At 47.8% G+C, this 232,142-nt stretch overlaps 14 protein-coding genes and 3 long non-coding RNA genes across 26 annotated transcripts; 10 read left to right on the plus strand and 7 right to left on the minus strand.

The window, feature by feature from the left end:
* The first annotated feature begins 39,893 nt into the window (after positions 1 to 39,893).
* Positions 39,894 to 56,289, plus strand: LOC108152134 (zinc finger MIZ domain-containing protein 2). 2 transcript variants are annotated; one of them, XM_017281230.2, is made up of 10 exons: positions 39,894 to 39,958; positions 52,046 to 52,718; positions 52,794 to 52,961; positions 53,046 to 53,919; positions 53,988 to 54,120; positions 54,188 to 54,401; positions 54,478 to 55,232; positions 55,302 to 55,431; positions 55,498 to 55,860; positions 55,937 to 56,289. In XM_017281230.2, the coding sequence occupies exons 1-10, from the start codon at positions 39,894 to 39,896 to the stop codon at positions 56,066 to 56,068; spliced, it is 3,507 nt and encodes a 1,168-aa protein (XP_017136719.1). In that variant the 3' UTR covers positions 56,069 to 56,289. The 2 variants fall into 2 exon arrangements, with proteins under 2 accessions (XP_017136719.1, XP_033243542.1); XM_033387651.1 differs by lacking the exon at positions 39,894 to 39,958 and adding an exon at positions 40,005 to 40,361 and having other exon boundaries at positions 55,937 to 56,068.
* On the minus strand, positions 45,085 to 46,015 carry LOC117186640. The gene is made up of 2 exons (XR_004471619.1): positions 45,843 to 46,015; positions 45,085 to 45,783 (listed from the first exon to the last, which is right to left on the minus strand). It is a non-coding gene; the product is annotated as an uncharacterized LOC117186640 (long non-coding RNA).
* Positions 56,290 to 57,966: 1,677 nt separating the features above from the next.
* On the minus strand, positions 57,967 to 61,105 carry LOC108152831 (ATP-dependent RNA helicase DDX42). The gene has a single exon (XM_017282436.2). It carries the CDS (start codon positions 61,007 to 61,009, stop codon positions 58,571 to 58,573), a length of 2,439 nt encoding a protein of 812 aa, XP_017137925.1. The 5' UTR covers positions 61,010 to 61,105; the 3' UTR covers positions 57,967 to 58,570.
* Positions 61,106 to 61,665: 560 nt separating this feature from the next.
* LOC108153449 (biogenesis of lysosome-related organelles complex 1 subunit 4) lies at positions 61,666 to 62,394 on the plus strand. The gene is made up of 2 exons (XM_017283469.2): positions 61,666 to 61,886; positions 61,947 to 62,394. The coding sequence occupies exons 1-2, from the start codon at positions 61,743 to 61,745 to the stop codon at positions 62,313 to 62,315; spliced, it is 513 nt and encodes a 170-aa protein (XP_017138958.1). The 5' UTR covers positions 61,666 to 61,742; the 3' UTR covers positions 62,316 to 62,394.
* Positions 62,362 to 64,161, minus strand: LOC108153448 (sarcoplasmic reticulum histidine-rich calcium-binding protein). 2 transcript variants are annotated; one of them, XM_033387652.1, is made up of 3 exons: positions 64,053 to 64,161; positions 63,397 to 63,982; positions 62,362 to 63,003 (listed from the first exon to the last, which is right to left on the minus strand). In XM_033387652.1, exons 1-3 carry the CDS (start codon positions 64,062 to 64,064, stop codon positions 62,486 to 62,488), a joined length of 1,116 nt encoding a protein of 371 aa, XP_033243543.1. In that variant the 5' UTR covers positions 64,065 to 64,161; the 3' UTR covers positions 62,362 to 62,485. The 2 variants fall into 2 exon arrangements, with proteins under 2 accessions (XP_033243543.1, XP_017138956.2); XM_017283467.2 differs by having other exon boundaries at positions 62,362 to 63,982.
* A 1,949-nt stretch (positions 64,162 to 66,110) lies between these two features.
* Positions 66,111 to 66,843, plus strand: LOC108153121 (MIP18 family protein galla-2). The gene is made up of 2 exons (XM_017282909.2): positions 66,111 to 66,301; positions 66,359 to 66,843. Exons 1-2 carry the CDS (start codon positions 66,181 to 66,183, stop codon positions 66,706 to 66,708), a joined length of 471 nt encoding a protein of 156 aa, XP_017138398.1. The 5' UTR covers positions 66,111 to 66,180; the 3' UTR covers positions 66,709 to 66,843.
* On the minus strand, positions 66,774 to 68,721 carry LOC108153119 (mitochondrial inner membrane protein OXA1L). Its single transcript, XM_017282908.2, has 4 exons — positions 68,629 to 68,721; positions 68,339 to 68,482; positions 67,156 to 68,224; positions 66,774 to 67,095 (listed from the first exon to the last, which is right to left on the minus strand). The coding sequence occupies exons 2-4, from the start codon at positions 68,420 to 68,422 to the stop codon at positions 66,917 to 66,919; spliced, it is 1,332 nt and encodes a 443-aa protein (XP_017138397.1). The 5' UTR covers positions 68,423 to 68,482; positions 68,629 to 68,721; the 3' UTR covers positions 66,774 to 66,916.
* A 2,697-nt stretch (positions 68,722 to 71,418) lies between these two features.
* On the plus strand, positions 71,419 to 72,119 carry LOC108165537 (larval cuticle protein LCP-17-like). The gene is made up of 2 exons (XM_017301611.2): positions 71,419 to 71,516; positions 71,607 to 72,119. Exons 1-2 carry the CDS (start codon positions 71,505 to 71,507, stop codon positions 72,036 to 72,038), a joined length of 444 nt encoding a protein of 147 aa, XP_017157100.1. The 5' UTR covers positions 71,419 to 71,504; the 3' UTR covers positions 72,039 to 72,119.
* A 2,295-nt stretch (positions 72,120 to 74,414) lies between these two features.
* Positions 74,415 to 74,921, minus strand: LOC117186131. Its single transcript, XR_004471269.1, has 2 exons — positions 74,774 to 74,921; positions 74,415 to 74,717 (listed from the first exon to the last, which is right to left on the minus strand). It is a non-coding gene; the product is annotated as an uncharacterized LOC117186131 (long non-coding RNA).
* Positions 74,922 to 77,338: 2,417 nt separating this feature from the next.
* Positions 77,339 to 78,103, plus strand: LOC108152824 (pupal cuticle protein Edg-78E). Its single transcript, XM_017282417.2, has 2 exons — positions 77,339 to 77,597; positions 77,674 to 78,103. Exons 1-2 carry the CDS (start codon positions 77,586 to 77,588, stop codon positions 78,028 to 78,030), a joined length of 369 nt encoding a protein of 122 aa, XP_017137906.1. The 5' UTR covers positions 77,339 to 77,585; the 3' UTR covers positions 78,031 to 78,103.
* A 408-nt stretch (positions 78,104 to 78,511) lies between these two features.
* Positions 78,512 to 81,892, minus strand: LOC108152823 (diphosphoinositol polyphosphate phosphohydrolase 1). Its single transcript, XM_017282416.2, has 4 exons — positions 80,911 to 81,892; positions 80,100 to 80,198; positions 79,881 to 80,036; positions 78,512 to 79,812 (listed from the first exon to the last, which is right to left on the minus strand). The coding sequence occupies exons 2-4, from the start codon at positions 80,196 to 80,198 to the stop codon at positions 79,531 to 79,533; spliced, it is 537 nt and encodes a 178-aa protein (XP_017137905.1). The 5' UTR covers positions 80,911 to 81,892; the 3' UTR covers positions 78,512 to 79,530.
* A 25,118-nt stretch (positions 81,893 to 107,010) lies between these two features.
* Positions 107,011 to 193,731, plus strand: LOC108152746 (histidine-rich glycoprotein). Of its 5 annotated transcripts, none has more exons than XM_017282295.2 (3): positions 107,054 to 107,724; positions 161,292 to 161,342; positions 163,867 to 164,506. In XM_017282295.2, exons 1-3 carry the CDS (start codon positions 107,542 to 107,544, stop codon positions 164,320 to 164,322), a joined length of 690 nt encoding a protein of 229 aa, XP_017137784.1. In that variant the 5' UTR covers positions 107,054 to 107,541; the 3' UTR covers positions 164,323 to 164,506. The 5 variants fall into 5 exon arrangements, 2 of the variants coding, with proteins under 2 accessions (XP_017137784.1, XP_017137786.1); XM_017282297.2 differs by having other exon boundaries at positions 107,060 to 108,001; XR_004471402.1 differs by lacking the exon at positions 163,867 to 164,506 and adding an exon at positions 193,584 to 193,731 and having other exon boundaries at positions 107,072 to 108,001.
* On the minus strand, positions 171,963 to 176,890 carry LOC108152745. The gene is made up of 2 exons (XM_017282294.2): positions 176,719 to 176,890; positions 171,963 to 176,207 (listed from the first exon to the last, which is right to left on the minus strand). Exons 1-2 carry the CDS (start codon positions 176,722 to 176,724, stop codon positions 173,376 to 173,378), a joined length of 2,838 nt encoding a protein of 945 aa, XP_017137783.1. The 5' UTR covers positions 176,725 to 176,890; the 3' UTR covers positions 171,963 to 173,375.
* Positions 193,732 to 218,180: 24,449 nt separating the features above from the next.
* On the plus strand, positions 218,181 to 219,367 carry LOC108152124 (acyl-CoA Delta(11) desaturase). The gene has a single exon (XM_017281207.2). The coding sequence runs from the start codon at positions 218,207 to 218,209 to the stop codon at positions 219,266 to 219,268; it is 1,062 nt and encodes a 353-aa protein (XP_017136696.1). The 5' UTR covers positions 218,181 to 218,206; the 3' UTR covers positions 219,269 to 219,367.
* A 1,081-nt stretch (positions 219,368 to 220,448) lies between these two features.
* On the plus strand, positions 220,449 to 222,405 carry LOC108152120 (proton-coupled amino acid transporter-like protein CG1139). The gene is made up of 8 exons (XM_017281204.2): positions 220,449 to 220,650; positions 220,715 to 220,771; positions 220,832 to 220,982; positions 221,050 to 221,171; positions 221,227 to 221,453; positions 221,523 to 221,653; positions 221,721 to 221,899; positions 221,952 to 222,405. Exons 1-8 carry the CDS (start codon positions 220,505 to 220,507, stop codon positions 222,379 to 222,381), a joined length of 1,443 nt encoding a protein of 480 aa, XP_017136693.1. The 5' UTR covers positions 220,449 to 220,504; the 3' UTR covers positions 222,382 to 222,405.
* LOC108152121 (glutamate transporter polyphemus) lies at positions 222,406 to 224,210 on the plus strand. 2 transcript variants are annotated; one of them, XM_033386516.1, is made up of 6 exons: positions 222,406 to 222,486; positions 222,552 to 222,596; positions 222,677 to 222,827; positions 222,899 to 223,378; positions 223,446 to 223,624; positions 223,696 to 223,831. In XM_033386516.1, the coding sequence occupies exons 1-6, from the start codon at positions 222,476 to 222,478 to the stop codon at positions 223,730 to 223,732; spliced, it is 903 nt and encodes a 300-aa protein (XP_033242407.1). In that variant the 5' UTR covers positions 222,406 to 222,475; the 3' UTR covers positions 223,733 to 223,831. The 2 variants fall into 2 exon arrangements, with proteins under 2 accessions (XP_033242407.1, XP_017136694.1); XM_017281205.2 differs by having other exon boundaries at positions 222,410 to 222,486; positions 223,686 to 224,210.
* A 1,980-nt stretch (positions 224,211 to 226,190) lies between these two features.
* LOC108152127 lies at positions 226,191 to 231,019 on the plus strand. Of its 3 annotated transcripts, none has more exons than XR_004471323.1 (6): positions 226,191 to 226,335; positions 226,393 to 227,644; positions 227,705 to 228,401; positions 228,486 to 228,555; positions 230,667 to 230,712; positions 230,771 to 231,019. It is a non-coding gene; the product is annotated as an uncharacterized LOC108152127 (long non-coding RNA). The 3 variants fall into 3 exon arrangements; XR_001774789.2 differs by having other exon boundaries at positions 226,191 to 226,331; positions 226,393 to 227,639; XR_004471324.1 differs by lacking the exons at positions 230,667 to 230,712; positions 230,771 to 231,019 and having other exon boundaries at positions 226,191 to 226,331; positions 228,486 to 229,634.
* Positions 231,020 to 232,142: the final 1,123 nt, after the last annotated feature.

The following is a 232,142-nucleotide window of genomic DNA, read 5'->3' on the forward strand; positions in this document are numbered from 1 at the left end:
CTATAAACATGCCACATTTAGAGGAGGCGACTACGTGCCAAGAGTTGCATGTTCCGAGCAACAAGCCAACGATGTCCCGTGTGCCCCCGTAGCCCCCGTGGCCCCCGGACCCAGCCCCGTGCCAGCTCGAAACTATCCCCTACATTGGAGAAGTTTTCCTGTCGCCCGCTGTGTGCCCCTCCGTGTCTCCTCCTTGCAGTCGCTGTACCGCAATTTGCGCGTGATATCCTTTACACCCACACCCACACCCATACACACACACACAGGCATACATGGATACTCCTACACACCCTCTTCAGAACTGTTGCCCCTTCGGGCAACAACATTTTCGTTATCCTTTAGGAAGCTACCACTCACAGCGCCACAGCGCCACAGCACCACAGCTACAGCTACCGTTCCGTTCCGAATTGAATTAAACTCAAACTTTTACCAATTTACAAAAGCAACAAACAGCAGCAGCAGCAACAGGGGGCATGGAGCCGAGGCAGAGGCCGAAACGGAGAAGGATAATGGGCAGCGGGCGGCGGCGGAGGAGGAGGAGGAGGAGAGGCAACAACTAACTAAAGTCGAAGACGAAGCTAAGAAAGTTTTGTGCGCCAAAGTAGAATCAAGTTTTTTGCCAGCTTATTTTCCGCCAGGCGTCGTCCTTTTCCTTTTTCTTGTCAAATTAGAGATGACAGAAGAGGTCGTGAGGCGGTGAGGCGATGCCACGAAGCGTGACACGACTGGGAGGGGATCTACAGGCACGAATCGGAGGGGAGCGGAGGTGGCTTGAAACCATTTGTGGCAGGGCAAGAATCCTATTTCTAGAGATCTCCTTTCCCCACAACCTACTTTAAATCTTTCGTTAAGGCCAGGAAGGAGTTCTTTTGCCATCACTATCTTCAGTTGGCTCTCGGTTTCGCTCTCGCTCTAACCTCTTCACCTATTCTCCCATCAAATGCAACCTTTTTCCAGTTTTCTTTGCTGCTGATTTTCCTACCACCACCCATCACCACTTTCCGCTAGCTGTTGCTGTTGCAGAAACACAATCTGCCCCGTAAAAGAGCTTAAACCCTGTCAAGCCACCCATTAAGAGACGAGGCAGCAGAACCCAGAGAACCAGCAGCAGGAGGCAGAAGGCAGAAGGCAGGAGGCAGGACAATGGGGGGGAATGAGAGCATTTTGCGTGATGGCATACCAGAGGAGCAGCGTAGAGCGGAGGGGAGCGGAGCGGAGTGGAGCGTACATACCAACACACAAGGATAACTGCAGGATTGGCAGCATGGTGGGGCATGGGGGGGCACAGGCACTGACTGCCTGGCGGCAAAGGACAACTATGGGCGAGCTTTTCTGGTCGCACGGGGGAGCCGAACCCATGTCCTCCCATGTCCTTCCATGTCCTGTCCATGGCCTAAGTTGTTTGTAGTTGTTGTTTTTCGTTGCTTTCGGGATTGTTGCTTTTTTTTTTGGTTCTGCTGCTGCTGCTGCTTTTTGGTTACTTTTGTTGGTTGCTTTTTTTTTGTGTTTTGTTCTGTTCTGCTGCTTTTGTTGTTGTTGGAAATTATAGCATGTCCTTTTTCGGACTAAGGATAATGGATAGAGAGGGGAAGCGGGGAGCAGGGAGCGGGGAGCGGGGAGCAGGGAGCGTACGGGTGTGGACTGCAAAGAGCGTGGACTATGGCATTGCTATGGTTTTCCCTCTCCCTTCCTCTCCAAAGGAGCACCAGGAGACAGGCAGCAGGCAGCAGGCATCAGGTGGCGGTGGCGGTGTGCGGAGGCCATGGATGGTTACTGCCAGGATGGCTGTATTTTGGCTCCAAGTGACGACGCCCTGGATAAGGCCTGGCCTCAATCCGTCGACCGTCGGACTCTGGTGCCATGTTTTGTCATCTGCCCAAAACGAATCTGGAATGTAATCGTATATTGGAAGGGGGTGGGGGGTGGGGAGGGCCCTCATAAGATGATGATAATAATATGATGTCCTTTTTTTTTCGGGGGGTGGAATATACATATATATCGTACATGATAGATTATGATTGTCAGAGACGAGATGGAAGACGAATATGGGAATTTGGAGAAGAATTCTCAAAGGAATTCGGATGGTGATTGCCATAAGAATTGGTGTAACAGTTGGCATCGAATAATTGCGGCAGAAGTGACGGGAGAGCGGATTAAAGACCTGTTTTATAGAGCTAACACGAAGAAATCGGACAGAAAAGGGGTTTGGGATGATACAGAAATGATATAGCAATGGAATATGCGGATGGTGGAAAGATTTGTGGAAAGAAAGGACATTTGTTCAGGAATCACTCTCAGAAAAGTAGAACACGACATATGTACGTCTAATCGGAATACCTGTGAGAGTTGCCGAGACGAAAATTAGCAAAAATAATTGCAATAAGAGCTGCCCTGACATCTCTTGAGTGAATCCCCCAAAGCCATTGTTTCGCTTCCTGGCCGGCGTTAGCCCTTGGGGAATCATTGATCCCCGGAGCTCCTTAAAGCGACAACATTTCAACCCCTAAATAGTTTTCAACCTCTTGTTAACCATCCACAAATCATTTTTCGCCCCTTCAGCTGTGGCGACACTCCAACGAAGAGACAGTGCCCCCCCCCCACAAGCCGCACACTAGCGCACAACCACACCGATTGCTCCTTCCCCAAAGAGCGCTTTTTGGTCATCAGTCTCTCTCTCTGCAGGTCACAGTCGGACGGACGGACAGGCAGACAGACGAACGGGACAGACACTGGAGGGAAGGACAGACAGGACAGAAGGACAGGACAGACGGACAGGACAGACGGACAGGACAGACGGACAGATAGATAGACGGACACGAAAGGACAAAGGAAAAGTAGCTAAAACGAAAAGTTAATAGAGAAAGGCAACAGAAGCAGCGACAGCGACAGCAGCAGCAGCAGAATGTGGGGCCAAGGCAACATCGTTGTTTTTGAGGGGCGGTGGGCGGTGGGGGGTGGGGTAGGAGACAACAGTCAAGGCAAAAATTTCACAAAAAGGTCGAAACGAAGCAAAGAGAGAGCGAGAGAGAGAGAGCGAGAGAGGGAGAGTGAAAGAGATGGAACAGGACAATGGTCAGTCGAAGAGTTTTTGCCGAGGGAGAAGGGAAATGTACAAACAAATCGAGCAGACATTGAGTGCCACAGCGGGGCGGGGGGGGGGGGAGTGTGGAGAAGGGATGCACAGAGGATACAGGATGATTGGTAAGAGAAACCCCAAACAACCGACAGACAGACAGACAGACGGACGACCAGAGATAGCAACAAACAAACAAATAGACAAACAGACGTTGACCCAAAAGTTGAAGTGCAGATCTAAAAGGACTTTGGGACGACACACGGTCCCCCTTGGCCGCCCCCCCACCCCGCCACTGTACAGCCCCTCTGTGTGTGTGTGTGTATCCCCCCTTTTTCTCTCTCCATCAGAGGCCAGAGGATGGTCGAAAAGTTTGATTTAAGCTGTGGAAGTTTTTCGGGTTGCCTTTTGGAGAGAAGAAGAAGGAGGGCAGAAGGCAGGAGGAGGAGGAGGAGGAGCAATGGAGGCAACAGCAGCAAGAGTCGAGAGTAGTATATCACGCATACGCACTGTATGCCATGGATAGGCCAACACAATATTGTGTCTGACGGTGTGTGTGTGTGTGTGTGTATCCCTGTATGCGTTTCTGTTGAATTTCAACATTTTCCCAACTTTTGGGCCAAGCAAAAACTTTTCGAAGCAACAAAAACTTGAACCCTCCCCCTTGGCCCGCCCACCAGGCTAAAAAATATCAAATAAAAAAAAAGAGTTTATGGCTGCTCCTCAGTGAGAGATGGGTGGGGGGTGGCTGGGGGGGTGGGGGTATTTTCTGTGGAGTCATTGCCGCTGGCAGCATAATATTTTCTGCTAACGCAGTCACTTTTCATAAACTTTCCTCGCAGCAGCAGGCAGGAGGCAGGCAGGCAGGCAGGCAGGCAACAACAATGAAAACTCAGGGAAAAACAAGAACAACTTGTGGAAATGTTTGCAAAAGGCAAAAAGGATTATAGAAAATTGCCAGCAATATGAAAATGGGAGTAGAAGGAGCAAAAGCGAAGCCAAAGAGTTTGGGGCAGCAATGAAAAGAGAGTGGGGGGGTGGCAGCAGAGTGGGTGATGTTGAAGGGACAGACTGACGCGACTGGGCTCTCCGTTCTGCTCATATTGTCAACGGGGGCGACTGGGAGATGCCGTCGTCGTCATTGTTATTACAGCCCTCTGGCACACCCAAGCAAAAGCAAAGCAGAAGCAGAAGCCAAGGCATAACCCAAGAATAAACCACCCCCCAACCACCCCCCAACCACCCACACCCACACACACAGACAGAGCACAGAACACCACGCACATGCCTAAAAGCCGTCAACACAATGTTTGGCTTAGAGTTGAGGCATCGCGACAGCAACGACAGAGACAGCGACAGACAAAAAAAGGACACAGCCACATGGCACAGTGGTCAACAAAAAGCTTACGGATCGATGGGCCACAAGTATCTACTTGTCCGATTTACGGGGCACAAAGTTGAAGGGTTTTATCGAGGTTATTTTGGGGAGATTTCCAGGCTAATGAAATGAACAAAATTTGCATTTAATGAAGGAGTTTTCTCCTTACCAAACAGATCCTCCCCCTCGTTATGCTATTCATAGATTTCAGATCGTTTCGAACAGAGTTTCATTCAATTATTGTAAGCATTTGAGGCAATTAATCGAATCACTGAAATCTCCGCCCACTGTGCGCTGGGTTTTTGGCAGCGAAGGTCGTTTGGCTTGGATGTGTGTGGGTGTGTGGGTGTGTGGGTGGGGGTGGGCGAACAGCAGTCGCTTTAAGGGAAATTTGAAGGTTTTGATTGTGTAGTCATGTCAAAATAATAGTCAACTTACATGCCACAAGAGCAGCAGCTGCCCTTGCCACCCCCCCCCCCCCCCAGAGAGAGGGAGAGGGAGAGAGAGAGTTTCCAATTACCCAGAAGATGACGAGGCTGCCGCTAAGTGGCAGGAATTTTTGGTTTGACTCTCGGGAGCAGCCGATGGAAAAGTTCCTGTGGTTACTTTTCTTTTCTTTTCTTCTTTCTTTTTTTTTTTTTGTTGTTGTTGTCCTTCGTTGAACATTTTTCATTTTCCATTTTCACCCACACCTTGCGCGTCCTTGTCGGGCTTTTTCTTGCCTTTGGTTTCTGCCTCATTTGCATAGGACAATGAATCAAGAGAGAAGAAAAATGAATTTACGCATATTTGGGATATTATTCCATAAGTCCTGGGCTGGGACCACCCCTTGAGATGCTTGACAAGCTGCCAGGATATGCCCCCCCCCCCCGCCTCCCCTTTGGTGGGGGTTGGGATATATTTCCTTTTTTTTTAAGCTGCAATATGCACAGGTTTTCAGGTTTGTTTCAAGGAACAACAGCAGCAAAATGTCATTGTCATCGGACGTTCGTCATTGCAACAACCCTCGTACGGGGACCACCACAACCCCTATAACCCCCACACCCCACCCCACCCCAGCACACCCCACCCCACACACATCTACACTCCCAACCCAATCGCTTGTATTATTTTTCTTTTGTCATTGTCCTTTTTTTTGCTTTTCGTTTGATTTTCTTTTTTTTTTCGCTTTCTTTTGTATTTGTATAATTTTTTTCTGTCGCCTTTCCAGCCATCCATCCCCTTGGAATCCCTTGAATATGCAGCAGCAGCAGTGGCAGTGGCAGTAGCGATTCCACCACCACCGCTGCCACCCATTTGTGCCTCCCTCCCTGCCCCCTGCCCCCTTGGTGTCTGCTTCTTGCTGTGGCACGTCTTTTTTTCCCCATTTGTTCTTCGTTCTTTCCTTCATTGCTTCCTTTTTGGGATTCTTGTGTGAGATTTTTTTTTCTTTTCTCGCTTTTATTATGCGATTTGCCCTTTTCCGGGAAAGTACTTTCACTTTTTGGAGGCATTCAGTCCATAGAATATGTGTATATATATTTCTTGGGAACATTTCGATCGTGGGAGACTTCGAAGAGGGAGAGCTTCAGTTTCGCGAGTCCTGGAACCAGGGACTACCCCTGCCACAACTCCCGATCTGTTAGGGCATTCCACACTTCGTTGAGTCTTGGATTGTCAGAAATATCTCTTGGATCTTTTTCTTTTTTTTTCTTCCTGCATTCTGTTTGAGGCTGTAACTTTTAGCCATCATCATCTTCATGTTGCTCCTTCCAAGCACCTCCCTTGCCCTCCCCCCGTCCCCTGTCCCCAGTCGCCCCTTCCTTCGTCCTTCTGGTGCCTTTACCATTTTTATTGTTCTTTGCACACACAACTTCATTTTAGCCCACTTTTTGGGTGGTTTATTTTTATGGCTCCATCCCTGGAGCCCCCGCCCACCGCTCTCGAAGGATGCTGGACTTCTCTGCTCGCACTCCCCTGCCATTTTTTTTGCCGGCTCTGTTCTGTTGTCTTCCTCTTGGCTTTGACTTTGATGAGATTTTTTGAGGTTAATCCCTTGTAGTGCCAGCACCAGGACCAAAAACGCGTCAAGTCCATGGCTTTTGTCCTTTCTCAGAGAGTCTACATGTGTATCTGTGTGTGCATGTGTGTGTGTGTGTGCGTTGGCGTTGGCGTTGGCGTTTGCGTGTGCCTGTGGGTGTGGGTGAGAGTGTATGTGTGTGTAAGTGATTGTTCCTTGGGTGTGGAGTGGAAAATTAGTACATGTTGAAAATGCTGCGATTGTTCCTGCTCCTGCTGCTGCTGCCAGTCAAGGAGCCGCTTTGCCATGGTCCAATGGACAAAAGGCAAGCAGAAGAGCAGGACAGAGGGCACGGGCACGGGCACGGGCACACTCCTTAGATAAAGCTGCTCTCTCTCTGCTTGGTTGCACCTTTTTTAACGTTTTGGCTATTGCTTCCCATTGTTGTGGGCCCCAGTCCCTGCCCCTGGCCCTGCCCCTGTCTCTGGCCCTCTCCCTGTCCGGTTTTTGTATCCCTGTTCTGTCCTGTTGATGTTGGATTGTACGAAAATTAATTTTGTTACTTACCAACTGCTCCTGACACTCCTGACCCTTAGAATGATGCTACAGGATGATGGTACGCCATTGGGAATGGCACTGGAGTATGGGAGTATGGAAGGATGGGATCGCGTCTCCTTCTGGGCAGCCGGAAATGACACCTTGAGCAATGCGTTGACGATGATTGCCAGAGGAATGGAAGGAAATGGAATATGGGTATGGGTATGGGTATGGGATGAAAGGACGAGTGGGTGAATGCAGGGCACAAAATGAAAGGAAGGAAAGAATAATGATGCGATAAAAAGAAGATTAAGATGTGTAGGGAGCAGGTTGAAGGCTTTCCCACCGAAATGCTTTCCAAATTAAACCAACTTGAAATGAGCAAACAACGTAGGTCCAAAGATTGTGCTTTTCCGGGGGAAGAAACGAAAGAACAAGTGAGTAAAATCTGGAGGAGAAACGAAAGAACAAGTGAGTAAAATCTGGAGGAGAAACGAAAGAAGAAGTGAGTAAAATCTGGAGGAGAAACGAAAGAACAAGTGAGTAAAATATGGAGGAGAAACGAAAGAACAAGTGAGTAAAATCTGGAGGAGAAACGAAAGAACAAGTGAGTAAAATATGGAGGAGAAACGAAAGAACAAGTGAGTAAAATCTGGAGGAGAAACGAATGAACAAGTGAGTAAAATCTTGAGGAGAAACGAAAGAAGAAGTGAGTAAAATCTGGAGAAGAAACGAAAGAACAAGTGAGTAAAATCTGAAGGAGAAACGAAAGAAGAAGTGAGTAAAATATGAAGGAGAAACGAAAGAACAAGTGAGTAAAATATGGAGGAGAAACGAAAGAACAACTGAGTAAAATCTGGAGGAGAAACGAAAGAAGAAGTGAGTAAAATATGAAGGAGAAACGAAAGAACAAGTGAGTAAAATCTGGAGGAGAAACGAAAGAACAAGTGAGTAAAATCTGGAGGAGAAACGAGAGAAGAAGTGAGTAAAATCTGGAGGAGAAACGAAAGAACAAGTGAGTAAAATCTGGAGGAGAAAGGAAAGAAGAAGTGAGTAAAATCTGGAGGAGAAACGAAAGAAGAAGTGAGTAAAATCTGAAGGAGAAACGAAAGAACAAGTGAGTTAAATCTGGAGGAGAAACGAAAGAACAAGTGAGTAAAATCTGAAGGAGAAACGAAAGAACAAGTAAGTTAAATCTGGAGGAGAAACGAAAGAACAAGTGAGTAAAATCTGGAGGAGAAACGAGAGAAGAAGTGAGTAAAATCTGGAGGAGAAACGAAAGAAGAAGTGAGTAAAATCTGGAGGAGAAACGAAAGAACAAGTGAGTAAAATCTGGAGGAGAAACGAGAGAAGAAGTGAGTAAAATCTGGAGGAGAAACGAAAGAACAAGTGAGTAAAATCTGGAGGAGAAAGGAAAGAAGAAGTGAGTAAAATCTGGAGGAGAAACGAAAGAAGAAGTGAGTAAAATATGAAGGAGAAACGAAAGAACAAGTGAGTAAAATCTGGAGGAGAAACGAAAGAACAAGTGAGTAAAATCTGAAGGAGAAACGAAAGAAGAAGTGAGTAAAATATGGACCAATATTTCGCTATGAAAACCATCTATGAAAAAATCATTTTTGTAGCACAATTCAAACAAATTAAAGGTTTTTTTCAACTAAAAATACAACAAAAGTTTTCTAAATTTAATTTTCCATAAAACTCCCATTTTAAACGCTTTTCCTGGCTGTTCCTTTTCCACAGTTCCACAGTTTATTGCTGCTGCGATGGGAAGCTCTTCAACTAACTTGAGAGCCTTTTTTTTTTTGCAAATGCACCTCGCGGCCCAGATTCAATTGAGGGGGGGAGGGGGGGGGGGGGGGGCAAAGCGGAGGGATAGACAAGGACGAGAGTGAAGGAAGGAGGCAGCCAGCAGCGAAGAGCGGAGGAGGTCAGAGTTTTATGACAAACATCCACTCGAGAAATAAAGTCAGATTATAAAATATAAAATGTACCAAAAAAGAAAAAAGAGTAGTAAATCTGAAGGATTTGGGGGTGGCAAGTAGGTGGGAGGTGGCAGCACTTCATGGATAGCCTTAGCTTTCACTAATGAAAAGCGCAAAAAAAACCATTGCCACACACTGCGTATACTTGATGTTCGAGGAGCATAGCCAATGCAGGGGGCATTGAAGCGAGGGTGAGTCCCAGTCCCGGCTCAAAGGCACCACCGCGAAGCCTGCCTTACCCCACCAGTGTATATACCTTGGGCTAGCACACACTTGAACAGAGATAGAGATAAAGAGGGGGAGAGAGGGAGAGCGAGTGAGCCATAAATATGATATTTATGGCGATAAGCAAGGCCCCCCCCCCTCCGCCTATCCCTTGATGGGGTGGAAAGGGGATGCTCACCGGATGTGCACACAGGAGGGGACACGGCGGACACAGCGGACACACACATTAAATGCCAGATATCCTTTTAACACTTAAAGCGGTGAAAATATTAAAAACAAAAAAACCACAAAGTCAACAACAACGAGAGAGTTTTTATTGATAAAATCCACCGACATACGGTGGAGAGAGAGAGGGGGGGACAGGGCAGAGAGTGGGCGGCTGGAGTGGAAGGCTGTTGGCGATTCAGCGAGGGGATAATCGAGTACATATGTACATGGAGAGAGAGAGAGAGAGGGATATAGGAGTACATACAACTGTGCTGCGGCTCCTCTGCACCTCTGCCTATCTATCCCTTCCTCGCCCACCCCCACTCCCCAGTCTGTGGCTGTGTGTGTGCGTGTGTGCGTGTGTGTTTGGGGTCGTGTCTATCCCGGACCGCAAAACGCAGCGCAGCACAACGAAAGTGTATAAAAAATTATGAAACAGCTCGCACCGTTAGTCCGTGGTCGCGGCCCCCGAGCCCCAAACACCAGCCCCTTGACCAGCCACAACAACAACAGCCGCCTGCACAGTGGGCATAAACTTTGGCCACAGTGGATCGAAAGGAGGAAAGGTGGAGCCAAAGGCCAGTAAAAGTGGTGTACAGAGAGAAGGGTTGCTATTTTTGGGGGAAAATAAGATAATTATTTTGATCCATAGATACATACTGGGATATCTATCGGGCAATCACTTGCCCCAACCCTCGATTGTGCCTGAAATTCTGTTAGTGTTTCTGAAACGCTGGCTCCACTGTGCTTATCCGCTGGTTCGTCCTTGATATATCCGCACTTGCACACAATCACCTACACACTCCACAGATACGCACACTAATACATTCATACATCAAGCGCACAGACACAGGCACACACCCACACCCTCACACCCATACACGTATCACACATGCTGCTGCCTTCTGACATGGTTCCGGCTTGTTTGTTTGGTTTATTTTATGACCATAACCAACAGCCCGACCGACACTCTCTGCCGGGCAGCAGCAGCACACACCCTCCCTGCACACAGAGCCAACCCCCCACGCCTGCACATCCCCGTTTTGGGGTACCTTCAGGCAAGTTCTGTGTGTTCCCCACTATTATACAGAGCCATGCCTATGCACAATGGAGGAGCCGCCTCGTTGGGGCTGGCTTGCAGGCACACGGCCATGTCGAAGCGTAAACTTGTGTGTGCGTCTCCCATCCTGCTTCTGTGTGTCTCTCTCTCTCTCTCTCTCTCTCTCTCCTCTAAGCGTAGGAGTGTATGTGTGTGTGTGTGTAAGTTAGTAGCTTTTGCCGGCTGTTTGACTCGGTTTAAGTTCGCTTTGTCCCCTTAACTTTGTGGGGTGCCTCTACCGCCTCTCCACCCTCCCCCCTGCCACCCACTGCCATGGATCTATCCAACCGTTTTCTCTCTCTATCAACGCATATAAATTGCGTTGCTCTTCTTGCTCCTCCCCATCTTGTGTGTGTGTGTGTGTGTGTGTGTTGGAGCTCCGCTTAGAGCTCGTTGCCTCGTGTCCGTGTTTTTTTTGGGGGGGGTGGGGGGTGTTTCGGGGAAGCTTAAATGCCATTTGTATGCATTGAATGTTGCATGCTGCTGCAGCCCATGCAGCCACCCAGGATGTCCAGACCCCGCTCTGCATCCCCGTTTCTTCCACTGAAAATAGAAAAAAACGTTCGCGTTGTTGCCACACTTCATGTGCATCTCTCTACCTCCCTCCCTCCCTCCCTTCCTCCCTGCTGTACACAGCAGCCTGGCAACCCTGGCTCTCTGTTCTCTGTTCTCTGCTCTGCATTTTGCATTCCATATTTTTCTCGCTTTTCTGCAAGTTTTTCCCTTTTTCCCCCTTTTCTTTTTTTGCTGCTGTTGTTTGCCCCAAAGCCGCAGCAGCTAAAATATGTTCGCCACACACTATTTCCCCAACCACCAGCCCCACCACCAGCCACCAGCCCCCACCCCCACCTCCATTGCCATTTCCATTTCCATTTCGGCCATTTTCTGATTCGTTTAAAATTTATTTTTCCCACTACTCCTTGCCCCTCCTTGGCCCCCCCGCAACCCTTTTCCGCTGTGTGTTTCTGTTTTGTCCCTTTTTTCTGTTTGCTTTCCAACTTTGTTTTACATTTCTCTTTCCTCCTTTCCTTTCCATTTGCCAGGAAAAACTGCACAAAAATGTTGACTCGCCTCTCAGTTCACGGGGTCCCTGCCACAACCTCTGCAACTGTGCAACCTCTGCCTCTGCCCCTACCACCACCCCATCGAAGTTCACCCGCACAGTTGTCGCTTCAACATGCCACCCACCTGTCCGCCCACGGCCAGGGTTCACTGTGGTGCGAGTGTGACAAAGTTGACATTTGAGTTGGAAAAACATTCACCGCAAACGAGGAGCAAATGGTGGCATTCAAATGGGAACTAACTAGAGAACTTCTACGACAGAACTTGTGGATTGAAAGACTGCTGAAGGTATGCCAAAGATACTTGGAAACGGGAAAGAGGAAACAGGAAAGCTCTCCCTGATTATCGGTCCTTTCGCTTCGAATAATTCACTTCGATTTTTCTTCTCAAACTTTGCATCTCTCCAATGGTACCAATAGATCCCATTAGGGTGATCTATAAGACGGAAATCTGTTGAATTTTTTTGAATTTTTTTCAAGCATTTTTCTGGTAAATATATTTTTTGTTTTATAAATTTTCTAGTATTTTAGTGATAATGGAAAAAAATATGCAAAAAGAAAGATATGTAGCTTAGAAATCTGTTTTCTTATATCTACCTTTTTTCTGGTATTTTTTTCAAGTATTTCTCTGGTAAATATATTTTCTGTTTTGGAAATTTTCTAGCATTTTCGTGTAGCTTAAAAATCTGCTTTCTTATCGCATATTTTGGTATTTTTTCAATCATTTTTCTGGTAAATATATTTTTTGTTTTCTAAGTTTTCTAGTATTTTCGTGCTAATGGAACAAAATACACAAAAAGAAAGATATGTAGCTTTGAAATCTGTTTTCTTATCAGATATCTTCATATCTTCCTTTTTTCTGGTATTCTCTACCAGTTTCGTGTAGCTTAAAAATCTGCTTTCTTATCGCATATCTTCAACTCTTTGAGAAGTGTCCACTGGTATTTTTTCTTGAGTTTTTCTGGTATATTTTCTGGTTTATTTTCTTGTAATTCTTCTATTATATATTTGTGGTGTTTTTTTTTATCCAAGTAAATTCTAGTATTTTTCTGGTATTTTTATGGATTTTATTTTAGTATTTTCTAGTTTTTTTCTGCTAATTTTGTAGCCAAAGGACCTATCCCCTTGCCGGTCATCTCTTCCGCTAATACGATTATGTACCTATTCGCTGAAACGAAGTGTACTCCGGTGGGAGCTCCCTTTTGGCTACAGTACACACCCGTAAATGCCCGCTCATCACGGGCTTAGGCTTAGCCGATGCCTGAGCTCAAAAAAGAGCATTCCATCAATTGTTGCCTTTCATTTATTCATTTCTTTCTCGAGATGAAAGCTGATTGTCCGCTAAGCGGGGGAGAAATCCGCGCGGCCCTTGAGAGTCTTTTTTTTCCTCTTAAGAGAGCTGTCCTGTCCGCTGGCGGGAGAACCAATTAGTTAATCCCTCCACGACAAAGAGAGACGATTACTTAGAGGTAGGAATATCGGGTATGAAATGGTAACTGAATCCACAGCGAAACAGAAGTATGGTTTATTCGCTTATGCTCGTAAATCTGTTGCTCGGGCTGTACCGAAAAATACTCGAACTACTTATTCAACTCTCCGGCAATCCCTTCTGCAGGACCCCTTCTTGCGAAAGGGTAAATTATTGTTCTGACCGGGGGAGGGAGCAGAAGAAGCGCAACCCTTAGAAGTAGCCCATCAAAGAGTGGGCGACCCGTAAGCGCCCGCCGTAACCCTTGCCATGGCCTCTTCCCACACCTTGGCGTCGCCAACCGTCGCATATCCCTTTGTACCCCTGTATGCCACATCCCGGGGCACTTATTCTATATTTTACTTAATGCATTCCCTGCTTATCCTCATTTTTATTAGTGTTTCAATATTCTTTTTCACTTTGCTTGGTTGCGTTTTTGCCAGGCATCCTTTTTGGGTTGGTCCCACACCCGCACCCGCACCGAGAACCACACCCACACTCAGAGCCACAGCCATAGCCATTCCTTTGCCCCGTCCCGTCAACCATTTGTGGGCTGCTTTGTTTGCTCTGGTGTGTCCAGCCACGTCCTTCTCCTGGATTCCTGCTCCTGCTCCTGCTCTGGGTTCCATTGAGCTTAGAGCTCGGGTTCCGTTCCGTTCCGTTTCGGTTCCGTTTCTGTTGCTGTTGCTGTTTCTGTGGCTCGTTTCTGCCATTAAATGGACAAATGAGGGATATAAAACAATTCGCTTTGGCTTCCTTTTTCTTTTCGGCGGCTGTCCTTTTCCCTGGCTGTCCTTTCCTTAACGTTTCCTTAACGCTTCGCCTTCACATTTTCTTCGAGGGATCTCTGCTGTTTCCTTTTCCAAAGGATCTCGTCTCTGCTCTTCTTGGGTTCTTTTTTTCTTTTTTTTGCACAAGTATTTTATTTATTGCTATATGTGTGTGTGTGTGTGTGTGTGTGTGTCCTGTGGCAGGGGTATATCCTTCGCTTCCTTTGGGGTTTGGTCACTTTATTTGTTTGTACCTTTTCGCCCCAATGCAAAGTGTTTTGTATCCTTTTTTCTTTTTTTGTGCTGTCCTGCGGGAGAGAATGAGAGTCCTCGAGGTCCTGCTTCTGCTGGAGGATTTATGGTATGTTCATGTTGGTTCTTTTTTTTTTTGTTCATAGGGTGTTGTTCCTCCTATTTGCCTTGTGGGTGTGCCGCTCGGACGGGGCTCGTCCCTTCATGTGTCCTGTGTTTATGTAATCGCCTCGCATTAGTTTTCTGACGCTCCCTGACGGCGCTTCCTGCCTTGGATTTTCGACCTGTGTCCTTGTCCTTTTCTTTCTCATTTATTTTGATTTCTTTTTTATATAGATTTTTTCTTCTTCTTCTTTATGTTTTTTTCGTGGCCCCAAAAGTTACCTTAATTTTCATTCCACTTTTGCTGCTCCTGGCTTTTCTTTTCTAGCTTTTTCCTTCTCTTTCTCTTTTTCCTTGAAGATTTCGTTCAGTTTTTTTTTTTTTTTCATTTGTGCTGGCGCATGGAAAATGAAATGAAAATAAAATGATACTCATTAATTTGATAAATCGTGGGCAGAACCGTAGGACTCTGATGGTCTCTGCCTCTGCCTCTGCCTCTTCAGGTTATTTTGTGTACTTTGTGCAGGACTTTTTCTTAGACTTTCCTTAGTCGCTGCCGCGGACTCCCCCCTGCTTTTGGCCTTCCTCTTAGTTGGTATTTCGCTTTGCTTAATAATGCCCAAAAGATTTTATAAATGACCGCCGCTGCAAATGGAAAAAGTTGACCTTTAGCGTAAATAAAAAATTTTCTCCTACCCCACCCACTGCCCCTCATTGCCAGCCCGTCTGACCCTCTTTCAATGGTTTTCTGCTTTTGTGAGCGTTGATTTTGTTTTCCTCATCATCATCTGTACCTTGCCCGCATTTCGTTTTGAATTTTTAAGTAATTTTCCCTTCGAAACACTTGAGAAATTTCGTTTTGGCAGGACTCTGGCCTCCTGCCTCTTGCCCCCATCAAGCATTGAAATTTTTCCATCCACAAACATTACGCACTTGGTCAGACATTCAACCGCCACCGTCCCTGGCCCCCCCGCCCCCGTCCCTGACCCCTCTAACCGCCCACGTCCTCTGTTTTTTATTCGGAGCCTTCGAAGCTTTTATTAGCACACATTTAATAGGGTCACGCGTGTACCGCCCCCACTCTGCGCCCGCTTTCTGCTTGTTGGGGGGGGGGGGAGGGGGGGTTGTGTAGGTGTTTTTTTTTATTATTATTAATTTTCCAGCAAGTTACATGAGCACAAAACGCAAAACACAGAGCGAGAGAGCGAGAGAGAGAGAGAGAGAGAGAGAGACAGAGGCAGAGGGAAAACAAAAGAAAGGCAAGCCACAATGTGGGCGAAGGAGCGAATCAGCCGCCCACCGCAGGACGAAATGGTAAAGGACACTTAAATGTGGTAGACAGAAAATGTGAGGTACAGTGGAGGTCGGAAGGGGAGGAGGAGGAGGGGATCTGTGTTGTGGCGTTAGCGCGGGGGGGGGGGGGGAGGACATTTTCCTTAGGTTCTCCACCAAATGAGGTCACTTTTTTATACACTTCTTCTGCTCTCCCACTGTCACGCTTCTCCCAAAGCCGATGGAGGCCCCCACGGGGGGAGGGGGGGATTGTGGGCAACGTCTATCTATAATCCAGAGGGGGACATATCTAGGAACAGTTTTTGAATGAGATAAACATATCACTGGTATAAATAAATCACTTTCTATGACATAAAAATTCATTAAAAGTCACTTTTCCGGGTCTTATGCTGTGGAAAAACATTCTCCCTACGACATAACCCTTGTAGCTTGATCAGCTACAACTAGAATACTCATGTGTACTTATCAGATGGAATGAAGAGAGACCTCCACATTTACTTGAATAAATACTGTATTTTCTTAAATTTACATCAAAAAGAAGATCAAATTATGGCAATTCGAAGTGGAATCGATCGAAGAAATATCTCTTTTGTAAGAAATCAACAAGAACTAGACGAAAAAAAAAAACAAATAACGCTTGTTTGTTGGTCTTCGATGGCCGCCTGAATAAACAAACAGCAGCAGTAGATGATCGCTCGCCAGAGGATCGTATGGCAGTACCAGGAATTTTCCATATATTACCTCGAAACGAAACCCGAGAGCTCCGTCCGGCCTGTGGGCACCATGACGTATACGCAATGTGTGGCTAAAAGAGTGCCACCGCTTGGCCTTGGCTTGGCTCATGGTGCCAGCACCGAGCGCAACAGCCCGTCCGTCTGTGCGTCGTCTGTCGTCTGTCGTCTGCGTCGTCTGCTGATGACGACGGTGATTAAGTCTGCCATTGGATTAGTGGATGTTGGATGTTGGACGGTCGATGGATGTGTTGGCCAACTGTAATAACTGCCGCCTGGCACTTGGAGGCGACGATAGCACCGACGAAAACAATCATAGACACAGTCGGACAAAGAACTTCTTTTCGACGCCAGTTGTTCTCCAGAGTTTGAGGCGTTTGGAAGCAGTCAAAGAGGAGCGTTCTTCCCCCAGCCCAAGAAAGCCAAGAAAACACGAAATAATGGAGATGGAAACGGCAACGGAAACGGCAACGTCAACGGCGACAAATGCCCAGGAAAGAGGGCCAGAAGAAGTATCTGCGAAGGAGAGTTTCTCCCGTCAGTCCTCCTGTCAGTTTGCCTTTGACATTAATCCGTACTTCCCCTTGATTTTCGATCCCTACGTGGCCTCCAAATACGGCTCCCAGGTGCGTGAACGCAAGATCGATCGCTGCTTGAAGCAACTCCAAGAGGCCCTCAAAGGCAACGACAAGTAAGTGAAATAGATCATAGATTTCCCTCGGATAACTCCGTCCTTAAGCCGCCATCAATTATGTTCAAATGTCAATTGGCAAATTGACCGACAATTGTAGCTTGGATTTTGTGTAAATAATTGATGGGCAATGCCCAATGTTTGCCCATGGCTGTGGCCGTTTCAGTGTCTGTCTCTGAGGGCCCTGCCCCAGAGTCATCTCCAAAAATGAGTTGTCTTGCGGTGGGCATTAGCATTTCAGGAGACTGTAACTAATCACAAATGATAACATTTGCATGTGCAAACAAGCAGAGAGACGGACAGACGGACAGACGGACAGACAGGGTGCTGCCGAGGGGCGGGATGGCTATTTGCATACTTAAGTGTGCAGTTATTACCTTGTTATATCGATATAAATAACAACTGAGATGCACATGGAGAGAGAGAGCCACAGCAAGAAGAGTTGCAAGCGCCACACAGACAGAGACAGAGACAGAGCTACAGGGACAGAGATGGAGACACAGACACAGACAGGGACTGCCTAATGAATCCTTGTTTGTTCTAATAAGTCTTGAATTCATTATTGATTCGCACAGCAGACAAACAGATTTGCATTTGGATTAAAATTGCCAGGAATTTCCACAGGAATTGTAATTCATTATGCCCTGTACCAGGCAGGAGCCAAAGGCATGCTAGCCCAAAGAAATATTCTACCAATGTGTTTGAATGAAGACCAGGCAACGTCTACGTTAGTGTCGATGGATTAATGGGTATCCAATGGTCTAAATTGCCACCGAAAAGTGTTTCACAACTGGTTTAAATATTCAAAAGGAGCCCATATTAAGTATACGTAAGGTTGAGGCCCTCAGATTGATTAAAGTTTTGTTCAGGCACTGGCTGTGCAAACTTTCGAGCTTAAAACATATGTATTCAGAATGTATCTCCCTGCGTAACACTTTCCTCCAGCCCGCAATCAATACATGTATTCCAGTGGCAACATTTAATCGCATTTGCATACATTTCATACCCCACCCTAGCGACACGGCGAATATTTATCACCAGACCAACAAAAATTCAAGCAAATTAAATAATGAAGATTGCATTTGAATGCACAAACACCCACAGGGAAAAAGAGGAGGGGGGTAGAGAGGGGGCCGGAGAGGTGGCCAGAGAGGTGGCCAGAGAGGTGGCCAGAGAGGGGGCCAGAGAGGGGGCCAGAGAGGGGGCTGGAGAGCGTGGGAACCTGTATCTGTATCTCTCAATTTATGATTGAATTGTCACATTTCGCATATTTTGCAGCATGCCACATGCCACATGCGGCAATAATTTGCTGCACATTTCGTTTTTGACCGCAAAACACTGCGAATCAATAGCACAAAAATGTTAGTTCCGATGCTTGTAAATATTTAATTCCACAAGCAACAAAAAAAAAAACATCACAAATATTAATCGAATTTAAAAAAAAAACAAAAAAAAATTTTGCGGCGGTGATAATTCCACAAAATTTATGCATGCAACACCAACAAAAAAAACAGTCAAATATGATAATTGAAAACCGTTCGCCCCAACAAGGTGGGAGGGGGAGGGGGAAGGTGTTGCCTGGTGCCTGGTTTCGGAAAATCGGAAAATATATGCCATATTTTAAGCGAATGAAAAGCTGATTATAATTGAACATTTTGTAATGGTAAATGATGCAAAAAAATTATCGACGAAAATGGAATTATGAAAATATTTTAATAGCAAAATGAATGGAATATACATAAATGAATGATCTGTAGGCTTTAGCATGTAATAAACTTTGATGTGGGATATGTACATGGGAGAGAGAGAGAGAGGGGGGGGGGGGCATCATAAATTACCAGAGGAGTAAAACTAATGCACATGTGGAAAATATCATAGTTCTTTGGAGAAATAGTCCAATATATCAATACATCTCTCCCCTTTCCGAAGAAAACTCTCTGAAAGTATACCCCCATATCTACATATCTATGTGTGTAAATATTATCTCCTAAGGATATCTGGTTGGCAAAAATCTTAACAATTCCAAACTCAAGTTTTCCAAACGAGTAAACAAAATACATACATATGTGTGTAAGTGTGTGTACGCGTGTAAGTGTGTATGCAAATATTTTTGAAATCCGAAACTTTATCCTTCTCCCCCTCTCCCCCATTCTGGCCTCCTCGTGGTGCTCTCTTTTATTTTTTTTGTTGCTGCTTTGTAAGCTTTATTTTCCATAAAGCGCTGAGCATAAAATTAATTTACTAATTGATGAGGCCCTGATCTCAATACGCAAAATACCCCGACGAATTATCATCATCGTCGTCGTCGTCGTCGTCGTCGTCGTCGTCGACAATGCAAACAAGTTGAAATTCAATTACGGCGGAACGACGACGATGAAGGCAAAGATGAGGAGCATAGGGGATGGCTATAGAGGGGGGGGGGGGGGGGGGGGGTAGTATAGAAGAGGTGGGAAATGGTAAGAGGAGGCGGCGGCAACGGCGGCATAAACTGAGAAAAATAATCATAAAGCTACGAGAAAACAAAGCAAAGCAAAGCAAAAAGCTAAAATGGAAAGGGAATTGTGAAATGAAGTGGAGACCCATCGGGCAGGAGGAGGCACAAACAGGGGATTAGAGGGGTGTCGGCGGGGGTGCCGGGCGGGGGCAATAGCAAATATACATAAGTAAATAAATAAACCGAATAAACTGAAAATTTATTGAAGAAATACGCGCCGCGTGAACCGCACACAAAAGGCATCCCATCCGATCCGATCCGATCCGATCCGAACCGAAAGACGACACGCATTCAAAAGATGTGATCGATAGAAGGGAGCGGTGGCGGGGGCGGGCTACAGATCCAAAGGGGTGGAGAGGCTCCAATGGCAGAGGAAAGGCTACAGTTTGCAAGAGGGGAGCAAGGGAAGGGGGGCGGCACAGATATAGGCGACAATAAGTAAAACCAAAATCGACTTAAAATCTCACACCCCAGCGACCGAGGACCGACGACCGACGACAGACGATAGCCAATGGATGATGACGCCAATGACGACGACTGTCGACAATTAGAATCGAAATGCGGCCCTGTTCATGTCCCCCCCCCTCCCGCCTCACCCACCCCCTCAATCGAACACAAACCCATAAGTAGATACAGATACAGATACATATACGAGACGCAGCGACACTTCAAGGTTCCATTTCTGTGCTTCAGCCGCGGCCAGCCTATGATGTGCATTGAACGATTTCACAATATTTAATAAATAATTTCATAATTGTTTGGCTTTCAAATGAAATTCAGGGAATGAAACCAAAGAGCAGCTGAGGCGAATCGAAGCATTGGATACCCTTGGGGAATCGTCTTTCGAAAGAAAAATATATATCAACAGATATTCAACAGATCACCTTAAGGAATCGAAAGATCCTATGCCTGCTCTTCGGGTTGTGCTCTTCCAAGCCAAAAGCCTAGGTCCTGTGCTTCCCATTTGAGAGTCATAGAACGGGGGGGGGCGGGGGATGATGTGATGCCCAGCGCTGTGCAGAATCATGCTACCCGCCCCCTCCGCCTGCTTGTAGAGGATATTCGAAGAGGCGCCCAAAAAGATTTCTGGCTGCTGCTTGGTGCTGCTTCTCTTTGCACATAATTTAATTTTAGTTGCTTTTTCTTTCTTCTTTTTGCTTCGGCAACCTCCCCCGAACCGCACCCCCCACCCACCCCCCCTCCACCGGTCTCTTCTTCTTCTGCTTGTTGTGTACTCAATTAAAAGGCAAAAGACCAAAAACCAAACCATGAACAAAAGCAACAAAATGGAAAATTATTCCGAGAATCATCGACCAGCAGCACAATTAAAACAGAGAGGAAGGAGCGAGAGAAGGCAGAACAAAAGAGAGAGAGAGCGAAAGAGAGAGAGAGCGTGTGGAACAGCAAGGAATTTTTGATATTCGATAGAGAGACAACTGGGAAAAGTTCAAAGATAAAGATAATGAGGTGGCAGATGAGTGGGCCGAGAGAGAGGCAGGAGTTGGGTCACCCAGCCCGCCCCCTGGAATGCCAAGGAAAACTTTTCGCTCTTTAATTTTTCAAGTGCCACTCAGTCCGTGTCCGTGTCCGTGTCCTGCCCCAAAAACCCGTAATTGCTTCAGGAATTAAATTAAATTCGGAGAAAAAAATATTTTTGAACTGAGATTTCTACCATCTTTTCCCAGGAGATAACAAATTTAGGAAGGTTTTATACAGGTTTTGGTTTCAGTGCAAAATCTGTGGAGAGGCTTAAAAGGGAGTGCTATGGAACTAAGGATGGAGATCCCGGAGAGCCTCCTTCTGATAAACAGAAAAAAATTAGAGCTAACTGCAGAAAAGAATAAAAGATCGAAATGTCTTGAGTTCCAGCTCGAATAAGAGGACTCTTTGGATCAGTTGGATCAAGACTCCTGCGGTTCTAATGCAAAGACTATTTGATTCACCCAACAAATATCATCATATTTAAGAACCCCACAAGTACTTCTGTGTGAACTATTTCCCTTTGGCCGTTCTAAAACCAAAAACTCCAAAAAATCTTCCCCCAAAAGGCTGCCTGAAATCTACCCCCAGACGCACACGCACACCAACGCACATATTTCTAGTACGCACTTTATACAAAAGTACAAGCCCCATTCCTTAGATTCCCTTCACTATATTTCAATGACTTTCCCCAACAATAAACCAATTGCCGATGGTATTTATAGTTCACCTCCCCAAAAGGAAATCTCATTATAGACTTTGGAAGAGCCAAAGGAAAAAACTATGCGAGTATTTATTGTTCTCGAGGCAACGAGTATTTCGCTCTTTCACTCATTTCGATTTCCATCAAGTTTTCGAGAATCTACACACGAAACAATCATCGGGGATTGTGTATATAAAGAATTCCCAAAGAGTGGAAAATATGTGTGTGTGGTGTGTGTGTTTTCATTGGATTTTAGAATATGGGAAATAATTTACAAAATAAATTAAAGCCATCTGGCATTAGGCAGATCGTTAGGCGTACAAGAAAGAAAATGAGAGTGGAAATGTACCAAAAACTACGACTAAAACTTTCCATGGAATGCGGAATGCGGAAGCCTCTTCTAAGTTATCTTCTTCCCTTCCCCGCACAAACCCCCGCAATTGAATTCCGGGCGCATCGTTTAGTTAATTAAGCAATTTCAATCAGAGAGGGAGACTATGAGACTGGGACTCGGTCTCCGACTTGGACTCAGTCTCGGACTCGGACTCAAAGTCGAATGAGTGGCGGCGGCAGGGCCTCTCAGAGTCCGAGACATTGAGTGACAGCGAAAGAACAATACGCGTAATGCCAAAGCGAAAAGAGGGCTTTTTTGCATGCCATAAATTATAGAACAAATTATGCAAATCGCCAAAGAAAAAGAGGGAGCCACAGCCAAGGCACTTGGCTTGCTGCAATTGCGGAATTAACTGCAGTCGCCCATCCCAGAAGGGGGTCCCACAAAAGAAAGGGGGTCACCAGGGAGGAGCCACAAAGTTGGTTGCAAAGCGAATTAAAAATCCAATGACGGGCACAAAAATCACAAACAAAACAGTTGTGGAGCCGCCGATGAGACGGAGCCGGCGGAGCAGGCCCCCAATGCTAGAAGCTACCAGAAGCCATTTCCAGCACTTGGCGAGTAAACAAATAGGAAATACCCTGTACAAGAAGAAGAAGGGAAGGGCTTTACAGGGTAATGATATTGGAAATTATGAAAAAATCATGAAAATTGAAAATCCATTGAAATCCGCAGGGATCTGTGATTCGAGAGAGTTTAGACGTCCAGACGCTTTGGAAATTCTTCCTAGGTTTTACAGGGTATGCAATTACGGTCAGTGTACCAGTGTGTGTTGGCAAAAACAATGATAAACAGAAAGAAGTGGGGCGACACTCCATGCGGCTCTTCGTTGGTGGCAAATGATGCGATTAAGATAATTAATTGCCTTAATTAAAGATCAATAATACCATGGAAAATGCATAATGGACAATGGGGAATGGCGAATGGTGAAATGGTGAGTAATGGCATAATTTTCAACTGAATCGAGAGATGGAGATTGAAGAGAAAAGGCTATGCAAGATCAAGGGCATACAGGAATATCCAAGAACTACAGGCTTCCTAGGTCTTGAGTAGACTTTCAAGCAATCAAATACACATTTAGATCCAGAGATTTCAGAGACACCCTTCTCTAGATATCCCCTTAAAGTTCAACAGCAATTATTCATCTGCCAATAACCCTAGATCTATTCTTTTTGTGTAGAAAATCTGTGCATCTCTCCCCTTGAGGCATATAATTTGCCATGGCAAATGAACAAATTTTCAATTCTCTGGCTATTTCTATAGAGAGTTTATTAAATGCATATATCCATAAATAACGAAACGGATGAGAGAAAGAGAGAGAGAGAACAATGCCGTATGGCGTAACCCCCAAAATGAACCTCATAAATGGCAATAAATGTCGCACCACTTAAGGGTTAAAAGACTTGAATCCGATAACCGAAAACCGAAAACCGAAACGGGAATAAAATTTCAAGTCTACAAAGCGACAGCAGCATCGCCTCTCAGCGGGTGATCCGATGACAAAAAAGGCATTAGAGGTACATATGTACGTAGTTCCCTCCCCTGATGATTCGCTCCAACGTTTTGGCACCCCCCTCCTCCCCTCCCTCCCCTCCTCCCCTTCGTTTTATTGTTTAGTTTTGCTGTTGCTGTTTTGATGTTTAACATGCAATTCCGATTTGGCATATAATTTTTTAATATTCGCCAAGAGATCAACATCATCAGGGTTTTCGGGTGGTGGTGGGGGGGGTGGGGGTGTTTGGCCGCCCGCTGCGGCATATTGGGTGACAAAAATGTCAAATGCGTAGAGCGGCAACAGCGGGGGGGGAGGGTGGGCGCACAAAGAGATATATAGCAGCAGGGGCATGGGGCATGGGGCACGAGGCATGAGGCTCTGAGCTAATGTCTGACGCAAGCTGAATCCGCATTAGAACCTCTGCATCTCTTTGCAGGGTATATCGGAGAGCAGGTGCTGGTATTGGTGCTGCAACCTCACTGCGGACCTACCTGCCACTGCCACATGCCTTTCGTCTCCGCAGATTACCAACCCCCTGCTCCCCCATCCAACCAGCTCCTGTCAAGGTGAGCGGAGACATCTACTTATTTCCCGTCAAGCATTTTCATATTCATGAGACGCTTGTCTCTCTCTCTCTCTCCTGGTCTCTCTCTCTGTCACTCCATCTCCAGCTCGAAGTTCCAGCTTCTCTCATTTGCTCCGCTTGATTTTCGAACATTTTTACGCTGTCTTATGGGGCCAAATGGCTGGAGGGGGGGGCGCGGGGGTGGCAGATGCTGGCGCAGGGGGTGGCTGGGGTAACGGGGGGCGTTTTGTGCACGTGTCAATTGAAATGAATGTCGCCAGGGTCCCCGGCATCCCGCAGTCGTTGTCCTCGTCATCTCTACTGTCCTCCCACTCCCTCCCCCTCCCTCCTCCCTCCCCCCTCCTTTGGGCACTCGCTGTGTGTATGACTAATCTTTGACGGTGGCTTTTGTTGTCGTCATCGCGTCTTGGCGAACCAAATTGTTGTGGAACAATGGCGCGGGCATACAGAGAGAGGGGTGGGGGGGGCAGCGATTCGGGGGTCCTTATAAAAGATAGTCGACTGGGCGATTACCCCTCTCCGGCTGGGAAGAGCCGTGAAATACCTAGGAATAGGATCTGAAGAGCGCTTAGGTCTAGCATTAGGCTTTCAATGCAATCAGAGCCACAAATGAGTCAAAAACAAGCATTTCTAACACCTTTTTAATTGTACTTGCCGCAGGCATTGTACACCCTTTCACCTTCCACCTACCACTACCCCCCTCCACCGTCGCATTCCAATCAGTGTTCTGATGCCAAAGAAAGTACCACAATGGACTCGTAGATTTCCACCCTCCACAGGGATCATCCTTCGTGCGGGCATCGATTGAATCCACATTTCGACTGGGAGTGCAGCAAACAGGACGCAGGACACAGCACACAGGACACAGCACACAGGACGCAGGACACAAAGCGTAAAAGGCAGTAACCGAAACCGAAACCAAAACCGAATAACCAAAAACTAGAAGCGGAGAAGCGGAGAAGGGCGAAAAATTGCGTAGCAGTCGAGCATTAAACCCCTAAAGACACCCTTAAGCACCCTCAAGTATTTACATTTGAAATTTCACACAAATAAACTCGTCGACTGTCGATTGCTCTGCCTCTCACACTCTCACTCTCCTCCCTCCTCTCACTCCCCTTTGATACCCTTTCTCCATCCTGCTTGATGCTCGCTCTCCTTTTTAGCAATATCCTTGCCGTACCTCCCACTTTAATGGATCTGGCATCCCTTTTTCGGGCATCAAAATTAATAATAACAATAAATTGAAAATGGCAGACCCCGACAGGGCGAACGAGGGCGGAGAGCAGAGACGGGTCTGTGTCTATAAACCAGAAGGTATTTTACAATTTTTAAGAGGTACGTGTACGGGTACGGGTACGGGTACGGATACGGCGTATATGTAGATGTATGTACATATATCCTCCCCTTCTCCTGTGTGTCTGTCAACATTTTGCAGTCACTGTGTGTGTGTGTGTGTGTGTGTGTGCCCGGTGGTTGACGGCTTTTTCGGTTTCCATTGCAATTGCATTTTCACTTTACAATAGAATCCGAGGATGGAAGGGTGCCAGTGCCCGTGTGCCCCTGTGCCCCTGCCCGTGTGCCCCTGTGCCCCTGCCCCTTTGCCCCTGCCCGTGTGCCCGTGTGCCCCTGTGCCCTGGCCTGACACTTGGCCACCAGGCGTGTTGCCATTTATGCTTTTTCATATTGATTTTCCCCCAACCAGCAACAGCAGCAGCAGCAGCAGTCTCTCTCTCTGTCTCTCTTTGTCTTTCTCTGTCTATCCCTTCCCTGCGACTCGGTTTTGTGTCTTTGTCTTACGTGTTTGTGTATTGAATTTCAAATGAATCGATTAGCTAGGTTTTGCCTTCACTTAGCCCATTGATTTGCTCGTTGTTCTCTCGTTTTTCCATTACCATTTCCCCCGCTTCCACTTTTCCTCACTATCTCTCTCTTTCCCTCTGCTGTTGTTTGCTTTGCCTTGCATTTAATTAACTTTTATGAGCATTTCCCCCCCCCACATGGTGCATGAAAACGGAAGGTTACCTGAGACAGACCTCAGATATGAGACACTTACGCGTGCGGTCTGTAAATACCACCCAATCACTGGATGAGTGAATGGTGTTGTGATTCAGGAATGCCCGAAATTGGAAATTCGAGTGTTCTGCCAATCTAAGGAACCCGAAAGCTTACAATCGATAAATACCTCTATTATGGCGGCACTCAGTAGCTCTTTAACCATCCCCAAACTAGAGATCTTTCATCTGCCACTAAACCACTCAGATATTTACCACCAAAAGTAAGCATCTTTTACCTGCGACTTGTATTCAAATTGAACCCAAATCAACGCTTTAGAACCCCTCTACCTCGAGACCTACAAACCATTTAAATATTCCCCCCCCGAAAATTTAAGTAATTTCGTATAATTTCCGTCTATTATGATTTTCAATTTTCACCAAAAGTGACTTTCAACACTTTTAATTTGCTCAGGCTGCTGCTGCTGCCACACAAATCGCATCGTTCAAGAGATCGCCTGGAGGCGCATAGCCAGAGATTTCATGGGGTTTGTTGCGGATTTGCCAGGCAAATTTTATTAGCCTGTCCTTAGGGCAAACACACACAGAGAAGGGTGGCGGAAGGAGGCACAAGGCAGGAGGCAGAACCCAAGTCAGGCAGGGCTCAAGGATGTTGGCAGACAGGCGCACAGCATTTGCTGAAGGAACTTGAACCACCACCAGAATCAGAATCAGAATCAGCATCAGCATCATCCTCCCATCTCCCATCTCGCATCTAGCATCTCCCTCTCCATCTCCATCTCCATCCCTTCTCAAAAGCCAGGAGCACCACCACAGAGCCTCACTGAGTGGTTTGACATTTGTGCTGACGCGCGAACGTATGCACACAAGGATGTGGACGATGATGTGAATGAGAATGAGAGGAAGGATGAGAGGATGATGGGATGAGAGGATGGTAGGATGGAAGGATGTGGATGTGGACGCTGAATGGAAGGATGTTGAATGTTGTAGTAGTAGGGATTGATGTGCCTTGTGCCCAGGGTTGAACTTGCGCCGATAATCTCGATAATGAAGTGACTTTGCCTCTGCATGGTCATGCATCCTGTTTTCGCTTCCTTGTTTACGAGAATATCCTCCTCTCACTGTCGTCTACGCTTTTGATATCCGGTTGCGATTCCGGCGTCTCTCTCCCTTAAGTGGTGGGTTTTTTTTTTTTTTTTTTTTGTATTTTTATATATTTACCTTTCTCTCTCCCTCTCTCTCTCTCTGTATTTCTCCCTCTGTTGCTTTTGTCGCCTTAGACTTTTGACCATTTTGCACGGAAATTGAATTTAAATTGAAAGTTTTTAACCCCAACAGTGCGATAATCTAGATTTCAAGTCAATACCTGAGAAATTTCCATGAGACTGTGACGGAGACGGAGACCCTGACAAAAGGTATACTTCCTCCCTAGAAAAATCCATTCCAGTACCATTCCGAATTCTATTAGCAAACAAATTTACTGAAAAACCCCAGACAGACAGAAGGGTTGTAGGGTTAGGAGGGTTAGGACCATGACACACACAGAACACGATATTTTGAGTGTAGATAAATGAGACAATTGTTCCATCTAATTATCTGATAATGCCAGCGATTTCAATGATAATGAAGCGATCTCTGCTACGCAGACCGCGTCCAACTTCAATGTGGGGTGAACAAAGCCAAGAACAACAAATAACCCTTGGGCAAAGAGGTAGAGGGGGGTGGGGGGGTTGCCAGACCTCTAGAGATTCATATCTTTCGTGTTTGTTTAGACACACAGATTGGTTAGGGATTGAAGTTTATGAATAAGTGAATGGAGCGAAGATTGTTCGAAGATCGCTGAGGAAGGGAAGTTCAAAGGCTCTGCAGGAAGAAACCTCTAGGGAGAAGAGAGTGAACTTTGAGGCAAAGATCTAATATGGTATTCTGTAATGTAGTGTTTAGGTAAACACAGTGATCTGCCATGGCAGATCCTAAGGAGAACTGATCTGTAGATCCCCCCCTCCACTCTCTACGAATAGGCAATAAGTATCTTCATGTCGAGCCCCCCCCCACATCCTTCATCTCAAGTCCAACTCTTCCCTTTGATTGCCTCTAATCTTTGCTCATGCTATACCCTGCGTCTACCATAATTTCTTCCCCATTTTACAGGGCACTTCCTTGAGCAACCCTCTGGGTCCAATCCATGCATATGTTCTATGTATTTGGGCTTGGGCTTGGGTCTGGTCTCGGGTTCGGGTTCGGGTTCGGGTTTCCCACCCGCTTGGGCGGCGGCTGGTTATTGCTTTTCATATTTTTCCTGTATTTATTTCTTTCCAATCTTTCGTTGTTGTTGTTGTTAGCTTTTGCGTTTTGCGTGTTTAACCCTTTGAGGTTACATTTTGGCGTGTGTACCAGAGAGAACCCCATCCTGAAAAAAGGTTCGCATTTACGCACCAACAAGAAAAAAAAAAGCGGACAGAAAAGGATTTCTTCGAACAAACCGATGAAAAGTAAAAGCTCAAATAAAAATACATAAATTTCTAGATATACATATACATATATGTATGTCTAAACATGTGCATATACTTTTGTGTGTGAGTGTGGTCTTTTTTTTTTTTGTATATTTAATCAGAAACGATGACGCAAAAAGAGTTCAAAGAATACGAATACGACGAGTATTACCCCCGAGATGGAAGCTACCCCCAGAAGCGAAAAAGGGCTGCTGTTGCTGCTGCTGCCCTGGGGAGTGTTCTACCCACACCTTATAGAGGAGGATATTTAACCCTTGCAACGAGCGCGTGTGTGTGTTTTAGGGAAGTTATTATTGTGATTATGATGATGATTGCTTCGCATAACTCTGTCTGAGCTTTGAACTTGAAAGAGATTCCGATTCCCGCACTCTCTAGAGAGAAAAAACTCTCTGTCATATGCTAAGGAGTTTTACCTGAACGGAGGAGCTCTCGTTTAAGCCGGAAGTGCTTCAGGTAGTCATTGAGAGACGTCACCCTGTCTTCAGAGCGCAACAGGATGCACATTAGGACACCGCCAAGACTCTGAAGAGAGAGACAGAAGGATCAGCCCGAGAGAGAGAGGGAGCGTAGCAACCACCAAAAGTGCCATCCACCGAAGGGAATTTAGCCCACAAATCGAGGCTCTGCTGTAGCTGAAAGTAGCCCTCAATGGGAGGCTCTGCTGTGGCTGGAAGTAGGAACATTATCAGCAAAACAGGAACCAGAACCAGGAACAGTAGTAGTAGACAACACAACAGACAACAAACATCCAGTCCACACACAAAACAGACAATTATCGGGCTGCCACGCAGCAGTCACGACGACGACACTTATCCATGTGTAAAGCGATATTCCAAGCGGAACAAAACAGGAGGCACACCATCGATGCGATGCGATGGGATGTGTGTGTGGATTGGAGAGAATAGTGGAGTGGTATCTCCTCTCTCTGTCTCTCTGAATGGAGTGGAGTGGAGTGGAGCGTGCTCTGGCTTTGTTGTAGGATATCCTTGACATTTGCAGTCGTCAAGCGGGTTTCCACCTCGGGATGGAACAGTGATGGTGATGGTGATGGAGATGGATGGTTTGTGGATTCTTTTGCTCTACTACGGTTCACGCACTTTAGCTCTTTGGTGCTCTGGTGCTCTGGTGCGGTTTATTGGTTTGTAATAAGCTCTTTGAAGTGTTTAATTGAAGCTTTTGTTAAGCAATTAGAGGAGGCTAAAGTGAAGAGCCAAAGAGCCACACAGCCAAAGAGGTGTTGCCCATAATAATGATGATGATGATGATGGTGCTGCGGTAGGGAAAATAGTGGAACGAGAGATACAAATATCTAGGCTAGGGGGTTGGGGGTTGAGGGAGGTTGAGGCAACTGGAAAATGAATCTTGGAAAATTGGTTTTTACCTACTTGTCAGCGTTTTGTCCTATTTTTGCCCGCCCTGCCTGCCTTTCTAAGATACAAATGTATCTTCTGGTCGGGTCGTCCCTCTCTCTCTCTCTCTCTCTAGCATCTCTTTCGTTTTATTATTTATTGTAGCCGCATTTTTATTTTTGTGTATCTATGGAATGTAAGCAGACAGCGGCATTGCATTCGAGCATCTTCTACTCAGGCAGCATCTTGTTTTTGACTCACATACACACACACACACACACAGATACAAAGCTACAGATACAGGCTGCATACACAGGCCAACGATACATAGCTCATAGAGCAAACAGTTGAAGAGTCAGTCAGAGATTCCGAGATTCAGATTCCGATTCCGATGCCAATGCCGATGCCGATGCCGATGCCGAGCGTCGCATGCAAAAGGCAACAAAAACAAATGGGGAAAAATGGAATTATCATTGACCGATGATAATGATCATGATTGAATGAGGAACATCATTATCACCATCATCATCATCATCATCATCGTCATTGAGTGGAACGATGGACCAGAGGCCAGAGGCATCTCTCGTCATCATCTGCCTTCTGTTTGTGTGTTTTGGAAGTGGATTCTCTCTATAGATCTGATCGTTTCAGCTCTTCTCTGAACTGGCGATGATTCCGTGAGGGAATAGATCCTTCTTTTGATTGATCTGATGTGATAGGTGACTGCTCTTGAGACTAAGTTGAATAGTGTTTTGATCTGTGGATCTTTGACTTGATGGATCATTAGACGATAGTCAAAATAATGACAGCAAGGCGGAATGAGAGTCGATAGAGGCTGAGGTACTATAGGTATAGTATGGGTGTCGCGCATCATGCAGAAGTGCCCCTCGGTCGGTTTAGCGGCAGTGCTCGATCTTAAATGAAGATTCTAAACCGTGATCAGACCTCTATACCCATATCTGAGGCCCCTAAGGCTATGATCAAAGTATAATTGAGTGAATCATCATTTATGATCCATCTCTTAGCCCATATTTATCCAATATACTCTCTCACGCTGCCATCTCTACTTTAAATTTCCAACTTTTGCTGCCACGCATTTTTCTCTGAGGAATTTTCCTCTCTATTTGTTGTTGCTGCCACTGCCACTGATGCTGCCTCCTGTTTGCTGTTGTGTTGTACTTGATTGTGGCATAATTTCTCTCTCTTCCAACCTCCCCGCTCTGCCCCTCCCCCCCTCTCCCCGCCCCACATCCAAGTGCAGCGCATAAATTTTTTATTTGTTTGGTATTCATCTTATTTCGTTTAATGTATTTTTATTTTCAGCTTTGTTTTTTCCCTCTCTCTCTCTCTCTTTCTCTGTCTCTCTCTCGTATTTTTTCTTCTTTGGTTTCTTTTTTTTCATCGCTTGTTTGGTGTTTTTAAGGTAATTTTGTTGTGTGTGTGTGTTTGTGTTGTTGTGTTTTTTTTGTGTGTGTTTTTTGGTATTGCGTATAAGTATTTTTTGTGTTAATTTTTCGTTGTTGCTGCTGCTGTGGTTTACGGGTTTGTTCAGTTTTTCAGTCATTCAACTATATAAAGTATTGTCGTCGTTCCTTCTCTGCCTCTTGTTCATTCTGCGCTCTGGTCGTACTCTTTTGATGGGTATTACGCCTTTGATCAGCACGTGTGCCTCGAAGACAACGTTTCGCTCTGTTTCTATGCAAAGAAGTCTCCCAGTTGGAAGGATGTATGAGCGAGAAAGTCGGTTAGATCCATCTATTTGGCTGAGAATTGGACAGATGGGACAGATCAGATATCTATAGATTTTATATAAAAAGTCGCTTCGTTGTGGGAGTAACTTTATTCGAAGGAAACTTGTAGAAATATACATCCCTGCCGATTGTATAAATTATCTTTTAAAGAACTTTTCTGTTTCTGCAAAGATTTACGAGGATCAAAATATTATTTCCCTATTAAACGATCAAATACCATAATGGTTAAAAAAAGATATATTTGTTCACACTTTTTTGCTTCCAAAGATGTTCTCTATATTTGTTTATAAAAATCCCATAAATATATCATATATTTGCATGAATATTCAAGAGTATCTACAGATCGTGCTTCCTGAAGCACATTTCCCTTCGTTGTTGGTGCGGTATTCATTTATTATTCGTTTCGTTTCGATTTCGTTTATGTACAACGCACTTTTTCGATGTTGTTGGTGTTTTTGTTTGCTGTGGATCGTTGTTCCAAAAGATGTGCTGTTGTTGTTGTTGTTGTTGTTGTTGTTGATGTTGTTGATGTTATTGGTATTGTTGTTGTTGTTGAAGCGTGGGCATGTGGCATCCACTCTTGTTGTAATTGTTGTAGTTTGGGGGGCAACTGCATGAATAATTATTAAGTTATGCGGAGGGTGGAAGAGTGAATGGAGTAGGTAGAGGGGAAGTGGCATATAAAAGAGGGAAATGGAAAAGGGAAGAGGCACAGGAAGAGGGCAGGAGGAGGAGGAGGAGGAGGAAGTGATTACTCTCTTTGCCTCTCTTGAATTTGTATTTTATTTTTAGGATAGTTTCCAATCATTTTTGTTGATACTGAAAAATACTTATAGAAGACCCCAGTCCTTGTGCCCTTTTGGGAAGATTGGGAAACTGGGGAAGTGAAGTGACAAAGGGAAGCACTTCCCCAGACAACACCAAGACTTTAAGTCTTTATAACTCTAAAAATTAGATTCCGTTTTCAACTATAGGAAACTTCAAGCCACTTCTAGGGGATATCCCTTTTGGATTACCCAAAAATCACAACAAATCGATGAAATCGGCAGATCTCATTTTACAGATTTACATTCCACATATCATCTTGTTATGACACTCTGAAAATCAGCTTAAAATCCCAATTTTAAACTCGAACTCCTGCAGATTAACGTTACTGTTACTTCATGGGCTTTAATTAGGCTTATTAATAGAGAGAAGTCGTTGCGTACCGCCCTGGCACTCGTGGTAATCCGCCATGGCCATATCAATTTACAGGAACACGAAACACGAAGGAAAACCCTATAAACACCACAACATGAGCATGGAAAACCGACCGAACAGAATTCCGCCCCAGAGAGAAGTTGTGGCAGTGGCAGTGGCAGTGGCAGCACCAGCACCAGTACCAGTACCAGCGGTGGCAGCATTTTCATTCATTCCGAAAGACAAGAACCGGGGAATCGAGTTGTGGAAAAGAGAGATGAGATGGCCTGCCTTGAGGGGGAAATTCCAATGAATGCTTCCTCCACTTCTGGGATCTCTAGAGGCTCTCCCTATCTCTCTCTCTCTCTCGCTGTCTCTCTCTCTCGCTGTCTTTCTCTTTGTTGGGATATTTATGTTTTCATCAAAAGAGCAGGCGAACAATCAAAATGCGTTGCACTCGACTCCAGTTGTGGCACACACAGATGCAGATGCAGATACAGCTGCAGATAGGCGCACACACACACACACACATACAGAGATACAGATACAGCTGCAGGTACTGGGCTAAAGATACAGATGCAGACACCCCCTCCTCGCACAAAAAAAGAAGAAAAAGAAAAAAGAAAACAAATTTCAATAAAATATTATTACGCTCGCATTTATCGAACGCCGCCACCAGATATTCAACGAGCGAGTGAGTATCTTACAGATACACGGCCGCCGCACTCGTCGTCGGCATTCCAATGCTGATGATGATGGCGATGATGATGATTACGACGATGATGATATTCGGCGACGCGTTTCCTTCGCTCAACTTCGGTCGGCTGTGCCTCGGTTTCGGTGTCGGTCGCCAAGCGTTATAAATAAACCATATCCATCAATTGCTTAACTCAAAACAGCGCTAAAAGATACAAAAGAGATACAGCAACAACATAGCCTGCCAGCCAGCCAGCCAGCCAGCCAGCCAGCCAGGCCAGGCCAGCCGCATATAGAGATACAGATACTATAGCCACAGATACAGATACATTTGCCCCGAACCGAGAGCCTGAACGCGAACCCGAACCCGAACCCAACCACACACAAAAATACAACAACAAAAAAGTACCAAACGAACCCAAATAAAAACAAAACAAAATACCAGAAAAAAAAAAAGAAAAAAAAACCAAAAAGAAACGAAGAAAGACCCAGAATGAGAGTGAGAGAGGAAGAGGGGGTTAGGGGAAGGGGGCGGAGGAGGGGGAAAGAGAGGCAGTGGAAAATAATAAAAATAAAAACGCCAAGAAAATCGTCAGCGTCGACTGATAAAATGCATGAAAACAACAACTCTGGAGAGTGATGGTGCAGAGGGTGGCTGCAGGGGGGGCGGCGGGAGGAGAGAAAAAATCTCAAAGTATCTGCCGGCAAGCGCCCCCTACAGCCCCGCGCCCCCTTCCAATAATACTCCTCTCTGCCACTGCCACTGCTGCTGCTGCTGTTCCAAGTCCCTCGTTGATTTTTCTTCGTTCTCTGCTCTTTTTTTGGTACCCTCGATGGAGGAGGCATGATCATTTCGCGACGAACCAAGCAACACTATGGAGGGCGAACAAAATCTTTATTTGAAGTATTTGATGCTTCTTTGTACGAGTAATATTTGATCAAAAACGGTCAGTGCTGCCGAATGCCAGGGTATCGTAAACTTCGCTTCCCATTCCTTCGTTCCTTTGCTGCTTATGCTGCTCGCACACTACAAGCAGCACCGAGCGCCACAGACAGAGTGAGCGAAAGAGAGCGACTGATTAAGGGGGGAGGCGGCGGCGGCGGAGTGGGGTAGGGTGCTGGTGGCCCAAGGGGGCGGCGGTGAAGACGTTGTCGTTGCCTTTCTTTCACTTTGTGTGGCAGCCAGCCAAGCACTCAGCATAATTTTGCACGCTCTTTTTCTCCTACGTATTTCGCTGATTATTTTGCCAGGCGTGCAGTGATGGGTGAGAGGGGGGGTGGGGTGAGCCGAGGAGACTCTGCCGTGCACGTGGAAAGGTGTCTCTGCCTTAAACTCAAACCAGCCGCAGCCGCAGCCGCGCCGCAGGCAGAGCCGAGCAACAACAAAAGCAAGACAAGCAAAGTTCATCGTTTACTGCTTCTGCTTTTGCCTTTGCACACTCTGTGTGTGTTTTCTTTTATTTTTTCTGCTTTTGGCTTTTGCCTTTGCCTTTGCACGCATTTTACTAGCATTCAGGCAGGGTATATTTAGTACGGAAGGTACGGAAGCAGCTTGGGCTGTCGAATAGTAACCGGAAAGGCCTTACCTTTTGATTGGTATTCCATGCCTTCGGCCGCAGCAGCCACCTCCCCCGACAACAACATCGGCAAAACAACAGTTACAACAGCCAGCAGTCGCGCTCTCTCGTTGGCTATCTCTGTCTCGTTTACTCGCTCGCTTACAAATGCGCAACATATTTGCCGACTGACCGACACGACGACAGAACGACACGACGAACAGACACTTGCTCTCCTTCTACCTACCTCTCTGCCGCCCACTCTTCCTCTTATCCATTGCCTACTGCTGCTGTGCTGTCGTCTGCTGCTTTGCTATTTCTCTTCTTTTTTTTCCACTACTATTTTCACGCTGCTGCTGCGCTGCGCTGCGCTGCCTCTGCTTTGCTCTGGCTACATAATTGATTTTAGTGCTGCTGCACTCTCTCAAATGCGCTGCACTTGGCTGATGTCGCTGTCGCAGTCGCTGCTTCTGCCGCTGTCGCTGCCCCTTCTGTTCGCTGCAGTTGTTGTTGTTGCTTTTGGTGCTGCTGGCAGTTACTTTTAGTGTAATCTCAACATTTGCTGCCGCTGTCGCGCTGCTGGTGCTGCGGCTGCTGCTGCTGCTGCTGTGAGTGTTCTTCTTTCAGCAGCAACTTCCTAACTCCCTCTGCCCACTCGCTCCGCACTTTCGACGCTTGTTGTTGTTGCTGCTTTTGTTGGTTTTGGTGGCTCTCGGGTTTTGGTTTTGTGAAAACCAGATTTTTGTCGTTTTATGCATTAAATTGTTTTTACAGCCGCTTTTAGCTGACGTACAGGGTGACATATCTGCAAAGGGTCAAATAATGGAGATGTAATGTAGAAGATATTAAGGGCAGATGTATGGGAACCACAAAGATAGATAAATATTTTGAGACGCTGTTTTGGCTGGAAGGTATCATATATTACGGGGTACATATCGTGTTCTCTATCAGGAGCCTAAATAAGTACAAATATTCCACTAACGGATAAATTATCTCCCCCTTTGGCACCCTGTGTAAAGATCTCTTGATCAATTCTTTTTCGACAACCTTTCGGACACCTTGTATGCCAAATCTTCTGCCAAACAGGATCTTCTTCCCCCTTTGACACCCTGTATGAAGGTGTTCCCGACTTAGGAATAAGCTTATGCCATAAGCTAATGTCAATGGACACCCTATATAAGCATACTACGACTTCCAGTCACAGTAACAGGAGAAGGCCCGGGGAACAGGAACATTCAGGAATGAACACGCACATAAACAGCCACGACACACACACACACGCACACACAACACCCCGCACAGGAGCGCAGGGCCAAGGGATAGGCTTCTGAGGCCTCCTCTCAGAGTGAGGGGGGGGGGGGGGGGGGAATTGTGGGGGCAGGAGTACGAAACAAGCCAACAACCAACGCATTTACACAGATACAGATACGGATACAGATACTCGTTGAGCGATGATGGAGGAGGAGGTGGAGGAGGAGGTGGAGGAGGAGGAGAGGAGAAAAGAGCAGAGGCAACCGACAAACAGACAGGGAGACGGACAAACGGACAACGAGACAGACAGAGCAACCAGCCAACCCATTGTACCTCCCCCGCCCCACCCACCCTCACACGTGCATAAACCGACACCGGCAGCGGCAGAAACAGCGACAGCGTCAGCGTGCGATGACGACTACGACGTCGACGGCCTACAACGCAGTACACTTCCTTTTTACACACAGCCATAGCATATGTGTGTTTGTGTGTGTGTGTGTGGCAGCACAAACCCAAACCCAAAACACACAAATACAAATGCAAAGCCATAAGCATAACCCAATGAAGCTGCCGCTGCCGCTGCCGCGCCACAGTCGCTCAGCCATCATCATCATCATCAACATCGCACAACTGTCGTTGTTGCTGTCGCACTCGAACCTGAAAAAAAAAAAGACTTCCTCTGCCAGGACGAAGCGCTGCCTGCTCTCTCGCCCTTACTCCCTCTTACACACTGCCTCTCCGTCCCACTCTCTCGCACGCAAAATTATGACAAGGACTGCCAAAAATCGAGGCAGAACATGTTTAAATAAAATAAAACATAATTTGATGGCAGAGCAACAAACACATTAACACTGCCCTGCCACCACCCTCTGCCCCGACCCGAGCATTCGGCAGCGCCGCCGTCGACTGCGACGTTGGCGTCAACATCATCAATAAATCGCGACGCTGCGACCCCAACCAACGAACCCAAACCAAACCAAACCAAACGCAACGCAACCGAACTCAACCACCACCACCCACCAAGCAAAAGCAACAAAAGCTTACAAGCCACGCATACAAACGAACTCTTGCGCTCTCCCTCTCTCTCTCCGAGTGTCTCTCTCTCTTTCGCTCAGACAACGTGCTGTGCTCGTTTGTGTTTTGAAAATTTAATCTCGATATGGCAACAAATATGCTACAATTTCATTGAGATGAACACCCGATACCAAAAAGCCGACGAGAGTTTCTCACGCTGTGCGCTGCAGCTGCACACACGAACGTCGAACCAAAGAGAGACAGACAGTGAGAGAGAGAGAGAGAGAGAGAGTGAGCAAGAGAGTGGCTGCAGAAGCGTAGTAAATACACTGCTACATTTTTCTGTGCTAATTGAGTGATAAATTGGGAGTGGATTTTGGCAGCAGCAGAGAAAGAGAGCAGCTAACCAAGAGAGCGTGCGAGCGTGAAATGTATGTCTTCGTGTGCGTGTGTGTGTGAGAGAGAGAGAGAGGGCAATTGATATGCTCAGATTAAATTGTTAAATGTTTTTTATTCGGCTAATTAAAGTATTTCCATTTTGCGGCCACTCAAACGTGAATGAGTGTGAAGAGGAGAGTAGATGCGTGTGTGCTTATGTGTGGGAGGGATAGAAAGAGATGGAGATAGCTTCATATGTACATGGCTGTTTGACTGTTTGGAGATAATATATTTATTTATAACCTATTTTATCCATAAATAAATATTTAATATTTTAAATATTCATTCAACGATTTATGCAAAGCCCCGAAAACATTTAAAAAACAATTAATTTCCGCCCGAAAGCGAAATTTGCATTTTGCATGCCCGCCCGTAAATCATTCGTAAATCAACCACAAATCACAACAATTAAGACAAATGTGCTGAAAAATCTACTTAACGCTCTCCAAACACACACACACGCACGCACTCGCCTCGCACACACGAGCGCTTTCAAAACAAACGCCGCTACAAAAAGGTAGTAGAAATCTACTACCTTCTACTACTACTCTTTGTGGCAGCAGAAATAGTAGCAGAGCTGCAGAGGCAAAGCAAAAGTCAAACAAATTGACATACGTATACATAATTATTATTTTACTTAAGTGCTCGCGCGTCGTCGCCCCTTAACACAGACCAAAATGAATACGAAATACCGAAAGCAAGCAAATGTCCGACCTGAAATAAATCAAGCGAGTGCAAGAGAGATGGCTAGGGAGCGGGAGAGGGAGCGGGAGCGGGAGCGGGAGAGACGAGAGCAGCCGACTGTACATCGAACATGTTACAGACTCGGGCTACAGGAGGAATTCCCACTCATACAAGTGTCTTAAACTGGCATTCATACGGGGTTTCTTTGGGCAATGCAATGCAAATAAGCAGCTCTGCTGAGAGCACTCTCTGCGAGCAGCTCGCATGCACTCTCTTGCTTCCCCACGCTCACTCACTCAATTGAGAGCCGACGGAAAACGAAACGACCCGAACCCACCCGAGGCAGCAAAATGCTCTGTTCAGTCGCTGCACTGACGAAACAACGGAAATTTTTGTATTAACTTGGCTGTCGCCACGGTCAGAGCGCTGCGTTGTTCAAGTTCCTTTCTGGCTGCCGTCGAGTGTTGTCGTCGTTCCGGCAGAAGCACGCGTCCGACCCAAAAGGCCATCATCACAGAAAAACACAAGTCCAAGACCGAGAATTTTTTTGAAAAAATGCGAAAAGAAAATCGAAAAATACAATTGTGTGTTTGAGTATTATTTAAAACAAGAAAATTTAGTGAAAACACTAAAGAAATATTTTTTTTTAATTTTTTTGACTTGAACAAACAAAAGTGAACATAAACTAACTACAAAAAATTTCAAATTTAATCAAACAATCAACGAGCACATCTTTTGGATTAAGTGCTAAAATCGAGTTCCTGTTGCAATCAACAACACCACACAAACAACAGCAGAAACAACCATTTGGATTACTACTAAAACAGCAGCAACAACTACAACAACAACAACAACAACAGTATTATCATCTTGACAAAATTTGAAACAAACACAATTAACAACAAATATTGAAACCTACAAAAAATTATTTGCTAGGCAACCAAAAAAACAACAACAACAACAACAAACAAATTGTGAAAGCGTAACAAACAAAAAAGCTACAGATATTTAACCCAAAATAAAACAAACAAGACCCGCTAAACAAAAAGTGAAAAGAAAAGAAAAGAGTGAACCGAACATAAAAAAAGAAAAGAAAAAGTAGTGTTTGAACCGCAGCTAAAAACGTACGAACAGTAGTAGTGCTTGAACCACAAAAAAAAAAAAAATACAAAAATAAAAGAAAAGAAAGGAAAGAGTCGAGTTTGAACCACCACAGCCAAAAACGTACACAAGTGTAGTGTTTAAGCCGCAGCTTGAAACATTCAAAAGACTAGTAGTGTCCACAAAATTGAACCACAAAATGTTGCTGTGAAAACTGTTGGCGAAAAAGCGAAACAGAAAAACAACAACTAACAAACAAACATCGCACACGAGTAATAGACAAGAGAGACAAGTGACGTTTGTCGTCTGTCCCATGTATTTGTTGATGCCATGCAATTGATTCTTGACAAAATTCCCATGTATTCCAAACAAACAACGAAGCGCAATTCCAAAAAGTAAGTTTTAACCTACTCCCAAAAAAAAAAAAAACAAAAAACGAGAGAGATAGCGAGAGAGAGAGAGAGAGAAGAAGATTAATAAGAGTGAGAGAGACAGGGAAGATACTTGCGAAGAGAGGGAGCAAAACAGAGAGTGTGAAAAAGTGCAAGCAAACAAACAACGAACGAAGCAAAAGGCAAAAGCGAAAACAGAGAGAGAGAGAGAGAGAGAGAGAACATCCACTGATAACAGAAGCAACAAGAGATAGCACCTGTCGTCTCCGGCAAGAATCGAACATCGAACAAGCAAACCAAACCAACAAACCAACCCATACAACAATCGAACCGCACGCACCATCCAGAACCCAGAAACAACCGAACGAACAACCATCATAAAACCCAAAAGAAAAAGAAAACTTAGGTAAAATATCTAAAAATAAATGCCACTTAAACAAAAACAGAAACAAATAAAAATCAAAATAAAAACAGAAATACCGAACAAAATACAGAAATCCCAGCAACAAATCCATTCATTCGCTGCTAAAAATAATCTCCAGCTAATTCTAAAAATAAACATTCAACAATTTAACAATACAAATTTACTTTTAAGTACCAACAAAAAAAAAAAAACAACAATTTCTTTGATTTTACATTTTTTTTATTGTGCGTTCAAAAATACCCAGAAAAATAGTAAAACGAAATACCAATATAATTAAATGGAATGTGCTTTTGTTTTTAGATATTTTTACGTACAAGTTTTCTCCCCCCCTTTTTTTTTTTTTTGTTGTTTGTGTACTGTTTGTACCTTATGCTTTGTTTGTTGTTTGAAAAATACTCCCCCGTACTATACCCATCAATATGTATTATGAACCATTTTTTTATTGTGAATAATATTTGTGTAGCATTCAATTAGTTCTAAGAATTGTGTGTGGCCATATTTGAATATAATATTTGGGGAAAACCATCAAAGGGATGGGCCCATTTGACATATCCTCTGAAAAATGTGATATTTGTAATTTTATATTTGTTTTTGTTAAAGTTTTGCTCAAGAACTCTTTGAAATATTCTCTATAATTCCATGAATATATAGGAAAAATTAGAAACAAATTGAAATTATCCCCAAATTGTAATAAAATCCATTGAATATTTAGCTAAAATTTCCCCCAAGTCTACCTTACATTTCCCTCAAAGTGTCCACAAAACTCGTATCTTTAAAAGGTTGTTGCTGTGCATCTTAAAGAGTAACTTTGACCGACTTTTGGCACTGAAATTCCCACATCAGCTGTTCATCTGGCCCTCCCTGTTTCCTCCCTGCCGCCAGGCCACTCTAGTCGCACACGCTGCTCTCTCTCTGCCTTTCTGCCTCGCTCTCACGCACAGCTGACCCATAATTGACGCAAGCACACACACACACGCACACACTGATAGACAGAGAGAGAGAGAGAGAGAGAGAGAGAGATGCAGAGGCAGAGGCAGACAGATACTCTTGGAGACAGGCAGACAGACAGACATCCATCCATCGCCATCCCAAGAGCCACAGAAAACCATTCAGAAAAGTCGTCTGGTGCTTGCGACCCACTGCCACTGCCACTGCTGTTGCTTTATTGCTTGCTTTTTGTGTGTGTGGAGTTTTCCATTGAACTATTTTCAGGGCAAAGCACAGCACAGAGGAAGAGGCAAAGAAGTGGGAGAAAACTTCGAGACGAATCGATACTAAAAGAAGGAAAATTTTCCCAACGATCCGCTTCGTTTGCGTGCCCCTGCCCCTGCCGCTGCTGCTGGCAGTACCCCCGAAATGCTCTTCCTGCCTGCCTCTGCCTCTGCCTCTTCAGCGGTGACACCAGCCACACAAAAACTACAACAAATTTAAGAAAACTACGACAACAACCACACACCTCCCCTCTACCCTCTCCGCTCTACCCCTACGTCTCGTATGTCACTCAATTTCCAGAGTTCGACAGCGTTTTCGCCCAATTTATTGTGTGTTCCTCTGCTCTTTCTACTCCTACTTCTTCTTAGTCTCCTCCTCGTTCCCGTACTCTTTCTGCGCCTCTGTCTTTTGTAAAAGAAAAGGTTCGAAGAGCAGCGAAAAAAATACCAAAAAAAAAAAAAGAAAACCCAAAGACGCAACAACAGAAAAAGGTCACTCCACACGAAACGAAGCATTACAACAACCTCAACGACCCCCGTTCCGTGCTCTCCCTCTCGGTGTCTCCCTGTTCTTGCCGTTTTTCTCACATGCCACGCATATTTTTTCCCCCTGCCCCAACAAACCCCTCCCTCCGCACTCCGGGCCTCTACGCTCTGTTTGTAACAATGAGAAAACTCTTTGCAGACATTTTTTCGGTTCGCTTGTAATTCATCATCGCATCGCAAGAAGAAAAAGGTAGCAAAAGAAAAGGCAGTAGGAGAGGGAGAGGAAGAGGGCAAAAGCTGAAAGAGGCTGAAAGATGAAAGACAGAAAAAAGGTTGGAAAATCGTACGGTTAACGGGTGTGTAAGAGAACAAGAACAAGAAGAAGACAAAGAAAAAGAAAGAAAAATGCCGACCATAGGTAAAACCTTAACCCATTTTGCAAAATGTGAGATATAGTACAGGCAAAAGATACACACCGCTAAAAGATGAATTCAGAGGCAGAGCCAGAGCCAGAGCCAGAAGATACTTCACAGACAGGTAGGCGAATACACAGCTGGCATTTCAGGCAATTCCCAGGAAAACTCTCGACGGAAAACCTTTAGAAATAGATCTTCCCAGAAGGAAAGCCATTCACGAAAATATTTTCCACTTCCGTTGAACGACCAAATTTGCCTGGACTGTTCGAGAAATACAACAAGCATCCATATACAAGAACAGCAAATGCATTTCAATAGATCTGGGAACTCATATTTTATTGGACCATGCAAAAAATACTACCCAAAATGATCGATAATGCCTGGAATCGTCGAGAAATGGATTAGAGATATTAACATAATCCAATAAATATCTACTGCAGAGCCTATGATCATCTAGGATCTATAGGAATCCCTTCTAGAAGCTATCCCAATAATTTCAAAACAATTTTAAACGTCAATGAACTCAAATTTCAAACTTAAAAAATCAATTTATAATCGACTGAATGCCTCGCGCTTATCGGGGGAAACCCTTAAAATCATCTAGGAAACTCTTTCGAAACATATTCCAAACAAATTTCATCATTGAATGATCATCGAATCAGGGAATATCCAGCCAGCCAGCAGATCAATCTAACGGTTAATTAACGCCCCGAGGCTTATCTTAAACACCCTCTAAATGTCATCAAACGAACCACCACCAGCACCACCGCCCCATCAACCCGCCAAGAACGCTTCTAAGCGATACGATCCGCAGATCCCTAGGATGGGAAACTACGAGTATTGAGAGCGCGATACAACAACAATCATTCATCAATCAACCACCGAAGCAACCAAATCACAACCCATCAAGCAACCACCGAAAAGGACTTGAAAAATGTGATTGCTACCTCTCCTGCTGGCCCGCCTGCCTGCCTGCCCGCCTGCCCCTTCTCCTGTGTGTGGCAGGCAGCTACTTCCTGTTTCTGTGTGTGGCGTGGTGTGGTGTGTGCCTCATCTGTTTGCCATTTTCACACGGGAAATAAAAATGTGATACAAACGAAGCAAATGACTGAAAAACAAAACCTAAACGCGGAAAACCATTTGCAAATCGTCAACCCTCTAGAGAGATAGAGAGGGAGGGAGCATGCGAGAGGATTGGAGGGAGAAATATCAGAAAAGAGAGAGACAAAGAGAGAGAGAGAGAGTGGAGAAGGAAACAGAAGAAACGAAACAGTGGCGAAGAGTAGAGGAGCGTCGCATTGGATGGAAGAAGTGAAGGATGGAAGGATGTATGGATGGATGGATGGAAGGAAGGAAGGAAGGAATGACTGAATGAATGAAATGAATATTACTCGCTTAATAAACCCATCATGATGAAACGGGGGCTGGAAATGCTACTATCGGATATGCAGCAGCAACCCCCGTAACGAAATCCACACTCGAGGGCACAACAATAGTTACATATGTAAGCCCGTAAACAGCCAAAGGCGAAGCCAATGCAACCCCTAAATCAAACAACATTTTAACCCCTCATTCAAGCAAAAACAAAGATTGAAGGTCACACGAAGAGAGGGACAAAGACAGAGCGAGAGCGAGAGAAAGCGAGTGAAAGCTTTCTGTCTCTCTCTCTCTCTCTCTCTCTCTTGATGCATATCTTATCATGAAATTGGAATTTAATTGGGCATTAATGGGTTAAGTAGCTGACTTTTGGACGCGTGAAGCGATCTGAAGAGATCTTCTTTGTAGAAAGATCTTTGAAAATGTTTTCCTTGCAAATGCCAGTCACATGATAGATAAAAGACCCCGAACCGCAAAGAACATACTGGAAACGAAACGGAACCCCAAAGAAGAATCAAAACAAAGCGAATCCCAAACGAAAAAAAAAAATCGACTCGAAAACATTTAACGACCCAATTAAAAGCCCCTGAAACGACCGTACCTCTCTGATATCAAAAAACTAGACCGAAACGCAACGCAACCACACATTCGCATAGATATACACAAGTACGAGTACGAGTGCGAGTATATTCCATAGTAAAATGTACATATGCTTTATCCGTCGCCACAACAACCTAATAGATAGCACCGAACCACAGAACCACAATCGATAGGGAGCGAAACCCAGAATCAGAGACCCAAAAACCCGAAAAATCAAAGGTAACCCACAGCTCTTATCAGACTTTGGGGAATGGGACTGGGGCTGGGAATGGGAATGGGCAGAGTTTTGGTGCTGACAAGCTAATTATAGCCACAGATCGTACGGCTATATCTATAGGAAAAACAAAAGCCAACACAATCGCATACATATCTGCTCCCTACGTTTTTCAGAGGTTCTCTGGAATACCTTTGTTCTTCTGCCACTCTCTCTGCCGCTGTTTCTTCTGGCTGGCTGTATTTGTTGGCCGACATAAATTTGCGCTTTGGTATGCAGAAAATAGTTCAGTTATCGATAATTGCTTATCGCTGTTTACCGTTCGTTGTGTGTAGAATACAGCGCTGAACAAAATGGTGGCTGGCATTGGTGGCTGGGGTTTTTTGTGAATGGAAGTCAAGTCAAGTGCAAAGAGGGGGGCGGCAGGAGGAAGGCAGGCCATGCTGATTAGCAAAGGAAGGGAGCCATAAACTAGCTATACCATCGAAATGTTTAACAATCAAGGCCCTCTCTGGACTCTTTTTCGATGAATGAACCATCAAAATGTGTTTAAAGTCCTCTGGGCTGGCATTTTCCAGTCTCCTTGCATCCATCTGCTAGCCACTGTGCGCCTCTCTATGCTTCAAGTCCGTTCGCCTGCTTATCAGAGACGCCTCTCCGCCACTTCCTGTCCCATTTGCGCCCCGCTATCTTTATTCCCATGTACATACATATCTATTATGGGAGGGAGACACGAGACCTTTTCGGCTTTGATGATACAATTTCTTAAACTATTTCCATTGGCAGTCACTCTTTTGGGTCTCTTTTTGTTGCAGCAGTTGATGTTGCCTCAAACTGTTGTTGCTGTTGTTGTCTCTTGTCTCTTGTCTGTTGTTTGCTGTTGCTTTTAGCGCTGTACCTTCAGTAGACATATTTTTATTCGAAAAAACTGGTTTTCAAGTACGACGTCTCAGTCTCTGTCGCTGTCGCTGCCTCTGCTGGCGATTTATGCGTTGGGTTTTGGGGCTTTGCTTCGTCGGATCGTCGGATCGTCGTTGTTTCTGTTGTTTGTTGTCGTCTCAGTCTCAGTCTCAGTCTCTTCTCTTCTTGTCCCTCTGTTGCTGCAATTTTCGTTTTGTTTTATTTTAAATTGTGATTTATGTATATTTCTCCATCTTACCTCCTCCCTCCTCCACTCTTACTGGTTGTTTGTGCAAAAATGATTGCAGCTTCTTTTTATTTTCTTCATATGTACATTTATTTCCAGTGTGTGTGTTTATATTTCTTTTTATTTGCAAGCGTTGACAGTCGCAGCCTTCGATTTATTTTTAATGTTTTATGTCTGTCGTCCGAATTGTTTATGAATTTCGTTGGGTTTTTTCTGTTGTTGCTTTGTTGCTTAATTGGCGATTAGATAAATGCCAAAAAGCGCAATGACGACGATGACAATGGGAATAGATCCGCACGTATGGTGGAGTACCATGCCTCATGCCCCCAACCACCAACCGCTGGCATAAATTTAGTTTCAAGCAAAAACGCACGCCACAGATAAGATAGCCCCCAAAGCAAACCGCAAAAACCTGAACCAAATCGAAGCCCGAACCAAACCGTCAGATAGATCGTCCGTCTGTCCACAAAAAAAAAACACACACCACACAAAAGTGTTGTTAGAGGGAAGTTTTTGCACACCTTACACCACACACACACTCCATCGCTGATTGATAGGAGAGTGCAGGCAGGCAGGGGGGAGGAGCGGCGCATTGGGGCCCTCCTCCGTCCATTAGCGCTCTGATTAGCGCGTGTGTTGTAACAAGGAGGAGACCTCCCTGCCCCTCCCTGCCCTCCCTCAGTGTGGGGGAGTTGTTGCTATTAGTTTTGCTTATCGCCGCGGACCCATAGACTCACCCAACGCCCATCAACCCAACGAATGCCCAACGAAAGCCCTCATCAGACAGCGGAAATGCTTTCGGTTACAAAACGCTTACATCGGTGCAAAATCAGGTAGACATAAACAATGGACTGGCCATCGGAGAAGTTCAGCGATAAAATGCAACTGAAGAATGGAACAGAAAGCAAGCCGACCACACAGATACTCGTAAAACGAGAATACGACTATCTCTTGAGAGGATAAACGAGATATGTTTACTGAAAGATCATCCAGGAGGTTTTTGTATACCTCAAAGAGTGCTCTATGGCCACAATATTCTCCTAAAGATCATTCAAAGGGCTCAGAGGTGTTCCTCTTCGACCAGTGACTACTGTAGTTCAGTGCCCGGTGCAGTGCATTAAAGCCCATTGCCAATTGGACATTTTAGTATGCAAATTATCAGCCAAACACACACACAATCGATAGATACGGCTACGATATATGGCTTAAAACTATGGCAAATGTTTTATGGCCAACACGAAAACACATTGCGTATACGCAATCTGGGGAAAGCGAGGCAGATAGGGGCTGGGACGCACAGTTTACGATTCAGGCCTGGCCAATAAATAAAATCCAGTTACAGGTGCCGAAAGCATTCATACACAAAACAAGAGACAGAGTGGAGGAAACACAACAATATTTCAAATATAACCCATGCCCCATGGTGGCACCACTCTCCTTTCCCCCCTTCCCCCATTCCCACTTTGCAACGGTGGCTGGATGGAGATGCACCACCGCAAGCGGCAAAACATTTACAAAAATCATTTTCCAAATCCGCAAAATGCAAAAGTTTGAGGGCAAACATTTTGTGTGGGGGGGGATCGAATCGTTGTTTAAGGGGGAATATGTTTTTGCACATATTTTCAGCAACAGCCCTGTGGTGCAGGCTCCGTGCCCCGTGCCCCAAACCCCTGAATGCGAAACGCTGACCATCAGTATTATTTGCATACGGATTTTTAATCAAAAATTGTGCCATTTCTTTGGATTTTTTTGTGTGTGTCTCGGTTCGATTTTTATATATTTTGTTGCATGCGCCTCATGCCACAGTGGCAAGAGTGGAATGGGGTTGCCAGAGGGTTGCTGCCGCTGCTGCTCCTGTTTCTGGTGGTTGCTGGCTTTATTTTCTGCCATCGAGAGTCTATTATGTTGATTTATTTTCATTTTTATTTTTCATTCGTAAAAGTCGAGTGGCACGGGGCAAATAAATTATGAAAAGCGATATTTAAGGGCAGAGCAAGAGTGGCAAATCGAGGGAAAATTCTGCGGGAAATTCTCCATTGGAAAATGTGAAACAAAAGGGGGGAAAATTTCTCCGGCAGAAAGTGTTGCATACCAGCAGGCGCCACCAAAATTCTATGACAGCAGAGAACCCATCATTTCGGGGACTATCCCTTACAAAAACCCCCCCCCCCCCCCTCCATGCTCCCCTTTCTAGCACTCCTAAACAGACCCCACCCCGCCCCGCCCCACCCCAGCCCAGACAACGCTTCGTGACAGTGGAAATATGGAAAAAAAAAAAAATGAATCCGCAGACAGACGACAACTGCCATAAGAAAAAAAGCATTGAACAAAAAAAAATGATTGTTTTTTTTTGTTGGGAATTTCGTATTTTTGGAAGTGCAATGCAACGTTAGTATTTGAGGGACAGCAGCGGGTGGGTTTTAAGCATCAGTTATTCGGTGGTTCAGGGGATCAGGCAGGCCATCAGGGCGTTCAAACACCCTTGAAAAACAACTGTCAAACGCATGTCATGCGGGGGGTAGGAGGGAGAGTGCAGCGAAACAATGAAAATACCAGAAAAAGGGAGGGAAAGGGAAAGAGTGAGACAGAGCGGTGGAGAGGTGGGGCTGTGGAGAGTGTGAGGGAATGATGAGTGCCGGGACATATGTATGGAAAGGGCAACACAGAAATACGGAAAAAATACAGAAACAAAAAGTGAGAGCAAATCAAACATTTTTGATGTGTTATTGCCTTTTCTCCCCAATGCAATGGAGGGAGGAATGGGGATGATACTATACCGCTCCACCTTTTACAGGAAAAAAATGATTTCACTCTTTGCACGAAATTGATTTTTGTCTAAAAACAATGTTCGTTCTGTCATTTGGTTCTCCACGCACGTGTCTCCACAATATTTCAGGGTCTCTCGGCTCGGCTCGGCTCGGGTCGGCACTTTTACATAATCTATATGATGTTCCTATGTATGTGTATCGCTTGTACATAGGTACTATTACTTGTGTGTATTTCGTTGTTGTTGCTTTTGTTACATGACGCCAACTGTCGTTTGTCGTTTGTCGTTGGGTCGTCTATCGTTTGTAAAAATAAAAGCGCAAAAGCGAGAGAGACCGACCAGCACTGCCGCAACAAGAACAAACACGCAAACAATTATAGCAATAAAAACAAAAACAAAACCAAAAACAGCAACAGAAACAGAGGAAACAAGGAGCCAAATCGGAAAACAGAAAAGATAGATTGTTTTTTTAGCCACAAAAATATATATAATAGACTTTGCCAGACATCAAATCCCATAAAGGACTTTGGCCTTTTCCTTGCTGTCGCATTGACGACAAAAACTCGTATAATTCATATCGAAATAAAGCCATAAATCGTGAAAATAAAGTCAATTAAAAATCGGTGGATTAGGCCGCCCCCCGCCCCCCCTGTGTGACTACCTTTGACTACGCCTCTGGCCACTGGGCGGCTGTGGGACATACGGAAATCATTTCGTGTGCCAAATGAGAAATAATTTTTATTACCACAGCAAATCAAAGTGCGCACAAATTTACAATTACACAAGCCCCACTAGAGAGAGAGAGAGCGCCATGCGATGGTGGGAACAGAGAGAGAGAGAAAGAGAGAGAGGGGTAGAGGTAGCCAGAGATCGTGCACTGATTCCGATATGAAGGCAGAGCAGTATCTCCCACAGCACGTGTCGCGTCTCTCCATCGAAATGGAACGGCACCCACCTCTGAACTGCTTTACTTTGCGCTCTCCCTTTCCCTCTCTCGCTCTCCCTCTCCACTGTTTTGCTTTATTTTTATCTAATCAATGAAGAAATTTATATCTAATCAAAGTACAAAAGGCAGAAACAGACTGAGAATTCGAACAAAGCAAACGCGCGCCTTGCCGTCACATCAGAGATGTGTCTATCGTCTGTCCCTACCTCCCTCCCTCCCTCCCGCCCTGCCTCGCTCTCCCGGTGGAACACTTCTCCAACTGTCGGTGCAAGTCACATAATGAGACGATGATTATATGATCGGAAAACAACTTTGCTACCCCCCCTCCCATCACCCTATCGTGCCACAATCTATGTGGGTTGCGTTGCTCTTTTTATCTAAGCAATGCCGAAGGTCATTTTTCACACTCGTCATATTTGATAAAGGGAAATGGAGATCGGAAATCAGAAATCTGTGCCGCATGCAGCCTTGAGGTATGCTACGGGCTAGCCTAGTCCCATGCTCCCAGGCGGCGGCTGTCCGACGACCTAATGACCTGCTTTGCACTGCTTTATTTACCGCTCCACTCCAGTGGTTGCCTCTCCTCGCGCTCCCCAAAAGCAGCGGCAGGCAGGCAGGCAGGCAGGCAGTCTCAATGCTAATTTATCGTCGCAGTCTCGCGGCAATCACAGGTTCAGGTTCTCCCCTCGCCACCGCCTAACTCATTCCATGCAAGGTATATCGAACCAGAGGTGGGGCCGCCACAGTTTTCTGTTCGAGTCGCTACTCCCTTGGACTGACTGCCTTACCCTAGTGTTGGTGATACCCTGCCCTCAACCTCTCGATCTTTGTAGACTTTGCCGGGCTCTGGCTCTGGCTTTGGCTCTGGCTTTTTCGTCATGCGATTATCAGCCAATCGCTTAGCAATGTGCTATTTATTTGCATTTCGCCTTTTTGTTGTTGTTTCTCTTGATCTTGTTCTTCTTGTTGTTGTTTTTGTTGGTATTGTGTTACGTTTTGTGAGTTTTTGTTCCCGCAACTTTATTTGCTTTTGTTTTGTTGTTGCTGCTGCTGCTGCTCTGAGCTGCTTTTGTGGCTGCGATGCGCAATTATTGGGAGCGTGTTACTCTCTTTTTTTTTTTTTTGTCGGTGTGCGAGTGGAATCATCCTACCCTTTACCCACGCCACGTAGGGTGCACATGTACCGATCTTGTGGAGTACATCACTCCCTGGTCTACAATGGGTAGGGTATGCTCTGTTCAACTTGGGCTTTGTCTTCGCACTGCCATTGTCGTGCAGGTACAGTTATGCCCTCCTCTACTTATACAGGGTCTCGAAAGGGTATTCCTCGTGCCAGACTTTCCTTCGTTTAGGCTTTATTTTCGATCAAACATGTCTTGGCATCACAGTCGCTGCCTGCCAGTGCAGGGTAGCCCCACAGCCTCGACCCCCCCTCCCCACCCCGTTTGCACTGCGCTTTCTGTTTCTCTATTGCTTCTCATTGTTTTTATTGTCGCCTCATATGCTTTTCATATGACTTTTGTTGTTTAATGGATGCCTGGCAAATATGCTTAATTATTTTTACCTTAAAAGTCGCGCCATCAAAACGAATGCGCGACAACAATTCCAATGAATGTGAGGTTAGGATTAGGGTTGACATTGCCTCTACCTCGCAGTCGGCCGTCGGCTGTGGAGAGATGGTTCGATTGAGTGGGCCATGGGGATGGCAGGGCAGGGCGCGGTGGAAAACAAATGTAAGCCCTGAGCCCATTTGACATTTGGGGCTTAAATGTCACAGCAAATCAAGAAAGAGAGATGGAGAATGGAGCAACAGAGACGGCATGAGCAAGTGCAATGCAAAAGTTTGAGCAAAGAGAAGATGGTGGAGAAGCAAAATGAAAATGCAATTGGAATTGCCACAGCAACAGCAACAACAGCAACAATCATGAATGACGTTGACAATGACGATGATGGAGATATGGCTATGGGTGCGCATGATGGGGATGGTGGTTGGGGGATGGGGGATTGGGTGGATACTTTGGGAGTGAAATCACATGAACATAAGCTCCATGGCCCCATGGCTGACATCATCGATGGAGGTCGCCGCATGAGTCAAGTTTTACCGATAAGAGTGGCCCCACACATAGATGTGGAAGAATTCCCTGAAATCTATCAGATACTCGCATGTGAGAGCGGGAAACCCCCCCCCAAAAAAACTTCTCTCGCACTTCTCTTTGGTGGCTTTTCACAGTTTGTCATACTCTCGTGTTCTCTTGAAAAACTCTCGCCAACACTTCGGTTATCAAAATTTTCGTAGTTTTAGGTTTTGGGAGACTTTCGCGCTTGCGCGGTTCTATTTTTCATTCTGGCTAATAATGTTTGGGGAAAGGGCTGCCACGTGCTGTACGGACGAGATGCGGCAGCCGCGGCGGCAGTCACGCCCACAAAGTTATCGAAAACGAACAAAAGTCGTGCCAGAATGCCAACTAATTCGTGGTACTACCTTTGCTTGGATTATTGCAGGAAAAATGATGAAATGAACCAGCAGGCGGGCTCCTCAAGGGCGCCAGCCACAGGGGGCCAAATCTCACCGCCGGGTGGCAGTAGCACAAATAACAACAACAGTCTTGATCAACAGCAGCAGCAGCAGCATCATCTGCAACACCAGCAACAGCATCCGCAACAGCAGCAGCAGCAACAGCAGCAGTACTACAGCCAACAGCAACAGCAGCAGCATCAGTATCAGCAGCAACAACGCGAAAGTTTTCTGGCCTACCAGCAGCAACAGCAACAGCAGCAGCAGCAACAACAGCAACAGCAACAGCATCACCAGCAGCAGCAGCAGCAGAGATCCGGAGGATTAGGCGTCGGCGGAGGTGTGGCTGGTGGCAATTTTATGCTCGGCAATGAGCTCATCGGAGGCGACAGCCTGCGCAGCCTGAACAACACTTTTGGCCCCAATTCGGAGTTCACTTCGCTCACGAGCGGAGGCACCAGTGGCGGCGGAGGCGCCACTGCCTCTCTGGGAGGCCTGAGCACCACGAGCGTCCAGAGCGGACAGCAGGGATATCCTGCTGCCATGGTGGCAGCGAATCAGCAGCAACAGCAGCAACATCAACAGCAACAGCAGCAACAGCAACAGCAGCAGCAGCAACAGCACATGTCCGGCATGGATGCCATGGGCGGTTACAGTCAGGTGAGGATCCCGGCAGCAGTCCAATATTTGCAAGACTTTTCTCTACGAGGTATTTCTTCTTTTCCCCCCTTTCAGATGAGTGGCGGCATGCATCCGGGCGCCAACGGTGGCATGATGTCCAATGCCCAGTACATGAATGGCGGAGGAGCCAGTGGACAGGCAGGCAGCTACAACGGCAGCCAGGGAATGGGCATGGGCTACGGCAATGGAGGAGGTGGCATCGGACCACAGAGGCATCATCAAGTAAGTACCGGAACCGCCAAAAGCAGCGAATGCTCCCTTTGACTGTCCCCCTCCTAACCCCACGCTTGCTCTCCCCTCTTGCAGATGACGCCCATGAATCAAATGCAAACCATGTCAATGGTTGGTCAATGCCCTGGAGGCAATGGAGGACTAGGGATGAGCCCCATGCAACAGCAGGCGGCCCAGCAGATGGGCGGCGGCATGAATCCCATGGCCAAGATGCAGGGCATGGCCAACGGCGGATATCCGCAGCAGGCGCCGCCCCCACAACAGCAGCGTCGCATGACACCGTATCCACATCCGCAGATGCACATGGCCCAGAAGCGGGCCGGCGCAGGAGCAGGCGTTGGCGGTGTGGGCGGAGTGTATCCCAATCTTGTGCAGCAGCAGCAGCCGCCGCAGATGTACGGCGGCCAGCAGATGCATCCCGGAGCTGGGGGCGTGCCACTGCCGATGCAGGCGGGCGGAGCTGGGAATGGCTACGGTCGGGGTGGCCCAATGGTGGGCGGCAGTGGTGGCTACGGCCGCATGTCGGCGGCCAATGGCATGGGCCCGAACGGGGGACCCGTCATGGGCCCCATGGGACCTGGTGGCATGGCAGGCGCTGGCATGGGACCCGGTCCCGGCTGCATGAGCCAGCAGCAGCGTTTCATGCCACAAGCGGGCGGTGGTGTGCCCGGCGTGGGATACGGAGGCGCTGGCGGCCCGGGAGGAGCATTCTATCCGGGTGCCGGTGGCGGCAATGGCGTAGGAATGCCACAGGCAGGCGGCGGCAGCATGTGCCCGGCGGGACCGGGTGGCGGCGTGGCCACAACAGGCAATCCATACCAGAATCAAGGTTTCCAGCAAAACTATCAGCACAGTCCAGTTCCTGGTAATCCAACGCCGCCGCTGACACCCGCATGCAGTGTCCCATACGTGAGCCCCAATCCGGACATAAAGCCACCAATGGATAACAGTAGGTTTTGCAGTGACCTACACCCCTGAGAACAGTCGCTAAGACCTCGCTTTCCCTCCACTTTCCAGGCGAAGAAATGAGACTGACATTCCCGGTACGCGATGGCATCATTTTGGCACCGTTCCGCCTGCTGCACAATCTGTCTGTGAGCAATCATGTGTTCCATCTGAAGCAGAATGTTTACAATACGCTGATGTGCCGGTAAGTCGTTGTAGAGGTCGCGTCTATCCGTTGAGATCGTATTAATCGTTGATCTTTGGACCTTTAGCACCGACTTGGAGCTGCAGTTGAAGTGCTTCCACCAGGATGATCGCCAGATGAACACCAATTGGCCGCACACCGTCACCGTCTCCGCCAATGCCACGCCTCTGAATATCGAACGATCCGAGAAGAACAGCACTGCTTTGCGTCCGCTTTACTTGAAGGCTGTGTGCCAGCCAGGACGCAACACCCTACAGCTGACGGCCAGTTCCTGTTGTTGTGTAAGTAGTGGAGCAGTGCAAGTCCGCGAAAGTAACGCTCGCTAATCATGGAATCCCCCTTAATGCCTCTCCACAGTCGCATTTGTTTGTGCTGCAACTAGTCCATCGACCATCGGTGCGTCAAGTGCTCCAGACGTTGCACAAACGCAATCTATTGCCGCTCGAGCATAGCGTGCAGAAGATCAAGCGGAATCTGGGCCTGCCTCCCGATGGCCAAGCGGTGGGCAATGGTGCGGAAGTATCGCCATCGCAGCAGTGCACCAAGATCTCATTGAAGTGCCCCATCACCAAGTCTCGAATACGTCTGCCCGCCAGGGGCCACGAGTGCAAGCACGTGCAATGCTTCGATCTGGAGGCCTATCTGATGATCAACAGCGAGCGGGGCTCCTGGCGCTGTCCGGAGTGCAGCAAGTCGGCCATCACCGACACCCTGGAGATCGATCAGTACATCTGGGCCATACTCAACACGCTTAGCAGCTCGGATGTGGATGAGGTGATCATTGACTCGTCTGCCAACTGGCGGGCCCTGCAGCACAACGGCGGGATGCCCAATGCCCCTGCAGTTGGTGGGTCCGCTGCCAGTGGAGGAGCATCCACCCCCTCGAATGTTCCTACTGGCAATCCCATCAGCAGCAATGGTTCCAGTGTGATGCCTGCCATCAAGCAGGAACTGATGCCCGTCGTGAAGCAGGAACTGTGCGACGACATGGCCAAGGTGATGTCGCCAGGCTCCACACAGCTCCCCACGTGGGACAATTCGCAGGCGATGAGTCCGTACAATATGCATGACATGAACTCTATTGCCAGTGGCAATATGATGGGCAATCAGCAGTAAGTAGACCCTTCAATCAGCATCTCTGGAACAGTTGCTTATGGCTATTGCCCCTCCTCTCTTTCCAGTGGCAATCGCGGCAGCTATGACAACTTTAGTGGCAACCACAGCGATGGCAGTGGCGGTCTGTCCAACGGCGATGGTGGTGTCAACTCTTTGGATCAACTAAACGCCATGGAAAAGTCTCTGAGCGATCAGGTAAGCTTTCAAACGCAAAGATTCTTGCAGACAGGTGCTTACTGCTGGTTTCTCCTCCTTAAATAGATGCCCCATACACCGCACACGCCAGGGGCAGTCAGCCATCCCATGACTCCCGGTGGCCCTCCAAGTGTTAGCTCCTCCCACAACGAGCCCATCAGTGGAGGGACACCAAATGCCAGCAGCAGCAACAACAACAATAGCAGCAGCACGGGGCACAACTCTCCACAGACACCAGGGACGCCCAGTCGCATGGGCGGAGGCATGGGAAGTGCAGAGAACCAGCAGCAGCAGCAGCAGGAGCAGCTGCTGAACAGCCTGATGAACAGCCAGACGCAGCTGAAGTTCACGGAGACAGATCTGAGTGCCGAGCTGCAGAGTTTCGATGCTGCAGCGGCAGGCATCAATGATACGGCGCATGATTTGAATGTAAGTCGAAGCGAAGGAAGGAGAATTCCTGGAACCAGAGAAACTGTGAACTAACTGTTTGATTACCTTTTTGCAGCTTCTGCAAGATGTGGATCCCATGGAAATCCTCTCGTACCTGGATCCCCAACCAGACCTCAATACGCCTCCTTCCAGTGGCAGCAGCAACAATAATGCCAGCGATGATCTGCTGGCCACATTGTTCGACTAAAAGGTGGAAGGATCCTATACCACGAACGAGAGAGAGAGAAAGAGAGAGAGAGAGAATGCAGGAGAATGAAGGAGAAATGGCAGAAATACCATAAATTGTATATAGTATTATTAATTTTAATGAAAAAAAAAGAAGAAAAACAAAACAAAATCTGCACTACAGAGCAAAAGTCGCGTACTTTCAACATTTTTCGTTTCCTCACACAAAAAACAACAGCAAAAGCAAAAGCAAAAACAAAAGCAAGAGCAAGAGCAACAATTGAGAAACAGCAAGCAGCGGCAGCAGAAAGCAACAATTTTGTGTATTTGCCCCCGTGTTTGAAAAACAATGAAATGTGATTTAAAAATTAATTAATTAAATTAATTGGCATTTAATTTAAAAAGCAAACAACAAACAACAACAAGAAAAAAAAACGAAAGAAAAACCGTAAAAAATGTACCACAAAAAGCATAAAAAAACTAACAAAACAGTCATTATACCATATAAAAAAAAAACGAGAAAGAGAAAAGCACAGAAAAACCATTTAGTTGAGAGCATGAAAATTCCTTCAATGAAATTTACGAATTTAATGTGTAATTTTTTCCGACAGAAGCAGCAGCAGTGCCAGCAGTGCCAGCAGTGCCGCAGCAGCAGCAGATATATGATTTAGATATCGAGATCGAACCCTTCAAAAATGTCACACTTTTTGCGTTTGCATTACTATTTTTAAACTATTTTAATTTTTTGTGGAATGTTTCTTGTTTCTTTTTCTGTTTTTTTTTTTTTTTTTTTAACATTTTGTACAAAGTATTACCAGGAGAATGGAAAATCAGATCAGCAACAGTTCACAGAAGATTAGAAGCATGAGCAAACAAAAGCAAAAAGCATTAAAAAATGAGAAATACAAAATACATACAACAAAAAAAAAATCCCAACAATTTTATTACATTTATAAAATGAAAAACAAAACAAAAAAAAATTTACATTTTAATTGTTGCATAATTTTAGTTTTTTTTTTAGAATGCCTAAATCTACACAATATAAAAGATTAATTGACTTAAAAGATAATCGAAATTTAACACAAAAACAGAAAAAATTATTAAGAATTATATTAATTATAGCGAAAACAGAAGATAAAACAAAAAAGTTTATGAATAAGGAACAGAGAAAACTAAAACAGAAAGCGCATAAATGGGGGAGAAAAGAGAAGGAGGTGGAGTGGCGTGGAGTGAAGTGGAGTGGAGTGGAGTGTAGAGGGAAAAAACAACTATTAAAAGTGTAAATCAAATTTAATGCTAGCTCTAAAATATATTGTAAATAAATGGAATATGATGTATGTTAGCATATATGTACATATATGCGACAAGAATACCCCCTGCCCAAACCCCCTCCCCTACACACACATACACACACACACACATACACACACAAAGCTAATTAAAACATATATATATATATATACATATATGATAATGATAATAATAAATGAAAAACAAAAGTATTTCGAAAAACTAAAAATGATAAGAGATTTATAGTTTTCTTTTGTTGGGTTTTATTTCGAGAACAGAACATAAATTTCGTTATAATTTTGGTATTATTTGAGTTTATTTGTTTCAGTTTTTCTATATGTTTCGTACGATGTGGTTACCAATGGACCAATTTTTATATATATACGACTATATGTATGTATGATACCCACACACCGACGAGAGCGATAAGCGATATACATACGTAGCGGAGAAACACAATATGATATGATATTCAAAAATATAGCGAAATTTTTAAGCTTTTTCCCTCCCCGTTCCAGCGCTTAAATTACAATACAAAAATCGAAAATTAAACGCAAAAAATCGCCTCAATGTGGTAGTTAAATGAATCTCAAATCTCTTCTCTCAATGTTATATCAAAGAAAAAAAAAATCATATTAAAATTATTATATTGTATACACGTATATCGTAAACAGAAAAGAAAAAACAAAAAAAAAAAACAAAATTCGTAGTGGTTTCATTGTAAAACAATATTTCGTAAAAAGAACAATTAGCTTCAAGATCTATAACTGGGGGAGTCCCCCTCCCGACTGGGGGACAATTCCAACTCTCGCACTTCAGGCAGAATATGAATTAAATAATAAAGAATTGTGGAAAGAGTACGACGAGAGATGCGCAAATGTGATTTTATTCAAAATAAAATACACATATAAAAAGATTACAATTAATGAAAGGTTTTTTTTTTTATTTTGTGGATCTCCTGAAGATCCGATCTTGGATGATGCGTCTGCGATGCGATGCTTGAATGAGTGGAGGAGTGAATTCGCGGGGAGCGTTGTACATACGAGTATTTAACTAACGTAAATTATAATGAACAAGATATATATCTGAATATATATATATATATATATATGTTTAAATGTAGTCCATAAGATGTAATTTTAAATGATGGAACAAAAGCAAATACACATTAACTAATATAAAGAAATAAACAGAGTTCCTCAAGACTTTCAATTCTCTTTCAACACTGGATCTCTCAGTCCCAGCGACTCTTCTTGGCGCGTTTTGAGTCGTCCTTGTTGTTACCGCTTCCGCCGCTGGTGCTGGAGGACGATGATGATCCTTGGGGTGGTGGCGGTGCCGGGGCAGCAAACACCCCCGACTGGGGCACCGTCTCTTCCCAAGTGCGATCGCTGGAGGCCCGAAACTGAGAGCTGTACTGATTGCGGAAGGCCTCTCGCATCGCGGCATAGCGATCTGTGGCGGGGCCGGCACTGGAGGCAGGCCTTGGCTCCTTGGAGAAGGGATTATCGGAGCTACTGCCAGGCCTCGAGCTACCGCGTGAAGGTGATCGATCTCCAGACCCGCTTCTGTCTCCGGATCCTCTCCTTTCTCTGCCTCCACTACCGCCACCATGTGAGGGCTCGCGATAGCCCAGTCCCGTGTACGTTTTGGTGACCTTTTTGCCCTTGCCCTGCTTAAAGCGGGAGCTGCGGAACCAGGAGCTCTTCAGGGCCAGCTCCATGAGATCTTCGGGGACCTCCTGATCGGCCCCCTCCAGATTGCGGACCAGATGGCCCGCAAACTCCTTGTCCTTGTCGGTGACCAGAGTGAAGGCATTGCCCTTCTCCCCGGCGCGACCCGTGCGACCAATCCGATGTGTGTGCGTGTCAATGTCCCTGGCAATGTCGTAGTTAACGACATTGCGGATGTGCGGGATGTCCAGACCGCGGGCAGCCACATCGGTGGCCACCAGTATGTCGCATTCTTTGCGCTTAAACTGCGTGATGACCTTGTTGCGGTCCGCCTGGTCCATGTCGCCGTGCAACAGCAGGCAGTTGTGCTCCTTGACGAGTAGATTGTTGGCCACTGTCTCGGCATCGGCCTTCTTGGTGACAAAGATCAGGACACTGCCCTCCGAGAGGAACTTGACCAGGTGGCACAAGAGCCAATTCCACTTTTGCAGTGGATTGGGGAAGACGTACACCGACTGTGTGATGTCCTGATTAGCCTCGTTCAGATCGCCCTGAACGATGCGCACTGGATCCGAGAGCACGTCTCTGGCCAGGCGCTCGATGCGTTTCTTGAAGGTGGCCGAAAAGAGCAGCGTCTGACGGTCGGGACGCACGTGGTTGCAAATGGAGCGCACCTGCGGCTCGAAGCCCATATGGAACATGCGATCGGCCTCGTCCAGCACCAGGAAGGTCACACGCCTCAGATTGGTGGCCTTCATCTTGACCATATCTATCATTCTGCCCGGCGTGGCCACCACAATCTCAGCACCCTGCTCCAGGGCCTTGCTCTGCTCCCACTTGGACCCGCCGCCATAGCAGCAGACCACATTGATGTTGTACACCTTGCCGAACTTCTTAGCCTCGTTGTATATCTGCAGCGAGAGCTCCCGGGTGGGGGCGAGGATCAGTCCGATGGGTCCGTCGCCTGGCTTCAACTCCCGCTGATCCATGAGGTGCATGAGCAGTGGCCAGATAAATGCAGCCGTCTTGCCCGAGCCCGTCTTGGCAATGCCGATGATGTCTCTGCCTGCCAGTGCGGTGGGCACCGCCTGAGCCTGGATGGGCGTGGGCTGTGTGTATTCCGCCTTTCGCACCGCCTTGATCAACTGCTCGTCGAAGCCAAAGTGACCGAAAGATGTCACCGGACTGGGCGGTGAAGGCCCGGTGACCTTCACCCCGAGAGTGTGGCGCAACTCGCGGACCCCCTCCTCGTCCAGGGAAGCTATCTCCTCGTGCGCCGTATAGAAGTTCTTCTCGAATGGCTCGTACTCGATCTCCGAGTGGTAGATGGTGGGCAAGGGATCTATGTCCTTCTTCTTGGGCGGTGCAATCGGATTGCCATCTTCGTCGTACTCGATCTCCTGGTCGGAGCCATCGTCGCGGAGCCCAGCGTTGGGATTCTCCTCCATATAGCGGTAGTAACTCTCCTCATCGTCCTCGTCATCGATGTCGCCACGAACACCCTTCTCCAGCTGCGGAGCGGTGGTGGCTTTTGGCTGCTGTGTAGCAGCACGCACCTTCTCCTTCTCCACTTGCTGATTGATGCCGGCCATGAACTGCTCCAGCGGATCCTCATCCGAGTCAGATTCCTCCTGCTTCTTTTCCGGGGCCGCCCCGGGCGATCCTGGTGCTGGTATGTACGCCTGCTCCAGATCCTTGTGCTGCTGCTCATCATCGTCATCGAAGTAATCGTCGTCTGTGTGCTGTTTGCGTTTTCCCACAAAGTTTGTGGAATTGGTGTACTGACTGATGGAGTCCAGCGTGGTGTAGCCCTGTTTGGAAGTCCCACTGACTGATGGGATCGGTGGAATACCGCGACCGGCTCCAACAGCACCACCCCTTGGCACATAGCCGCGACTATTCAGCACCGGTGGCGGTGGCACGGCGTTCATGTTGTTGCCCGAGCTGGCCGGCTTCCTGTATGGGAAGCCGCCACCTCCTATTCCTCGGTAGCCGCTCATGATGCTCCAGTACGCAAAATCTTCACAAATCAATAAATTAAAGTTTACAATGCAAGCGTCGTATAGAACTTAACCCACTGAACCACCCTCTATTTAAGCACGTGAACAACTTGATCTGAAGCGCAGAACTTTTATAAATTAAATTAAATAAATAACTTTTATAAATTATTCCTGTAGGTCAAACCTATACTTACTCTTTACTTGCAACAAAAATAATGAAAGAAAGAAAAACAAGGGAGAAGATACACCCGAACTGCGCCAAAATTCTTCGTTTCGTGTGTGTGTTTAAATACTGGTCGACAATGGGCTAATGCGAGTTTTAAGTTCTCCGTTTTATCGAATTGTTTACAAAATATCGTTTAAGCAAAAAGGGCCAACAAAATGAATGAAGAGGAATTAAATTTAAGTGTGTGCGGGATACTTCTTTTTACGTTATTGTTGCTGTTCCATAGGATAGGGATATCCTATCTACTCTATTTAATTATATGCCTATATATGCATATGTGTCGATCACCCATTCTACACAAAACAGCAAAATTTCTTTGAAAATACCTTTAAATTTGATACACGCTAGAGCTGCGCGCCAAAATGTTTTTTACAATTTTTTATTGTACATTTAACCTTTAGATTTAATTTCATGCTGCAAGGGGTTAAATAAAGGTGGTGGCTTTAGTTGTGGCCTATATGGGTTAAATGTGTTGTTAAAATAATAATAAATAAAAGAGCTATTAAAATGACTGCGGAAATAAATAACGTGTCTCAGGACTATGCCAAGATCGTGCAGAGTGCCGATCTAGACAGAGAGATCAACCCACTGTGCACGAACATCGATGATATGCTGGCCCGCCTCGACGAATTCGAGACACTTCTTTCATCCGTACGATATTGCAGCTAATTCCAGTTCCATTAAAGTGCAGTTAATTTTCTCGTTAAAAAGGTGCGTGCCGAGTCGAATGGGATCATGGCCAACCACGTGTGCAGTATTCTCAGCTTCAGCGACAACTTCGAGGAGTTGCGAACGCGCATCGACAATCTGGAGGTGTTTGTGGGCGCGGTAAGTGCGAATCTCAACGAAGTGGAACGCTCTGTGGATGTGGCAGAGCAGGAACTGAATGTGACGGACTACAGCCTGAAGGGACTGCTGTTCAAGCCCCTTAAAGCCAAGCTGACTGCCCCAGATCCCGCCGCCGCTCAGACCCTGCCCCGCACAAACCTCGTCGCCGGGGATTTCCAGCCGGTTTCCATCTACAGCTCCGACGAATACTTCGGTGCCGCTGCCACACCAGAGGAGCCCCAAGTGGCGTGAGCCCCCACTTAAATATTTAGTGTTTAATTAGCAAAAGTCGTTTATGTAAGCGTGTAAATATTTTTTGTTTATTTTTCAATCTCCGTTTTTTTTTTTCCTAATGAAAAACGTGATGGGACAGTTATCGCCACACCAGTTAAATAAGCAGGGGGCAAGGTTGTAGCCTTGGCTTAGGCCTGGGCTTCCTTGCTCTTCTCCTTGCTCTCCTCGGAGCTGGAACCGGCTGCGGCGGCGGGCTTCTCCTTGTGGAACAACTCGGCCACGGAAACGGGATGGTGGATGGGAATTGCCAACTCTGTGGTTGCCTTGTTGTTGGCTGAAACATGGCTGGACTTTATCTCAGTGGGTACTGGAATGTCACGCTGATGACGCTGCGCATCCTTGGAGTGGCCAGCGGCCAGTGCTTCTATGGCTTTGTGCAGCTCTTCGGCTTTCTTAGGATCGTGCTGCAGTCCTTCGTGGGCAGTTTCGGATGCAGGCTTTGAGGGAGCTTCGCGCCTCTGCTTGTGGTGGGCGTGGGAGTCTGGCTTCGCCGAATGCTGCTCCTCGCGATGATGGGATTCGTGATGCTCGGACTTTGAGGCCTCTGGCTTAGGGGGTGAGTTTCGCTTCTGCTTCGGAGCTTCGGCTGTGTGAGCGGATGCAGGCAATGCATGAGGGAGGGCATCCTTCTTGGGCTCCTCGTGATGTCCCTCCTCATGATGTCCTTCCTCGTGGTCAGCTTCGCGCTTGGACTTCTTAAGGGCTTCGACTGCAGGAGAAGCTGCATGCAAGGCATGAGTATGGGCATCCTTGGCGTCCTCCTTCTTCGGCTCCTCGTGGTGACCCTCCTCTTGATGTCCTTCCTCGTGGTCAGCCTCGCGCTTGGACTTCTTGTAGGCTTCGACTGCAGGAGAAGCTGCATGCAAGGCATGAGTATGGGCATCCTTGGAGTCCTCCTTCTTCGGCTCCTCGTGGTGACCCTCCTCATGATGTCCTTCCTCGTGGTCAGCTTCGCGCTTGGACTTCTTGTCCTCATGCTTCAGGGGCTCGTGGGTCTGGATTCCATGAGGGAGGGCATCCTTCTTGGGCTCCTCGTGATGTCCCTCTTCGTGGTGAGCCTCACGCTTCAACTGCTTGTGGGCGTCGGCATGAGCATGATCATCCTTCGCCTCGTCCTTCTTGGGCTCCTCGTGGTGACCCTCCTCTTGATGTCCTTCCTCGTGGTCAGCTTCGCGCTTGGACTTCTTGTGGGCTTCGACAGCAGGAGAAGCTGCATGCAAGGCATGAGTATGGGCATCCTTGGCGTCCTCCTTCTTTGGCTCCTCGTGGTGACCCTCCTCATGATGTCCTTCCTCGTGGTCAGCTTCGCGCTTGGACTTCTTGTCCTCATGCTTCAGGGGCTCGTGGGTCTGGATTCCAAGCGATTCCTGCTGGTGAAGGGGATTATGCTGCAGCAAATCGCGGGCCTTCACGCTGTCGGGTTTGGGGTGAGCAGTCTCATCCCGCTTCTGACGATGCAGGGTGGGCTCAGTCTTCAGGAGGACAACCTTGCCGACGGGTTTGGGATCGCTGATCACATCCGGAGCGATAGGACTAGGACGAGAAAGAGCCTCAGTGGCTTCCTTGACGTCAGCCGGAGCTGTAGGAGCCGCATGGCAAGCGGCAAACAGGGCCAAGAAAATTATCTATAGATTGAAATGGAATATAATCATAGAGAAAGTTGTCTTTGAGGGCAATCTGCTGATGTTTACTTACAATCGACTTCATGTTCGTCTTCTGGGTGCAGGTGTGATGTGTTGACCGATGGGAAATTTCTCCCAAACTGTTGCTGTTTGCCCCGTGGGCAGCCTATTTTATGAGCAAATCCCATCCCAGGCGCCGAGCATCCCATCCCCAGCGACTGCTGCTGTTAACCAGTTTGTAATTCGGTGCTAATTGCCGCTAGATACACGCCAAGTGCGCGAAACCCGTTCCCATATGTAAATATGTATCATATATATTATTTTTCCACATTGATATGGATTTGTCTGGCTAATTATAAGCCGTGGAAATCACCGTCAAGTCCAGCATCTCATCAAAAAGCAAAAACCTAGACAACAAAATGGGCTCAAGGCTTATTCAGAGTCTTACCCAGACCCAGATTCCGATACAGATACGGATACGAGATATAGATACGGATCGATCCGTTAGTCATCTGTTCATATGTTTAGCTGTTTAGCACAGAGTTGCAAAAAAAGCGAGCACTGCAGTCGTTCGTTGGAAGCACTTAAGTAGATGGGAGTTGGGGTAGCCAGCTAATTTCAAGTGCACATAAATAACTATGCAAACATTAATAGGATTGGATTTGCGAAGCGTCTATAATTACTGCCCTTTTACGTAAGTTGAACATTTTTGTTGACATTTAAGTGTAAATCTATCAATTTACATTTAATTTCCTGGAACGGTACGCAGTGGAACACATATGTGATTGATTAATAGATTAATAGATTAATAGGTTAGGTTAGGTTCACCCGGACGGCCCTCAGAGGGGCCCCACATAGGCCAGTATGGCCCTTAGTTGTCCGGATAGGGGGGGAGTATGAACCGTCGCGGCAGTGTTTAGGGGATTTTGAAGTCCTCGAGGATCGAGGTATTTTTCGCATAGGCCAGTAGCTGCTGTGGCGTCCTCTTGGAGGCATCTTTCAGTGATGCCAGCACTGGCGCGCCCAGGTACTTCCTCCTTGCCCTTAAGAGAGCAGGACAGTTGCAGATGAGATGTTCCAGGGTTTCGGTTGCCCCAGGTTCGTCACATTTCCTACAACTGTCTCTGTTTGTGATGCCTAGCTTTGTTGCATGCGCCGCAGCCAGGCAATGGCCCGTTAGTATTCCCACTAGTAATCTGCAGTCCTTCCGTGGTAGGTGCAGCAGGTAGTGGCTGAGTTTATCATTGCGGTAGATCCGCACTGACTTTGTCGTGCTTAGGGTATCTAGTGCCTCCCTGCTCGCCAAGACATTTCTGGAACTGACTGCGGACGACTGCATGGATCTTATCGCCGCTAGGCTTGGCTAATAGATTAATTGGTCAAATTCAAAAGTATATTTAACAACAAAGAGTATAGAAACTTTCATACGAAGGTTCGTACTTTCGTGCTTCATTTATTCCAATGGATTGCATTTTAATCCTTTTCGCTCATTCACTTTCAAACAATTTCTATTTGGCGCGCACCGCTGGTATCCAGTTGATAGTATCGATAGCCGTTTGGTGGGACTTGCTCTTCTTTTTTTTTTAAGTAGCTCTATATTTTGTGATGGGACATTCTCTCCTGGTGGAGGGTTTTTTCCTTGCCACAATGTCCCTTTTCCTTGTTGAACTTTTTTGTTTAAACCTTTTTTTAGACAATATCCAATACAAACCAGTATTTAAAATTTACCAGTCAAGTACAAAATTGATTCTTTTATCAGATAAAATTATGTGTGCAGGGCTGAGAGATCTATATAGCTATTAATATTCGACGGAACAAAAAAATTGAGCAATATGGTTTCCAATCCTTGACGGAGAACGATTAACCAATTGTAAGCCAAGGGGGTATTTCAATCTTCCACTGGAAATAATGAAAATTGAATTATTTTAACGCAGTTTAGGTGAAAGATATCGTGGTTTCTTTTTTAAATTCAGAGGAAAGATGGCATGGATCTACAAGAAGAATTTACAATCAGCAATATTTTCCGCCATTTACCTCAAGTCGATGAACTGTTTAAAAAGCGGGGGGTTAAGTGGGCTAAGTTCGATTTCTCATCGATATACGATTCGATGGTCCATACTCCACACTTCCTGTTTATTGTTTTGTTTTGCATCCCGATAACTGAATTATATAAAATATATACTACCCATAAACTAAGCAAAATGCCAACAGAAATTGAAAATATAAACCCCAATGTCTATGACAAGATTAAGGAGCGTGTGACGACAGCCAATGAAGAAGACGACAACGTTGCAGATCCCTTCGACAAGCGCGAGATTTTCGGTGAGGGCTTGGAAATCCGATAAAGATTGGAATTGCTAAATAATGCTGTTGTTGTAGACCTCATACGCAACATCACTGATCCGGAGCACCCGCTCACCCTGGAGGAGCTGCATGTGGTGCAGGAGGGACTCATCCGCATCAGCAACAAGCAGAACTCCGTTTTCATCAACTTCACACCCACCATCCCGCACTGTTCCATGGCCACGCTGATCGGCCTGTCCATACGCGTGAAGCTGCTGCGCTCCTTGCCGCCCCGCTTCAAGGTCACCGTAGAGATCACCCCCGGGACCCATGCCTCGGAGCAGGCGGTCAACAAGCAGCTGGCGGACAAGGAGCGTGTGGCCGCTGCTTTGGAGAACAAGCATCTGGCCGAGGTAATCAATCAGTGCATCTCGGCCAGGGGCTGAATAAGCAACTACCCCTACCGCCTAACCAGTACATCCTCCCTCTACCCTACACTGTAGCTGTCCCATGTTTTTTTAGGTAATACAAATTATATTTTAGCAGCAAAACTTTCTGGGGTCATGAACTATGGGCTAAAAGGTAAACGTTAACAAAACACAGCGTAGCGGGGCGACTGGCGGATGACGACGCTGTACTCCATGGACAATCGGGTTATTCTTTGGGCGGTTCCTTCAACCGCATGTGCGGCTCCACAGTGGGCAGGGGCTTTGGCTTGGTGGGATCGTACTTGAAGGTCTTCACCAGCGGCCCTTTTCCAGCCTTGGCGAAGCGGATTTCATCCAGACGCTGTCGCTCCTCGATCTCCTTGGTGATCTTCATGTTGTCCCAGGCTGAAAGAGGATTTAAAGGTTACAAAAGGTCGTCCTTTAGGATGTATTTTTGGAGCTTACACTCTTTCATGCCTCCAACGAATCCCTTCTTCTTCGTAGGCAGCGCACTGGGTGCATGCGTCAGCATCTTCTCGATCTTGAAGTATTCGCGCACTGAGGGAATACGCAGTACGGCCACCTGTCCCAGTGAGATGAAGTTACTGCATGCCCAATACGTTAAAATGGCCGCCGGGAAGTTCATTGTGAAGGGGAAGATGACAAGAGGCAGTGCTCGGAGCACATACTTCATCGTGTTCATGTTGGCGGCCGACAGGCGGGCGCTGTCCGTTCCGATCTCGATGGTCAGGTAGAGCGTGGCGCTGGTGATCAAAGGCAGTATATAGAAAGGATCGGCCAGGGTCAGATCTTGGAACCACCAGAGTCCGCCATCCCTCATGGAGTCGACAGGCGTATTGGCCATCTGACGCAGGCCCATGAAAAAGGATATGAAGAGCGGTGCCTGGGCTAGTGGCACAATCATGTTCTTCAGCGGATTCACACCCTTATCCCGCATGAACAGCATCATCTCCTGGGCGTAGCGGGCCGACTCAATGGCGTTACCCGACTGCCTGGCCTCCGTCATCTTGAGTTGCAGCAACTGCATCTGTGGCATGTTGTTGTTCATCTTAGCCGAGTTCCGTTGGGCAAGAATCACAAGCGGAAAGATGATTGTGCGCACCACAAGCGTTCCCACGGCGATGGCACCCCACCAGGGCAGCTCCCAGGTGCAGTGCAGGAACTCCATGCAGTTTTGTACGACACCCACGGGCGTCCAGCCTCCCAGTCCGATCGAGGCGAATGTGGCCTCTCCAGCAGCATTCAACACATCTGAAGACACGTCCTCCACGGAAAATGCGGGCGGGGTCGGCGCCGCAGGAATATCGGGCAGATCGACTAGCTCCTTGGTGGAAACCGATTCCGGCAGGCCCCCGGTGCCGGTGCTGGCAAAGCGCAGAGCACTTGATCCCATCAGCGCTGGAGGCACAAGCTTTTGTGGAGGAACCAGACACATTGAGTGCCTGGACAGCTGGGCGCTCCAAATCCTGTGGCTGGCCAAGTGCATGTCTCTCCTGTTGGCGGGTGAGTTGTGCTAAAAGGGATGTGTCAAGATTAGTTGGTGTCCCTTCAATTCATAACAAGTTACCGCGTTTGCAGGTTATGTCATAGAGAACTCCATTCCGGCGCACCGGCTGGCGGCATTTACCTGTGTGGCCAAGCGGGCGGTGGCCGCGTTAAGTGCTGCAGCCGCATTAGTTGCCCGCCATAGCTGCATCCTGTTTACCAGCATCGTACAACTTTAATTTAGCAAATTGTTAATTTCTGTTTTGCTTCGTTTTGCTCCGCAGGCCTGCGGAAAAGAGATGGAAGATGTAAATTCCAGTGTTAATGGCAAAACGGCGGCAGTCAGCTGTGTGTGTCACATCGCGCCACCTGGCGGCTGTGCTGCCGTTGGTTCTTTGGCGGTAAAAATTTGAATTTCAATCTTTGGCTTACTTTTCCTCTACGCTGTCAAAGATAGAATTTAATAGAATTTTGTTAAGCTGGAATTCAATGTTGACGTGAAAAATGAGTTTTAATTGACAACCAAAAAGGTCTGATCTAGTTTTGAAAATTGAATCAATTAGCACAGCAATTTACGATTTGCTTTCGCTAGGCCATACAAATATTTGCAAATTTTATGACTGACATCCCGGAAGGCCAACGGGTTCCTGCTAGCTATTGTCGTGAGCCAACGGAAAATGTTAAAAGTCAATGCGACATATTTGGCATACAAAATTATGTCACTAAAATGCTTCAGTTTCGCTCAAATTAATTGGTTAATATTCATTCAATTCGATACCCTTATCCATGGCTAAGGCCTCACTCGTTTGGCACAAGCATCCATACGCTTGGAAGTAGCCAGTAAATCTAGCGTATTGCCGATTCGAGCTGGTCTACTTCCACAGTCCATTTCTCATTATGAATACTGATACACATTATATTAAGATTGGGAAAAATAAATTATAAATCTCGACTCGTTGGAACGCCCTCATTTAAATAATGCTGAAACCCGAGAGATTATACATACATACATAGGTGTTCAAAGTGCGAATTGGTCTCGACCCCAGAATCGGAGTGAATCGCCAAACCATTGACGCGCTTTGACATGCACAACTAATTTGTTCATTAAAGCAAAGGGGAAACAACAAATGCAAAGTCAAACACGAGAGATATTATATCACTTAGAAACTAGTTTATTGGCTTTGAGTTAAATATGAGTTTTGCCTCTGCTGCGTGGTCGGCAGATGCATCTTTTTGTATACCAAATCAAATACAAAGAAGATGATCGCCACTAAGTAGCTACTATAGTCAAATGTCGAACGTATGATGAGAAGATTGACACCTTTTAAGGATTGAGAGATTTTACTACGATGATTTTATGGAGAAATGATTTTGATCTTCCACTAAAAAGCCTACCTATACATTTTCCTATAATTTATTTTTATTTTTCCCGAATTTCCTCAGTGTTGAAGGTTGATTTTAAGTGCCAATCAATACAGATGCAAAATACGTGGGGAGATACGTAGATACCATACCCGTCACTTTTATTTTTTTTTTTTATGAGGTAGCCAGAATAAAATGTAATCAATTAATGAAACCCAATTTTGACATATGGAACTGATAGGGAGCTTTTTCGTAAAAGCTTTCAATGCTCTTATGGAGTATAAATCTTAAAACTAAACTTAAACGAAATAAAATCAGTGGATAGTGGCACTATTATCATTTCTCATCGATCAGGTCGATGATTTCACTTTCCGTACAAGCCATAAAGTTAAATTTTATGACTTTCGTGTTCTCAGCGACGCGGCGGACAGACTTCTTCAAGGTCAGACTCAGACCGACCCCCTATGTTGATTTATGTCGTTCGCACATCACACCAACTATCATCAGCACAGTGGAATGAAAGTAGTTTGCAAAGGAATAGTTTTAGCCCGTACATAGGTGAGCTTATGATTTATGTAAGCTGTACAATACTTTTTGGTTTCGCTGTTCGAAAAAGGGACGAATTGATTTCTTGGTTAATGCTTGGAGGTCATCTCTCTCAAATGGAGGGGATCTCAAGAGAGAGTGAAGAAAGAGGAACCACCTCCTCTGTTATGTTAATTTTTGAATTTCGCTTATCATCTTTCCGCCCAATGAACTATTTAATCAGAATAATACAATATTTGGTGGTTCCATTTTTCTCTGCATTATCTCTCTCTCACCAGTCGATCTCGCACAACCTCGTGGAAGGAATAGCGTAGTCACTGCAGTTTCATTTGTTCCGTCTGGTTTATCTGACATGATCTAGATTCCGCGATTCGGCAACTAATATACCCCCATATACTCTTTGCATATCGAGTATAAAAAGGAGTTACTAAGAAAGAAACCTATCCTTCCAGAGACTTAATTCCTTAATTAGCCCCATCCCATTTCCTCATCTCAATATCTGCAGATCACTGTGCAGGGCAGGCGCTAGAATATGATATTTAAAATATAGCATTAAAGGTGCCGGTGCCGCAAGAGACACGAGACGTTTTGTGTCGATAGATGCATATGTAGATAGGGTTTTGCGGCTAAGGCGTTGGCTGGCAACGGGTAAATCCTGTTTGATATCTTATTTTGACTATTAATTAAGTATTAACTCAGTTTTATGGGCCAATTTGTTAAACGCGTACATTTCAGCGCCTCTCGCACACCTGTGTATGTACGTGCATTACTAGTAAAGCTTCGTTCGGTTTGGCACTTGACAACGGATGAACTGAGGGCTCGAGGGACGGCACGGGACGAAGAAGTATCGTTAAACGCGAACTGTAAAAGTTAAGCTTTTGGGCAGGCCAGGCCAAAAGTGGAACCATAAATTATGCTAAATACGTATTGGCACTACTCGTACGCTACATGCTATTTCAAATGCATTTAATTAAGTGTGTCTTTTTGGGTGTGCCGGGTAGGTTTTTCAGACTAGACCCAAACCCAGACCCGGACCAGACCTAGGCTAAGCGGCGACATTGACATTGCCGCATGTGGAGATACTTTTAACTTTTGCTCTTTGCAGCCCAGCCCACACACACACCACACTCTACTCTCGCAGCATGAGATGGAAATTGGAAGACATCGAGCCGCCGCCGATGCTCCAGTTTGGCCAATACTTTTGGTTGGCTTATTGTTATTTAGATGTGTTTCCTGCAGTCCGGCGTAAAAGTTGTTTGGGTGGATCGGGTTTCGTCGATTGAGAATTTGGATTCAAATCAGTCTGATGTTTAGTATAAAAACATTTGCAATTGGCCACAGAGTCATCATTCAGAGTCTCACAGTCCCAGACAAACGAACTCCTCCTTACTTCTACCAAGATGTTCCGCTACGTAAGTATCCAGGATATTGGAAGAACTCCAGCTCATGGAGAGCCAGAGATCAGCTAACCGACTGCTCCTATCCAATCACATCCAAAACAGATGCTCGTCGCCTCCGCCGTCCTGGCCTGCGCCTATGCCGCCGCATCCTACAACACCGATGCCTCCGCATACGTGGTGAAGAACAGCGCTGACATCCAGCCCGAGGGACAGTACACGTACCAGTACGAGACCAGCAACGGCATCGCCGCCCAGGAGTCCGGACTTGGAGGCTACCAGGCCACCGGAGGATACTCCTACTACTCGCCGGAGGGACAGCTTGTCCAGATCTCCTATGTGGCCGATGAGAACGGCTACCAGCCCCAGGGTGATCTCCTGCCTACTCCCCCACCAATCCCAGCTGCCATCCTGAAGTCCCTGGAGTACATCCGCACCCACCCTCAGTACCAGGAGCCACAGCAGCAGTACCAGCAGGTGCAGCAGCAGCAATACCGCAGCCCCGCTCGTCTCCAGAACAAGCGCGTCTACGGTTAAGCAGCGACTCCAGTCGTCATCTGCAAATGTTTATAAAAGCTTTATTATTTTTTTTTTTTTGAAATTAATAAATGTTATTGAGGAGAAAACAAATTTGAAAAGTTGTTCAAAAAACGGTTCATGCACCGAAAACGGTGTCGCAAACGCAATTTCTGGATTAGATCCCAAGGTCCCCAGGTTCATGTCTTCTACCGCCGAACACCCTACACCCCACACCCTCTCTGGCCATAAACTGCTATGCCGCGATCCCCTCCTTATACCCCGTCAGGTAAAGTTATTAACTTATTATTTATTCATTTACTTTATTTAACTCTTCCTTTCATTTTACCAGGTAGCCCCTTTGGTGCCCAGGAATACCTCAAGCATGCCCGCGCCCACTTTTATGTTTATCATCGTTTACCAGGGACTACCCCCTTCTGATCTTCCAGTTCATATGAGCGAGTGTGCGCTTTATTCCGCTGTAGTTCCTCGTCCTCTCGGGAGGTCCAAGGGATATGCTCCTGGCTCGAATGCTAGAGCCACTGTCTGCCCTGTTGCGGGCCATAGCCACTGCAGCAGGGACCAGTGATCGACGGCGGAATCGTTGGCTCCGAATCAAACACTGGGCCTCAGCTTCGAGACTCGTAAGTGAATCAGTATATAATTGTGGACATTTTTTTAAAATACATCTTCTTTCACATCACATCTTCGCTACGCTTTGCCACAAACCGAGTCGTATCCGATTTCCCCCCGCCAAAAGGAGTAATATCCAAGCATTACCGAGGCGCATTCGAGACAGACCGAGTCCAATCCCAGCCAGACAGAACCGTATCCCATCAGGACAGAAGCGCACCCCTTGCAAGATCAGAACCCAACAAGCCATCGTCATCCTTCGACCTGGCCATCGACAACAAGGAATTTCCCTATGGCAAACAAGGGAGGGGCCACGCGGGCTACTAGACTCTAAAAAGATATCGTTGTTGCTAGGTTCAAGATAGATACAAATGTTTTCCACTAGTTTATTCATTTATACTAAGCTAAGTTTTGATGAATAAAACTATTGAAAAATCATCCTTGCTGTTTTCTGTATTGGGGAAACTAACCCGATTACAAAAAGGCGTGGCACGCCCAGATCGGTTCACAAATAGCGGAGGAAACTCAATTTTTTTGATTGGGGAAAAGGTCCTTGATCCTTGATAAGGACTTCATTAAATCAAGGACATTTTATTGATCACAAGAAGCCATCGCACGACCAGATCGGGCCACAAATAGGCGTAGAAACTAATTATGTATGGTTGGTGTTGTTGAAGTCCTTACCGAAGGATCAAGGAAATTTTTCAGATCACGGCGGGCCATGGCACCTTTCGCTCAGGCCACAAAGAAAGGAGAAACCAAGATATATATGTCTGGAAAAAATATCCTTGATCATTGGTCCTTTATAAGGACTCCATCAGATCAGGAAAATCTTTCCGAACACAGGAAGCCTTCGCACGTCCCAATTGGGCGACAAATAGGGAAGAAAACAAAACTGGCTTGTAATTTTTAATTTTTTAAATGTAGTCATGTAACTCGCGTCAAATGGCTGGGACACCAGGCGAACAGAAATCAGCAGAAGGTCGCCAATTTTTTTAAATTTTGGAGCCCCCAAAAGTATGCACCACTTTTTTCCTTTTCTAAAGTTGCTTGCTGCTGATTTCTGTTCGCCTGGTATCCCAGCCATTTGACGCGAGTTTTGTTTTTAATACAAACTTTTTATGTACGGTGGTGCACCTATCGGTGATTTCTTGAACTACATTTAAAATAATAACAAATTACAAGCCAGTTTTTTTTCTCCGTTATTTGTGGCCGATCTGGGCGTGCGACGGCTTCCTGTGCTCGGAGAAATGTCCCTGATTTTATGAAGTCCTTTCCAAGGACCACGGATATCAATGATCAAAAATACTAATTTTCTCCGCTATTTATGGCCCGATCTGGGCATGCGACGGCTTCCTGTGTTCGGAAAGATTTTCCTGATCTGATGTAAGCCTTATCAAGGACCAATGATCAAGGATATTTTTTCCAGACATATATATCTTGGTTTGTCCTTTCTTTGTGGCCTGAGCGAAAGGTGCCATGGCCCGCCGTGATCTGAAAAATTTCCTTGATCCTTCGGTAAGGACTCCAACAACACCAACCATACATAACTAGTTACTACGGCTATTTGTGGCCCGATTTGGTCGTGCGATGGCTTCTTGTGATCGATAAAATGTCCTTGATTTAATGAAGTCCTTATCAAGGATCAAGGACCTTTTCCCCAATCAAAAAAATTGAGTTTCCTCTGCTATTTGTGAACCGATCTGGGCGTGCCACGCCTTTTTGTAATCGGGTTAGTTTCCCCAATACAGAAAACAGCAAGGATGATTTTTCAAAAGTTTTATTCATCAAAACTTAGCTTAGTATAAATGAATAAACTAGTGGAAAACATTTGTATCTATCTTGAACCTAACAACAACGATATCTTTTTAGAGTCTAGTAGCCCGCGTGGCCCCTCCCTTGTTTGCCATAGGGAAATTCCTTGTTGTCGATGGCCAGGTCGAAGGATGACGATGGCTTGTTGGGTTCTGATATTCCAAGGGGTGCTGTCTGGGTGGGATTGGACTTGGTCTGTCTCGACGACGCCTCGGTAATGCTTGGATACGACTCGATTTGTGGCAAAGCCCTCTGTGAAGGAAGATATATTTTAAAATATGTCCACAATTATATACTGATTCACTTACGCGTCTCGAAGCTGAAGCCCAGTGTTTGATTCGGCGGCGTATGAATGGCCGGCTAACGAAGACTTGGAAAATCCTGCTTTGACTACGAAGTGCCTAATAATAATCTATGAATGATTGGTACGACCATGTCTTACGAATTCGAATCTGAAGATTATCCCGCAGAGCTAGATGAGTAAATGGAAATACCGTAAGAAACATATTAAATATCACTTTAATACAAATTGGTTCAAAATATTAGCTACGCTTTCTTTTTAATATTTTCTGAAAACTTTCAACTCTTTTTTCGTTAACTTCAGTTTAAAATAGCTTTTTTCCTGTTAAAAAGGCCGATTTTTGGCAAATTCAATGATGTAACCATCATGATTTTTTGCGAAAATCGTGATAAGCTGGATGTCCTGTTTTCTGATGCCAATCGATTAACAGGACTCTCCCCATCACGAAAAGTCATGCCACGCCCAGATCGGCCGCTGTTCAGCCGAGATATAGCGTGCAGAAAAAACCAGTATTTGCATGATGCGTAAATCCAAATCTTCCGAAGGCTATATCTCAGACAAATAGGGCCAGATCGGCGAAGGACCAACTCTCCCAGGATCGGGGGATCCAGCCTGTCGAACGGCATCAAAATCTCGACTACGAAAATGAGGCCGATTTTTGGCAAATTCAATCATGATTTTTTGCGAAACTCGTGATAAGCTGGATGTCCTTTTTTCTGATGCCAATCGGTTGGCAGGACTCTGCCCATCACGAAAAGTCATGCCACGCACAGATCGGCCGCTGTTCAGCCGAGATATAGCGTATTTGAATGTATTTGAGTATTTGAATGGTACGCAAATCCAAATCTTCTGAAGGCTATATCTCAGGCATCTCGATTTCGGGATTCAGCAGCGCCAGACACCGCAAGACGGCGGAGAACGGCAGCCTGACTTCCGTCCAGAGCTCCGGCTCGGACTCGAGCGTTACCTTTCCGGAGCGGAATTTTATTAATATTCTTTTAATTTTATTTTTCCGTTTTTTTAATATTTTCTTTGGCCGCTTAAAATGGGTCACACTGTTGACGATCAGCTGGTAGTGTGCCCATCAGCGGCTGTGGTATGGTCTCACTGTGAAGGGCGAGCGCGCCGTATTGTTTGAATTTAAATTTCAATTTATTACGCTGAGCGTCAAAATGCTCCGAAGCCGAACCCAAGCTGCGTTTATTGTTTCGATATCATTACGAAGAATTTTGACTTTTCCCTATTGTTGATAGAACGAACAGAGATGGCTAATTAATTTAAGGTATTATAAATAAACATGCACCAGCTGCATGTGCAGCTGCAGCTAAACATGTGCAGTGCAAAGTACCGACCAGAGATAAAAGACTCAAGTTCTGGGTACCCGATAATTGGTAAAAGCAAACAATTAAACCTCTATACCGCTGTTAGTATAAACTGGCGCCCGGTCTATTGTTTCCCATATGTTAGACGATCACCGTAAGCACAAGAAATTTGAGCTATGGATAAATAAAATTTTCACATAAACTTTGAGTAAAAAGGTGATAAAACAGGAAAAAGAGGAGGAAAGAGGTATTTAGATCACCTAGATTCATGTTTAATTGTGCTTAAAATAGTTCTTAAGCTTGGGTTAAAGTGTTAAATCAATAGATACCCCTGATAGTCTTTAAATTACATAAAGTTTGTATACTCTTAAAGGTAGAAGGTCAACAAATCCATATCTTTTCGGTATCGGACAATTGCTCCACCAATTACTATATATATGAGCATAACAAATGTATTTACATACTAATCGACGCAAATGAATGATGTTTTTCTTTATAGCCAACAAAGCTTTTCCTCTAGCAACAAGTCATCCGTCACAAATCTCTTGCTATTTTCCGTTTTGTTATGGACATATCCAAGAGTACTAATTCTAGTTATCAAATGCAATGCACTGTCTACTTATTAATGCGATGATCTGAATTTCGGCAGCAGTTGGTTCGAATTTACGATGACACTCGAATGTGTTTCACGTCTACGTCGCAGCACTGGGGCTCTCCAAAGCAAACGTTTGGATTCCGATGCGGATTCGCATTTGCATATCATTAACAACAAAAGCTGCTAATCGAATGACAGCCCAAACGAACTTCTCTTGGCGCCTAGCGAATGATATTTTAACGCTATGGATACCCTAGCAAGAGAGAGAGACTTTCAAATATTAAAAGAAGTCAGGAAATTGTCTTGAATCGGCGGGCATAAAGATGATGTAAGGGTATTCAAACTTCGTTTAAGGGAATCCTTTTGAGTCTTTGATCTTCGGATAACAATTCATAAATTTATTATGAATTTAAGTCAAGATTAGATAAGAATGGAAGCATATTCATTGTGTGTGGAATCTCCAGCGGTAAATCTTCATCTCCATCTGTGATTTGTTAAGTAGAATGCGGTGCGGTATAGATCACGATCACCTGCTGCTGCTGCTGGCTTTGGCCCGGCCCGCTGATCTCTGTTCGAAAACAAAACAAAAAACACGGCCATTAGGCGAACAGCAGGGGAATGAACGTAACGCTCGTAAAACTCGGTCAAATTCATATTCGAAATGCGCGAATTTATTAATAATACGGAGCACTAAAGCCTCCAAGATCAAATGTGAACTGTGGAACATCTATGACTTATTGTTGTTGTTGGTGTAGGTGTAGGTGTAGGTGTAGGTCAGTGATCGTCCCCAGCTTTGGTATAAAACGGTCTCTCGGCTTTGCTTTCGACATCAGTATCAACTAAAGCAACGTTCCGCTTGGATTCCCCTACACAGGTTTCAGATTTCGTATTAAACTTCAGCCATGTTCAAGATCGTAAGTATCGTTTAGTGATAAGTGATCCCCGAATGCGATAATAGAGCTAACCAGCGAATTTCAACCGGATTTATAGGCGCTAATCACTGCCCTCTTCCTGGTGGCCGTCACTTGGGCCGCAGATGAGTCACAGGCCACCATCACCAAGTACGAGAATGAGATCAAGAACGATGGCAGCTACAATTGGGAGTACGGAACCTCGAACGGCATTCAGGCCAAGGAGAGTGGTGTGGGCAGTGCCTATGCGGCAGGATCGGTGGCGTATACGGCTCCCGATGGACAAAACATTCAGTTGGAGTACACTGCCGACGAGAATGGATATCAGCCAAAAGGTGCACATTTGCCAACGCCGCCACCTACTCCCGACTACATTCTGAAGGCTCTGGCGTACATTGAGGCTCACCCTTTCACCAGGATTCAGCTCAGGACTTAGATGATGATGATGCATCTTCTAATCTGTTAGCTTTAATTTAGCACAATTTTTTTTTGTATATGAAATAAACATTAGATTAACATTATTGGAGCTTGTTTTGTTTTTTTTTTTTTTTATTTGTTGTAAATCATTGAATAATTGCAACAATTCTGTGATATAATTTAGCTTTCCGATTGAAATATTTCCTGCTCAGATTAGTTTGCAACTAATTTATGAATATATTCAAGAATTGGATCGAAATCAAAGACTCAATTGCCATAATTCAAATTTCCCTTCCGTTTGGTTGCGCGCTTTTTAAGTGCCAAAATAAAATCATTATCGAAAAAATGTTACATAAAATTGTTCATTTAACGCGTTTTGTTATGTGTTGTGTTTGTGTGTCTCTTGTATCTCTTAAATCACATTGAAATCATGCCGCATATCCACTCCACTCCACTGCCACTCGCTGTGTGTGTGTGTGTGTTGTTGTTATTATATTATCATAATTCATAATTATTATTATTATTGTTGTTATCCATATTTGAGTATGGTTTTTATATGCTTTTGAAAAGTACAACGTGCACAGTATCTTAGTAGTTTGAATTAGTTCTTAATATGTTTGTTGTTGCTTTGCTTTACTTCTGCTGCTGCTGGCTTTCTTCTCAACTAATTTCTCACGCTTTGTTTTTTGTTTTTTTTACAATAAGTTAACGTTTATCATCATTTATGTATATATATATATTCTTGCATAGGCAACTGGTTGTTAATTATAATAAGGTTCTCTAATGATTCATTCTGGTGACAGAAAACATCTTGTGTGTGCTGGCCTTTGTGGCAGATCAGATTCAGAACGAAATACATTTCGTTAGTGGTCGCTTAAATATGTTTTATTGTTGGTTTTTCTTTAGGCCGCTTAGCATAATTGTTTAATCATCAGTTAATCAAGTTTTGTTAGCATTTCCAATTGGTATTTAAATCAATTAAGATGCCATAATTTTCGAGTAAATTATAGAAAAGAGTAGAAAAATCTAATACATATTTTGTTTTGTTTTGCTTTGTTGTTTTAGTTTTCTCTAGTTTTAGTTTTAGTTTTTGCAAAAAGTGCTATTCGCTCAAAAATTATTATATGTTCTTGTTTTGTTAGTTATAGATCTTGAATTACATTTAATTATTTAGATGCTTTACTCATCCTCAAACTCACTCTCTCTCGGTTTTGGAGAGTAAAATCAAGTTAATTTAGCTCCATTACAAATTACTAAAGACATAAATGAACTCTTGGACTTAAACATAGGTTCAAGTATAGGCGAATTGGAGGCTGTATGGGAGGGTGTGGGGCTGCGTGAGGTTGTGGATAACATATTGCTTAATCAACATAATATATTAACTGCCTGTCTATTTGTAAACTTCCAAAAATGTCAAAATGTGCGCGGGATTGAAGAATAGTTTGAAGAATCGATTTTTCGCGATACGATGTTGTGTGTGTTTTGGAGGATAGGTGTAGTAAATTGTGTTTATGGTTGTTTATGCCGTTGTTGGCGATGCAGCTGGAGATGTGGCCACATTGGTCAACTTGGGCGGATGCGTGGCATTCACCACACGATTCGTGTTGTCCCGAGTCTTCGAGTGCTGCAGCTGCATCAGATAATGCTGCTGCGTTGGCTTGTGCAACGCCAGACGGGACAAGGCATCGTCGATGGTGAACCACTGCCGCTTGCGTCCAATGCTGCGCGAGTCTTCCCATTCTTCCAGCTCCTTGGTCACATTCATGACAAACACTTCAGTCCGATGCATATGATCGTTATTCTACGAGGTGGAAGACATTATATGAATTATATTCGAATATCAGTTGAGTTATTATCGCAAATTCAAACCTCGAATACACCCAAACAACGACCCAGACTGCCAACAACACCGGCCTCCTCGAGCACCTCGCGTACAGCGGTTACAGAGGGCTCTTCCTCGGGCTCCACGCCACCACCTGGGACGATCCAAAGCTCAGGACGCCGCGAGGAGGTGACCAGAAGTACCTAAGGAGACAGTCAAAGATATTTTGATTTTATTATGATACATATCCAAAGCTTCACACTCACCTCTGCCTCGTTTTCGGCCCGCACACAAATGCAGGCAGCCCGTCGCCTGAAGCCATCCTTGTCGTAGATCCGCGTTGAGTTGGGTTTCTCCTTGACCATCTGAAAGCAGCAGCAGCAAGAGTTCATGAGTCCGAGGCACATAAGATTGGGAACTAATTTACGGTCCAACCCTGAATCCTCATATTTCTGCCTATTCCCAATGTCACTATGTGCGCTTAAAAATAATTATGGCTGATAAACGTTCGCACCAAAACCTCTTAATAAATCATTTTATGGCTGTTGCCTTTAATTTGAATGTGCGCGCACATGAGAATCGTGATTCGGATCTTATCAGATGGGGAGATTGTCCCTGGCTAGGCCAATCGGCAAATTGCAGCGCCAGACCCAAACACAGGCGCTGTAGAGCTTATCAGTCCCGTCCCGGTTCCAGAACCAGTCAGGGTATCGGTCACTTTTCGCCAAATCGGCCTGTCATGGAAAGGTACACACATTTCCAATGGATAATAGTTGGATGTGAGGGGTAGAGTGTGTTAACATAAAAGCGCGCTCTTACACTACGACACAATTTACCAATATTATGAAATAGTCAGAAAAACTAGTCCCCATCCAGTGTCGATACCAGTAGGGTATTTTGCGGAAGAGCACATGAGTGCAAGGGCACTGAGCGAAACAGTAACAGAATAACGGATCACGAATAGCGCATCTTTAATCGGATAATTGTAGGGTATTTACTAGTCGCGCACTCTCGCGCTACCACTTTCTGGTAGTGCGGCAACATCTGGGAGGGATTGGATTCTCGGGGGCTGCTTACTTTTCCAAGTTGTGTAAGTACGCTGGGGGCAAACGAACGTACGCTGATAGCAGCAGATGATGACTTCTTGGGCACTTTTAATTCTCCGCCTCCGTTATCTCACTCTCTCTCTCTATCTGTCTCCGTCTGTTTTGTGCTGCAACAAGTGTGTGTGTGTGCTTGTTGGAGGCGCGCAGTTGTTGTATTGGGGAGCCGGTCGCCGCTGCTGCTACTGCGGCTGGTTGCTGATCTCGTGCCGCTTCTGCAGGCACGCCTCGCGCACACAACGGAGGGAAAACGGGCAAAAATGCACAAACAAAATATAAACGACGACAATTCTGCGCTCGGACGTCACACAAAATCTGTCGCTGTAGTGGTGGGTGTCGCGTGTATGTGTTTCGTGGTGTCTGTTTGTGTGTGAAGTAATAACGCAAAAAAAAGAACGGTGGAAAGCGAAGAGAAGGGGAAAAGTGGGAGAACAGAAACTTGTTGAAATTAAACGAGAAAAAAGAACAAAATGAAGAAGGAAATAAAGCGCAGACAGGGCAGAATTATTTAACTACTGTGCAAAGATTGCATGTTGTTTTTGTTGGTTGGTTTTGTGTGTTTGTGTGTGTGTCTGGTATATGTGATTTTGGATTGGTATTACACGAGGGCTGATGTCGGTGTGTGCGGTTTGGTATGCGTGTGTGTGTTGCAGTTAGTCGCTTTCGTCGTCTCTTTGTCCTGGTTCTCCGCTTCTCCGCCGCGGAAGGGTGAAGTGACGAGAAGGAGGACGAGTCAGTAGTCGTTAACGATCTTCTCGCTTTTCACAAAACTTTTCGCTGCAATTTTTGCTTCTTCTTTTGGTTTTGGCTTTGCTTTTTTTGGTGTCGTTGCCGACGCACAGTGTTGCCTTATCGGCAACTTTCCATTGCTCCTCCACTTTCTGCGGCCGCTGCTGCGGATGGATGGGGATGTTCGATACGGAACGATACACGATGCACTATACAGTTAGAAGTTAATCACTTTTCACTTACTCGTTTAATTTAGCTTATCGTATATCGATAAGAAATCGAACTTAGCCCACTTAAGCCACCTTTATTTAAATAGTTCAACTACTTGAGGTGAACTGCGGAAAATATTATCGATTGTAAATTCTTCTTGTAGATCCATGCCATCTTTCCTCTGAATTTAAAAAAAACACGATATCTTTCACCTGAACTGCGCTAAAATGATTACATTTTCATTATTTTCGGTGGAAAATTGAAATACCCCCTTGGCTTACAATGGGTTAATCGTTCTCCGTCAAGGATTGGAAACCATATTGCTCAATTTTGATCTTCCGTGGAATATTCTCAGCTATATAGCACATTTGGCCATGCCCACATAGTTTTATACGATTCATGAATAATTTTTCTACTTAACTGGCTTATTCTTAATTCTTGCTTTCGTTGGATTTAGTCTAAAAAAGGTTTTAGCGAAGACGGTCAAATAAATAAAACGTAAGAGAAAAATCGTTACTATTGCTCAATTTCTTTATTCCGTTGAATAATGCTGCATAACTAAAACCATTAGCTCTGCCCACATAATTTTAGGCCATTGATGAATAACTTTTCTACAAGATTAGTTACTTTTAATTACTCATTTTTATTGTATTGTGCCTTAAAACAAGGTTTAAACAAAAAAGTTCAACAAAACAACAGTGGCAATGTAAGTGAGTATGGAATGTAGGGACATTGTTGAGATGAAAAGGGACATTGTGGCAAGGAAACAACCCTCCACCAGGAGAGAATGTCCCATCACAAAATATAGAGCTACTTAAAAAAAAAGAAGAGCAAGTCCCACCAAACGGCTATCGATACTATCAACTGGATACCAGCGGTGCGCGCCAAATAGAAATTGTTTGAAAGTGAATGAACGAAAAGGATTTCAATGCAATCCATTGGAATGATTTACGGAAGTTCGATTTCAAAAAGCCAGCGTATGGAAGTTGCTATACCCTTTGTTCTTAAATATACCTTTAAAAATTAAATTTAATAGATTGATGAAATCTTTTCAATCTTTCGGCTCAATCTCAGTCTTTTTACAGTCGGGAAAACGCACATACAAAACGACTTTAAAAACGGTCAAATTAACATGGTAGTGAGGAACTACAGACTGGCGCCATCGAATGAAGTGAAGAGGAACCACTTCTTTGGAATTGAAGTTCAGGGGTATGTCACAGGATGGCGCCACGCGTTGAGGTAGCTAAAATGTAGATTACATAGCAATTATACATCAAAAGAGCGTTAATTTTTAAAATTTTGCCTAATTTAATGGAAAACGAGTATTAATTGGAACATGGAACCTTAAAGTATCTTTAAGCTGTTCATTCACCGTACGAATCCACATGATTTACTGCCCCCGAACCCAGGACCCTCCTTCTGCACACGCGGAGTGGAGTCGCACATTTTTGATTCGTTGCCAAGGCAGAAGGAGCACAGCAACGCAGGCAGCCCCCATGAATAAGGGGCAGGGTGCAGAAAGAGCCGACTTTATGGCCAAGGAGCTGCTGCGCGTTACCAAAAATTTGTTTCTTGTTCTGTGTTGTCTGTTCCTGTTGCTGTCGCAGGTTTTGTTGTAAGCTTTTAATGCAACTACTTAGCAGGGTGAGCAGAGGGGTGTTCTGGGGAGACTCCGCCACTCGGCGGCGTGTCCTTGGCATCGCCTTAACCATTTGTGCTGGCGGCTCCTCCCCCAATCCAACAGGCGACACATTGGCTTCTCCTTTGCCCTGCTTTTGCTTGCTCCTTGATCTCGTGCCACGTTTTTGCTGTTGCAAGCAAAAGAAAATTGCTTATTTCTTAATGCATTTGCCATTTCCTTTTTTGTCTTTTCTTAGACAATTCGCCCCGTCCCCCCCTAAGTATGGGGCCCCGCAATGAGTTATGGCAACAGTTTCCATATCCATTTCCATTTCCAATTTCTTTTGGGTGACCATGCAGAAGTGTTAAGCAGTTTAACGCAACGCTTTTTTCTATCTCTCTGTCGGTCTGTCTGTCTCTCTGTCTGTCACTATTTGTGGCACATCTTTGGATGTTAATTTTTGCCGAATCGATCGGTTGTTTGGCTCCTCTGCCTCTTTCTCTCTCCACTCCCCTGGCTGGTGCTGGGGCGGCACGCTTTGCTGCACATAAATTCAATGTCATAAATTTGGCAAAGAGGCGTCGCTTTGGCTAGCAAAAACTTTGCCTATTTGATGCGTTCGGGTGACCTCAACCAGAGGGAGAGCGGAAGAGAAGGAGAGGGTAAGCCAGGGAGATGCAACAAGGAAAGGGTGGGGATGCCAAATGTAACTAAAGAGGAAAGTCACAACAATATCTCCATCAATAGGTACATATGTCCAAAAAAGATCCATCGAATCGGGGTTTCCTTTCGCTTATTGGATTCTTGTACAGATCCCCGCTAATGCCCGATAACAAGTTCCATCTCTAACACTACATTCCCCCACTTGTTCGTGTAACCAGTAGTTCCCTTAACTGCTTCTCGAATCCATAGACCAAATCAAATTCCACTTATTCTTAGCCCAATCCTTTTTTTGGTTTTGTGTTTTTTTGTTCTTTTGCGGCAATTTCAGTCGTTTTTTCATGCCTTCGTTCCATAAAATTGTTTCCCTTTTGTTCGTTACGCTTTGCTCTCGCCCATTCTGTTGCTTTCTCCGGCTCTCTCCGGTTATCCGTGCGGCTGTTGTGGTCAACGTTCGTCCTGTCATTCTCGTTTCTGCTTTGCTTGCCACATTCTCGGGGAAACTTCATGAATTTAAATGAACTCGGGGATTCCCCTAAGTTACTGTTAATTGAGCCGGCAAATGGGGGATTCAATTCGAACTTTCAATGCGGCGTGGCGAAAACCAATTCGAAAAGTTGCTGACTCCTGCTGGCTGTCGCAGGTGTTGGAATCTATCGTTAATTCACTAATCCTTGCCACAGCAGCAGCCACTTGCCACAGCCCGCAGGCCACAGGCCAGAGGCTAGAGTCGCAGCCACGCCACCACGCCACCACGCCCCTGTCATCAGCTGCAGGGCGCGCGTGTCCAAACTTCTAAGTGGAGGAAACGGAGGACCCGCTTCTGCCTTTGGCAACATATTGTTTCATTTGAACCCGAAAGGAGAGCGCCAGGAGTCACCTACAAACGCAATTTGGCAACAAAATTCAACGAAACAGACACAAAACAAAACAAAACAAAACCATGCAACAACAGCAGCAACAGCAGCAACAGCAACAAAGGGTTGCTGCTGCAACAATGGAGTGCCCAGAATTATACAATTTATGCGATTTACGAGACTGCTCCTAGTCGACTCCTTCTTCTGGTGTGTGTCTCCTGGTTTTTTGCCTGCCTGAAAACTATTTCTATTGCTGCGGCGCCGACATTCGCCTGGGCAAAGGATATGCCGTATTTCCGTTTACATAATAAATTTGCTAACCACGTTCTGTCCTCCGTTCTGGCACTCTCGCACTCCTTCTGCTCCTCCTTCGCTTGCAACTCCTTCTGCGGCGACTATCATTGTGGGTTGCAGCCAAGTCCAATGCGGCATCCATGCCACCAGCGCCGCCATCGCTTGGCATCAAGTGCCTTGTGGTTTGCCCTGGGTCCTCTTCTCTTCGTCTTCTCGCCTCTTCTCTTCTATTTTCCCCTGAGGTTGAGAGGTCGTGGCATGGACACAAAAAAAAAAAGGAAGAAAAATGTTGGACAGCAGCCGCAGCAGCAGGCGGACACGGAGACGAGACCTTTCTGCGCTTTATATAAACTTTAAACTCGGGACAAATTCTGTGACACTCTGGCAGTGCCGCACAGCAAGTGGAAGGTGCCGCAGATTGCAGATTGCAGATTGCAGATTGAAGCTTCTGCCTGCTGCTGCGGCAGTTTATGCCAGATTGAAGCTTTGGTGCCTCCAAAAGATTGACGGAAGTCGAGTGGCGCGGCTCAACCACTTTTGCTTGATCACTGGGCGGCCGGCGTGGCCAGTGGCATGGTCTCTAATTAATCAATTAAATGGCAGGCCACAAACGAGAGTGCAGCAGCGCCTCCATCATTGAGGAAGTTGTCGCCGCCGCCGCTGGGGAGTCGTCGGGCGTCGGGCGTCGTTCGCTTCCGTTTTCCGCTGGAAGTGAAATCTGTTGCAAGGCGGCGGCGGATGCCATAAAAATGCCAGCCACCAGCCACCAGCCACATCTTAGTGGGCAGCCAGTACAGGGCGTGGCAGCCTCTACCCACATAGATCCATGCAACCTGCAAGCTGCAAGCTGCCACCAGGTTCGGTTGCTGTCCCGGGGGTTCATTCACCCATGGATCCCCGATCCTGCTGCTGTCTGCGTGCCTGCCTGCTGCTGCAGCCTGCTTCTCCCGTTCTTTCTACTAATGGCTTGCCACACTTTACATTAGCGTCACAATTTATTGGCCAACTGCTGCGCCGGCGCGCAGACGCTCCACAGACGCAGCTCCTGGCGATGGGCGACGGGTCTCCGTCGGCCCACTTGGCCATTTGCTTTACGCATTGCTTGGTAGCTAAAATGGTCATAATAATAATAAAAATTTTCTGCCAGTCGCCAACGCGTCGCATCGCATCGATGCCGCAGCTCCAGTTACAGCGGCAGTCCATGCCACAGCCTTAGCCTCTCGCAGTCGCAGTCGCTATCGAGGCGTTTGAGCGCATGTTTGACGCATCAAATGATGACGACCACGACGACAACGATGAGGATGAGGATGTGGATGTGGATGTGGATGAGGATGCTGATGGGGCAACAGGTCTGCTCTGCTTTGCCCAGCAAAAGAATTCCCCGGACCAACTCCCAATGCGCCGCCGCCGCTGCCGCCGCCTGCCTCAGGGGTGGGAGCTTCCTTCTCCCCAGTGCGTAAGCTCAGGAGGCGACCGGTTTATGTCAAATGTATTGACAGGTGCATGGAGCATGCTGCATGCTGCATGCTGCACCATGGAGCGACGGCTGCTCCAGATCACTGAAAACGGGCTCTGGCCATGGCTCTCCGCTCTGGGCACTCTGATGTCTGCTCTTGGCCTGTGGCTACGGGGCCCAGCAGATACTCGGCAGCGCTGCAGTCAGTGAATCCATCATCTGTCTCGTGTGAGAAGAAGAAGGTTGTTTCACTGTTTCCATGTTTCACTGCTTCACGTTTGTTTTTGTTGATTATTTGGAGCTGCTATTGTTGTGCTTGAGACTCATAGATACTCGTATCAGATATAATCACTCTAAGTGCACTTATCTTGCATTTATTTACCTTAGAACAGCTTTCAGTTCGAGTTTTAAGTGCATTTTGCACACATCTTCAAGTATTTGGTAGCTTTCGGTACTACCAGAGGACTTTGCCGATTCAAATTGTTTCGTTCTTCCAAGAAAAATCACAGTTCTAGTTCTCTATTCTTAAATATTATGATCTCTCTATAGATGGGAGTACTTTCACTGAAGATTGGCTCCATTTTTCCCATCTCTTTCGATTAAAAATCACAGTTCCACTTCCAGTTTCATAAATATTATAATATTCCCTTACTTTGTACTACTTTTGCCTTAGAAAACCTTTAGCTAGAGCTTCATTTTCAAATCTCACTTTGAGAAATCACTGTTCCCGCTTTCTTGTTATCGAAATATTGTGATATTTGCGCGACATCACTGAAAGGAGGAGCACTACTAGCATTTGAATTGATTTCCGAGAGAGAGGGGAGCGCAAGAGGAGCAGAAACAATGTCAATATAGCCATGAATTTATGTTTAATAAATGCTCCAATGCTCCAATGCTCCACAGCTCCTCCAATCGTATCTGTATCTGTATCTCTGTGTGTGTGTGTGTATTCCGCATTCCATTTGTTCGGTAGCCAGCCTCCACTTGATGATGATCCTCCTGCTGCCTCCTCCACTTCAGATCTCTCCGTCTCCTCCTCCAGTTCGGATCTTGCAGTCTCCTCCTCCAATCGCAGGGGAGAGTGGAGACGAGACCAACACCCACTAAAGCCGAACGAATGCTCATTGTTGCTGCCACAAATAGCCCCACGTTCGGGGCACTGTTTGGATGGGTTTTCCGCCTTGAAGATGGGTTGGGTTTCGCTCTGGGTTTGGGTTCTATCCAGCGTCCAGCGTCCAGCGTCCAGCGTCCATCGTTTGGCGGCTTCTTTTGTTGGCTTTTGGTCAGTGCGGCGGTGCACAGTTTTTAGATTATTTGTTGCTGACAGCTTCATGAAATATTTATTATTATGGTCTCTGCAGCGGCAGGTGTTGCATGGTATGGTGTGTGTGGGGGTGAAGATGCGGACAAAGGCGGTAAGGCGGCAAGGCGGCAAGGCGGCACGGAGGTGGCTGTGGCATGTGAGGGTGCTGATGCTCGGCTCGATTCCCCATGGACTCATGCCCCACTCTCGGACATAGGCAAAGCAGCAAAGCGGTTTGGCTACCAAAATTGAGGTGTTTGCCTCCTTTTGAACTTGAAAGCCGCCGAATGCCGCATCCCCGAATGCCGAACGGATCAAAGACGCTGCCGTGGAAACAATGCTGCGTTAAAGGTAATTGTTTGTCAATTACTTGACTCCCGAGGAGTCAGTCGCACAACCAGAGCCCAAAACCAAAAACCGCGCACTCGAACCTGCAAATCCAAAGCGCGTGGCGTGGCGTGGCTCTGCCTCTGCCTCTGACTGTGCCTCTGCCTCTGCCTGTGCCTGTGCTGTTCCTCTGTGGCACTGTGGCACGCTGTTCTCCTTGTTGCTCGCTCGTTCGGCAGTTCAGTGGTTCGGTGCCTGTGTCTTCTGGTTTTTGGGCCAATTATAGGCAGCCGCCGCGCGGCTCGTTAGCATATACCAAATCGTATCCGTATTGCAATCGGCATCGGCATCGGCATCGCGCAATCGCACGCCGATAATCGCCATCGAGCGAGCGAGAGAGGAGTGTAAAATTATTTAATTCCCGCTTATCGCAGCTGCCGATGTGATCCCTGCTGCTGCATCTCCCCCCTCCCTCTCCCTCTCCCTCTTCCGCTCCTGGGCAGAAAGAGAGTGTGTGAAAATGTGTAGCAAGTGGTAAGACAATGATATCTGTAGTGGCATTTGGAATGGTGGCTGGAGATGGGGCATAGCTTTGATATTTGCTTACCGCTTCAGTTAGGGTATGGCTGGAGTATGGGAACTTTGGAACCGCGAATGGATCTGTAATTTTCAGGAAAGTACAGAAGTACAGGATAGTACGGATGTAATAGAGCTGGAAGCTGCATAGAAGTGCTGGGAATAAACCAGAGGTTACAATGGAAAGCAAACCCCAGTATATGCCTCTTCTTCCTAAGATATTCCGCCACATTTAGTGGAAAGATACGCACAATGTTGCACTTGCATACCCATTCTGTAGTCTATAGTTTGTTGGATCCATTGAGTACCCATCGATTCTGGCCCTAGGGCATTCCGCATTCACCTTTGCACCCCGAAAAAATCTCCCACAATTCGCGCTTCAGTGGCAGCATTGTTGCACCGTTTGGCTTTCGGTGGTGGCATCTGTGCACGAGTATGCGTGTGTTTGCTTTACACAGAAAAGTAATTTCGAGCATGTCGCTGCAATCAGAGAGAGAACGCCGCCGAGTGAGAGATGCTTTGATATGGACTCACAGGGCGAAGAGTTTCCCGCGATCCCCAGATCAGATCAGAAAGGAGAGGAGAAGAGAGGGAGGAGGGGTCTGCAGAGCTGAAGGTGTTGCACAGACAGCTGTTACTGTTGCAACGCGACTGCGACTGCGACTGCTGTTTGCAGAGCTCCTTAATTGCCTGCGATTTTCAAATGCTCGAAACGCATTCAATTTATCAACAAGCAGAGTCGGTCGAGCCGAGCAGGGAGTCTCATACGTGAATGAAGGAAGGCCTATATTGTACTTGGAGAAGGATGAAGCAAGCAGTCGAAACGAGTCTCAGGATGGCGGCTCATTCTGGCAGGAGGCTTGCCCATGAGGAGGCCCATGCCCGAAGGAACCGGCAACGAGAAGGAGAATGAAGAATGAAGTAGTGCTCGTACCCGGTGACACTTTATTGCCCGATAACTATAAATTTATTGAGATTTATGCAGTGGCGCGGGCATATTATTGCTCTGTCGCCTGAAATCAAACAAATTAAATGGGAAAATCTCAACAATTATTGATCACTTTCCGGGTCTTAATGCCTTAATGAGCCTGTGTGTTCCCCTAATGAGAGATGATAACCGATTCCACATCAATTTGTTGTCAATTGTTGGTGCAACAAGAGAAGGAAAAGGGTTGCCCCCCCCCCCCCCCATGTACAGACGAGACGTCTCTCCTTTGAATAACGTGGCATGCGGGTGTTTGTTGCTTTTGGGATAATCATAAACGAAAACCAAAAACTCAATTGACGAAAAAAGGGCGTTCTGTTTTGGAGGAGTCAAACCGGAGGCGGCGACAGCGGAGACAGCGGAGACGTGTGGGTGTGCCGCCGCCTCTCCAGACAAGCAAATTATGCAAATTTTCCAATGCTCCTTCTGCTGCTGCTGCCCCTTCGAATGGTCTGCTCCTCTCTCCAGTCTCCACAGATTCAAGTCTGGTCTGTCGTCTGCTCTTGTGGGTGGACAATGTGACACGCGTCGTCGTGAAAAACAACAGTTTACTCGGCTGCCAGACTCCCATGCCCAACACCAAAGCTCCAGCTCCATCTCCAGCTCCATCTCTGGGTCTCCGTCACTGAGCTGCTCTTTTGGTGGGGGAGGGAGGGGGGGCCATGCAGGGTCCCTGGGTCCAAGGCCCCAGACAGTTTTTACTGTCTTGACTGCAAAATTTATATTATTTCATGCAATTTGTCATCGTTTTGCCAGTGAGCGAGCGCGGAGCGAGGAAAGATGACTTCGTTTTGGTCAAATCATTCACTCGCCTTCGAGCCATGGAGGATGCTTCCCTTCCAGCTCTGAAGGACGTTAAAGGATCTTCCTCCCACGGATATGCTGAAACTTTGTTGCTTGCTCGTCTCTTCGTTTGGGTTATGGGTTTATTCTTTTGGGTGAATGATTGTATGGTTGCTGTCCTGCCCAAACTCCAATTTTGAACTATTTTCTTTACCAATTTTCCACTTAATATCTTTATACTCTCTTGAAAATGGGCTAAAGGAGTTCTTTATGGAGTTTGAAAGTGATTTTGGATTACACAACTTTACTGAGGCTCAATATGTTTTAGCTATAGCATGAATACACTCTCATTTGGGAGTTGATTGGGTAGAGAAGTATTCTGTCTTCAAAAGTTGTGGAATATTTTATGAATTCTGTTAATTTTAAGCTGTTTCGGGAGTTGGATCTGCCAAAAACTCAAAGTAGGAAAGGGAAATCTGTGTTTCTAACGAGTCTGAAAAGTATTACATACCAGAGTATTCCTTTTAAAGGATCTAAGGAACATATATGGAACATATAAGAACAAAGAACATTTATGAACAAAGTGGCAACTCCTTTCATGGAAAATTCTTCCCACAGATGATCTTAAGCTGAAGAGTAGTCCCATTTGAATATTCACAAAATTATACACGTGTCATGCAGCAGTGCCCCTCTATGGCTTCGAGGGGCACTTCCGTAAGTGTATTCCCATCTTCGTTGTCGTTTCTCTTGTTGTGTCCTCCCCCATACACTCGTATGAGTATGATTTTTGCGTCTGTGGCGTGTCTGTCTGTGTCTGTGTCTGTGTGTGTGTGTGTGTTGGGGTCTGTGGTGCTCTTTATGCGACATTCAAAATATGTGGCACATTATACTACGGTGATTGTTGCTGTTGTTGTTGTTGTTGCTGTTGCATTTACATGCATTTATGAGTTATTAAATCTTGTGGATTTATGAACTGTTTGTGGGCGACGGTTTTTGAGCGACGACACGCGAACTATGGCATGGGGCATGGGGCATAGATGGCATGTGGGTGTGGCAGAAAGAGTGACAGGCGTTTAAATCAAATTTAATGAGCATTTTGGGGCAGGCTTAGAGATCGAGGAAGTCCCAGTCCCAGTCCCAGTCTCCTCCTTCCGAGAGGGCGAAGTCTCTTTTCTGGGAGTTCTATCAAAAGTTGTGGCTGTGGCTGTGGCAGCGGCAAACATTGAAATTACACTAATTAAAATGCAATAAAATGTCTCTAGAATTGCGGTCAATAAATCATTATGGCCAGGAGAGCAGGAGGCAGTGCAGGAGCGAGAGGAAGCACCATGGACAATGGCCAAAAGACCAGGAGAATCAGAGAACAGAACCCCAGGAAGGAGAGGTGCTGCCAGTGCCATTGCCGACAAAGGAAATGTGGCTGCAATTTGCTTGAAAAAGCGATGCGCTCATCATCATTAGAGGTGTTCTCGCTCTCTCTCTCCGTCGCTCTCCGTCTCTCTTTGCATCTCTGTGGCATGCCACAAGCGTCTACTATATGGTCGTACTATTTGCTTTATGATTTTGTTAATTCAAGCCATAGATTGTGGCCATTGAGATTGGGAGGCTGTGGGAAAGAGGAACAACTCTTTCGCGGAAAGGCTGATTAAAATTTCACAGCGCCAACTTTTGGCCAAAAATATTCTGGAAATTATGCTGCAATTTGGCAAAACAATGGCGGCGTATCCATTGGATCGTTTGCGGTTAATCGGCAATCAATAGGAGTCCAGTCTCCAATCGCCAGTCTTCGATTGGGGGGCTGACGGGGGTATGGGGCGCAGGGGATCGGGGCAGGCAGCTGCCAGAAGGCGCGCCCATTAAACATAAACAAAATTAAGTGACCATTAAAATGCCATAAAACTGGCGGCGTTCATGGCCATGTTGCCTCTCAGCCTGGGGATTAACCAAAAAGCAATGAATGCAGCGCGGCATGCACCATGGTGCAGCGGTGCAGCGGTGCATCGGCGCATCGGTGCATCTATACTTTCACCCCACCCTCCCTTTGATAGTATCCTCCCCGTCCGATCATTCGGCCCACATAAATCGTGTACTCTGCCGCTTGTAGCTTTCAATTTGTGACAAGGCAAAAGCATTGCAGCGCGGAATGAGCCTCAGCCTGGGACAGGAGTCTCTTGCAACAAAATGGTGCGTGGGTGAGGTGCCATGTCACAGGAGAAGCAGCAGCAAGAGGAGCAGGAGGAGCAGCAGCAGGAGGAGGCCTGTCTGACCGCTTACGCAAAAATGTTTCAATTAAGTTTTGAAAGAGATCTTAAGAAGGAGAGCGGACTGGAGCGGCGCGGAGCAGAGTGGCGCAGGAGTGGGAGCATAAAAAGGGGGATCTGTGGAAGAGGAAGGAGTAGGAGATGACGAGGGAGCTGGAGCTGAAGCAGGAGTAGGAGTAGGCGATGGATAAAGAGTGGGATCTCTGGCGTACCCAGGCGGGAGTAGGGGCTCCGGCCAAAAGTTGCAGCAGAAGAGAGTTTTTGCCACCATCTATAAGCACCGGATGTTGGCTCTGAGAAATGGCCATGCAACACGCAAATCATCAGTGGAGTAGCAGCAGCAGCCCCCCGCAGCCCCCAGGTGCCAAAGCAGCGGGGTGGCTGCTGGCTGGGATCTCTCCCTCTCTGGAATCTCCCTCTCTGGGATCTGCTCTCGATTATTGCTCAGTGTTTTAGCGTTTGATTGATTTATCGGTTTCGAAACTCCCCGCTAATTGAGTTATATTTTATTTTAAGGCCCCAACAAAGCCAGTGGAAAAGTTCTCACACTGTCGCCAGCATCAATGGGCCGCCGTTTGACGTTTTGACATAGAAATGAGGCTCGAGCTGTGATTCGATTGAGGCCTTAACTAAGGCTAAAGCGGAGGCCTAAATGGAGGCAGGAGTGGAGGCTTGAATGGTGGAGTCGGGGCCCAAACAGTGGCGGGAACTGAGGCTTGAACTATGAGTCAATTGAGGCTCAGACGCTGGCTAGTACCCTTGCTTTATATGGCTAAAAGGCGCCATTAATTGCTGAGGCAGCAACAGCAGTCGAGGAGTCACAGCCACAGCCACAGCCTTAAATATTTATTGTCAATTATTGTTAGTTTAATTGTCAATTATTAAAAATTGTTTCCACATTTTGCTGGTGGGAAAACGCTGCACGCTGCACGCTGCACGTTGCACGTTGCACGCTGCGTATGCGCAATCAATGCGTAACCTCAGGTGCGAGCGAGGGCCTGCCTGTCAGTGTCAGTGGCCCTGATCTTCACTTGGCAATTTAATGGAGATCCAAGATCCAAGGCGAGGACTACCCTTCGCTCACTGCTGCTGCTGCTGCTGCTGCTGCTGCAGTGGTAATCAATTACCAGCAGCTGTGGCACAGAATACCCTCACTCACAGATGGGGCATGCCACATTCTGACATTGTGGGAAGGCCTTTTACCTGGAGCAACCTCAAAGTGTACTCCGATTTCGCTGTGGCTTGGCTTTTGTTCTCCTTTCACTCATTTTTACAACTTAATAAAGGCTTCGCGCCGCTGTTGGAGATTCCAGATGGAGAGAAGCTTGTGGCAGATGCAGGTGGCTGCTGATGTTTTTTGTGTGGCACAGTTTGATATTGATATATGCCACAATATAACTCTTATACCTCTACTGCTTCTGCTGCTGCTTCTGCTGCGATGATCAGGCGGCTGCAATCAGGTGGCTTCCACCCGATTGCAATCTCTCCATCACTCACCTTAGAGAGAGAGAGAGAGACGGAGAGAAAGAACCACAGAGAGGAAAACAGCTGAAAGAGAGCAGCCTCCTCATTATTTATGGGGAGGGGAAAGGCGTTGCCAATTGCTGATTTACACGATCTGCTGCACAGAAGACACAAGATACCGCAGACCATCGATCTGCAGAGGAGACAGACCGAAGACAGCAGTTTCTAATCCCAGATTAATCGCACAATTAACGTGGCCCAAAATATTTGGAAAATGTCCCAAACAATTTGTCTTTCCTGTGTCCCACCACTGTGGGTGCTTCTGGCTCGGCTTTCGGGCCAGGCCAGGAAAAGCAATAAGCCAGCGCGTAAATCAACAGAAAACAGGAGTCAGCAGGAGCCAGGAATAGGCGGCGGCACGGTAGGAGGAACAAAGGACATGCCACAGCAAGACATGACTAAGCAGGCTTCTTCATGGCTTCATGGCTTCATGGCTTCGTGGCCTCTGCCTGTTCCTGGCCTGCCTTGTGGCACCTGGTCGTGGCTTCTAATAAAGTCAGGGCACACAGAAGGACGACGTTGGTCCTCGGCTCATAAAAACCAAATGAATGCCTGCACTCCTGCAGCAGCAGGCGAAAAAACAACAGAAACACTTTACGACAAGCCGCACAAATTGGAAGCTCTTTTTTTGGACCCAGGACTCTTCAGGGTTTCCTCTTCTCAAGGAAGAAAGGGTATGATGGTTTCGAAGGATGGTTTGTATAGGATACCAATCTCCAGACTTTGTGATGCCAAATCCAAGGTATATTCTTGGTAGGGATGATAATTGATATATTTATTAGGAAGCCGAGCGTATCCCAAGCACAAATGTGAGCTGACCGAGGGACGCTGCTGTATGACGCGTGATACATTTACCCGCGATAAATGAAGGAAATAATGATGCTCTACATTCGTTAGAGCTCTTTACCTAATTGATTTGTGTGTCCTCCATTAGTATTTGTTGTAGGAAGACATTTTTAAACCTTAAAAAAAGGAAACCTGTTGTAGGAAAAGATTTCTTTAATGTCTAATAGGTAATTATAAAACAGGTATCAGATCAGAAGAAGAGTTAGATGCTTAAGGCATATTTCAAGAGAATAGTGGAGACAGAAATATGATTGAAGAAATAAGGAAATACCAATAAATACTTCTTTGTTGCACTTGAGAAAAGCCCTCAAAGGGTATCCCCTGTCTCGATCTCCGCCACCCTGTGGTACAACCATTTCCTTTTGGCGTTTTATGAGCCGCACGACAGGAACAGAACGGAGCGGAACTCGCATCATGTTGATGCTGATGAGGCACTATGACACGGGAAGAGGGCGAGGGCGAGGGAGAGGGGGAGAGATAGAGGCAGAGAATAGCATTCTTGGTCAAGTATTTGAATGCCTCATGCTGCATGCCACCGCTGCTACTGCTACTGCTTCTGCTACTGCCTCTAATTTCTTCTCCTTCCGCCCCTGGTAGGTGTTTCCCCTCGCCTCTGATGCTGCATTCATCAATTTTGCTGTCGTTTTTGCATTCATTTCGGATGCGATGCTGCAAGTGCGGCAAATGAAATGCAATTTTTTTCGGTTGCCCCGCTCTTATCGCCATCATCTCAGAAATTAAACTAAAAATTCATGAAAATTCGCTTGAAAACTTGAAGAGGAAGAAAAACACTTGCACCAAAGCGTAGTAGTAGGAGGCGGCAGCAGCCACCAATCCGATTCCAATCGGTCGTCTGCGGCGGGTGTTGCGCTCCGTTTGGCAGCGCCCGCCACAGAGAGCCAAGAAATGTGGAGATTGGAATCGGCTCCTCATTGCACCCGCAGTCGCAGCCGCCGCCACCGCCGCCGCAGCAGCAGAGGGAGACAGCCAGAGGGAGGACACATGAGATTCCCACACTCACGCACCACTCATGCCACCAGCCGCCACTCGGTGCCACTCGGATCTGGCATCGGATTGGGGATCGGGGCATCGGGGCATCGGGCGGGACAGCAGCGTTTCTAAATCGATGCCAAATGCATGCCAAAATGTGACTCAAAGACAAACCGCAAAAGACTATAAAAGATTTCTTTTCTTGTTCGATCTGCCACACGGAGATAAGGCTCGTACCACAGTGGTGGGGCAGGGCGGGGCAGGGCAGGGCTGGGGGAGTGAAGGCAAAGCGCAGCTGCTGCTGCATTAATTACACCACAGCACAGTCGCCGCAGAGGAGACGCACAGGAGGTGACAAGAGGCAGAGGCAGTGGCAAGGGGCATAAGAGGTACAGCGGCTGAAGGCTGCTTTAGAGGCAGGTGAAACCTGCTTTCAGAGAGACGGTGGTTTCTGCGCGGGTTAGTTGTTGATGGGGTCTGGGATCTAGGGGGTCTGGTGTATGGGGCACCCGCATAACCTGCCACAGAATCTACTGCACTCGACTGGGAACCACACTCCACTACAGTCCCCCCCGCCCGGCCCCTTTCAATCGACTGGTAGAATCCTCTTCATTCATGCTGCGAGAGGGGTTCTTCTGGTTCTGCCCATAAAATTCATAGCTTTCTGAATGTCATTTGTCGTTAACAGCCGCAAGATTGTCTCTGAAATGGCAGATTGGTGGCAAGAAGAGGGCTGGCTGCAGAGGAGTGTTGGGGGGCGGGGTATGAATGGAAGGTAAAACCAAAGAACAAATCAAAATGAATTGCAGCCACAAAATTGCTAAACGATTTGTGGATTTTAGTGCTCTTTCAGATTTGCGATTTGAGATAAAACATTCAGGAATTCCTTGGGGGGCGGGGCGGGGATGTCTCCCTGCCAGTGCTCCTCCCGTTAAACATTTAATAGAAGAGTCTTTCATAACTTTCAAAAATTAAACATCGAAGGTGTTAGGGTCTAATCTGAAACCAAGTCTTCTAAAGATTTCATCGTTTACCAGTTAATTTAACAAAAGTTTCCACCAAATTGGAGTAAAAACTTTGAAGAACAATAAGAGGTGGCTCCCAAATTGTATTTTACAACATATACGTACTTGCCGTTTTCAGAACAGACTTTGAATGATGGAATATAACATACAAGTATTTGATGAACGTTTCCTGGGATCTACAACAGTTAGTATAACAGTTTTGGAAGACTGGTTAACGTTTCCTACATGGAATATCTATTCCATTTATCTGTCATTCAAGTTTTGTATAACAATCTGAAATTCTCAAAATATTACAGTTTCGTATAACAGTTTTAAGTAAACTTGTTCTATAGAAGTCATTTCTAACAGTGTAATATAACAATTTAAATATTAAAGTTTGGTATAATAGTTGTTTATAACAGTTTAGTACAGAAGTTGGGCATACTCGTATAGTATGACAGTTTTTTATAAAGTTTTGTAGAACTCTTTCGTAAGTTGTGCTTATAACAGTTAAGAATAGAAAAACAATACAATAGTTTTGCATTACAGTTTAGTATAACAGTTTTAATAGTAGTTTAATGTACAAGTTTAGTATAACAGTTATTAAAAAAAATAAATGCCCACCTACAATCATTTCCTTCCAGGAATACCTCATCTTTGGATCATTACTATGAATCCCAAAGCCTCTCCCGTTTTCTCTGTTGCCAAATGTCGGCTGTCGCTGTCGCTGTGACTGTGGCTGCGCAATTCCGCGGGCTCTGTCTCTGACAAACGATTGCCCCCTGGCCCCAGTGGCCCCTGCTCGATCAACATCCAGCCACAACAGACACCCACAATCCCCCAGAGAGGAGCCAGACAGACATTCAGATAGACAAACATTCTCGAGACTTAACCCCGGAGATGTGTTGCACTGTTGCACTGTTGTTGCTGCTTGCGGAGTCGTCTCGTCGCAGATGATGATGCGCCGGCTGCTGCTGCTGCCGGCTGACCTTAATCACAAATTTGCATGCGTTGCAGAGAGGCATTGCAGCTGCAACGGCAGTGGCAGTGGCAGCGGCAGCAGGTGCAGCTTCAAGTTAGCTGTGGAGTCGTCGCCGATGCTGGGAGCCCCATCTCTTGTTGGGGGAGAGCTGGTGTCTGCCAGGTACACCCACACACGATTATCGCGGCGGCTGCATAGCAGCGACCTCAGAGGCAGTGGCAGTGGCAGGGACAGAGGGAGGGGCAGGGGACAGGGGACAGGCGACAGGGGACAGAGGACAGGGGGCTCTGGCGGCGACTCATTGACTTCCATTGATGGCTGGGCAATAAATTGTCTGTCTCCGAGTGTGTTGCATATTTGCTAAGGTCGCCTGAGCGGAAAACCCGTTGTGGCAGGCTGGGAAATAAAAATCGAACAACGAACAACACCCGCAATTCTGATTCAATTCGTTTTGTTGCGATTGTGCTTTGTGTTGCAGCTGCAACGTAACTCCTGTACCCCAGCTCCCAGCTCCCAGCCCCCAGGCCTGTTTTTGCTGCCCCTCTGCTGCCTCCTGCCGCTGCTGCCTGCCACTTGATTTATGCGACAAGAACGGCCGCGAAGGCCGTTGCACATATGGCAAAAATTGTCAACACAACGGCCCATAAAAGCCGCTGGCCGAGAGATACGAACACGATACCAAGAGCAGCAGACAGATACGATGCCCCCCCATACCCCATGTCCCGTGCCCCTGCAACCACGCGAATGTAGTATGCCACCAATCAACACATACTGATCATATGCAAGTGGCAAGTGGTCCGTCCGTCCGTCCGTTCGGCTGCTGCTGCTGCTGCTGCTGCTGCAGCACACTCGGACTGTCTATTAATTAAGCGGCAGACAACAGCAGCAAGCAGCAGCAGCGGCAGCGGCAGCGGCGACCGACTATAAAAAAAAGCGAGCCTGAAAATCTTTGCTGCCGTTTTGGTCGCTGCCACGTTCACCCGACTACAAATTGCTCTTGCCACTTTGGTGCGCCCCAATCGGTGGTGGTGTGGCTCGGATCGCGTTGCTCTACGACCAATATGCTTATCGCTGTGGCATAATCGCCCACTGCCATAAAAAGGGGAGGAGGAGGACCAGGCACAGGCACAGGCACAGCCACAGGAGTATGAGTAGCAGCAGCATCAGGACTGGAAGGAAGGATGACGAAACATGGCCATGTGATGGCATTCCACTGATGAGTGCTGCTGCCGCCTCCTCTCATAATTGTAAGGCACTTTTCCAGGGAAAATCAGAGCAAAAAAATCTATAAAAACTGGGCCTCCTTTTATGAGGTTTTAGAACAGATTGAAGATCGTTTAAAGGAAGCTTTAAAGGAATCTATGCTGCATTTGTGGTTCATAGAAAATTATCCGATGAAGAGGTATTTCTTGAAGACAGCGATTATAGGGGAGGAGTTTATTGTTCTCCAGAACTAAACTGTTATACTAAGCTGTAGTCCATAAGTGCTGTACCGAATTGTTATACAATACTGGTATACGAACTTAATATACGAATTCAAAAGTATTTTATAGAGAACTGTGGTAAAAACGGTTATACAACACTTTTATACAACTCTTATACACTAATCTGTCATACCAGACTGTTATACAAGACTATTATGCAAAATTTTCAAGACAAAACTATAAGGAAACACTGTTATACATAATTGGTATACATACTGGTATACAATTTTGGGGATTTTGTGAGAAACACATTGGAATAAAAGTAAAATTACGTTTCTTTAAGCGATGTATAAGATACCCCCAAGGCCTCTAACATTCTCTGCTTTCTAGACCACTTTACGCCCAAGTTTTCGTTACGTTCTTCCGGTTCTCATCGGTCTATCAACAGTATGTCTGCCGAGAGCAATATATTTCCCCAGCTGTCTTTTACAGCCTTGTGTTGAAGGTAGGAAATGCTATCAATAGGAGATATATTTCATTCCCAATTCGCATTCCCATGCCATGGGATCTGGAATACCGTTTCAGATACTCGCACTCGCACCTCGCGGTCGAGTACGAGTGTCTCTTTCGCGTGGTCTCGCTGCCTGCCACGATTTTACAACCATTGCCAAACGCGATTGAGTGGAGTGTGTGTGTGCTTGCCCCCTCTACATGAGGGGCTTTTGGCTTTTGTGGACCCTTCACCGGGCTCCCCATCTCCTACGTTGTCTAACATTTAAACATTTAAACATTCAATTAACCAGCGCTCATGACGAATCGATGCGTCTCAAAGCATTAACAATGCACATGCGCAAGCGAGCGAAAACTTTAAACGAAAATGCAAATTTTCCATTAACACCTGACGGATGAACGACGGCGACGACGACTGTGGAGTCTCGACTCCAACTCCGACTACGACTCCAACTTCAGCTGCAACAGGGGGTTTGGGGTTGGGTTTGGGTTTTTTGTGGCAAGCAAAAAAGGACGCTTAATTACCACCAGGCTGGCTGTTGGCTGTTGGCTGTTGGTGGAGCTGTTAATGACTGTTGCCGCTGGGGCTGGGATGTGGGACTGACAGAGCAGCTTCCGTTCCCAGGCTCTGCTCACCCGGTTGGGGGGCAGGCACAGGCACAGGCACCACACGCCACTCTCCTTTCTCTGCCGCTGCTTGCCGCTTGCCGCTTGCCACTGACCCGCTTCGAACGCCACGGGGCAGACTTCCGGCATTAAAATGTGTGTCATAAAAGAGCTCTCTCGATGAGTACTCCAGGGAGAGAGAAAGAAGGGGTCTTCTGGGCAGGAATAGGGAGCGAAAGGAGGGGTATTCCAGGGAGGATTACTCTAGGGAGTGACAGAAGGGGTATTTCATTCATAGATTGGGTGATAGCAATAGCTCCAGGGAGAATTCTGCAAAGCAGAATCCACATATATTACAAATATATATACAATATAGCTTTCTGTTCCGCCTGGACCTAACAATAGGCGTCGCATATCAAGCATTTAATAGACCATCCATCCATCTATCGGTACCCTTGGGGGGCATACAACTTTCTTTAACACATTTCCCGTTGAATGCCTCACACACACACACACACACCAACTCAAACACTATCGATAATCGACACTCGACTGTTGGAGTCGACTCCAAGTGCAATTCTATAATCGCCCGAATGGTCGTTCAGGTGTGCAGGTGCCCCCAAGAGGCAGCAGAGGGTACCCTCTACCCTCGGGAACCGCAGCACAGCACTCCTCCCACTCCAGCATGCTCCCCCACTCTTTGGAGTCTCTCTCTCTCTCTCTCTCTCTCTCTCTGGAGCACTGGCACGCACGCAATCAAGCGGCAAATCAACAATTTTCCATAGCAAAACAGGCAACGGTTGCTGCAGTTTTCAAAATACCCTTCAGGAAGAGAGGGTACCATGGATTTTATAAAGATTTTTATAAAAAAAAAACAAAGGAAGAAGAAAGGAAGAAAAAAGATTCTAGAAACCATGAAGATTGGAGCGCTATTTCTTATTTGCGCGTCATACAGCAGCGCCCATCGGTGAGAGAATTTCGAATTCCCTAAGGAAGCTGTAGTCTTATATGTTTTCTTATAGCTAAGGCAAGATTGGGTGGCTAAATCCTTTAGTTCTCATAGGAATCATAGGATCAAAATCGAACAATAGACGATTTTAGTAGGAAAAACCTTTCTGCACTTCTTTGTTTCACAATCGATTGTTAAAGAAGGATAATATATCATATATAAATACCTTATATATCGACTGACTATATCCTTTATACCCGATAAAATCATTTAATTTTTAAAGGGGATCCAAAGCTTCGACTATCCAGAGTTCGATTTCCTTTTCTCGTTGTGGATTTCTTTTATATTCAGTTTTGTGCGGGTGATTGACGCTTGTTGCATGCAACGGGCAACAGCAGGCAGTCGATATTTAAGTGGTTGCAACCGCAACGCATTGCGCGGGAGGGGAGGCAGGGGAAGGGAGGGAGCTTTTTGTGGCAGCAACTGAACAACTGGCGAAGAGGCAAATGGACAAGCGGACAAGTGGACAAGAGGCATGCGGCATGCGGCATGAGGCATGAGGCATGTGGTAAATGGTAAATGGCCCCTCGGGCGCAACTTTCGACTCGGGGGCTAAACAGGTGAAATGTTTGGCCAGATATCAGCGGCCTTTCTAACGATAGCCCCCAGCCCCCACCTCCCCCTTCTCCCACCATCTGCCACACTCTTTTGCCACTCCTGTCTGCCCCAGTCCTCAGTCTCACTCCTCCTCTGCTTCCTCTCTGTCTCCACTCTGCCACATGCGTGTGTCAACATGCGTGCAACAAGTCGGAGTCGAGTCTCTTTTCTGTGGCTCTTCTTTTGCTTTTTTTTGGGGCGCGGGTGCGTTACACTTGAAAATTTATTACAACTCGATTGCTTGTATTTACCACATTTTTCTGCACACCGATATCGATCAGGCGGCATACACTGAGAGAAAAAACGGGGTGTACTTTTGCCAGAGCTAGGAATATGGGGGAAATATTTGTTAGAGAATATACGTATGAGGATTTCCTGAGCATGGGAAATGGTTATCAGAAGAATGAACGAACGAAAGTGAGGGAATGCCTTTTAGAGATCTTTTGCCTAGAAGAGTCCCTTCAAATCCATGTAAATACCATGAGAAATGACAGAAAAAGGGGCACCCATATCAAAAAAAAGAGTTCTTTAAGATAGAATTTCGTTAAACAATTTTGAATAGATCCAGGAAATGGGAGATTAAAGGAGAAACCACAACGAATTACGAGAGAGTTTCTTCAACAAAATCGTATCTAGCACGTTAATTTGTATTTAAAGAAACTCTCAGATTGGTATTCTTTCTCAGAGATCTTCTATCAGACAGATATTGAAAGAATTACAATTGCAATCAGGGATCGCATTGAGGGAGAGTTCTTTAAGCATCGTTTAGGGTGAATAAAATATAGCTTTTCTTTCCGTAAATTAAATTAGATATTAGAACCCTTTTTTAAAGAAAAGGTAAAACCTTATAGATCTTCGTAGGAGAGTCCCCCTTTTCTCCCAGTGCCACCCCATTGTGGGGCAGCACCATTGCGTGGTGCCACCATCGTGTCATCGCCCACAACAAGGCAGAGGCCGCGACTCCATCGCCATCTCGCATCTGCAATTCCTTTATTCCGCGGGACACCAGAGAGTGGGACGGCGGGGACGACAGCGGGGGCCGTTGTGTAAATTAGCATATCGTGCGCGTAATCTGGCCAACAGGAGGCACCACCACCACCATCAGCACCGTCTCCGACTCTCGACTGTGACTGCACCTTTCGGAGTCGACTCCCATATCCCATATCCCATGTCCTGCTGTTGCGGCATGCGAAGGCGTCGTCACGCAATGTACTTGAGACTTGACCACTGTGTGGGCAGAGCAGAGCAGAGCCGAGCAGAGCAGTCCCCCCTGCCCACCCCCCTGCACCTGGCTGCTGCCCCTCTTTCTGTGCCCCATTTCTGCGTGTGCCTTGGGTGTATGTTGCACTTTAGCTTAATGACATTTTATCTGCTGGAAAAACAACAGGGGAATCAGCAGAGCTCTCTTTTTGCCAAAAAAAAAAAACACAAAAAACATTGCGCATACGCAGCGTTGCATTGGCGCTGGTTATGCCACATAAAACCTGCCACAGAGATCTCTTTTTTATGCAATTGGCAGCCGAAACTATGGCCATTGCTTTTTATAACATTTTAATATGCAAAAGTTTTTCGGGCGGCGAGTTACTAAACAAAGTGGCAGTGCCCCTGCTGCCCCGGCGACTGTCGCAGGACTCCTGGAGACTGCCAGGAGAGAGCTCCTTTGGAAAATTCCTACTTTTCCATGCATAATGTCTGCCAAAAAGTTAAAAACTTTTGTGTCGAATGGTCATCCACGGACGTCCGCCGACCCCCCCGATCTGCCCCCTCGGATGACACCATGTAAGTGGATTTAATTCCGTTTTTATTGAGTTGATAAAATCCAATTAGCAGGAGGAAAACTTAAAGGATTCCGGGGCCATCCTGGGACCATCCTGGGGGGGGGGGCAGCCAGCGGAAGAACAAAGTTTCGTGGCGACACGTTGAAGCCGCCGCATTGTTAACTGTTGACTTTTCTTGCCTTAAACTTTTTACCCCAGCAGAAGGAGCTGCTGCATGCCCCAAAAAAGAGGAGGAGTCGCAGGAGCTGCAGGACTGGCTGTCTGGTTCTTCTTGTGGCGGGTGTTTCGCATAAAAAATGTATACGAAATCCCTGCACTGCAGCTGCAGCATTACGTGGTTAGCGCTATTTATTATGCAGCAACTGTTTGCCACACTCCCTGCTACTGCTGCTGCCACTGCCACTGGCACTGCCACATAGCCGCGCTGCCACTCTGCCACTCTGCCCCAGGGCACTGTCTCCATGGCACAGTCTCCTCCGCTGTGCGGCCACTATCTGAGACTGCCACAAAACGCCACTGTTGCCACGTGAAATGTGGCCAGCGGATGAGTCCCAGGCCAGAGGGTGCTGCCACAAAGGACTAATTGCCTTTTAGCCAACAAATCGTCCACGAAAACATATTGAACAGCAGGCCATTCCTCAGCGAAAGCAGATGAGCAGAAAGGCCATTCATTAGCGGGGAAAGTATACAGTGTGGCTGTGGCATGCACCGTGAGATACATTTAAAATAACAGATACTTAGCGGCACATATCCCCCAGGGATAAAGCTCGTACTTGCTTAAAAATTCTATTTCTTAAACGTGCTCTCCTCGTCTTTCGGGCTGCCAGCCCAAAAATCCTTGCGGCAGGCCAAGGCCCCCAGACAGACAGCAGCCGCCCCATGCATCTCAGATATACGTACGTACGTACGTACGAGTGTATCTATATAGTACGAGTATATCTGCTACATGTAGGAACTATTCTGGGGTGTCCTCTGTGGCTCTGCGAGAATTTAAGTGTTTTGTACGTGCGCCAACAGCAATTGGCGAAATTCAAAGGCGTGTTAGCATGCCATCAGCAGCAGTAGACTTCCACTTGGCAGCAGGACAGCGGGACAGCAGAGGGGTACGGGTACGGGTAGATTGGGGTCTCCTTTTGACCCAGGAACAAGGAGAATGTGTGGAGTCCTCCCAGGAGGGTGTTTGCGGGCGAATTATCCTTTCAATTTGACTTGGCATATGTGCTGTGTGCGGGTCCTTCGCTCTCTCTGGGCTTTTCTCTGACTTTTGTGCCCCCTCTGTATCCTCCCGCTGAGGCCTTTCTCTTGCTGGGGAAAATCGCATTTTAAATTTGAAATGTCTTGAGATTTCTTTCTGGGGTTTTTTTTTTTTATTTTTGCTTGGCTCTTGGCCTTTTCCTGCTCTTCCCCATACATTGACGTATGTTGCAAGTTCCGTTTGCATTTTCGAATTGATTTATATTGAAAAGGGTTCAAGACTTTGTCGACTTGGAGTCTCCTCCAACCATCCGCCTCCCGCCTCCCGCCTCCCGCCTCCGGCCGCCCCGTTGCACCAACCACTTCCTGGGGTCGTGCCACAGTCTACTTTCCTTCTCTCGACAGAGAACGGAAGTCGAATCAATTGCCTCATGTGGGTCCAATGGAGCCAGCAGTCACGTCCCAGCCACTGACAAAAAAAGGGGCATCCACATCCACAACGACACATCGACACATCCATCCGATGCGATGTGATGGCTAATGCTGCCACAAATTGCGGCAAACGAGTTTGCAACATTTAATGATGATTTCATGTAGGTGCCGCCAATAAACTCAATGCTAAATATTCCATTATGAATGTCGTCGTCGTCGTCGTCGTCTTCGTGGCTCTCGGAGTCTCGAGGCCTTTGCTCATTTGATTCCATAATTAGTTGATGGAAAGACAGTGCGAGAGAGAAAGAGAGGTGCAACAGGTTGTGGTACACAGGCTGACGCATCCACAGAGTCTAGAGTCCCTCTCTCTCTCTCTCTCTCTCTCTCTCTCTCTGTCTGTCTTGTCGATTGGCCTAAACGCTTTATGGCTTAAAAGTACCGTTGACAATGCGAGAAGAGCGCGCGCCCTGCAGGCCCGAAACGTTGCCAACTTTTATGCAAAATGCAAATGCATTTTGGCTCTGACTTCGACTCTTCGCTGCCTCCCCCCCTGCTGCCACTTTTCGCATCTGATGGATGGCAAATGGCCCCAACGCGTGGATGAGGAGGGGGCAGGGGGCAGGGGGAGGGCTAGATGGGTGCTAGATGGCGGTGGGAAGTTAGGCGATGGTTCGCTAGTTCGCTGGTTCGCTGGTTGGGTGCGGGATTGCGTCTGAAAGAGTCACTGAACTGTGATTAGTCATGGCGATTCGTCTGGTTGGTTTCCTACGAGATGTAACTCTTGCCATTCTGGAGAATTTCTGTAATACCCAATGGAGTTTTAGATCGTTTGGGCATAGGAATATCAAGGAACCTCTATTCCTTGGTGTTCATCAAAAACCAGTAATTTTAATTGATTTTTGATCAATATACTCCATTTCCTATGGATTCTACATAGAGTTCTAGATTTGCAGCCAAATTCTGCACATACAGCCGCACCTATCGCCCTCTCAGTCGCTCCAGCACCAACAGGTGGCTCATAAAACCACTAACCTGTGCAGTAGAAGAGTGTGGTACTTGTTGGAGGGAGGGGAGAGAGAGAGCAGAACGTTTCGCTTTTTCAGCGAGCGGGACGAAGCGAAGATATCAGTAACCGATTGCCGATTTCCCATGTGCGAACCACTAGGGAGAGGATTGGAAGTGAGAGTGGGAGAGCAATTAGGAAGTGGAACAGGAGGAGAGCCTGGAATGAGCGAGCACCGAAGCCACTCACGCCACGCATCACTGCCGCTCTCGCAGCTTTCCATAGTTCCCGCCCGCTCTCCTTTTCAAGCGTTTTTTCGCAAGTCAGCTCCGCGTTGTTTTGCCGGAAAAGCCGGGAAAATTGTGATAATCCATCGGGGAAAACGGTCGCCCAGCTCCGTAGTGTAGTGCCGTGTAGTCCAGCAGTGTTTAAATATAAAAAACAACCCAAGATCAACGTTGCTACAGTGTTTAGTGCAAAAAAAGCAATGCGTGGGTGAACGCGGACCAAAAGCCACAAAGAAAGCTCCGTAAATGCGTGCAAGTGCAGTGCAAAAATGATTTATATGTTTTGGATGTATAGAAACATATTATAAATAAACAATCAATCATTTTGTTAATGTCCAAACAAGCATAAATAGCCTTATGTCCACAGGCGTCTCATGTTTTTTTTTCATTCGGTCACGCGTTGCCCGCGGCTGCAATAAGAATATGCAGAAAAGGTACCAAGAGAGAGAGAGAGAGAGCACACCCACTCCAACATGTGGTAGGCGATGCGAAGATGAGCAATCTCTTATGCTCTCCCGCCAAGTGTCACACTCTAACAAGGTGAGGCACTCCACATTCTGTAGATGTCACCTCTCTCTCCATCAAAATTTGGGAATGCGCGTGGGAGTCTGCCCTATAACGGCTCACCTTACTATTTATATACCCAAAATGCGTGCTCTTATTGAAATTGCTGTTTACAAATCGTTTTTCGTGGGCGTGGGCGAAGGGGAAAAATAACGATCGCAAAAAAGGAAATGTATATAAGAGCTAGAAGTACAAAGAGAAGAGGGCGAATACAGCAATGCAAATCTAACGGGACAACAATTACGGCAAAAAGGTAAGCGAAAGAGAGTTAAGCGTTATTTTGTAGTGTTCTCTCTCTCTCTTAATTTAAGAGCATAATCTATTGCATTGTTTTGAAGAGCTGCAATTTAGTTTGCCATCTTCCACACTCTTCCCACTTCTGCGCGCATTCTTTTCACACAAAATCTAATTCAATTTGAGTTCTCTGTGGATATCCTTCTAAAACTGCCCCCCCCCTCGCTCCGTATCTGGCATGGATTCCTGATTGCCTGATCACTGTATTTTCCCTAATTGAATGCTCTCCCAGCCCTGTTCTCAGTGCCTTGCAAATTGTTACCTTTCCGGCTAATGGAGGCTCTCGGACTCCTCCTGGACGGGACGCTCTCGCTGGGCTCTTGGCGAAGAAATGGCGGTTCATAATTCATGGGTGCTTGTTGGGTGGCTGTTGGGTGGTGGCCTGGGATGTGTGGACTGCGGTTGACGCTCCATGCAATTATGCGGCACAAACAAAAACAAAAAAAACAAAAAAAAAACACCTTCGATTGCGCGAGAGCGAGAGCGAGCGCGAGGCGACTCCCATAAAAGGCTCGCCTTCGAGTCGAGTGGGCATATTATTTTATTTTAATTGAAACATTTATAGAACGGCCAGCCGCAGCGGCAGGCGGAGTAGGGTGGTAGCAGGGGTAGGGGGAGGGGAGGGTAGGAGTGGGGGCTGCCGCAGACGAGGCCGTTGCGGCAAGGTGTGAGAGAAAGAGACAATCGATTGAAGTGCCGATGTGTCGTAGTCGATGTCATTGATTTGCATTGGTGGAGTGGATTGGGATTGGGATTGGGATTGGGTTGGATTGGAGTGCAGTGCAGTGGAGTGGGGGGCAGGCATCGGTACGATGGAGACGACTCTCCATGTTGCACTGCTTGTCGCTTGTCACATTGACAGACGACGCTCCCCTCCTTGATGCTGCAGGCCCGCGCCGCCTCCTTGCCCCCTGCCGCCTGCCCCCTGCCCCCTTCCGCCTGCCGCTGACTGACAAACTACAAACGCAGACGCGTCTGCATGTTTGTTTAATTTTTTACTTAATTAAATTTGAATTTGTAATTTGCGCTCAACGCAAACTATTTGGCGGCAGCAACAAAAACTGCGACTGCGACTGCGACAAGGAAATCTGCAAGACATCTGCAAACAGCGATGTTCCTCGATCCTCGACTGTGGGGCACCCTTTCTTTGGAGGAGTGGGTATACGGACGGAGTGGGGTGATATGTGATGCGGGGAATTGCTGAAGAAATCTACACATCGAAATCCATTGAAATGCCAGAAATCTTTCGCTTCGAGGGTATCAACAGATTCGACACCCGAAACACCCACCTTCTTCCTCATGTTGAATGTTTTTTGTTTTTGGTGTTTTTTTTTTGTAGATGTTGCCTCTTAGCATTGAAAATGATGTACAAGTTGTTGCTGCGGCACAGACGAGGAGGAGGCCAATGCCTGGGCTGTGCCCCAGAGGAAGAACTGCAGTTGTGTCTGCCACGTTTGCCAGACGTTGCACTTGCAACACAGCAACACTCCCACCAGCACCCAGAGACGGGGCCCGAACTGCACGGCACTTGCAGCGTAGAGAAGCAGAAGATTTATCACATTGTTCCACAGATTGTCTGCAGATCTTTCTATATAAAAGAAAATATATATATGTATGTGTGTGTGGGGCATGCACCCACAATCGAGAGGCGACTTGCGAGATCCGCGAGGACATGTGTGAAAAGTAGAGGCAACTCTTCGGCTGCCTCTCGTCCGCCCGCCGAGCATTGAACTTCAGAGACGCTGCTGCCGCTGCTGCTGCGTGGAAAACTATTTTCCCCCGTCTGCAATTTGCAATGTAATGAGTGCATGATATGCATTCCATCCAAAAAAGAAGAGAGAAGCAGAAGCAGAAGCAGAAGATTCGCACTAAACAGATGTCGCGGGGAGGCGCAGGAGAAGGTGCTGCACTCCCAGTGGCAGTCGGAGACAAGTGTCATCCTCCCATCCTCCCATCCAGCGATGCTATGCGATGCCTTGGTCCAAGTGCTTGCCCCCATGTGTGGGGGAGTCGTCTGCTGATGCTGCTCCTGCTGCTGCATCGGTGGAGTCTGTCTGACTGCTGTTGCCCCCATCCCATGTTGCATGTCAAATTGCATTAGATCGGGACATTTCTGGGAAAACATACATAGACTTCGTTTCTCTATAAATATAAATAGTCGGCGTCGTGGAAGCCCCGCCGATCATTCAAAAGCTGTTGCTCTCTGTGACGAATTTTATGTTTCAATCAGAGAAACGGAGAATCAGAGAATCAAAGTCTCTGGCTCTGGCTTTGGCTCCGGCGGTGGTCCAATCAAATATTTTAATAGGCCTCTCAAAGCGAATCGATTGGATCATTGGATCATTGGATCATTGGATCATCAAATCTCTTTCCCACACACGCGAGAGAGAGGGAGAATTCGAAAAAATTAATAATCGGAAATCATTGGGTATTTCAATATTTCGAAAGTTTTTTAAGCACCGCGATTATTGGTCACCCACTGTGTATCGGTGTGTGTGTGTGTGTGTGTGTGTGCCACAAGCTCACGGTTTGTGCCTCATGCCTCTCGCTTTGTCCAAATTCAAGTTAATTACTTTTCACTGCACTTGACTTTGGTCACACGCTCAATCTCTGCCACAGCAGCCTCGGCCTCTGCCTCTGCCTCTGTTGCCCATTGGCTTTTCTCACCGGGGAAATCTCTTTCTCTCCCGCCAGCAAAAGCAGGAAACACGCGCAGAGGAGACACATAAAGAGATAGGGAACAAAGAGGAAGGGAACACAGAGAGAGGGAGGGAGAGGGAGAGGGAGGAGTGCATGTTAATTTTCCGCATGCTAAACTTTTAGCACAGTAGCAGCCCACCGTCCCACCACCCCACGAAGGAGAGGCTTCCTCCGTTTTGTGCAGGCATCGCGGGTGCTGGGATTTCTGTGTGGATCTGGAATCAGGAATCAGGAATCAGGGTGTGGGCATTGGCTCCAACTGCAGCTCCATCGCCTGCCCCCCCCACCATGCTCCTCCCTTTGGACATGCCTAAATCGCCGCTAAATTGTTATCTACGACTGCGACGCGGCGGCATTTTCAGCTTTTCGCTCGTTTCGGGCGTTTTACCATTTAACCATCTTTTGCCGCTCTTTTGGCATCTCTTTCGCCCTCTCTCTCCCCTCTCCCTCTCCCCTCTCCCTCTCCCCTCTCCCTCTTCGGTTTGGTAATTAAAAACACATTCAATGTGCGGAAAATCACAGGCAGAAGGCACCAGCAGCGGCGGCAGCGGCAGGCTCCAGGATGGGGCTGTGTGTTGGGGGAGGAGGGGGATGTCCATTAACTCTTGTTTGTTGCAGCACCAATTTGACACATAATTCCATAACTCCATGGAACTCCACAGAGTGGCCTCTGCCTCTGCTTCTGCCTCTGCCTCCTCCTCCTCCCCCTTCCATGCTGCATTCTGATGCATTTATTTGCCTTTTTGGCAGTGCAAACAATTTTCGATTTATCGCCAGAACTCACGCGGTGACCAGAGCCAGAGTCGGAGTTGGAGTCGGAGCCCCATGCGTAGAGAACGAGCCTTTGCTTGAATGAGAGGGGAGGAGGAGGAGGAAGAGGAGGGGCACTTGGGGCTGTGCCTGCCTGTGTGGCATGCCCTGTGTGTGTGTGTGTGTGTGTGTGGTGTGTGGGTCGTGCGATTCTTGATCGTAATTGCATTTCATTACACGACTCGCCGTTGCCGTCGTTGCCTCAAGGTCGTGTCATTCAATTGGCAAAGTGCACATATTTACCATATTTTCCATCTATCTCTGTATCTGTATCTGTATCTGTATCTACCGTACGAGCGAGTGCATGCTGCATATCCAGAGCCCATAATCAATTGCAGATTTGTTTTATTGACTTTATTGTTGAGCGCGGGCCCCAAGGGGGCGGACTCCGCATTGGACACTTCGGACAGTTTTCGGACAGCAATGCAATAAGAACTCCATTCCGGTTGACAATCCGTTCGAACAGAATCGAATCGAATCGAATCGAATAGATATTCCTCTGTCTGCCGTGGAATGGAATTCTCTTCTGGGGCTCTTCCTGTCTCTAGCCAAGGCAGGAGGCCCCCTTGCATGATACAGGAAGGGATAATTATTATTATAGTTTGGCCTTTTTTTGGGACTGTCAAACTTTAACTGACAGTTAAGGCCCAGGGCCCACGGCCCATGGCATGGCAGTGTCTGGCTCTTGGAAAATGAAGTGTTTTATGACATATTTAACATTTAAGCTACCATTTTAGCGTTTTACCATTTGAACCATTTTTGCAATTTTTTTGCATAATGCACATTATCCACTTAGCGAAAATTGCCCCCGCCGCCCCCCGATACACATAGACATGCGCTCATACACTCGTATATTAGGCGCGACGGCACCGCCCAACAAAAAATATGCCCCGAAAAGGAGTCAAGTGGATGGGCCAGGGTATATGCAGTGAGAGGGTAAGGCCGGCACTGCAGGCTAGTAAATGCAACCGAATCAAGGGGTGTTCTACTTAAGGGGGGTACTACAGTCTTGAGGGTACGAGTGACCCATAAAGTTCCCAAAAAATCGTTAAAAGAAGGGTTTAATTTAAAAGCCCCAGCCCCATATATATTTTTTAAATATTATTTTGATTCTATTTGTATATTATATATTTTATTCAAATTTATTTCATGTTGCTTAAGTTTTAAAAATATCTTTTTTTATAGTGCTTATTTTTTTATTATTATTTTTAGCCTCATATATTTTTTTAATATTATTTTGATTTTATTTGTATATAATATATTTTATTCAATTTTATTTTATAAGGCCTAAGTGTTAAAAATATCTTTCTTATAGTATTTATATTATTATTATTATTATTATATTTTTTTAATATTATTTTGATTTTATTTGTATATTATATATTTTATTCAAATTTATTATATATTGTTGAAAGTGTTAGAAATATCTTTTTTATAGTGTTTATATTTATATTATTTTTATTATTATTATTATATTTTTTTAATATTATTTTGATTTTATTTGTATATTATATATTTTATTCAAATTTATTTTATATTGCTAAAGTGTTAAAAATATCTTTTTTATAGTGTTTATATTTGTATTATTATTTTTAGTCCCATATTTTTTATAATATTATTTTGATTTTATTTGTTTATTATATATTTTATTCAAATTTATTTTATGTTGCTTAAGTGTTAAAAATATCTTTTTTATAGTGTTTATATTTTTATTATTCTTATTTTTATTATTAAATGCAGGATCCTTGCTCTGAGCATTGGGTCTGCTCCCCGCTCTTTCGTACCGTGTCCTGGCGCCCTACCCTTCTCTTGAACATACCTTGCGAAAGAGAAGCACACAAAAAAATAAAAACCGTAGCAGAATTTGTGACAGCTCGTAAATAAAAAAATTAATTTCTCTTGTCTTTTTTTTTTGCAATTTTTTTTTGTTGTTTTTTTTTTTTTTTGCATAGCCTGAACACGCGATGATGACGCGACGGAGGACTTCCGCCCTCCCTCCTTGTGCCATGAAGCAGTTCCTCATTTGTAACTGTAATTATTGTATGTGAAGGGAGGGAGGGGTAGCCAGGGGGGGGAGGAGGAGAAAAATTGACCAAAAATATTTGCAGGAAATGTTTTTTTTTTAGGCGAATCATAAGAGGATATCAAGGGACAAAGGAAGCAGTGTGGGGGGGGGGGGGGGATAAAGCGTCCATTGTTTGCATCGCCTTTCGAAAGGATGGAGAGCGGCGGCGGAGGGGTGGGGTGGGGTGGGGTGTGGCGTGGCGTGGCGTGGCGTGGATTTAGTGCCGTCGCGGATTAAGGCAAACATTTGTGATGGCAAAGGCCCAAGCAATTTGCTCGCGGCGACCCCTGCCCCGCACCGCTCCACACGGCGTATGTGTAATCTCTAGAGAAAGAGCAAAAGAGAAGGGTAGCCAGCCAAGAGGGCGGGGAAGGCGGGGACACCTATGGCTAACTTCATTAGGCGCCAAATTAAGCGATAAAACTGTACGAAATTCATTAAGCAAATTCTCATGACCAAACAAGGCGCAAACACAGCCCCGCACTGCCGTCGCACCGATAGATCAAACAGAGGGGGAAAGGGGGGGGGGGAGCAACAGCAGCAGCAGCAGAAAAGAAAGAGAGCGGAGGAGGAGGCAAAAGATTAGCAGATTAAGTGGGCAGCAGAAGGGGGCGGGCAGCAGAAGTTGTGGAGGCCCTCTCGATGGAGAGAAAGGTAAGCCAGCCGAACGATGGAATACCCTAACTGAATGGGGAATACCCACCAAAAGGGGGACAAGGAGGCCGCCCCAGAGCGGGGTATTTGGTGGATTGGTAAGTAATGAATGGATCTACTTGGACATCTGTGGATAGTCCCCACAATTAGTGTCTCCACCGCCTTATAGACCCATATATATGACTTATTTTTGGGTTCCTTTAAAGACTTCTAACGACTAAAGATCGAGATCTGTGGCTTATGGACATGGATATACGTATCTGGCTTGTAAAGTCCTCTAAAAGGCAATTGTTTTCGGTATCCTTGGGACCTGCTATGGCCCCCATATTACAATTATTAGCAGGACCCATTGGGTTCCCGCTCTTTCGTATTGAGTCCTGGAGCCCTTTCGGTATCCTTGGGACTTGCTACTGCAAGGCAAGGCAATCCCAAGCCAAGCGATAGGGTATTTTGTTGTTGTCTTTTTTTTGGTGGTTTTTTCTGTGATAAATGGAAAGGCAACAAGTTGAAAATTTGTTTTGTGCCGCACAGATTCGATTGGGCGAATGTTCGTTCAACTTCGGTTTGTCTCTCTTTCTGTCTTTCAGTCTCTCTGTCTTTTTTTGGCGGCGTGTGAACGCGCCGTCTCTGTTGGGGCTGCTGGGGCTGAGGCTGGGGCTGCTGCTGCTTTTGTATGTAAACTACACGCATGTACAGACGTACTTTCGATAGCGATCATTGCAGCACTCCAGAGAGTGGCAGGGAGGGGCAGGCAGGGGCAGGCAGGGGGGAGATTGGAGCCTTGGGGGCTGTGGCTGTGGCTGTGGCTGCCGTTGCTGCTGCTGCTGCTGCGGCACTTTCATGGCAGTTGCCATTAATTAATTGAGGCGCAAGCGCGCGCGTCCGTTGCTCATCGGAGGAGGCTTCTGCCTGACAGGCCTTCCTTTTGCCTTTTGCCTTTTGCCTTTTGTTTGCTTTAACCAATCGGCCAATCTCCGAAAAGAATCTCGCTGCCACACTCTCTGTGGCATGCCCCCAGGCAGTCTCTTTGCGCTCTCTAATGGCCACCGATATCGTAGCTAATCCATTTAATTATTATTTATATCAAGATTACACCAGCGATGAGCGCCGCCGCCTTGTCTGTTGCACTCGACAACACTTTGGGGCACAGACAGAACCAGCGACAGAGACAGGGTGCCACCACCATCCAGGGGCGGGTGGGGGGTGCGGGGGGGTGTCCAAAGCCGGGGAGAGAAGAAAAACTGCATTGAGAAATGCAATTAAAGTCATTTGCTGCCGCAATGGCGACATAAAATGCGCCTTCGCTGCGGCGTCGGCGTCGGCGTCGGCGTCGTCGGCACTTTTTGCATGCCGCCGCGGCCTTTTTTTATGCCCCGCCACAACAGAACGAACAGGATGCCACAGAGAGCCAGCAAAAACGGGATAAATTGGGGGGAGGGGCAACGAAACGACACCAGGGATACCCTGTCGATGGGGCGGGATTCGAGAGCAAAAACTGGGGAGTGTTTCAATGGAACAAACTTAATATATGTATATATTGGGCACCATTCCTATCGATTTTTGTATTGTTTAAAGTGTGATCCGAACTCTGGAACCCTGTTCTCTATTTTGCATCGAGAAGCACTAAAGAAGGGATGTTTAAGACCTAAAAACTATATATTTCCTTCCCTATATCCAAATATCCCTTGAATCCTGTATCTTTGGAGTTACATTTCCCCTTCTCTACTCTTTTCTCTTCCCCAATTTGCAGGTGACGTTACATTCTGCTCGTGTGGCCTGGCCCACCCTTCACCATCGATCGCTAGGGTATGGGCGTCGGCAGTGGGTAAAAAATGCGACGGCAATCGCCCGGCAGTCCGCGAGTGGCGGTGGCTGTTAAAAACCTCCTACTTTTCCTTCGCATTTCCGCTCATAATGATCATGGGACAGGCCTCCCCGGGCCCCCCAGCCCCCCAGCCACCCAACCCCCCAACCCCCCAACCCGTTCATGATGATTGCATTGCGTGGCAGCAGCATTGCCTGATGATGGGATTTGAATGTTGCCACACACACAAACACACCCCCTCTATTCACCAAACCCCCCCTCTCTCTCTTTCCCTGTCTCTCTGTCTCTTTTTTATGTGTTTTTGCATCGTGGGAGCATAGTTTTTTTGTTCCTTATGAACTCTTTCCTTCTCAATGACTGCTGACTGCTGCACCTGTCGACCATGGCCAAGAGGCCATTGGGCCATAAGTTACGTCCTGCAGTTGATGCCACAGAGATGATGATAAGCCCCCAAAAGGCTGGCGGCTGGAGGCTGGAGGCTGGAGGTGCACGCAACAAACAGCTCGTAAACAGAGCAAACTTTTCGTCTCTCTAATAAATTCTCAACTCTTGCACTTAGTAAATCTCGTCCAAGGAGCAGCAGCGGCAGTGGCAGCGGCAGTGGCAGCGCTCGCTCGCTCGCTTTTCCTCTGAGCACTTCATCATCGAAGTGCAGGCAGGAGAGAGCGCTGCCTCTTGGCTTTGGCTGCTTTTTTATGCACAATTTACTTTGGCCAAAAGTCGCATAAATCTCCAGGGATCTCCCCAGAGAGAGAGAGAGAGAGGGAGACCAGGCCCCAAGCAAAAGTTGGAGTCCAGAGCTAAAGCCCGAAGCCCGAAGCCCGAAGACCGAAGCAAAGGTAAAATGCTACCCACAATCCCCGCACACAAAACACTTAAGTGCCATAAAAGAGATTTTTATTATGTCTTGTGTGCCCCATGCAGCCGCAGAGGCGGAGGCATCCCCCTCCCCCCCAAAGTCGGGAGAGAGAGAGAGAGAGGGAGGGCCCTTTATGTGGGTGGGGGGGCACGACGGCAGTTTGTGGCAGGTTCGAGCCACAGATTAGCTTAAGTTCAGGGACCAGGGGTCGTGTGGCACTCACTTTCTCTCTGGGCTTTTATCGCCCAATGTTAGGGTATTCCTTCTGCCACTTGAAGGCCGCGTTGGCTGCCACAGTTTGTCTGTGGAGCATCTTCATGCTGCCTTGATGATTGGCTTGGGTTTGGCCCCCCCCACCCCGTCCCCCGTCTGCCTGTCGCTTACTTGTTGCACATCCACCTACAGCCGCAGTCGTAGACGCAGACAGAGTCCCACTCCCAGCTGCCAGCCATCCTCCTTCTTCGCTGCCTTCTGCCTCGCTGTCTGCGGCAGAAGCTTATGCAAATTGCGGCCATTGTGGGTGTCAGAGGGGGGTGCTCGGTGGCTGGGGGCTGCCACGTGAGTGAATGATAGACTTGTTGGCATCGTTGACATTTCGTCAGCACTTCTGGCTCTCCTGCCATGTGACTTGCGGCAGTGGCAGTGCACTCCCTCTTCCCCCCCCCCCCCCCCCTCGGAGAAGAGAAGGCTTCGATCGCCCACTAACTGCCCCGCAATGGGAGAGAGGGAGAGCCTTCATGGCGTGACAACAGTGTGGTTTCCAGGATGCACTTCTGTGGCCTCCCCCCCCCCCCCCTCCCCCCCTTCCCTAACCACAAGATCGGGTTATATTCCAAGGGAAATCCAAGCCCCAAAGGGAATCCTTCGCTAGCCCAGGGATGGGTTTCTTCCTCCCCGGAAAAGATCCCACAATCATCGGTAGTGCTCCCCCCCCCCCCCCCCCCAGCCACCGCCCTGCGTGGAAAACGGAAAATGGGAAACTCATTGCGCCGCGGCCTTTTCATTAGAGTTCATTAGTTGCAATCAACCTGGCCAAATGGACAAGAAACAATTATCACGGTTACGCCTCGAAAGGCGGGGTGGCGGGGCATGGGGCAGACACCCAAGCATCGCACTCTTGGAGTCGCGGTCTCGGACTCCGACATCGACAATCTGTTGACCTTCGCCGTCGTCTGACGCCCGCCCATAGGCTGCCGCCTGGCAGTTGCCACAGTTTTTGCCACAGCTGCGCCTCCGCGACTTGCGGCCGTGTCTTGTGGCCAGCAAAGTAACAAGCATTGGCTTTGGGGCTCTGTGGCCCCCAGTCGCTGTCTGTTTTTTTCTATGAAACATGTGGCTAGCCACAGTCACAGCCTCCCGCCTGCCCGCCCGCCCGCCTGCCCGCCTCCCCCTTTGTGCTACCTGCTGCATTGCACCTTCTACTCCTCCACTCTTGATCGTCGCCCTCTCTGGCCCCTACCCACCAGCCCAAGAGATCTCTGGTCGGTCTCTCGCTGTCCGTCGCTCGCTTTCAATGGCGTTATTTATGTTTATTACCTCTAAGGTCGTTCGTTACTCGACCAAGCAGGCCAGGCGTCTGCCTTGGCCAGGCCAATACTCGCTCGTATGTGTGGCTGTGCCCCTGTATGTGTCTGTGTCTGTGCCCCTGTCTGTGTCTGTGTTTGTCTCCTATTTTGTTGCTGTTGCTGTCGCCGCTGTGTTGATACTATTTTGTACGCTGATATCAGTAAATTTAGATTTAAAGTGAATGCGCGCGTTGAGTGTCAAATGCGCCAAAGTGTCAAAAGACAAACACACACACTCACACACACACACACACATAGAGGAGCAGCAGAGATACCCTTTGAAGAGAGGGATACTCCATAGGCGGCAAGGGAAGAAGCATTTGGCCTTTCGCTTAGGGGAAATTGGTGTCCTTTCACCTAGGGGAACTTGGTGTCCTTTCGCCTAGGGGAAGTTGGCGTCCTTTCGCTTAGGGGAAATTGGTGTCCTTTCACCTAGGGAAAATTGGTGTCCTTTCGCCTAGGGGAAATTGGCGTCCTTTCGCTTAGGGGAAATTGGTGTCCTTTCGCCTAGGGGAACTTGGTGTCCTTTCGCTTAGGAGAAAACCAATGAAATCCCATTGAAAAGAATGGGGAGAAAGGCAAGTAGTTCCTTCCTTTGGGGTCTTTCCAGGGTATCCCATGCCTCGACTATGCTTCTTCCTATAGCCGAGCCCCCCCCCCCCCCCCCCTTCGTACCACCTTGTTATAAGCGTGTTGTTGCAGGACGTATTACAAGATCTCATTCGGATCGGATCCGAATTGAAGTCAGCAGAGCAGCCTCCTGACTGACTGCCTCTCCATCTCTCCATCTCTGCATCTCGGCATCGCCGGTGCCTGCCTCTTGCACCACAATGTCTTTGCACCTGTTGCACTGTTGTTGTTTCTGGCGCGGCTCTGTGGCTTACAGTTATGTAGAGCTGCCGCTGCCGCTGCTGCTACTCGATGGAGCTCTCGATGGAGCCCCATATATGGAACGAGCATAAATTTCCAATTGTTTTGGTTTTGTGTGCCGCCCGCCCGCTTTATGAAGACATTCGATTGGGAAACAGAAACAGAAACAGAAAAACGCATATTTTATTTACGACTCTTGCCACAAAACAAAAGAGAGAGAGACGCAACGAGAGAGAGAGAGAGAAAGAGATGGATATTCGTATGTGTGGCATGGCCAAAGAAAGAGATAGCAAGCCATACGCACTGTGATTTCTTGTTGTTGTTGTTGTTGCTGTTGTTGTTGTTGTTGTGCTAATTTTATCACTTTGTGCCGTCGCTCTGCCGTCACGACTTCTGACAGCACATAAATATACTCATAATTTATTAATACGGTAAATGTTGCATGCAATCATTCCTTCCACACGGCGACAAAACCCAAAAAGCCACCAGACTCTGAATGTGGCATAAGCACAAGTGAGTGGGGCAGACCAGCACAGAGATAGAGAAAGAGAGAGAGAGAGAGAGTGGAGAGAGGCAACAAGTGGCTGGAAGGAAACTCCAGCTTCAGGCAGGGGTCAGCAGGGAGCCTCCCGCCTTGGGAATACCCTAGAAAGATGGGTATTTCGCAGAAGGGAAAAGAGAGGGAGCGCAGGGAGTGTATGGAGGGGACCCTTCGGTGGGTGGCCTTTCGCTTATTTCGCCAACTGCCTGCGAAAGAGGGTGGACCCCGCACCGAAAAGGGTATCGTATCTGGCGGGTAAACTTTATTCAATATTAACTGGAGCACCCGACACGCACAAATCACACACACACACACATACACAGGTGAGTAGGGGTTGGGGGGTGGTGAGGCGGGGGGAGGAGAGATCTCTGCAGACTGCATAAATAATAATTTCATCATTGTGCGCGGCGCGGTGCGACGCAGCGGTCGAGAGATGATTTATTTTTTTGCAGCCTTCAAAGGATTTGCTTTTGGCGAGGGTAACCCTCGGCAGTAGCTCTACCCCTGTACCCCAGTGCCCCTGTACCCCTGCCTACCGCTTAACCAGCTCTTGCAACGTATGCCATTCGAGGATTCGAGGAGCCATCTCTCCCCATTCAAGCCCTTGCCCAATCATCGCCCCATCAGCTGTTTATTTCACCTTCTTTCTTTGGGGTCAATAATTCGCATCTCTTCCCCTTTTTGGGACACACAAGAGCGAGTCCTGTTTGAGTTCATGGAATCACAAGGCTTTCGATCGCTACGAATCCGGCCTTCAGTCGTCGAACCACCGAAAGCCAAGGGCGGCCGAGTGCCAGCGCACTCTGGACTCAAATTTGGGATAAAGTTTCGCTCGTATTTTTCCAAAATGACGACTACGGAGCTCGGGCTATCTCTAGAATTAATTTTTGTTCAAATATAGCCATAAACCAGCAAATTATTGTATTGCTCTCTCACTCTCGCTAACACAAAATCGATTGGAGAGTGAGCGAGAAAAGGAAACCGAATTTTAGGGATCTGACGAGTGCGTTTTGGGCGAGTGACCGAACGAAACAAATGCCGAATGCCAACGAATCGATTCGATTGCCCGTTCATGGAGGGGTCTTATACACACACCTCTCCCCCCCCCACCCCCCCCCCCATTACGCTCCTTCGCCGCCCCTTTGATTCTTAATAATTGCCGATGCTTTCCCTTTTCGTCAGTGCTCCTTCGTAGCCAACAGCCTCCGTCTCCGCCTCCACCTCCGTCCATCCATCAATTATTTATTTGATTTTATTTGATTTTGATTTGTTTTAAATGAATATTTGTATGGTTTTTGGTGTTGTTGTACTTCCCCTTCGATTTCTTATGACGGGTTCTCCTCCTTCCTCCTTGACAGTCGTGTCATGCCGCTTCCCTGGCTGAGTGCTTCAGAGAGGAGAGTGGAGTGGAGGGTGGGAGGTGGGTGAGGGGCATGGAGGGAGAGCCGCGTGGAAGAAGCTTTGGCGAAATATTTATAGCAATAATTTATTGTAGTTTGGAATTTATTGTCTACGACACACGTTTCAATTGTTTCACTCTGCACTCTGCCCCCCTCCCCCTCCCCATCTTCCCTCTTCCCTCTTTGGCTCTCGTTCATTCCTTTGGTTGTTAGAGAAATTGAGGAATAGAGATTGAGAATTGCAGAGCAATGGAATGAAGTGCAGTGGAGAGGGAGAGCGGGAGGGAGAGGAAGAGCGGGAGGAATGAATTGAGAATCGTTTGGCAAGGCAGCAGGCGGCAGGCAGCAGGCGGCTGGCAGCGAAGGCACTTAGCGAGGAGGAGGCGCGACTGCAGGCAGCATCATTTGACACTTGCGAGATTTATCGCCAGTGCCGAGGCATTTCTAAGATTCCAAAGGAGACAGCAGGAGGCAGGAGGGGCAGGAGGAGGGCCAGCACGGAGGAGCAGTCCGCAAAACTAATGGAATCTTAATTTAGCAGCAGATCCAATCCAAAATAAAGCCAAAGCCAGAGCCAAAGACAAACGGAGAATATCGAGAGGGAAATTCCATTTCCATTGGAAAGAAAATGCCTCAAAGGAGGAGCAACAGCAGTGGCAGGAGGATCGGTGGCAAGCATCGACTTGTAAATTGAATTAAAATGATTGCAAACTGACGAAAGGGTTGCCTCGGCTGTGCATCGGCGTTGCAGGTGCCGCCGGCCGCCTGCCGCCTGCCGCCTGCCACTGCCGCCTGCCACAAAATTAACGCCGCCGAATGCAACAATAATTACAATACAACGTGCAACGCGCTGCACTGCGCAGCGCTGTGCCGCTTCGTTAACCCTCGCCTTAAAAGGAGTGCCGTCTCTCGCTGTGGCATCTCCATTGAGGACGAGGACTGGGAGGGGGACGAGGACGGGGAGGCAATGTCAATGTCCAAGCGGCGGATAATTGGCCGCCCCTCTCCTCCCCTGCTCCTTGCTGCTGCCTCCAATTTGTGGCAGAGAGAACTACAAGAGCCACCCTCGTCGTGGAGTTGTCTCCGGTTTCAGCTGCCCCGCGGCCACCTCGGCCTCCCCCACCATCGATGGATGTGGCTGCCACCGGTTGTTGCATTATGCATGCTGATTGAGCAACATTTTTGTGTGTGCAACCCACTGACAAAACAACGCGCCTATCGACAGACAATCAACAAGCAGCCAGCAGCCAGCAGTGGCAGCCAGCAGTGGCAGGAACGAGTGGCAGCAGCAACAACCACAACATCCTTTCCACCTCCGCGTCCGTTATGCGGCAGCGACAGTGGCAGCAGCAGCAGCAGCAGCAGCGGCAGCGGCAGAGGCACTTCCTGTCCGCCGCAATCTTTCATTCATGAAATTTGTTGCCTCTTGTCATTGTTTGTGTTGCAAATCAAATGCCAGCCAGCCAGCCAGCCAGTCGGCCCGGCCCGGCCCGGCCAGCCGCTGGCTGCCACAACTGTTGCTGCCGCATAAATTGCGGCCCCTTTTCGGTTCGGACTGTGTGTGTGCTCCACTTTGTGGCAGGCCAGCAGCAAATCTCTGAGGCAGCGCTTCAGCTTTCAGCTTTCAGCGTTTTTTTTTCGTTTTTCTTTTTTGGCTCTCGAGTTATTTTAACGAATTTATTTGCCGCTGCGTTTTCATGGTCAACAGCCAACAGCCAACAGCCAACAATTTAATGTAATTTAAATGACGTGCCCCACGGACGAAGTCGAAGGATGGAGGACACTTGAGGACACAGTTCCAGAGAGGGACAGGGGCAGGGGGGCCGGGGGGATCTGCCTCGAGGACAGGTGCAGCCGCCGTCTGTGGGAGTATCGCAGTTTCGTTCGCATTTTTCCCTCGAGCGGCGGCCTCTTTGTTGCAGGCAGCGACGCGACATTGACGACAACCGACAACGACGACAACGACAGGCGAATGTCGCTATCAAGTTGTGTCTCCCTGCTCCCTGCTGCTCCCTCCTCCCTCCTCCAGACTCCCTGCTCCCTGTTGCATGCCTCGGATCCCTCCTCTGTGGCCTTTCCACTCTGTTTCGTTTTTTTTGGTTTTGGAACGACACATTTTAATGATGAGTCGTCTTCGGATCCAGCAGTCGGTTTGGGGCTGCAACCCCGACCCCCCCTCCCGTCTGATTCCTCTGCTGTGGCGGCTGCGGCTGCTGCTGCTGCTGCAACAAGGGAAATGCTAATTTGTGTGTGTCGCTTTGGCTCTTGTCTCTCGTCTCGTCTCGTCTCGTCTCTGGGCTTGGCTTTAAATACCTTTATAGGGAGACCCTCGCCCTCTGATACCCTCGAATCAATGATGGCCAGAGGATGAGCTTTGAGCGATTTGTAAGCCTGCATTTGGGAGAGTTTTCCCCTCTTTCGGAGGGGACTTGTGTTTTTTTGCAGGGTATCTGCCGTGCTAGACGGCACGTACTCGTGCGTACCCTTTTCCCTCTTCTTTGCTGCTCTCTCTCTCTCTCTCTCTGGGGGCTTTAATCAGTCATTCAGTCGTTTGCTTAAATTGAGTCGCCGTCGTCGTCGTCGTCGCATGTTGCCCCTTGTGCATCTCCCTGTCTCCCCTGCTTCTTCCATCTGCTGCCCCAAATTAAAGAGGTATCTCTTTTGTAGACAGACATTTGCGTGGGCTCGGAATCGGAATCGAAATCGGAATCGTTTGAAACCAAAGTGGGGATCGAATCGTTTGTTACACGCGCATTAAAGGCAGGTGTGGCACTGGTGGCACTGGTGGCAGGTGGCTAAGCAGCCGCAAAATACTGTTAATTGGATATTGATTCCAGTGCTAATCAATGCGATGCTTTCCATAACGAATGGGCAGTCCCTCCTCCAAAGATGGGAACAACTTTGGTTCCCATCGAACGAAAAATATTCAAACAGAGAGCCCACAGGGAACGAGTGGAATAAACGCGCGTATCGCGACTCAAATTGTCACGAATTGTGCCCCAATCAATGGGTGCATGCAGCCATCCATCCATCAATTGATGCCCCGCGAGGGGAGGGAGCGGTGGGGGGGGAGCGGGAAAGGGCTGTGCCGGCAATTGATTTCAATTTGCAAACGAAATCGAAATGAAATCAGTGACAAAACAAACGCTACACCCGCATCCATCAGAGGGGCGGGGGTGTTGGGTTCCTTAATTGATGTTGCCACACGGCACTCACACACACACACACAGAGGGCTGGCATTGTGGCTGCCATTCGTTTCACTTTCGTCCCCCCCCAGACGGGGGCACGGGAACTGATTGCCGGGCGGGCGTTCTGCTGTGATTTTTAGGGGGCACCAGTGGGGGTGTGCCCATGGGGGAGGCAATAAAATAAAGTGGCAACAAAGTTGGCAACATTTGCGCCCCACAGCAACAGCATTAGAAGCAGAAGCAACAGTTGCAGATACAGATACAAACGTCATCATCATCATCATTCAAGCAATTGTTGCTACAGCAGAGGACAGCAGTGGGAGACCACCACTTGATGCCCCCTAATTGGAGGACCACAGTCGGGTATATTGTCTTAGCGCTGGCTTAGAGGCAACATTGAGGAGCTGCCATTGCCATGAAGTGGAGAGATGGAGAGATACAAGTGTACTCTGCATGCACTCTGAGAAAAATGGAAACACACCCATTTTTAAATTAAATCTTCGGTTCAATTAAATGGAATTCACTTTGTATCAAACATTTATTTTTATTTCGACTTGTATTTAATCTGAATATAAAAGACTACTTGTACGAAAAATATTCAATTTAAATATGGGAATATTTAATTTAAATACATACACAAGAAATACGAAATATTCATAAAAGAAACTAATTTTAGTCCAATATTTTCATATTAAACAAATAAATCAAATAAAAACAAAATATACAAATAAAGAAATATATTTTATTTATATGTAGACATATTTAATTTAAATATATATAGAAGAAATATATTTTGAAAAAAGATTTTCATGTTAAAGAAATAAATACAATTCATAAAAGACATTTGAATATTTTCATATTAAAGAAATAAATCAAATAAAAATAAATAAGAAATAAAATATAAAAATAAATAAGAAAAAATAAAATAAATAAATATATTTAATTTATATGTAGAAATATAAATTTTTTTATATATATAAAATAAATATATTTTTAACAAAGATTTTCATATTCAGGAAATAAATAAAATTCATAAAAGAATTCATTTGAATATTTTCATATTAAAGAAACAAATCTAATAAAAATATAAAAATAAATCATACAAAAATAAAACAAAATAAATATAGAAATATTTATTTAAGCTATAGAAATATATTTTTAACGAATAATTCCATAGTACAGAAGTAACTAAAATTCATAAAAGAATTATATTTTCAATCGAATATATTTAAATTAAAAAATCACAAGTATTCATAAAAATAAATATATTTAAATCAAATATTTGAATACTTTAAAAATAACTAAAATTCATCAAATAAATATAGTATTAATCGAATAATGTCATTATCAATTAATAATCAATTAATGTCAAAATGTAAGTGTAAGCCAGGTTTTTTGTCCCACAATTTCCACTCTGGCAGCAACAACAATTAGGCAACACTTGAGGGGTATTTTCCCTGGAACCGATAGATCTTTCCCTATGAAGACATTTCTCCGTGGGAGGGAGGGTGCTCTTCAGTCGCTACTGGGCGCCGTCCAGGCAGTTCTTCAAGTGGTGCTCCGTCCCTTTCACTCTGTTGTTGCTGGACAGAACAAAAAGTTTTTGTTCGTCAATTAATAGAGATTTTTATTCTCGTCCCCCTTTTCTTCTTTGTTTCGCAATGAACTCATGAGGCGGCGGCGGCGGCAGCGGCGGGGGGGACCAGTGGCCGTCGGCAATTGTGTCAATTTGTCAATTTTTGTTGTTGTTCTTCTTTGTGTTGTTGGATTGGAGGAGGCATTGATTTCAATATTGATGGGCGAACGGCGAAAGGCGAAAGAGTGGGAAGCAATCATTAGAGTTTTATGATGCGGGTGATGTTGCCCCCCCTTCACCGCTCTCCACCATTTACTCCCCCATTGATTTCACACCAATTCTCTCTCTCGCTCTCTGTCGTTCCCCCCCGCTCGTTCCCCTATGCTGACCAAAGACTGTGTGGGAGCGAGAGGGGGCGATAGAGTGGGGGGGAAATTCGATGCTCAATTTCCATTTTACGCGCTTCGCCGTGCAATTAAGTGATTTATCATTGAAGTCTCCCTCTGCCGCTGCCTGCTGCATGGTGCATGGTGCATGGTGCACGGTGCACGGTGCACGGTGCTTGGTGTGCGCCGCGCTTCGGCCAACTTAATTTTAGCGGCAATCAAGCAATAACAAGCTGCAACATGCCGTGTTGCACGATTGCCTTTGACTCTGAGTCCAGCAACAACTGATATCGATAGCTTTTGCCTCGACTTTTGCCTGATTGCATCTGTGTTGCAAGCAACAAAAATTACAACAGCAACAGCCACAACAACAAAACCAACAACAAGAGGGGCAAGCAGGAGAGTCGACGCTGTGGACACCCTGGAAGAAGCGAGATGGGGGATCCCTAGAGGGATCTACGAAGGATCGAAGGACGTGTCTACATACCCTCTAAAACTGATATTCCGGCGGATCAAGAGCGAGAAGGACCTTTGCAGAGTGTCCTGCTAAGGTTTTTCCCCCCCAAAAGACTCTGATATTGATTCAGATCCAAAATATATCTACTCTCTGCCACAAACGTCTCTTCGAAGTGCATATACCCTCGGCCGGGGCTTTGTGGCTGCTCGCTGCTGGCTGCATAAAAAGTTAAATTGAATTTGAGTCTGTCTGCCCCAATCGCTTGCCTCACCTGCCTACCACCACTATCGGCTGCCCCTTGGCCCCTGCCCCAGCCCCTGCCCCAGCCGCAGCGCCGCGCTGCAGCTACAGTTTCAAGTGCGGACGCGTCTACGTGCCGCAATCAGCAACACCTACAAAAGGCAGAGAGGTGCTGCCTGCCACAGAGTGGGAAAATGCTGCCAATGATATCGCTGGCTGCCCATCAATGGGCACCCACTCCCCTTTGCTGTGCTGTGCTGTGCTGTGCTGTGCGGCGGCGGCGGTGGGGCATGCAACACCCCCTCTCTTAAGCACATGCATTAAATAATTTTACACTTTGTTTTGGCCCCGCGAGAAGGCAACCGAGAAACCGAGAAATCGAGAAATCGGAGAAGAGAAATGCAAAATTTGCGCGATAATCGGGGAAGCGTTTGGCAGCTAACGAGGGAAGACGCCGATTCTTGGATTCAGGTGAGAGGGGGGGGGTAATAGCTGCCACAAGGTGTGCACCGAGTGGCTGGCTGGAGGATGTGCCCAGCGGTTGCAAAGGAGGCTTCTACCCCACCCTCTAAGTAGCTGCCTCTTTGGGGCATCGTTTCTTGGGCTTTTTTGGATTCAAAAAACCCTCCCCTCGCATATCTGTACAGATTTATCTATATTTCATGCACAGATATATATATATTTTGATTCTTTTTATTCCTTTTGCGGCAACGGCGGCGGCAGCGGCACGAGGCAGCAGCAACAAATTGCCCATTTTGCAGCCTCTGGTACGTGCCGCAATTTTCAAATGACATTTTCATTAGCAATTCGTTTCGAAAATTGCTGCTGCAACAACTAGAGGGGGGTGGGGTGGGGGGCATGAGAATTGTGTCAAATTGGGGGATTGTGCAACGTGCAACGGCCGCTTGGGAATCTGAGGCAGAAACGAGTATCCTTGGAGATTTATGAACTGCTGCCCTGACGATTGAAGGCGTATCCTTGGGCGTGGGGGGGTGCCTGGGTTGTGAAGGCTTTTCCCTTCCATTCCGCTTCTGACTTTTCTCCTTTTTGTTGCCCATTTTCCTGCCTTTTTCTTCGGTTTTTGTCTCCATTCAACTTTTTTTTTTTTCTTCTCCTTTTAACAGCGCGGAAATTTTAATTAAAAATATTTATTCAAAAACATTTTCGGGGTGGAGCCGCCCCGCCACACATGTGTGTTGTTGTGTCTCTCTCTCTATCTCTCTCTCTCTCTCTGCTTTCTCCTGTTGTTCCTGCTGTCTGTCGCTGTGTCGCTCTGTCTCTTGTTTACTTTCGCTTTAGACACTGCAAAATGTTCAAATTAGCAACAAAAAGCGACAGCAATAATAGCAACAACTAATAACAAGAAAAACTGGCAGCTTTCCACGAGCCAAAGCCGTGGATACCCTGCATTTTCGGTAGAAACAGAACCCCACAGAAATAAGAGGCACAACGAGTGGATCCGATGGGTTCCTGATCATAATCCTAGTACCAGCGATGATATCCATGCCCTTGGGCTGGCTCCAGGCTCCAGACTTCGATAATCCCCTACTCCTGGAAAGGGTATCCTCAAATCCCCCAAGAGAGGTGCAAAGAGTGGGCAAAGAGCAGGGGTAGGGGCTGGGGTAGGGGCTGGGGTAGGGGCATGGGCAGGGGCAGAGGGGGGCCTCCTAAATGAGAGCACACTTTTTTGTCCTGTTCTTTTTTTGTTGTTGTTGTTGTTTTTCATTTGTTTTCGGGTGCTGCAGCTGTTGCAAAATCTTGTGCCGCTTGTGGCAGTGCCACTTAGGTGAGAGCAGGAGGCAACAACAAAAGACAACACAGCGAAATTAATTCTATGCACAGCCCAGAGAGGCATGCAACACACAGCCCAGAGAAATTGTCAACCGAAAAAGTTTGCGCCTGCAAAACGTGACATGGAAAATGTGTTTTTATATACGAATATTCCTCAAATGATTCCTTATAGCCGCGACGCCTGCCACATGCCCCAACCACAGGCTGCCGCCGCCGCTGTTGTTGCGGCAGGCTCGTTGTCCACCCGTTTGTCGTTTTGGGGTGGCAATTGCCGTCGGACTTGAGTTTTCCACAAATTAGCCTACGTTTTGGGTTCCTTTTTTCTTTGACGCTAATTAGCACGCGCCGCCGCCAAAAACTCATGTGGCAGGCAGGCAGGCAGGCAGGCAGGCAGGCAGGCAGGCAGCACTGCCGCAAGATGCCGCCTGCACCACCACCGCACTGCCTGGTGGCAGGGGCAGGGGCAGGCACATATTATATCATTTTGGCAGAGAATGCAGACAACATTTTGCGATTTTGTCACAGTAATTGGACATATTAATCTCTGTTTGCGTTCAACTTTCGTTCGGTGCTCGCCACCAGGGGGGCGGGGGGCATGTGGCAGGGTGTGGGGCACCTCTTGTTCTCTCGTTTGTTGCCAACAAACCAAACCAAATCGAAACGCCCCAGACATCAGAAGTGAAATCAAAATATTTTTGTGGACAAGAACTTTTCTCGTGGGAGAAGATCTCTCATCGTCTTTGCATCTCTGAAGGTTTTCCCACGCCTCACACTGCACGTCTCTCTCTCTCTCTCTCACTGTCTCTTTCTCCTTTTCTCTTTCTCTCTGCGATTCCGCCGAGTAATTAGCGGCGGCAGACAGCGCCATGGCCTAACGATGTCACTTTATCAACGGATTTTTGTATGTTTTTTCTGCCTTTCCTTCCTCCCTCTTGCCCCCCTTTTGGCCAACTTCTGCAAGTTGTACCGCTAATATGGCCCATACGCCTACTCCCCACAGAACCACAGAACCACAGAGATCCAAAGATCCAAAGATCCACAGAGCCACAGAGCCACAGAGCCCCGAACCCCAGACTCCGATCGACTCCAGGTCTCAAGTCTCTTGAAAGTCTCAGGTTCTCCAAGAAGATAAAAGCCAAATGCAGTGCGTCTTCCACTGCCACACACACACACACTCACACACACATCGCCTGCCCACTGCCTCCCCCCTTCCACGGCCGGTGCAGAGTCGTCGCCTCCCCTCCTGCCACACAAAGCGGAGCACTTTGCATTAGCGACATAATTTATCTCGCCAACGAGGAGAAGTCTCTGCCAAGAGCATGACAAGGGGGCATGGGGCATGGGGCATGTGGCAGCAAGATGACCACGCAGACGCAGACGCAGCGGCTTCGACTGTGGACTGGGACTGGGACTGGGACTGGGACTCTGTTCCCTGTTCTGTTGCACCTGCAGCCTTGCCTCGTCATCATCTTACTGCCGCTTGCTGCTGCCGCCTGCTGCTGCTGCCGCCTGCCGCCTGCCGCTGCGGTTGTCGTTCTGTCGAATGTCGTCTTCATCGTCGCCTTGGAGTCCCCCTCCCCCCTTCCCCCTCACGCCTTCTCTTTCTCTCCTCCTCCTCCTCCTCCTCCTTCCTCTCTTTCCATCTGTTTCCCACTCGTTTCTGTGTTGCTGTCTCTGTCGATCCTTTTTCTGTTTTTCTGTGTCTTTTTTTTCGGGCTACGGCGGAGCAACAAGTGCAATTATTAAAAATTCCGGAATGCCGCAGCCTCTATGGAAGAGTACACTGAGAGAAAAGCAAAGAAAAGGTGGTCTAATGCGAATACGCTGAGAGAAAAAGTGTGGATAGGAAAACATCGAAGTGAAATGAAGGAAAAGGTGAAATATAAGGAATACACTGAGAGAAAAAAGAGATAATTATGAAATGATCAGAAATGATGCGCACACTGAGCGAAAATTGTGGAAAAGGTGGTATAGGAAGGAATACACTGCAAAAAATTGCGAAAACCGTTACATAAGATGAGTACACTGGGAGAAATCGGTGGAAAAACCTCGAAAACTGGGATTACACTGAGAGAAAAGAGAAAACTTAGAGAAAACGATAGGAATGGTTTAAGCAGAGCTGTGCACTGAGAGAAAAGCAATAACAAAAACGGAATGATGGGAATCCACGACGAAATTGAAGAGAACACCGATAGATTTCTCTCCGTGTAGCTGCAGGTCTGATTTGGACTTTGGAGATGATTCGCGGATTGCGTGGGGAGCTCATTCCAGTTGTTGCATGACCATGGGGCAGCCCGGTGCAGCCTGGAACTCCCCTGTGCTCAGAGGTGGGGTGGGGGGAGGGGGGGGGGGATGTGGCCGCCTTCCTTACGCATCAAGTGCGTTGGTTTTCGCATTAATTATGCGGCGGAATGAGGCACAGAAGCAGCAGCCAGCCATTGAAACCAGAAATTGATGTGGCAGCCACTACGTTCTGCATCTGGCTCTGCCTCTGCCACTGGATGCTGCCGCTGATGCCGCTGCTGCCGTTTCTTACGAGCATTTAATAACATTGCCACAAATCAATATATCATTTGTGCGGCATTCGACTGCTACTTTCTTCAAAAGCTCCTTGGACTCTGGAATGGAGTCGTCTCCTCTTGGTCTTCCCACACTTTGGGGCAAAAGATGAAAATCAATTAAAATATCTTTCTTTTTGCCATAAAAATTCCACTAAATCATTGCTGTTGCAGATGCAACGTGCAACGTGCAGCGTGCAACTTTGTTCGATTCCTGGGATTCCTGTTCCGCGGTTCTGCGGTTCCTTCAGGAATTACCATAAAACATGGCTGAAAAGGCCGTGATTGATGGCTAACAAAGATCGATCTTTACCGTTATCCGATAGGAAATCTCAATGGAATCAACGGATATATTTGTGGCACCGATTTGTGCCCCAAAATGCGGCCCACATTCGGCGGCTAATTGATTCGGCAAATGTGATAAATGGCGGCGACTCTCCATTGAATTAATTGCTGGCTAAAAATGATGTTGCAGACGCCCCTCCCCCCCCCGACGGACGGACAGAGGGACAAGCGTAACAACAAGTGCCCCAAAGCGGGAGAGAGGGAGGGAGGGGCGAGTGCCTCCAAATGAAGTTCAAGTTTAAGCCTTGCCACAGAAAGGCCTGAAGCTTGCAACATGTCTGACTGGCTGCCTGCCCCATTCCCTGACATCCCGTTGACACATCCACAGAGAGAGAGAGCGAGAGAGAGAGAGAGGGGGGGAGGCGCCTCCCAGCTGCCGGCAGGGACATCCCACATAAAACTTGGCGTCCCAGACGCAGGCGTTGGCCATATATTTGTCTGGCTTAGAGGCAGCACCACTCCCGCCGCCCCCCGGCCCCCGCCACTTGGGCCTCTTGCCTCTGGCTGGCCAGCTCTGTGGCAGCCACAATCAAAAGGCCATCACCCACAACATTAAAGGCGAATGAATTGGAATTGAAAATGAAATGAAATGAAATGGAATCCTTGTGCTGCCGCCGCCTCAGTCGCTGCCTCGCGCATTAACAGCTCATTGCCACTGCCACTAGGGGGTCTCTCTCTGCCCCTCTTAAGTGGCGCCCCCACGCACCGCTCTCTCTCCCTCTCTCTGTCTCTCTCCCTCTCTCTCTTTCGAAATAAGTTATAAATTTTGCAACCGTTGATGGGGCATATTATGATATCATTTTACAACTTGTGCACCCATGTGGCAAGGGATCTGGAGAGCTGCAGAGCTGGAGAGCTGCAGAGCTGGAGAGATGTGTGCGTGCCGCAACAGCAGTCGTGGCAAAAGCTTGCCGCACGCTGCCATCTCCCGTCCCAAAGAGGAGCACAAGAGGAGGACAGGGGGGGGGAGAGGGGGGAAGGGGGGAGGCCCTTATGCAAATGTCTCTGCTGCCTGCCTGCCTGCCTGCAAATTAATGTTGCTGCCGCGTTTTAAGCGTTTCTCTGTTGCTGCTGCTGCTGCTGTTGCATGTTTCATGCTGTTGTTGTTGTTGTTGTTGCTGTTGTTGCGTTGTGTCATTCTGTGTGCAGTGCCTGACCTTCCCCCACTTTAAGAATTATTGTTATTATATGCAGCGCAGGCAGCGATAAAAATCTGCAGCATGCCACTTCATGCCCCCCCCCCCCCCTCCCGCTTCATGCTCGGGCAACTGGAGACAGGGGCCGCCCCAAATGAAATACGGCCGTGTGGCACCCCAAAAAAGAGGAAGAGCATATGCATCGCTCTGGCGGCTGCTGCTGTCTCCGTATTAAAAATAATTATAATTGCTCCCACGATTTTCTCTCTGTCTGCGTCAAGGAATGTTGTTGCTGCCACCACAGGAGCAATGTTGCAATTGTTGTGGCATGTTTCGCTCCCACTCTGCCGTCTTGCCGCCTCCTGCTGCCGCCTCTTGCCGCCTCCCGTTTCCCCCCCGTTTCTGTTGTTCCATTTTCAACGCATATTAATTTCAGGATTTTTATGCTCTTGTATTTTTATTGTGACATTTGATTAATTGGCGACATTTAATTACAGCAGGCACTGTGTACTCCCCTTACTCCCTCACTGCCCCCCCTCCCCCCCCCCCTACCCCCCCCCCCCCCCCCCTCCCCCCACCCTCTCCCCCTCTCTCTCCCTCTCTCTCTCTTATCGGTAGTCATTTATCGCTGGGAAAAATTATGACGCTGCTGATTGCCAAAAGGCCTTTTATCGGATCTTCTCTTTGGGCTCTCGTGTCGCTATCGAACAACGAATACCCTGTAATGACCAGCTTTTGGTGTGGCAAAGATCGTCCAATTTTCCACCCAGAAAATCCACTTTTTCTGGGGCTTTTGCTTCTCTGCAGAAGAGGGACTTTGCTGTTGTTGGATCTTTGTGATTACCCACTCTATGAAGAGTGGCCCTATGAGATTGCCCAGTCTAAAGAATCCGGGAATACCCTGTAGTGCTCTCCACTCCACAGAACAAGCGCCGGCCAGCGCTTATGCCCCACAGAAGACAGTCTTTCCTTCATTTACACTCTTCTCCTCCCCTACAAAGCTTGGCCCTTTCTTCTTCTATCGAATCAAGCCTACCCTGTGCTGTATAGCCCAACGAATACCCTGGAATTGCCTTTGCCCTCTTCTGTGGTGGCCTTTTTCCTTCTTCCACGGGCCTTTGCCTTTGCCTTTGCCTTCATTTCCCGCTGAATTGATGACTCATTTGTAGCTTTGGCTGTTGCATGTTGCATGTTGCACAAATCGATGATTAAATGATTACAAGACAATAAATGATTCATCTTTTGCGGGGGGGGGGGGGCGTCTTAGGGCACCCGATACGCGGGTGGCAAACGCATTTCGGTGGGCTGCCAAAAGGCGGATTATGGAGGAGACCACCAGCCCCAGACCCAGACAAAAAGGAGGAGAAGGAGGAGCCACTGGCAGCTGCACTCGGGGCACGGGGGGCGTATGCGTAATGTGTGTGTTTGTGTGTGTTTGAGGCAAAGATAAATGGATGCCACACGAATGAGTGAACGGCTGCAGCCAGAGGAAAACGCCACAAATCCGCAAGAAAACGACTCGGCGACTGCGCTTTTTTAATGGCCCTGTGTGGCACAATCCATGCCTCCATTCATTTCGGTGTCACATTAAGATTAGGTGGCAGCCGCATGCCGCATGCCGCATGCCCCATGTTAGGCTCCGACTCTGTGTGGCAGCGTCGTCACATCATCAAATGTAGTGCCCACCGATGATCAGTGGCCATTGATAAACGATGGGGCAACATCGGTGGCAACATGTTGCAGGGGGCAGGCACACCACAGAAATGGCTCTGTGGAGCAGTGTGTTACGTCCACGCGTTGCTGCCGCGGGAATCGCGCGAATCACATGACTCCTGTAATCTTCATGCATCACTCGGGGATGCGGCAACATGTTGCAATGTTGCACCGACTGCACCGGAAGCATTTTATTGCCCCTGGAATGGGCAGCCGCTTCTGTTTGTACCTCCTGCGATTCCCCGGCACTGATTGTGCGGCAGGAGGGGCACGCGGCCCCGGGCAAATGGTTGCAAGTTGCAACATCAGCAGCAGTTGCAGCCACTCTCCGAAAGGAGGTGCGAAATGGTGGCACAAACGCCCGCTGGCATTGAATTACCAGACAAACTGTTGCCTGCCACCGAACGAACATTAGATGATGTTTTGGGTCAATGTTGCAGCCACGAGTGCAGCGAGTGCAGCGAGTGCAACGTTGCAACGCCACAACGTGTTGCTGATACAATTCCGTTGATAGGCCGCACATTTTAACGCTTCAACGCGCGGCGGCTGCTGCCTGCTGCCTGCCTGCTGCCTGCCTCATATCTGGAGGGGAAATCTAATACATTTTGTTTGGGGCCAAAGCTACAGATGCAATCCGCAGACGCCTCCTCCTACTCCTCCTCCTCCTGCTCCGTGCTGGCCTCTGTTTTAGCCTCCGTTTTGGCCAATTGTGCGACTTGTGGCAGGCGGAACGGAGCCTCGTTGCAAGAAATCTGCTGAGAGAAGCACCGCATTGCAGGGCCCCCTGAAAGTCGCCTTGCATCGTGGCGTACGTGGCCTTTGGACAAAAGGGGAAGAGTCCCCCCGACAGGATGCCCCAGCCGAAGGACTCGAAGGGACTTCCCCATGAAATGAATCAGTTTTGAGTGAATATTCGGGCGGCAGCTGCAGCAAGAAACCCTTTTCATGCCTTCGAAGATGCCTGCCACCCGCCAGCTGAGGTGCAAGGAAGTCCTGCCACATCCCAAGCTCTCCTTTGCCCCTGAAACGCTCTCAAGGAACATCTCAAACGTTTCCCTGGCGGAAAAACGGATTTTCCCAGGCCCCAAGACACTTCCTGCTTCTAAAAATGAGGGGAGGTGGCATGGAGCATGCGGCATGTGGCATAAGCAAACTGCCTTTGACAGTTTTATGGGTTTTCAAACTGTTTTATGACACGCCAGAGCCAGAGCCAGAGCCGGAGCCGATACTCGTACTTGCCACATAATGAGGCGCTGCAACACGATTGCTCATACGCCGTGTGGAACGGAGAACGCGCGCCAATCAGACACTTGTCCGCCTACGCGATCGCTGGAGCTCTCCGGCTCTCATTTTGCGCCCAAAAAAAAGAAACAAATGTGAATTCGAAATGGAAATGATAAATGTGCTACAGATACTAACTGTGGCCGCAGAGCGACGCCAGCCGATTGTGTGGCACGCAACGAACGCCACAGAGCTCTGGAGCTCCATTGCGCAGGCGTTTTTGACAGTTTTTTAATAATATCAGCAGCGGCAGCGGCGGCGGCAGATCAGGGGCCTACCTTCCTTCTGCCGCCTGCCGCCTGCATTTTGCCTCCTGCCTCCTGCCTCTTTCTGTGTCTCGATATCTGCCACACATTCTGAACGACGCCGCCCCTCCCCGCCCCCCCGTGTCGCCGTTGCCTTCTTTTTGTGTTTAATTTTTATTTGTATCTCATTTTGTGGCATAAATGGCTGCAGACACGGGCGGAGCCTCAACCGCCGCCACCTACCTTCGCTCCTGCCATTCGACCTGCCTCTTCCCTCCTGTTTATTGCATGCCGCACGACATTTTTGCGCTTGGCGGCAGTGGCGATAATGAAATTTTCTGACACTTTAACCAACACTTTTTTCGGTGTGGCAGGCAGGCAGCCAGCAAGCAGCAGGCAGGCAGCAGGCAGGCAGGCAGCAGGCGTACGTACGTTCGTACCACCTGACAGGTGGGCAGTGGCGACTCTCGACGCTCGACTCTCCACGCTCGACTCTGATGCAGACGCTGACTTCCAGGCAATTTGATAAGTCAAAAAACGCTGTTTCCTCATTATGTTGATAAACAAAAAATACAAAACAGAAAAAAGAAAACAGAAAACAGAAAAGAGTGGAATGTCAGAACTGAAATGAGGCAACAGACTTCCCGACACACTCCTTGCCACACTCGGCACTCCATGGTGCGCTCCTTGCCACTCGATTTTCAACCATAAATGAAGCAAATTGCAGCGTACTGCCTGCCTTCTGGTGCTGTAAATTGATTCATAGTTTCAGATTCGTGCCACTAAATGTGACACACGACCCGACCCCTGCCTGCACGTTCGAAGCTTCGAGGCGAACGACTAGCGATGGACTCACGAGAGTCCAAACTGGAGCCCGAGAGTCAGGGCTGCTGAATGGCCAGGACAGCGAGAAATCCCAGGCTTTAAGAGTCCTTGCCACAGATCATAGACACACCCCAACACCCCGAGATGTGCGCCAAATCGTCCTTGTCTTGTGCGACATGCTCACACGCACATTTTCGTTATCTTTCGGGATTCGTTCCCTGTACGACGCTCTCATCGCTAGACACGAAACTTCAGGTGGCAGCGCCCCATAGCCATAGTCATAGCCATAGCCATGCCCTGCCATGCACTCCGGCAACCAATTCCGTATTCCGTACTCCAATCCGAGTCCCGATTCCGATGCCGATGCCGATTCCACGCTGCGGTTTACGTGCTTTATTACTTATGAGGTCTCTGCCGCCGCTACTCCTCCATGCTGCATGCTCCATGCTCCATGCTCCATGCTCCATTCTCTGTTCCGTGGTGTAATGACATGTAATTAAGCGTTTATTTACAGACAGTTTTCGGTGTGGCCCTGGTGTGCCGAGGGGGCGTGGCGTGGCGTGGAGTGGAGTTGCATGTGTGGCAGGCAGCTCGGTGGGGCAGCATTTTAAGCAGCCATTTAACAGCAGACGCAGAGTGGCCGAAAATTGACAGCTTAAAAGGCAAACAGCAGCACAAATGATGCCTCAAAATGAAGCTTCACAGCACAGAGAGAGAGAGAGAGAGAGAGAGAGAGAGAGAGAGAGAGAGAGGGAGCGGGTAGGGGAATTGGGGATGGCTGAGAGGGGCCCTCGAGGCCTTAGAAAAAGCGTTAGAGTCAGTTGCAGCGGCCCAAACGGCCGGTACTCAGATATTTCCAACGCCGAAGACAAGATATGCCCAGAAACTGGCCAGTCACTATTTATGATGGCGCCAAAACCAGTAGAGGAACCCCGGAACGAACGGCACCAACGGATCAATAGTGCCTAGTGCCTTCCGACATCAAATATGGTCTCAGAGCTTCAGATATTCATGGCAACCATCGGTGGAGACGCTGAAATTTCGGATCACAGCATACAGTCCCACAATGGTAGAGGGACAGAAAACGCGACTTCCAAAGGACACCCAAATAGAGAAGAGAATAAGATTTCAGTTTCGTTTTTATCGTTGTCCAATACTGGAGCGCCTTGTGGCCTACCAACTTCACTTCATAGAGCGTACAGCCTTATGGGGGTGAGAGTGAGAGAGCGCGAGAGCTGGGCTGCGGCAGAGATGATGAGCTGTCATCCGACGTGTCCGGCGGCGGAGGCGAACACTAATTTTGCGTATTGTCCCTCTCTTTGCAGCACTGTTGGCAGATTCCAGTGTCATAGCACCGTTATACACACACACACACACATGTGCTGAAGCGGGCGTTGTGTGCGTTGAAGGCGCCTCGCATTAATGAAGTCTCGTGGAAATACGATTACAAAATGCTAACAAGTTGTTTTATTAAAAAAATCGACATGGAAATTAGTTTACACTTTGAAGCCAATTGCCGTTTGTCGTTTTGCCGTTTCGCCGTTTGATTTATTGCCGACTGTCACATGACTGCCAGTTGTCTGCCGCTGCAGCATGCTACCAAAAAGAACACTCAGACTCCGCCTGAAAGCCAGTCTGGGCCACGAAGGTGGAGATGCAGACACCCGACACCGCGACATCGAACACCACCAACACCGCAGCACCCAGAGAGAGACGCTTGTGGAGCAGCAGTCGGCGGCGCGTGGATCCTAGGCCCCGGGGCAGAGCTGCTGCCTGGCTGCCTGCCTGTCCGCCCAATGCCCGCTGTCATATAATGTATATATCGTATATCGTACTATAATTCATGGCAAATGCAAATAAATTAAAGTGTAATAACAAATAAGTCTGAATGTCGTTGCGCGTTGACGTTGGGAGGCGGCTGTTTGGCCGCTGTCGCTGTTGCTGTTGTTCCACTGCCCACGCCGCACGTCCGTGCTGGCGGGGCACAGATATCGGTGGACACTACAATCGATAGTATCGAACGAAACTGTGCTTCGGCTACGGTGGCAGAGGACATAGAAATCAGAAGGTATTAAATGGTCCATCGAAGCCTTGCCTGTCCTGGCGAATCTTTTGCGAACAGCGATACCAAAGGACAGAGAGAGAAAAAGAGAGAGAGAGAGAGAGCAGGCGGCAGTCTATGGACTGATTATCGAGTAGTAAGTAGAGCCGCGGCCCTTTGCCGAGAACCGGCCTTCGCGACTCGCCCCGAAGCGAATTCCCAGCTGAAGATGAGCGATCTTCTTCCCTCTAAGGATCCGCGATATGGTTAAATTTGGGAGGAGTATGTTCCAAACAATTCCCACTCCTTCTTTATGGAAATTGTCCGCATGGAGAGCTGGGCCTTCAACATTCTTGTTGGACTGTTGGACACGCCTGGCACTCGACTGGCGATCCCTTTGCCCAGGATCCACTGCGGTATATCGGGCAAAAGGGAGTCTCTTCGGTGGTCTGTTGAATATCCTTGACATATTTCCTATCGGTGGTCGGGCCTGAACTCTGAACCCGCCATTCCACCTCCATATCTATCGTTCTCTCAGGCAGTGTGGCTTAGCACTGAAGCGTCTCTCTGGCCTTGGTCCCTCTAACAGATTCTGGAATAAGGAATGTTTTGGGCATTTATCTCTCTCCTACTCGTGTTCTGGCCTACAAGGCTATTCCCAGCTGCGGCCTGCTTTCCCTCATTTTTGGATAACTATTTTGTTTGTGAATTGATGGAAATTTGAGTTCCTGGAGCTAGTATTCGAACACTGGTGGCAAGAAGGTAGAGATGGAGATGGATATGGAGATGGAGGCTGTGGCGCGATTGGTGGAGAGATAAATACCCTTCAATCTAAATGTAAATGGCTCCGCATGTAATTGCCACAAATTGCCACTGCAGTGAGCGACCAGTTTTGCGTTCGTCGCTTCTTTGTGGCATGCCTTTTTTCTATGGAGGCCATAGAGGAGTCTGCTGTGTGGCTGTGTGGCTGCGTGGCTGCGTGGCTGTGTTCTTGCGCCTTTTTTAATTACCCGCAGGATGCGCGACAACAGCAAACAAATTGCCTCAATTTCCCAATGTTGCGTCTGCGTCGTGATTCATGTGGACTCGTGGAGAGGCAGCAGCAGCAGCAGCAACATGCAACAGCAGCAGCAGCAGTAGAAGCAGCATCGCAGGCAGACATCTAACGGCGCTTGGAGGCTGCTTCTGCTCTCCCCCTCACGTTGCAACTGTAAATAACGCGTGAAGAGTGGCCCCAAAACATGCGTGGCGTTGCGGCGGCGGCGGTGGCTCTAACGGTACTCTACTCTACTCCTCTCTGTGGCATCAGTGGGCGGCTGTGCAGCGCCTGGCAACAAGCGATAAAGCAACGCGTAATGCTAAGTGTTGCAGCCAGACACTAGAGGCAGAGGCAATCTCAGGCGGCAGGCGGCAGGAGGCAGGCGGCAGGAGGCTGGGGCAGTGCCACTGGCCAGGCGCAACATGTTAGTGCATCCTCCGGTGTTGCATCCTCTGCTAATGATGATGATGATGATGGCGATGCTGCCCCCAAAAGATAGAACCCCATGATCGAATAATTATCTCAAAGATAAACGTAAAGATTTCTGCCAGATTGAAGATTGAAGATTGAAGATACTTTTCCCCACTCGATGAAGTGACGAAAAGCAGCAGCGTCCGCTCTGCAACATTACCTCGCTGACATCTCACATTGTTTGCGGCACCTTTGAGTGTGTGGCAGCTGCGGCAGGAACAGGAATCCAGAGAGCCGAGGGCAGCCAGCGATTGGAAGCGGAAACTGCTTGGCTTTTATTTGATTTATCTTTGAAATAGATGAAGTTAGCGGCGTATCCGATGGATGCTGAATGGCTGCGTTAATTAATTTGTATCTTTTGCGAGCGAAATGGAGGCTGCCACACCGCACACCACACACTACACAGAGCACAGAACACAGAACACGCCACACGCTGCAAGCATCGATTGCAGTCGTTTAACATGTCACAGGGACATTGGGCCCGTCCGCCGGATGGCTTTTTGTGTCCTTTGGAGGCAATAAATTTAACGCCTGTGCTGCCGCTGCCGCTGCTGTCAGTCGCTCTCTTATTTATTTATTGTGTGTATGTGTATGTGTCGCCGTGCCCCACAGTACTTGGGCCTGTGTGTCCGAGCGGCAGGAAATCCTTGGGTTTTAGGCCATTCATTCGGGTGGGGCATATGGTTCATCAATGGGATCTCGATCGAAAAGCTTTTGTTAGAACAACACGCAACATGCAACATCCACAAAACAAGAGCCCACAACAAAGCGGGGCAGACAAAAGCCCATGCCATTGGCCATCAATCAAACAGCTGCAGCGGCAGCAGCAGCGGCAGCAGCGGCAGCAACAGTTGCTCTTTGCGGTGGCAAGCTGTGTGGCGTCTGCTGCTGCTGCTGTGGCTGTGGCATCCAACTCCTCCTCCTCCTCCACCTCCACCTTCACCTCTGGAGCTGCAAGGTGTTTCAATCAATCAAGCCGCCGCGGCGGCAATTAATCAAATATCTTTCCCCAAAAAAAAAAACATAATTAGATAGAGGCGACTCCTCCTTAACCCTCTCGAACTCGACTCGTCCATCGGACGCCTCTTGCGGGGGCAGCAGCGTGTTGAATTATGAAAAATGAATGCCTAGAACGCGCTTTTAATTGTGCTAATGTTTCGTTTCGTTCGATCGTTACTTTTGTGCGTTGTGGGGCGCCCCACGACGGTGGTGGCAGGGGAGGAGGCGGCACACCAGATCCCATGCCGATCAATGCTTCCTGCGGCGTTTGGTGTCTGGGAATCTGGCCACTATCTGTGGCACTGTCTGCCTGCTGCCTCTCTCCCTCTCTCTCGCTCTCTGTGATGTCCCGCTAATCTCAATTTGTAAGTTAATCGGAGGCGCTGCTTGACTCAAGACGAAACGAAACAAAAAACAACAAAAAAAACGAGTGAGGCGGCCAGGAGACTTCGAAATATGAAATACCCTGTGGGAGAGATGATGGGGCATGCTGTAGTCCGAGTGCAAGACGTTACGAGAGATGCCATAGAAGTTTTCCTTGATTTAATCTCTTCGAAAGGACTGCCAGCATAAGGGGATCCACAACTGACACATCTGCAGGGTTCTAAGGGTTCATATCAGCCGCAATCCAGTGTGTCGCACTTCCTTGTATCCATCGTTCCATTGATTGCTCTTCAAACATCTACCACGGGCCGTTACTCTCGCCCGAAACGACGACACTCGCCCTCTCGGCAAATACGAAACCCTTGTGTGAAGCGAACAAGCAGTGACCCAACGAGTCCTTGTCCTTGTCTTTATTTTGCTATTCCCATAACCTTTTTTCCAGGGCATGCCATAGTCGATTCCCTTAACCTCAATGGCAATTCTTTTTCATTGCGTTTATCTGTCGCTGGGCCAAAAAAAAAAAGCGAATGAAATGTTCGATTGTGCGTAAGTTGATTGGCCCTGACTGCCGACTGCCGACTGCTGTGGAGGGGGGCTCTCTGCGGAGATCTGGAAAGGGGAATGGAAGTGGGAATGGTCTTGGGCTGCGATTGGGAACGGACTTCAGATGCGAGTGTTTCTGTGGTGGGCGTAACTTGTAATTAACTTTTCTGGCACATAAACCAGACAGCAGCCCTTTACAGCAGCCTGAACAGCTTGAACTGCTTCATTCAGAGCAGCATATATCGCTACAATATTCGGAATGTTGCCTGCAGTCTTCACTGAATGATGTAATGATGGATACACTCTAGAGCTTCGGATATGTTCTAGACTTTCACTTTAAGGAGTGCTTTATAGAGCCTATAGAGCACATGACTGTGTACTCATTGACTGCGTACCAGGTAGGCATTCGTAAGTGAAAGTAGAGCCGCGGCCCTTGCCGCCCTCTATAATATGCCCACATATGATTTCTATGATATTCAGCTCTGTAGAAAATTAATTTTCTTTTCTTTTTATTATTATTATTAAATTATATACATACAAATATTTTACAAGCTTAAAATAGAAACAAAATAAAGGAATGATGCTTTTAAGAGCATATTTCCTGACACAGTCGGGTTCTTCTTCAGCAGTAGATTCTTTTGCACTCACATCTTGAATTTCTAATTCTTCTGTTTAATTTCTATATAACTTTCAATGAATTTATGCCTTGAAAGTGCCTGCAGCTCCCCTGGCAAATGGTTTTCTGGGATCTGGGATCGAACAATGGACAGAATGGCTTGGGCAAGCGGCAAAGTTATTGATACGTAACCCGAGAGTAGGCATATTGTTTTAATTAGGCGACACTAAAGCGTTGATTCGATATCGAGGCCGTCAGATCGGTAGATTGCGATTGAGAGATCGTCTGGAAAGAGTGTCAGAGCAGAGCAGGAGCCCCTTTCCACCAGAGAAGAGAAAGAGAGAGAGCCTCACAATCGATTCGGTTGCCGAGGCGTTTGCATGCCACAAAGTCCAGACTCCAGTGTCCAGTGTCCAGTGTCCAGCCTCCAGCCCCCAGTTGCCACTCGGAGACGACAGGCGGTTGTGTGTGCCTTGTGGCATCGTGTGACACCTGACAAGGAATCCGATTCCGATTCCGATTTCGAGCCCCGAGTGGCTTTGGAAATTGCGTGGCAAGTGCGATCGATGCCTTGTCTTTGTCTCAGGATCGGATCGAATCGAATCGGATCGGATCTTTGCCTCTTGGTTTGTCACTCGCCTCGGACTGATATTGATGGACTGACAGAGGATTTCCGCCGGCGCTTTCAGGTGCGATCCCCCGTCTCCTCCGGCCCCAACCACAATATCTGTGCGTGGGCCCCCATACCATCGATGCCAAAGTGTCTGGTGAGACGAGACACGACGACTCGACGAGTCGGCGACTCGACGCTTATATAAATTTCAAGCATTTTATTGTAACGCCGCAGTTTTATTAAAAGCTCATAAACATTTATTTTATTTCATAAATTTAAATTTTAAAAGGCCCCAAAGACATGGAATCTGGCATCTAGCGGGGAATTTGCATAAGAGCCATGTAAATGGCATTCGATTGTTGGACGAAGCGACGCGACTCGAATCGCCTCTATACGGTGCTCTCTACACTGACAAAAATTTCCCCCTGCCTCGGTCCCTTTCTTGGGCTTCACTTTGATTCGAATTAAAAAACTCTTTGGTTGTTTTTTTCTCATTTAGGAAAGTATTCAGGAATTGGGTATTTCGCCTGGTTTCTCTCAGTGTAGTCTTCCAATCCACTGCCAAACAAAGCTGGCGACTCTTTTGTGATGTGTCGAAAAATTCATTTCGGGGTGCCCTAACGGTAGTCGACGGACGAATCGGAGCCCACCTTCGAAAAACCCAACCCAACCGAAGCCGAAACCGAAACCGAAGCCAAAGCATCGGAATCTGTGAAACGCGCCGTAAACAACACTAACAACATATTTAATTTAATAATATTAACAAAAGCCATCGTTGGACCATCGATCGATGAGAACAGACGATCGACAGATCTATGTAAATGCATGGTATTTTTTCAGAGTATAAACATCAAAGCGAACGATCGTCTCGTCTCGGCTTTGGCTTTGGCTTCATTATGCGGGAGGAGTGTCTCCGTTCGGCTCTTTCGGGGGCATTAATTAGCTTCGACTTAGTCGCCCCACTAGCACAGGCACTCTTCTACGAGTATCCATGTGTGTGTCGATTTGGCTAACGGATTGAAAAACTCAATGAAATTTGATATGCACAACGAGATACGACAAGATGCTTACCGCCAATCGAGAGGTGCAGCACAGTGGCCTCACAGGCGAGGGGACGACTCCTAAGGGCGAATACAGATTAGAAGATACGACCAGCCAGATGATTCCTCCATTAGCTGGAGTTTTTGGCCTACAAAAAAAGATGGGAATGCTAAAGAACAGAGAAAAAAAAGGAAAAAATATATATTTTTAAACTACTGTCTACAGAAAATACATCGTTAGATAGTTAGGAACCCCTTCTGCGGAAACCTGCGGATATTCTGGTGTCCCACAAGGACTTTTCCACGAAACAGAGCGCATTTCTGGCCAAAAGGCAGCTCTGCTTCGATTGCAGGGCCCATCGATAGCTGCCCGATAACGTAGATGGGAATCCCCCTTCAATCCGCGCCCTGCCACACCACTGCCTCTGTCTCAGGTCTTAATTTATTTATTAAGCAGCTTTTCGATCAGACTTTTTGGCATTTCTGTGCGGCTCGCATTCTCCCCTCAGTTCGCTATAAAAATGAGCATTTTAGACTCGAATTCGGATTTAGATTCAGATTCGGATGTTGAAATCGTGTTGTCACTTGCTTATCAGCGCGTCGCCTCGCGTCGCGTTTGGGGGCTTTTTTCTTATTGATTTTCAAATGGTTTTGGGCGCTATAAATCTGTGGGATGCCATCGGTGCCACAAACAAAGCCCAGCGAAACAATGGGAGGCACAACAAAACGACAAACGATGGAAGAAACTTGCGAGTTAGTTAGCATAAATAGATGCAAAGTGCAGAGAGATACAGAGATACAAGCAACCGACAACCGACAACCATTCCCCCCCACCTTGGGATCTTGGGTCTTCCATTTGGTGTGGTGTGGTGTGTTGTGGGTGAACCTCCACTGCGTGCCACTTGCCACAGGCTAGAGAGAGGGAGAGATAATTATAGAGGCATGTGTGTGTGTGTGTGCATAAAATTTGTAGCATCATTAGGCTGCACCCCCGGCAAAGCAAAGACTCTCCACATACCACAAAAGTCAGACCCGAAACCCAAAAACCCAAAACGAAAATAACATTTTGGCTTAAAGGCTTTTCAAATGAAAAGACTCGGACTCTGGCTCGGACTCCGGCTCGGACTCGGACTTGGACTCCTCTCTGGAGTCCCAGCTAATGACCAGGGCCTAATCATTATGCCTAAAACCTAGATAACGATGCTGCAGAGTGCCTGCTCGGAGTCTCGAAATATTTTGACAGTTTCACGCTCATGCCGCGAGTGCTGTACGGCTCTATATGATACTTTAATTATAGGCCAATGTTTCTTGCCTGTTTCTGTTTCTCTCTCTCCGTTTCTTTTGCCTTTTTAACAGCAAAGCGAAACAGGCAGCGGCAACGGGCCACAAAATATACTTATAAAAATGTATAATAAATAAGAGCCACAGCCAAAAACATCAACGCAAAAACATTTTGTTTCTCAAAAATTCTTTCAACGAAAAACGAAAAAAAAAAAAAAAATGTATTTGAAAGAAATCTGTAAGTGTGTGTGTGTGTGTGTGTGTGTGTGTTCGTTTTCGTCTCGCAGAAATCTTTCAATTAAAATTTGCATAATTGCGGCAGCGAATGTATGAATTATGCGACGATTATTTTCGGCCAAGCACAACCTCCCCCAACCCCCCCTCTAGGAGTGTAGCTCATAAAATAAATTTAAAAAAAATGTATACACCACAAATATTGACAAAATTATTAGTTGCCGAGATTTTACAACAAATTTTAAAGCAAAAATAAATGAGAAAAAAAAAGAAATGTCTTTATTATTTTACACGTCGCCGCCTATCACTCCTCCCCCTCGTTCCATGATATCCCTGACATTCGAGAGGGTAAGGAAAGAGAGAGAGGGATACTCTTATCTCTCCAATTAGCAGCCGAATGACTCTGCTTATCTCATCTCAACTCTTCGATCTCTCGATCTCGAATCACCATCGACGAGAGCCATTAGAAAATATCATATTTTTATGCTCGCATCCCGTACGACGCTTTCTAAAGCTAATTTAGAAATAACTGTCACACAATTTCGTGGCTTCGTTGGGGGTTTATTTTACAGCACAGCACAGTCCTCCCTATAGAGGGGGGAGAGATTTATGATCCCTCTATAACTCGTAATTCTCGTAAACAGAAAAAGATTCGCCCCGTCTCGGGTTACACATACAAAAATGGAGGAGAAAATGTTGTTGGTACGAAATTATGATTTCTCGTTACTAATTTCCCTTGTTAATAAAAATATTTTTAGTGTCGCATATAAAAATTTGGGTTTTTGGCCTTAACCCATGGGCAGCCACAGGTGGCACCCACCGCTTGGCCCACCAAAACGATCCAAATTTCGATTGAAAGTTGTACAAATTTTGTGGGTTTCTTCAACAGAAGAGTCCTCAACAGATTTAGGGATTTATTTTCCTCCTTTGAGAGCTTCAGCAGAGATCAAATGGTGTTAAGAGCTCTCTGTTCTGTTTGGCCTAGTCTTTAATGGGTTAATCTGTTGGACCCTGTGTCGCTGCTGTTGTTGTTGTTGTTGGCCCCAAACGGCGGCTGCTGTTGGTGGTCTCCACTTTTATGGCCGAATGCCAGTTGCTGGTTGGCTTAGACGACAGGCAGACCCAGGTTCCCCCCCACAACAGCAACAACAACAACACTTGACGACCGACCACACCCCGCCTTATGCTAATTGCGAGGGAGATGGCAATACAGGGCGGCGCGTGTATGCCAAAGAGAGCAAGCGGGTGGGTGGTAGGGGGGAGGGCCTCGCCGCATAATCAGCAGCTCTTTTGCGGCAGGGGGCAGGCATTTTTGTGCCGTTGATAAACTAATTTGTTTGATGTCTCGTCTGAATTGCATATATGGCCCATTGTCGGTTGTCGGTTGTCGGTTGTCATTGTTATGTAGAGCAAACATTTCAGAGACGGACAGTCGAATGGACGGGCAGACAGACCAAAAGAGTGTTGTGTTCCTGGCCAAAATGAGCCACTAAAATATTGTATGAAATTGACCAAAAATGACAGACAAATTGGCTTTTATCGTCCGCTCCGCCGTGGAGCTTTGTGTGGCTTTTACTCGTATTAGCAGTTTGTGAATAATTTAACCATCTAAAGTGGAGCTAATGGTGTTAGTTGTCGTGTTTCATGTGTCTATTTATTAGCACCAGCCTTTGTTTAGACGGTTTGCCTCTGGCTCTCTGTGTGTGTGTGTGTGTGTGTGTGCTATCCATTCGAATGGTCGGCCAAATGGGTTCAATCAGCATCCATTTTCAACCGCTCGCCGCTTGTCGGCTGACAAATTTCATATTTATGTTAATGTAATGTCTGGTGTATCAAAAATCAAACCAAAAAACCACTCATTGGTCTCCCTCTCCCTCTCTCTCCACAGTCTCTTTCCACCACTCTCCACCACTCTCCACCACTCTCTATGATTTCCGAAATTCATATATTCATTTGGCCTGCAATACGAATATATATACTATTTCATTTATTTATGATTACCTGCGGTGCAACATCATATCTATAAACTTGGACAAGTTATATATCCGCTGTCTGGGTCTATATATTGCACGAATGGTGTCCCGGTGAGATCGGAAATCGTAATGCAATCCACGTGGATGAATATATTTCGCCCCTCAAAGTTTTTCGACCTGAAAACATTCTTTGGATGGCATTTAAATATTCAACGAGCATGCCATCTATTGGGTGTAGAATCTCTCGATTTGTAGCACCAACATTTGCTTCCATTCCAAGAAGGCCAGGCATTAAAGAGTCCCTTTTGAGAGATATTTTCTTGACGGATTTCCGCCCTTAACAGGTTCCAAAAGTTGCCTCTTAGCGGGCCCCAAATGTTGTCCTCAATCTGCTTCAATTTTGTAAGGATTTTTCTTCATTCAATCACCAATCAAGGTGACTCTTCATTTGGCCCTACATTTGCGATGTTTAATGACCGTTTCTGAGCTTTTATGTTTCCGTTGCGCTCGATGTCGATCTCAAGCCTTAAATATCTGTTGGACATGTGTTTCCCTCCGTTTGGAGTTGCAGTTCATGTTTTTCCCTCGGATTGGAGCATTGGAGCTCATCAAATGTCATTAATGACAAAGTTTTTTATCACTCCCTAAACCCAAATCCAAATCCAAATCCAAAGCTAAACCCAAAAACCGGGTGCTCTCTTTTGGCATATTTTGCTGCTTGATTTTGATTGTGTTTCCCGATAAAAAGAGCGGCCGACACCGAAGCCCCCAATTAACGAATGAGTCTATGCTAATGAGGGTGGGAATCGCACCGCCGCCACACCCCTCCGATGAATCCACACCCCACTTCGGACCGAAGTGGGCCCAAGACGTGGTTTAGGCCCTTTTTAACTGCACCCAAAATGTAGATGGCCTTTTTTTTACTGCTCCATTTTTAATAAGTTTTCAATTTGATTATAGTTTCTGGCCAACTCGCCAGCGATTGAGCCATAAAACTGGAGCCAGCCCCATCGGTTGAACGGTTTAATTAACTGTATTTAAGCATATGTATTTTTGGGGACTTTGTGGGGCTTTGTGGGACTTTGTGGGGCTGTGGGGATGGTAGTAGGATGACGGCCCAGACAGGCCGACACTCAATTAAGTAGTCGCTGGTTTTATCTATCGATCAAGACTAAAAATTTCCGACTTTTAATGGCATTTATCAAAATGGTAACTGTTGCAGCAACAGCAACAGCAACAAAATACTTAAAAAAATATATATCAATTTTTTGTTTCTGTTTTTGTTTTTGTTTTTGTTTTTGTTTTATCCATCTCCCAGCCAAACAACAATTAATGTTTATTTGTGTGTGTTTTACGAGTTGTTTGGACAGCGGCGGACGGACGGACGGACGGACGGACGGACGGACGGATGAGTGTGGGAAATTCGGGCGCCGCCTTCGAGCACAAAGCCAGAGTTAATAAATATTCATCAGGAAAGGTTAATCAACATTGATTTCGAAAGGATATTAGGAGTCAGGCCCCCCTCCCCCCTCCACCATGCCCCTTCCCCCAGGCCCCCAGCCCCCGATACGAGAGTGCGAGTGTATGTGAAGTGTCTGTCAGATGGTGTTGCAGGGGCAGAGGCAGAGGCAGGGGCAGGGGCAGAGACGTACAAAAAGAGTTCCCACAATGAAGAAGCGCGCGACGATGGACGATGGACGACTGCTGCTGCTGCTGCCTGGCACTTGTGATTTCTACGAATGTTACAACAACAACAAAAACAACAACAACAGAAACCAACAATCGCAGCAGAAGCAGCAGTGTGTGTACTATGGAATAAACAGGCCAAAATGTGGCTACAATTTAAGAAAAGTTTACGTGAAATATGATTTGTGGGTGTATTTTTTGTTCGGATCCAAGCGACAATTTTTTTCTTATAGAAAAATGTCTTTTCATAGAAATGTGGTCTTAAAAACAAAGAATTGGCAAGCCAATAAATAAATAAAATACAAATACATTATAAATAAATTATCTTAACTAATTCTCAGCCGATGCGGAGCAATATATCATCCACAAGAACATACATATAAACGATATGGAATTTTTCTGGTTTTTGGCGGCAGATCTCCATTTATTGACGGATTATAGACCTCCAAATGAGACTAGCTGTAGATTAACAGGGATTGTAATGATAGAAGAGATCCATCTCATATACGATCCATAGTTTTATTAGTTTTCTTGTGGTATTTTGTACCCAGGATAGTGCTGCCTTCGAGCTGATCGGCAATCAAATATGTTAAAACCCTTTAACATCCCATAGTACCCCCGCACTGGAGGCTTATATGTACTTCTTTCAGGCTTCTTCTTGTTGTTGTTGTTGTGACATTGAGGGCGAATGCGTTTGGCGGGTAAACGATGTCTTGAAACGAACGAGCCGTCGAAATCAGGTAAAAACAAAAGGTTAACACACAAAAAGAACAAACAACGATTTCGCTTTTGGCCTGAAAGTCAGAGACACAGCAAGAGAGAGAGAGGGAGAGAGGGAGAGAGAGAGAGAGAACTACCGAAAAGCCGAAACACCATCATCCATGAGACATGGACACCAGAGGCGAAGGGCCCCGCACATCCCGCCGTGAAACTCCTCCAACTTTTGAGCCAGCAGCCAAAGAACGAGCCACAGCTCCACCTCCTCCACCTCCACCACCATCATCGAGTGGTGTGTGGCGTGGCATGGAGTGGTGGAGTGTGTGGCGTGGTGTGGTTTGGCCGCAGCCGCAGAGCATTTTGTAACTCATGTGCGACATTAAGTGCTTTGACGACTGAAAAACAAAAGGGAAAGACTCTGAACTGAAAAAAGACTGAAAAACTGACCCGTAAGTCATCATAAATGCAAGTTTTATGGCAACAATGAAATGATGATGACGATGGCGACGACGACGACGATGGAGGCCTAGAGCTTAGGCGGAGGTCGTTGTAGTGGAGGGTAGAGGGGGATGGGGGATGGGGGAGGAATCGTACCTACCGCGGACAACGCAACTTCTACGAAATTCACATCAAGAGCGGAGCGGAGCGGAGCTGTGATTCCACCAACATCCATTTCCAGAGTTTGATTCCCTTTTTTTTCTTCTTTCTTTTTGTTTTTGTTTTGTTCTTTCCATAGAGCTCCTCCGCATTTTGTAGATGTATCTATTCGCAGGAAATGTGCTACAAAATGATACAAATTCTCTTTAGATTTTTTTTTTTCCGACGCCAACGCATGAGAGAGAGACAGAGCGTGAGAGCAGCAGCAGCATCAGCGATTGATGGAAGGAAGGATTTTAGTTTGTATTTGATTATGCGATTGATTTCTTTGCTGTCAATCAGCCAGAGGGAGAGAGAGAGAGAGAGAGAGAGAGACAGCGAGAGGGTGCAGCGTTTAGGCCGATTTGCCATATTAAGGCGCCTTCGTTTTTCCTGATTTTTGATCGCTTGTTAAGCAATTATTGGCACTGGCAGAACGGAGGCAAGATTGAAGATAGAAGATCTCTCTATATCATTTCATTCCTTTCTGAAAGATGATTCTCTTTGGTGTCTTGTTAGTGTCGTCTCCCCATGACTGCTGCCGCTCGCAGATGACTCGCAATGATGATGAATTGTGTGAATTTAGCACATTAGTTGGACACAGCGCGAGAGTCGCCAGAGAGCAGAGCAGGTTCCCTAGGTTCCTGTCTCTGTGGCTCGTTTGTGTGGCATGCCAAGCCGTGGCATGGCACAGCAAAAGGTGGGCAGCAACTAGATCGATCGTCTGGAGTCCTGCATTTCATTGTGGAGTTGTAATTGCAATTGATCTTTGATAATAATGCTGGGGCCTGGGCCGGCCTGGGGCTCAGTCAGTCGCCTCCTCCTTCTGGTCAGTGGCTTCTGGCTGCTGGTCGTTTGTTCATTTCAATTGTTGCACTTGACATTGGGACAAGCAGCAGGCATGTACCATAAACGTGCCTCAATGTGGCAGCCAGTGCCAGCCGCCAGCCGCCAACCTCCTCATTTTCCATTGATCCATTGATCATTGATCATCCTTTTGAGACTTGCAGTGCAGTCCAGTCCAGTCCAGTCCAGTCCAGTCCAGTCCAGTCCAGTCCAGTCCCCCGTCCAGTCCAGTCAGTGGGCGTCGTTTCTCTTTCCAGCGATGGTGCCTCCGTTTAATTGATATACAGACTGGGATATACAGTCCCTGGGATCGGTGGAGCCTCTTGGTGGACTACCTTCTCTTCTATGCTTCCTTCGAGCAAAATTCACACAAGAGTTCATTAGAGTTGACGCTTGCCTTAAAACTGACACACGTTACATTTCCAGCCTTCAATCGCGGAGTCGCGGACTGCCGCAGTCGGCGGAGTCGTGGAATTGGGTCCCTAGTGCAATTTAGTGGCCGGCTAATAAGCAGCCGAGATGTCGCTTCGATTCAACTCAAGTCTTGCGGGCTCCCATTCGACATTTAAAAGTCGGTGGCTGCCTCAATCTGCTGCCTGCCTCTAATCATTCAAAATTCAACACAGGCAACCCGACTCTGCCACAGCCGCGACTGAAGTCGTCTCTCTGCCTCTCAGACTCGGTGTAGAGTCCGTCTCCGTCGCCGTCTCCGCTGCCTTCTCCAACTCCAACTCCGATTCCGTTCAATTTCAAAGCCTCAAATTGTCATCATTAGGAAAAAGGCAATCGGTTGCCGCTACTCTATTGGCGGGTACTGCACACTGCACACTGCCTCTCTCTCTCTTTCTGCCTAAATTTGATTTCTTCCTGCTCCTTTGTGCAACAGCAGCAACAGCAGCAGCAGCAGCAGCGCCATTTCCAGTGGCTCAGTGCTCTTTTGTGTGCCCCATCAAACGCCGGGCGACAGTTTGTCAGATTATTATCAGATTGCACTGGCTCACTTTTGACTTTTTGATGCCGGCATTAAAACGGAAGAAAACGATGGAGCCACAATCTAGGAGGAGTAGCCATGGACAGCGGCTTGCGGCCTGCCACCGCTGAAAAGGGATCCAAGGAGTGACCCAATTCCAGACGGAATGAAGAGACGCCCATGCCCACGCCATTCCATTCCCGTGCGCCACAATGTCGCCCGTTGGCCAGGTTGCCCGGGCCCTGGCCCGGGCCCGACTGTCGTCGAAGCGATTGTTCGGGTTTTGCTCCCGCGCATGCGCCTTGCGGAGGAGCGGCTCTCTTCAAACGAAATCACATCGAATGTCGTCGCATGCGCGTGATCAACGTTGTTGATCTCTGCCTGTACTTCTACCTGTAGCTCCCAGCTCCCCCTCTCCTCTCCCTCCATTCTCCTCCCTCTGTTGTGTGGCATGATGTCGTTTTTGGGTGCAACTCCAATCGAAGTCCCATTCTCAGGTCCCGCTTTGGTTTTAGGGCCATTTTTATGGGATCTCTTTGTTGACTCTTGTGTCAAATACCCTATCGATGATCCATCCATTGGGTGGGTGAGCCACCGATACACCGATCCACCGATCCACCTACCCCTTCCCTCAATAGATGAGTGTTTGCTGAACTTTCGGGGGGAAAGCGAGAGCCTATTCAAACGCACAAAGACACACACCACACACAAGCTGTAGACCAGTGGAACTTGGTATTCAAACACTGAAAGGAATTCCTTAGTTTCCATCACTTTCTGGAGAAGCAACCTATTGGAACTGGAAAACCTCACATGCTAGCGCTTTGGAATCTTTGGACTGGCTATTTTCTGCAGTTTATAGTCACTATACAGTGACTTTCAAACACTTTTTGGAAAAACAACCTATCGGAACTGAGAAATTACACCATGAATGATCTTTCTACTTTGTAAAATGTCTATACAGAGCACTTTTGTACTAATATCTGGGAAGTAATAGATCACCCATCCATACGAACTCTGGAAGTACACACGACAGAGCTATAAAGTGTGGTATTTGGTCTTTTCACACCTTTTAAATACGGTACCGAGAGGAGTACCCTCATTTTAAGCACTTTCTGTAGGAGTATTCTATCGAAACTGAGAAATTACCCAAGAAAAAACCATGAAACTTGGTAATCGCCCTTCCTAGGTCATGTATTTGCTATAAAAATCAATTCAACGGGCAAATATGGGATGTAGAGGTTCTCCGATTCATACCCACACCTTGTACCCTCTTTGGAACCCTTGGAGAGAGTGTTTGTCATTCGAAGAGCTTCCCAAATGGAATTCCAATTTCGGTTGTGTTCTGTTTTTTTCTCTCTCGACATTTACGAGCTTTTTTCAAGTGAATTTCAGCGCCTGATGCGATGAGACAATGGTCGAGTCGATTTTTCGGTTTCTGTTTCTGTTTCTGCTTTATGTGGGTGGCTTCTGTCTTCTGTCTTCTGTCTTCTGGTTTCTGGCTCTCTGGCAGCGTCGGCATCTCTTTCGTATGTATGTTTTTCAGTTAACTGGAAGTCTTGACCCTTCCTTTCCATTCCCTACCCTACCTCCCCTCCCTTCCTCCCTCCCTTTGAGGAGCATGAGAATCGTTAAATTAAATCGCAGTCGTTTATGAGGCTGGTTTTCCTTTTGGGCGCCTTCTTTCGACCTCTTTTGGGCCTCAAATTTGTCAACGTTATAGTTAGTATATATCTTGTTGTTGTTGTTGCTGTTGTTGCTGCCGCCACACTGCCCGTTGCCCGTTGCCCTTGCCCCTGCCCCTGCCTGCTGCCCCTGCCTGCTGCTGCTGCTGCTGCCTCTGTTTGCTGCCTCATAAAATACTTATGTTTTAAGAATTTTACGACGCCGCCAGCGTCTTGTGTGTTTTTCTTGTACGAGTACTTTACCTTTTTTCTTACTTTTTCCTTTTCTTTTTTTTCTTCTTATTTTTATTTTTGTGGTTTTTTAGTGAAACTGAAAATCTGACGACATTGCCACCGGTTTTTTCTTTTTTTTTTGTGTCGCAGAAAGAGAGGGAGAGAGATTTTTATGCCTACTTGCCACCGATCATCGGAGGGTCGGCTTCCGCTCTTGATTTTCCCTTTTTTTTTTTCGGAGTTTTTAATTAAAATTTCATATGAAATGCCTTCGCTTCGCACTTAGCACTTGTCTAAAAGCGAACGAAGACTTTCCAAAGGCCGCTCCTTGCTGGCAAACTACTCCCTCGTACGCCCTGATGATCGGCGATCGGTGATCGGTGGTCGGTGGTCGGTGGTCGGAGTACTCCTTCCTTCCTCACGTTTCCCTTGGCGGAACAATGGCGGTGGCAAGGCTTTGATCTTCGGTAGCCGGGCCAACGCCACCGCGCCACCAACCACCAACAAGAGGCAGTGGCAGAACGAGAGAGCCAGAGCCAGAGCCAGAGTCGGAGTCAGAGCCAGAGCCACCATCCAGACCAAAAATCCACAAAAGGTTTATTATTTATTGTTGGCCAAAGAAGAGCGAAGAGCCAGAAGGGGGTAGAGAGGCAGAGAGGCAGAGAGGTGGAAGGTAGAAAAGAAGGAGGGATCGACAAGTGCAGCCCCAGTGATGCTGCATGCAGCTGCAAGTTGCACCACGAGCCACGGCAGAGCCATGGAGTCATGGACATGGATTCGTGGCCGTAGCTACTGGAAACTGAGCCCAAAAGAAGGAGCGAAATCTCGGCGTGCACTCGATCGTAACTGCAACAAACACACAGGTGGTAGAGTGGCAGAGCGGCGCAGTGGCGGAGTGGCGGAGTGGCGGAGCGGCAGGGGTGTGTGGCAGTGTGGCAGAAGAAGAGCAGGAGGAGGGGCGTGTGGCAGTGTGGCAGCGAGGGGAAGGCATCGGACAAAACGTTTTACAAAACGTTCGACGTTCAAATAAATGCACTCAAAAATGCCAAAATGCCCGCAAACAAAATAAATAAAAATGTTATTGATATTTAGCGAGTGGCTGTGGCTGTGGCTGTGGCAAGAGTCTCCCCTTTGAGGCAGCGGCAGCGGCAGCGCGTGCTGCATCCTGCATCCACGACACTTGCGGCCAGTTGTGGCAACTCTTTTTTTTTTTGTGTTTTTCTTTCTTTTTTTATGGCGCCCGATCCCAGGGACTTTTACCCGCTTCGCCAGAGCTTCCAAAGCCGCCTTTTGTCCATTGATTTTCTAGATAAACACGACTCCGAAACATACTTAGCTTTTGTGTTTTGTGCGGAATTCAGGTAGTAATTCCCATTTTAATGCTGCCTCTTGCCTCCTGCCTACTGCCTACTGCCTTCTGCCACTTGCAACTGCTCTTGCCGCTGCCTCTGTTTCCCATCTCTAATCAATTCCTAGGTCGCCCCGAGGCTCCCAGTAGGGTAGGCAGTAGAATCCAAGAGAGTGCTTTATGTGATTTATGTGCGGTATTTAGTGGCGATTTTGTAGCAATTATTGCTTCATTAAACTCACAAAAGGAGAAAGTCCAGGCCTCCCCAACCGGGGAGTGTAGCATTTATGTATGTATGTAGATTCCTTGGGATTCGCTGGAGTTTAAGTCACTAATTAAGTCATTCGCCTTTATAGGCGAAAATTAGGCAGCTTTCCACACGCACACGCCGCACGCACGGGCTGATTGCGTCTGTGTGCGTGGTAATTGCATGGGAGCTTTCAAAGCTCACGCATACTCATGCAGGAGGCGCGCCATATTGAGAGGCAGCCAGCCAGCCAGTCAGCCAGTCAGCCACTATCTTGTCATCTATAGAATTTCCAAGGAACTCGCTGTTCCGATGGCTGTGGCTCCGGCTCTGGCTCCGGCTGTGGCTGCTGTCTACCTCTTGAAATGCACAACATGCGCCAGTCAACAAATTTGCAGCAACATCAACGCCATCTACGGTGGGTGTTGCCGCCTCATAAACATCTATCATCGCACAAAAGAGCATCACGATCTCCACACACACACAAAGAGAGATGAGGAGAGGGGAGAGGAGAGGGAGAGCCTTCAGAGATGCGACTTAAGAGAGAGATGAGGAGGTGGCGGGTGGCGGGAGGAGCGTGGAGCGAGGAGAGGGCCGCTTTAACTGTCAACGACGATTAAATAAACATTTGCATAAATTAGCCAACGATTCCCGTCCCCCTCCCCCGTCCCCGACCCCATCTGTTATATTTCGTGTATTCTTCTACGATCTCCCGACCCGACCCGACCCGAACCGAACCGATCCGATCCGAGGTGAAAATTAAAGAGCACCAAAGAAAAGAAATCAACAAAAAAATCAAAACCAAATGGAATGGAATGATGGAATGGGGGGAATGGGCTAGGGAATGGCTTGGGCCTCAAATCAAATCAAATGAAATGAAATGCCGTAAGAAATGCTTCTCTCCCTTCAACTCTTCGTGTTTTTTTGTTGTGCTTTTTGGTGTTTTTGGTGCTTTTGTTCTTTTGTTGTTGCTTCTTTTGTTATTGTTATTGTTATTGTTATTGTGAGCTGAGCTGAGCCTCGGCAGCAGCCGCCAGCAGCGGCTGTCACATAATTCCGCTATAAATTCTTATTCACTTTTGTGGATTCGGACTAGCTGTTGATTTCAACACCTAAGATAAGCGAAGGGCCAGCGGACAGCGGACAGCGGACAGCGGACAGCGGATAGCTGTGGGAGGAGGAGAGCGGGTCCCCCTCGGACATCACCCCCGCGTCGCTCGTGCGGCTCCTCCTACGCCTGCGCCCTCGCCCTCGCCTTCGCCTTCGCATATAAACTGCTTGTAATACGCGGCTATTAATTTAAAATTACAGTTTTACAAGAGCCCAAGGCACTGAAACGAGCCAACAGACAGGGGGGGAGGGGGGAGAGTGGGGCAAAAACACACAAAAAACTTAGGGAAGGGAAGCAAATCTCGTTGAGATGAGACGAAGACCAAATGCTCTACGGCAGAGAAGTCGAGGAAGGTCTTTGGGGAGTGGGGAGCCGCAGGAAGAGACAGAGGGTGGGGAAGCACTGGAACAGTCTTTGAAAATCCATAATTCAGAGATCGATGGAAGCATCCCCGATTGAACGAAAGGTATTCCAGGAATAATCTTCAAAAACTGATTACTCTTGGGGAAAATTAGTTAATTTATGATTTATTGTACTAAATCAATGGATTCATCATATGCTATGGTGAAAGGTGCTGTGAAAATCGGTTCCTTCAGTGATCTTTAGGGAACTTAGTCCTCTGATTGTCTTTAAACCTCTAAAACTCAATGAAAACTGATCTATAAATGAACGTGCACACGCCTCTACCATTTCAGGCTACCCTTCAAAGGAAAGGGTATAAATAAAGAGAATTAATGGCTTACGCACAGATTTACAAGGCCCCGGGAATCGATATGCATAAATGCATGGATCGGACTGGAGGAGAATGGACTCTGGAATGGTGCGGGCAAGGGGCAAGCGGAAGGGGCGGCAGGGGCAGGGGCAGGGGCAGGCGGTAGAGCAGCATAAAAGAGCCACAGCCTCCGACGATCTCTCGGCCACTTAGATGTTTTGGCCGTGATAAGGCGGCCGGCGGCGGCGGTGGCGGCGGCGGCACTGACTGCCCCTTGGAGTGGAGGAGTTGAGGAGTGGAGGAAGAGTATCTCTGTGGAACAAAACACAGCAAAACATACGCTTAAAAATGCATTTACAGTTAAACTCAATCAATTTTCCAATCGATTTTCATTCACAGAGCGACGACAACGCCGCTCCGCTCCGATGTCAACGTTTGGGCCCAAAATTTATGGGCGGACATTAAAACGGGTATAAAGATTGTCTCTAGCCTTATCGATGGACACACACATTAGGAGAGTCCTTGGGCTTCCACACGTCCATTAGGAGAGTCTTTAGTAGGAGGCTCTTCCTGTGTGTCGCCTGTGTGGCATGCAGCATCTACCTGTTGTTGTGCGTGCGTGGGAATAGGCCTAAACGGCAGCAGCAGCGGCAGCAGCAGCGGCAGCAGCAGGTGTGTGCCTCCGTTTTCGAGCATTTCGAGCGACAATTAAACGGGGCATCGTATCGGGATCTATCAATGCGGATGCCACAAAGCAGGCAGCATTCAGCAGGCAGCATCGATAACCTCTTGAGTCAATTGGCCAATTGGCTGCTGAATTGGCTGCCAATTGCCTCCCGATCTGCCGATCTGGCGATCTGCCGATCCCGACCTTCTCTCTGGCTCTCGCTCTCTGTTGCAAGAATCCCAAAGTGTAATTTGAAGTTGGTTTTGAGCCACGCACTTGCCTCAAACGGCGGCTGCTTCAGAGGATCTGGCAAAGGCATTTCAATTGGCCTTTCGTTCTATGAAATTAGCACCTGTCTCCACGTCCGTGCAACTGTGCCCCAATCCATGCTGAAAATTCCGCAAAATCATTTATGCTACGAGGATTGAGAGAAAGAGAATTCGTTGCACTACGAAAAGCGTTCGCTAATAGAGCAATAGCTTCGATGATCCACAGCATTCAAAGAGAGAGAGAGAGAGGTCCCCTGCCCCCTGCCCCCAATCCACTGATATGCTGCTGCTGCATTGTTCGCATGTAATAACTCCTTCAATCGATCGGTAGATCAATTGACGCCGCCTATCAACGCCGCCACCACCACCGCTGCTGCGGCTGCGGCTGCTGCTGCTGCTGCTGTGGCATGAAAATTGCATGCTTTCTATTTCAGATGAAAATCCACGGCTGCCTGGACAATGGATCCGCGCGGAGAACCAGAGAACCGATCTCCAGTCCATTGTTCTCCTGACGAACTTTCGCAAATGTTGCAGGCAACAGCAGCAGCAGCAGCAGCGCCTTTGTTGCAATATTATTAACAGCAACAGCCACACAGCCACACAGCCACACAGCCACACAGCAGTCCGCTTTTGAGCTCTCAATCTCAAGCGAGCATTACAATTTTCACAATCTTGCAGCAGCGATTGGACATGCAAGTTGCATAAGCCAGGGGCATGCCACTGCCGCTGCCTCTGCCTCTGCCTCTGCCACACTCGTATGAGAAGATTTGAATCAAAGCTGGAGCCTGGGCTCCAGCCTCTGTGCTAAAGTTCGAATCTCTCGCTCGAGATTCGAGTCTGATCTTTGCCGCCATTCAAGGTGTCTGTGCCTCTGAATCGGAGTCTCACTTCTGCCTCGGACTCTGCCTCTGCCCCGGCCTATGTGTTGCAGAAGGGGATCGCTACTCTCTGCTTTTGTGGGGGGGCAGGCATTAAGACAATTTATAGCCGCTAATGTGCCAACCGATCGCTGGCGGAGCAGCAGACTCTTCGGGGCAGCCAGCTTCCGTTCCGTATCATTTGTCTATTTAGTTGCGGCATTGCCTTGCGCTTTTCCGATTAACTTTTTGTTGAACTTCATTACCGAATGCAATGCGCAAAAATGCAATAAACAAAAGACAGACACAGACACAGAGAGAGAGATGGGGAGAGAGACAAAGAGGGAGGGAAGATTCGTTGGGGGCAGCAGCAGAACGGAGGCTCGTATGGGAAGATCGGCCTTCGTAATGATTAAAAATCGTGCTCTGTAACCAATCGAAAACAATATTCGCTTACAAATTGCCACAGCACAGAGTGCCACACAGTGCCACACAGTGCCACGGATAGACGAGGGGGAGAAACACCTGCATCTGCAAATGGGGCAGCATTGGCTACTGCTACCGCTGCCGCTGCCGCTGCCACTGCCGCCTCTTGATGAAGTTTCCCACCGGCTGCAGGAAGGGTAATCAAGGTAGCAGCCAGCCACAAAATGGGGCACACACAAGGGGCTAGCATTATATTGTATTCTATCCGATGATTGCGATATTAATTCTGCAAATGTGGAAGGGCTTCCACATCGATGGAAAGTTAATCAGCGGATCAGTGGCCGTAATCTTCGGATTACTTTTCCTATATCATATTTTCAATATTTCTCATTAACTTCTGTGCCACTGAAGGAACCTCTCGGGAGGGGAGGGAGGTGCGGTCTCTGAAAGTTGCAGAAGATCTTTTAAGGAAAAGGCATCTCTGTGAAAGATCTCTGGAAAGTCAAGGAATCCCTGGAAGTAAAGAATGATCTCCAGGCATCTCCTTTCTCTTGAACCTCCGGGGACTTGCCACTAATTCCTGATCTTTATTTCCAGGTGGCTTACATCAATCAATCTTCGAGGACACCTTTGAGCCCTGCATTTTGGGTAAGTATTCCCACAGATCATTGGAGTCTCCTTGGCATTACCCAAGAGCCCAAAACTCTCTACATATATAGCCTTTATATTCACTAAAAGTGGCTCTCCACCGAATCTTTCGTTCGTCAACATTTTCGCCATGATTTTCACCCGATTTTCCTGCACATTTTCCCCCCCTTTTCGTCTGCTTTTGATTGCCATTTCCCACCGCCGGGGCACCGGTGTTCGTTCCAATTGTCGGGTGTATTATAATTCTCAAAAAATGTTTTCGCTATTACCATATTTTAGCAAATAAATATATGTATCTGTGGCATGTGTATCTGTATCTATGGCATTCATACATACATATGTATGTATCTGCATCTCCGTTTTAGTGTCGCATTGCCATTAATTTCGCTTACAATATTAATTACCATCAAATTTCTCATGCCCCGTCATGATTTGTGGCAAGCGCGGCGTCGAAAATGTGTGGCACAAAATTGTGATTTTTGTGGGCCGCTAAACCCCCGCCCCCCCCTCTGTCCCCTGTGCCACTAGACTATGTATTTGCAACCCACTCTTTCCACTCTCTCTCTCTTTCTCTCTCTCATCCTTGGGACAGGCGTTGCTCTGTTGACATGTTGCAGTTGTTGTTGCCACTGCCACCGCTGGCATTAAATTAGTTGTTGGCAAACACTGTGGCATGCTCGCCCCCCTCCGCTCCGCTCCCCTCCCCCAGCACTGCTGCTCCATCAACCGCCTAACGATGCACTCAATTACAGAGACCAAAGCGGTGACATCGAATAAATTATAGCCTCACTCGCGAGAGCCTCTGGCTTTTGTTTGCACGCCCCCCACTCCACCCTCCCCCCCTCCCTCTCGCTCGCGGGAAAGATCTATATAGCCAGATATTGGGGTACACTCTCGGGTACTCGTAAATGTTGATTCCATTAAGAATTTGGTCAGTTTTTGGCGACAAATTGCGATCGCAATAGCCACACAGCAGACCCCCCCAGGCCCCCAGACCTGTCTCTCGCATTTAAAGTTTGCGGTCTCTTCGTGTGTGTGTGTGTGTGTGTGTGTGGCACGTAGCACGTGTGTGGGTTCCAGTGGCCACTTGCATACGGCATGCCTCATTAGCCATTGGCTTCGACCGAAAAATGATTATGCAATTAGCCAAAAGGCAGGCAAAGGCCTGACCCACATCCAAAGACACAGCGGCTCTTATCATTCGGCTTCTTGTGGCTTGTGGCTTGTTGCTTGTGGAACGTGTGTGCCTTGGCCAGTGGCAGGAAGTGGCCACGGCGCATGGGGAAATCTCTGGGGAATGTTGCAACCTCGCAATGAGGTGAATATTTCCACTGGGCGGAGACATGTTTGAGGGTCTCATTTGATTCAATTAGCATTCAATTATGGTCGTGTGATTCTACTCCGTGATTATTGCTGATTTATCAGAGATGATAACCATTATGCGATGCCAATTCCTCGTATTTTTTTAACACCTTCACCCACACCTCAAATAATCGAAGAATCAAAGAATCAAAACTGTTTTTTTTCTCACCTCCTGGGCCCGCAGTCGGTCGGATTATTCGTGGCTAACGACTCAGCCGAATATTGGCTAACGCTTTCACTTGTCTTTTGTGATTGCCCAAATTCGGTTGCCAAAAAAAAACGAGGTGGAGAAGTGGTGGGAGGAGTGGGTGTGGGGTTGGGTGTGAGTTCATTACCAATTGCATGACAGTGCGGGCCGTAAAATTATGACACTCTTGGGGCAGCGCCTACTTTGAGTTTGTTGACTGCTGCCCAAAAACAAAAACAAAAGCAAACCCTTACATAATGAGGTGGAGGGGGGGTGTGACTGAAGGAAGAAGACCATGCCGACGCCTATGATTGGGGCAATGATTGCCATTCGAATCACGTTCTACCATTGAGGGACTGGGTCAATAATTTCGTGTTTTTCGATGGGGAATCGGTTTGCGTTTGCGTTTGAATTTGAATTAACTTTTTGTGGGATGGACGGCAGACCTATAAAACGTTTGTGGGTGCCTTGATTGAAGCACAGTCAATCGGCAGCAGCTTCAGAGGCGACAACACTTTTGGATATACAAACCCTTCTTCAATCAAGCCAGGAATCTCTCGAAATGAAGGTAAAGCCTTGCAGACTTTGGAGATCTTTCATTTCCCGATTCATTTCGATCTCTGATACTCAATTTCTGGATTGTGATCTTCAATTCCTGATCTTTGATATTTCAATCCATGATCTCCGATCTTTCCTTTCTGATCTTTGATCTTTCGATCCCTGACAATTGCTCTAAGATCCCCAATTCGTGACTTGGGATTTGCTATCCTATATCTCTGGTCTTTGGTATCTGATCCTTGAGCTGAGCTCTTTGATAATCGATCTTCGATCCTTAATCTGTGATCTATAAGCGCTGACTATCGATCCATGATTCTGGATTTCTTATATCCGATCACCGATCCCTCATCCCCAAACCCCACTCTCCCCTTTTGCGCTTTTCTAACATTTCGACCTTCAATTCCCTTTTTCCGTCAGTTCTTCATGTGCATTTTGGTAGCCGCCACTGTGGCCGTGGCACAGGCCGGTATCCTGCCCCACTTGGATCATCATTTGGAGCACCATTTGGAGCACGAGCTGCCGCACTTTACGGACGCCGAAGTACACCATTCGGAGGGCATCCATTTGGGGCACAGTGCGGCCATCATACACCACGATGACCATCACTTGGACGCCGTGCCACATCACTATAGCAGCAGCCACTACGAGGCAGTGCCGCACTACAGCAGCCACTACGAGACGGTGCCGCACTACAGCAGCCACCACTACGAGCATCTGCATGCCGCGCCGGTGGTGCACCATCACAGTCACGCCGCTTTGGTGCACTACAAGCCCCATTTGGATGTCCACAGCCATGCGAGTCTGTTGTCCTTTGCGAAGCATCAACTCCATGGAAAATATGGAAAGCTAAGGATCACAGAGACGCACTATTGAGAGAGAGAGAGATTCCACCTGCCACTGCCGCTGCCCCCTCTCCAGGGGCATCATCATTCAGAAGAGCCTTCAACATCCAGCAGACAATTTATCATCCGCTCATTCGCTCATTCGCGTGGAGTTGCAGCCCCACGAAAGTAATTTACTTGCAATTTAAAGATAAACAGGCGCGATAATGTCTACAAAGCATAAACGTGAGTTGACGCCTACAATCTGTGGATGGGGGAGGGGCCCGTTCAAAGGGGGACAGCAGCAGCAGCAGCAGCCATGACCATACATCATCGCGATATCGCGGGCCACAGCAGAGCCGCAGAAAAGAGAGTGAAGGTGTTGCCTGTTGGCTGTGTGCCTCACGCCATTCCCATGGCACATGCACCGCAGCACCAGAACGACGGACGGACGGACAGACGGACGAGTACTCTCTGTTGCCACAAGTAGGGGAATGAAGAACAATTGCAACTGCTGTGGCACGATGCAGCAGTTTCGAGTTGCAGTTGCCACAAAACGCAGTCGACCCTGACAAACGCTGAGGGCGTCGTGCAGCACACAGCACCAGGCCCAGCCCCAGCCCCAGCACCAGCACTCATGTTGCATAGACGAGAGGCCAAAGCGCATGCGCAACACGTGGCAGCGGCAAGCGCTTCTGCTTCTGCTTCTGCCAATTTTCCAGTCGTGCGGCGCTGCCGCAACGCGTGCCGCGCTCATTTTCATTTTCATTGCTGAGGGAAAAGCAGAGGGGAATACCAGAAGGGAGGGGAAATTAGCCAAAGGATTGGAGGATCGCTTTGGCCAAATATTTCAGCAAAGAGTTCGGTGCCTCGTTTTGTGTGGCTGCGGCAAAGTCGTGCCACACGAGAGCCAACACAAAACTAAACCAAATGCGGCACGACTTGAGAGCTTCGTCGTGCGTTGAATGGGGCAACATTTTGTGGTGCTGCTGCCTCAACACCCAGCACCTGCCAAAAGTTTATGAATTCGATAAATCATAGGCGAGGGGAGGGGAAGGTGAGAGGGAGGTGCAGAGGGGAAGGCAAAGGAGTGGGGGTGGGGGTGGCGGTGTAGTGTGTGTGGCAGCAAAAAAGCTGTCAAAAAACGCTGATGCGTGAACACCCGCCGGAGCGGAGTCGGAGCCGATGCCGATGCCTCTACGCGCTACGATTGTGCCACAATGCTAATGGCAAAGGCACACACAAGATCTTTGGGTGGCGGGAAGTGGCAGGCAGACAATGCCACAGTTTATATTGCCACAGTCCATGCCACAGCTACAGCTACAGCTACAGGCAGAGCCACAGCCACAGCACTGGTCATTAGCAGCATTGCAGCTGCAGCACAGAGACAGACAGACAGACAGACAGACAGACGAGACACACACCGGGCGCTGCAATCGGCTGGCTTTTGGTGTGTAAGTGAGGTAGCAGCCACAGCAACAGATCGGAGGAGACTCCAACTCCAACTCCGACTGCGACTCCGACTCGAGAGATGGGAGATGGAGTCCAAGTCCGAGTCCGAGTCCAAGTCCGTCGTCTGTTTGGCAGCGTAATTGTGTTAAAAATTACTCAGGCATCTTAATCACTTTGGTAAATATTTTGCCAACTCCGAAGGCAGTTGTGGCAGGCAGTCGGAGGAGGAGGAGGAGGAGGAGGCGGCGGCGTCGGCAGAAGGGGCAGCAGCAGAGGCACCAGCAGAGGAACGAACGAGGTTAATGCGCTGCAGCTGCAACACACACAAAAGCGTCGCCAAAGAGGCAGCGCTGCAGCGCAGACAAAGAAGGCAAAATGTGGATAGAACTTCGGTACATTCTGTGTGTGTGGGTGTGCGTGTCTCGTCTATAAGATGTTGCCCCCCCCCACCCACCCTCCTACACTCTGCCCCTGCCTCAGCCTCTGCCTCATCCAAAAAAAAAACATGTCCAAAAAACGAGAACTGAGATTTTCATTCATGAAATTGCCACGATATTGGTTCGAGCCATGGAACAGGAGGCGATGGTTAAGCGAGGGACAGGGGAGAGATGATGAGAGCAGAGGAGCGGCGAGGAGGAGGCCAAGAGGCAACATTGATTGCATGTTCGAAAGCAGTTCATTTTCAACAGCATCCCAAGGATCAAATGCATTAAATACGAGAAGGCGAACGAGGAGACCCAACAGCCAACAGCCAACAGCCAGCAGCCATGAGGCAGAGCGAGGGATGGGGCATGGGGCAGGGGCGGGGGATCCATCGGATGTGGCAGCAACAGCACCAAGCAAAAGGGTAGACTGGAAGTCAAAGTCGAAGCTTTAGATACCCTAAAGAATACCCCAAAAAGTGTTCGTATTTTCATACGTTTTTTATTGCATTTTGTTTCAGATGGATTTCCTCCTAAAATACTGGTTTTTCCATCGATTTTCCCCTCTAGATATCCTCTAGATATAGTATTTCGATCTTTGCTGTGTAATAAATTTCGAAAAATATAGATAGAATGTTTTTTGGGAAGCTATGGTAAAGGATCTATGGAGATCTATATCTACAAAGGAGAGGACCAGTTTCCTGTGCTTTAGTCGCTGCTTCCATCCCCTCTAAAGGGTATCAAAATCTACTTACGTGCCACAGTTTGTTGCCTTTATCAGAGCTGCTCATCTGGCGTCCATCGTCTGTCCAATGTCCTCCTCCGGCCAGGAGTCTGTCCGCTGCTGTCTTCAGTCCTCTGTCTTACGTCCACTGCCACAAGCACTGTGTTGCATCCACATCCAGGGCGGGTGGCGCACCTGCGGCAAACTGCTTTGCAATTATGAGATTTTTTTTGTGGCGGCGGCTGCTGCTGCTGCTGCTGGAGGAGGCAGGAGTTATGCTAAATAAAACAGGAGCGGATCTGCAGTCCCGGCAGGAGAAGAGAAGCGCGAAAAGGAAGAGGCGACACAGCCCTGACTTCCTCGAGGAGGAAGGGGTTGGGGAAGGGGTTGGGGAAGGGGTTGGGGAAGGGGTTGGCGAAGGGGACGGGGTCGATGATGTTGCTGGCAGCTTCTGTGGATGTGGATGCTACACTTTCTCCTCCCGAGATGTGCTGTGCATCGGCATCATAATTTAGACTGCAATCATCATTATCGTTTGGGGGAACAGGAGCAGCAGAGGAGCAGCCGAGGAGCAGCAGAGGAGCAGCAGAATGAAGCGGAGGTGCATTCCTTAAGGAAAACGCCCGCACGTAGTGGATGGGGATGGGGATGGGCGATGTGCCACCAAACAGATGCCAAGGCAGACTGTCAGTCAGTCCAAAGGCTGCAGCAGCAGCAGCAACAGCAGCAGCAGCCAAGCAGTCAGTGAGTCTATCATTCAGTCAGTCACTCAGTCATTCATTCAGGCAGTCATTCATTCAGGCAGCAGCATTCAGCAGTCGGCAGTGGATCGCCAAGTTGCCAGCAATTTGCTCAAATAAAAACGTAAAAAAAAAAAACACAAAAAACAAAACAAAATGAAACCCAGGAAGCTGCCGCTGCCGCTGCCTCTGCTGCTGCTGCGCATGCGTCTCTTGTGGCAGCATATAATTGTGAGGATCTGCCACACAGCTGTGGCAGCATAGCCTCGGCCACTGCCACTGCCACTGCCACTGCCACTGCCAGAGCCTCGGACTTGGGACTTGGGACTCAATGTCCGGCGGCAATTGTAATTACCGCAGTTGCGCCTCCCGTTCCGTCGTCGTCGTCCGTTGGGGAGGCCAACGCCTTCGCCCAGCATATACCCAGAGGAGGAGGCATCCACAGGAGGAGCAGAAGGTAGCCACTGGAAGGAGGAGTAGAGGCATCCACTCCGAAGGAGACACTGGAAGCGCAGTAGCCTGGCATTTCAGTTACGCCTGCAGTTTGTTATTACGCGCATTACTCTCTCTCTCTCTCTCTCTCTCCCTCTCTGTCCCCTGCTCCACCTTCCTATGGCCCTTTTGCCCCACCCTTCCGTCTGATTGCAACGACGGGGGGTAAGGGGGTAAGGGGTAGTGGTGTCTCGCACAGAAGACATTTTACATTATCCACGCATTCCAAAAAGCAGCCTCTCCTTCATTTCGTTTATTTATTTTCGTATTTTTGTTGTTGTTTAGAAGAAAAAAACTAATTAGAGACGAATCCTAATGGAAATACTCGTATTATTCATAATTTAGTTGGACTTTAAAGAGAGTGTCTAAGAGTGTTTCGTATCGTAATCATAAACAGCTAAGGATTGTCTGTGGAATGGAACTTAAATTAGGGCTTAGAACAAGCTTAAACTAGGGCCTAAACGAGGCTTAAACGTAGGGACTAAACCAAAGCGTTTTGCTCTCTACAAATAGCACCACAAGAAAATACCAAAAATGTGGATTATTGCACCTTAAACGATGTGGAGGGGAAGATCGCAAGATCCCGAAATGGTTACGGAAAGAATAGGGATAGGTTTTGGGTTTTGGGGTTTGGGCTTTAGGTTTTTTGGGGATCATCGGTTTCCCCCTTAAATTATATGGTAAATAGCATTTTGGAAGTGATTCGATTTTGTTTTCTCAACTAATATCACAATGTTGCTCACTGATTCTCTCGCTCTCTCTCTCTCTCTCTCTTAGCATGGCTTTAATTTATGGTAAAACTCTCAATATCAATATCAATATCAGTAGATCTTTCTTCATTATATTTTATATATATTTTTTGATTCAAATTCCTTAAGGTCTAAAAGGCAAAGAGTAAGCTAAGAAGTTTTGGAAAAGTCTTGTGATCAATCGATTAGCTATCGTTTAGTTATTGCTTTTAATTTACATGATTTATTTTTTTTTTTTTAGTTAGCTTTGAGATGTTTTTTTTTTTAGTTTTTTCAGTAGATATTTTTTATTAGATTTTTTGTTTGTTCCACTTTAAAATTCGAAAAGCACTATGAAAATATGTCTGACAAAGCGATTTTAGTAAAAGTTTTCTGGATTTTTTTTATTTTATTTGTTTCTTCTTCTTAAAAAAAAAAAATTTTAATTATATTTATTTTTATATATTTTTTAAATTTCTTTAGGTTTTTATGTTATTTTTTCTTCCGTTTTCTTCAGTAATAATTTTCAGTTGTTAAATTTTTTAAGGAATTTCCTTGTTTTTAAAAGTGTTTTTAGCTATGAGTTTTTTTTTTTTGTTGTATTATTTTATTTTGTAGGCAAAAAGCATTTAATGCTTAAAATTGTTGTAACTTCTCAGAAGCGTTAAAGTGAAAAATCTTAACACTAAAAATTGCATTTTTATTAGTTTGTTTAAAAATATCTGTTACGTATATCTGGTAAATATATATATATGTATATATGTATATATATTTATGCTTTAGTTGTGTCTTTTATTTAGTCAAAAAAATTGATTAATATTCCGTGGCAAAAGTCGCTCAAATGTACAATGCATAAAATTCTATCTTACAGGAGTTGTTGTTTGTTTGTTTGTTTGTTGTTGCTTTTAAGAGTATCAAAAATTGTTGTTGTTGTGGTTTAAGGCACTTCCGTGTGACGGAAATATAGAGTACTATAGCTAATATATATATCTATTCTTTGGATATTTTATGGTTTATGTTTTGGTGATTTTTCTATGTACAATATCGCGTTTTTTTTTGGAGTGGTGAGTGGGGAGTGTGGGGAGGGGGGAGGGGGCTGTGAAGAGTGGGCCATCGATCAGTGCCGTGCCCCTAAATCACATGGAAAACACGTCTGGAAAGAGAGAGAATTATGTGGATGGAAACAATGGACCACACCATGCCACCGCTGACTGCCACTGCCCCGCTTTGGAGGACCCTTCGCTGGATCCTGCTGTGTCCCGTTGACCAAACTTCAAACTCAATTTTCGCGCTGCAATTACAAATGATGGCCATAAATCTGCGACCATCCGCTCACGCGGAGACAAAAGAAAAGTTGGATGAATGCCACATGGGGAATGGGGCATGGGGCATGGGACATGGGACATGGATGCCCCGCTCTCCGGAAAGGAAGTGATAATAAACGCACGCGACACGCGGCACGGCACTACGTTGTTTAGAGATTTATGCGTGCCACAGAATAGAAGCACACAGAGAAAAAGAGAGCAGAGCGCGTTGCAAGCGCGTTGCAAATAATGTCAGCGGCCAAAATGATGCACGACCAGGCGTATGCAACGGATTATGCAATGCGGCATCATCCCGTCTACTTGTAGGCTCCACGGCTAATACACTCTGCCACATAAGTCACCCGACAATTCCCCCCCCGTCTGGTCTGGAGGGAGGGGTTTGATGTAGTGCAACATGGAGGCTACTTAGCTGCCCCTTCGACCTGATTTATGGGGCAGCGGCAACGGCAGCGGCAGCGAGGAGAGGTGGCCACAAAGACCCAGAGCCCCAGACCCCCAGACACAATGTCTGTCAATTGCTGTATGCCACCAAAAGCATTTTCACTGCTTAATTACACAAACAGGGGGCGGAGGTGGAGGCGGAGGCGGCGGAAGAGGAAGAGCCAGGCATGTGGCAAGTGGGTGGCAGTGTGTGGCATGTCTGCAGTTTCGTGTTTGTTTTGTGCATTCGTGCCCCTGCCACCTGCCTTCTGCCTCCAGCCCCCTGGCGCTCACTTATTAGGGAATTAATTTAGTCATTGGAAAACAAGGTCAAACATTAGCCGCAAACTGCAATGCAGCAAGTGGTGGCATGCCCCCTACACCACACACCGCACACCACACACTCCACCCACCGCACACCGCACACACCACACACCACACGTTGCAACTCCCACGACTGGCCTTCTTCGTGTCGTCCGGACATTAAGGCCCCAAGAAATTTCCATGTCGCAGAACAAGGACTCTTTGCCTCTTCTCTTTGCCTCCCCCACAAGCGTGGGAAAACTTGCCGAAAAGCCATCGCACATAGAAGGCAGAAGAAGAAGGAGGAGGGGAGGGGACTGGCACTGTGGCACTGGCTGCCTGCGTGCCACAGTGCAGTTTCGTGACGACCGACTGCTGCCTGCCTCCACCTTGTAAGCGATTCCCATTGCCTAAAAGCTTGTAAGCCAGTTTCCGGCTCCGTCTCCGGCTCTAAGGCCCTTAAGGCTCCTAAGGCTCCTCGGGCTCCTCAGGCTCCAACCGCAAAAACTTTAGGGCAAACGAAAATAAAGAAAGAAAAGCTGGAAAATATAGTTTATCCGAAAAGCGGCAAGGGAATATCAGGGAAATACAAAATCATAGAAAATAGTGAAAATAGAAACCCAAGTCGCGAGTGTTGAAATGATTTGTGTTTTCCCACGAAGGAAAAACCCAAACAGGACAAAGAAAAAACCGAGAAATATGTAGGGAAATATGCAAGGAATACGTGTATATAACATATATATCTTCATGGTTCAATCTGAAACGATTCGCGGGTGTTGAGTGCTCGGAGTGATGCATGTTTTCGTGCCACAAGTAATTTTTGAACATTGAAAAAAGGGGGAAATGATGCACAATTCTGAAAATCAACGAAAATACGCCACTATTTTTGGCTCAAACTTTGGCAAAAACTTTCAAAAATCAAAGAAGATATATTTGCATATAATGTATCTTAGAAATGCCATCGCAAATTCAAAGAGTTCAATAAAGCAGTCCAAACTGAGGAAAAAGAAAGAAGAAAATCTGAAAAAATAATAATGGAATGGAAATGTAATTGGAAATTGAAATAATAATTCAAATGTGATTTTGTTTCTGTTTTGTATGCCATTTGTATCCCCCTCTCGGGGGTAGACTTTTTCTTTTTAGTTTCTTTTATTTATGTGAAAAACGTTTGTGGAACTAATCGCTAATCGTAATAATATTCATAACCGATAACTAGAATAACTAATATAACATAAGTTAATAATTTATTTAAACATTCTAAGTGGTACAAACTAATAATCAATTAATCCATCAATAATCGCGGGCGAGGGCGCTTCCAATAATAAATAACGAAAAACTTCAACGTTGAAAACGAACCCAAAAAGGGGGTTCCCCTTCAAGGAGAGGGGGGGAAATAAAAAACTTAAAGGTGTTTTTTTTTATTTTTATTTTTTTGTTTGTTTGTTTTTAATTTCATTTCATGAAAACAAAAAAGTATTGGAATAAAGTAATAAATTTTTAAATCATTTTTGTTGAACAAAAAAAAAAGGAAATTAATTTTTTCAATTTGTATTTCAAAGATTTTCAAATAGAAAAATGGAAATGTGTTTTTGTTTTTTGTTTTTGTGCCCTTGGGAGAATTCTTTGTCTTTTGTTTACAAAAAAATTTGTTTTTATAATTAAATATAATAAAAAAAAAAAATTAAATATAAATTAATACGAAATTGTTGTTTTCTGTTGAGTTTTTAAGATATAAATAAATTAAGGGAATTTTAAAATTAAGATTAAAATTAAAACTAAAGTTTTAAAGTTATAAACTAATGCCTTTTTGTGCGTTGTGCGTTTAGCGTTTTGCGTTTTGCGTTGAGACCCCGTAGATACCCTATATACCCTATAGCTCCGTTTCGTTGTAGCGAGTGATTTTCGTAGTCATTTCGTTGCTTAATAATTTCAAAAATGTTTCCTTACAAGAAAATGCTGGAGGAGGATGACCCCCGAAGTGTATCTTAAGCCTAAGTGTTTTTGTGGAACATGGAATTTGCTAGCTGTATCCGCACGAAGATGCCACCGACACTCGCTATCTGGCTATCTGGCTCTCTGCCACATGCTACGCGCTAAGAACTAGAACTAGAATCATAGTTTTAAGACGCTAAGAACTAGTAGTAGAATCATAGTTTTTAATCGCTAATACGTTGGGTGGTGGGTGGTAGGTCTCCTCTTCTCTTCTCTTCTCTCCTCTCCTCTCCTCTCCGCTCCTCTCTTTCCCTTTCTCTCTCCATCTTAAGATCTCTTTATCTTCGTTTTCGTTCTCCCTTGTGTCTGTGTGTGTTTGTGTCTGTTTTAGGGATCGTAATTCTATATCTTTAAACTGTAGGTAGTAATTAGGTTTTCCTCAGTCTTCGCAGAGATTTCCGGTAATCAAAAAAAAAAAATAAAAAAAATAAGAACGGTTTTCCCCCCGTCTTAGAAGGTCATGAACTGCCTCGAGGCTGCCGCATACTGTAGGTACAGCCGCCGCTGTTAGGCGCTCTCCGTCTTTACCACCATGGGCATGGGGCCGCCGAGGCTCAGTCCTGCCTGGGCGGATGACTTTTGCAGCAGCTCCTCCTGCAGGAGACTCATGTTCATGGGCGAGAGACCATGCCCCCCCATATTGAGGCCCATGCCCATGCCCATACCCATGCCCATGCCCATGTTCATGTTCATTTTCATGTCCATCAGCGGAAGCGGCGACTCCTGCGGGGGCTCCTCCATGTTGCCACGACCTTCGCGGCTCTCGCGACCATTGCCACCCCTGTCGCCGCCCCGCGACTCGTACCGCGTGTGGGTGCGCATGTGGCGCGTGATCATATCCCTGCGGCATGCCGCATAGGGGCACTGGGGGCACTTGTATGGCTTCTCCCCCGTGTGGGTCCGCTGGTGGGTGGACAGGTGATCGGAGCGGGAGAACACCTGCCCGCAGACCTTGCACGTGTACGGCTTCACGCCCGTGTGCAGCCGCATGTGGCGCGTGAGCATATCGGAGCGCGCAAAGGATCTGTGGCACACGTCGCAGGAGTACGCTTTGGCAATGTCGTTGGCGGGATTGCGCGACTTGTGGCGCGAGGCCATGTGCTTGGCCAAGCGGTCGTGCAGCGAGAACATCTGTCCGCAGGTGGGGCACACGTATGCCACATCCGAGCCGGGCGGCATCTCCTCCACGACGGGCGACACGTCCAGATTGTAGCGCCATGCCACCGTCTCCTTGGTGGTGGGGGATGCCACATCCCCCTTGATCACGGGCACGCCCACCGTCGACGAGTGGTGCGAGTGCGAGTGCGGATGCTGCTGGTGGTGCATGTGGTGCGGGTGGAGCGAGTGCGAGTGCGAATGCGAATGCGAATGCTGGTGCGGATGGGGATGCATCTCCATCTTGATCATGGCCGCTGCTGCCGCCGCCGCTGCTGCATGGGCCGCTGACATGGCGCTGGCGTACGGCGACATTTGCTGTTGCTGGTTCGATGATGGCGGGGCGGCATGGCTGGCGGAGGCGGAGATGGGCGTGTGCCCCGAGTGGCTGCTGGAGGCTGGCGACAGCGCATTCATGCTCTCCAGACTGCTGGCGGCACTCATCGATGCGGCAGAGGACGATGCAGCAGGCGGTGGCATCATCGAGGCGCTCGGCGGCGAGGCATTGCCACCGCCACCGCCACCGCCGCCGGAGGACGAGGATTTGTACTTCTTGATCTCCGTTTCACTGCGGACGCACAGATCGAGCGGACGCTCCTGTGGCGGCGGCATGGGCTTCTTCTTGTCGGCGGCGGCTCCCCGTTTCTTCTTCTCGGTTGGAGGCTTTGCGCTGCGCGTCGTCTTCGTGGCGGTGGTGGCTTTGCTTGCCCCGCCAGTGGGCACTGACGATTCGCTGCGCGGCGGCGATGGCAGCGACGGCGGAGGCGAGGCTTTCGCCAGGAGAGCGTGTGGCAGCATCTGGCTGGCGCTCGGGTTGCCCAGACCCTTGCGATCCCCTCCTCCCGGGGGCGATGTCTCCGTCTCGGAGGCAATGGACGAGGGCGTGTGCTGCAGCGGGGAGGGGTAGAGATCGTGGCGCCGCCGGAACACCTCGTTCAAGTACGTGGTGTGCAGATAGTAGCCGAACAGCGGCGAGTGGATGGGAAAGTAGCGATCGTACGGATTGGGGATCTCAGTCTTGATTTCCACATGGAGTGGATTCTCCTTGGGGACCTGCTGCGGCGCAGCCGCTCCAGAGGCAGCATCAGCATCAGCACCAGCCCCGGCGGCGGAAGCGGAGGCGGAGGCAGCAGCAGCCTGCAGTTGCAACGGACTCATGCTGATGCGAGGACTGTCGTTGCCGTCGTTGTCGTCGCTGTGCGACAGCTCCAGATCCTCGCCAGAGATGTCCTCCGCGGAAGCCGCTTCCTCCTCGCCATCGCTGGCTGTGTGCTCGCTCTTGATGTACTTAGCCTCCTCCTGCTCCCGCTGCTCCTGCTGCTCCATGGAGTCATCCTCCTCCTCCTCCTCCTCCTCCTCACCGCGGGACTCCTGCTCCTCCTGATCCTCCGCTGCCTCGTCCTCCTCCATGGGCTCCGTCTTGCAGGCGGCCAAGCCATTGCTCTGCGGCTGTGGCTGTGCCTGTGCCTGTGGCGAGGGACTCTGGGGACTGCGGCTGCGGCTGCAACTGCTGCTCCTCTCGATGGTGTCGTTGTGGTTGTGGTGCAGCTGGTCGAGCACCGCCGAGAGGCGCTTCCGCTTGCGCTGCTTCCACGATGCCGCAATGTTGTTGTTGACGACGCACGGCTGGTTGTTGTTGTTGTTCTGCTGCTCGGCACTTGCCACAGCCGCCGCGGCGGCCGCTGCCGCCGCCTGCTGGTGCAGGCTCAGGGCCAGCGGCATGCCCATGCCCCCGTGGGGATGCGGATACCCCTGCTGCAGCTGTGCCGCATAGTGGGAGTGGGCCGCCGCAGCCGCCACCGGGGGCGGCGGGTAGACATGGGGATGGTACTGGTGCTGCTGCTGGTGGTGCGGTGGCGGCGGCCCCGGCGGATGGTGGTGCGGCTGGTGCGGATGGTGATGGGGATGGGGGGCATGGTAGTGCGGATTGTGTGTGCCGGCGGCGTGATGATGATGCCCCATGGGGTCGGTGCCTTCTGCCATCGTCATGAGGTCAACTTTTTGTGGAATCGTCTTCGTCTTCGTCGTCGTCGTCGTCGTCGGCTGCTGCTGCTGCTGCGGCTGCTGCTTGCCGCGATCGCGTTCAGCGGTCTGCTGCCACAAAAAGGGGCTGCACACGAGGCGCCGCTCGTTAATCTTGTGCGGAGGAGGGCTCTTGCGGGCGCACAGATGAGCTCGATTTGACTGCAAAAAAAGGAGAGGAGAAGCGATAAGATGAGATTTGAGGAATAATTTAATTATTTTTATTGATTTCTTTTAAATATAATTATAATAATATTTTCTTTGGCCTGGAGAAGCCAAAATCGTACCAAAACTCTTTCCAACAAACACTCTAACCTCTTAAATATTTTTCACTAATTATTTGCACAAGTTTTCTTTGGATTTTCAACAATCTATTGGCAAAATTTCACACTTTCTGGCTTTGCACATGTATTTGTAAGAATTTTACCCTAAAAACACACACAAAAAGCCCCTAAAAGCTGCGATGATATTTCCACAGGTTTTTCCTCAATTTTCTGTCCAAATTGCACACAATTTTCTCATACGTGAGGCTTGTGCGAGTGTGTGGAGGTGTGCGTGCGCGTGTGCGGCACGCTTGGCGTCTGTCTGCCGCACAGGCGCACACATTTCCGCATCAAAACCGAATGCTTTCCTCAGACTTATGGCACTTTTGTCCATTAAAAGAGAGACGTACCAACATTCGAGCTGATAACTTCACAAAATGGTAAATCAGCAAAGAAACGGCAGTTTTTGGATCGAATATCAAAATTCACGGCAAAGAAAACTTGTGGTTCTATCGTTTTACAATCACGAATTGCTCTTTCTGGCGGAAATTCTGTGCGGTTTCTCGAACAAAAGCTAGTGGCACTGCTCTGGCATCCACTCTACACGGAATGGCCGCCTCGCTTCCCTTTCTGGCCGAAAGTCTACACCTCTACACGCCGTAGGGCGTTGCCAGATCGGGCGATAGGAGCCCACGCATCACTGCCAGCTGATTGTGAGGTTTGGTTAGGGAAATCTCACAAAATATAAAAGTTTAACCCCATGGATGGCCTGACTGGCAATCAGTCAAGCATCAAAATGCAGAAATTTCTTTTGGCTGTGGCTTTGGCGTTCATCGGGCGTGTTGTGGATGGAGTGCAGTGGAGTTGAGTCTTTGGCCTTCAGTCAAACAGTCCAGCAGTCCAACAGTCGAACAAATAAATAAGATAAATTTTTGTGCTGAAGCTGCCAAAAAAAAGGAACGAACCAACGAACGAGTAACGAGGAGACAGATGACAACGGCGGCGTTTACGCTGCGTTAGTTTTATGCGTTTCTCCGGGAGTCGGAGTCGGAGTCGGAGCCGTAGAAGGGAGCCAAAACGTGTCCGTCCGTCCGTCCGTCCGGCCGTCCGTCCTGTCTCCAATCTCCAAACTCTCCCGCTGTGGGAATTTTTATTGCACTGCCAGCAGATTTTATGGCGCTCAAAGTTTATGAGGCTGCCACTGCCTGTGCCCGTAGACGTTGACGCTGCTGCCTTGACCGGGGGGGCAGGCACCGATTGTGTGCCTGCAGGAGGGAGTCCGTATCCGTGTCCTGGGCGCCTCCCTCTAAGCGGCGCTGCGGCGCTCCTTTTGGTCAGCAGCGGAAAGCAGGCAAACAGAAATCAATGAAGGGGACAGGACAAGTCAGCATCGCATCGCCACATCGCCACATCGCCACATCGCACATCGCCGTCTGGCGCCAACATTCGCAAATAATTAAAAGTTACCACACACACACATACACAGACACACATGCTACATGGTACATGCCACATGCCTCGCAAAGCAGTTGGCAGTAGCAGTGGCAGTGGCAGTGGCAGTGGCAGCGGCAGTAGCCCCGCAAAGGCACAAGGCACCGGAGCGACAGCACGTCTGGAAGGACGTTTGCTGCATTGCGCTTATCCTTGTGATATATGAATATTGTGCACACACGCACGCCACCGCCACCCCAGCCGCCTGCTGTCTGCCCCAAGAGAAGAGCAGAGCAGAGAAGAGGAGCTGGAACTGGAACTGGAACTGGAGCTGGAGCTGGAGCTTTGTGCTCTGTCTGCCATAAGCCGTCAGTTTATGGGGTACGTTGTCGTCGTCCTTCCTGGCTGTCCTTCTGTTTGCAATTTGCGCCTACAACTACAAGAGAGAGGGAGGGAGGGGGAGGGGGAGAGGGAGTCGAGTCCATGCGGAGGAGACGGCGTGTCCATGTCCTTAACGGTCACGTGTTTGCTTTACGTGTTGAGAAAATGAAAAGAGTACGGATACGGCTACGGATACGGATACGGTGGTCTCCTGTGTTTGTGGAGAGGTTGGAGGTGTTGATGGGTGGACACCTGTGTCCACCAGTCCACTGTCCTCTTCTGTCCTGTCCTGTCCTCACTGCTGCCCCATGCCACATGCCCTCACGCTTGTGCCCCGTGCCACGTTAGTGGCCTGCGATTGCTGTTGTTATTGTTGTCGCATATCGCCCATGTGTGTGTGCGAGTGTGTGCTTAATGGAGTGCGTGCCCGTGTCCGTGTCCTTTGTCCTTTGTCCTTTGTCCTGGACTCGACTCGACTCGACTCTGCTTTAAAGTTTTCCCTTTCTGAACTTTTTCGATTTTCCAACTTTAATTGGCAAAAACGGCCAGAAAGTTTTTCCGCTTGCGAGTATCATAATTCATGTTCTATTTCCTGGAACAGGGTCACCCGAAGGGCAATTAATATTCTTAATTAGGGTAATTAAACAGCGCAATGCTGACAACTACACTGCACTACACCACACCGCACCACACTACACTACGAAAAAGAGAAAACTTTACACCCAGTACATTTTTTTCTCCCTCTTTCGCCTTTCGCCTTTCCATCTTTGTTTTTTTTTCTCTTTTTCTTCTGTTCTACGCTCCTTTTACTCATAAAAATATAAAAAAACATAAATTTTCACGCCACTGAAAGTTCTCTCTTCGCTACGCCGCCGCCTTTCGGGTCTTGTTAGCACGCGAAATCGGGAATTGGATTGGTACGAATGGTGGGAAGAAAGAGAGAGAGAGAGAGAGGGAGATAGGAAGGGAAGAGGGAAGAAGTTGTCGAGATTTTTGATTTATGGCCTGGCAAAAGTTTAACTGCATTTACATACACATACGCATTTAGAGATCTATAGAAGATTGTATACTCTTTAAAGGGAGCACAGTACATTCACTTGGAACAGCAGAGGAAGAGCCATTGCACCCTCGGGAACGAAGAAGAACGACCTCAAGGAAGGATCAGCAGCCAACCTGCATCGCTGATCTGTTTTCAGAGCATCTCTGACCATATAAAGACCATAGTGGAGGATTCTATGGGTTATGGCAGATTAAACTAAGGAAAGGGTATGCCTATCTTCGATATTATGCCGCTGGTTTGTGTGAAATATTGCATAATGGGTAGAACGAAGGAGAATGGCTGCCAGGAGTCAAAGATGGAGAGATTTGGTGTGAAATGATCCTAAATGAAGTGTTAATTTCATGCCGCAAGTGGAGGATTGAGTGCCGTGCCTCCAGGCGTTGGTGGACTGGCGAATTAAGGGAAATCTCAAGATGGAATCATTTGCAGATCGAGTAAAATATGGCGCTAACAAGTCGCTCGCCCGTGGATTTGTCGCAAACAAACAGCGAGTGAGCGAGCTAGCGAGAGAGCGAGAGAGCAAGCGAACCCCAAAGATCGGACAGCGAAACATGCTTGTAAGCAAATGTTTGGCAAAGTGGAACGGAACAACGGCGTGTCGTATCGTGTCGTATGCCCCGTAAATGAGATCTGAAATAAGTGCCAACGCAAGTGCGAAATGGTGCAGCGGACACTTGCTTAATTGCGCTAAACAATGAGCCGCCGCTGAGCCGCCGCTCTGAGGGAATGAGGAAGCAGCGCCGGCGGTAATGCCACTAAATGGCGCTCACACAATGGCCACAGAAGCAGCAGCAGAGGCAGCAAAAAACCAGCCCCGGGCCTCAGCCTCAGATTTGCTGTCGCGGCTTTGTTCGCACTGGACAAAAAACAGAAGAAAAACAGCAAAGCGGGAAAACTGAAGACTGAAAATGCAATGCCAGGGAAATATGATTCATGGCCAAGCGATGACAACAAAAATTGTCACCATTACCGTGTACTGGCAGAAGCAACTCTGGCTAAGAGCGTACACCAGTGGCAACCCTGGCAGCTCCAGGACTTGGCACTCCGTTATGCAAGAAAACCTTTCATTTTCCTTAGACTTTTCCGCACAAAATCCCTGGCAGCCCTGACAGAGTGCAGACTGTACCCCGGGACAGAGTAGCCACTGTATTTGCATAGCATTTGTCATGCTTATTAAACACACAGGGAAAACCGTGCAAGCCGTGGAAACAGTGGAAACCTGATGAAGTTTTAGCATTGGGAGCAATGGAGTGCAGAGGAGTGTCGTGCCCCCCCCCCCCCCCGGCAACCCCTTTCCCCGCAGACAAACATGTGGTAGCCGTAGCCGCGACGCCGCGATAAGCCTCGTAGGCATGTGTCCATGTGGCTCTTGTGGCATGGCGTCGCCGTCCTCCCTCTCATCCGACGACACACAAAGTTAACCAAACAAAATTGCAGAAATTAAAATGTAAACAAATTGTTGGTGCTGACACGCCCCCCTACCCCCTCCCCCTACCAGCAGACTCTCGCGCTGGATTACACTGTACAGTGCACACTCCACACTCTCAACACACTCCACACTCCAGCGGGACGACTGCTGTGGCCATTAATCTGGCAAATGTCTCTGACGCCATTTAAGCCACACTTCACTCTCTTTACTTCTCGGACTTGTCTTTGCCTGCAATAAACGACATCATAAACATCAGCATTCAACGTGATATGCATTGATAATGGACAGCAGAGAGACAGCCTGTAGACAGAGCCAGAGACTGAGAGTGTGAGAGAGGGAGGAAGAGGGAGAGAGGGAAAGGGAGCTTCCATTGCAAGTGGAAAGCAAACAAAGCATGACCAGGCACAAATATGGCTAATAAAATAAAACGCCATTTGCTTAGAGCCCCCCACCAGGGCGACAGCGACAGAAACAACAACAAACAGTGGCTCCATCGGGGGTGGAGGAGGAGGAGGAGGTGGGGGAAGATACGATAATAATGAATGAAGAGAGAGAAAGAAGAAAAACCTAAACTAAACACAGAAAAGTCTCTTTTATAAAATACGCCTACAACAATCACTTTTCTCTCTGCCTCTCTCTCTCTCTCTCTCTCTATCTCTTTTTGGCTTTGTGCAACCAATGACAGCGGCAACATGTTGCTTGTTGCTGGTGCCGCCTCCCCACTCACTCACAATTCGCTGGCAACACAAGAAAAGCTGCCAATTGAGTGGAAAAGCTGACTCTTAATTGTTTTTCCTGGTATCTGGAATACAGAGTTTATGCGGAGCTCCGAGGATATAGTATTCGTTGGGCAGCAGAAGTGGCAGATCTTGCTTCCTGTTCACTGGGAGACTACAAGCAGATAATTTCCACACAAGAATGAGGAATATCTTAGTACTTTTTGCTGCAAATATCATCTGTAAGTGGGAATTCCTATTGGAGACGGGATAGATCTTCATGTTATTTTTTCGTGTATTTCTACCCTGCATAAACCTCTGGCAATCTGTCAAATGAAAATCTCATTTATTATATGAACTACTGCCGGGCCACTGCCACTGTTGCCACTGTTGCTGCTGTTGCTATTTATTTGAATTGGAGACCACATACACATCTGAGTCCAGTGGCCGGCGTCTGGCGCACTGCAATTAAAATGATCACTGTAATTTTGAAAACGACTGCGAATTGCGGCCCGAACCAAATTTGACGTCAATATGCGAGCTAACGATATGCTAATTAGTTGCTGCTGCTGCCACTGCTGCTCCATGCGGGGACTGGGATCATTAATTAAGACGAGAGGCCTCTGATCTGAGAGATCGGATTGACTGCCCCACGGATTGGGGCTGCTGCTGCTGCTGCTGCAACCTACGCTGCTGTTGCCGCTGCCGCTACCGTTGACCAAGTGGATAATGCCAGATAATGGCAATTTCCTGCCTTGCCTCTTGGCCAATTGTTGCTCCCGTGCCAAAGGAGCAACACTGCAACAGCACACATGCAGCATGCAGCATGCAGCATACAGCATGCAGCAAGCGGCCCCTGGCTGACCGCAGCTTAAATAAAATTACATTCAAATTCAATTGTAAATGCATTTTATCTGTTGGTTTTTGCTGCCTGCCACTGCCACTGGGTGCTGCTCCCTCTGCTGCTGCTGCTGCTGTTGCGGCTGTAAACTGCAATCATGTTGCACATTTTTCTCTGGCATGCCTCTTGCTTCTGCTTCTGCCTCCACTTCGAGTCGGTCCAAGTGGCCGTCTAGTCCCTGGTCCCTGGTCCCTGGTCGCTGGTCGCTGGTCTCCTACTAGAAACGCAGACGCCTGGGCCTTTTACAATCAAATGTAATTATTTTTGCAATATACACCTTCAGCTGCTCCTACTGCTGCCCGTTGCATAGGGGGCATGTGGCAGCAACAAGTTGCTTAGCATACTTCCGTTTGAGGACGCCACAAAAGGCCGCGCCCGATACCCAGAGTGCAGGCTCTTCTTCCAGAGGGCGATCGCGTGATCAAAGTCAATTTAGCCAGCGATATACAGACACATTTGTTTTTCTGCTAGTGCCCCTCTGCTGCTGCTGCTGCTGGTGCTGCTTCTGTTGCACGTTGCACACACTCCACGCCACGTAGGCCCAACAGTGGGCCCAACGATCCTGTCGTCATCTGCTGCTGCTGCTGCTGCTGCTGCTGTTCCTTGCAGCTAAATTAAACCATTGCCGCTTTATCGGCAAACCAAACCGAATGCAAGAGGAGGAAAGGCAAGGCGAGGCGAGGCGCCTCCTCCAAGGGCAACACAGAGAACGAAACGGGTTCTGTCTCTGTCCCTGTCTCTGTTGCTGTCTCTGTTTCTGTTTCTGTTCTGCCACTTCGAATGTGATGTGAGTGGGATGAATCTTCGCTTTGTGGCACTTCCTTCTCAAAACAGTGATGTTTCCACTAGCTCGCTGCAAGAGTTTATCATAATTAGGCACACGATTTGCTGCTTAATTGCTGAATTAACATAAAGATGTGTGGCTCCGCAGCAGAGCTCTGAAGAATGGCCAGCACGGCCAGGCCCGGCCCGGCCCGGTGCGGCCACAAAACGAAGCCAAAAAGCGCCAAGAGCGAAAGATCCCTGACGCTCATTTCATGCTAATTATATATGGCCAACGTACGGTACGGTACGGTCAAAAATGAATGGCTGAAACGCCTGCCATTTTAGCCATAGACTTAGACTTGGCTTGGGCATCAGTTTTTGGGCTAAAAACTTCGACTCCAACTTGGAAATTATTTAATTTTTAACCTCTAGGGCCGCAGTCTCACAGCAATCATCATTAAGCACGAGCGCGCTTTCGTATTTGTTTTTGTTTTTGTTTTTGTTGGGGTTTTGGGGTTTGGGGTCAGCGCCAGAGAGAGAGAGAGGGAGAGGGAGAGAGACGCGAAACCCTTTCGTCCGCCTACTCCTCCTTCACCTTCACCCGTCACCCTTCACTCCATTGCTCGATTGCTCCATCGTTTATCAGTCAAAAGCGATCTTTTGCAATTAGCCTTAAACGCTTTCTGTGGGCCTCAACACTCACGCACTGGGAGTCGCCTCGGGAGTGGAGTGGATCTTTCAAAGTGGGTCAAACATCCAGATCCTCCACTGGAATCCCCCATTCCACTCCACTCCACTCCATGCCCAGTCCCATTCCCATTCCCTTTCTTAGCCTTCTGTCCATCACATTATCAGAACGAAATTATCGTATATCAAGCAAGTTTTTGGGGCGGAGGGATTCGTTCTCAGACTCCGATCCAGCGATCCACCGATCCACCGATCCACTGGGCTGCACTTTGAAGATATCTCTCGCGAGCGCGGGCCCGGCGGAAAGGGATCGCGGAACGGACTGCATACGAGGAGTATTTATTTTTAATCATCTTTTTGTGAAAGCAGGTGAAATTTTTGGCATTTATGAAAGTGCATGCGGCGGCGTGACCCATTCCCTGAAATACGTCGCCTCCTCGTCTCCTGTATATAAAAATTAATATAGATTGCAAGCGGCAGATACATTGGGGCAAGACGCCAACCTACAGCCAGCCTTTGCCTCGGCCTTTGCCTGCCGCAAAAACAAGTTGAAAGTTTCTTAACGTTTTTCCCCGGTGTTGTTTCTGTTGTTTCAGTTTTTTCTGTGTAAAATTTATTATGCCGAAAGGCCGATCATTATCGGGTAGCCAGGCACAAATTATATATGCGCGCGCGCACACATGATGAGCATTAAGGAAGGATCCTGGAGGGATCGCACGGGATCCTCTCCTTCTCGGTGCAACCTCTGTGTACCTCTGTGGTTGCAGCCTATAAAATGTCGCAGACTATAAATCCACTTGCAGCAATAAATTTCTCAAAATGTCAGCGCAGGCTCCCGCATTAATTACAAGTGAGAGAGCAAGAGAGAGAGAGAGAGAGACTCCAAGGAGACTGCAGAATGCCAGAGTGGCAGAGTGGCAGAATGGAGACTCCAGACTGCAGACTGCAGACTGCAGACTGGAGGCGTGCAACACCCGCATTTTGTGTGGCGTAATGTGAGCTGTGTGTTGCCGTGGCATGTAATCAATAGTTGTAACCACCGAAAGTGCACTCGCCAGTCCAAGTCGGAGTCGAAGTCGAAGTCGGAGTCGAAGTCCCCCTCTGGTGGTGCCTCCGGTTGTGGTGTTGCTCTGTGTGTGACCGCAAAAATGCAAGTGCAAAGCATTCAATTTTTGAACCGCGTTGACTGCAACAAGTTCTTTCAATTTGCCTCGTTGCTGCCAGGTGGAGTAGGCAACAACCACAACAACAAGTTGCAGCAACCTGCGGCAAGGGGAAAACCGAAACAACGACACTATAAAAAACAACCTGCAATTGAAAACTTTGCGCGTGTTTTGGCTCGCATTTTGATTGCCTACAAGCCGTTGCTGTCACTTTGCATTATACGATCGAAGGAGTCCAAGAGTCCAGTCCACCAGATCGGGGATCGGGGATAGGGGATCGGGGATAGGGGATCGGGGAGAATACACAGGGACTGGGAATGTAGAGCGGAGGAGCAGGCAGCCGCCTTTCGGCGAGCGTCAGGCGTCAAGAAACGCATGCAAAACGCGCCAAAGTCCACGAAATTCGTTGGGGTTGTCTCTGGGCGAGACAGAGAAAGAGGGTGCCAGGGATAACAGATAAGAGGATGTCCAGAAGAAGGCAAGAACGTGTCTCTCTGGGTGGATCTACCCATAACAAGGAGGAAGCTATGATTTTCAATGGCAAAGAAATCTAAGAACAACGAATCTATATGCAATCGAAAGCAGTGAAGTGATTATTTATGTGGTTTCCATAGAGACTTCAGCGAGTACTCCCCCAAATAGCATGAAGGCATGTATTATATTTAGAATAAGCTTCCATTTCATTGGAATTTCTTGGAGACGGAGGGGCTTTTTCTCTTCTTTTGGGTGAACCGTTTCCTTGAAATACGTTTTCTTTGGCAAAGACTTCTCCACGGGGTGTCTCGAAGCCGCTGCGAAGCCCCTTCAAAGGCCATTAATTATTTGTTTGAGCTTTGATTTTCTTACGTTTTTCTGGTTTTTTGTGGTCGATTATCGTGCAATTATGCTTCGTTTGATATGCTAATTTCCCCCCCCCTCAACAAAGAACACACACAATTATGCTCTGGCGGACAGTGAACACTGGAAAGAGCGTCCGGCCAGCAGTGAAGTCTAGAAAGCGGACACTGGACGATGGACACTGGACACTGGATTGGAGATAATTTATGCAGCTCGTGTCATCGATTGATCGATGACTGGGGGCCACCATACACCGTCCACCACAATCCACAATCCACATCATCTGCAGCAGGTGTTAATTGATTTCGTTTGCCTCGTCTCGTAATTTGATTCGTTTGTTTATGACCCGTTCCTTTCTTTCAGCTGGATATTTACCGTTTCGAATCGCTTCGGGGGGCTGAAGCTGGCGATTGGGCCGAGTGAACCGATTCGTTTGCCAACTCAATTATGGGGCGATATTCAAGAAGATTTGTGTGGCAGACACATAAAACAAGACACTCGCGTTGTTCAATGAACGAATGAATGAATGGAACTGCTCTACGACTGGGTGTCGCAGTGGCCTTTTCTTCTTCTGCCCCTCGAGACGGGCTCTTTTTTTGTTAATTAAGCTACATTTCATATGCAGCTGATGGATTTATGAATAAAGCGCCAGCACCACACACCACACCACACCACACACCACACACTCCCCAAAAAGAGTACAAATCAAAATCCAAAACTCAAAAAATCAAGAAATCAAGAAAAAATAAAACGAATATGTGATGACACCGAAAGCGCACGGCAAACCGCAGTTTTATTTTTATTTATTTTTGTATTTTTTGGGGCGTGTCAAAAGAAATCTCCCGAGAAATGAAAAATACAAATAAAAATCCGCGAGAGCTTTTCTGGCCTTAATCGCCACTGGCCCGGCCCGTCCCGTCCCCAAAGTGGTCGCCAAAGGTCGCCCCGATTGAGTTGTACCTCGTACTCGTACTCGCAGTCGTACTCGCAGTCGTACTCGCAGTCGTACTCGCAGTCGTACTCGCAGTCGTATTCGTATTCGTATTCGTAGTCGTTGACGTCATGTTAATGTGGCTGCCGATTTTTATGGTCTGGTCTCTGGCCAAGAGCTGCCTCAGACTCCAATCTACAGTCGCAGTCGCAGTCGCCGTCGCTGTCTGTCTGTCTGTCTGTCGTTGTCTCTGTGGCGACTGTCGCTAGCAATTAATCTTCGAAAAGTGGCCAGAGATTCATTTAGCTGCAGTTTTTTTTTTTTTTTTTTTTATGACAAAAACTTGGCAATCTGTCGAGAATGCTCAGGCTTCATTCACTTTCAATGGCAGAGAGCCTGAGACTGAGACTGAGCCTGAGCTTCAGCTTCAGCTTCACTCCCTCTCAATGGCAGCTGTGCCTCCCCAAAAGCAGCATTGGGTACGGCAGAGTGACACGAGAGTCACGCGAGAGGGTAAGACAGGCTCTGTTTTAGTGGGAGACGGCAATGCCCTCAGCTGAAGCTTCTCTTTCAATGCCCTCAGCTTCCCTTGCTCTTAATGGAAGAGGGCAATGCCTAAGCTTCTCTTTGGCTCTTAATAGCAGCTGGCAATACCATGCCATAGTTTCTCTCCCTCTTAATGCCACCTGGCAATGCCTTTAGCTTCGCCCACTCCTAGTGCCGCCTGGCAATGCCTTCCGCGCGAGAAGTCACGTTCCCATCACTGTGTATCGTGGCCATCGCATCACCCATTGCTTGTGGCAGTCGCAGCAGTCGCACACACATGATCGATCTCCCTCCCCCTCTTTGGAGACCGCCTCCTCCCCCTCCCCCACAACAGCAATCGGAATCGCTGCTGCTGCGGTGTCCTCGACGCACGCATTAAATTCAAAATGCGTTTCAGCTTCAGCTTTTTTTTTTTAGAGACTTTAGTGAAGGTTGCCAGGTGGAGCGCAAGCGCTTGCTGGCCAAAGCCAGACCCGGGCCAGGGTTGTCGGGCAGAGCCAAAAAAAGAGAGGCACAGTTGCAGCACTTGCAGCGCAGCTGTGTGTGGAACTTACCTCGAGACGGGAGTTAGACTTGGGGCTGGACGATCCGTGGGCTCTTCGGGGGCATAGTCTGCAAAAGAGTGGAAAAATAGCGGAGAAGATCGTTAGAGATTGAAGATTTTTTGGAGGAGATGCTGCTATGACAAATTGTGGCAGGCAGCAGATCTCTGTTGCGTGGCAGCTTCGGCTTCGGCTTCAGCTGCTAATTGCTGCGGTAATTAAAGCAGAACACAGCCACAGACGTTTCGATCATTAATCAAAACTGGAAACTGGACAAAACTCTGGTCTGGCCTGGCCTGGCCTGGTCCGGCCTGCTCTGGGGTTCATAAATATTTAATGGCCTTATAGGCAAATATTGAGATCGGATCGTGGGGCAGGTATTTCAGGAGGCGAGAGTCTTGCGAGACTGCTTGGCGTTCGATGGATATTCGATACATAGACTTTTCGGCTGATTTTCCACGGGACATTGATTGATTGAAGTGTTTTAATATTAGTAACCAAAAAGCACAGCACTGGTTGCCACCCACTAAACGTGGAGGCAAATTAAGTGGGCGTGTCTGCAACCGAAAAAACAGTGGCAGCAACAGCAACAGCAACAGCAACAGCAGAGAGAGTGCCTGCCTCGTATATCAAAAAGGGAAGCCGCCTGATTGGAAATCGAAGGTAATTCCTGATCGAACGAAAATTGATTGATGATCCCCGATACGGATACTCTTTCCCGAGGAGGAGGGTACAATCGCATTGGGGTTTTAAGGGTAACAGATGCTCGCCTTGCCACAAAGGGAAGGAGAGCAGCAAGTATCTTTTTTTGGGGTTAAGAAAGAATGCCCCTTAAAGATAAAGATTCATCCCAAAAAGATTCCCCAAATGCGGATGTGAAATTCGATCAAAGGAAGTGTATCTCGTGCTTCGTTCTTTGCAGATAGTTCTCATGCCGTGTTTTAATTTATTTAAATATATCTATAATCTTTTTTTGTTGCTTATTAATTTCTTAGATAAACGATTTCCAGTAGCCGACAGACACAAATCCCATGTCACTTTTGCAATTGTTGCTGCTGCCTTTTTTGGCCAGACAATTGCTATTATTTGCTAATTATTTTGTACAATTTAATCAATTTAATGCAGCACATTGCTGCGACGGGGCGCAGGTGCAGCTGCCAGTGCAGGGGGTGGGGGGGGGGGAGAGGGGTGTCATGATTTGCATGGCAGGGGGGGCTGCTGCTGTTGGGGGCGACTGCTAATTGACAGAAAATGTGACATGTTGCTGCTGCACCGAAGCAGCAACAGAAACAGGAACCCTTGCCACTGCTGCACACATCGATTGTGCTTTGTGTTTTGTGTTTTGTGTGTTGCCACCTGTTGCAATTAGGCATGCAACATGGCATGTTTTGCGGTGGCATATGACCAGCAGCTATGTGGAGCCCCGAGCCCCGAGTTTCTGTGTTGCAGCTGTGCGCGCGAGGCGACCTTAACAAATATGCCGCCAACAAAAATCAACAAAAATCGACAAAAATCGACAAAAACCGAAAACCGAAAACAAAACCAAAACTTGTTCAAAAAAACAACCCAGAAAAATGCTGCCCCAGTGGCAGTCCGCAACGGGTATCTGTATCTGTGGGCCTGAGCGTGCGCCTTGCCTTCCAAACAGCTGCCACTGTTGCTGCCACAGCCACTGGACACGCTGCTGCGGCTGCTGATAAACTCTGGCATTGCCTTATCGCACCCCCAACAAGAGGCTGCGCTCCCATCCTCCCATTCTCTTATCTCATGAACCTTGGCCCCAAACGTGCTCTCCCCTCCCCAACAGTCCCCCCTATCTCCATCTCTATCTCCCTCGACCACTCGACTTGCCACTCGAAGCCGTAGCCCATATTCCATTCGATTTGAAAACTATTCGAACCACACGCCTACTCACAGAAAACCTCAAAAACTCAAAAACAACCTCACAGATAAACATCGCTGCTGCGTTATTGAAATACGAATGAAATTCGAATGAATTTCAAATGAGAGAGCCGAGAGCCGAGAGCCCAGAGCCCAGGGAAAATGGAAATCCATGGCGCAGCTCCACTTCTGCGGAGGGAACAAGCGCGTGAGAAACTGTTTTTTCATTTTAGTTTTTTTGGTTTTTGTTGAATCTAAAATCAGATTCCGATTCCGATTCCGATTTGTGTGTGTTTCAGCATTTTTTGGTACCTCTAACGCTGTTTTTTTTTTTTTGGGTTATGGTTATGGTTATGCCTGTGGTTGTGTGTGTGTGTGTGTGGCATGCATCTCGTATCTGAAAACCGTTTGACTTTTGCAGTTTAAACTTTCAAATGCAATTAGTTGTGGGGCATAAATTACATAGAGCCGCAGAGGAGGAGAGAGAACTTGCTGCAACCGAAAGACTGACCACAGAAAGAAGCCTGCTATTAAAATGATTGCCACTGGGATGTGGCATGTGGACACCCTCGAAGAGCAGAGCGGGGGGTATATCGCATCGTATCGTATCGTATCGTATCGTTCCACCTACTACAATCAACGAGGCGTGCATGCAACGTAGAAATTGCTACGGCACCGGCAGCGGCAGCGGCAGCGGCAGCAACAGCAGCAGCGGCACAAAATTAGCAGCGCGTGCTAAACAATTGCCCCAAGCAGAGGCAGGCAGGCAGGCAGGCAGGCAGGCAGGCAGTGGCAACAACAGTAGCTGCTGCCGCTGCAACACAATACACACCCACAAAACGACAGACGATAGAAACGAGAGCGGCGGCAGGAGGTGGCTGGGGGTGGACGGGAGGCACCTACCTTTTTGCATATTGTTTTACAGCTCAAATATGGCGGCAGTGGCAGTGGCAACATCGCTCTAACTCTCGTAATTGCAACAATTTAACGGTCTGTCGCTTGTGCTCTGCGCTTAAGTGTACTTTTGGTGTGCAGGCAGTGGCAGTGGCAGTGCCTCCCATCAGTGGCGCGCACTTTTTCGGCCTGCCTACAACTTAATCAGAAAAACTAATTGCATTTGCATAGGACGCATGGGGCATAGACTCCTGCCACAGAGCCAGAGATAGGAGCCAAGCGGCAGATTCAGTTGCACAGAGACAGAGGCAGAGACTGAGGCAAAGGCCTGGCGTGGCCTGGCCTGGCCTCGCCTGGCTTCGGATGTGGTTTTCAACGCTTCGCTGTGTCAACTTTCAATCAAAAGTCAACAAAAAAACAGCACAGTATCTTTCGGAGCTTCCTGGAGGCAGCAGCAGCGGCAGCAGCAGCAGCAGCAGAAGCAGAAGCAGCAACGGCAACGGCAACGGCAAACCGCAAGCTGCAAGTTCTTCTCCTAGCGGGTGCCTCTGCCTCTCCAGAGGTGGCCGCATGTCCGCTCGACCGTGGGAGCCACCGCCCGAGTAAAGAGTAAATTAAAAACGCAGACACAGGAGTATGTATCCATGTATCCATGTATCCATGAGATACACACAGATACACACGTGCAAATACGCAGCTCACATTCTAATTTATATGAAGAGAAAAGGAAGACAGCAGACTGGACGCCCGCGCAGGCGTACGGCTACGCATTTTTGCACGAAGATCTCGCCAGAGTCCAGAGCCACGGCCACAGAGCCAGAGGAGGAGACTCCATCCACTGATGGATCACCGTAGATAAGCGAATCTTGCAGATAATCGCATCACTCACTGAGGCACAGAGGCACAGAGACAGAGAGACAGAGGCAGAGGCAGAGACAGAGGCTGCTGCATCCTCTGGCAGGTTGAAGACCCAAAGTCGCGTCGTCCCCGAGACATGCAATAATTTTCAAACAGCAGACAGAGAGCCAGCCACAGTGCCACAGAGAGGCCTCCTCTTGATGATGCATGACAGTGACAGTGCGTTGCAGTTGTTGTTGCTGCTGTTGTTGCACTGACAGTAAGCATGTTGCAAACAGACGCGGCACAGACCTGACAATAAGTCCTGGCCGGCTGCCGGCTGCTGCCGCCTGCTGCTGCAGCGAATTGTGGGTGCCTCGAAAATTAGCCACAAAACTTATTTTCATGCTTGATCTGGCGGCCAGAAGGAGAGGAAACTTTACAGCCGCATCGAATGCCACCGTGCCCCAACGAATTACAGCCTCCTGTCTCACTATCCCTCTCTCTCTCTGCTCTCTGGGGCATTCTCCTTCCGAAAATCAATTAAAATTCATGGCTAATTGATTTTTGAACCGAAAAATCCATTCTAAACTTCAGATTTTCTACATTTTTTGGGGGGGGAAAATACTCTCACCAAAATACGCTCTCTCTCTTTCCCTCCTTCTCTCTCTGGAGAGGGGGGCAGTGGCAGTGGCAACCAAATGAAGCTGGCGCCAGTCATCAGGTGGGGAGCTGATAAAAATCACGCGGCCACTGCCGCGGGTCTCTCTACCTGGAGAGAGGATGGGGCATCTGTGTGGTGCCCCCTCGAGGGTAAAGAGTTTTATTTTTTTTTTCCTTCATTTTTATGTCTAGCCACCGACGCAGTTGCAAGAGGCAACCGTCAACGGGGCATCATCATTATCATCATTAAAATGTCAGTTAATAATTTCTACCTTATATGCCCCACAGACCCCGCCGGCTGCAGCCGCCCGGCTCCCCCGCTGCCCCACAGGGCCCCTTTGCTTTGAGTATTTTTGAGTGGTTTTTTTCTTTCCAGTTTTTGACGTTTTACAACAGTCTCGAGAGAGAGAGAGGGAGAGAGAGAGAGAGAGAGAGAGGGGGCCCTGCGCCGCTCCTCTCTTTTCTGCGGCTATGTTTTTCTTGGCTACCTGTGGCCCTGTGTGGATGTGCATGCCCCTTGGGTGGCCCACCATTCCTGCCACTCTGGTCACTCTTGCCACTGACCTTATTTCCCCCGCGTGTCAGCGAAAGACAGCGGAAGAGAGAGAGATGATCCTTTTGCTCTGGTTGCAAGTGCCAGAAGTTCGTTTCTTAAGTCTTTTGTTCGTCGACGAAAATGTGAAAAATGTTGAAAATTGCGCGAGCAATATCCACAATAAGTATTTAAGTAGCCTGCCACTTGAGGCAGGCTGTGGCTGTGGCTGTGGCTGCTGCTGCTGCTGCTGTTGCAAGTTGGTTTCTGCTGCTTGTTGCACCTGCAGACAATTGCTAATAATTATTTATGCGGCCCAGGTTGAGGCGGACTCGACTGCAACGGCAGGCTGCAACTTGCAGCTAGAGAAGCTGCCAACGCTGCCAGCCTGCCACTTGGCATTGGCTACTGTGCAACCAGCAACCCCTCCCTGCCCCTGCCGCCCCTCTCCGCCCCTCTGCAACGCGGCTCATCAGGCAGTTAATGACCAGTCGACGTGGTCATCGCCATCGGAGTCCCAGTGGCAGCGGCAGCAGCAGCAGCAGAAACAGCAGCGACAGCCTCATGACTCCATAATTATGTACACAGATAGAGGAGATACACAGATACAGATGCAGATGCAGATACAGCGATACAGATACATAGAGGTACAGCAGATACAACAGATACAGAAAGCAACTGCATTTTTGCCTCCATTGGTGGGTGGAGCATCACGCCTTTTGCCGCTTGAGGCGGCGTCCCTCCCCCCTAAGCATGTATCTGTATATCTTTTGCAGCTAGATTTATCCTTGAAGAGTGAAATATATGTTGTAGCTTCGATAAAGCATCAGCAATCTTCAATATTCCGACGAATGCTGATTCGATTGGATCCATAAGATATATGTTTCAAAATATGTATTTTAGAGATAGATATATCTATGAAAATATCTATAAGATTGCCCCCCATTTCGGTGGCATATTCCCGCCTTAGAAATGATGTATCTTCAAGGGTATCCGGGGCCTCGAATCCTTCGCTATCTATCTTTGTATCTTTTCCTAGGCGACTGCTGCTAATTTAATAATATTTTGTTACTTTATAGGCCGAAGCGACAAGCTTGTTTACAAGCACCAAACATGCAACATGCAACAACCACTTTAATGGCGAAACAAACGAAGGAAAATCAAAGAGAAACTTCGGGGGAAGGCGAGAGAGAGAGAGCGAGAAGGAGACAGCGACAGAGAAAGAGAAAGAGAGAGGGTGAGTAGGAGACAAGGCTCTTTAGCATTTTGCAAACTGCTTGCAACACAATGCGGTCGTAAGTTGTGGCATTTTGCGCACTTCCTGTCGGCTGTCCGACTGTCTGACTGTCCGACTGTCGTTCCGTCTTCTTCTTCTGCTTCTGCTTCTGCTCCATCACCGACTGCTCCCCCACTTTGTGGGGCAAGTCTTTTTTGTTGTGTCTGTTGTGGCTGCCACACGCACGCATTGCAGTTGTTTTTTTTTTTTTGGTTTTGCATAAACGTTAACTCGTTAACTCCTTGTGCCGCAAGTGCGGCGGCAAGTGTCGGTTGCACTGCCATTCCATTTTCACTCTGATTTTCCATTTCCACTTTTCACTTTTTACCCGCCATCGCCATCGCCACCGCCATCGCCATCGCCACCGCCCCCACCATGCGCACCACGCCACGTCCCGAACCGCGCACCGCGCCCCGTGCCCCGTGCCCCTCCATGACACATAGACACATTTTAGTGTCCTGTTGTTGCCGCTCGTTCGCGTTCGCTCGTTGCATGCGATTAAGTTTTGTAATTTGATTGCAGTCTCGGCTGCTCGTACGAGTGTATCGGTGTATCTCAGAGATACTTTCGTTTGGGGCCTGTGAAAAGTTTGTCCTTTGCGCGGCGCGGCTGGCTTGCGTGTCTGTCTGCTAATTGAAAGGGGAATCCGAGAATCAGGGAACATCAGGGAATATACTTGTCTGCGTTAACCCTCCAGTGACACTAAACGGTTGACGGAATGCAAGGGTTAAGGGTTAAGGGTTAGGGCCTGTGCCGAATCATTCCATTCCGTCTGCCTCTGGCATTTCCTGCTTAGGCGGCAGCCCCTCTTTTCCTTTGGTTGCAATTAGCTGTGAGAAAATACCTCCGAATAATCCCCGATGTGTTCTTGCAACATCATCTAATCTAATCAAATGTGGAGGCAGCCACTACTTTTGGTTGCAACTTGCGTAATAACTTCCGTTGTGGCGGCGGTACATTCGATTTGCCGCTGCATCTTTCAATTAAATCAATTCCCTGGCTAATCAGAAACCCTCTCTTTCGTTCGCTGCATATCCGCTTTGGTGGGTTTCATCAGCATCAGACCCGGCATCAGCATCGTCATCATGCCACACCATCCTTTGCGCAGTCATTATCCCAAAGACCCGGGCCACAGATTCTCCCCCGATTCTCTCTGTCTCTCTTTTTTGTGTTCTCCATTCGAATGTGGATCGGGATCGTATGGGGATCTGTTCTGTTCTGTTCGGTTCGGTTCTCTTTTTTCTGTGTTCGTTTTTGGACCAGTTTGACAGGTGTTTTCTTGCCGCCAGCGGACTTGAAGCTCAATTCTATGCGACGTCTGCGCCTCTTTTTTTTTCTTTTTTCTTTTTTTTTTTTTTTGGTTTCTTCACTTGTTCCACTGTCTTGCTGTTTATTTGTTTTGGCTCTCAGTTCTCGCTGAGGGGACCGCGGGGGGATCGGTGGGAGGAGGGCTCTTTGGGCTCTTTGGGTCGGTCGTGTGGCGTCGGCGGATGCAAGCGGTTCTACTCGTATTTTAAATACGCTCTGACATCACAGAGCAGAGAATCTCCATCTCGCATCTCCACATCTGTATCTTCTTCGCCTCTCTCTCTCTATCTCTCTCTCTCTCTGTTTCGTCGTCTCTGCTTTAATTATAATTTATCTGACTTGTGCCTTAGTCGCCGTCGTCGTCGCTGTCGTCGTCGTTCGGCGGCATCCATCGACGACATCCACATCCACATCCACATCCAGAGCCGTGAGCGTATCTCAAAGTTTTTGACTTTTATCTGCTGCTGAATTGATGAGTATATAATAAGACTTTATTGGTCGAAAAGCGGCTTTCAGGAATTTCAGTTTCACTCAAGTGGCACAAGGGGCATGTGTCCTCTTTTGTGCGTCGTCTCTCTCCTGTCGCCCTGCCGCCCTGCCGCCCTGTCGTGGGTGTCTCCTCGCATTCTCTTCTCCTTCTGCGGATTGGCTCGGGAGATGTCCTTTGGGGCAAGAGCGTGAGAAACATTTCGATTCGATTCGATTCGATGTGCCACCCTCCCTCCACCCGCCCCTCCTGCGCCCCTCTGTGGTTTGGCCCGGCAATGCATTTCTCTTGTTGCCACACACAACAAAAAAAAAGAAAAAAAAAGGGGCAAGCAACAACAAACAGCGCGTATGCATTGGAATTTAAGACTTGCCACAGACCCTTCTACCACCTTTTTTGTGGTGCTTTTTTGCACCAAACGGAAATCAGTTTGCCACTCAACAGGCTTCCCTTTTTTCCCGTGTGGCTTTTTTTTTGGCTGAGGGGGGGGAAGCAACAGAGAAGAGGGTGCCTGCCCCAGAGAGGGAGGAAAGAGAGTGCGGGAGGGAGAGAGGGAGGCACACACACGTGCCAGCCATTCACTCAGCAATCTTGAAAGATTCGAGCAACAAACAAACATTCATAAGACGAATGGATGGGGGATTTATGCATAAACATAATAATAACAAATAATTTGCATATTCATTTCAAGATCGGATCGGATCGTATCGGATCGGTGCTTCCCTCTCTCCCTCTCTCTCTATCTCTATCTCTGTGTCTCTTCAGAGAGACATACATATATGTGTATACTATATATAGAAAGGTGACTTTAAAAACTGTAAATATAATCGCTTAACAAATTTATGATTAAATGGGTAAGATCTACAAGGCCTCCGCCCATCTATCCATCTATCCATCTATCCACCTGCCCATCTGCCCATCTACATTGTCCATTGTCATCCCTCCCCATTGTTTGGCTGCAGACGTGGAATCCCAAAGATGCTTTAGTGACACTTTTCTCTCTCCCAAGAGAAGGAGGGGTGGGGGTTTGAGCGGCTTACACTTTGTTTACAATGTTGTCTCCACCTTCCACCTTCAGCCTCTGCTCCTCCCGCTCCTCCTCAGCTATGTGCTGCTGCGTCAATATTGATCCATAAATAACACACAGATCTCCCCCGAGCCGCCTGAACCGCCCAAACCGACCACGGACCACGGACGGACAGTGCCTCGGACATTAGACGCAAAAGAAGACGCAATCTTCTGGCGGACCGGTCACGTCTCAAGTGAAAATGGTTTTTAAGTGGAGGCGAATGTCTAGTGAAAATTAAACTGTCCCTTGGGGTGCCATGGTTCCCGATACCTGTTTCAGAGAGGCCAAAAACTTCAGCGGACAACTTCTTTAGAGCCCTTCTTCGAGGATGAAATGCCGCGCTTAAGACAGAGAGCCTAACCGAACCGAACCGAACCGAACCGGGCCCCAAAACCGAAAAGTGTCAACTCTAATTGCCTTTTGCCTTGTCCGCCCCAAAGGAGAGAAGAGTCTGTGTCCGCAGAGCAGAAAGAATGAGGAGTGAAGAGTGCAGAGTGTGGAGGGAATGCAGATGCTGCCTGCCTGCCCGGCTGCCTGCCTGCCTGCCTCCCCCACTCCCAAGAGTCGGCACTCTTTTTGGTCAGAGCGGGGCAGTGGTCTGCCGGTCCGCCGGTCTGCCTGTCCGCCGGTCTGCCGGTCGTCCCGTCTGGTTGTCAAATATTTAACATTGACTTTGGCTTGCGCTTGCGCAAATACTAATAAAATTTCGGTTAATTTTCGTTCCACACTTCGTACATCTTTTATTTATTTGCTGTTTGCTGTTCGAGCACTCGACTGTAATGGATTTGTTGGCATGAAGATATTTCATCTTTTTCGTTTTTTTTTTTTTTTGGAAACCACTTGGAAGGAAAGTCTGAGGCTGAGGCGGAGTCAGAGTCTGAGTCTCGGTTTGAGACAATGGGGCAGGCATTACATTACATAAATTAGGCAGCCGCCAAAGTGTTTGCCTTAAAAGAGATTCCCCCGTTTCCACGCTGAAGAGGAGGCGGGTGGGGGGGGGGGGGGGGGGGGGGGCTCTACAGCTCTTTAGATGCCACAAAACAAGTTCCTCCCCTGCGACAAAGTGGAGCTCGTAAAGAACTATTACAATTAAGTTTTATGCGACAGACATTTGCATGTGCAGTGCTTATAAAATGCACTAAAATATTGCCCAACCCCCCACCCCGCCCCACCACCAAAAAAGGGGGTGGGCTCCCAAGGCGCCAACAGGTTTCCATCTGTGCCTCACTCTAATCACGAAAACGACATCGAAAGATCAGAGCTGTGTGTGTGTGTGTGTGTGTGTGTGCGAATGGAGTCGAGTGGAGTATTTCCTCGTGACTCAGAAAAACAAAGACTCGACTCTTTTATGCAATCCGCTTGTCGTATATTTCCCAATCTAAACCGTCCACCACCCACTGAGCGGTTAGCTGGTTATCAGCTGGCCCACACTTATCAGACCCCTGCCACCCTCTGGCACCCTTCTCTGGGGCAGTCGTCTAATAAATAGAATTGTTTTTTTAGTGCCAAAGAAATTCATGAATTGCGACTCGAATTGTGACGTAAATCGAAGGCCTTCCTCCTTCATGCTGCCGCCTGCCGCCCACCGCCCACCGCCCACCGCCTGCCGCTTCGTACTCTATCTATCTGTGCGGATCGTGCGGCTATATGCGTATATATAGGCCCCCACTGATAAGCCAGAGCACCACACCAGCCACACCACTGACCATGTGCGGTGGGTGGGCCCACAATCATCGCACAATCTCCCAAGGAATACGTATACGAATACGAATACGGCTTTCCCCCCGTCACGTCGCGTCGCGTCTCATCGCATCGCCCAATTCCGATTCCGATTCCGTTCCGACTTTGTTTTCGTTTCTATTTTTCCCGTGTGGGTTATACTCGGACCTGATTCTTTCTTTTGTTTTCCGCTCTCTCTCACTCCCTCCAGTACTCTACCTAGTATTCGTTCCTCTTTAATGTTCATTCAGTCCCTAATCAGCGATCTATGTAGTCCAATGACGTTAATTGAAACTACTCGAGATTAAAGCGGTTTTTTCAAGTGCTGCGGTCAGCGGTCAGCGGTACACGGTAAGCGGTAGGCGGTAAACGGTCTAAGAATTCTATCGAATGCTATATGGTAAATGGTATATGGTATATGGTATATGGTGTGTTGTGCCAAAAAGTTCCTATGCTTCATGATAAATCATAGAATCTCCACCCTGATATGAACATATGAATGTATATAAAAAGCAAAAGAGTTCTTTGCGGTTCTCTTTCCCGCTGGCAGGGCATGCCTATCGCAAATGACAACCGAGAAACCTCAGACAGGACGTTGCTGCCGTTGCTGTTGGTGTTGCCGTTGCTGATAAATTGTTTAGCATGGGAACAATTTCTACCGCAAAAGACGGGGCGACGCACACCACATGGTTGCGTTTTCCATGGAACTCCATATACGACTTTTTTCTGATTTAATTTCTGATTTTCTGATGCTAATTGAAGGGGTGGTGTGATACCACACGGAGATCAGTGCTTTGATCAGTGCTGATCCCATTGGGGGATCCCTCTGTCTCTGTCTGTGTCTCTGCTGGGGTCTCTCTCTCTCTCTCTCTTCCTCTCGAGTTTTTTTTTTTTTTTTTTTTTTTGTGGGGGGGGCTCTAATGAAAAACAAAACGTTTATCAAATGCATGATAACAACGCATGTCCCCGCACCAGGGTCGCATTCGGATCAGTCAGCCCCCCTATCAGATGTCGGATACGATACTCTGTCTGTCTGTCTGTCCCCTCCGCTGGCCGGTGCCTGCCGCAAAGGTGTTAAACTCTTTGCAACTATTGGGGCAGACGCTTCGTTGTGTCGATTGTCTCTTTGTTTTATTGTTTAACGCATTCTAATTAACATCTCCCCGATCTTGCCCATCTCTTGAGGTCTCTCTGTCTCTCCATCTCCATTTCCTTTGCTGATTGTCTCTCTTGGTTTTTTGTTGTTAACGCACACGTGATGATTGAATTTTAATTTTAGTCTCTCCTCTGCTTTGTGTGGCCTGGCAACCCCCCTGCCCCCCCTGCCGCCCCTGTCTAACCCCTGTTAATGTAACGCCTAACCTCCAGAGGTCTCTTGGGGTCTCTCCCTCTCGGGGGAGACCTTCTCTCCCGAGGCACGACTAATCCAAATCAAATGGCTTCTCCAAATCAATTCGTTTTCAATCGTTTAAAGTTAATTAACGCGCCAGAATTTTTATTTCACTTTACACACACGCACACACACAGACACACACACACACACACAAACACACACATTCCGCTCAGCCCCTTCTGCTGCTTCTCCTTTTTCTCGCCTCCTTTTGTTACATGCCTTTTGTTTTGCTGTAAATTTATTTTATGTTTTTTTTCTTAGTCGCTTTTTTTTTTGGTTTTTTTTTTCCTGTATTGTGTGCATTTTTTTCTTTACTTTTTTTTTTTTTTTGTATTTTGTATTTCGCTTCCAACGTCTCAATTTCAATGCGCGCTCTTTTGTTGTTCCTCTTTTTTTTTTTTTTTTTTTTTTTTGGTTTGTATTAAAATTGTTAATTTAAGGCTGTGTCTGAAATAAATTAACCAATGAACCAGAGACCCCAAAGCCCCCCCCTCTTGTGGGAGGTAAAGAGCGGGAACTAGAGCGGCCCGCCGGCGGGGGGGGGCGAGGTGGAGTGGGGTGTTTTTGTATGAAAATGCAAATTTGACGTTGACGTTGGAACGGGGAACGGGGAATGTGTAGGACCCCGTTTGGAAATGGCGTTGCACGTCGCAATGCGCGGGTGATGGGTGATACGACCTCCCCCTACTTCCACTCCCACTGTGTGGCTGCCTCCTGCCTGGTGGCTGTTGGCTGTTGGCTGTTGGCTGGTGCCTGCTTTATATGCCACAAGCAGTGGCTGCTGGCAGTGGCAGACGTCTCTCCGTTCATCATATATGGCTCGGTGCGTATAAAGCCAGGAGGAGCAGACCAGCAGAGCGGAGACCGAGAGAGATCCGAGACATCATCGGGCATTCGATCGATCGATCGAGTCGACTCGACTCGACGACAGAGCCAGAGCCACAGCCACAGCCACAGCCACGGCCACAGAGTAAAGCAGTGAAAAAATCACTTGGCAGAGTCGCGCGCGACATATTGAGAAATGTGCAATAGCCTAATGTCCATTTAAGGCATCACTTTTCATGGCAAGTTGCATTTATCGCTGATCGAATCGGATCGTAGAAGATCGTACGGGGATCGTACAGGAGGAGGCTGGGGTGGCGGTGGCGGTGGCGGTGGCGGCGGCGGTGGGGCAGGGGCAACGGTGAGCGATGATCGCTGCTGTCTCGTCCGCAAGGCAATCGATCAAACAGTCAGAGCGCAGAGAAGGAAAACTCTGATGGAAAACTCGCAAGGAAAGTCTCGATTTCGTATAGCTCTAGAATTTGTGGTGTTCGAGGGTTTCGGCAGCACAAAAATCGCATGCTAATTGTGGGAGAGGTGTGAGAGATCGATAAAAACAAAAAAAAACACCAGAGAGACAGCAGAGGGACAGCAGAGGGAGAGGGTGAGGCAGGAGGCAGGAGGGGGGAGGGAGGCTCCTTTTTGTAGGAGTTCCAAAACAGGAACACAACATCGATCCGAACCTCACCATCTCCTCCCCCCGGATGCCACAGAAAGAGGGAGGCAGAGGTAGGAGCAGCGGCAGAGGCAGGGGCAGAGTCTGTGTGCTACAGCGTTGCGTCTTGCCTTTAAATGGTATAAATTACCAATGAATGACATACGATTTAATTGCCTCTCGACTAAGCAGCAAGCAGCAAACAGCAAGCAGCAAGCAGCGAGTTGCAACTTCTGCTGTTGCATACAGAATACAGATCAGACGTTGTGTTGCATGCAACTCCTCTTGTTTGCTGTCGTTTGCCGTTGCTGGGAATTAATTAATATTGCACTTTTGAAGCGCGTGCATACAAATTTGTCAAGAGATCGAAAGAAGCAGAAACAGAGGCCGGGACCGGGGCAGGGGCAGAGCCAGAGGCAGCCTGTTCTTGCAGCCTCAGGTGTAGACGACAATTGGCATAGTTCACATAAGAAGAGGCAGAGCCAGAGCCAGAGATTAATATGGCCAGCGATGGCAATTAAAATTGTCCAAATGGAAGACTAACTAGGAATGGAACTAAGACTAGAACTAAAGAGCTGAAAACTGCGTTCGAGGCTGAGGCCGGGGGCTGAGGCTGGGGCTAAGGCTAAGGGTCTTTCTCCGCACCGCACCACAACACAACACGGCACACCATCGCTCATCTATCGCTGCGCTGCTCTGCTCTGCTCTGCTCTGCTCTGTTTGTGCGTCAATTTGCCTCTCTCTGGGCACACGGTCCAAGCTCGATCGAGGCTCGATCTGAACAATCAGCGATGTCAAGTCAAGTCGTTCCATGGATTGACGTCAATTCCTGCTTTCCGTACCGTATGCCTGCTGCCTGCTGATTGGAGGAGCATCAGCATCATCTATGAGGGGGGCCTGTTGTGCTGATATGAGTTCTCTCCAATCTCCATCATTCATAGTAGTAGGTGCAATCCATACGCAGATATTCACATTCATATTCATATTTAGATTCCAATTCCTATATATACTTTATGGCTGATATTACGCTGATATTGCGCTGCCGTAAAACGATCTACTGGCTCGGGTAATTAGATCTATACTTTTTTGACACATTTCGCTAAGCTTTTGCTGAGCCAAGCAATTGATTGACTAACTCCTGAACTGACTGTCTGACTGACTGAGTGACTGAGTGACTGACTGATTGCTTGATACCGCTGATTGAGTGAGTAAGCCTCTCTGTGGCTGCCGTCGGTAAACCTCGGCGGCGATCACTTACCTTTTTTTGCTTTTGTTTTGCTTTTGGTTTCGATGATGATCTCTGATGATTATCCGAGCATTATCCAAATGGTGGAGCTCTCTAACTGTAACTGTAAATGGAGCTGGAGCTGGAGCTGGAGCAGGAGCTGGATCTGGAGCTGGATCTGGAGCTGGATAGCCCTCTGGCGATCAACTGCGTTCGTGCACATTTAACAATTATTCGAATAATTCTCTAAATTGCTAATATATCTCAAAAAAATATCACACTCTTTTTTTTTTTGCAGCTTTTTTCGTATAAGTGTTGCGTGTTTAACGGGGAGTATTACGTAGTGATTGCGGGATTACTACTGCTCTGTGACGACTGTGTGTGCGATGAGGCCTTCCATTTTAATTGATATAAATATCATAATCATAATCATAATCATAATATCGTATTCATTTCATACGCTATTTCAATGGATTTCCGCTCTTTTTTTTTAAGACACTTTTAACGGCCGAAAATATTTCAAAAACAAAAAAAAACACACTTTTCGGGATTTCGGATTGGGCTCTGATTTGCACTTCACAAAAAAATTAGGGTTTGTGAATTTTCATGGGTAATCGTTTGTTCAGTATGTTGCACGCGCGATCATTGGGTGTTGCAGTAGCAGTTGCAGTTGCAGTTGCAACTTCGTTCGTGTTCTGTTCTCTTGGATACGAGAAGTCGCGCCTTCTCCGTCTCGTCGCGTCAACGTGCGAATAACAAATAACACGAAAACGTTGGAACAAATTTTCACTGCAAAGAGATTTTCCCGACGTCGCGTCGTCGTCGTCGTTGCTGGCGTCGGCGTCGGCTTCGGCTGCGCTTCGGGGGCTGCACCAACACCAACGCACAGGAACCACCAACCACCACCAACACTCGCACCACCACCACCACCACCAGCACAGCAGCAGCAACAGCAGCAGAGAGAGCGAGTGAGGGAGAGGATGAGAGATTGCAACTGCAGTTGTTGCACGCACAAATTTCAAAGATACGAAACGAACGACCGTTTTTTTCTTTTTTGGGGGAGCACACTCTAAGACGAGGCTCGCGCGATGCTTCGTTTGTGCGACGGCTCTGGGACAGCAGCAGTGTGGATTGTGTGGAGCGTGGAGCGCGTGCGGGCCTCTTGACGTTGGAACCTGAACCGAGACACTGCCAGCAGCAGGCAGCAAGAAACTGGCGCAAGGCAGCAGCGGCCTTTTCTAAGTAGAATCCGACGACCGAGCACACGCACACTCACACACACACACACACACACAGATACTCCAACGAACTCGCACACACACACAGACACATCGGATACCAACACCAGTGCCGTAGGTTTACGTGTTGGTGAGTGGCCTCTCATTCGCCGGATAAAGTGGTGGGAGAGTGAGAGTGAGAGAGAGAGAGCGAGAGAGACAGAGAGAGAGCGGTGGCCAAGAGAGGGAGAGAGCAGGGCTCCCCAGTAGCACGTGGGAGCCAGCTCGGAATCGGTGGCTCTACGAAAACAGCTGTTGTTGTGGAGTCGAAGTATTGGTGCACCAGCGGCGGCTGTGGGAGCTGCTCTTGGAACCTCCTCGGCATCGGAATCGGCGTCGGCGTCGGCGTTGGAGTCTCGTATCTCGGTATCGGTATCGGTGTCTCAGTGTTTCGGTGTTGGCGGTGTCGGTGTCGGTGTCGGTGGCGACTCCCCCTCATCCATCCGACAGCAGATCCGACCGTCGACGGCAGTTGTAGTTGTTGTTTATGGCTGCGTGGGCTTCTAATTGCTCAAAACTCTATGCCAATGGGGGGACTCGGCTGCATTTGGCGCTTTTGCTGTTTGCTGTTTGCCTTTTGCTTTTGCTGTTTGCTGTTTGCTTTTGTTGTTGCCCAAGCGAGCTCCGAATAGGCGCCTCCCACTTTGCGGCTCTTGCGGATTATACAATACTCGTACTCGTAGGAGAAGCGAAAGGAAAGGCCGAAAAATATCCATGGGATGCTTTACTTTTGGCGACACCATATCCTTATCTTTGTAGAACTTTTCAGCCCAATAAGATACATCTTTAGAGTATCTTTGGGGCTGGATTACAGGGATAACAAACTGATGGGCTGTTGAAATATGTTGAAATTACTTTAAGATACTTCTGGGATACTATATTGAACCACTAAGCAGCATTTGATGCTTATAGATGGCTCTTCGAAGACTCATCAGAGAAGATTAATACTTCATAAATGTTTAGGCATAGTTATAATACTTTTGGAACATGAAAATTCAATTTTACAAGGCCTATTCCATTCGTATTTTCCTATTTTCAATGCTTACTGCAGAAGATGGTTACTTTAAAAGTGTGTTAGATACTTATATTTACTATTTCTAGAGCCGATTGCATCTTATGATCAGATTGGAGTCGCAAAAGCTTGTGTCATATGATTAAGAGAGATGTTTACTCTAAGATACTGTATCTCTCTCTGTAAAATAGTTTCTTTAACTACAGAAGTATTCCTTAGATACATTTACAAGTTTTTGAGCAGCTATTAACTATTTAAAGATACATTTGTATCGTTCAGATACACTTCCAAGCTTCGAATTTACTTTAAACCATAAAAAGATGCACTTTAATCCAATAAATACTTGAGTACTCTACTTCACCGAGTGCCAGATACAATTATGTGTTTGATACATTCAAATAAAAGTATTTCCAAGCGCTAAGACTTTTGGCAGATACAATTGTATCTTTTGAGATATTGATAGCATCATTACGAAGCTTTACAGGGCGGAATGTAATGAAAAGCTTCCTATATCTCAAAGATACTTGTGTTTACATACATCCTAGCTCTCAAATCACATCACAAATTGCATTGTACGAAAATCTGTGATGATTGACTCTTGAGCTACGACCACGACAATGGCCGGATAAAATGCACGGATAAAGCGACGAGCGCGCGCTCTCTCAAGTACCACGCACACACGTAGATGCACGGATACACGGATAACTCTCGCGTTCTCTCCCTCTCTGTCTTCCTGTCTCTCTCTCAGTCGACAAATGCCGGCAAAACAACTTCAGCCTGAACTTGAAATGAAATGCCGATGCAGAGCGGGCGCTCTCTCTCGGGTGTTGTGCTCTTTTGGGCTTCGATGTGTGTGTGCGTGTGTCCGCAGCTGCCGAATGCTGCTCGAGTATCCGTATCTGTGTATCTGTGTGTTGACAAAACAAAAAAAAAAAGAGGAAACAGCAGCAGTGGAGGCGCAAACGAAGGCAGAAGCAAAACCAAAGGCATGCCGCAGCAGCAACAGCAGCAGCAGAAACGGCAGCAGCAGCGGTGGCGGCGGCGGCAACAATACAATTTGTGAATGAACGAATAGTAGCACACCAACACCAGCGTGCCACTCACACAGACACACACTCGCTCACTCCCCTGTTGCGGTGGTGTGCGTGGATTGTGGGCAGGGAAATAAAAACGAGACGCGAAACGCGTTTACGCGATTCGTACAGAAATTTTGTTGGTCGCGAACAAGCGGCAGCAGCCAGCAGCCAGCGGCGGCGGCCGAATGTAGGTGTAGGTGAGAGACTGTATGCAGATGTATCTGTATATCTGTATATCTGTGTGTCTGCCGGTGTGCGTGGCACTAGTGGGATGGGGTGTTGTGTATTGGAACCCCTACATTCACACAACTACAACAATGAATTATTGAAATGAGAAGGCGACAAAACCAAAATGGTGTAGGCCAAGTGGCCAGGAGATCGCGCGGCCACGATCGGGTGGCCAGGGGGAGGGGGGGAGGAGATACAGCCAACACACACAGTCCGACAGAATGACAGAACTGATTTGTTGATGAAGTCTGCTGCCGTCTTGGCGACACTCTCCGCTCCGCTCCGCTCCGGCTGCCTGCCCCACCCCGCCTCCCCACGAGTGCCTCTCGAGTGGCAGCAGTCGTGTGGGGTGGCAGCAGTAGTGCATTTCCAAGTACATTTCAGTGTCGCCGCCAAATGCCTACGCCCTGCCTGCCCGCCTGCCCGGCTGCCCGGCTGCCTGCCTGCCCGCCACATAACGAAGGCCCCTGCGTCAAGGTAAAGGTAAAAGTTCTCTTCTCGGATCTCAGATCTCCTGCGAATCACTGCAGCTGCAGGGGAATTTCTCTAAAAAGATTCCTTCAGCCTTTTGTGTCCGAAATCTTCCCACGGTTCTGCGTCCCAGCGTCGTCATCGTCATCGTCGTCGCCCTCTCAGCCTTGCCATTGTGTTGCCGCGGCCACCCCATCAGCACCGCCGCCCGCCACCACCACCACGATCACCATCACCATCACCACCCGACGAAGGGCGAACCACCCCACCAGAGAACGCAGAGATCCCGTTGTGTGCCGCACAACCCCCGTACATTTTGGCGGGAAATCTGCTGACGATCTCGTCTTGAGGCAAGTTTCTCAACAAAAGGCGCAAGATCGCGGGGATTTTGTGGCCTGAGGCAACATCCACCCAAGGCGAAGGAAGCCACCCCTGGTGGCATAGCTTTGCCCGTACCTGAGCCTCCTGCTGCTCCTTTTTTGGGCCTTGCTTGCCTCCTTCTCCTCTCTACTGCCTCCTCCTCCTCCTCCTCCTTCTACCTTTGGGCATGCCTCCTCCTTCTCCTCCTCTTCCTCCTTCCTTTCTTCAGCTATGATTCTCTGATTTCCCCTCGGAGCATGGCACTTTCCTTTGGCCTTAATGATGGCCATGGCATGGCATCGCGATGGGAGGGCGACAGCCAGCGGCAAAAACTGCGTTGTTGTCGTCGCCCGTCTGTGACTTTTCCATTCATTAGAATCGAAGTTGAAGCCGAAACGAAACACAATTTTCAATTAAGCGCACGCAAAACAAAAAAACTGAAGCGCGATTTGCATTTGCAACTGCAACAGCAACTGCTGCATCTGGCACTGCCACTGCGGCAATAACCATAAAAGCGAATGACATCGAGGTGACGCCAACAAGAGATTAGAGGAGCAGCTCCTCCCGGGGTCAGGCGCCAATTAAAAAATCTAATTTGCATGCGGCTCTGAGGCAGATTCCCACGGATAAGCAGGCAGCGGGGGCATCTCCATCCTCTCCAGATGGCTAGAGATTTATTCGCAACAGCTGCATGGACGGATAAACAGTTAAGAAGTCAACTGCAGAGCGGATTTATGAGAGCCGAAAAGTGAAATAAAATAAAGCTCCAATTTGGCTGAGAAACAGCTATGAAAATGGAAAGAAAACCTTTCCAACTTCAGGGAGATAGAGCATGAGATAGCAGGAGAGCGTGGCCCAATGTTTTGTGGTAGACAATCAATCTTTTGCTTGCCGCACATTGAGTGATTGATGATGGATGCCCCATCAATGGGGATGATTGCAAGGTAAGCCCAGTCAAATTAATAGTGATTTTCAGTCATAATTAGGCAACCGTTTATTGCCCCAAAAGTATGCTGCAGTCCGGGAGCCCCATACCTAATCTGTGCCCCCACTTCCTGCCCCCGTTTAGAAGCTTGTTCCAGCCATCCATCATAGCCCGTCCCACCTCCCGCCCGCTGGCTCCGGCCGCCGCCACCCGCTCGCCTTCTGCGGATTGAGGGAAGCAATTAAGCTTTTTCTTGCTGCTCATTTTTCTCCAAGGTTTTTTGTTTTTTGGCACCACAGAGACAGGGAGAGAGCAGAGATCTTATCAAAGTACTTTGCACTTCCTCCAACACACAACAAAAGATACATTCAGTGGTGGAGGAGGGGGCGGTGGGGGGAGACACTCTGGGGCCTCTGACACTCGGAGACGACTCTGCCAACACACATGTGTGTGGCTGCTACCAAAAACATGAGGCTTAAATCACGCGCACGCCCCAGAAATCTTCGCCGAAAGATCTTCGCTGCCACCAAGTGGAAGACAGACAAATCTACAAATGATTTACCTACAGCGTTGCTGTGGCAGACACAGAGGTTCGAGGTTTCTTTTTTTCGGCTGTGTGGGGGATGGGATATTCATTTCATTCACAAAACAAAACAAAAACACTGCAGAAAACCAACAGAAACACAAACTGTTTGTTGTCTTAATGAAAATCTCTTCAAAGAACGGAAGAGGAAGGTCGCCTGGCAGAAAGTTTAACGACATTCGGCCCCCAGGGATTGGGGCGTGCGTTCTCCCCCTTTTGGTTTAATTGATTTTCTTGTTCGTTGGGTAAATGTTTAGTGGCAGTCATTAAATCAAATCACTTTACCTGCCCCTGCCCCTGCCCCTGCCCCTGCCCCTGCCACTGCCACTGCTCCTTCTGTTGTTGGTTCTGCAAAAGAGTTTTCCAATCGACAGCAACAGCAGTATCCGCCGCTGCAACAGCCGCAGCAGTGGCAGCATCAGTGGCTGCTGTCTTTTCCAGCATTTTCTCACGTAGCTTAAATGGCTTAATAACCCAATCCCAATGCAACATTTTGTGGCCAGAGCTTTAAGTTGTTGGTAATCGGTTACCACCCTCTCTGTACCCCCCGTTTGGGGCAGTAACCCGCTTCCGGTCTGCGGCCAAGCGGCCAGGCGGTGGGGTGTCCCCATCCCGTCCCAAGCGATGCCATGCCACGCCATGAATGGAAGGCCCGAAGAATGAATGAATGAATGGTGGCTATCGTGTGGTTTGTGTGTTAGAAATGCCATAAAAACATGCTGCAACAGCAGCATAAAATTGATTTGATTGCCACTCGTTTGTTGTGGCAGAACGATGATCGGAGACGCAGAAGCCACTTCTTGTGGAAGGAGTCCTATCCTACACCCGCCTGAGAGTCTAACTTTGAGCCCAAGAAGCAGCGTTGCCTCGTAAAACCCCAGATGCGAGATCCCAGATCCCAGATCCGAGAGCCCCATCTCCGTTTCCAGATGTAGGCCGAACCACTTTGATGAGAGCTTGATGGAGTCTCTCCAGCGCTTCCACAGCTTCCAGACGACACAGCAGACTCCCGACTCCCGACTCCCAGATACAGATTGAGATTGAGATGGGGATTGGGATTGTGCCTTCGCCTCGGAGCCCAAAGACTCTTCTCGGCCACATTTAGAGATTAACTGGTTTTATTGCTCGATTGGCTATAATATCTTTTATTTACGAGTCTCTCGGGCTAATTTGAATTTTCAACGTTTTCTTTTTCTACCTTTTTAGCTCTGCCCATGCTTTTGGCTCTGGCTGTGGCAGTGGCAGTGGCTGCGGCAGTGGCTGTGGCGTTTCTATGGTTTCCCACACTTTGAACAGGTGAATGGTTGATCATCCAGAAAGGTATTCATGTGAGTGTTTTGTGAAAGATATTTTTGATCGCATGATTGTTATATTTTATTGGTAGAAACAGCCTCGATCGACCCTATACATCCATACATCAATACATATATACATATATATTCATCGATTGAAACGCTTCAGTTTGTTTTTTTTGGGGCTGCCGTCGTGTGTGTTTTTTTGTGTGTCGTTTATGATTTTAAGCTCATTTCTCCACTCGAATGCCCACTGCCCCCCGCTCCCCACTCGCCACTCACCACTCGCCTGCTGCCTCTCTCTTTGAGCATTTAATAGTTTAATTTTTATTCGAATAAACAGTTAATGTTATGCCAAGTGGCAAAAGGTAGCAGTAGCACCGCTCTGGGCTCTGGTCTCTGCGCTCCCCGTTCTTGTGGGAGTCCCCTTGAGGCGGATACATAATTTATGCCACACACACACACACACAACATGGAAACGGAATGGAAAGACTTAGGCAACAAACTCGCCCCCAAAGAGGAGCCTGCTGCCTCTAATGATGATGTAGCTGTGTTTATACTCGGATTAAAGATGGTCTCCTTCCTCGCTTCCTCAGGGGATTGCCATGCCAATGAAAAATCAGTTCCGAAGCTCTTAGGGAATTTTCCCAGGGGCAGCTGCAAAGCTTTTTTTGTTTGTTTTTTGTTGCCTTTCCAGAAATTCCCAAATTGCGCAGCGTTTCAGAAAAGAAAAGAGAAGAAAAAAAACAAAGTTATGGTAAAAATAGCAGCAGCTGCGCTGCGGTTCGTTGTCTTCTTTTACTGATCCTGGCGGAACCTGGCGGTCTTTTGTCCTTGTTGTGTGTGGCAGAGGGAGGAAGATGGTCCCAGGGCTGGATTTTGGGGTGGCGCAAGGAGGAGGAGGAGGAGGGAACCAAAGGAGCAGCCGGTCGCTTGTCAATCCTGTTCATTTTGTTCATTTTGGGGTGGCGTTGGCGAAGGATCATCGTCGTCGGAGAACGGGATCGTAGGAAGGAAGGAGCCGGATCGGATCGGATCGGATCGCTTCTTAAGTGCGCAGTTTCCTTAAGGAGGCATAGGGCTAAGGGGTGGTGCTGCTGCTGCCGCTGCCGGTGGTGGTGGGTCATAACTCGTTTTCCCAAAATGGACAAGGCCGCAGGGGCAGCTGTGGGACCGCGTGACACAATGATAAATAGTTGCGGGAATATTCAGCAGTGATTTTTCCTGCGCGAGCAGCACCACCACCCGCCATTCCCCCCCCCCTTGGGGTAACTACCTCTTCTACCCGTTTCTCTCTCTCTCTCTCTCTCTCTGTATATATTTATGTCATTAAATTTAAGCATTTTCGTTTAGGCCATTGAGTCGCGTCTCCCAACCTGTGATTAAGTTTTGGCCCTCGACTGTCTGTCTCTCTGCTGGCAATTGCATGCCACAGCTAATAGTTGGAGGCTCTCTGCCCCTGCCGCTGCCCGTGCCCCTGCCCCTGCTAAATTCATATGAAATTATAAACGTTTTAGTTTTATTGTGCGTTCGTTCTGTCCGGAATCGCAGCAGTTTTGAGTCCCCGCCAGAGTCCGAATGCGAATCCGAGAGAGTCGGAGGCGGTGGCGGTGGCGGCTGGCGGCTGGCTGCTGGTGGATGGCGGACTGGCGACGGAGGAGCCCCCATAGCAGTGATAAATGTTTCCTACGCCGAGGTATTTCACCCGCGGCATCAACTGGCTGTAGCTGTAGCTGTAGCTGTAGCAGCCACAAATGGATGTGGCAGCGGGAATCATACAAATGCAAATTTAATTGTAGTTTGCCGCATCTCCCAGTGGCATCCACACACATCTCAGGGCTCCTCGCAAATGAATGCTTTCAGCATGGCACGCAATTTAAGTGGGCGGATGGGGCCCGCGGGGCACGCGGCATTGGGGCATGGTGCATGGGGCATGGGGCATTCGGCATTGGGCATTGGGCATTGGGCATGGCATGCATATATCCCAAAAACGAATTCATTTGAATTTCTTTAAATGTTTCTTTCGACTGTGTCTCGTGTCTCTGTTTTTGGTTTCTGTCTCTGTTTGTGTGTCTCTCCTAACGGTAGTTAGTGGTATCCACCTCCTGTTGCTGCTGCTGCTGCTGCTGCATCCTCATCCTGCTACGCCTCCAATCTAATCTGCCGCTGCCGGGGCAAGTTTTTCAGCGTCTGGCGGGGCAACATCGATAATAAATGGAGAGCACACGCAATGCCACATCGCCTTGGAGATCTGTGTGGCGTCTCGCATATGTCACTCGCCGAATGCCAGCCAGACTGCTTGATGCACTTGTTCCCGGTGTGGCACCATACCCCCCACCCTCCCCCCCCAACCACTCTCCTCTAATTGCAATTGCAATTAGAACCGAAATTACCTACACAGATGGTTGCTGCTACATTTCTGACACCTTTTCCGCTTTTCCGCTGTCTCGGAGGTTAACCGCAACATTCGAGATCGTTTTCCTTTTCCCTTTTCCCTTTGGCTCGTGCATTTCCCCCTGCCCCCTGCCCCCTGCCCCCTGCCCCCTGGCCGCTGTCAGCTGTTCCTTTCACAGATTTTCCCCGGGACCGACTTCTGTTTTTTCGCGCCAACGACTTCTTAAGTCGATCCCCTCTCCTGCCTCTGATCCGTCCAACAGCTGTCTGGAAGATGCCGCTGCATCTACTGCTGCTGCTGCTGCTGCTGCTGCCTCTCGTCCTCATCTGCAGCAGCAAACAAAGGTTTCGCTTGTTTGTCAAGAGGTCAATAATCCCAGTGGCAGCCACCCTGAACGGAGGCAGGGGAAACCCTGCCTCGAGCAGGAGATGTGTCGTATGTAGGTGGAGGATTCCAATAAAGAGATATCTTTGCTAAAAAAAAAGAGGAGAGGAAACTAAATTTCATGGCGAAAACTTTCTTCGATTGCGAATCTCTCAAAGAGCAAAAAGTATCTTCAAATTGTAGCTGAAATTGCTGCTTGAGAGACTCTCCTTCCCCTTGATATTTCTCAGCGATATCAAAGCCTTCAACCATTTGCCTCCCCTTGAAAAAGTCTTCTCTGGGAAATGCCACAATCGGATCTAGCATTTCCCTCGCGATTCGATCTGTTTCTGATGTCATTAGCGTTGCATACAAATATGCAACATTCGAGTGACACATGCGGGTGCGCCTTGAGAGAAGAGAGAAGGCTGCCCTCCTTTAAGGGATGTCGCCTGCCAAAATCTGGGAGAATCGAAGAGCCTGCCAAGTAGGTAGTAGGTAGAAAGGTAGCAACGAGCAGAGGTAGGAAATTAGATGTTATTGTATAAGGAAAGACACCGGGCCGTGGATAATAATAACAATAATGTGCCAGAGGGGCAGCAGCGCGCGCCAAGAGGCCAGGCAGGAGGGGGAGGAGGAACAGCTGATATCGGAGATCTGCAGAGGATGCCCCTAAGGAAGAGGATGAGGGAAACCTTCGATAAATCTCAGGTGCTGGTGCGGGGGTGTTTTCAGCTCCTGTTTCTGTTGCTGCTTCTGCTGCTGCTGCTGGAATCACTGCAATTTGTAGCACGTGGCCTCATTTGGCGCCCTTTTTTTTAGCTCTGTGGCAGACAAATTATTTAAAGAGGAAAACGACACGACAGAAATTTGAAAGAGTTGTTGAAAGCGGAGATTGATCCGGGTATTGAATTTCAGATATCGGTCGGTGGCTTCTTCTTCTTCTTCTTCTGCCCGTACAATGTTGCACCCACACACGAGTGGCAGCCACCGGAAGGAGGACTGTTGCGGGGCTTCGCAGGAAGCTTGTGGATGGATGGATGAATGGATGGATATCTGCATACGAAAGAGCACCAGCAAATCCTTGCGATATCAGAGACGAGAGTGTGGACGAGAAGCAGCGCAAAAGCAAGAGGCATACGAGTAGTGGCTGTGGCCTGTGGCATGTGGCAGCTATATTCAGCCCAAGCCCAAACACGGTTATAATTGGCCCAAGGCTCCAACAATTTATCAACGCCGATTGCCATTTGTGTTGACAACTAACATAGTGGACAGACACACGGCGGACACTGGGACACTGGGACACTCGGACGTGCCACCGATGGCCACTGTGTGGCAGCCTGTCCAGAGATCTGTAGTTGTAGTTTTGTGGCATGAAGCGTGTTGATTTCGCACTTTACAACTTGTAAAACCCAAAGGCAGAGCCAGCCTCCTGCCACACCGCCACATTGCCACTGCAACAGCAGCAGAAGCAGCAGCAGCAGTTCGCTCTATGATTATTATTTATTTAATAATCAAGCAACGAGGAGTCATGGAAAATGGTCAGCAATTGTCGTTAGTGGATGCCACTGATGCTGATGCTGATGCTTGCCACAGCAACTGCCTGTTGCTGCCGCTAATTGTGCACGAAAAGCTGCAACAGCAGCAGCAGCAGCAGCGGTAGCCGTAGCAGAATTTATTACATTTCAATTATGTATATGGGCAAATGTTGCCACAACCAATTGGCAGCGCATAAATCATGGCTCGCTGCCACTCTGCCACCAATCTTTGGAAGTCTTTCTGTCAAATTAGCAAGCGAGCAAGCCAGCAAGCCAGCAGCAGCATGCCCCATTAGCAGTGGCAGCCAGCAGCAGCAACTAATACTATTTGTGGCATATGGCGGACAGCAGCGGCAGCAGCCGCACTCTTCCGGCTAATCATTTTCCTACACCTTAAGTGGGATGTTTCTTCTGTTGCAAGAACAACATTTTCGAAGCTGCAGCAGGGAAGCAGCCTTCAGGGAACTCCCTTTCCCATGACTTTTCCAGGCCTAAAGCCCCAGCAGCAGCCTCCACTGGCTACCCAGCAATGCGTGTGGTCCTCTGGCTCCTACTGATGCTGCTGCTGCTGCTGCTGCTGGTGTGCCTTGCCCCCCCCTCCCATAGGTTGCAACTTTTCGTCGTTGCATCGCGCATAAATCGTGTGAAATATCGCATTTCGCGCATTTTCGCTGCGTGTTAACGAGTGTCACATACTCTAAAGGAGTCTGCAGGAGGACGAACGGAACTCAGGGGGGGGGAGGGAGACAATCGTTTGCTGGCTGAGTTCTCTGTCCTCTGTTCTCTGTTGCCTGGCTGCCAGTTGGTTGTGGCAAGTGCTTGGTGCTCGGTGCTCGGTGCTCGGTGCTCGGTGGGTTGCTGCTGCTGCGACTGGTGGGACTAGTGGGACTCCGTTGTCTGCTCTATGCATTTGCATATTGACAGCGCGGTGTGATAATGCTGTTGACATTGATATAGCCTCCAAAAGTCTGCTGCCCTGCCCCTCTGCCCCACCGCCAGACTCTGGGAGTCTGTGGCTCTGTGCGACAGATTGGTGTGTGTTGTGGCGACTCTTGTTGCGACTATTGTTGCTGGTTGCTGGTTGCAACTGCTGGCTGCTGCTGCTGCTGCAACGCCCACAAAACAATTGACAGTCGACAACATGCGGCAACTCTCACAACAACAAAACCAACAAAAAACACCACCAGCAACAGCAACAGCAACAGTGGAGCCTGCAGAATCTGATAAAGCTGCGGCTGTTGCGCATGCGCATGTTGCACGCCTACAAAATCATGTTGCATGTCAGTTGAGCGAGCGTTTTTACCTCAAAATATGTGTGTACTACAGCAACAGGCTACAGCAACAGCAACAGCAACAGCAACAGCAACAGTGTGTGGCAGAGCAGAGCAGGGCAGGGCTGGGCAGGGCAGGGCCTATGAGGTTGCCCCTCATTTACAATTCTGCAATGATTTTGCGCCAAGTATTGCTTTTCAAGGCCGCCTTCAGGCTCCCCGACTTGTGGGGGCCGTGTGGCAGGGGGCAGGCGGGGCCCCGGGAAATATCGAATTTCCAGAGCAGAGATTTCCATAGCAACTGCTGCTCCGGCTGCTGTTGGGCGGCAATTGATTCTTAAAAAACGCTGACAACTTACATGCTGCAGCAACCACATGTTGCCCGCGTTGACAAATTGGCGGCATGTTGCATATAGAACTCACCAATCCGCTGCTCCGATCGCACAGATCCCCACAGATTGCAACGGAAATTGGAAATTACCGCGAAATGGTCCGAAAAAAGCCAGAGCAAACGCCCACCAAAAAAAAAAGAGTGTAATCCCCAATCGAGGCTGGAAGTCGATGCTGGGGCTGTGGCAAGGATTGGGTGCACCTCTCCGGTGCTTGCACCCAACTAATAATCGCATAATACACGTTCCAGGCTAATGATTAACCTTGCATCATTATCGCTCGAAGATCTCTCTCTATCTCTCTCTCTGTCTCTCTCTCTCTCCCTGCCTTCCTCTCTCTCTGTCTCTGCTTCTCTGCTGTGCTGAGGATGCCCCAATCGGTATTCATTTTTTTTGTGGCTGCCCCGTCGAAAATTAGCTGCTGTTTCTGCAGAAGCTCTTCCGATAGGAGGGGGCGTGCAGCAGAGCACGGGGGGGCAGGACTACAAAGCATCCTGCACTTTTACTCTTCGCTTCCATTCAAGATCTTTCAGGCAAGCCTTGCCACAGGTAGTACGTTCCACCGATTGGGGAATGGGGCAGTGGAGGTATGAGGGTAGGAGGGGTAGGAGGGGTAGGAGGGTAGGAGGCAGGAGGATGATGCCCCCAAGGCAAGAGATGCCTGCAATCTGGCTTTATTTTATGCGCAGAGCGCGCTTAAAAATGCAGTCAACGTCGTCGACGTCTCCTCCCTGGATGGGGTAGCAGACGGAGACAGGAACCTGCCGCTTAGGCGAATGCCTCACGGGCCCCAAAAAGGCAAACGGCCCGACAACAGCAGCAGCAGCAGTGGCAGTGGCAGCAGCAGCAACAGCAACAGCGGCAGCGGCAGCAACAGCAACAAATGGCATTAAAAACAAGAGAAGGAACATTTGTGGGCTTTTACTAGTCGAAGTTATGGATACTCTTGAATTTCTGTGGGAGTTACAGTGGAACTTCTTCCTTAACGAACGCCTTTCATAGGGGAACAATTCTCATGGGCAGAGAACTCTCATAAACGGATACATTTCGTGGATATATCCACCTTTTCATGAACCGAAGGCCATAACAGCACTCTTTCCAATTTGAGTATAATCGAAATTAAACATACATTAAGCAATGTCTTTAAGAGTAACCCTCAAGTTTCCATCGGAAAATCATCTTTTCCCAGGAATTGCTATAGAAGTCACATATGTAGTACCTGCCAAACCGATCTTGGATCTGTTATTTTTGGCATTGCAAAACGCCTTTGGAGGGCCATAATACCGTCCAGAGAAAGTGTATCGCAAAACCATCACCAGAGATAGAGAGGCAGCGAAAAGAGGGAGAATCCACTGCATCCTCCCACTTTTTGCTGCTGCTGCTGCTGCTGCCTCAAGATGCGGCCTATTATGTAGTTGTTGCCGCTGTTGCTGCTTCTGCTGCTGCTGCTGCTGTTGTTCCCCAATCATTAAATGCGTTTTTCATACAGGAGTTTTTTTATGCGGGAGTTTTGAGGCGGCTGCTGCTGCGATTCCTGATTTATGAAGCAGCAAATGAGTTGCGCGAAAGGAGAGAACATCGAAACGCGAACCGCGAACCGCGAAACGAGAACAAGAACAAGAATTGGAATAAGCGTACTGAAGAGGAATGTATATCAAATAAGTATACACCCACACTTCCGGCTGTAAATTGAATTGAGGGCGTGGCCCCCAGAGAGCGCGAGACAAGGGGCAGCGGCAGGGGCAGCGGCAGGGGCAGGGGCAGCGGCAGGGGCAGGGGTGGGGAGATGGTGGTCAAGGAATGTTGCACCCCATGTTGGCTGAATCGTAATTATGCGCATGTTGCTTTCCACTTTTGTGGCCAAACATCAAAGTGGCACACAGACGACAGACGACAGACGACAGAAGGCAGAAGACACTGCCTACAGACGACAGACGACAGAAGACAGAAGACGCTGACGACAAATCGTTGAAAGTTACAGTTTAAGTTGCTGCCTGCAACATCAGCAGCAGTTGCAGCAACAGTTTGCTGCCAATCACCGCAGCGGCAGCAACCAGAAGCTGCAGATAATCAGAATTCCAGCCAGATTTTCACCTGTTGCCGCCGCTGCTGCTGCTGCTGGTGCAGCTCTCTTGACATGTGCCGCACATGCCGCGCGGCCATTTGTCTGCAGCACTTTAATGATGCGCCACCACTGTCGACTGCATCTAACTGCAACACAGTCACCGTTGCACCGTTGCACCGCTGCACCGCTGCACCGCTGCACCATTCCACCATTGCACCATTGCACCGTCCCTGGCAATCACGTGTAACATCTCGTGACGATCATCTATGCGCATAGTTTAACATTTAGTACTTGAAATTTACAATTTCTGAAGTGGATCGCCGGACACTACCTCGGACCTAGGTCCGGGTTCTCGAACGCCCCGATGATACGAAAACGCGATGACGATGTCGATGGCAACGGGAACGGGCATGCCGACGGCGAATATTTTTGAATATTAATCGGGCGCCGCTTCGCTATAAGTAGATGTGTTTTGGGACCAACCCCCCAGTTTGCAGTGCACGATGCCACCCAATAGCGATCCCAAAGACACCACGGGTGTGCTCTTCGAGAGCGACACCGCCGCGGCAGCGGCTCTGAAGAAGATCCCCGATCCGAACCACAAGTTGGAGCTGTTGTGGCTGAACATCACCCTGTTCACGATCCTCCATGTGTCCTCGCTGTACGGCGTGTGGCTGCTCTTCACCGCCGCCAAGTGGCAGACAGTTGTGCTATTCCCCGCGGCACTGGTGCTCACCATTCTGGGGATATCCGGAGGAGCCCATCGCCTGTGGGCGCATCGCACGTTCAAGGCCAACACGCCGCTGAGGCTGATCTTCATGTTCCTCAATACGCTGGCCTTCCAGGACGCCGTCTACTACTGGGCCCGCGACCACCGCCTGCACCACAAGTACTCGGAGACGGACGCCGATCCTTACAACTCGCAGCGCGGCTGGTTCTTCGCCCACATCGGCTGGCTGTGCTGCAAGAAGCATCCGGATGTGACGATCAAGGGCAGGGATATCGATCTCTCGGACCTGCGCAGCGACAAGCTGGTGATGTTCCAGAAGAAGCACTACCTGATCCTCATGCCGATCATCTGCTTCGTGCTGCCCACCGTCCTGCCGATGTACTACTGGGGCGAGTCCCTGATCTGCTCGTGGTCGTGCTTCACCCTCCTCCGGTGGTGCGCCAGCCTCAATATCGTGTGGCTGGTGAACAGCTCCGCCCACATGTACGGCAAGCGGCCGTACGACAAGAACATCTCCCCCACGGACGAGGCGTTCCTCATCTGGTTCCGCGTGGGCGAGGGCTACCACAACTACCACCACGTCTTCCCCTGGGACTACAAGAGCGCCGAGCTGGGGAAGTATTCGCGCGATGCCACCACATACTTTATCGACTTTTTCGCCCGCATTGGCTGGGCCTACGACCTGAAGAGCGTCTCCACGGAGATGCTCCGCCAAAGGATCAAGCGCACTGGCGATGGCAGCCATCCCGTGTGGGGATGGGGCGACAAGGACCAGCCGCAGGAGGACATTGCCGACACCACCATCACACACAGGCTCAAGGTCAATCCCAGTTGAACTGATAACCATTAATATTGGCAAATCATTTTCTTTTTTTTTTTACTCTTCTTAAATAAACTAAATATAACTACAAATAAAGGTAAGACACACCGGTCAGTCCACCAGTCCATTGAATGGGCATTCTATTACATCCAAAGTGGGGTATTTTCCATGTGAACCCTTTGTTGGTCGACGTTGCCATGCATTTGCATTTTAGGAACACTTTATTGATTGTTTTTGATTGAGTGTTCCCTTGGAGAGAGCTCTGGCAATAGAAGTCCCCCTCGCCTAGCCTTAATATTGGCAGGTGTTCCCACCGATCGACTCTCTCTTCGAAGCCACACACACACACGAGTGGGAAAATAGGCAAGGAAATGGAATAGCTAAAAGCAAACAAATCTAACAGATTGACTTCTGGCCCCCCCCTTCGATTCGTACTTGTCACTGCTGCCGCTGCGGCTGCGAAAAGCCGGAAAATTTGCATTTTCGATTCGGCACTGCACAAGAAAAAGCAATAGAACAAGCAAAAGCAAAGAAATGGAAAGGCAAAGGCAAGGGCGAAGGTGCCAGGCCCACAGCGGGTGATCACTGCGGCCCCACACAATGACCACAGAGACCAGAAACCAGAGACCAGAGACCAGCGAAGAGGGGCCTTAACTAGAAACTGTAGTTTGTTTTTTATAGAATTTATGGCCAAGTGGCATTTGAGAAATGCCCCAGCCCCTGCCACACTAATTAGTTTGTATCGCCAGAGAGGGACAGAGAGACCGATAGACCGTGAGAGAGAGAGAGGGAATGAGGACGTGGAGGACGCGGAGGATACTGCGGTGGATGCTTCAGGCTGTGGCATAATTTAGGTAGCAAATTCCTTGGCCACAGCCTAGAGAACGCCCCCACACAGAAAACCGCATCGAAGAGGAGGCGGGGACTGGGCTGCGACTGTGCTTGATTTCCTGGAAAGAGTCCATGGCTTTGGGCCATGCTAATATCTCTCAAGACGAGAGACCGAGAGGCCGAGAGACCGAGAGGCCGAGAGACCCTTCCTGGAAGCTGGCCAACAGATTCCAAAGATCACTACGTAACCCGAGGGAAAGCCAATGCCTCGTCAACACATTTGCATAATTGGACAGAGGGACAGAGAAAGAGCGAGAGAGAGAGAGAGAGAGACCCCAGTAGTCGGTGCTGAAAGTTCCTTTCGTTTTTGATTATAAGATTTCGATTTTAAGATCTGATATTGAGATCGAGATCCAGAGAATGCTGTCGTCGCAGCAGAAACAGCAACAGCAAAAGAAGGTGCGCGGGCGTCGCCACCGACTGGCCATCAGAATGGATCCGGAGCTGAAGAGGAATCTGGTGCCCTTCCATGTCCGGGCCCTGGGTGTGGCTCAAAGGAGCATGGGGTGAGCTTCAAAGATCTAAAGAGAACAGAACCCTCTCCTAATGCTGTTGCTCTGCCCCAAAAAGATCCCCTTTGGCCTATGAGGCGCAGGTGTTGCGACCCGATGTGGAGAGCACAATGACGTGAGAAAGAGCATTTCATCCACCAGAGTGCCGCCGCTCTTTATTTAACCGTTTCTTTAGGGATCTGGAGACGTTCCTCAATCTGGTCAAGTGCGCCTTTGGCACTGGATGCCTGGCCATGCCACGAGCCTTCTACAACGCCGGATGGCTAATAGGCCTTCTTGCCACCGTTCTGATTGGCTTCATTGTGGTGTATGCCATGCATGTGCTGGTAGGTAGAGCAGAGGCAGAGGCAGAGCCAGAGCCCTTCTTATCCTGGGGAGTTCCTTATCCTGCAGTTGAATGACATCCAGCATCTGTGCAGACGCCATCGGATGGCAGTCCTCAGCTACAGGGAGACCATGGAACTGGCCCTTCTCGATGGCCCCACATGGCTGCACTGGATGAGCAGGCCCCTGGGGTTTGTCCAATGAGGCCCTCACTATATTTCATCTGTACTTAACCTGATTCTTCAGTTACTTCGTGGACATACTGATGTGTGCCTATCATTTCGGCGTGGACTGTGTCTACATTGTGTTTATAGCCAAGAACCTAAAATTCTTGGGGGATCTGTATATTTATCGCATGGATCTGCGTCTGTATATGGCCCTGCTGACCCTCCCACTGATACTCACGTTCCTCGTGAGGAATCTGAAGTATCTGTTGCCGTTTACTGTCATCTCCAATATCCTGACTGTCAGCAGTGGGTGATTGAGCTTCAGAGCTTCAGTCCTCGATCTTTGATCCTTTCTATCGCCACATCTTCCTTTAGGTTTTGGCATCATTTTCTGGTATCTTGTGCAGGATTTGCCCAGCTTGGAGGGACGGCAGGCCACACAGCACTGGACGCAGTTCCCTCTATTCTTTGGCACTGTTCTGTTTGCCATCGAATCTCTCGGTGTTGTAGGATATTTCTGGAATTCCCTTTAGAATCCTTTTACCAACTCATTTGTGGTTTGCTCGCCCCTAGATTTTAGCTCTGCAGCGCAGCATGCGGCATCCAGAGAACTTTCTGGGCTCCTGCGGGGTCCTCAATCGGGCCATGGTCCTCGTGGTCCTCTTCTACGCAGCGTTTGGGTTCTTTGGCTACTGGCAATACGGGAGGGACACGGCCAACTCGATTCTGCACAACCTGCCGTCCCTTGAAATGTGAGTTGAAGAGAGTTACATCCAGTTAGATCCGTTCTCCTTTCTCCTTTAGCCTGCCACAGTGCGTGATGGGAATGTTTGCGATGGCCATGTTCTTCAGCTACGCCTTGCAGGGCTACGTCACCGTGGACATCATCTGGCGGGGATACATGCAACCCAAGCTGGATGAGAATGTTGCCTCAGGGCGATCCGTGGAGTATCTGGTGCGCCTTGCCCTCGTGATTGCCTCTGTGCTGGTGGCCATTGGCTATCCGGACTTTGGGCTGCTCCTCTCCTTTGTGGGATCCTTCTGCCTGGCACAATTGGGGCTCATCTTTCCGGGAATCGTGAACATGTGTGTGCTGTACAGCCAGGGCTATGGCTATGGCAAGATCCTGCTCTGGCGGTCCCTCTTCTTCCTCGTGTTGGGTCTTTTGGGGGGGATCTCTGGTACAGTGATCTCGGTGAAGGAATTGAATGAAGCATATCCCATCGTGACATGAAAATGTCACTGTCATGTTTTTCCCTAATAAGTATCCCATTTCTTATCTATCATTACACATTGTTCTTTTCAAATAAAAATTCATTGAATTCCAAATGGCGAATAGGTAGAAGACGTCTCTGTATCCTTCTGAAGATCTGTTCTATTCTCTGTTTCCTCTTCTTATTGCAGTGACTACAATCCTTACGAGCATCGCGATGTGGAAGTCACAATGTCGTAAGAAATCCTTGCTGCACATTGTAAAACCCACTCGAAACTCCCCCATAAATCAATCCTTCTGCTTCCTTCTTCAACAGGAACGTGGGTGCCTTTGTGTCTCTCCTCAAGTGTGTCATTGGAACAGGAATCCTGGCCCTCCCGCTGGCCTTTTCCTATTCGGGATGGCTCAATGGGGGCATACTCCTCGTTCTGATTACGATACTCCTGATCCATGGAATGACTCTGCTGGTGAGTGAAGAGCCCAAACCATAGCATACCATTCCTCCTCCTATCCCCCCTCCCCGCGTGGTACTTCGTAGATCATTTGCATGGTGGAGTCCGCACGGCGGCAGGAGCAGGGCTACTGCAACTTTCCCGACACGATGGAGTACGCCTTCAACCAGGGCCCCAATTGGTGCAGGTACTGCTCCAAGGCCTCGGGCTACCTGGTGGATGGGGTCCTGGCCTTCTCCCACTACGGCGTGTGTGTCGTCTACGTCGTGTTTGTCTCCGTCAATGTCAAGCAGCTGTCGGATTACTATATCAAGGTCATTGATCTGTGGATTTTCATTGTGTTCGTGGGGCTACTCTCGGTACCGCTGTTCCTCATCCGCCATCTGAAGAATCTGGTGCCCTTCAATCTGGCGGCCAACATTTCGATGTATCTGGGCTTTTTGCTGATCTTCTACTACCTGTTCCAGAACCTGCCGCCAATCTCGGAGCGTGATGCGTTCAAAGAGCCCTCGAAGCTGCCTCTCTTCTTCGGCATTGCCCTGTTCTCCGTGAGCTCTGTGGGAGTGGTAGGTGCTTCAAGGGCTTTCTCCCTTCGACTGGGCTCTGCGTCATTGTGCCTTGTGCTCCCCGCAGATGCTGGCCATTGAGTCGAAGATGACCTATCCCGAGCAGTACATCGGATGGTTCGGCGTCCTCAATCTTGCCTCGGCTGTGGTCGTCATCTCCTACCTGATCTTTGCCATCATGGGTTACTGGCGCTATGGGGAGACCGTGCATGGCAGTATCACCCTCGATCTGCCCAACGATGAAATGTGAGTGGAGCACCAGAGATCGCACCTCAATCTCAGCCGCAGTCCCAGTAACCCCCTATAGACCCGCGCAGGTGTCCAAGGTCTGCATTAGCATGGCCGTGTTCCTGACCTTTCCCCTCTCCGGCTACGTGACCATCGACATCATACTCAATCACTATCTGGATCGGAATGGCAAGCTGAAGCATCCGCATCGAATGGAGTACATTTGCCGGCTGCTCTTCGTCCTTGTGTGCACCGTCAATGCGGTGGCCTTCCCCGATCTGGGCCCCCTGCTGGCCCTGGTCGGGGCATTCACCATCTCCCTGCTGAACCTCATCTTTCCGGCCTGCATCGACATGTGCCTCAACTACCATGCCCCCTACACCTACGGCAAGCTGCGTTGGAAGCTCGTCAAGAACATCCTGATTGTCATCATTGGCACAGTGATCCTGGTGTACGGCTGCATCCTTTCCGTCATGGACATGATCAAGGAGTACGGCAAATAGACCACTTTATCGGCGTCGGACAGCACACTTGCCGCAAATGAATTTGAACACGATTTTAGGCAGCGGAATTAAATGATTAAAGAGCTTGGGCTTCGTTCGCCTTGTAAGACATCCATCCGTCATCCTCCATCCCCCTGGAGCTGGGGCGCCATCCGCAATGTTAAAGGTCAAGTGCAACACTCCACCCACTGGGCAGGCGGGCGGGCGAGCAGTCGGAGGCAGAGGCAGAGGCAGGGGCAGTCTTGTGTCTGCAGGTGCCACAAGGGGCAGCCACAGAAGACCATTATCGATGACGTTGTTGCATTGGCATCGGCATTGGCCGGTAATTCCCTCATTAGGTGGCCAAGAGTCTGGAAGTTGGACGTCTGGCAGCCGGGCAGCCGGGCAGCCTGGCAGCCTGGCATGTGGCATGGGCAGTGGCATGTGGCATGCAACCTGCTCTCGAGCCTGTTTTCTGCGGCAGTGTCTGGTGGCACTCGTCAGCCCACTTAACGATGTGCTCCGGAATTTATGCCGATATGGTAATGCATCTCTACGCTGGGACTTGCCTCTGCGACTCGGGACTCAGAGTCGGACTCGGAGTCGTCTCCGGCTCTGGCTCTGGCTCTGGCTCTTGCTCGCCCGCTGCCTGCCTCATTATGCCATTGATGGACTGCAGTTGAGCATTTGGATTGCGTAATTTATTGTTTTGGGTCTTTTGGCTTGATAAACTGGTGTTGCCGCTGCCTCCGTTGCCCCTCTGCTGCCCCACAGTCCACCGCCGCTTCGGATTCCCGATGCCACTGACAATCCCGACATCACCAAAAACGGTCAACATTTGTTTGCTGTCTGCCTGTCTGTCTGTCATTTGTGTGGCATTTTTTGCCAACGCCTCCCGACAAATCTCACTTTCCGCCAATGTCCGCGATGTCCAGTGTCCGCCATCAAATCCGCCGGGGGATTGTGTGGATCGGTGTACCAGTGTACCGGTGTACTCGTATCTCGCACTATAAACGAGTGCCAGTTTATGGCTCTAATTAGCTACGCAGGCAGCATGCAAAGCGAAGGCCTGGCCAGGCCCGATTCAATCTCTCCCGCTTCGGCCCGCTGGGGTTTGGTTTTGGCCTAATGATTTCCACTGAATTGTGTGCTGCAACACGTGTGCAGGGGTTCCATCACATCACATCGCATCGCATCGCATCGCTTCGCATCCAATCCCTCCCAGCAGCACAGACTGCGTGGAGTTCAAGAGGTTAAGCAGCAGAAGAGAACAGCGTTCTGCGTATGCAACTGCAACAGCAAAGGCGACTGCGACTGCGACTGTGATTGCAACAAAAGTGCAACAAATCATCTCCCGTAGCTCCACTCCCAGCTCCAGCTCCAGCTCCAGGTCCAGGTCCATCTTTTCGTGGAGAGTGTAGAGTGGAGAGGGAGAGAGATCTCTTCGAGGCAACCAATTTGTGTTCCGTTGCTTTGCCGTTTGTATAAATCAATTGGCAATGAGACGATGCGATGCGATGCGATGCTGGGGACTGGGGCTGGGGCTGGGGCTCTGACTGGGGCTGGGATTCTCCTTCTTCTCGGAGACGCGACAACCCGCTGTGCGGTGTCTATTGGCATGGCCATCCTATAAATCGCTCCCCCTACCCTACCCCACAAATGCACCTCTCTCTGTCTAATGCGTTATGTGTGTTTTGGACTATGATTTTTCCACTTGTTTCGTAGTGCGTGTGCCTGTGTCCGTGTCCGTGATTGGTCTATAAATTATTGGGTTTATTGCAGCCCAAAGGGTACTCCACCTCCACCACCACCGCCACCTCCATCCCCATCTCCGCCCCCGTTGCTGAGACACTGATGGATTACTCACGGGCTCTCCTTATCACCCACGTCCTCTCCCTCTCCCTCTCGACCGCTGCTGCCCCTCCTGTAAATATTTGCTTCCTTTAAGATATACTCGAACTCGAGCGTGTTTCTGATGTATTTGCCCCGCGACTTTCCTTTCAATTTCGATTTCAATTTCAATTTTCAGATTTCCAGAGCAGCAACAGCAAAAGCAGCAGCAACCTCCGCGACGGAATTTGAGTTCGATTTCTGTTAAAATATTTGCACAACTTAAGGGTCAGCGCGGAACGACAAACACGCCGGAGGAAGGAAGGAAGGGGCAGAACGATAAAGGCCTTGACCTGTGGAGAGGCCCCTGCTGGAAGGGCGAAGGGGGAGGATCGCCACACCGCAATTAGGAGGTATGTATGTATGTCCATCACTCATTCTACTTCTGCTCTAAGACCTCTTTCTGAATTTCAGCCATAAATGAGTGAAAAAAGAGGCTTTCCTGGCCCAAAATCTATCTATGTATGACACAAATGCCAGGCCACTGCAGTGCAACTTTTGTTGCAGCAACAGTAAACTGCAACATCGAACAACTTCAACAGTAATATCAGCGGCATTAATATTAATTAAATAAACGTTAATTCAGCGCATTAATGCGTAATAAATAATGCTCTTTTGAGGCAAAAATTAATGCATAAAACGCTACTTATCGCTGCCCGATGGCCCGATGCCCGATGCCCGATGGCTGACGCCGCCGCCACGCCACGCACTTATCTGTGTCAACACAGAGAGCTGCAACATGGATGGAGGGAGGGGCAAAGCCTGACAAACGCATTGTCAATAGCCTATAGATCCGCCTCTGGTCCGCATCGGAGTTGCAGCTGGAGCCGGAGTTGCAACTGAAGCTGGGACCTGGCGCTGGAGTCAGAGTTTGGAATCGTTGTCGTCGCCATCGACGTTGGTTGGCGCGTTGCAATTACATGTCTGTGACAAGAATTTTAAATGAAAATCGCTGCGTAGTGCACTGGACAAATGATTCAAACTTTCGCATTACGTGTGGAAAATGTTTAAAACTCAGTGCCAGAGTCAGAGCCAGAGCCAGAGCCACAGAGGCTCGGATTCGATCTCAATGGAGGCAGGCGCCATGCCATGCTCCATGCCAGGCTGCGAGTCCGAGTCCGTGCTTTTTGTGCGCTTTGCATGCCCAAGGAGCGGAGGAGCAGCGGAACAGCAGAGTAGCGGAGCAGCGGAGCCGAGAGCCGCTGGCGACGCGACGCATGAAATTAGAAAGGCATTATTGCAAATCTCTCGCTTTATTTATCAGCAATTTGTCAGCAAGTGTGCTGTGCGGCACGGATTAAAGTGGCAGGCCGCCACGGCAGTGTCGCCTCTATGCTGGCTCTCTGTTGCCTTTCTAATGCAATGCAATTGACACGGGCGAGTGCATCTACGCACAAATTACTCGAGAAATCAAGCACTCTACACTCTACAGAGGTAAAGAGAGTACTGTACACCGCACTTCTCTCTCTCTCCCCCTCTCTGTGTGGGTCAAGTGCATTCGTTAATGAACTCTGGGATAACCATCGACCCACGCCACTGGCCGCCAGCTGATTTATGGCCCATGCTGTGGCACAGGAACGGCAACAGCAGCAGCAGCAGGAGGAGCAGCATTAGAACTCATACTCTGGCCAACTATTCAGGAGATCTGGGAGCACAGTAGAGTGAAGTATAGCCCTTTTGCCAGTTAACAAATAACATCAACTTATTAAATAAAGTTTCAATCCAGGCGCACGGACTGCTGCGACGAGGAGGAGACCAGAGCGGGGAACACAGCTACCGTGCTGGGACGAGGACTGCGACTGCGACTGCGACTGGGACTGGGACGGCGACGGCGACTACAACTGGGACCGGGGAGGGACATATGGAGGCTGGAGGCTGGAGGCGCAGCCACAATAAATCATCACATCGAAGGAAGGCTAGTGGAGGTGGAGAACTGTGTTGCAGGGGCAGGCGGGTACGAGTAACTGCGGCCAAGTTATGTGGCTTCATTGTGGACAGAATGAACGCTTTTAAGCAGACAATTGCAGCCTGGGGCGCAGCCACAACAGGTAGGCGATGAAGGAAGAGGAGCCTCCGTCCGTGGACTGCAGCCAGCAATGGACTGTGATGGTCTGCAGCGGAGGGAGGGGGAAACACTCTCTCCATAGTGCAACGCACCTCCCACTACCCCTGGCTATTGTTTGCTCCCGTTCCTCCGACACTGCCGGACGACTGGAGCTTGCCACAGATTTTCGTAGGCCGCACTGCGGGCATAAATCATTTGGGTATGCTGCTGCTCTGCTCCTGCTCCTGCTCCTGCTGCCCCGTGTGCCTGATGCTCCGACTCCGACTCCGACTCCTGCTGCTGCTCCCAAGCCTACCCCTCCACTGCTTGCAACTTGCAACATGCTGCAATATGAGTTAATTTCTAGAGCCCGGATCTGGTAAGGAGTTTTTGCGTATTTGTCAACTGCAAATTACAACGTTTTTTATATTTCCCACACAAAATGTGTGCTTCTCGTTCGCAGAGATCTCTGGGCCAGGAATGGGTACTGCACTCCCCTCCACTTGGCACTGGACGTTGGACGCTGAAAACTGGTGTGTACCTATCGCTTGTGGGGCGACACAATATGTGGGTGGATGTGGCATATTTATGGCCCGCCTGGCATTATAAATTTTCCATTAACCTGCCCCCTAGGCTCATTGAGATTTGCATTGAATGCAGGCAGTGTCTGTTTGTCTGTTCGGTCTGTCCGTCTGCTGATAGCGCATTATCTGTTTAAGGCTTTAATTTTATTTTTGTGGCCAAAAATGTACGCAAAATAAGTGCGCGAGCAGCGCCTTCTATGGGTTATGGGAGTCAGAGTCAGAGTCAGAGTCAGTCCCTGCCACAGCTACGGACCTGCCCCAATCCCAATCCCGATCCCCTGTGTGGGGAGGGGGGCTCGCTTTGCATGCAATTGACTTGAATGTAGAAAAGTGGATGCATAGCTGGTGCGATGTCTACTGCTGCTGGTGATGCTGCTGTTGGTGCTGCTGCATCTCATTGAACCCCGACAAATTGGTCATAATTTTAAGCAACTAATCCCAATAAACATGGCCCAAACATTGTGCCACTGACATTAAGCTGCCAGCTCTATGGACGACTGGACTGCCTCTCGACTGCTTTCGGGGACTGCTGCGACGACTTACGGTCCCAGTAAGCCAAGTAAGTAGCCAACTAATAAAATGCCATTTATCTGTGCATCGATCAGGCCACTGCCCCAGGTACAGGCACAGGTGGATGGTGGGGGATGGAGGAAAAGGGGATAGGGGATAGCGGAAGCGGAATGGCCATAAACTTGGCCATAGAAATCGAAGCGCAACGAATCGATTTGGGCAGCAGTCAAACATAAATTGCAGATGAACAGGAGTTCAAATCGAAAACGAAGCCCGGTGGATTTATGCGACGAGTCAATGACTAGACAAAGGTTAATCAGATGGGTCATCAAAGCGGCCACTGCCTACTGGAGGATCATAGATACCAGATAGATATATAGATAGATAGATACACTTGCCACACGATGGACGCCTGCTTCTGATTTACCTAACGAGAGAGTAAGACACGTGAGAGGTGCACATGGTCATGACTCAACCCCCTACCCCAACCGACAGTCCACAGTCCACAGTCCACAGTCCACAACCCACGCATGGTCAATCAGTGGGTCTCTGATTGGGTTCACACGCTGCCCCTTATCGATGCGTGTGTGTGTGTATACGAGAGATACAATTTGGTTGGGGCACGAACTTTAAACTCTCGCTGGGCAAACAGTAATTTTTCAATTGTGCACACACTCAAGCAACCTCAACCTCATATTGCGTCACAATGCAAAACGCTTATCGCTGCAGTAAAGTATCTTGTGGATGCGGTCTGGCTATGGCTATGGCTATGGCTGCGGCTCTCGTTCTTGCTCTTACTCTTGCCCTGGCCCTTGACTGTGGCGTTGGCTGTGTGTTATCTGTGGGTGTAATTTTCTCACGGTTCAGTTTTCAGTTGGACGCGGGATTGAATTGCGTTTGCACATTTCCCTTTTCGTGTTTTTATTGCTCGCTCGCTCGCCGGCTCGGCTCCTCGTTTGCCTTTTCGCCAACACTTTTTGTGGGTGATTACGATTGCGAGAGAAGGAGGAAGCCAGAGCCCAGAGCCCTGATCCGTAGCCGGAGCCGGAGCATGGAGCTGCGAGCGAGCACCTGGATAAATATCTTATCTTTCGTCGACTTGAGTTCGCATTGGGTTTCCTACGTTTCCTCGCTGCTCTTTCTTGGTGGGTTGTGTCGTGTCGTATCATATCGGTTCTGCTTTCAGCGCCTCATATCACATATTAATTTGGGAGTAGCGTGGGAAAGCTCGCGAATTGTTGCCAATTCGCATGCGAACTGTTGTTCATCCGCTATCGCCGCTATCAAGTGTTTGGATTGTTTGCCCTGTGCGCAAACAAACATTCAGCCAAAGCAAATCTTCCGCCGTCGAGTAGGCGTTGGGAAATGTCAATAGGGCTCAAGGTCCCCAAGTCATAGGTGGAGTCTTAGCCCCACGCTGTGAAATAGATTTTGAGGAAATAAATTTAAATGCTAGCGATTGTTAACCGGAATCCCAACAACATCATTAAGGAATTGGCGGACAGTTTCTCCACATGAACTTCTTTCTTTTTCATTTAATTACTTTCTAGGTCTTTTGCCGTGGAGTGTGATACTCCCCTGTAACCGATAAATTTGGTAAGCGTAGTCATGGACTGTCTTTCCTCCCAAGTTAATGTTTATAATGCGATTCCAGAGTCAGTATTACTTCGTGTGCAAACGGATCTGCGTAGCCTACGTGACGACATCGGCCAGGAGCACCGCGATCAACTTCGATGATGACCAAGGAGCCTGCAGGGTCCTTAGATATGGAGGACAAACTTTAACATCATCATCAACTGATCATCGGACTGATCAATGAGATTTTTTCGATCAAAAGAAGGCGTGGAAGATTCGGAACGGCCCCCAAATAAAGAATTAAATAAATAAATACAATTACACTTATACCCGATACTCAGTCAGTATCAGAATTATCAGTTTCGGTTATAATCAGAATTGATTTGTTCGCTCATGTGGGCAGGGGGGATCTCTTCGCGACCTCTCTATCTGCATTTTGCACGCACTTGTCATGAGAGATGCTTATCAAAAATGACGACTGAATGTCTTCGCTAAGGACATAGGACAAAAGGTTGTAGGCATGGTCGCAGGGGACCAGATTAGTCAAGAAATGTCCAAATTGGACGAGAAACGCCGCAGCCTTAGCGACCTGATTGGGGCACGACCTGATCGGAAAAAAATGGTGGAGAAAGTAAGTCATATGTTCTGAGTGGACCCAATATCAATAATCCTTGATAAGGACTCCATCAAGGATGTCCCCCGATCACGAAATGACATACCTCTCCCCAACTAGCCACCGTATAGCAGAGATACAGTATATAGAAAAAAACAGCAATCGCTATATATCGGGCAATAATAGGGCCAGATCGGTGAAAGATCAACTCTCCCAGGACCGTGGGGATCCAGCCTGTCGAACGGCATCAAAATCTCGACTACGAAAATGAGGCCGATTTTTGGCAAATTCAATGATGTAACCATCATGATTTTTTGCGAAAATCGTGATATGCTGGATGTCCTGTTTTCTGATGCCAATCGGTTGGCAGGACTCTCCCCATCACGAAAAGTCATGCCACGCCCACATCGGCCGCTGTTCAACCGAGATATAGCGTGCAGAAAATACCAGTATTTCCATGAAGCGTAAATCCAAATCTTCCGAAGGCTATAGCTCAGACAAATAGGGCCAGATCGGCGAAGAACCAACTCTCCCAGGATCGCAAGGATCCAGCCTTTCGCACGGCATCAAAATCTCGACTACGAAAATGAGGCCGATTTTTGGCAAATTCAATGATGTAACCATCATTATTTTTTGCGAAAATCGTGATATGCTGGATGTCCTGTTTTCTGATGCCAATCGGTTGGCAGGACTCTCCCCATCACGAAAAGTCATGCCACGCCCACATCGGCCGCTGTTCAACCGAGATATAGCGTGCAGAAAATACCAGTATTTCCATGAAGCGTAAATCCAAATCTTCCGAAGGCTATAGCTCAGACAAATAGGGCCAGATCGGCGA

The sequence above is a fragment of the Drosophila miranda genome, chromosome XR, assembly GCF_003369915.1.
Source record: "Drosophila miranda strain MSH22 chromosome XR, D.miranda_PacBio2.1, whole genome shotgun sequence".
Taxonomy (NCBI): Eukaryota; Metazoa; Arthropoda; class Insecta; order Diptera; family Drosophilidae; genus Drosophila; species Drosophila miranda.

Bases quoted from the DNA above. Each gene is read 5' to 3' on its own strand.
- LOC108152120 (XM_017281204.2), top strand. From the start codon at position 220,505: ATGCTGTCGTCGCAGCAGAAACAGCAACAGCAAAAGAAGGTGCGCGGG. The intron at 221,654-221,720 runs GTAGGATATTTC...GCTCGCCCCTAG, and splicing joins CCATCGAATCTCTCGGTGTT to ATTTTAGCTCTGCAGCGCAG. The intron at 221,900-221,951 runs GTGAGTTGAAGA...TTTCTCCTTTAG, and splicing joins AACCTGCCGTCCCTTGAAAT to CCTGCCACAGTGCGTGATGG.
- LOC108152134 (XM_017281230.2), top strand. From the start codon at position 39,894: ATGCAATTGATTCTTGACAAAATTCCCATGTATTCCAAACAAACAACG. The intron at 55,432-55,497 runs GTAAGCTTTCAA...CTCCTTAAATAG, and splicing joins AAAAGTCTCTGAGCGATCAG to ATGCCCCATACACCGCACAC. The intron at 55,861-55,936 runs GTAAGTCGAAGC...ACCTTTTTGCAG, and splicing joins ATACGGCGCATGATTTGAAT to CTTCTGCAAGATGTGGATCC.
- LOC108152831 (XM_017282436.2), bottom strand. From the start codon at position 61,009: ATGAGCGGCTACCGAGGAATAGGAGGTGGCGGCTTCCCATACAGGAAG.
- LOC108152124 (XM_017281207.2), top strand. From the start codon at position 218,207: ATGCCACCCAATAGCGATCCCAAAGACACCACGGGTGTGCTCTTCGAG.
- LOC108153121 (XM_017282909.2), top strand. From the start codon at position 66,181: ATGCCAACAGAAATTGAAAATATAAACCCCAATGTCTATGACAAGATT. The intron at 66,302-66,358 runs GTGAGGGCTTGG...CTGTTGTTGTAG, and splicing joins CGACAAGCGCGAGATTTTCG to ACCTCATACGCAACATCACT.
- LOC108152121 (XM_017281205.2), top strand. The intron at 223,379-223,445 runs GTAGGTGCTTCA...TGCTCCCCGCAG, and splicing joins CCGTGAGCTCTGTGGGAGTG to ATGCTGGCCATTGAGTCGAA. The intron at 223,625-223,685 runs GTGAGTGGAGCA...AACCCCCTATAG, and splicing joins GATCTGCCCAACGATGAAAT to ACCCGCGCAGGTGTCCAAGG.
- LOC108153449 (XM_017283469.2), top strand. From the start codon at position 61,743: ATGACTGCGGAAATAAATAACGTGTCTCAGGACTATGCCAAGATCGTG. The intron at 61,887-61,946 runs GTACGATATTGC...CTCGTTAAAAAG, and splicing joins TCGAGACACTTCTTTCATCC to GTGCGTGCCGAGTCGAATGG.
- LOC108153119 (XM_017282908.2), bottom strand. From the start codon at position 68,422: ATGCTGGTAAACAGGATGCAGCTATGGCGGGCAACTAATGCGGCTGCA. The intron at 68,225-68,338 runs GTAAATGCCGCC...CATCCCTTTTAG, and splicing joins CCGCCCGCTTGGCCACACAG to CACAACTCACCCGCCAACAG. The intron at 67,096-67,155 runs GTAAGCTCCAAA...ATCCTCTTTCAG, and splicing joins CGTTGGAGGCATGAAAGAGT to CCTGGGACAACATGAAGATC.
- LOC108152823 (XM_017282416.2), bottom strand. From the start codon at position 80,198: ATGGTCAAGGAGAAACCCAACTCAACGCGGATCTACGACAAGGATGGC. The intron at 80,037-80,099 runs GTGAGTGTGAAG...CTGTCTCCTTAG, and splicing joins GGGCCGAAAACGAGGCAGAG to GTACTTCTGGTCACCTCCTC. The intron at 79,813-79,880 runs GTTTGAATTTGC...TCCACCTCGTAG, and splicing joins GTTGTTTGGGTGTATTCGAG to AATAACGATCATATGCATCG.
- LOC108152746 (XM_017282295.2), top strand. From the start codon at position 107,542: ATGTCCACAGGCGTCTCATGTTTTTTTTTCATTCGGTCACGCGTTGCC. The intron at 107,725-161,291 runs GTGAGGCACTCC...CTTTATTTCCAG, and splicing joins AAGTGTCACACTCTAACAAG to GTGGCTTACATCAATCAATC. The intron at 161,343-163,866 runs GTAAGTATTCCC...TTTTTCCGTCAG, and splicing joins CTTTGAGCCCTGCATTTTGG to TTCTTCATGTGCATTTTGGT.